This window comes from Balaenoptera acutorostrata, chromosome 17 (assembly GCF_949987535.1).
Source record: "Balaenoptera acutorostrata chromosome 17, mBalAcu1.1, whole genome shotgun sequence".
NCBI lineage: Eukaryota > Metazoa > Chordata > Mammalia > Artiodactyla > Balaenopteridae > Balaenoptera > Balaenoptera acutorostrata.
In genome coordinates this window covers 132,134-376,378 of record NC_080080.1, presented here as the reverse complement: position 1 = coordinate 376,378, position 244,245 = coordinate 132,134, and the positions used below count along the sequence as shown (strand labels likewise).

Sequence of the window (244,245 nt, the reverse complement as noted above, 5' to 3'; positions counted from 1 at the left end):
CCTCTAAGTACCCGTCCTTTCCCCCAACCCCTGCCTCGAGAACCAAATACCTGCCGAGAACCAAATACCTGCCGGGCCTCGGGGCTCTCAGTCCCCACCCTGCCGCGCGGCCCTGGGCCCTAGGTGCCAGGGCTCGCGCCCCAAAGTCCCCAGAGGAGGCCCGGAAGGAGTGGGAGATGGGCAGTTTTATTTCCTATGGAAATGGAAACAGACCCAATGGGGTAAAATTCTCAGCCAGTGGGTAGGCAGCAAGGCCTACGCGGGAGGGAGCGATGTGGAGAGTGGCTGGTCCCCAGGTCCAGGGAAAGCTGCAGGGGTGAGGCTGAGGCTGAGCTGGAAGAGCAGCAGGAGGGCCTCCTCTTTGCCTCCTGAAGGGTGTGGTGCTCTCTCCCCCTCCCTCCAACGTGGGATCCCAGGAGACAGGACAGGAGGCCTTGAAACCAAGGTGGCTGTTTGGCAGGCAGGCTGGTGAGGTGCAAGGGGCACAGTGAGAAGCAGGGTGGGGATGGGGGAGCCAAGCCATGGAAACAGAGACTGTCTCAGCATAACGGGTGGGACGGCACCTCCCCCGAGACCCTCTCCCCCTCCAGCACCAGCATTCACAGGACAGCCCAGGTCCTGGGGCCTGATCTCCCTTCAGAGAGGACCCAACTTCTCTAGCCTTGGCTTCCCCACTGATCAGACAAGAATGCGCATATGAGGATGCCAGCAAGAGCTGAAGGCCTGGGGTGGGGAGGCTGCAGGCTGGGGGCCAGCAGCTGACCCCTGGCTGGGAGGCTATCAGAGCCCAGGGAAGCCCATCCATGAGGCTGTCTTCTTGTAAGGAAATACAAACAACACTTGGTTTGGACCTTTTTCAAAACTGTAGTTACATACAGAAATATCCAAAGAGAACACAGGTCACAAAAGCAACATAATATGTTAAGTCGTTTTCGACAGCGGTAAAAACACCTCTTCACTCCTCTCTTTAAAAAATTATTTTTATTATTTTTGTAAATGTCTCACTTCGGGCGTATTGAGAGATGTAGTGCTTAAAGGGAAGTGTGGGGGTGGGAGAAGGGAAGGGGGGCTGGCTGGACCTGTGCCCCCAGGCCTCCTCCAACCCTCACCAGCTCAGGATGCCAAGCTGGACCGGGATCCTGGAGACAGGCTGCTGGTGTCTTCTCCTTTCTCACAACAGGACTGGGACGCCCTCCAGTAAACCAGTGGCTCCCAGCGAGACGACACAAGGAGGCGTACGGCGCCAGCCTCCGCGGTGGCCAAGAGCGCGCTGCAATGTCCCAGAAGGGCCCGGCTCCAGCCGGCCGTAAGGCTCAGCTGCTGAGGTGACTGTCCCAGGGCAGGGCCGTGTTGGCGGATGAGCAGTCTCCTTGGGCCCCCCCAGACCCACACCCCTGCAGGGAGGGCCTTGCCTGGGTGCCAGCCCACTCCCACGCACTCACTTGGGCAGCTGGAACTCGAGGGCCATGTGCCTCCAGCCGTGTGTTCCAGCAGCTGAACTCTGACCCTGGTGCCGCGGAGCGCAGCCCCTCCTGTCCACCACCACCCCCCCCAACAGGTCTGCCAGCCCAGCCCCGGTGGTGTCCTCCTCCTGCCTGGCCCTCTGAGGCGGCCACACACCTTCACATGCCCCATCCAGGAGAGCTGCCGGGGGCCCGCCCCGCCGCTTCCTCAATCTCACACAGGCACCCAGACACACACGGACCAGGCAAACCCACCCCTGTCCTGGCCCCCCTCACAATATGGTCCCTTTGGAATTGACAGAGAGGGTGTCCATCCCCAAGAGACCCAATAGGGTGACAGGAGACCTGGCCCGTGTTGACGTGAATGTCATCCTCTGCGCCTACAGGCAGGCAGGGGCAGCCCCTGAGGGCAGTGGGACAACACCAGGGTGTGCCTGGGTCAGATGCCCACAAGGATGGGCTGGGGCTGGGGTGGGGTCTTTCTTTGTGGAGGGCAAGCCAGGCTGAGTCGGCCTTGCAGGATGGGACCCCCGCCAGCCCCATGCCCTGGGTGGGGCGCAGGGGCCCCGCCAGCCTGGGAGGGCTGCTTCGTCCACTAGGAACTGGCTGAGGCTCGAGCTGTACCCCATAGCTCCTTCACTCCCCTTCTCAGCTCCCCACCTCGAGGGCCAGGAGAGAAAGGAGCCCCCAGAGATAGGCCAGGGCGGCCCTGCCCACTGAGCCTGCAGGGCCCGGGCAATAGGGGGCCAGGCCGGCAGGGGCTGCTCTGAGCACGGGGGTGGGCCTGGCTGGGGGGCGAAGCAAACAGTTCTTTGGTATTGAAGCAACGAGAAACTATTGCAGAAGAGCCTTGTCTCCTAAGCAGGGGCTGGAGCTCTCCCTTTCCCAGTAGGTCCCAGGGTCCCGGGATCCCCAGGCAGGGCTCCTTCCCCCTGTGAGGCCTGCACTTGGGCCCGCTCACTGCAGCTCTGGGGCAGGACTGCAGGACCTCGGGGGGGGTCCACCTTCCTCGGGTGAGAAACCACACTGCCCAGCGCTGACTTCCACGCAGAGCCCTGGATGCAGGGCCAGCAGCTGGTCCCTGAGAGCAGCATGGGGGCAGCTGGACCACTCAGACCCTCACACAGCCAGGACTGCTCACCGCCGGCAGACCCCAGGACTCTCCTCACAGCCTGGGGACACTGAGTCCTTAAGGCTGAATACAGAAGATAGATTCTCTCTTGCTCAATTTGCATAACTTGTAGAAGAGCCTGTAAAGGGTTTAATTTTTTCCCTGGGAAGAGACAGAAAATCACCCTGCATTCCGAAACGTCTGCTGAGCCCTGGTGGCCAAGTCCTGCCTCCCTGGAGCGGCTGGGGGTGGGATGTGCTGGAGCTAGTGAGAGCCCCGACCCCGCCCGTTCCCCTGCCCAGGCCTGTGACAGAGGGGGCAGCGACTCCAAGTCTCTCCTGGGGCGGGGCACGTGAAGGTGCAGTCACAGGGATGGGCGGGCTCTGACCCTTGGCCAAACCGAAGACCCCATTCTGTCCAATTACAGCCACGCCTTCCCCTCGAACAAAACAGAAAGTAGGAAACAAGGGTGCCTTTTTAATTGCAATCAAATATGCCGTCTGAGGTCAGCGCCCCCGAGCCCGGCCCAGGGGCCGTGCGCAGCCCCATGTGCGGCCCAGAGCAGGCGTGTGGCCCGCTGCGCGGTAGGGGCCGGGGCCAGGCTGCCGTGCTGCGCCGCGCCCCCTGGGTCCCCGAGCAGCGTCTCCTCTGCGGTGGCCCGGCCTCCAGCGCCCGGGACAGGGGAGGTGGGGCAGAGGGCGAGGGGGGCGCTCCCGCCTTCGCACACGCATGCAGACGTCCCAGTGTTCGCTTCTGTTCCTCTTCCTTCTTGGCTGAGATGGGCGATGGCGCCGTGAAGCCGCTGCCGGGCAGGCGTGGGCAGTGCCTCGGGGCTGCCTACTTCTGTATCTGGAACAGGAAGAGCCGCAGGTTGATGTTCTTGGCGGCCAGCAGCTTGTTGCACTCCACGGAGTCGACGATGGGCAGCGGCACGTAGTCCGTCTCGTTGCTCTCATTGGTGAAGACAAAGTGGTAGATGACAGGACTGATCTTCACGTCGTCGTACGGGCCCTTGAGCAGCAGGAAAGAGCACTCCAGGGGCGCCGTTACCTTGCTCTTGAGGAGGAGCTGGAAGGACAGCGTGCGCTTGCACGACAGGTTGGGGTTGCGCTCTGAGTCGTTCACAGCGCGCCTTCAGGACCCACGTCTGGTTCAGCACCGTGAACCGCGGCGTCTCATAGTACAGGCGCGTGATGAAGTCGTCCGTGCGGTACGGCCGGAACTGGACCTCTGTGGAGACAGACAGGCCGGGGAGCCGGCGGTCAGAGCAGGCAGGGCCAGGGGCAGCGCCTTCCCAGCCGGCCGAGGACACGGGCTCGGCCAGGGAGGAAGGCAACTTACCAGGACACAGCGGGCTCTACTTGTCACAAGGCAAATCAAATGCAATTATGGCAAACGGAGGCGCACGCAAGCTTTGGGGAAACAACTACGAACAGAAGTGACACGCGTTAGCGGCAGGGAGTCCAGAGGCTGCGAGAGGTGAACGGCCAGCCCCGCCTGACCCCCAGGTCAGGTGAGGCCTCCCTCCTCACCCTTCCCCAGGGCCCAGCAGAGGGAGAGGCCCCGCCCAGGGGGCCAGGGTAAGCAGACACACAGACAGGATGCAGTTCTGTGAACAAGTGTACTTTATTGGTTCCGATACAGAGCTGCCGGAAAAGCCGGCGGCCGGGCTGGTGTGTTGGGCCTCGAGGCGGAGTGCCATCGCGTGGCTGGTGCTGGGCTCTGCCGGCCGGCCGAAGGGCCCATCAGTCAGTGGGCGACTGCCATCACACAGTTCTCTCAGCAGAGCCCGTGGCCCACGGCTGGCGAGTCCCTCCACAGAGGTGGCCAATCCTCCCTGCCCGGCCACGGCTGCAGTCACGACGCCTCGGTCCACCCAGACTCTCCAGGCCTGGCCTGGACTGTTTGTGACACAGTGCCCACCGGGGCAGCTGAGGCTACGACTAACCAGCGGCCGTGGTCTTCTTCTGCTGAGACCCAGGCCCTCGGCCTTCTGGGCCTCCACAGGCCTACACCTAGCCAGGTCCAGTCCAGGCAGCACGGTCTGACTGGCTGCCTGTGACTGCCCTCGGCGCTCTGCGCCAGCCGCCTGGCGTGGGCCGGGCAGTATAGGGCCAGAGTACCCCCAGCAGCTCCAGCGACAGCAGGGGCTTCTTGCTATTGTGTGTGTCTAGACCAGGCTCTGGCCTGACTTCTGCTCCCCAGAGTGTCCAGAGGCAGTGGCGGTGGCCAGGAGAGCCCAGGAGATCCAGCGGGCCTGAGTGCAGTCCAGCCTGCCCATCCCTGGGCATCCACTCCCAGCTCTGCAGCTTGAGTCAGGCACCCTCAGCTCGTTCTGGAGCCCCGGCCCTGACCATCTTCTCGCTGGCCTCAGGAAGCCCGTGGCCACTGCAGTAACCGCCTGCAGGTAGGACCTGACATGACGAGTGCTCTTCTTGCCCCTGGCTCCGCAGGGCAGGCCCTCAGCTCCCAGACCCCCCGCCAAGACACACCCACCTTCCGGTTAGACCCCAACTGTCCCAAGGTTGTGCAGCCCCACGCGGTGAGGACACCACTTTGCTGGGGTAGCAGGGCCGGGGTGGGGAGGACAGGTGGGAAGGGCCTCTGTGAGAGCCATGCAGGTGCCTCCAGGGTCCTGCACGGCCCCTCTTCTTCCTTAGATGTCCTCCCATTCACCAGGAGCTTGTCCAGAGCCTGGCCATCTGGTGCAGCCTGTGCCACTGCCCAGACCCCATGGCTCCCCCGGCTCCCAGCCGCCGGCCCCACCCCCAGCCTGTGTGGCATGCAGCGGTCAGCAGGGCGCCTCACCTGTGTAGCCGATCTTCTCGAAGCTGAGCAGGCTGAAGATGCTGTTGTAGAGCTGCATCTCCTTGCGGTGGCTCTGGTCCATCTCGTCCAGGATCTCCATCAGCTCATTGCCCGTCTTGGTTGGGTGGGCACACGCGGCCTCGTGCACTGTCAGCTCGTGGAAAGGGCCGTGCCATGGGCAGCCGATACGCTTGTACTTGCACTGCGTCACCCTGGGGAGGAGGCGAGCACTGCGGTCACACCCGCGCCCCGTAGAAGGTGGCTGTGCCAGTGGGCCTCCAACCAGCCCTGCTCACACAAACCACTCCCTGAAGGACATATTCCCCACGTGCCGGCCCTCAGGAAGGGGTCAGAGTGCGTGAGAGCCTGAGAAGGAGCAGGGCATGTGTGAGCTGTGCGTATGCATACCCCCTACACCCACTGCCACGGGGCCTCTCTCCACAACGGTCCTGGGCCCCGCGTGGCTTCACTCCAGGGGAGGCTCGGCAGCCTGGCCCCCTGGAGGGGGGGATTGGGGTGCCAGTGCCACCATCACGCTGCGCTCCCAGAGCCCCTGTGCTGGCCACACTTTCCTGGCCCAGGGACACCATGGACAGTCTCTAAGAAAGAAGGCACCACACAGCCGCAAAGAACCCTGGAGGGCCAGGGTAACATTCAGACGCTTCCAGTTGCAGATCTAAGCCCCCCAGTCTGTGGAGCCTCCCGCCCACCCCCTCCATGGCCTGGGCCCTGAGCAGCTTCGCACTGACCCGGCCCTGTGAGGTCGCCGCCGGGCGGCGTGTGTGGAGCCAAGCCCCCGGCAGGCAGGCCAGCCAGCCCAGGTGCTTACCTGTCCTGGCACTCCTCTTTCTGGTGCCTCTCCAGGAGGGAGCGGGGGAACTGGCACAGGCAGAAGCCACACTCAGAGGGCAGCTCGCTCACGGCCTTCTCCACGGCCAGGTTGCGGCAGCAGAGGCTCTTACTGATCTCGCAACGACAGTTGGGGCACGTGGCTTGCTCCTCCTTCAGCCGGGCATCTGCTAGTAGGTGGATAAAACAGCCAGCGCACATCAAGTGACCATTAGTACACTGCGGAGAAGGAAAGGGAGATGAAGCTCACGGACCTGCGGGACCGCGCAGACGCGCGCCCGCCCCACTGCCGGCCCCTCCCAGGGGCTGCGGTGCAGGGGCCGTGGGCAGGCTGCTGCCCGGCAAGCACAGGCTGCCACTCCCACTCCCGAGGGAGGGCCAGGCTGTCCTCCCGGAGCCCCGTGCACGCGGCCAGCAGGGTCCCCATGGAGAGGGCGGGTCTCGAGGTGGCCCTCATTGGCAGCAGAGGTTCGGGCTCTTCACTGTGGTGGCCCGCCAGCGGGCACTGGGTGGGCCACACGGGGGCTTTTCCCATCCAGGGGCTGGAGACTGTCCCCAAAGTCCACCACAGGGCCTGATTCAGGGACGCCCACGGAACGCGGGCTCTCGGCCAGCTGCCCACGCCGAGGCAGCTGCACCCTCAGCCTGGCCCCGCCACTCCAGCCTCCTGGGCCTGCACAGGTGAGGAGGCAGCTGCCACCCGCCCAGTGGGGCTGGCTACCTGGAGGGGACCTTCCCAAGGGCCGGTGGCACAGAGCCGTGGCGGGCGGGGAGGCCCACTTGGCCCAGGACAGGGCACGTGGGCAGTGTGCGTCCGCAGGAGCGTTGCTGGCTTTGGGCCTAGGAGCCAGGCCCCTCCCTGGCTGAGCCTGCGGATCCAAGGCGCAGACGATGCCGTCGGCGACCTGCCCCTCCCTGCCGGGGGTCCTGGCGTGTGAACAGTGGGCTGCCGGCTCAGCCACCTCGGCTCCATCACCGGCTCCACACGACTCCTGAGCACCCACTTGGCGCCCTTGAGACACACGGCAGGCTATGGGCCTGGGCCTGCAGGGGCTCACGGGGTTGGGGGAGGAGAGGCCCACACGGGAACCAGAGGTGCAAGAGCAGGCAAGCTGCGTCCTCCAGGGCAGACACGGCAGTCTTGGAGCCCGGGGAACACTGGTGAGAGTGTGGGCCCCCTCACCCGAGGGCACCTATCTCCACTGGGAGACGCCCAGTAGCTGAGGGCAAGTGGGCAGGCAGTGCTTCCACAGGCTTCCTTGGGGCCCAGGACCCTTTTGCGACTGGGATCCAGTGTGGTAGAGGGACTCACAGGGCCACTGCCAAGCCACGCCTGCACACGATGGGGTCCTCGGTAAACACCAGGGGTCCGTGCACCCTGAGCTGAGGGCTGCAAGAGGCTGAGTGAGCTCTCAGCGCCTGTGGGTCATGCTTGGGGTCCAGTGAGCGATGGGACCTATGTGCTGAGGACTGATGCGGGGGCCGGGGACAAAGGCCTCAGTCACAGGATCCAGGTCCACACAAACACCCTAGATCAGCTGCACTCAAATCTCAATTTCTAAGTCAGGTCAAAAGTTAAGATGTGCGAGACGAGGAGGGGGCTGGCAGGGGCCGGCCAGCGCCTTCTCTGGACACACAGCCTGGCTGGGGGTTGTGGAGCGAGGCTGGTCCCGAGAGCGGCCAGGGAGGAAAAGCAGTCTGACCCGTCCACCGCCCGGGGTCAGTGGAGAAGCCAGAGACGCGATGAGTGGAGGAGAGGGTAGGGGGACACGGCACCGTAGGCTGCTGCCACCCTGTGGGAAGCTCAGACCAAGAGCCCAGGTCACACGTGTTCTCAAAGCCCCGCCAAGGGCCTGAGCCCAAGAGGGCCTGGCTTCACCGTGCCACAGCCCCAGGGAGAGGATCGCTGTGGCTTCTAGAAGGCAGAGAGGAAGCAGTACATGGCGACCTGACCACTCAGTCACGGGAGGAAGAAGCTGCAAGGCCCCCGGAAGTGAGGCCAGACAAGGAAGCACCGGGCTTGCTGAAGTCCCAGCCGCTGCCTAGCACCCCAGTGAGGAAGCCAGGAAGGCCTGGGGACCCCGCACTACTCTGTGTGGCCAGCTCTAGTTCTAGATGCCCCAAGGCAGGGCCCGAGGGCCTCAGCAGAGAGCAACAGTCACTGCTGGGCCCAACCCAGCTGGCTTCTCCTCTGTCTCCGGTGGCCCAACCAGGGCGTGGGCCTGCAGGCGAGCGACTCGGGATGGAGTCCTGGGACTTCCTGAGGGACCCGAGGCTGCCGGCTGTGTGACTGCTCGCTCCCAGTGCCGCCCTGGAAGCCCCCTGCTCTGGAGCGGAGGGGGTGGCCTGCGCGCCCCCCGGCAGGCCTCGCCTCAGAACCTGGGGGCCGCAGGAGTTCCCAGGCTCCGGGGCCAGTCCCCACCCCACCCTCCCAGAGCCTCCAGACCCAACACAGGCTCAGGTACTAGGGCACCTGCCCTCTGTTGGGCTCTGGGGAGGCGGGGGCGCTGCCCCTGCAGCCCTAGCCGCTCAGCTCCGAATCGGAACGCGGCTAACCAGCAAGGCGCTCCAAGTGCTGCCGGCCTGCCAAGGGGCAAGCCAACGGCCACACGTGGCTAGTCCCTTACCGGCCACCCAAGGGGCGCTCTCTGGGTGGACACCAGGTGGCCAGCCTTGGCCCCGGCACCTACCCAGCCCAGGCAGTCTGTCCACAGCAGGACAGTCACCATGCTCCAGAGCCCTCCCCACCAGCGAGGCTCCCCCTCGGCCTCCAGAGCGAGACCTAACTCTGCACGCGGGCCTGGCCCAGGGCCTCTGCGGTGGTCAGGCTGGACTGTACCTGCCCCAGTTTGCCCATCCAGAAGCTGGGCCCCAGAGGGCTCAGCACAGCGTTGGCCATATGCCAAGCCTCTGACAGACAGCACAAGCCAGGGCAGTCGGAGTGCCCCACGCTACGTGCCAGGGCCAAGCCCCCGAGAGCTTGGGCAGTTCCAAGGAGCAGTTCCTGCAGTGCCCAGGATGGGCTGCCTTCCCACCGCCTGCCAGGAAGACCCTAGAGACAGGGAGGGCTACGGAGGGGGCTCCACGACCCAGGCCCTTGTAGGGCCTCCCAGGCCCTCCCAGGACAGATGCTGGCCAGACCCCACAGGTCACCAGCAGTATGCTCTGAGGCTGGTCACATCCTTCTCTGGGCCTCAGTTTTCTCCGGCACAAAAGACAACAAGGGGCGGGGAGGTACTTCCCTGATAACACAGTGGATAAGACTCCGTGCTCCCAATGCACGGAGCCTGGGTCAGGGAACTAGATCCCACATGCATGCTGCAACTAAGAGTTCGCATGCCACAGCAAAGGAGACCGCGAGCCGCAACTAAGGAGCCCACGTGCTTCAACTAAGGAGCCGGCGAGCCGCAACTAAGGAGCCCACAAACCACAACTAAGGAGTCCGCCTGCCACAACCAAGACCCAGCCCAACCAAATTAAAAAAAAAAAAAAAAAAGACAACAAGGGGACTTCCCTGGCGGTCCGGTGGTTAAGACTCCGCGCTTCTACTGCAGGGGGCACGGGTTCGATCCCTGGTCGGGGAACTAAGATTCCGCAGGCCACATGGCGCAGCCAAAAAAAAGGCAACGAGGACAGGACTGGCCTTATTACGCACTGAAGAGGTAGGATAGGACCACCAGTGCGACACACAGTGGCCAAAGAACTAATGCCTGGCACCACACTCATCACCCAGCAGAACCCAGCTAGCCCCTCATGCAGCCCCTGCCCGGAAGCCTCAGGAAGGACTCCAGGCACAAGCCTGTGATTTCAACAAAACCCCCTCTCCCTCTCTCACCCCTGGGTTCCCCAACCCCACCAAGTTGTGCCCCAGCCCAAGCCCCTCTGCAATGGCCCAAAAGTGGGCATTTGTCCCTGCCCCCAGGATGTCGCCCAGCAGCCCCTCCCCCTGCCTGCCCAGGACACCCAGGCCACGCAGGCCGGGGCCTCTATCTGAACCAGCTTCCCCCTGGGGGAGCTGAAGGAACCGTCCGGACTCTTGAGGAGGAGCCCTGGCCCCTGGGCCTTGGGACAATAGCAGGTCTTAGAAAATGCCCCCCAGCTTCTGGGGGCCAAGTCCTCAATCAGCAGGCCTTTTAGGCCTGGAGTCCACAGTCCCCTCAAACCCTGGGGTGCCCCCCAAACTCCGCTCTTTACCACTAAAGGAAGGCTCAGCACCCAGACTCATGCGAGCAGCCCAATCTCCAAAGCACAGCGGAGGGTACCCACCCCCAAAGTGCCCCTCAGCCCAGCTGGAGGCCCCCCTTCACCAGGCCCAGCAGGGTCTCACGGCACCCCACACCCCTGCACACTCGGCCTGAGGTTTCCTTGACCTCTTTCATCAAGGGGCCTGGAAGGGACCATGCAGGGTCTGAGACACACAACTGTCTCAGGGGAAGCCAGGGCTACAACCTTCCACCAGGTTTTGGGTTTGAAGTTTTGGGCCAGCAGTTCCTGATGTCACAGCACCCCGAGACTCGGGGACTTGGGTGGGGATCAGTCAAACCTGCAGTCAGGCTCTTGCTCAGAACCCAAGTGCTGCCTGGATCAAAAGGTAACTCAAATGGCAAACAACCACTACAAAGAGCACAATTTCTCATCTCGTCAGAGTCCAGAAACTTGCTCTTCCCTCTGCCCTTGTCTTGGATAGCTATGCAGACATATTTTCAAAGCTTTTTTCTCAAAGCATGAGCCAGCCATAGTCTTGGAGCTGGGGAAGAGGATCCCAGGCCATGTGGTGGGCAGCCCCATTAGAGATTCCTTAAACATCACCTTGAACAGAGTCTGCAGCACCAGGCAGGTCGACAGATGCCGAGACGGCGCACTCGGAAGCTCCCCAGGGCGGGCACCCACATTGGCCAGGACACAGGCGGAGATGGAGCCTCCCCTGCTTCCCGGGCCTTTTACCCACATGGCTGCCAACGAGCTAACCAAGCCAAGTGGGCTGAGCCGAGTCCTGGCGGGCACAGGAAGCGCAGCAGGACACCCTCAATCCTCCCACAGGACAGACGGCGTCAAGTGCCCAGGCAGGCGGGGTGGGACGGGCATCCTGTAGCAGGGAGAGAAGACGACCTCGGTGCAGGGGTGCTGCCTCAGTGGGGCCCACGAGGAGCAGGAGAGGGCACCCCGGCAGCAGGGGCACGAGAGCAATGGGCTGAAGGGGCGGGGCTCAAGTCTGAGGCGGAGCAGTGGGCAGAGGGGCCAGAAGGCCAGTTGGTGCCACACACCGCGACAAAGGCGCCCTGACTACCCTCCACCCCAGTGGGGGTCACAGGGGCTTTCCTGGCTGAGAGCCAAGCTGGGGTGGGAGAGCTCTGCGGCCCCTCCCTCCAGATGTTGGTCTGAGGCTCAGGGCCTCAGCTGACATTAGCGGGGTCAGGGCCAGGCCTACCTTGTGTGAAGGGCTGGAGGAGAGTCCCAGGTGGGGTCAGGGATCAGGCTGTGGCTGCAACGATCCAGGCACCACCCACTGAGCCTGTGTTTCCCCCAAAGGAGGCAGACGACCCAGGTCACGTCACCCTGGGGCCACAGGGCTGCACTCAGAGCAGGTGCCAGCACAGCGGCCCGTTGCCGGCTCCAACACAGAGCTCCTATGTGCACGTCACTGCTGCATCCCCGGCCCTCCTACCCCTACCTGGTTGCCCGCTGCCGTGCCCACCCAGGACCCTGGAAGGCAGCTGCACACCTTGTCAGGCCAGTCACCAAGAATACACCTAACACCCACACGGAGAACATCAAAGCCAGCACCTGCCGCACCAGCTGCAGCCCTGACCTGACCTGACCTAACGCAGGTCACGGTGAGAACCATCTGCATGAGTGCCCTGGTCTGACACCAGAGCAAGAATCCCAACCCAGGTGGTGTGATGTACTGGACCCATGGCGGAGCCGACACTGTGGGGCTCAGATCAGGGAGCAGGTGACCAAGCCTAACCGTGCAGCCCGCGTCTGCTCTCACCACCACCCAGGCTTCCCCAGAGGCACGGAGGTAGGGGCTGCTGGCCGGAGAGCAAGCTCTCGAGTTACTGCGCACCCAGCCACATCCAGAGGCCCATGGAGACGCCCCTGCTGCCCCAGTGCCAGGCACAGCATGCAGGGCTCAGCATGGTCACTGGCTCTTCTCCTCACCCCAGAACTGGGTACCATCTGAAACAGCCCTCAGATGCGTAGCACTGCTGGTGCTTGCCCCGAACCACGTATCCTGGTGGGGTCAGACAAAACGTTGCCTATAGGAACAGAGAGCAAAACATACCACATGCCTGAGGCAGGTCCACCAGAGACAGCCCGTCCACGTGACTCACCAAAGAAGGCCAGCAGAAGTGGAGGGGCTGAGCCCAGGCCCAGAAGCGTTGGCGAGCAGTGGGCCCCAACCAGGGACACGTAGAGCTCTGCGTCCTCATTTCAAGGCAGCGCATGTGGAACCTATGCTGTCCTTGACCAAATCATCCTGGGAGCAAACCCAGCTCTGATGCCAACCAGGCAATCGGGCGGGCCTCCAGGCCCATCTCGATCCCCCCCACCCAAATAAATGTCCCCATCCAGGGTGGCTGTGAGGGTAATGCGGACCACTGCACGCAGCAAGGAGTCACCAAGAAGCCTTCCCTCGGGCCCCTCACACCCCAGGCTCCAGGGTGGGCACGGCTGCGCATCCATGCCCCATAGGCCCCCATCACACGGCAGGTCTTCCAGCAGCCAAAGCGAGTTCTGACCCGTGGCAGGGTTCCAGCCAACCCTTCTAGGGCCAAGGGCTCTCCCACTGATCACACGCTCTAAAGCTTTCTCCCAGCCTCTAGAGATGAGAGGGAATCAACTCCCTGCCAAGGCCCGGGTGTCACTTGGGGAGAATGAAGGTGGGGCAGAGGGCTGGTGCCAAAACCCACAGCTGAGCACTGGTGGGCTCTCCTCACTCAGCGGGCCCGTTCCCAGGGAAGCCACTGAGCAGAGCCCACTAGGCCACGGGGAAGGCCACAGGCCAGGTGGCCCAGAGCCTTCATTCCCCATCAGAGCTGCTCCGCCACCTGCCTCCTGCCGGCCCAGAGCTCAGCTCCCAGCACGGTGCGGGCCGGTTTGAAGCAGCCAGGCTCAGAGGCCCGGTCACCAGCAGCTCCGGCCAGAGGCAGAAATGCAGCTCTCTGTGCTGAGTGGACCCAGAGTTGGCACCACATGGCCTGTTTTCATGCCAGGTCCATCTCCAGCCCACTCACATGAGGAGAGATGAGGAACCCTCTAATCCCCCTGGGACCCCCCCCCCCCCCCGCCACCATGGGCTTGGCTTCCTAGACTCTCACTCAAGGCCCAAGGAAGGAAAAGTGCTTCTGGGAGGATCAAAAGGTCGTAGGCAAGCGAAAAAGGCCAGAGAAAGGACAAGTCCTGAGGTGCACCCCCAAGGCTGAGGCGGTTATGAGAAGCGCTACTCCAATTTGCACTGGGCCAGGAGGCCTGTGGTACTCCTGAGCTAGGGCCTCTGGCCAGGAGCTTCCCAAAGCCCAGGAGGGTGGGTTGAAAGCCAGTGTCCTCTCCCCAAGGAACTCAACCCACTTCCCCACCAATGCCTCTTCTCTCTCCATCACCCAGGCACACTGGGATCCTCCAAAGCAAACTCATGCCAGAGCAGGAAGGATCTGGAGATCCAGAGGCTGGGGAAATGGCAATTCAGACTAGCCTGCACTGTTTACTACAAAAATGGCCCTCGCACCACAGCCCTCACTCTGAGCGTAAGCAGGGGGACGAGGCCCCATCGGCCACGTCCAGCTCCTATAAATGCAAACAAAGGTGACAGGGTACCTGTTTCATTCCTCAAAGGGGCTGGGGTTGTGGGGGTAATCAGAGATGGGGGTTGACGTGGAGAGACACACAATGGAGAAAGCAGAACGCTGCGCAGTGACCCTGGGACCAGAGTGTGACCCTGCTGCTACGGGGTGCACGAGTGAGAACCCCTGGGCTAAGTACCCTCTCTGGCAGCCCTGAGCGGGTTAAGGACTCTGAGTCCAGCCACCAGGCTGGCTCTTCAGACAGAAGGGAAGTGGACAGACCTCCTGGAGCACCAGTAGCCTAGGAAGCCAGGCCTGGTGTGGGTGAGGTGGGATGTGGTAGGAGCCCAGCCTGAGGCACAGCATGTCCAGAAGGCACTGGATAGGGCTGGGGCGGGGGCTGGGGCTGGAGAAGAGACCCAGGCTGTGGGGCTTGATGTGGGCAGTTCATCCGGACCAGGAATGAGGGGAAGGGGTGGGGGAGGCAAAGAGGTGAGCCCCTCCCTTCTCAACTTTCTTCCCAAAAAGAAGGGACAAGGGAAGGGGATTCTTCCACACCAAAGGGTAAAGGGATACAGGATGAGCAGGAGAACAGGTTTGGGGGGGTGTGTCTGCAAAAGAACTGAACAGAAACACTTGAGGAAGAGCAAAGACCAGGGACTCCCGGAGCCCAGGGAGCTCAGGGCTGCGCGGAGCAGGCTCAGAAGTGGGGAGGAGCACGGGCATCTGTCGCCAGCTTTCTCTGGGGTCAGCTTGAGGGTGGGCTGAGGAGTGCTGAGAAAGGGGCAACAGGGGAACCTGGAAAGAAAAGGGGCGTCCAAGTGGGAGACAGGAAATTCCCATCAGGAAATAAGGGCAGTCACAACGAGAAAAAAAAGGAGGTTCACAGCAGGAAACAGGAAAGTTCCCAGAGGACGAGAATGAGGAGCTTCCGAACAGGCGCCAGAGTCCCACCTCTGGGCCCCAGGGCCCCACCTCTGGGCCCCAGGGCTCTGACCTGGCCTCCGAGGAGACGCGGTGCCGGGGGACCGGCCGCGGCGGGGCTGGAGCCGAGCCGGGTCTGGCCGGCGGCCCTACCTGGTACACGGAGGCCTTGGGCAGGTCCAGGCAGACCGTGCAGCACAGAACCGAGTAGAGCCGCTCCTCCAGCTTCCCGCTGCCCGCCGCCGCCGCCGCCGCCGCCGCCTCGGCCGTCTCGGCCGCCCGTAGCCGCTTCTTGGGCGGCGCATCGGGGTCGCCCGCCGCCTCCTGCAACTGCCGGGCGCCGGCCAGGCCCGCCTCGTCTGGGACCCCGGGCCCCGCCGCCTCGCCCAGCGCCGCCGCCGGCCCCGCAGACGCTCCGGCCCCGGCCCCGACCCCGGCCCCGGCCCCGGCCGGCACGGCACCGGCAGGCCCCGCGGCCGGGCCGCCCCCGCCGGCCTCCTCGGCGCCGGACATCGCGGCCGGCCGGCCCGGCGGGCGGGTGCCGGCGCGCTCCCGCGGCTGGAAGTTAGGGGCGCCGCGCACTCCCTCCGCCCTCTCGCCGCTGCCGCCGCGACCCCGCAGCCCCGCTCCCTGCGCCGCCGCCTCAGTGGGTTCGGCCCGCGCGTCGCCCCGCAGCCGCCGCGGCCACCGACCCCGGCGCGGCCGCCATCTTTGTTTTCCCTGTGCGCTCCCCCCTGCCGCCGCCTACGCCCCCTTGTTCTCTCAATCACGTGAGCCGAGCGAGGCCAATAGGAGGGCCGTTCGGGGAGACAGCGCGACGGCCAGAACCAATGGGCGCGCGAGAGCCCGCCCCTGCATAAGGTGGGCGGGGCCCCGGGCGACCCGCTGAGGGGCGATCTTTGGGGCCCGAATAGTCCTGGCGTCAGGGGTGAGCGCGGTGCTTCCCGCCAGCCCGGCCCGCGACCACACGCCTAGGGTGCCCCGGAACGGAGGGCAACCTTGGACCCCCACGTCCAGATGTGCCTGCGCCTTTGTCCCCGGACACCTAGGCTAGCGTGCGCGGGGCTCTGGCTTGGCTGGCCGGAGCGAGAAACTGCCGGCCACCTCTCCCTCCTGTGCGGGAAGAGATGTGCTTCCACAGGACGCGAGTGCAGGCACTCCCCAAGGGAGGACTCTGGACCCGGAATCTAACCCACTGCTCTGCCCAATCCCGTTTCATAACCCTGGGGTTGGGAGCTGAAGAGGGGTCCGCTGAGGAAAGCGAGGGTCTTAGGAAATCAGGACTTGCCTCGCACAGGCCGGTGGGCAAACGGGTAGAGGTCGAGTCAGCCCTGGGAGGGGATGTACATTTCCGGGAACAGCTGTGGTACGGCCCTCCCCTGCCCCCACACCAGCCGGCGGCCGGTTAAGGTCACTGCCCCGTAGGGCCACCAGCCAGACCTTGCAAGGATATTCAGAACTCCACCGTGTTCCAGGAGAGCAAGGGCTCCTGTATCTTCTCAGTCCAGGGGCCCTCCTGACAAAGGTGCCGGCAGGCCAAGTTGAGTGAGGCCCCCAGGGTTGGTTCCAGCGCATTGCCTTCCTTTGCTCAGGGAAACCAGTTGCTGCCCTGGGAGCCTCAGAAAGCTCACTGGAGTACCTCTCAATCCGACTCAAGAATAGGCAGAGTCCATATTCCTGCTAAATCCCTAAGGTTTATTGGAGACCAAGCCTCTCTCTGGATCCACAACTATGGCCTGCCCAGAATCAGGCCCCAAAACATGCCCGGGACCCAGTCCCCCTCATTTTGGTCTAGGCAAGTCCTCACACTGCGCTAGAGAAGGAGATAGTGCCCAGACTCTGCCCCCTGACCAGTCACTCTGCCGCAAGCTGACTTCAGTGGAAGGAGAGTCTCTCCCTAGAGGAGGAGGCCCTAGGAGCAGGCCTATGAGGGGAAGGTGATAGCCAGGGCAGAAGCCTCGCCTTGCCGTCCCCAACCATCACCCCCACTGCAGGCGCTGTGTGTGCAGGGCCCGGTGGTAGGCCCAGCTGCCTCCGGCCAGGGCCCAGCGACAGACGTCCTCCTTCGGCAGCAGCAGCAGTCTGTCCTCCTCCAGCCGGCTCAGGAGGCCTGCGGCGCCGAGCATCACCCCCCCCCACATTCCATAAGTGTTGGTCGTGAAAACAGCCACAATGAGGATGGTCACTGCGACCACCAGCACCACTGCCTGCCCAGCCACAGAGCGGCCCTCAGCACCAAGGTGCTCACCAGCCGCTGCCAGCACCATGCCTCCTCCCAGGAGCAGGTTGGCGGAAGAGGAGTCCCCATTCACCCAGTGGAAATCGAAGGCCAGGAGAGGCAGGCCAATGACAGTGGCCACCCAGGCTCCAGCAAGACAGTCTTCATCTGTGCCCAGCCCTGGGGCCAGCATGGTGGCAGCAGCCAGGGCCTGGAGCAGGAAGCCAGCAGCGGCCCCTCGATTTGCCTGTCAACACAGGGAAGGGAGATGTGGGAAAAAGAGGCCAGGACCTCCCTTTAAACAGGGAAGGGTCTGAAGGTCTCACAGAAGTCGGGCCCCCACACTTACCTCCCACCACCCTCTAGGGATTTGGGAGTGGGCTACGCCCCTGCCCGGCCCCAGTGTACTCACCTGGGCAGTGCTCAGGGCTGCATGCAGAGACACTGATCCCAGCGCCAGGTGGGACAGGGCGGAGCTCCACTCGCGCCCTGGCCTGGGGGCCATGACACCTCGGGCGGTAGTGAGTTTGAGGGAACGGGAAAGGGATCCTCAACTTTGGAGAAGAACGTAGAAGCCGGCGACAGGGGGCCCTAGGGGTGTCTCTCCAGAATTCCCAGGTTCCAGAACCCCATTTCTAAATATTGTTATGGGCTCATCCGAAACTCGCAGGAGCCCTGAGGCCACTGGACACAACGTTGGGGAAGAAGAACCTAAATCCGCCGGGAAGAGACGGTGCGGGGCCTGGACTGGGTGGGCGTTAGCTCTGGCGTCCTGGAACCCAAGTCGGCGCAGGGCCTGGGGGAGACGGGCGCAGGGCCCTGCGCTCGGGGAGGCGCCGTCCTCGGAACCCGGCCCGGAAAGAGCGACGGCGAAGGCACTCAGAGATCGCTGAGCTGCGCGACCCCGGCGCAGCGGCGAGCGAGAGACCCAAATCAGCCCACCGCGCCGCCCTCTGGCTGCCGCTCCGCCTCCCGCGCCGGGTGTGCGACGGTCCCACACCAACCAACGAGAGGAGCGGAGGCTAGAGCGGCCGGGGGGGGCGGGGCCGGGGCGTCGCGGGCGTGGAGGAGAGCAAGACTGGGTTGTAAGAGTGGGCGGGGCTAGGAGGAGGGGGTCTCTGCTTGGTAATGGACGCACACGCCCGCTGGTTTGGGGGGAGGGAAGGGGCTCGAGGAAGGAGCCATGAGGGGAGGGGCAGTGAGAGGTGGGGTCGGAGGAAGGGGCGGGGCGGGGTTGGAGGAAGGGGCGGGGAGGGGCGGGGTTGGAGGAAGGGGCGATGAGGGGAAGGGCCGAGGAAAGGGTGGCGAGAGGAGGGGCTTCTAGGCGAGGGTCTGAGGAAGGAGTGGTGAGGGAGGGGTCGGGGAGGGGGAGAGGGATTGGGGGAAGGTGCTGTGAGGAGAGGGGCATTGAGGGTAGGGGTTGGAAGAAGGGGCCGAGAAGGACGTAGGGCGGAGTTGGAGGAAGGGGCGTTAAGGAGAGGGGTTGAGGAGGGGGCGGGGCCGGTGAAGGGGCGGGGAGGGGAAGGGTATTGAGGGGAGGGGAGGGGCGGTGCGGGGAGGCGTTGGAGGAAGGGGCCGAGAAGGAGGTGGAGGGGAGGGGTCGGAGGAAGGGGCGGGAGGGGAGGGCCGGAGAGGGGATCGCTTGGTGGAAGCGGCGGTGAGGGGAGGGGCCGAGAAAGGGGCTTGAGGGAAGAAAAGGTTAGACACCTGAGGGCAGAAGGCTCTGAGGGGGTACAGCCGCGCGGGGGTCCTTCGCAGAGGACCCGTAGGGATTCTGGAAGAGGAGGTGCGGGGCCGTGCCGAGGGGGCGGCCGCCAGAGCATGCGCACGGGCTCTGCAGCGGACGGGCGCGGAGTTGGGGCGCGGGGACGCGGGGCGGCGCGAAGCGGGGCCCTCTGCTGCCCCGCGCTCTCATGTACGCCTTCTACTCGCTGCTCATCTACATCTTCTACAGCCTCTTTCGCAGGGATGGCGGGGCCGCGGCGGCCGCCGACCCTGGGAACCCCGCCCAGGTAAGCGGGGGCGGGCGCAGCTCGGCCGGCGACCCCCTTCCGAAGAACGGTTTTGCAGGCCGGCGCTGCGTAGGTCCCGGGGCGCTGAAGCGGGGGAGGGGCCGTGCCGAGGACCCCGTCTCTGGTGTTGGAAGCTGAGAGCCCGGCTCCAACCCCTCGGGCTCAGTTCTCGGAGGCAGGGAGCCCCATGGGCTGCCTGGCCTCGCCTCAGGGGCTCCCCCCCGCTCCCTCCCTAGAGTGCCTGCTGCAAGCCCGGAGGTCGCCGCCGCCCCGACCAGCCCACCGCAGAGCTGTGGACCGAGCTGACCGGCCTGGTCGGTAGGTACTGTTGGTGCATCGGGAGTGCTGCGTCTCCCGGGGCAACGAGGGAGCGCCGCCGTCCGAGAGATGCAGGGGGTGCTCGTGCCCTCATTGGAAGGGAGGGAGCTGGCAGGTGCCGGCTAGTGGCCTAGCATCCGACACGTGACCCAGCATGCCTATCCGTCCCACTCCCTCGCAGGCTGCTCGGAGTCCGAGGATGGGCCGGGAGGGGCAGCGGAGGGCCGTCCGGCCGAGGTCTCACTGGAAGAGGCTCTCGTGCGTCTTGCGGAGTTTCTCTCAGTCCAGCTGGGGGCGGAAGAGAGCTTCGGGAATTCTGCCGACCTGAGCAAGGTAAGCAGAGTTGAGATTTCTACAGCAACCTGTTCTGTGTTCTCAGGCCTACTGATCTCCATCCATACCCCTGTATCCTCTCCACCCGGCCCCCATCCTTTTCCACTTTGATTTCTATTTCTTTCCCAGCCTGGTGATGTTCCCCCACTGTTGACAGTGACCGGTCAGCTCTTGGCCCTCCTGGCATGGATTCGGAGCCCCAGGGGGAGGCAGGTCCTGCCCCAGGCGACGCAGCCAGCCTCAGGGGTGCAGCCCCCCACTCCTGCTGGTGCGTAAGGAGTAGTGAGTTGAAGAGGGAGTTTGTTCAGGGAGTGACGCCCACCAGAACCCTAGCAGCCAGATGTGAGATGTCCCTTCCTTCGGGCCAGAGAGCTCTTCTGTCCTAACTGGGTCCACCCCACCCCAGGATCCCCATCCCAAGAAGAAAGCCCTTCCGTTTCACCAAGGGGTGAGGCCCAGGGGCAGCAGCCTCCTCAGTTAGAGGAGGACCAGAGGGCTTGGCAGCGGCTGGAACAGCTGATCCTTGGACAGGTGAGGGGCCCAGGAGGCAGTGGGGGGGTGGGGGGTCTGGGAGGGGCCTGGAAGGAGGCGTTCCACCCGGTGCTCTTTCCTCCTTTCCAGCTGGAGGAGCTGAAGCAGCAGCTGGAACTGCAGGAGAAGGAGCTGGGCCAGCTGCGTGTGGGAGTGGTGAGGCTGCTGGGGTGGGGGCTGGACAAGGGGGACGTGAGAGGGTCTCAGCCTCCAGGTGAGTTTTGAGTGCTTCCTTCTCTCCCAGGGGGCGACAGACTCGGAGAAAAGGGTTCAGCATCTGACTCTGGAAAACAAGGCCCTGAAACAGAGCCTGAGCCTTACTCGGGACCTCCTGCTGCACTGGGGCCCCGCCCCCCCCAACAGGGCCCCCCAGGTATCCTGCTCCTTAGCTGCTACCGTCCCTGCAGCCCGGGGCTCCTGCACCCTGGTCTCTAGCAACACTGCCTGGGCTTCCTCAGGACCTTGTGCTCGCTGGAGCAGAGGCAGGGAGCCCCCTCTGACCCTTCAGACCTGAGGCCTGGACTGTGGGCGGCAAATGCATGGTAGCCCCGTCAAGGAGACTGATGCTCATGGGAGAATCTCCTCCTTTCAGTCCATGGTTTCTCCCAGTGACTGACTCCAGGAGAGCAGAGAGACTTGGGGAAAGGAGCCCTGCATGGAATTGGGAGGCATGGATGTGTGACCAGCTTTGTGAGCCCCTGTCGACTTGACTTTCTCATCTGTACAAGGGGGCAGCTGGAGTGCCCCTCCCTGAGTTTCCTCCTGGCTCCATAGTTCAGCTGGCCGCCACTCCCCTTGCAGGAGCAGGAGGAGGCAGAGGCACTGCTGGAGCTCCGGGGCCGGCTTCAAGAGGCCCAGGACACCACGGAAGCTCTCCGAGTCCAGGTGGGCTCTGGGCCCAGGGGCAGGGAAGTCTGGGGCTCTGGGCAGGGGGTGTCTGAGGCAGAGCCTGGTAAGTGCCTGTTTCCTCAGTGACAGGGCTGGGGTTGGGTGGGGCAGCTAGGGGTGCAGGAGGCGCAGCTGCAGGGCCTCCGGGGGGCCCTCCGGCAGCTCCAGCAGGAGACGGAGCAGAACTGCAGGAGGGAGCTGCAGCAGATGCGCGCGCAGCTGGCAGGTGAGGGCTGGGGCTCCGGAGCTCTTGGGAAGGCTGTGGGGTCTGGGCTTTCCCTCACAACAGCCTTCCTGCCCCCAGGACTCCGTGCTCGCATGGCCAGCTTGCGTCAGGGCTGTGGGGACCTCCGAGGACTGGTCAGCACCTTTACCCAGAGCTGCCAGGGTTCGCTGAGCGAAGCCCGGGGCCAGGTCAGGACCCCTCGCTCGCCTCCCTTGCACTTGTTCTCTGTGCAGCCTCGTCACTGGCCTTCCCTTGGGGAACCCCTGCTTTCCCTTCCTTTCCAGTCCCAGGGTCTTGTCTCGTCTACTGCAAATCTTAGGTTCTGGAACCAGAACAACTGTCCTGTGCAAACTGGGGTGACGGTGAATCCCTCACAGGTTCTCCTCGGGTCCCTGAGCTCCATCCCAGGCCCACTGAATGATGCCCCAAGGGTCTGAAGCCACTGAAAGTTGTGGATCCCCACAGCTGGGGGCCACGTGGTGGATATTGCCCTCAGTACCCCATCCCGTGCTCTCTTCCCACTGCCTTCCCCTTCCTCACCTCTCTGTGCCCCCAGGTATCGTGGGCCCTGGGGGCACTGTCAGCGGGTGGGGCTGGGACTCAGCTCCTGGAGGCACAGCAGGAGCCCCCAACTGGATGCCCAGGGCGGCCGCTGGAGCTCAAGGGTATGGCAGGCTTGGGGAGCAAAGGGCTGGGGCGGCAGAGGTGGGGGACGTGGAGGCTTTCCACGCTTCAGGATCTGGGAGGCAGCCCCCTGACCTGATCTCCACCCCAGGAAACATCCGTGTGCTCTGTCGGCTGAGGCCAGGGACACCCTCCAGCTTGGTGAGCTTAGAGCCCGGCCCGGGTGGCACTGTCACCACCTGCTATCGAGGGCACCAGCGTCGCTTCCGCCTGGACTGGGTCTTCCCTCCACACGCCAGCCAGGAGGAGGTGATGCTCCACCCTTTCACCTGTGTCGCCTGTCACTCAGAGTTCCCTGGAGACCAGAGAAGGCTCCCTGTCTGTCTGCCCTCCCAGGAGAGAGGGCGGCTGGACTCCAGCAGGGAAGGGAAGGGAGCCGGAGGGTCTGGGAGGCAGGACTGGTATTCTAGCTGGGCACCTACTTTCTTTCCAGGGTTTCCGCTTTGCATCCCCCCACCAAACTCTACAGGCTGGGGGAGACAGACTTTATGGCTTAAACAGGAAGATTAACATTTTCAAAAGTAACTTTGTGCCAGGAAACGAAGGAAAATGAACATGTTTGAGGTGATGGTTACTCAGGGGGCTGTGGAGCATGGCTGGGGTGCTGTTGTTGTTGTGAGGTCAGTACTGTGACCTCCTTCCCGCAGGCTTCACTGGCTGCCCGCTCCCCTGGCCCAGGGTCCAGAGATGGTCAGCTCTGAGGGTGGGTAGCTCTCCTTGCTTTGTGGCCAAGGGGAGTGGGGGGCACAGGTGAGCTTCCAACCCCAGCCCCCTGCTGCCTTGTTTCCCGCACACTATCTTCACTGCACACCAACTTGCAACTAGAGCTCAGGAAACAAGGCTGAGAGCTGGGAGGGGGTGAGGCGAGGGGCAGAGCTTTCAGAGACCCAGACCTGTGCTGGCCTCACGGGGACAGACTGTGATGAGAGTGCCTGGCAGGTACTCCCTCCCCCACTTTTTGGGGCACTGCAGCTGTTTTCCACCTACCTCTATTTACCCCCCATACCACCCCCACCCTGTCTTCAGTCTCCATCCCAACTGCAGCCCTGAACAGGGGTCCCTTGTCTACTGCCTTCTGGGTAGCCTTCCTAGACAGGGTCCTCCAATTCTGGCTGAAAGAGCTAAAGGATTCTGTTACTGGGCTCCGTCACCTGTAGTCCCTATCTCTGTCTGCAATAGCGCCCCCAATGCTCCTTTCTAGTCATGGAGTCTTAGCAACCTCACTGGCAATTCTGGACTCTGCCCTCGTAGCTGGCAACCAAAATTTCAAAGAGATCTGACAGCCCAGTAGTTACCCGCCACCTTCTGGGCACAAAAGCTGGCCGACTGTGTCATTGCTCAAGAGGCTGCTGCTGGTGTCCAGCTGCCAACAGGACACAAGTCCCAGCTCCATCTCCCCTTCACCTGCGTCTCTGCACCCTCCCAGGGCCTGACTTCCAGGATCCTGGTTGCCCACCAGCCTCCACACATGGGACTCTCTGGGTTCATCTTTCACGTGCCAAGTGCTGCACTAGTCCTCTTGGTCCACATTCTCACTTAATCCTCACAACAGGTGCCACTACAGTCCTCATCTCACAGAGGGCAAGATGAGTGACTTGCCTCCAGTCACACCCAGGGTTTGAACTTGGCCATGAAGCCCAGGGTCTGGGCTCTTGACTGCTACACCCCCAGCCTTCCAAGCAGTCAATCGTCAGGATTCCAATACTCTGCATCGCCTGTTCCTCCTACCTGTCACGTCCCTTCCCTTCTTTGCCTGGCAAATTCTGGCAAATGCCACCTTCTCCAGGGAGCCTCACCTGTCTGTTGGGAGATCCCCTCTTCCACTGTGCTCCCCTAGAGCCAGCCTCCTTCCAGGGGAATCAAGTTTTGTTCACACCTTGCCCCAGGTCCTGGGGCTTAGGGCCCCTCCCAACCCCTCCTACCCCTAGGTCTTCAGGGAGCTGGAGTCAGCTGTGCTGTCCTGCCTCGGAGGCTACAGTGTCTGCATTTTCACCTACGGTCAGACAGGGACGGGAAAGACCTACAGCATGGAGGTGGGAAAGGGGGCAGTCTGGGTGGCTCCTGGGGCCAGGGGCTGGGATGTGAGCCCGATGAGGCAACCCACCCCGTCCCCAGGGCCCGCCTGAGGACCCTGGCATAGCTCCTAGGGCGCTGCAGTCACTGTTCCGGGAGATGGGAACAGGGGGACAGCACCACGTGACCCTCAGCATGGTGGAGATCTACAACGAGGCTGTCAGGTCAGGGCCGCAAACGGTGCCTCCTCCCCGCCCCGGGCCCCAACTTCTGGCTCCGCCCCCCAGAACCCCCAACAGAGCCCTCCCCTTTTTCGCCAGGGACCTCCTAGCCCCAGGGCCTCCCCAGCGCCTGGCAGTGAGGCAGGGCCCAGCAGGCGAGGGGGGGATCCAGGTGGCTGGCCTCACCCACTGGGACGTGCCCAATCTGGAGTCGTTGCACCAGGTGAGGCTGCTCGGTGGGGCTGCGCAGTCCTCCGAGCCCCCGCCCTGTACTCCCACCTGGGCCGCGGACGCCGCAGCAGGCCAGCCCTGTCCTCCGTCCTCCAGATGCTGAACCTGGGGAGGAGCAACAGGGCCACCGCCGCCACAGCCATGAACCAGCACAGCTCTCGTTCGCACGCGCTGGTCACGCTGACGCTGCGCACGGCGTCCCCATCAAGCGGTCCCGGCACCGCAGGTATCTCGGCGTCTGAGTCCTGCGGGGGGCTTCGCTGCACCCAAGACCGGGCCTCCCTCCACGCCGGGCTCTCTCGCCTCTGCAGGCACGCTGCACCTAGTGGACCTGGCAGGGTCCGAGCGCGCCTGGAAGGCAGGGGCGGCCGGCACGTCGCATGAAGACCGGGACGGCGCTCAGCGTCTGCGGGAGGCTCGGACCATCAACCGCTCGCTGCTGGCGCTGGGAGGAGTGATGGCCGCACTGCGGGCCCGCCGGCCACACGTGCCCTTCCGCGACTCGCAGCTCACGCGCCTGCTACAGCCCGCACTGGGCCCCGGCGCCACCGCTGTGCTGCTGCTGCAGGTGGGGCCAGGCGGCCGCGGCCCCGCGGGAGGGTTGTTTGCATGCCAGGCGCCGCCCACCCGGGCCCGCCCACCAGCGCCGCTCCCCGCAGGTCTCCACGCGGCCGGAGGATCTCGGCGAGACCGTGTGCTCGCTCAAGTTCGCCGAGCGAGTGGGGCGAGTGGAGCTGGGGCCTGCTAGGCCCCGCAGGGCCCCGCGCTCCGGGACGCCCTCCTCCCTGAGCACCGACACACCACTCTCTGGGACCCCCTGCACCGCCACGCCCTCGCCCGGCAGCCCTCCAAGCCCCGGCCTGGACAGCGGCTCCAGCTCGGCCCTGGCACCGCCGGAAGACCTGCCTTCGTAGTTCTACCCAAGGAGTCTGGGTCGCGTCTCTGCTGGCAGAGGCAGCAAAGTCCCTATTCCCCCCACGACCTCCTTGATCTCTGGGGGCCTGCTGACCCCCAGACTCCCAGAGTCCACCCCTTTCTCTCCCGCCCCCAGGAGTGTTCCGCCTGGGGTAATGATCACCACCCCCCCGCCCCCCCCCCCCGCCCCAGCCCAGGCCCTTAGCCCTTTGCTTATCACCATCTGCTGTTATCGCGCGGCGCACAGCAGGGGATCCCAGAGCCGCGGAGGCAGACCCTGGCCAAGTGGCCACCAGACTCACTACCCCATCACCAAACATCAGACTTGCATTAAAATGTCGTTTGTTCCTTTACTGTTATCTTCCCCACTACCACCACCAAAACCAGGTAGGGTCTCCATTCTCCGTCCCCTCCCCCCAAAGGTGCTACCTCCTTGCCAGGCAACAGTGGAGGGGGGACAGGACTTAGGGATGGAGCGGCTGGGGCGGTCATTAGGTTTTCCCTCCCCCAGCCCGGAGCCAGGGAGGGGAAGTGACAGATGGTGATGGATGGATGGATGGATGGATAGATGGACAGAGGGCTGGAGAAGGTGGGACCAGGAAGGGGACAGGAAGGGCTACTTCAAGCAGAGCCCTGCTCCTTTCAGCCTTGCCTCTCGGGGTAAGAGAGGCATGACTGACCATCAGGGCTGCAGTGGTGCCCAGCTGGCCCACAGCTCTTCTGGAGTGTCCGATAAACACGCGGACTCTCAGCACGGCTGGTACCTCGTGTCTCAAGGTGGAGCCACACATACCTTGGTTTCCCCTCAGCAGGCCTAAGGGTGGCAGGAGAGGGTGGGAGAGGAAAGCAGCCCCTGCCCTGGGAGCCTCACAGGCTGTACCAGGAGAGTAGCCAGCCTGGGGTAGGGGCAGCCAGGTCTCGGGGGTGGCTAACCCACGCATCATAGATGCTTTTGTTGGGTGGCACCCCCTGGAAGAGGGCGTCTAGATCCCAGAGCAGCCTTGGGGGGCCATGGGTTTCAGGGACCACCCCCCAATAGCCTGTGCTGGTTGAGGGGGGGCACCGGGGGCAAGAGGTGGGTGGCAGTGGGGCAAATGGCATCACCACGTTGGGAGTGTAAATGGGCAAATAAGAGGTAGGTAGCTGCCCCCAAAGCGAGGCCCTGCGGCTTCCACCAGGGAGTCCCCCAGGGCCTGGGGTACCCTGCAGTAAGTGGAGGGGCCAGGCTCTGGGTTCAGGGGAGAGGGGCGAGGGCCTGCTGTTTCCCCCCTGGGAAGTCTCCCCTTCTGCTCTCAGGGACCCTGGGAGGGGGCAGACGGGCCACAGAGGTCTCTCAGAGGGGGGGACTGGAGTGGGTGCCTCTTCCTCCCCTATGCGAACTGAGCCTGACCGACTTGGGCTGCTCGGCGGCGCCCCCTCCCCGGAGTCCCCTAGCAGAGACTTTATGCTGAAGCCCTCGCAGGGCGGCGGCTGGGGACTGGGCGGCCGGTAGGGCCGGCCATGCAGCACATAGGGGCCCAGGTCCTTGGCGAAGGCTCCCCTCGCGCCCCTGCTCTGCCAGCGCCTGCACAGGGCCGTGTTCTGCAGCCGCAGCGCCTCGGCTGGGATCAGGCTCACGTCGACCGCCCAGAAGTTGCCCTTGGCCTGGGGCTTCGCGGGATCTTTGGGCACCTGGTGGAGGAGGGGGGCAGGCTTGGGTGGGGCTGTACGACCCCGGATACTCAGGATTTCCGCCCGCGTCCCGCCCCCAGGCTCCGACCCTCGCCCTGCCCCACCTTGCGGAAGCATCGGTTGGAGGAGAGGTTGTGGCGGATGGAGTCTTTCCAGCCCTCGTAATCGTCCCTGAAGAAGGGGAACACGGCCTGGACCTGACGGATGATCTGAAACCATCGGGCGGGCAGCGGGCGCCGTGAGCCGGGGCGCGTGGGCGGGGGGCCACGCTGCCCCTCCCCTCGCCTCTGCGTGGCCCCCCCTCGCCGGGAAGGGGACTGCCTGAGTGCTTTAGCTCTCTCCCTGGGTGCCCAGGCCGGGACCGGCCCCACTGGCATGGCTGGATAGGGCCAGGTCGGGGTGGAGACCGGAGCCTGAGCCTCCGAGCAGGGGCCAGGTGGAGGACGCGTCCGGGGACAGGTCCGATCACGGAGTGTGAGGGAGAGCGGGCGGGGATCCTCTCACCTGGGCCAGCTTCAGCCTGCGGGAGGGTGCGGCCTGGATCACCAGGGCGATCATGGCCAAGTAGGTGTAGGGGGGCTTGTCATGCCGCAGGTATCTCTTCTTCCTCCTCTGGGGGGGCTGGGAGGGCGACTCCCCCCCGGGGAGCCCCAGGCGGGGGTTGCTGCAGGGCCCCATGCAGAGGAAGCAGGCAACGTGGGCAGGGGTCCGGCCGGGTGGTGGGCGCAGGGCACTGGGGCAGTGTGGTAGTGTGGTGAGGAAGAGCTGGGGCCTGAGGCCAGGCGGGGGCTGGCGGGCCAAGCCCTTTATCATTCGGATGGAAGGGGGAGGGGAGGGGAGGCCAAGGGAGGTAGAAATACGCGGTGGGGGAGGGGAGCGTGCAGAGGGCAGCCACAATTAGCAGGTTTCGGTTAATCTGGGAGGGAGGGGCAGGGAAGATTCCAGTGGGGGCTGCAGGCGGCCACCCAGGCCTCATTCCTCACCCCTGGGCTGCCTTTGGCACCCCCCCTAGAGCTGGAAGGAAAAGCCCTTGGAAGGGGCTTATGACCCACAGTTACTTTATCCCATCTAGATCTCAGGTTCACATTTAACAGATGGGGGAGTGATTGGTCCAAGATGAGCCGCCAAGAAGGGGTGGGTCCTGCCCAGAGTTCAAGGCCAAGCAGCTAGCAGGACTTGGGTGGTGGTCTGGGAGGGCTTCCTAGAGGAAACCTCAGAAATAAAAGAGGGATACAGTTGACTCAAGGGATTTTCCCACAGGCTGCTGCATGGCCCCAGAAGGCTCCCCAGGCCCTGGAGGTCACTTTCCTTCCCTCCTTGGTGCTGGTCAACAGTGGGTCCTGGGAGATGACCATAATAATAGTCCCTCATTATTCCCTGTGCACCTCACTGGTCCTGGGTAAGCTGGACCCCCCCTGGCTTGAGAGAACTTCCTGGAAGTGTGTTTGCCTCTCTGCTCCTCTTCTGGTCCTCTGGGTCCAGATACTCTGGAGGTTGTCCCCCGAGGAGGACGCCACTTGGTCCTCTGGGGCACTCAGGCAGTGCCCCTGGGTGGGTGTGCATGGAAGGAGAGGCTTTCTAGCCGTAGGTGTTTACTGGCTACCGCTTGGGGCCAGGCCTTGAGAACACAGCCCTGTGGGTCATGGTGCCTGCCCAGGGGAGCCTGCGAGAACCACTTGGCATCACCCTGGGCAGGAGTGAGGACAGGTGTGTTATGTCTGGGTACACGGGGCTTCCCAGGCAGCCCCAATGCCCTGTGGCTTAGGCTAGGAGGGAGATGCTCCCCAGGCAGGAGGGGGTAGGCCTGAGTGGAGGAGGGGCACTCTGGGAGACAAAGGGGAGGCTGAGCCTGGGGAGGCCTGCAGGGCCAGCACCCCTTGCTCAGCCCTGGCCAGAGCTTCTGAGTGCTTTAGCAGGCACAGGGCCTGGCCCAAAGGTGCGATTCTGGAAAAATGCATTTGGCAGCTGCCCTGAGACATGGTCCTTCTGGGTCCCAGACACTTCTGTCCCCTGACCTCCTCCCTGGCCATCTAGTCTGTGGCTCTGCCCCTCAAGTCAGTCAGGGCCTGTGCTCTGTACCCTGACCCAAAGCCTGGGTTCCCCCCGGTGAGGACTGGGCAAGTTTGCAAAGGGATTATCAGGCCCAGGACACCAGCAGTGGTGGGGTGTTGCTACTAGGACCCCCAGACCCGAGGAAAGCCACAGAAGCACAGGGAGACACTTTCTATCGCTTCACTCTAAGATTTCGGCTTTTCTTGGGCAGCAGCAGCACCCCTTCCACACACACACACACCAATTATACCCTTAGAGAGTTGAAAATCTGCAGCCTACAGTGGGTGCCCAGCTCTCACCGAGGTGCTGAGGGAATGGGTGAGTGATGGGTGCAGTGGAGGAGGAAGCCTGGAGCTGAGATGGATGACGTATGTGGGGTACCACACGACTCCCTCCGCTGTCTCAGACTCTTTCTTCAGACTTCACCTGGCTTCCTCTGGATCCCTATGTCACCTCCTCAACGCCTGTCTGTTTCCAGGGCTCCAGCTGAGGGGTCCTTGTGTCTCACCAGGCGACCTATGGCCTCCTAGCTCCACTCGGTCATTAGAGAGGTCTTTTTCTCCAACAGGTCTTAAGTCACCCCCTGTCCTCCACTGGTGCTCCTGTGCTTCCAGGATAAAGCCCAGCTCTTGGTTTGGCGTTCAAGGCTCCTCATGTCCTGACTGTTCATCACTGACCGCACGTACCACCCTACCGGGCCCCCGCCCTCCTAAACCACCACCTCAATTCTTCCCACCGGGTCCTTCCACCTTTGCGCATGCTCATCTCTACACCAGTGATGCCCCTGCTTTGTCGAGTGAACTCTGACCCTTACTTAAAAGCTCAGCGTAAATAGATGACCACCCTCCTGGGAACCTTTTGACTACTTGCCCTTCCCGCCCCAACCGGGCCCCACCGCGCCAAGGACGCCCCTACCACAGACGTTCGCACCTTGCGGTCAGCAACCTCTCTCTAGTTGCTCTGCGCAAGCCCCGCCCCCGCGCGGCTCGGCCCCGCCCCCGCGCGGCTCGGCCCCGCCCCCTGCTCCCACCGGGAGCCGCGGCTTCCGGCTCCGGGACCCGCGGGCCGGAAGTATCGCGTTGCCATGGCGAGGGCCGGGCGCGGGGCCCGCCCCCGCGGCGCCGGGAGGAGCGCTAGGCTGAAGGACCCGCAGACGGGCTCCGATCGACTGCGCGGTGGCTGCTGGCGCGAGGCGGAAGGTGAGGCGCGGACTTCCGGGGCCTGCTGGCGGGAGGGGAAGCGCCGGAGGTGGGAGGGGGAGACGGGGAGACGGGGAGGCCCGGGTCCGGGCGGGAGGCTGTCCAGGCCCCGCTTGGGCGCAGGTGGGTGAGGCCCGGGCAGCCGGTGCTGAGGGTCAGGAAGGCTCCTGGAGTGGCAGGCTGTGAAGGCCACCGGTAGGCTGTTCACGTTTTAGCTAAATGTGGAGTTGTTTGCAGCCTTGCAACCTGTTGGTCAGGTAGGCAGCACTAAAGTTACCTCCATGTCAGCTGAGGAAATTAAGGCCTGCGGAGAAGTGACTTGCCAGGCTTCTTGTGGGCTTTGGAGTTAGGCCAGAGGAGAAACTGAAGCCTTTCTGGGGCAAGTTCCTTAAACTTCCAGGGGTTCAAGTGACCTCACTTGTGGGGAGGATCCTGGGCTCCAGCTCACAGATCGATGTTCGGGCGGGAATAGTAGCTGCTGTGTGGTAAGTGCCGGCCGTGCTGGTGCGGAGGCGCTCGGGCCTGGGAGGGAGTATCCACGCCGGGCTGGGGCCCCTCGCTGTCCTGGAGCAGAGGCTGAGGCGACTGTGGGATTAATTTCCGTGGGTGCGGAGACGGGAGGTGTGTACGGAGTCATTCCAGGTTTGGGGAAGCGGGAGAAAGGCTAGACCTCCCCAAGCCTCTGGGCCTGCCTTTTCCTCCCGGTCCTTAGCTTGGGGGTGGAGGTGCAGGGGCACCACGCTGCTCTTCTCAGTCCCTGCCTTTGCTCCCCCAGGTGCTCCCCACCAGGATTGGGGAGCTCTCCCTGGGAGAGGTGTGAAGGGCCTCTGTGCCCTGGCTGGGCCGCCTCATTCACTTCAGGGGCCGCACTCCTGATCACCTTGCCATGTGTGTGTCAGACCACCACCCTACTGAACCCCTGCAATAGTGGTGGAGGGGAGGGGAGGGAGTAAACCTCCCCTGTCCCTTTCCAAGCTCTGTGGCCTTAGGAAAGGTCTTGTCAGCACATCAGATTGAGAAAAAAGACAGAGAGGTGAAGGAAAGTCTAGTTCCACAGACACCCAGGGGAGAGGGTCCTGGGGAGAAGGAGCATGTGCTCCACTGCCAGGACCCCTGTGTGGGCAACGCGGTGAGGCCCGATGGCGGACGGCGGGTTCTGGGCTGCTTCCTTCCTGGGCGGCTGTGACAAACACAAAGATTGCCAGGACTTCGCGAGACCTTGGTCATTCTTTGATCTGACCACTGCTGTTGTGTTGGTTTTGTGTGGCGCGCTTTGTAAGTCTCACCCCCACCCACCCCCTAGAACCTCCTCCCGTTCTGGAAGGAGGAGCGTGGTGTAGTTGCAGGTGAACCCCGGGAGCCTCCAGGACTCAGATGAAGCCCCTGCAGAGCCCTCCCCACTGTCAGGGAGGTTGGAATGGCCCTCGCTGCTCTGGCAGGGCCCGCAGTGAGCATTGCCGTTGCCGACAGGCCTCCTGTGTTTCCTCCGGGCTGATCTCCGGGTGGGTGAGCAATGCATGTGTCACCATCGCTGGCTCTGCATCCCAGTGCTGAGCCCGGCCCTGACGCAGCTGCACACACAGCTGAGTGGTGGTCCTTTCCATTCAGCCGGCTCAGTCCCAAGCTCACCATCTCCTGTGTCCCCTTCTGTGCCGTCCCCCAGTGCCCGGAATGCATCTGCTCCTGTGGTTATGGGTGCTTCCTGCAAGTCAGGCACCGGGTTCAGGGAAGAAAACAGTAAACTGAGTCAAAAATGAAAACAGGGTGAAGAGACAGGAGTGACAGGGTAACCACAGGAGACCTCTGAGGAGGTGATATTTAACTTGAGATCTGAGGGGCTTCCCTGGTGGCGCAGGGTTTATGAATCCGCCTGCCAAAGCAGGGGACACGGGTTTGACCCCTGGTCCAGTAGGATCCCACATGCCGCGGAGCAGCTAAGCCCATGTGCCACAACTACTGAGCCTGCGCTCTAGAGCCCGCGAGCCACAACTACTGAGCCTGTGCGCCTAGAGCCCACGCTCCGCAGCATGAGAAGCCACCACAATGAAAAGCCCGCGCACAGCAACAAAGAGTAGCCCCCGGCTCGATGCAACTAGAGAAAAGCCCGCGCGTAGCAACAAAGACCCAATGCAGCCAAAAATAAAATAAATAAATAAAAAATTTTTTAAAAATACACTTTAAATTGAGATCTGAGTTACAAGAAGGAGGGAACTATTATTAGATCTGGTGGAAGAACTTTCCAGACAGAAGGCACAGCTGATGCAAAGGGGGAGTGATGATGAGGATGGTAGATCAGGGGTCTGCAAAGCTTTTCTGTGAAGGGCCAGAGAGTAAGTATTTTAGGCTTTGCCGGCCATATGGTCCCTTTCGCAACTATTCTGCCTTTTTGTGGAAAAGTAGCCACAGACAATACGTAAGTACATGTGCTCTGTTTCCACAAAACTTTATTGATAGACCCTGAAACTTGAATTTCATATAATATTCATGTGTCAGAAAATATTCTCTTTATTTTTTCCCCAATCATTGAAAAAGGTAAAAACCATTCTTAGCTTATGGGCCATACAAAAACAGACAGTGGGCTGTAGTTTGCCAGTTCCTGTGCCAGACACCAAAAAATGCCTTGTGTATTAACTCACTGAATCCTCATAAGACCCTTATAAAGAAGGTACTATCATTCCATTTACAGATCAGGAAACTGATTTAAAAGAGGTCAAGAAACTTGACCAATCCCCTCAGCTGCTGCCACTTTAGACCCAGAGTCTGGTTCCAGAGCTCAGCTCCCAGTCTCTGTGGTATAGAGCTGAGGTTCCTGAGGTGCAGGAAGCAGTCTGGTGTTGAGTGGGAAGTGGAGAGAGGTGTGGGAGGGGACAGCAAGGCCAGGGGTGGCCAGACCACTCAGGGTTAGAGGCCAGGAGAAAACTTAGGTTGTATACTTTTATTTTGTTACATCAAACTTTACTGAGGTATAGTTAACCTACAATAAAAGGCACCTATATAAAATAATTTGGTGGGTTTTGATAGATGTATACATCCTTGTAAAAGCTACCATAATCCAGATGTAGAGCATTTCCATCATCCCCATTCCCTTCCCCAGGCAATCACTGATCTGCTTTTTGTTGTTGTTGTTGTTGTTGTTGTTGTTGTTGTTGTTTTAAATTTATTTATTTTATTTTTGGCTGAGTTGGGTCTTCATTGCTGTGCACGGGCTTTCTCTAGTTGCGGCGAGCGGGGGCTACTCTTCGTTGCAGTGCGCGGGCTTCTCATTGCGGGGGCTTCTCTTGTTGCGGAGCACGGGCTCTAGGTGCGCGGCTTCAGTAGTTGTGGCACGTGGGCTCAGTAGTTGTGGCTCGCGGGCTCTAGAGCGCAGGCTCAGTAGTTGTGGCGCGTGGGCTTAGTTGCTCCATGGCATGTGGGATCTTCCTGGACCAGGGCTCGAACCCGTGTCCCCTGCATTGCCGGGTGGATTCTTAACCACTGTGCCACCAGGGAAGCCCTGTTGTTGTTTTTATAAATTTATTTATTTTATTTATTTACTTTTGGCTGCGTTGCTGCACATGGGCTTTCTCTAGTTGCGGCGAGTGGGGTCTCCTCTTCCTTGCGGTGCACGGGCTTCTTATTGCGGTGGCTTCTCTTGCTGCGGAGCACGGACTCTAGGTGCACGGGCTTCAGTAGTTGTGGCTCTCGACCTCAGTATTTGTGGCTCGCGGGCTCTAGAGCGCAGGCTCAGTAGTTGTGACGCACGGGCTTTGTTGCTCCGCGGCATGTGGGATCTTCCCAGAGCAGGGCTCGAACCTGTGTCCCCTGCATTGGCAGGCAGATTCTTAACCACTGTGCCACCAGAGAAGTCCCTACTTTTTGTTTTTATAGGTTCACTGTCCCTTTTTTTTTTTTTTTTTTAAGAATTTCACATAAATGGACGCGTACAGAATGAACACTTTTGTGTCTAACTTCTTTGTCCAGACAGAGCGTTTTGGAAATTAAGATTGCTGCATGTATGTGTGGTCCGTTCTGTCTTTGTTGCTGAATGTCTGGTACCCACCGCATAGATACACCACCTTTTACTCTCTGTGCACACACCTGTTGATGGACATTTTGATTCTTTCCAGTTTTTGGCTGTTATGAATAAAACTGCTGTGACTACTCGTGTCTACAAGTCTTTGTGTGGACATATACTTTATTTCTCTTGGGTTGAGTTGATAGAAATGATGGTTGAAATGCGTATTTGTGTTTAACTCTATAAAAAAGTACCAAACTATTTTCCAAAATGGTTGTATCATTTTACATTCCCAGTTCCATATCCTCTTATCATTCTTTTAAAGTTTAGCCATTCTTGCGAGTGTTGGTAGCTCGTTGTGCCTTTAATTGGCATTTCCTTAATGATGAATGGTGTTGCACATCTTTTCATGTCCTTATTTTATTGGCTATTTGTATATCTTCTTTTGTGATGTGTCTAAATCTTTTACCCGTAAAAAATGGGTTGTTTGTCTCATCAAGCTTTAAGAATTCCTTGTGTATTTAGGATGCAAGTCCTTTGCCAGATACATGTATTGCAAAAATGTTCTCAGTCTGTGGCTTGACTTTTCATTTTCTTTCTTTCCTTATTTCTTTCCTTCTCCCTTTCCTTCTCTCTTTCTTTCTCTCTCTCTTTCTTTAATTTGGCTGCGCTGGGTCTTAGTTGCGGCACGCGAACTCTTAGTTGCCGCATGTGGGATTTAGTTCCCTGACCGGGGATCGAAGCCACGCCCCCTGCATTGGGAGCATGGAGTCCTAGCCACTGGACCACCAGGGACGTCCCGACTTTTAATTTTGTTACCAGGGTCTTGAACAGCAGATATGTTTAATTTTGATGAAGTTCAGTTTGTCATTTTTTTGCCTTTATGGTTTATGCTTTCTCTTATGGTCAAGAGGTCAAGGATCATTGTTTTCCGTGGATATCCAGTCATTCCAACACCATTTTTGAAGACCATCCTCTCCCCATTGTATTACCTTAACACCCTTGTTGAAAATCAATTGACAGTATATGTTTGGGTGTATTTCTGGATTCTTTATTATATTCATTGATCTTATTGCTAATATCCCACATATTTGATTATTGTAGCTTTATAATAAGCCTTGAGATCAAGTACTGTTAATTTTCCAACTTGGTTTTTCTTTTTCAAATCATTTTGGCTCTTCAAGATATTATGTAGTCCTATATAAATTTGAGAATTTCTACAAAAGGGCTTACTGGCATTTTGATTGGGATTGTATTGAAGCTACAGATCTATTTATGTAGGTCTCTGTATTATCTATTGCTGTATAACAAATTACCCTTAAATTTAGTGACTTAAAACAATAAATTTTTGTTATCTCACAGCTACTGTGGGTCAGGAATTTAAAAATGGCTTGGCTGGGTGGTTCTGGTTCAAGGTCTCCTGCGGCTGCATTTGGGATTATCAGCCAGGGCTGCATCATCTGAGGGCTGGGGCAGGGGTCTAGGATCTGCTCCCTCCCGTGGCTGTTGGCAGGAGGCCTCAGTTCCTCACACTAGGGCCTTTCCTAGACTACTTAACTGTCTCACAACGTGGCGGTTGATTTCCTCCAGTGCCAGCGATCCAAGAGAGAGCAAGAGGCTACGCTGCTTGGTAGACCTGGTCTCTGAAGTGATGCGTCATCATTTCAGGTTTTTTTTTTCTATTTGTTAGAAGTGATTAAGTCTAACTCATATTCAGGGGGAAGGGGATTAGGCTCTACCATTAGAAGCGGGTGTCAGAGCTTCCATGTTTTGTGACACGAATTTTTTGAATGATATATTTACCATTTTGCATTTTCCAGTCCTTTGTTGCCAATACAAAGACATGAATTTGATGTTGACATATTGTCCTTGTATCCTGCAACCTTGCTAAATATACTTATTTATTCTAGTAGCCCTATTATAGATTTCTAAAGATTTTCTACATGTCTTTTTACTTGCCTTCTGCATGTAAAGAGTTTCCAATCTTTCCAATCTTTTTATCCCTTGCCTTAGTGCATTGGCTCGGACTTCTAGTACAGTGTTGGATAGGAGTGGTAAGAGTAGATATTCTTACTTTGTTCTCAATCCTAGGGAGAAAGTGTTCATTCTTTTCCCATTAGGCATGCTTTAGCTGTAGGTTTTGTGGAGATGCCCTCTATCAGACTGAGGAATTTTCCTTTTATTCTTAGTTTTCTAAGTTTTTTTTTCTTAAGTCATGAATAGCTATTGAATTTTGCCAAATGCTTTTTCTGCTTCTATTGATTTGATTGTATTTTTAAAATAGCAAACTATGTTAATTTTTATATTTTTAAATTTTATTTTATTTTTAAATTTTATTTATTTTTGGCTGCGTTGGGTCTTCGTTGCTGCATGCCGGCTTTCTCTAGTTGTGGCGAGCGGGGGCTACTCTTCGTTGCAGTGCTTGGTCTTCTCATTTTGGTGGCTTATCTTGTTGCAGAGCATGGGCTCTAGGCACGCCGGCTTTGGTAGTTGTGGCGCGCGGGCTCAGTAGTTGTGGCTTGCAGGCTCTAGAGCGCAGGCTCAGTAGTTGTGGTGCACAGGCTTAGTTGCTCCACGGCATGTGGGATCTTCCCGGACCAGGGCTCGAACCTGTGTCCCCTGCATTGGCAGGCGGATTCTTAACCACTGCATCAACAGGGAAGTCCCCTATGTTAATTTTTTAAATGTTAAACCAACCTTTCATTCTTGGAATAAAGCACAGTTGGTCAAGACATATTATCCTTCTTATATATTCCTGGATTCAATTTGGTAATGTTTTTTAAAGAATTTTTGCAACTATTCATGAAGCAATCAGTCTGTGGTATTCTTAAATTGTTGTGTCTTTGGTTTTGGAGTCAGGGTAATACTGGCTTCATAAAACAAGTTGGGATGTGTTTCTTCCTCTTCTATTTTCAGAAAGCATTTTTGTAGATTCTGTATTATACCTTCTTTAAATGTTTGTTATAATCTGCCAGTAAAGCCATCTGGGCTTGGAGTTTCTTTGTGGGAAAGTTTTTAACTGGAAATTTAATTCCTTTAATAGATATAGGGCTGTTCAGGTTTTCTATTTCTTCTTGAGCCCATTTTGATAATTTGTTTCATTCCGGTAATTTGCCCATTTATCTAAGTCAAGCATGGCAATTTTTCTCTATAAAGGGCCAAATAGTAAATGTTTTAGGCTTTTCAGGCCATATGGTCTCTGTTGTGGTTACTCATCTCTTACTGTACCATGAAACAGCCATAGACAATACATGAACAAATGAGCATGGTTGTATTCTAATAAAACTTTATTTACAAAAACAGATGGTAGGCCAATTTGGTCCATAGGCTGTAGTTTGTCAACCCCTGACTTAAGTTGTTAAGTTTATAATCATAAATTGTTCAGAACATTCTCATTTTTATCCTTTTAGTTGTCTGTAGGATCTGTAGTGATATCCCCTTTTTCTTTCATGCTGTTGGTAATTTTTGTCTTCTTTTCTTGATCAGTTCAGCGAGAATTTTATTGATTTTATCAACATTTTCAAAGGAACAACTTTTAGTTTAAATATTTTTCTTTTTTTGTCTATTTTATATTTCATTAGTTTTTGTTCTTATTAATATTTCCTTTTACTTACTTTGGGCTGAATTTTCTGCTTTTTCTAGCTTCTTATTAAGTTGGACGCTTTGGTCATTGATTAAGTTGGAAGCTTTGGTCATTAAGTTGGAAGCTTTGGTCATTGAAAGAAATAACCTTTCTTGTTATTTAAGCATGCAAAGGTAGAAATTTCCTTCTAAAACCTGCTTTAAATGCATCTCACATATTTGATATGTTTTCATTTTCATTCAGTTCAAAATATGTTCTACTTTCCATCTTGATTCCTTCCTTAGCCTGTAGGTTATTTAGAAGTATGCTTTAAAGTTTCCAAATATTTGGGAATTTTTCCAGATATCTTTTTGTTATTGAGTTCTAGTTTAATTCTAATGTGGTCGGTGAACTTTCTCTGTATGCTTTCATTCCTTGTAAACTTATTGAATCTTATATTAAGTTCCAGCATATGGTCTGTCTTTTTTTTTAGGGTTAAATACATTTACAGTGTTGTGCAACTATCATCACTCTCAATTTCCAGAACTTTTTAATTACCTGAAGCATAAACTCTGTCCATTAAACAGTACTTCCTTACTCCCTCTGCCCCCAGCCCCAGGCAACCACCATTCTGCTGTCTATCTCTGAATTTACCTATTATATAAAGGGAAATCATACAATATATGTGCTTTTGTCTGATACATTAGTAACATGTATCTGAATTTCATTCCTTTGCATGGCTGAATATTCCATCGTATGTATATACCACATTTTGTTTATTTCTTCATCTGTCGATGGGCATTCGAGTTGTTTTTGCTTTTTAGCTATTGTGAATAATGCTGCTGTGAACTTTGATGTGCCCATAGCTGAGTCCCAGATTTCAGTTCTTTTGCTTATATACCCAGAAGTGGAATATGCCTTTGCTTTCACACTGCATGATCCGTAGGGTCACATTCTATTCTGTGCCCTAGCTCACTGTCCTGTGGTACAGAAGTTGGAGACGATGTCAGTCTTTCTGTCTTCAGAGCCAGGCATTGTGCACAAACTGTGTCTCCTCATCCGTGGGCCTGTTGTCCCAACAACTCCTGCACCCCTAGAGTGTTTTCACCTGGCTTCAAGTTCACAGGGTTCGGCTGTGTTATGTGTTACCAGTCTCCTGGTGTGTTTCTGGCTTCAGGTCATTCCCGGACGCCTCCCCCATGCAGCGCCCCTCTCTCTGCTCTGGGGCTGCTACCGTTCTTCCCTGTGACCTCAGGAATGTGTAAACAAATCGTGAACTCTCTTCTGGATGCCCCTCTAGTTCTCCTCCTAGGTTTGTGGAGGTCTCAGTGTGGACATCTACCCACACATGTCTTCTTCTAAAGCTTTGTGGCCTCATAGCCCCTTCCCCCCGTAACTCTCCAGCCCTGTGCTTCTGGCAGCATCTGGCAGCATCCTGCCCACCCCCAGGCCCAGCATCATTGTGTGTGATGTGTGTGTGGGTGACTGAGGTTCGAATCAGAGCAGACCCAGGGTCACAATGCTGTCCCCTCCAGAGCCCACTTTTGTTATTTTGGTTTTGACAGTCTTGTACTTGACAGACCTTAATTTCCAAGTCTGCACGGTGAGGTCATGGCCCATCAGAGTCATGAGGCCAAAGAGGCTGCGTGCAGCACCGCGGCAGCCAGGATCAAGCCTGTGGCCTGGCCTTTAGGAAGGCATGGTGCTCAGGCCTCTGGAAGCCCATCCTTTCTCCTCCTAGCTGAGCATGGGTTGGCTTTTTTTTTTTTTTTTTAGGCTGCACTGCGTGGCTTGTGGGACTTAGTTCCCTGACCAGGGATTGAACCCCGGACCTCAGCAGTGAGAGCACGGAGTCCTAACCACTGGACCACCAGGGTGGCTTTTATCCTCAGTTCTCTTTGAGTCTGTTTTCAAATGCAGATGCCTCCAGCTGCCGAACTTCTTTCATTTGGCCATCTAGACTTCTGACACCTTGCTGTGAGTTAGTTTATTAGATTTCTTTAGGAGCTGGGTGGCAAAGGGAAAGGAAATGGATGAGGGAGCTTTGGAGTGCCCCTGGCTTCTGGGGAGGGGCCCTCCCAGGTTCTCCAGCCCCCACAACACTGCTGCCACGCCTTGCTGGCAGCCCCTCACTCGCGTGGTCCAAACAGATCTGCAGCGCCTGCTCTGGCCCAGGGGCCTGGGGGCTGCAAGCACCGTGTGCACAGACGTGCCAGCGTCCTGAGGTCCTCCTTCCTCACAGGACTGTCAGCTGGGAAGTTGTAACTGAGCCAAATGAAATTTCATGTTTGTAGGTCACAGCTTTGAAATAGCTTCAATTTCCTATGGTTCTACTGCTGAGGGAAGTTTGAGGAGTATTGAGATCACTGAAAAAGGACACAGATCTCATGGGAGGGGTCAGGAAGGAAGCTGAGGCCAGAAGATGAGTAGGAATAAGTAAGCCAGAGAGGAGACTTATTATAAACCTACAGTGGGGAGGACACTGTAGCACAGGCTTAGGACAGATGGAACAGAGTCAAGAGTCTTGGACAGGTTCACAAATATACGGGAACTTAATTTATTACCAAGGTGGCGCTGCAGAACAGTGTGGAGAGAAGCACCTTTTTTAAAAAAAATTTATTTATTTATTTTATTTTTGGTTATTTTTGGTTGCGTTGGGTCTTCGTTGCTGCACGCGGGCTTTCTGTAGTTGCGCTGAATGGGGGCTACTCTTCATTGTGGTGTGCAGGCTTCTCATTGTAGTGGCTTCTCTTGTTGAGGAGCATGGTCTCTAGGTGCGCGGGCTTCAGTAGTTGTGGCGTGTGGGCTCAGTAGTTGTGGCTTGTGGGCTCTAGAGCGCAGGCTCGGTAGTTGTGGTTCATGGGCTTAGTTGCTCCGCGGCATGTGGGATCTTCCCGGACCAGGGGATTGAACCCACATCCCCTGCATTGGCAGGCAGATTCTTTTTTTTTTTTTTTTAAATCTGAGAATCGGGTCCCAGACTTAATTAGTATGTTGCAGAGCAGTTTAAATTTATTTATTTATTTACTTTTGGCAGTGTTGGGTCTTCGTTTCTGTGCGAGGGCTTTCTCTAGTTGCGGCAAGTGGGGGCCACTCTTCATCGCGGTGCGCGGGCCTCTCACTATCGCGGCCTCGCTTGTTGCGGAGCACAGGCTCCAGACGCGCAGGCTCAGTAATCGTGGCTCATGGGCCCAGTTGCTCCGCGGCACGTGGGATCTTCCCAGACCAGGGCTCGAACCCGTGTCCCCTGCATTGGCAGGCAGAGTCTCAACCACTGCGCCACCAGGGAAGCCCCCGGCAGGCGGATTCTTAACCACTGCGCCACTAGGGAAGTCCCAAGAAGCAGCTTTTAAATAAATGTTGCTGGGACAGTTGGATATAAATGTGGAAGAAAAATGCAGTTGGAGCCTGTACTAGTTATGTATTGATGTGTAACAAATTGCCTCCAAATATAGCGGCTTGAAACAACATTTATTGGGACTTCCCTGGTGGTCCAGTGGCTAAGACCCTGCGCTCCCAATGCAGGGGGCCCAGGTTCAATCTCTGGTCAGGGAACTAGATCCCACATGTCACAATGAAGAGTTCGCATGCTGCAACTAAAAAAAAAGATCCCCCATGCAGCAACAAAGATCCTGCATGCCGCAACGAAGACCTGGCACAGCCAAATAAATAAATATTTTTTAAAAAACCAAACAAAACCCCAGCATTTATTATCTCAATCTCTGTGGGTCAGGAGTCCAGGAGCAGCTCAGCTGGATGATTCTGGCTCAGGATCTCACACATTTTCTGAAGACTCGACTGGGGCGGGGAGTCTGCTTCCAAGCTGGCGCCCTTGCTGGTCCCGGTGGGAGGCGGCTGGCTCCCCCCAGAGTGAGTGACCTGAAGGGAGAGCAGGGATGAAGTCACAGTGCCTTTCACGTCCTGATCTTGGGCGCCACACTGTCACGTCTGCCACACTCTCTATTCATTATAAGCAAGTGACTAAGTGCAACCCGCATTTAAGGGGAGGGGAATAGGCTCCACCTTTTCAAGGGAAGAGCGTTAAATAATTTGTGGGCATATTTTTAAACCACTACAGATTCCCTACTTTACACTGTACACAAACACTAGCTCCAGGTGGACTATAGACCTAAATGTGATGGAAACTATGCTACTTTTAGAAGATAATATAGGAGACTAGTCTTAAGAAAGATGTCTCATCCGATTAATTCTCAGAGAACTGCAAATTGACTGTAGGAGATACCATGGCCCATGCACCAGAGTGACAAAGCAAATATGTTTTGTATAAACCAACTGGGATGTTTCTCCATTGCTGTTGGGACTGTAAACTGGTACCGCTTTGAAAAGCGGTTGTAGCATCCACTGATTCATGTCATATAGCCTGCAGTTGGCTGCTGTGCACCAGTGTCTGTGGACAGGGTGTTCACGGCAGCCTGTCATTCACAGGCCCGTACCCAAGCTGCCCCGGGCCCTCAGACGTGTACCCCGAGCTGTGTAAACAGGCGTGTAGTGGACTGTTACGCAGCCAAAGGCAGAAGGCCTAGGCCACATCCCTCAGAGTGGGTGGATCGCACACACATGACGGGAGGGAGGTAGCGCAGAGCGTGAGGCCCAGCTTCGCCTGGACGTTCAGCCTGTCAGCACTGCACTCTGCTGTTCGGAAGGTGTGCGGGGGTGTGTAGGTGTAAAGAAAAGCCAGGTGGTGATCGCTGCAAGCAGCAGTGAAAGGAAGGCTCTGGGGAGCTGCTTGGCATCCTGATGGGGTGGAGCTCACATGGTTTTGTGTTTCCATTTTATGTGCATTGGTTTTTTTGCACTTTCTGTACTTGTATTGTTGACTTAAAACAGCCAGTTATTTTATCAGGAAAATGGGTTTATTTTAGAGGAGCAAAGAATTGCAATTCAGGACCTGCAATCCATGGGGAACCACAACAAAGAGAAGAAACTCTTTTATAGAGGAGAAGGGGAGTTGGGAGGGGCTGTTCTAAACGGAGTCCATTGGAGGAAACTGGGAGTTTGAAGTTTAGTGGTTTTTCATTGGCTGAGCTGTTGCCTGGCCGGGAGAAAATCTTCCTTCCTCCTGCTGGGTCTGCAACTGAGGTGGAGTTACAGGGTGTGAGAGCTCCCCCTTCTGGCCTGACTCCATTTTATTTTATTTATTTTTAATTTCTATTTATTTATTTTTTGGCTGTGGCTAGCGGGATCTTAGTTCCCTGACCAGGGATCGAGCCCAGGCCCCCTGCAGTGGAAGTGTGGAGTCCTAACCACTGGACCGCCAGGGAATTCCCGACTCCAGTTTAAATGAGGTTTCTGTTTATTAATTTTCACAGTATCACACTTCACAATAAAAAGTTTTTAACAGGGCACCCCAATACCCTGGGGAAGCCTGTGTAGGAGCCCATCCCAGGCACAGGGACCCCTGTTCCTCCAGACCTGAGAGGCAGGGCATGCAGGACCGACACGAGGTCTAGCCTGGCCGGACAGTGGAACGATGGGCAGGGCTGCTGAGTCTTGGCTGGGATCCTACGCAGGCCCTGGGCCCAGGATGTCATGGGCTGTGTAAGAAGCATGGACCTTACATGGGGCCAGCAGGGCCTTAGGACCGTTTCACGCACGGGGGCGACTGGGTTGAGCCTTGCGATTTCAATGCCCTGGGGCTGCAGTGCGGAGAGGGGCTGGACCCCCGACTAGGAGCAGGGCAGCAGGTAGAGGCCCTGTGAAAAACGCAGACCCAATGGGGGCTGGGGGCAGGAGTGGGCTGGAGGGAGGGGGCCCCAGGATGGCACTCTGGCCTCACCTCTGGTGCTGTCACTACCCCTCCTTGAGATGAGGGTCCAGCCATGCCATGGGTCTCCTCACTCCTGCCCTTACCTGCTCCCCAGTTCTCACATCTGCCAGGTGTCTTCCTCTGGGCCTTTGCACCAGCCCTTCACTTGGCCGGATGCTCCTTCCTGCCCGTGATGTGGGCACCCGGTAGCTGTGTGGGTCACCCGCCGCCCTTCCCTCAAATGCCAGCCTGGGAGGAGCAGGGCCGTGAGTGCTGCTGGTGGATGGGTGAGTGCGGAGCGAAGGGGTAGGAGGAGGAGCCGGAGACGCTGGCCTCCTGCAGCCCAGGTCTGCCTTGGTGACAGCTGTGGTGTCAGGGTTGCCGCACCACGATGGACGTGACTGGTGCTGAGGGCGATCCCGGTGCAGCGGCACTTCCTAGGGGTCCTTGGGAGCCCTGAGGCCAAGCGCTGTGGGCGCTGCCCGTGGCGGGTTCCCCAGACCTGTGGGACATTAGGAGCCTCAGGCTGGGGCACGGTGAGAGACTGGGGCCTGGAGGAGGGGCCCTCAGGGGCGGGGACCCATAACACAGCGCTGCGTTGCCTTTGAGAGGCTTGTGTGTCTGGAAGGACCCGTGAGCGTGTCCAGCTGGGTCCCGGGAAGGGTGGGAGCGTGGCCGAGGGGCCCAGGGCTGGTCTCAGAGCGCATCCTGACGCGTGCTAAGTGCGGGCCGTGCAACGCTGACCCTCCCCAGTCTGCTGCCAGCTGCTGGGGAGGCTGTTAGTGCCCTTAATTCTTGAGTCCACACTTCTGCTTCTGTGACCAAGCGCAGCCTGAAGCCTCAGGCGATCGATGTGGACCCGAGTCCCCAGCCCAGGTCCCAGTTGGCCAGCTGTCCTGGGAATATCCTCTGTAGCGCTGTCCCCCATACAGGCCCAGTGTGGGGCCCGGACACGTTTCCGTTGGGGACAGTGCCTGGAGTGGGCGGCTGGTGGAAGGTGTGTGGTCCACGGGCACCCCCGTGAGCAGGGACGGTCACGGTCACCCTGCGCCTTCCCTAATGCTCGGTCTCCCCACAGGTGGGCGGGCAGGTGCCGGGGTGTTGGGTCACGTGTGCATTTCCCTGATGACTGTTGACCTGGGGCCCCTCATTGTGTGTATTGATGTGAAGGGACTCCTGAAGTCTTCGGCCCATTTTCCAATTTGGTGGAGGTTTCTTAGTGAGTTTTGGGGTTTTTTTTAAGTGTTTATTTATTTATTTGTTTTGGCTGTGCTGGGTCTTAGTTGTGGCACACGGGATCTTCGTTGCAGCACGTGGGATCTAGTTCCCCGACCAGGGATCGACCCCGGGCCCCCTGCCTTGGGAGCGCGGAGTCTCACCCACTGGACCACGAGGGAAGTCCCATTTAGTGGTTCCTTTTATATCAGTTGTTGTTATGTATTTCCTACTCTGTGGCTTGCTTTTTTGCTCTTTTTATTTTTTATCTTTTGGCTGCTCTGCGGGGATCTTAGTTCCCTGAACCCGTGTCCCCTGCAGTGGAAGCACGGAGTCTTAACCACTGGACCGCCAGGGAAGTCCCTTCACACTTTTAAAATTTCAGTTTGAGGAGAAAGGGTTTGGGAAGCCCCGAACCCTTCCCCTGTCCCCAAGGGCACATGGCTGCGGTGCAGGGTCTGGTCTGGGACACAGGCGTGGACACACTCCATGACCCTTTCAGATTTCACCAGTTTTACACGCACCCAAGGGTGTGCACACACAGGGGTGCGATCTGATCACTCGTGTCAAATGGTGTGACCACCACAGTCGAGGACCCTCGGCTGCCCTATGCGGCCCTGGCCACCTCCTTCCTCACCCCACCCCCACCCCATCGAGAATGCTGGGTGGACGGGGCCACGCAGGATGTGACTGTGGGGGCAGAGCAGAGCGCCGTCCATGTCCACCCCGGCCGTGTGCGTCCATCGTGGGCTCTTTTCACTGTTGAGGGGTGTCCTGTGGGGTGGGTGGGCTGGAGTGTGGTTAGCCATTCACCCAGTGAAGGACATCTGGGTCGTTTCCAGTTTATGCATAAAATTGCTCTGAAATTCACGTACAGGTCTTTGTGTGAACGTAAGTGTTCATTCTCTGAGATAAATGCCCAAGAGTGCAGCTGCAGGGTCATATGGTAAGTGCATGTTTAGTTTTAAGAAACAGCAGACTGTTTTCCAGAGTGGCCGTGCGTCTCCCATCCCTACCAGCACTGGGTGAGACCCGTCCTTGTCCCGTCCTTGCCGTTCTGATGGCCCACTGTGATTTTCGTTTGCATTTTCCCAATGGCCAGTGCTGTTGAACATCTTCTCCTGGGCTTTTCTGCCATCTGTATCCTCTTTCGTGAAATGCCTGTTCACATTTTGCCCCTTTTCTAATTGAAAAGTTTTCTGTTTGTCTGTTTTCTCACTGCTGAGTTTTGAAAGTTCTCTGTGTCCACTGGATAAAAGTCCTTTGTTCTGTTTGTGGTTTGCAAATATGTTCTCCAGTCAATAGCATGTCTTCTCACCCTCTTCACAGGGTCTTTAGCAGGACAAAACGTCTAAATTTTGATGAGGTCTATCTAGCTTGTCATTTATGGGCTGTGCTTTTGGTGTCCAGTCTTCATAGATGCTGTGCTGCCTCACCTTTCATGTGTAGGTGCACAGCTCACCTGGGGGTGGGGTCAAGGTGAGCTTTTACATGTGGCTGTTCAACTGTCCCAGCACCATTTATTTATTTATTTATTTATTTATTTATTTATTTTTTAAATCTTTTTATTTATTTATTTATTTATTTATGGCTGTGTTGGGTCTTCGTTTCTGTGCGAGGGCTTTCTCTCTACTTGCGGCAAGTGGGGGCCACTCTTCATCGCGGTGCGCGGGCCTCTCACTATCGCGGCCTCTCTTGTTGTGGAGCACAGGCTCCAGATGCGCAGGCTCAGCAATTGTGGCTCACGGGCCTAGTTGCTCCGCGGCATGTGGGATCCTCCCGGACCAGGGCTCGAACCCGTGTCCCCTGCATTGGCAGGCGGATTCTCAACCACTGCGCCACCAGGGAAGCCCCCAGCACCATTTATTGAAGAGACTCTTTTTCTGCTGCTCTGCAGTGTCATAAATTGAATGTCTGTGCATGTGTAACTGTTTCTGGACTCCGTTCTGTTCCGTCAGTCTATTTCTCTATCCCTAAGCACTTCAGATTTGTCCCTTTTTAGGATTGTACTGACAATTCTTGCCCTTTGGCATTTCCTATTAAATGGAGAATCAGTTTGTGAATTTCAGATTGAACCAGTGGGATTTTGATTGGGATTGCATTGAATCTTAGATGAATTTGGGGAGAAATGGCATCTTTAGAGTTCAGAGTCTTTTGACCCCTAAGCGCGGTGTGTCCCTTTTGGTCCTTCTCCCGTGTCTCAGTGAGGTTCAGTGATTTTCTGTGTGGAGACCTTGCACATCTTTTATTAGATTTATTCCTAGACATTGATGCTTTTGGACACTTAGTATTATAAATACCATCATTACAATTTTTCATCTTCTAACTGTTGCTGGCATTTATAGATACAATAGATTTTTGTACATTAACCTTGTATCTATCAACGGGACTTCCCTGGCAGTCCAGTGGGTAAGACTCCGTGCTCCCAGTGGAGGGGGCCCGGGTTCGATCCCTGGTTGGGGAACTAGATCCCACATGCAAGCCGCAACTAAGAGTCTGCATGCCACAATGAAGATCCCGCATGCCACAACTAAAACCCGGTGCAGCCAAAATAAATAAATAAATATTTTTTAAAAAAAACCAACTTGTATCTATTACTATGGCTGTGTTCTCATATTCTAATAGTTTTCTAGGACCTTTCAGGTTTTTATCATACACTATATGTCATTCGCAAATACTGAGTTTTTTCCTACCCTTCTTGTTCTTTTATACGTGTGTGTATATGTGTGTGTATGTATGTGTGTATGTATGTATGTGTATATATATATATGTATGTATGTATGTATGTATTTTGGCCACAACACGTGGCTTGTAGGATCTTAGTTCCCTGACCAGGGCTCAAACCTGGTCCCTCAGCAGTGAAATTGTGGAGTCTTAACCACTGGACAGGCAGGGAGTTCCCCTACCCTCCCTATTCTTACTCCTTTTATTTCTTTTTCTTGCCCAGTTGCACTGGCTAAAACCTTTAGTACGATATGAATAGAGCTAGTGATAGTAGACATCCTTGTCTCCTCCAGTAGGGTTTGCTGTTTTTTTAAAATTAGGTTGGGATCATCACTCTGCCGAGGGGAAGGGTCCAGAGGAGAGAGCTGATGCTGGGAGATTGTCCTGGAGGATCCTGGGGTGGGGCTGGAAGGCCCTGTGGGTGGGCTCAGTGGCTGGTGGCTTTTTCACAGAGGTTAGATGTCCTCTTCTGATGGCTTCTGTCTTGTCAGGAAACGCGTCGGTAGCTGAGCGTGAGGATGAGGAAAAGGGGAGAGGGAAGCTGTAGGGTTTCCCGAAGCTTTAGCGCTGTCGTGTCTGAGCGGGGTCTTCAGTCAGCAGCTTTGCTGGTACATTCAGAGTTGGGGCCATTGTGTTGGGCCGGGCCTGGGACTTTCTGACAAGCTCAGTGAAGTGGCAGGGCCAGGGAGCGTGTGCTGATGGGGCTTGAAGCTGCTGCTTGAGGACACATCATCCTGGGGCTCTGGGGCGCTGGAGTCAGCAGTGAGCTGGGAGGGGTGATGGGCAGAGAACGGGGTGTTGAACCGAGATGCCGGGGCAGGGTTGGGGGGTTACTGGAGGTGACAGGGTCCAGGGTGTCATTGAGGCAGAGGATGAGGTCACTGGTAGGTAGAAGAGGTCAACACCGAGGGGCAGGGAGTTGAAGGGTGGTCCACGGGAATATCGAGACCACCAGGAATTCAGGCCTGATGCAGCGATGCGGCGACGCCCTCGGCAAGGGCTGGGGTGGGTGGTCGGTGCAGCCGATGGCCGATGGACGCGTCAGCCAGGACTCTTAGGGGGAGGAGGGGGAAGGGGCTGCAGGCTGCAGCAGGAAGAGGGGTCGTGGCACTTCCAGGCCTGGGGGCGAGGCGGGAGAGAAAAAGCAGCCCCCGGAGAAGGCTGGCGGGAAGGGGGCAGGGTGGAGGGGCCGCGGTCTGGGGGAGAGCAAAGGCTGAGTGATGGCGCTGAGGGCGTGGGGGGTAGCTGGAGCCTGGCCCCGGGGGAGGGTGTCAGGGCTGGGGGGCGGAGAGCAGGGTCAGGAGACCCCTCCTCTGTGCCATGCCTCTCACGAAGCCTCTCTCTCGCCTCCCGCACACGTCGTCTGAGACTCTCAGGAGGTGGGGACCCCACCATGTCCGAGCCCACTGCACCTCTGCCTCGGGCACTGCTGCTGGGCCACCGTGAGGAGACCACCTGTGTGCCTGCAGGGCAGCCCCTTGGCCGAGCGCGTCTGAGGCTTTCTGCACTTGAGTAGTTGCTCAGGTGCATCCTTCAGGGCTGGCGCGCTCAGCCTCTGCGGTCCAGCTGCGGGTGCCGTCCACGCTCACGTCCTGCTTCCAGTTTGCATGTGTTGGTTATCAGGGAGTTGAGTATCTATCTGGATGTTTCCAGTGGGATCCACGCTCTGTCCCTGTGTGCGGCCGTCATGATTGACGTGAGGACCACTTTGCCGTTTATTGCAAATGTTTTTACCCAGTTGACCATTTGTCTTTTGATTTTATAGGTTTCATTTTGAATTGTTTTGTTTTTGCAGTGCAGACATTTAAAAAATCTAGTGCAGTCGGACTTACCAGTTTTCTTTTTGGTTTCTGGGTTTTGTGTCAAGCTTAGAAAAGTTTTCCCCTTTGCTGGGATCACACAGACAGTCTGGCCTTCTTCCTTCTGGTACTCCTGTGGCTTTATTTTTCCTACGGCTGTGTCAGTGATGCATCTGGATTGGTTTTGGTGTGAGGAGAGAGGTGGCGTCCCGCCCTGCCGCCCATTCGAGCAGGCCTTCCCTGAGGCCCCCGCTCAGTTCTCCCATCTGTGCCTCTGCTGACCGCTCACTTCCACATACTCTCTCCTGGGCGTCCTGGCCCCTGCTCACCGTGGACACTGCTCGGTCCCACTTCTCAGGGCCCTCCTTCCTCCGTCTGCCCCTTGCTGGCCCTTTCCTCACACCTGGCAGCCTGTCCTGCCCTCCTCCTGTGGCTCCTCTCCTGTCCACCACTGCGGGGGGGGTGTGCGGGTCCCATCGTCTGTCCTGCCAGGTCTCCTGCCAGGTCCCCCCACCCCTCAGATCCGATCACATCACTCATTTGTCTGGAAGCCTCTGAGCTCCCCCGGCCCAGGCCGAGGCCAGCTCCTCTGCTGACACTGGCACGGGCTGGTCCTGTTAGTCCCCGCCCCCCGAGGCCGCACCTGATACCTGACAGGTGTGCTCACACCTGCCCTCCCTGAACAGAGCACTAAATGTTGTTTCAAAGAGGTTTACCTTCACATGGCTCAAAAGCCAAACAACAGGAGTGACCCAAAGCTCTGGTGCCGCCCACCTGCACCCCCTGCCCCGCCCCTGCCCCGCCTGAGGCCCTTCCCATTGCTTCTCCCCTCGTTCTGTGTTTTTGATACATGTTTACATGTGTGTTCACACAGAAGTTGCTTATCATGTACAGATTTTACACCTTTTTTCCTTCACTGAAGAGTTTCTTAGTGACCTTCTCATGAGGGTGCATAGGAGGCTTCCTCATAAACCCCTTAGGGCCTTACTTAATGACCCTTTGATAGACGTGTAGGACGTAAAGGCTGCTGCAGTGAGGGGCCTGATGGTAGTACTGTGGGATTAGCTTCTAGAACGTTCTAGAACAGGCCTGCTGGAGGCAGGTGAGTGCCCCTGGGGACAGCTGCTCTGCACGCATGTGCTGTCACTGTGGTAACGCTGCCCTGGCCACAACCCCAGATCTGCTCCTCCATGGGTCCCGCCCGCACCAGTGCGAGGAACCCACTGCCCACCCGCCCCGCTGCTTGGCTCCTGGCCTCTCCGTCCTTGCTGCTCACACCTCCTCGGCCCACCCCACCCCGCTGCCGGTGCCCCCGACCCCTCTCTGGGCCCGTCAGGTGGGCCCACCCCGGGGCCACGGTGGCCCTCCTACTCACCAGCGCACGTCCTGCACCTCCTCTGAGGGCAGGCCAGTTTTCCTTGTCCCCCGACCCTAGGCCACCCCCAGGCCAGGCCCATGGGGCAGGGCTGGGGACGGCATGGCCAGACCGATGGCGGAGTGCCTGTTGTGAGCCAGACCCTGCCCTTGGGGCGTCGGGTTCCCTCCCTGAGCAGGTCCCCACCCGAGGCCGCCCTCCAGGTCCCAGCACGTGGCCCTGGGCACGGACCGGGTGGGCCCCCAGCTGGCTGGTCCTCTGCGGGACGAACGGTGCCCTTGGTGGACTTGTGCCTGCGGCAGCCGGATATGCAGCGGGGATGGGAGGCTTCCCAGGTGAGCCAGGCTGGGGCGGAAGGGTGAGGGGATGGGGCAGGGGGTCGGCCCAGGGATGAAGTCCAGCTACTCGTGGTCCCCGAGCAAACAGATGCCCCGCCTGCAACGCGGCGGGGTCAGCTCTGCCTCGGGGTTTCGGCAACCAGGCCCCAGCCCCTCGCCCGTGACATTTACATGCCCTCACCTGCTAATGGGCACGTCTGTGTGTGTGACTCTGCAGGATGGCAACACACACTTCGCTCTTCCCAGAGTGAGGAGCAGCTGGTCATTCCCCATCTTTTGCTGTCGTAGATAAAGCCACAAGGAAAACCAGCTCCAACAAACCTTAAGCAGGACGGGGATGCGAAGCCCCCAGAACCTGAGGGAAGGGGGGCACCCCACTCCTCCTCGCACGCCCCCAGCCCTTCTCTGAGGCTCTGCGCCCCCCACCCTGCCCCTTCATCTCTCCTTTCCTCTCTCTGAGCAAGGCACAGCCTCCCTGTCCCTGGGTGAGTGAAGGGACACTTCCCGACCCTCAAAGGCTCTGGGCTCTTGCTACACTGTCCCTGATTCTCACAGATGCTGGGAAGTGGGCACGAGAGGCAGGACGGTGGCGGCGTCAGCAGGGCCCCACGGGTTCAGGCCTCGGTTCCCCAGGTGGGAAACGGGGATAATGACAGGGGCCTGCTGGCGCAGGGCTGGGACTGGATGGGGAGGGGCCGCTGAGACACTCAGGCCAGCATGTGTCTGTCCACGCCGAGGGCCTGCGCTGGGCCCCGTAAGCCGGGTGTTCAGGGGTACTCTCGACAGACTCTGGACGTAGTCCAGTGGCATGGGCTCAGAGGATGAGGGGCAGTGGCCACTGTCCTTCCAGAAGGCTCCTCCCACCTCAGCCCCACACTCCCATGCAGCGCCCCAGGCATGGAGCTGAGAAGTGGAAAAACCGTCCAGATTATCTCTGTTTGACATTCCAGGGAGGCTTGGGGCAGGATTTGTGGGCTGAGGCGGCAGCCGCCCTGCTTGGCCCCCGTGGCCTGGGTGTGGCGCGGTGGTCAGTTGCTGAGACTCCACTGAGCTGCCCTGGCCTTTGTGGCTCAGCTGAGGGGTGAGTCTTCCAGCCTGGGGGGACTGTTCCTGGACTGTGTGGCTGGGAGGAGGCGGAAGAGGGGGGCTTGAGGAGGGGCAGCAGGCGGAGAGCTTAGACTCAGCTTGGGGGGCGGGGGCTGGGCACTGTGCTGCCCCCCATGGAGACTGTTCCAGGATGGCCGCCCACTGCAGCGGGGTCCTGGGACTCCCTGGGGTCACCTTTCTCTCAGAGGAGGCTGTCCAGCGGCCCAAGGACCCACCCAAGGTCACATGTAGACTGTCCTCAGGCAGCTTCCAGCAAGGAGTGCTGCTAAAGGGGCCCAGAGGGGACCTGGGGCTTCAGGCAGGTGGGTCCCCCAGAGTAGGGGGCTGAGGACCCGGTTGAGCTGCTGTAGCCCAGCAGGAGACCAGAGTCTCCAGTGTGCAGTGCCCGGGCCGTTGGGGGCCCACAGGGAGCAGGTCTCTATCCTGAGCCCCGTGTGGCCTGGGGCACAGGGGTGGGGCTGGGTGAGGCTTCAGATCCTGCCCCAGATGTATTTTCATGGGTGGCCTTCAAAATAAGAAAACAACAGCTAGAAAACACAACACCTGTTCAATTTGAAAAGCTGGTGGTTATTCTATTTTAGGTTTTTTTCTGTCCCCCACCCTGCTCCCCCCGCATGCAGGGGTCTTAGTTCCCTGACCAGGGACTCGAACCCGTGCAGTGGAACCATGGAGCCCTAACCACTGGACCATCAGGGAATGCCCCTCTAGGGGAATTTCTGTAGGACGTGGGCGTCAAAATCTCCTTTCTTCCATAAAATGATGGGTAGATGACGTCTCCTAAATCTTGTCAAGCTTAACAAAATCGGGCTGTGGCTCTGATGTCGGCGCCACCTGGGGAAGACGGTCCCCGAGGCCCTGTGAGCCGGCTCTGCCGCGGAGCCTCGGCCTGCAGGGTACTTCCTCCCTCGTGGACAGGGTCGGGGTGGCATCCCCTGTGGGTCCCCTTCCCCTTCCCACGGCGGAGACGGGGTCGGGGGTGGCCTGGGCAGAGTGCCTTGCTCCTTCCTGGGGTCTCTTGGGGCAGGCTCTTCAGAGGCCTACCCCAGAGAGGTGAAGATCCCATGTGTGGGCTGGAGGGGGTCCCAGCTCCCTCCAGGGGAACAGGAGGCTACCTGTGAGCGGCCAGCAGGGAGGGAGAGTCTTACAGAGCCAGTGAAAGCTCTGCCATGCCTTGGGTATGGTCTGGGATCCACCCCCAGCCTCATGGGTGGGGAGCTGGCACGGGGCCTGCAGGCCTCCTGCCTGTCTCCGTCTCGGGGGAGAAGTGGTGTCTCGGGGGCAGAGGCGGGACTTGGGGGATCCAGGCAGGGGGCCTAGGCAGCTCACTGTCTGCCTGGCCCCAGCAGTCTGCAGAGGTGGCCAGCTGGGGGCTGGCTGCCTGGAGCAGGAGTGCTGCCTGGAGAGCTCTTTTCTGGGCCTCGCTGGTCCTCTATCCTGTCCCCAGGAAGCCTCTGAGGCCTGGCTCGCAGAGCGGATCGCTGGAGTGCCAGCAAAGTCCAGGGCAAGGCAGAGCTGTAAAGCGAAGCTCCCAGTACACTGGGGGTCCCGGGGCAGGAGGGACCTGACCTCATTTGATCTGGCCCAGGACAGTTCCCTTCCAGAAAGAAGGGGGCACTCACTGAGACCCCTGAGTACAAGTCTGGCCAGAAGAAGGCTGGGTCAGTCTCTGGATGGCCACAAGGTCTGGCCGACTGGGAATGGGGACTCCCGGTGGGCAGGCTGAGCTGCAGGTGGGTACCTTCTAGGTGGAGCATGGCCATGGCCTCCCGAGGAGTGTCCTGGGACCATGCCTAGTGAGCACACCGGGCGTGCTAGGCAGGACGGGCCATGGTGGGGACCGTGGGCTGTGCCCCAGCCCAGCTGCCTGCCCACCTGTCAGGCAGGCCACCTGCGCCTGTGTTCACACGACCAGGGCTTGGACCGCCGCCCAGGATGGCAGAGGGAAGCGCCAAGCGGCCTGAGCTAGAAACAGAAAGCCCGGCGAGGAAGAGGCCCAGACTCGGGCGGTGAGGAGCTGGGGTGCTGGTCAGGACAGGCCAGGCCCTCCACCCTCCGCAGCTGCAGCCCAGCAGCAGGGCGGCCCGGGGCCCAGGCGGCAGGGCCCGCCCTCGGGAAGGCCGTAGGCCGCACAGCCCTCGGGGAGTCCGGGAGAGCCCAAGGAGAAGGTGACCTTGGCCAGCCCAGCCCAGCCCAGGGCGCACAGGTCAGGGGTGCTGCGGGGCAAGGGCCGAGCCGGGGGCCTTGAGGGGCCGCCGCGAGCTGGCAGTGCCGCCCCTGCTCCCCTCTCTCAGCCGCACAGCCTGCAGAGCCCTTGCTGGAAACACCGAGTGTGTGGGCCAGAATGCGGGCACAGCCAGCCCCCTCCCCTCCGCCAGGATCTCCCGGGCAGGGCTTGCCCTCACACAGGGCGGGGCTCCGGGTGGAGCCCGTCTCCGCCGTCTGGCCTTGACGCGCTTCCTGCTTCCTCCTCTCAGGCCAGCGGGAGCACCTGCCGTGTACAGCTGGGCCGCCGGCTCCTCCGAAGGGGAGGCCTTCCTGAAGACACAGTTGCCAGGCCCGCTGTACCCTCGGTGCCCCGGCCGCTTAGAGAGCCTCAGCCCCGGACGCTGGGGGCCGGACCCCGGGACTCTGGACACACACCCGCCCGGGCCCCCTGTGGCCACACCTCCTCGTTAGCACCGACCCCAGAAGGCTGGGGGCGTGGGGAGAGAAGGCCCCCGCCATGGCTGCTCCTAGACCCCACCTGGTCCCCTAAGGCCTGTTAGGTGAGAGGGGCTTTTAGGGCTCACAGGGGCCTCTGCCCCTTGTCCTGGCCTCCCCTTCCCCTCGGCGAGGTGTCACGGAGCTGCAATTTCGTCATCTGGGTCATTAGCTTCAGACCCTGAACTGAGGCTGGCCGGGTTCAGGACTGCTTCCCACAGGGTGGGCACCCCGACCCCACGAGGGAGGGAGGCCTTGTCCATTGGGCAGCCGAGGTGCCCAGGCCCTGGGAGGCCGGCTGCAGGCGCCCTCCCTTGCTGCCCTTTCTGCCTGGGACCCGGGCCCCTCATGGCTGCCCGGGTCTGGTCACAGTGGGGGGCCTCCTGACCCAGCCTTGCCAGGGGCAGAGGACACCGAGCCTTAGAGAGGGGATGCCCCCCAGGGCGCCAGTCCAGCCAGCTGCCCCGCCTCTCAGGCCCAGCCTGGCCCCCGCGCTTCCCCGTCCGGTGCCCCCAGCAGCCCCCCTGGCAGGCAGCCCCCGCCATGGCCGAGCACCTGGAGCTGCTGGCAGAGATGCCCATGGTGGGCAGGATGAGCACACAGGAGCGGCTGAAGCACGCCCAGAAGCGACGTGCCCAGCAGGTGAAGATGTGGGCCCAGGCTGAGAAGGAGGCCCACGGCAGGAGGGGCCCGCGGAAGCAGTCACAGAAGGAGGCGGCCGGCGGCTGGCCACAGAAGCGGGTCCTCTTCACCCCCAGCGTTGCCCTTCTGGAGGCGGCTGCCCGGAACGACCTGGAGGAAGGCGAGTGTGGGCCAGCCGCGCACGGCAGGCAGCCCTGTCCCTGTCCCTGTCCCTGTCCCCCGGCGCAGGCCTCGAGAGGTCCGCCAAGGGCGAGGCCCAGCGTCCTCAGCCACAGACCCCAAGTGGTGGGAGCCCCCAGGGTAGCCCTCACAGGCCAGCCTGCGGAGGGTCCTGCAGTGAAGGTGAGGCCTAGGGGGATGGGCGGGGGCCCTGGGTGGGCCCACAGGGCTTGGTTCAGGTGGGCCGGGAGCTGCCCAGTCTTCGCCGCCTCTCGCCAGGGCGCTGGGCTTGCCTCGGGACACCTGCTTGCCTGGGTCCTGAGCCTCCATACGGGAGTACGGTGGAGCCCACCTGGGCAGGCTAGAGCACAGGGAGCGGGGCTCCCCGTCCGGGCTGGCCCCCTCGATGCCTGCCCCTGGCTCTGCCTCTGACTTCTTCCTTCTTCCCATCAGAACCTTCCCAGACGACAGGCCTGAACTTTGGGCAGGCTTCCTGTTCCTTTCCTGTGCCCACATGCTCACAGCCCCTCTGCTGTCCCAGGAGACTCCCGAGGGTGCTTTCTGCCTCCCTCCCGGGCAGGGGCCTCTGCCGTAGAAGCTGGGGTGCAGAGGGCAAGGAGGGGTAGGGTGTGCCTCAGGCCAGTGCATGGGAGCTGCGGGGAGGAGGGTGCAGCCAGGGAGGGCCAGGCCTGGGCGGGCACCTTGGGCCCACACTCTTGGCTGCAGCAAGTGCCAGAGAGGGTAGGTGGGTAGGTGGGTAGGGGGGGGTGTGGGGGGTGTGTGTGTGTGTGTGTGTGTGTGTGTGTGTGTGTGTGTGTGTGTGTGTGTGTGTGTGTGTGTGTGTGTGTGTGTGTGTGTGTGTGTGTGTGTGTGTCTGTCTGTCTGGGGGAAGCATGGGACCTGACACAGGGATGGCTGACAGAAGGTGCCAGCACCCAGGCCCAGGGGGTGACGGCGCAGGTGGCTGTCACACAGGAGGGCCCTAGTGCCATGGCTCAGGAGGGCGCCCTGCTGGAGGGTACAGGCAGAGTGCTGCTGTCTGTACCCGGCTTGGGGCCCCAGCTCCTGAGCCCTCGGCCTGAGCTCTGGTGTCCCTCCTGTCACCTGTACCACTGCCTTTCTCCCCGTCCTCTGCTCTCCCGGCTACGCACAGCAGTCAGCCCAGGTATCCCAGGTGCAGGGACCTGAGCAGGATGGCGCTGGCCTGTGGCGGGACTTCTGTGCCCTGAATGCACCCCCCTCCTCTCTGCAGTCCGCCAGTTCCTCGAGAGTGGGGTCAGCCCTGACCTGGCCAATGAGGACGGCCTGACCGCCCTGCATCAGGTCAGCCTCGCTGAGGGTGCGAGGAGAGGATGGGGCCCTGGCCTGCGGCTCGGGCACTCAGGCCACGTGCTTTGCAGAGCTGCATCGATGACTTCCGGGAGATGGTGCAGCAGCTCCTGGAGGCTGGGGCCAAGGTCAATGCCCGTGACAGTGAGTGCTGGACACCCTTGCATGCCGCGGCCACCTGTGGCCACCTGCACCTGGTGGAGCTGCTCATTGCTCGGTAGGGCCCACTAGGAGCAGGTGTGGATGGAGTGGGCGTCTCTATCAGGGAGGGGCTGCAGCTGGGCCAGGGGCAGGCAGGACCTTCCTTGCAGTGGGTAGTTCATCCGAAGACACCGCTCAGGCATCTCATCTCTGTGGGAAAGTGTGCCTGGACCCTGGCCTCTTGTGTTCCCACTGACCTTTGCTTACCCTGCCTGCACCCTGGCGTGCAGAGCGGGACGTGGGCCGAGACCACGGATGCTGCCACCCAAGGGAACTAGCACATACTCAGGGCAGTGCGGTCCTCCGCCTGCCAGGCTGCTCACACCATGAAGAGCATGGGAACTCCTTGAGGACAGGCCTCGACCTCCTGCTCTGGTCTTCTGGCCTTCCCAGGGTCTGCACAGAGAAATGCCATTCTAGTCAGAGCCACGAGGGAGAAATTGGCAAGGGGGGATACCTGGACACAGGTGGGGCCGTTAACAAGGAGCGCAGAGCAGGGCTGGGCTCCTGAACACCTGCCTTGGTGAACGGAGAGGGTGGTCAGCTTCACTAGGATCCAGGAGTCCCCCACTGGCTGGCCTTGGAGCAGTCCAGGCAACAGTGGTGGGTGTGTGGGTGGATGGCGGTGGCTCCCGTTTGCACACAGATGCCTTGGAGTGGGACGGGCTGGGTGTGCAGCGTCACGGGGCAGCAAGGGGGTGCGCCCAGGTGGCCACTAGCCCCACGCCGTGTCCCTCCACAGTGGGCACCCAGCCTTGTGTTTCAGGCTCTCCTTCAGCTCCCCACAGCGCTCTCCTGACACCCAGGCTCTCTCCCCACCACCTTCCGCTGCCTGGGGCCCCCAGAGCCTTGGCACCCCCTCGTGGCAAGTGAGCCCACTGTACGTATTCATGGGGGCAGAGGCGTGCCAGGAACCTGAAAAATCAGACATGGTGGAGACTGCAGGACAGCCCACCTGGCCCCAGGACAGCATCCAGGGCCGAGGGGCTGCCTCTCACTGCAGCACGTGAGGCCTGGGCCCCCTCTGAGGCAGCCCTAGGTGGAGGGCCTCTGAGAGGGTACTGGGGGCCTCCGCTGGGGGAGAAGGGCCCTGTGACCAGCGCCCCGTCCACCCTTCCCGCAGCGGTGCTGACCTCCTGGCAGTCAACACGGATGGGAACATGCCCTACGACCTGTGTGAGGACGAGCAGACACTGGACTGCCTGGAGACGGCCATGGCCAGCCGTGGTGCGTGCAGCCCCGCCCGCCTGCCTGCCCGCCGGGGCAGGGGGGTGCGGGGTGCGGTGGGTGGTGTGCTGGGGGTGGAGCCCTGAGCCCACTGCCCCGCAGGCATCACCCAGGACAGCATCGAGCGGGCCCGGGCCTTGCCCGAGCTGCATATGCTGGAGGACGTCCGGAGCCTGCTGCAGGCGGGGGCAGACCTCAATGCCCCCCGGGACCACGGGGCCACGCTGGTGAGGACGGGGCCGCGCGGGACCCAGGCAGGGGAGGCTGCTGCCGGCCGAACCAGGGCCGGGACTCAGGGGCCGGCGGTTTGCCTGCAGCTACACATCGCCGCGGCTAATGGGTTCGGCGAGGCGGCTGCGCTGCTGCTGGCACACAGGGCCAGCCTGAGCACCAAGGACCGCGACGGCTGGGAGCCACTGCACGCGGCGGCCTACTGGGGCCAGGTGAGCGCCTGCGGGGCGGTGGGGCCGGGCGGGCTCGGCGGCTCCGCAGGCTTCAGCAGCCCGGGCTCGCCGGCCCACAGGTGCACCTGGTGGAGCTGCTCGTGGCACACGGGGCTGACCTGAACGGCAAATCCCTGATGGACGAGACGCCTCTCGGTGAGCCTGGGGCCGCATCCTCCCGGTGTCGGGGGCGGGCGGGTGGGCGGGCGCCGCTGACCCTCCGGCCACTCCTCCTCAGACGTGTGCGGGGACGAGGAGGTGCGGGCCAAGCTGCTGGAGCTGAAACACAAGCACGACGCGCTCCTGCGCGCCCAGGGCCGCCAGCGTTCTCTGCTGCGTCGACGCACCTCTAGCGCCGGCAGCCGGGGGTAAGTGCCCGCCCCTCCCGCCAGGCCCCCGCGGGCCCGCCCAGCACCCCACCCCCGAGCCCTCAGCACCCCTCTCCCCTCCCCTCGCCCCTTGGGCTCTGCCCCGGGCTTTGTCCCTGCTGATGTCAGCTGGCAGGCCTACGTGCCCGCTGGAGCTCGGGGCAGAGTCCGCAGGGAAGGCGGTGTCTCCCCCCTCCACTCCTCCTGCCCGCCCCCTCCCAGGAAGGTGGTGAGGCGGGTGAGCCTGACCCAGCGCACCAGCCTGTACCGCAAGGAGCACGCCCAGGAGGCCATCGTGTGGCAACAGCCCCCGCCTACCAGCCCGGAGCCGTCTGAGGAGGATGAGGACCGCCAGACCGATGCGGAGCTCCGGCGGCCGCCCCCCGAAGTGAGCCCCGCCCAGCCGTGCCCGTGCCCCGCCTCCCTCCGTACCAGCCTCAGGACCTGGTGGGACCAGTGACCCTGCCCCCACATGCAAGACTCGCGCCCCGTGGGCGTCAGTTGCCGCCCCCACCCGCGTTTCTGCCCTTGGACCGCCATGCAGCCCGGCACCCCAGGCCAGAGGGGACCCTCCTGATGGCCTCTGGGGCCTGTGCTCCCCACACAGGAGGAGGACCCAGAGGCGGCCAGGCAGCACAACGGGCGAGTGGGGAGCCCCCCCGGGCGGCACCTGTATTCCAAGCGGCTGGACCGAAGTGTCTCCTACCAGCTGAGCCCCGTGGAGAGCACCACCCCTGACGCCCTGGTCCAGGCCAAGACCCCCCACACCCTGGCAGAGCTGAAGCGTCAGCGGGCTGCCGCTAAGCTGCAGCGACCCCCGCCTGAGGGGCTCGAGGCCGCTGAGTCTGAACTGCCTGTGGACACCGAGACCCCCCAGCTGGAGTGTGGCCCCGGGGCTGGTGGAGACCCACCCCTGCTCAAACTCACAGCCCCCTCAGAAGAGGCCCGCGTGGAGAAGAGGCCGTGCTGCCTGCTCATGTGAGGGGCTGGCGCTTGGGGTGCCCAAGGTCCCACTGCCAGGCCCAGGGCCCCTGCTCTGCGTACCGCAACGTGTGTTCCGGGCTAGGCTGCCAGCCTCCTCCTTCCTCGGGGACGGACCTGTGGCAGAAGCTGTACCTGGGAAGCACCTGGCTGCGGAGACCTAGTTTCATTCTGTGACTCAATAAAGGGCCGTTCTGCCACCTGCCCCGTCATGTGTCTCAGCTGGGCCGCCACTGCCATGGTGGGGAGCTGCTGCGCTGCTGGGCCTGGGTGCGCCTGGCCCTGTGAGCACCTGAGGGCTGTGGGCACGTGCTGGGGCTTGCCTGTGGTGCCCAGCCCCTGTGTGGGCGTGAGGCCCACGCCCCCGGCAAGAGGCCTAGTGTTTACTGCACCCTGCCTCCCCTGCCTCCTGGAGACGCCTCTGTAATTCTTTGCTTTCTTGAGGGGAACGGGGAGCTTCAGAAGGACACTCCTTGTTGGCCAGGGCTGGGGGTGTCCATGCTGGAGAGGCAGGGATCCTGGCTTGGAAAAGGAGAGAGTATTTTCCATAAGACTCTTGGGTAAGAGCCAGAGGTCAAAGTGGTACAAGGCTAGCGTCAGAAGCCTCCCTGGTGGGGGGCGGGTTCCCCATTACTGGCATGCAGCCCCGATCTTGGGGCCTGGCTGCCAGCTTCTGCTCAGGCTGGCAAGGAGGGCCAACAGTTGGCTGCTGAGGCTCTGAGCTGACCAGGCACGATGTGTCAGGGTGACAGGGCCCCTTTGGGGCCTCACTTGGGAGGGCTGGGGCACTGCCAGCTCATCTGTCCAGGGCAGGTTGCTTGGCATGGCCACCAGTGCTGGGTGGCATGGGCTTGGGTCACCCTCTCCGCTGGACATTGACCTGGTCAGCCCAGTGTCCACAGGCCCCACCCCCCCATCCCTGAGCATCAGTGGTTGGAGGGGTGTCCTCAGCACAGCGGGGGGGGGCCGCGGGGAGGCTGCTGGTTAAATTTAGAGTGTGGGGTGGTGCGCTGCCCAAGGTCCACTTGCCACCACAGCTGCCACATGGCCCTGCTGCCAGGGGGCGGGCGGGGCCTGGCTCTGCCTGCGGCTGGGCCCATATTAACCTGTTCTCCAGCCCGGGGCCCAGAGAGGCCTGCAGACTGGGAGGCAGAGGTGACAGAGGCAGCAGCAGAGCAGGAGACGCAGGTGAGAGGCTGCCGTCTGGCCTCCTGTTTCCTCTCCAGCCGGCAGGAGCAAAGGGGCCAAGCCTTCCACAGGCCTGACCAGCCACCCACAGCCCCGCTCAGCTGAGAGGGCCTCCTGCTCCCTGACCCTCGCTGCGGAGCCAGATCCTGGTGCTGCGGTGGCCACCGCTGGGCAAGGCCTATCAGCTCCCTGCAGGGCCTGTGGAGGTGGGGCCCTGAGGGCTTATCATGGCTCGCTTCCCACTCTCTCCACCAATCAGGAGCCACAGGGAAGGGACGCTTAGGTCACCCTGCCTGTGGTGTGGCCCCAAGGGCAGCCCCAGGCTGGTGTGTGTTTGGCGAAAGGGCAGGACAGCAGCCCAGAGCAGCTGAGGTGTCCAAGGGCCCTGCGAAGGCCCAGAGCTGCCCTGCCCCTCCCCCAACACCCCAACCCAACGACTCCAGCCTTGCAGCACTGATGGGGGACCAAGGTCCGGCCCCAGGGCTCTTGCTGCCGCGGGCCATGGTCCCCAGCGCAGGAGGGGCCAGATGGAACCCCCGCATCTGAAGCCTCACTCCCCTCCCCGGACAGCCCCAGGATTCCTGAGGCCTGGCTCAGTTACCCGGGAGACAGGCCTACTCTGCTGGCCCAAGCAAAGATGGGGGGGTCCAAAAGGGCTAGGCCTCGGCCGAGCCCTACTGGGGTAAATCTCCAGAGGCCCCAGGCCTCATTCTCCCCTCCAGGTTCAGCTCTGCCAGGCTCTGCCAACCCCTCAGGGCACTCAGCCCACCTCCCCTCCCCCAAGCCTAGTCCCTCAGAGCTGCTTGACCCTTCCGTCTGTCCCTACCTCCCATGTGGGTCTCCTGCTCCCCTGTCATGGGGACACTGGGCGGGCACTGGGCCTCACCCCAAGCCCCGCCTGTCTTCTCACCCACTCCCTGTGGCTCCCCAGGGCAGAACTGTGCCCAGACGGGTGGGGCGGGGCCTGGCGGGCCCAGCTCCTTCAGCCTTTTCTGTCCGTTTCAGTGGGGCCAGCAGGCTGCAGTGAAGAGGGTGCCCCCTTCCCAGCCCTGGCCCACCAAGCCGGGACCCAGCTTCCCTCACCTACACTTCTGGATCCTGACGCCTCCTGAGTCTCCTTCTTGCCCGGTCCGAGCAGGATCATGGCCTTGAGAACAGGTGACCACGGTCAGGCTGCAACGAACGGGCTGAAGGAGAAGGTGCTGACGCTGGACACCATGAACCCGTGTGTCCGGAAGGTGGAGTATGCGGTACGAGGCCCAATCGTGCTGCGGGCGCTGGAGCTGGAGCAGGAGCTGCGCCAGGTAGGATCCTGAGCCCCACCACTGCCTCAGGGCTGCACCGGGGCACTGAGTGGCCCCATTCTCCCCCCACCCGTGGGCCGAATGAGACAAGGCCTGTGGGAGCGATAAGGTCCGTTGTCACTGCCCATGCCCCCCCCGCCCCCCCGCCACAGGGCGTAAAGAAGCCCTTCACTGAGGTCATCCGAGCTAACATCGGGGACGCACAGGCCATGGGGCAGACGCCTATCACCTTCCTGCGCCAGGTGAGGCTCAGTACTGCCCTGCACCCCTTCCCTGTGAGCCCATGTGCCCTGGCCCCAGCACTCGCTCCTCCCAGGTCCTGGCGCTCTGCGTCCACCCTGATCTCCTGAACAGCCCTGACTTCCCCGACGACGCCAAGAGGAGGGCGGAGCGCATCTTGCAGGCATGTGGGGGCCACAGCCTGGGTGAGTGCCAGAACCTGCCCAAGCCCCAGGGAGGGGCAGGAACAGGAGCTGGAGGAGGCTGTCCCAGGAGACGGGGGGATCTGCCCGCTGGAAGGGGCGGATCTCCTCGGGAGGGATGCAAGGGGACCTCACCTGTCCCACCCCCACTCCCACCCCGTCCTCCCTGTCCCCGGGCCCAGGGGCCTACAGCATCAGCTCTGGCACCCAGCTGATCCGCGAGGACGTGGCGCGGTACATTGAGCGGCGCGATGGAGGCATTCCCGCCGACCCCAATAACATCTTCCTGTCCACGGGGGCCAGCGACGCCATCGTGGTAGGCCGGGGCAGCGCGGGAAGACACCGCGGCTCCTAGTGCGCGGCCGAGCGGGTCGGCTCGTCCTGACACGGCGGCGCCCGGGGCGGGGGACGGGTGCAGCCCTCGGCCCGCCAACCCCGCCTCCGGGTCCCACCCACAGACGTTGCTGAAGTTGCTGGTGGCCGGCGAGGGTCGCACGCGCACGGGCGTGCTCATCCCCATCCCTCAGTATCCACTCTACTCCGCCGCGCTGGCCGAGCTCAGCGCGGTGCAGGTGGACTACTACCTGGACGAGGAGCGCGCCTGGGCGCTCGACGTGGCCGAGCTGCGGCGCGCGCTGCTCCAGGCGCGTGACCACTGTCGGCCCCGCGCGCTCTGCATCATCAACCCCGGCAACCCCACCGGTGCGCGCCCCTACCCGCCCCCGCCCCCCCGCCCTGGCCCGAACAGGCACCCCCGCCCTCTGCGCCTGGGTCAGCCTACCCCTCCGCCCGCCGCCCCGCGGAGAGCAGCGCGCCCCCTCAGCCGACCCCGGACCCGTCTGTGCCCCAGGGCAGGTGCAGACCCGCGAGTGCATTGAGGCCGTGATCCGCTTCGCCTTTGAGGAGGGGCTCTTCCTGTTGGCCGATGAGGTGCTGGCCGGGGCCCCCGCAGGTAGGGGTCGGAGGGCGGCGGCGCGCGCCCCCGTGACGCACCCCGCTGTCGCCCGTCCGCCCGTCCAGGTGTACCAGGACAACGTGTACGCCGAGGGCTCGCAGTTCCACTCGTTCAAGAAGGTGCTCACGGAGATGGGGCCGCCATACGCGGCGCGGCAGGAGCTCGCCTCCTTCCACTCGGTCTCCAAGGGCTACATGGGCGAGTGCGTGCTGGCCGGGCGGGGCCGGGCACCCGGGCCGCGGCCTGGCTCATTTCGCCCGCCAGGCCGGCCCCTCCTTGCCTGCCCTGCCTCGACGCCCGCCCTCGCCTCGCAGGTGCGGCTTCCGCGGCGGCTACGTGGAGCTGGTGAACATGGACGCAGCGGTACAGCAGCAGATGCAGAAGCTGCGGAGCGTGCGCCTGTGCCCGCCCACGCCGGGCCAGGTCCTGCTAGACGTGGCGGTCAGCCCGCCCGCGCCCTCAGACCCCTCCTTCGCGCAGTTCCAGGCGGTGAGTGGGCGGGGCCGCGGGGTCAGGGCGCCGCGCCCCTGGCCCAGCCTGACCGGATCTCCCTCCACGGCCGCAGGAGAAGCGGGCGGTGCTGGCCGAGCTGGCGGCCAAGGCCAAGCTCACGGAGCAGGTCTTCAACGAGACTCCCGGCATCCGCTGCAATCCGGTGCAGGGAGCCATGTACTCCTTCCCGCGCGTGCAGCTGCCTCCTCGCGCGGTGCAGCGCGCTCAGGTCCGGCGTGCGGCGTGCGGCGTGCGGCGTGCGGGGCGGGGCGGGGCGGGGCCCGCGCGGCCTGGGACGCCCCGCCCTGACCCGCCCCTCCGCCCGCCCGCCCCAGGAGCTGGGCCTGGCTCCCGACATGTTCTTTTGCCTCCGCCTCCTGGAGGAGACCGGCATCTGCGTGGTGCCTGGCAGCGGCTTCGGGCAGCGGGAAGGCACCTACCACTTCAGGTGAGGCTGGGCCCCGCAACCCCTCCCCGTGACCCCAACCCCATTCGCTTACCTTCTTCCCCCTTTTAGGATGACCATTCTGCCCCCCATGGAGAAGCTGCGGCCCTTGCTGGAAACGCTGAGCCAGTTCCACGCCAAGTTCACCCGCGAGTACTCCTGAGGACACTGCTGGGGGCCAGGCTGGGCCGGCAGGGAGGACCCCGGGCGGACAGTGCTCAGGGTCCTGGGGTCTCTGGAGCGCTCTGGACTTGCTCCTGCTGCCTGTGTGGCTGGGCCCCTGCCTCTCTTCAGGCCCCTAATAAAGCAGTGGGTTGGCTTGGCTGCTTGGAGGCTGTGTGCACACCTGTATGCGCCTCCGCCGCCTTGTCCATTCCTGACTGCCTTTCTGTGTGGGGTTCTGTGCAGGCCTGGGGGCCCGGGAGGAGTGGTCAGGGAGGGCTTCCAGGGGAGGTGACCTTCTTACAGGATGGATTTGGCGGGATGGGGTGAGCACTGGGAAGCGGAGTGACCGTGAGAACTCAAAGGGGCAGTCTTGGTTCCTGTAAGTGGGCGCGGGCAGTGGTGCTGCCACTTTGGACAGCTGGAGGAGCGGTGGTGCTGGCCCAAGAGCAGGGACGGGAGGAAGAGCAAACTGGTCTCGCTTTGCCATGTTGTGTGTGGTGTGTGACATCCACGTGCAAATGCAGTTCTTGGGCTGGGAAGCAGTGAGAGGGGAGGCCCCCTCCTGAGCTGGGGCACCCAAAGGCAAGTTTGGGGGAAGAGAGCACGGAAGATGCTGAGGAAGAGGTGCCCTGTGGAGCTCTGGGCTGAAGGACCTGGGCTGGGGGCTGGCGGGCAGCCCTGTGTCGTTGACACTGGCGCGCGAGGATGTGCATGCCAGACACTGTTGTGGATCACTGCACAAAGGGTCCTCTCTGGTGGGCACTGTAGTCCCCATTTCATAGATAAGGAAACCTGGGCCCCCAAAATGTGTGGAAATGAAAGGAAGCTCACTCCGCGTGGCCTCAGCAGCTGATGGAATGTCTTGGCTCAAGTGTCTGCAAGTTGGTCTAGGGGTTGGCAGGCCTCAGCGACCCACGGGCTTAGGGAGAGTGTTGGCCAAGGCCCCAACTCCACTCTGGATGTGGTTGTTAACCATAGTCCCTGCTTCACTATCTCCCCTGGGCCTCAGGTGCCCCACACAGCAAGGCTCTGGGCAGGAGAGGGCAGGGGAGGCGCAGGTTTCTCGTCGGGTGGACCGCGCCCCGCCCCGCCCCGCCCTGCCCTCTCCATGGCCAGCTGGGGTCAGGCTGGGGCCGGCGTGGACTGGCTCTCCTGGCCTCGTCGCTAGACACTAGAGGGCGTTTCGGGCAGCAGCCGGGTGCCTCCTTGGGCTGGATGTGGGCTCAGGCCTTTCCCACGAACTTCCTGCCTTCCACGACGCTCTGCGGCCACTGGCCTAGGGAGGGCGCCGAGACCACTAGCACAGCGAGGTGAGGGTCCAGCAGCTGAAGTAAGCGGTAGTAGATAGTGGGTCCTCCGTGGGGGGCCCAGTGGACCCTGCGGCCACCAGGCACCAGGTGAGACACCAGGAAGCACTTCCGAAGAGTTAGGGTCTGGGGACCGGATCTGATAGCCCTGGGAGGGACCTGAATGGGCCGCGGGTTCGGCCGCTTCCGACGTTCGAGGACAGCTGGCCACCGGGGGCGCCAGAAGGCGGCCGGCGCTCTAGCCCGCCCGCGTTCTCTATGGCCGCCGCGTCTCCGGGTTGCGCCGCCCGGGCCAGAGTGCTGCCCCAGCCCCGCCGTGGAGTCCTGCAGTTCTTCGGCGTTCTGACGCCCCCAGGACCCAAGGGCGCGGGTGCGGATGCCAGCCTGTCCAACCCTGGCCCAGCCCCAGAGCCATGCCGCTCTGTGACCCCTGACCCCATCCCGACCGGACCGGACCCGCCTCGGAAGCACCCTGCCCCCACTCTGACTGGAACCTCTCATGCCGCCCCGGCCGGCCTTGAACCTAGACCCAGCCACTAGAGCTTGGGCCCCAGCCCCCGCCCCAGCGCCCCGCCTCCTCGCCATGCGTGGGAAGCTACTGCCGCTGGCCGGCCTTTACCTGGTGCAGGGCCTGCCCTATGGGCTGCAGTCTGGGCTGCTGCCCGTGCTGCTGCGGGCCCGCGGCCTCTCCCTGACACGCGTGGGACTGGCCAAGGCGCTGTACGCACCGTGGCTGTTCAAGCTTGTGTGGGCCCCGCTGGTGGACACTCGGGGCTCCCCAAGGGCCTGGCTGACGCTCAGCACAGCTGCTCTGGGCCTGGTGTGTGGGCTACTGGCATCCCACCCTCCTGCCACAGCTGGTCAGGCCGGGCTGCCTGTCACGGTGGCGGGGCTGCTTCTGCTGCTGAATCTGGCTGCAGCTGTGCAGGATGTGGCCCTGGACATGCTGGCTGTGCGGCTCCTGGAGCCCGCAGAGCTGGGACCTGGCAACACTGTGCAGGTGGTCGCGTACAAGCTGGGGGCGGTGCTGGCTGGGGGTGGGCTGCTGGCCTTGGTGCCCACCCTCTCCTGGCCCCTGCTCTTTCTGCTCCTGGCTGCCACTTATTGGTTGGCTGCTGCCTTGACCTGGGTGGCACCAGCCCTGCGACAGCTTCCCCCACCTCTGCCCTCAGAACACCCCCGACACACCCTGCACCTTGGGCAGGACTTGCTGGCCGTGCCTGGGACCCTGTGGACAGTGGGCTTCGTGCTCACCTACAAGCTGGGTGAGTCAGGCACAGCAGGGCTGGGCCCACAGGAGCCCCGGAACTCACCTGCAGGGCTGCCTTTCCTCTTTGGGGTCTGACCTGAAGTCTGGAGCCCAGCCCGGCCCTCTGCAGGTCCAGCTCCAGCCACACTCCCTTGAGCCTCTCTGAGCTGCTTCACGCTGACCCTGAGCGTCGTCGAAGCCCAGCCCCAGCTGTCTCCTGGCATCTGTGGCCCAGAAAAAGGCAGGGCTGGGGGAGCATGACTGAGGCCCAGGCGGAGGTATGCCAGCCACCCCTACTGACTCTCTCCACAGGTGAGCAGGGCACCAGCGCCCTGTTCCCACTGCTCTTGCTGGACTGCGGCATCTCTACCCCAGAGCTGGGGCTGTGGAATGGTGTGGGCGCTGTGGCCTGCTCCATTGCCGGCTCATCCCTGGGTGGGGCCCTCCTGGCCAGGCGCCGGTGAGCCCCCCTCAGCCTGCCCCACCCACCTCTCTCCCCTTCCTTCCCCACACCCTCTGACCTGCCCCATCACCCCACCCCAGGCAGCCACTGCCCCTGTTGAAGTCAGCGCTTCAGTTCCGTCTTGGTGGCCTGGCCTGCCAGACTGCCCTGCTCTTTCACCTGGACAGCCCTGGGGCCAGCCTGGCCCCCAGCACAGTCCTGAGAGGTGAGGGGTGGGCCACAGGGGGGAGGAGCTTGGAGTCCTGGGCCCTGCTGACCTCAGTCCTCCCAGGGGCAGCCCTGCTGAGCCTGTGTCTGCAGCACTTCCTGGGGGGCCTGGTCACAACCACCACCTTCACCCTGATGATGCGCTGCAGCCAGCTGGCACCAAGTGCCCTGCAGGTGAGGGGATGTGGCTGCAACACCAGGGGCTGCAGGACTGGAGTCCAAGCAGGTCCTGACGTGATCCCCCCGCCCCCACCCCGCAGGCCACACACTACAGTCTCCTGGCCACTCTGGAGCTGCTGGGGAAGCTGCTGATGGGCACGCTGGCTGGAGCCCTGGCTGACAGCCTGGGGCCATGTCTCTGCTTCTTTGTCTTCCTCGCTCTCTCAGCCGCACCCATGCTGTACCTGGGCCTTGTACCCAACACCCTGGCCTGAACTGGGTGGCCAGACTTATCAATAAAGTGGAGCGTGCCTTTGGACTGTGTCTGGGATGAGTGACACGCAAGGCTGTCCTCAGGCTGGGGGGTTGTCCGCGGTGGAAGAAGTGTTCCTGAAAATGACTCGAGTGTCTTTTATTCTGCGCTTTGGGGCCTCCTTGCCCCCATGCTACTGATGGTGGCCTTTGTCCAGAGTGGTTGGTCGCTGTCCTGACCACTGATATCTGTGCCCATCTTTGCCTTGAGGACCTGCTGCACCTGACACCCCCCACGCTGTGGCCACGCAGCCCCTGCTCAGGCCCGTGTCTGTGACGTGGGGGAACTGGGTCCTTCCGCGGCAGGGGGGTCAGCAGCCCCACAGCAGGATCTCCTCTGTGGCCAGGTGCACGAGGGCATGGAAGCTGAGGTGCAGGTACTTTCTCCAGAAGCGCTGGTCCCGCCCGTACACCTGGGCCGGATAGCAGGGGCTTCCTGCAGTGGGAGGAGACGCGGCTCTGAGCACTCCGGCCAGGTCTGCCCCCAGCCCCCACCTTGCTCAGGGCTGGGCCTCCTAGCTCCGCACCGATGCCGTGGAAGACCCGGGCCACGGCCCTGCCCGAGAACCGCTGCTCTGGCCACGAGGACAGGAGGTGGCGGATGTCCCGGCGGATCTGGTCCTCCCAGTCCTGGAGCTGCCGGTGGGGACACATGGCACGTTGCTCCGCAGTGGTCGGCGAGGGGCGGGAGGCAGGTGTGTGCCTGCAGCTGGGGGTGCGTCCCCTCTGTAACTCCTCTCCCCCCCGCCTCCCCGGAGGCCCCGACACTCACCCTGGCCTGTCCTGGCTCAGGGTCCTCCTCGGTCTCCACGCCCCCCGGTGCTTCTAACTCTTCCTCGAAGTAGTGGCTGAGCAGGGCCTTGAGCCTGCCGCTGCGTGCCTCATCGGGCTGCTCCAGACACGGCCCGCAGCTGGGGAAGGCCACGCTGGGGTGGCGAGAGCCTGTCAGAGCGGCCCGCCTTGGGGGGGATGGGGTGACCCAGGCCCTGCCCACCCTCTCCTGCACCTGTGAAAAGCCCGGAAGGTGCGGTGCAGGCGGGCCAGGGCTTCTCGCTCACGGGCCTGCACGCGGCCATGCAGGAAGTCACAGATCTGGTCCTTCTCCTGGGCTGTCAGGTCTCCGGGGCTGTGCAGGTGGAAGGCCAGCTCCCTGAACTCCACCAGCACCCCCGTGCCCCGAGGCACACCTGCCAGATAGGGTGTCAGAAACTGGCAGAAAGGCGGCAAACAGGCGGCAAGCAGGGCTGGGGGCGGGCGCACCTGTCCCAGGCTCTGGATCCCACCGCAGCTGGTGGAGAGCCCGCCGCGTGGGGGCCAGCTCCCAGCCCATAGAGTCTGCCAGCTCGACCACGTCCAGCTCCACAGAACTGCTTCCCCCACCTGTCTTCTTGGGGCACTGCCGGGCCAAACACACAGCCAGGGGGGGACACCTGTACCAGGGGAAGGGACATGTGACTGGCAGCCCTGGTTCTCTGTCCCTGTCCTGAGCCAGGGGTGGGATGTACGCTCACCTGCGGGCCAGGGCCTGGAGCTGGGTGGGGCCCCCGGGGCAGCGCAGGTGGCAGCAGGCATAGGTGGGCGCCAGCAGCTTCAGCCACCGCTGTGGGTGCAGCTCAAGGTAGCACAGCAGAGTCTCGATGGCTGGGGGCAGAGCAGGGCTCAGAAGATGCGGGGATGCTGGGCTGTCCCCCCACCCCCACCTCTCACGCTCCCTGCTCCTCACCCTCCTCGGGCATATCCAGGGCTTGCACGGTTGGCTGCACCGGGAGCGCCCGCTTGTGGCCCGGGCACCGGGTTGTGTGCTCAAGGCCGGGATGGTCAGCATCCTGGGGAGATGTAGCCACAAGGACCCTGCCCGAGTGCCTTTCCCCGCTCTCGTCTCCCTGCTGCTCTGGGGGCTGCCAGGTGCAAGCACAGGGCGGGAACACGCGCTGCACCAGCCTCTTCACGGCGAGGAAGTCGATGACGTTGGCGTGAACGTGTCTGCGCAGCTCCCACAGATCCTCACCCTGCAGCAGGGCAGCATGAACGCGAGGCCGCAGCAGGGGGCGGGGCTGGGGGAGCGGTGGTGGGACGGGTACCCACCTGGGGCCGGAGGAAGACGTGGCAGTGTGCAGGCTGCCCATCACGCCCAGCCCGGCCCACAGCCTGCACGTAGCTCTCAAAGCTTGGGGGCAACCCCAGGTGCAGCACGGCCCGCACGTCTGGCCGGTCCAGCCCCATCCCGAAGGCCACCGTGGCCACCACCACCCGCAGCCGGCCCTCCATGAAGGCCCGTTGCACCCGCCGCCGCTCCCGGCCGCCCATGCCGGCATGGTAGGCTTCAGCCACAGCCTCCGGGGCTCGGCCTGCAGGGAAGACCCACGATGGTCAGGTGGGGCATGTGCCCGGGGCCCATCTGTGGGGTGCAGGCCTGCCTCCACCTCACCTCGGGATCCTGGGGCCCGGGCCTCACGCAGGCAGGTGCGCAGCAGGGCAGAGACACGCTCCGTGTCCTCTCGTCTGTTACAGTAGACGATGACAGAGTCCAGGGCACGGAAACGATCACTCTGCAGCAGCGTCACCAGAGCCTGGAGAGGACAAGGGTCAGCACGAGCAGTCGGAAGGCAGGGCCTCTGCTTGGCCCACGTGTGCGTGCTTACCTGGTCTGGGTCCCTGTCCGAAGACACAGAGAGGTGCAGATTGGCAGGGATGGTGCCCGGCCCCCTGAGGATAGACTCTTCAGCCACGCCCAGGTGCCGGGCCATGTCAAGGGCAGTGCTGCGCGTGGCCGTGGCTGTGAGACCCAGGAAGCAGCCAATACCCATGCATTCCCGCAACACCTGTGTGGAGAGGAGTGGTGAGATGCCCAACCTTCCTTGGTCTGCTCACGTAGCACCCCACCCCCCCCGCCCCCGCCCCAAGACTTACCTGGCAGACACGCAGGTAGCAGGGCCGGAAGTTGTGGGACCACTGGGAGAGGCAGTGGGCCTCATCGATGCAGGCAAAGGCAACCAGTGGCAGCTGAGTGAGGAGGGCAGCGCCCCCCGCCCCAACCAGCGCCTCTGGCGACAGCATCAGCACTTGCACCTGGGCTGACCGAACCTGAGGATGATGGCAAGGTCAGGAGCACCGCCAAGGGGTCTGCCTGCTGCCTCTGCCAGTCTTGCCCTGCGAGGACGCCTTACCTTCTGCAGGGCAGAGTCCCGCTGCTTCTTGGTCATCCCCGAGTGGATGCAGACCGCCTTCAGGCCTGGGGGCAAGCCGGAAACCTGCAGGTACAGGAGCACAGCCTGTCACAGGCCACCAGCCCTGGCTCTTCCCCACGTGCCTCTTAGAATGGTTTGGCCTGACAACTACTGCTGTGTCCCCTGCAGGATCTCTGGGAGAAAAACGCAGACCCTGGGTCCTATGACTAAGGGTTCAGAGCCACGTGTGGGCTTTGACTCAGGAGCACTGGAGACAGGTCCCAGTGGGGATGCCCCTCCCCCGAGCTGCTCCTCTTGCGGGCGGGCCCAGGTCTAGCCAGCTGTGTCCCTGCTGCCTTTGGGCCACTGCCAGCTTATGGACAGAGCTGAGAATGGCCTGGCGACTTGCCACTCGGGGGTGGGGGTGGGGCAAGAAGCAGCAGCCGAAGTGGGTCAACAGAGCCATGGGTATCAGTTCTTGCCTTCTGCACCTACCCAAAGACCCTGTCCACCAACCTGGTTGTCCATGAGCGACATGAGAGGAGAGACGACCAGTGTGAGGCAGGGGCTTCGCCGGAAGTAGAGCAGTGCAGGGAGCTGGTAGCACAGGGACTTACCAGCCCCTGTGGGCAGCACCAGCAGCGTGGACATGCCTGGGTGTTACAGAGGGTCAAGAGCACAGCTCTGCGGCCCAGCCTCAGTCCCACCACGCCCCCTGCCGGCCACACTCACCAGACAGGATCCGCATGACCACACGCTCCTGCAAAGGGTAGAAGGCTTGGTGCCCCAGCTGCTCCAGGGCCTGAAACACCTCAGCTGGCGTGTCTGTGGACACAGGTATCAGTCAGCCTGGCCCCGAGTCGCCCCCACCCCCCAGTCAAGGCTCTGGAGCTGGTAGGCATCTACTCACCTACCACCTGCCCCAAAGGCCCTGGCGGATAGAGTGGTGGCACAGGAGGCGGACAAGGAGCCTTGGGCACAGACTGCCCTGTGGGCACCAGCAGCTCAGGCCCTGCAGGCTCTGTGTGTTCTTCACCTGCCGAGAGCAGATAAGATAGGGTAGGACAGGAGCTCCGGACTGGTCTGGGGTCACTCTGGCAAGAAAGCCACTTGCTACAACCTCTCCTCCACCTCTTTGCTCACCAGAGAGTTGGCGGCAGGCAGTGCCCATTCTCTGGGATACTTCCTTGAACGTGGCCCGGGTCTGTGTGCCACCCTCATCCTTGCCACCCTCCTTCTGAGGGGCCAAGGTAAGTTCTGGACCAGGGGCAGGAGTTAGGAGAGCCTTTTGCTTGAGCCAGAGCCGCCTCCCCAAAGAGCACAACAACCCCTACAAGCAGCGCTGGCCCAAGCCACCCCCCAAGGCAGAGGCCTCACCTGGCTGAGGGCACTGGGATGCCCAGTGACTGAGCTGCCCACACGGGGAGCAGGAATCCTGGGCTGTGGCTCTGGGCTGACCACCCCCAAAACACTCTCTTTTTTTCTGCCACTTCTGCTTCCATACCTAGTGGGGACACAAATGAGACTCACAGAGCAAGAAGCAAGGCAGGTGAGCGGGAGCATCTGGCGCCAGCTTCCCACCTGCTTGCGGAGGAGCCTGCCCCTTGAGGCCGGGCCCCGCGCGTAGTGTTTCTGCTTCATGTTGAGCCGCACATAGTTCCCCCTGTCGCGGACAGCAAGTCTAGAAGAGACGCACAGGTCAACTGCACCCACAGCCCTCCCCACCATGGCGCGACTGAGGGCAGCGCTGCTGGGAGGCTAGGGCAGTGATACCTGGGGGCTGGGGGCTTGCTGGGGGGCTGTGCCTGCACAGGCTGCTCTGGACAGTCTTCTGCAGGTGCTGCAGCCCCAGCTCCCGCAGGCAGCGGTCCTGCTTGGCCACTGTCCTTCTGGGTCTGTGCAGGGCTTCCCTCCAGCTCCCCACTCCATCTCCGCTTCTTGCCTTGACGGGTACCAGGCTGGGAGTTCCCTGCACTGATACCAGCTGCTGGTAGGGTTGGAGCCTCTGGGCCCTGTAAAGGCACCTCAGGGCCAGCGCTGGGACCGAGGACAGATGCAACACCTGGAGTAAGAAGCTGGGACTCCTCTGTACCCAGGCAAGGCTGGCAGGCCCTGGGAACCCCCAGAAAATCTGGGGTCCCGTTGTGACACCGCTGCAGCCAGCCTGGGTCTAGGGAGCCCAGCCGCAGGCTCAGGGATGCCCTCAGCTGCTGGGGCCGGCCTGGCCTCAGCTGGGGCCTGGGAGGCTGGGGGGGCACCTCACTGACTTCTTCTGGAGAGATGGTGGCAGCTCCTGTGCCTGGTGGCCCTGGGGAAGGCATCTTGGAGGAGGATCTTCGTGTAAGCCGGGGTATTTGGCCCAGGGCTGGCCCGGCCTGGGAGGGAGAGATAAGCAAGCAGGAACTCAGGCCCTTGGGGGTGCTGCAAACTCTGAAACCTGCTGGAGGCCCCACCTGTAACAGCTGGGCGACGTGAGAAACTTAAGGCTGGGACATAAAAGAAGTCGAAAGTAGAAGCTGACCCTGAGCTTTTCTGGAGAGCTGCGCCCTGGGAAATGCTGGAGTTGTGTGTGTGCGCGTGAATACGTGTGAAAGACTTAACAGGGCTTCCCTGGTGGCGCAGTGGTTGAGAATCTGCCTGCCAATGCAGGGGACACGGGTTCGAGCCCTGGTCTGGGAAGATCCCACATGCCGCGGAGCAGCTGGGCCCGTGAGCCACAATTGCTGAGCCTGCGCGTCTGGAGCCTGTGCTCCGCAGCAAGAGAGGCCGTGACAGTGAGAGGCCCGCGCACCGCGATGAACAATGGCCCCCACTTGACGCAACTGGAGAAAGCCCTCGCACAGAAACGAATACCCAACACAGCCATAAGTAAATAAATAAATAAATAAAATATTTAAAAAAAAAAAAAAGATTTAACAGAGTTGGGTGTCTGCTGACCCTGCTCCTGGGCCAAGAGTAGCTCTAGACACCGGCTGGACGCACTGCCTGTCCGACCCTCACCTGCAGACTGCCCTTTAGATTGGCTTTAAGCCTCTTCCCGTAGTCCTGCACAGATCCCTGAGAGCTGAGCCTGGATGGAGGATGGGGGCTCTGGGTCGCAGCCCGATTCAGGTGGGGCCCCCAGCAGCTGGGCTCCAGCATCTGCAGGAAGAGACGGTAGAGATCTAGGCCGCGGAAAGGCTGGCGTAGCGGGGGGACAGAGGTGTCTCCAGCCCCGGAGACCTGGGGGCGGGGGCTGTCCTTCCTCCACCCTGTCAGCCCGCCCCCTGAGTTCTTCGCCCCACAGAGCCTGGGTCACGACTCCTCCTGGATCCAGCATACAGAAAGTTGACCGACAGGCTGGGATGTCGAGCCCGGGTACCTCCTCGGCCGCCGCCGCGGGAACCGACTGCTCCGAGCCGTGAGGCCCGAGACCGCCGGCCTGACCCAGTGCCTCCTTCAGGGTGCGGTACTCCCGATAGAGCGCTGAGGGCGGGGCCGGAGGGGGATCGGTGTTCAGGAGGCAGGGCTCGGCTGGGCGTGGGGGTGGAGGCCGCCCGCCCCCTGCCCGCGTCCCCGGCCGCTCCCTCCGCCCCGCGCCCGCTCGCTCACCGCGGGTCTCCTCGGGCGCCGCTTCCACGTCCTCCTGTAAAGGGAGCGCGTCAGCCGGATGCCGCTCCCTCAGCTCCCCGCCCACGGGCAGCCCGCACCTGGCCCGGCAACCGCCCGCTCCGCCGCCGAAACGCGCGCTCCCACGCCTGCAGCCGCTCCCACACATCACGCAGCCGCTCCATGGTCGCCTCGCTCTGCGCCCGGCGCCCAAGGAATCTCCCGCCAGGAGGGCGACGCCGGCCGCCAGCCACTGGGGGCGCTCGGCGGGGTTGGAGGCGGGGCGACGCGGAGGCCGCCGGGCCGGGGCAGCCAATCCGCGGGGCCATGGGGTGGCAGCCAATGGGGGGCGTCAACGTCATCGCGGCGCGCGGCGGCGCTGGGCGGGGCGCGACGTGCGGCGAGGCGGGGCCGGCGGCGGTGGCGGCGGCATCTGCGGGCCCGGTGAGCGCAGGCTGCCGGCCGGGGATAGAGCGTGCCTGCGTGTGTCCCCGTTTCTGCCTGGCCGCACGAGGCCGGTGCGGGCGCTCGGGACGGCGCCGCCCGGGAGGCGGGGGCGGGAGCCCAGGGGGTGCGGCTGCGGGGAGGGGAGGACCCGGAGCACGGTGCCGGGCTGAGCGGCCTCGGGTCCCAGGAGGCGACGCACAGGCTTCGAGGGGCAGACCCCGCCCGGAAGGCGGAGGGCGTCGGATTTAGAGCCTCCCGCGGCTCGAGGCTTGGAGGAGCCGGGCGGGGGCGTCTTCAGGGAAACGGCGGAGCCGCGGGCCGGTGGGGGGCGGCGGCCACCACACAGAGGCTCCTCCCGCGGTGACCACACTGGCTGCTTTCGTTTCCTCTCGTGACAGGTGCTTGGTTGGTCTGTCCTGTCACAGCGAGGTATGAATCGTCCTCGCGAGATTTGTCCACAGGCAGAGCGAGGCCGAGGGTTGACGTCCCGGGCTTCTCAGGAACCGGTGCCCTAAGGACTTGTGTGTGAGGTCCGCAAGAGCAGGGGCTCTGGGGCCAGGCTGCCACCATTCCCGAGCTCATCACCCAGGCTGTGACCTCTATTGGGCAAGGCCTAGGTCTTAGTTGTCTAACTTGTTTTCAGGGAGATGACCCAGAGGCAGTTTTGAGGATGAGGTGCCTGGCGGGCGCACAGTCAGCAGCAGAGCTGACACCCAGGTACCCTGTGCTCTCAGGCACCTCCTTTGTGCTCCTTGCCAGCTTGGACGTCCCTTTGGCAGCTGCCTCTACCCACCTGCGCAAAGGCCCCTAGTGTGGGGCCTCTGAATCCCATGGGTTTGAGACTTGGTCTCTTTTAACGTGGTTCTCCAGGGAAGAGAGAGATGTTTACACAGGTAGCGAGGATCTCGATGGGTGAGGCATTCTTTCTGTAAATCTCCAGGGATCTGCGTGCCTGATAATGCTCCTGGAAAACAGTAGTTAGAACTGGGGCTCGTGTTGAGAGCTTGGGTTACTCAGGCCCTTTGGACTCAGAGTTGTTTGGGTTCTGCTCCTTTCTACTTGCCTTGCTGTTTATTAAACTGCATCTGTACTTCCAACTCTTCTTTGCTGTGCTGCACAGAATCCAAGGGCGGCCTCCCAAGGCTTCTGAGGAGGCTGGGAGAGGGTCCTGTGATGCAGCTTCCAGCCTCCTGGTAGTATCCCATCTCTCTAGTGCTTGGGGGATAGGGGGGCTTTGTTTTTGCTTACTTTTAAGGAAGGGGAGAAGAACAGATCTCTGATAAGTGGCTTTGTGATTTGGGAGGCCTGGAATACAGATGGTGGGCCCCGCAGGGTAACAGCCATCAAAAGCACAGCCAGGCGAGCTGGTCATCTCTGGTGCCATGCTGTTTATGTGCTGCTCGATGGCTTTGTCTCCCTAGGGAGGCCTCTGTGCTTCTGGAGGGCGGGGACTGGGGGTGGCCTCGTTCTCCTGTTCACTACCCTTAGCCTAAGGCAAAGCACCTAGCGCTTGCTCTTTGGTGCCATGGTTCTCCACTCTGTGCCGAGCACCATGCTGAGCTTTCCCACTACCAGTGCGTGGAGGGGGTGGGGGCCTGGGGCCTGTCCTCCCCACTGAAGGGCCCTTCCCTGCAGGTGGCCTCCTGCCCGGCCCAGCACCATGCACACCCTTGTGTTCCTGAGCACACGGCAGGTGCTCCAGTGCCAGTCAGCTGCCTGCCAGGCCCTGCCCCTGCTGCCACGAGAGCTCTTCCCCTTGCTCTTCAAAGTGGCCTTCATGGACAAGAAGACCGTTGTGCTGCGTGAGCTGGTGCACACGTGGCCCTTTCCACTGCTTAGCTTCCAGCAGCTGCTGCAGGAGTGTGCCCACTGCAGCCGGGCCCTGCTGCAGGAGCGGCCTAGCACAGAGAGCATGCAAGCCGTGATCCTGGGGCTGACTGCCCGGCTCCACACCCCGGAGACTGAGGCTGGCACACAGCCCCTCGGCAGGTATGGGCTCACTGGAGGGGCCCTCGGGCCTGGGGGGTGCAGAGAGGGTCCCCCAAGAGGGTCCAGGCTGGTGCAAGAGCACAGTGCAGGAACAGGCATGTTGCTCCTGTCCTAAGGTGGCTGGGAGTGGGTGTGGGCTGTGTCCCCTTGTCTCCTGCCTCAGCCCACCCGTGCTCCCAGGAAGCACACGCTGCGGGTGCTGGACATGACGGGCCTTCTGGATGACGGCGTGGAGCAGGACCCGGGCACCATGAGCATGTGGGACTGCACAGCAGCGGTGGCCCGCACGTGCATCGCACAGCAGCAGGGCGGGACTGCAGAGCCCGGCCTGGCCCCCGTTCCTGTGGAGGTGCGTGTGGACCTGCGGGTGAACCGGGCCTCTTATGCATTCTTGCGGGAGGCACTCCGTAGCAGCGCGGACAGTCCACTGCGGCTCTGCTGCCGGGACCTGCGGGCTGAGGACCTGCCCATGCGCAATACCGTGGCCCTGCTGCAGCTTCTGGATGCGGGCTGCCTGCGCCGCGTGGACCTGCGCTTCAACAACTTGGGCCTGCGAGGCCTGTCCGTCATCATCCCACACGTGGCCCGCTTCCAGCACCTGGCCAGCCTGCGGTTACACTATGTGCACGGGGACTCTCGGCAGCCCTCTGTGGACGGCGAGGACAACTTCCGTTACTTCCTGGCCCAGATGGGCCGCTTCACCTGTTTGCGGGAGCTCAGCATGGGCTCCTCTCTTCTCTCGGGGCGGCTGGACCAGCTGCTCAGGTGAGCAGGCCCTGCTATTGCCCTGCCCTTCCCTTCCCCTCCAGGAGGCCTTCCCCTGGCCCAGGCTATTTGTGACCCCTTGTGTCCTCCGCAGCACCCTGCAGAGCCCCCTGGAGAGCCTGGAGCTGGCCTTCTGTGCCCTGCTGCCTGAGGACCTGCGTTTCCTGGCACGGAGCCCCCATGCTGTCCACCTCAAGAAGCTGGACCTGAGTGGCAATGACCTGTCCGGCAGCCAGCTGGAGCCCTTCCAGGGTCTGCTGCAGGCAGCAGCAGCCACGCTGCTGCACCTCGAGCTGACCGAGTGCCAGCTTGCTGATACCCAACTGCTGGCCACACTTCCTGTGCTGACTCGTTGTGCCAGCCTCCGCTACCTCGGCCTCTACGGCAACCCGCTGTCTATGGCGGGCCTCAAGGAGCTCTTGAGGGACTCGGTGGCACAGGCCGAGCTGCGCACGGTGGTGCACCCTTTCCCCGTGGACTGCTATGAGGGCCTGCCCTGGCCACCGCCTGCCTCTGTCCTGCTGGAAGCCTCCATCAATGAGGAGAAGTTTGCCCGCGTGGAGGCCGAGTTGCACCAGTTGCTACTGGCCTCAGGCCGTGCCCACGTGCTCTGGACCACAGACATCTATGGGCGCCTGGCTGCAGACTACTTTAGCCTGTGACCTCCAGGCTGTGGGTGAGAGGCTGTCCTGGGGTCCAGGGCTACTGGAGGCCTCTTGCCCCTTGGATAGTCAGAGCCTTTGGGACCTTGCTGGAGGCCTGACACGAAGGCACTAGTCTCTGATTTCTTTGCTCCTGGGCACACCTTGAGCATGCCCATGCTTTTTGCAGCACCCTGTGCGGTTTGTCCTGCACCTGCTCCCCTGACTCGCTGACCATCTGTGGGCCTGAGGGCTGGATTCCAGGCCTACATGGCCCTGCCTGGTTAGGCTGCACTCAGCTGCCCTCCGGTGTCCTGGTTCTCTCCTTGGAATGTTCGTGGGATCTGTGAGCTGAGAGAGGATGTTTTCCTTTGGGCCCTCCCCAAGAGCAGACTGCTCTGGGGTGGAAGTTTGGACAGGGGCCTGCTTCAAGGAGGGTTGGGCTCCCAGGCACTCGGGGGCCTCTTAACGTTCTCCTTTCCCTGGCACACAGGAAACTGCCTGTCGGCCGGGTTTGGGGGCCAGAGGGTGTCTTTAAGGTACAAACGTGCAGTATGCTTAGAACTTAAATCTGTGGCTATTTTTTCTGTCGTAACTGGTCAGAGTGAGTTGTCTCCTGCTCTGCTGTCACCCCCAGCCTGGCCACTGGGTGATATGTCTTAATGGCCTGCCGCCCCATCTTTTCTCTGGACATCTCTGCAGTCCGTCGCCCCTCCTCGCAGAGGTTCAGGCTTTTCCTGGGGCGGCGGGGCCCGAAGCGGACCTGCAGAGCTGGAGGTTTGGTGATTTGGGCAGGGGTCTTTTCTGGAGGGTTTCAGTGGGGCGTTGGAAGCCTACCCTGGCTACCCTCCGTTCGCGCCCCAGAACTTCCATCTGCAGGGGTCCGCAGGTGCTTCCGCCCCGCCCAACGCCCAGGCACCCCATACACGGCTCGCAACACTGCGCAGCTTCCACGCTTTACTGATCACGCTGGAGCATGCGCGGGGCGAGCCGGGTCGGCCAATCCGCATGGCCCGCGTCATCAGCGCGCGTCCGCCCCGCCCCCCCTCAGCAACGGATCTCGTAGGCGGCAGGCGGCTGCAGCGGGAGGCCCTGCGCGATTCCGGGCGCTGCGCCCTCGGCCGCTTCCGCCGGGCCCTCGGCGAAGAGCGGCTTGGAGCGGTCGATGACGAACATCTCGTGGCCCCGCTCGTCGCGGAGCTCCTCGAGCTGCGCGAAGGTGCAGGGCCCGTCCGAATAGTCGTTGACGAAGAGCGCGCCCTCCCCGGGAGGCCCTGGTGCCTTTTTGCGCCTGCGCCGCCTGCGGCAGATCATGGTCGCCAGCAGCAGCGCCGTGAGCGCCAGGAGCGCGATGGCCGTCGCGATGGCCGTCTGCGTGGCCAGGCCCAGGGCGCGAAAGGCCATGCCGCCCACCTCGGGCAGGGGCTCGTGGCTGACTGGGCCGCCGGCCCGCGGCGGCGCCGGCGCCAGCAGCAGCTGCTGGGACAGGTTGACCAGAAGCTGGAAGGGCAGGCGGGCGGCGCCGCCGGCGTTGGAGGCCTCGCACTCGTACTTGCCGGCGTGGGCCAGGGTGATGTTGGTGAGGAAGAGCATGCCGCTGCCCGTGTCGGATGCCCCGGGCCCACCTGGGCCCGGCACCCCGCCTTCAGGTTGGGCCTGGGCCTGCGGCGGCCCCTCACGAGGCTGCGCCACCTTTCTCCAGGTCACCAGGGGCTGCGGGTAGCCGGAAGCCTGGCAGGCAACCCGCAGGTCCTCACCGAGGTTGGCTGTCACCTCCAGCGGCTCCACGTGCACAGAGGGTGGGATGCAGATGAGGCTACTGCCAGATACTTCCAGGAGACTCTGAAGTGCCAGGCGGGGGGGCTCTGCACACGTGATTTTCTTGTCCCTGGAGCTGAGCAGGCGCTGGCCCCCTTCCTTGATCCAGGTTCCCAGCCAGTGCAAGGCACAGTCACAGCGCCATGGGTTCTCTGTGGGCAGAGCAGCAGCGGACAGGTAGCTAGCTCAGGGGTGGCTCCAGAGCACAGCGTGTGTGGTTGGGGTTGTTGGCCAGAGCAGGAGCCCCTTTCTCACCTCCCACAGTTGGGGACCCCTGCCACCCCTTCTCTGACCCCAGGCTCCTTAAGTGTGGGCAGCCAAACCCCCCCCCACCTCCTCTCTGTGATGCACGTCCAGTTTACTTCACCCATCTCTGAGACAGCCCCCGCTTCTCTGACGTCTCTCCCTGTGACAAGTCTTGCTATCTGGGGGGAATCTCTGTGTGCACATAGACATCCCACCAGCACTAAAACCTTGCACATCCTGCCAGCCTTGTCTTCGGGTGCTGTCTCCAGGAAATGTCCCCAGTCCTGGTCTCATCTTTCCAGTTTTTTCCTGCCTGCCCTCTCCTGGCCCCAAAGTGTGTGAGCCGCTCAGCTCTGTCCAGTTTGTTTAGGGACTCATACCTTTTCTGTCTCCCTTAGACAACTGTAACCCTGCCAGCACCCCTACTCCTAGCAGCCTTCTGTCATGGCTATGGGTGGTGGTGGGGCCCCCCAGAGCACTGCCACTGGAGCCCCCTCCACAGCTGGGCCAGCTACCTACCACCACCACTGTGGTCAAGGAAGCTACCTTTGCATGAGAGTCCCTTGCCCCCAGAAAGAGGTACCTGTGAGGCGCAGGACCTGCAGGCTGGCCAGGGGCTGTAGGGCCTCCTGGCTGATGGTGCCCAGCTGGTTCCTGCTGAGGTCCAGCAGTGCCAGCGAGGAGAGCCCGGCCAGGGCCTGGTCCTCCAGCAGCTCGATGCTGTTTTCCTGCAGGTGCAGCTCCTGCAGTCGCTGAAGCAGGGACAGTAGGTCATCAGGGAAAGGAGCCCTGGGGGACATGTCCCCTTCTTACCAGGCTAGACTGGGCTGCCTTTTCTTCCCTTCACTACTCCAGCCCGGGAAGGCAGGTGGCAGTGCAGGAGGACCTCTTGCCCTTGTTGCCCACTCCTCCCCCCTCACCTGCAAGTGTAGGAAGGTGAAATCCAGCAGCTGTACCAGCTGGTTGCCAGCTAGGTAGAGCACGCGCAGCTGGGCCAGGCCGGCGAAAGCGCCAACGCGCAAGCCGCGCACCCGGTTGCCGGTGAGAGCCAGCTCCAGCAGGCGCGACTGCGCACGGAAGGCGCCTGGCTCCAGGGCGCGCAGGCTGTTGTTGTGCAGGTAGAGACGACGCAGGGAGGCGAGGGGCGCCAGGGTGCCCGGCTCCAGGCGCGCGATGCTGTTGTCCTGCAGGAACAGCGTCTGTGCCGGAAGGAGGGAGGGAGGGCGTTTACCCCGCTGAGGGGGTCTCTCTTTTCCCTAGGGCGCCCCAATCACCCACCGGGAGGCTCACACACCATCCCTCCGTGTCGTGGGCACCCCTGGCCCGCAGCCCGGCAGCCCCACTCGGTGCCCACCTGCGTCCCGGGCGGGATTCCGGGTGGGACCAGGCGCAGCCGCAGGGCGCCGCACTCCACCGTGGCGCTGTAGCAGCGGCAGGCCGCAGGGCAGCCGGTAGCGCGAGGCGGGAGACCTGGCAGTGACAGCAGCGACAGCAGCAGCAGTGCGGGCGCCCCTGGGGCCATCTCTTGCGGGACCGGCCGCAGGCCACGAAGTTGCAGCCTTCTCAGCAGCCTCCCTACAGTCTGGCCCCGATGGGATGCGCCTCCTGAAACACAGGTTGTCAGGCCTGTCCCTGACATTTGAGAGCCAGTGAAAAGCACGGATGGAGGCACACACCGTGTCTGATTTTTGAAGTTTGAAATTAGTTCAAGAAACTGATAAAATAAAATGTTCATTGCCTTCCTTTATAAAAAGGCATAAAGATCTGGGGCATCAGGTTTCGGTTTAGAATTTCTCATGTCCTCAGTCTTGCCACACAGGCCACAGAAGGAGCGCCTACACCACCCCAACCCACTTCTCTCCCCATCCCATCTCTGCCCAAGGCTCCACGCTGCTAGTGTCCGTCCCTGCCCTCACCTAACCTTGACCCAGGGTTTACTCTAGTCATTTTTATCTCTAGAACTCATGCTATGACCCCAACCCTGGGATTCACCGGTTGTGAAGTGATGCAGGACAGGGGCACAACTGGTCTCAGGGCAGCCACCAGCCACAGGCACAGTTTTGTCCAGCCTCTGGCCCTGCTCTCCTGGGGGTGGGAGTTGGTAGAACAGCTTAGCTAGAATTAGAGCTTTTCCTCGGAAATTGTTAGACAATTGGGGGATGAGACAAATAGGAAAGCCAGTTCAGAAGCTGTGGGCCTGTGTTCTCCATGCTGGCTCCGAGAAAGGTGCATCCGTCTTTGGGGGTGGGTGGGGCCCTGGAATGGCTGGGGTGTGAAAGAGGGGCCTTGGGCCACTAACTGGGTTTTAGTGTAGTTTCCCAAGTAGGCTCTGGGAACACTGATCTCCTGGACTCTGAAGGAGTGTGTAGCGTTTTGGGGTTTAGACACATGCAGCTGTGACCCTAGAGAGAGGAGAAGGCCTGGATCTAGTTCAAGGCACAGTGAGTCCAGTTGTAAAGGTGGGGACCTGGGCTGAGAAGCCAGCCAGTCTGAAGCCAGGGATGGCAGGGCTGAGGGTGTGCTATCAGCTAGCCTTCAGCCCCACCTCAAATGGTCCCTGCTCTGAACACCTGCCTGTTCACCTGGTCTCCCTATTAGGAGAGTGAGTCATGTGGAAAGACACCAAGTGGCCTTGGTGTTTGTTTAAATCTTGCTCTAAATTGTAACTCACATGATTATTTAAGATCACTGAAGAGAAGTAGGCACAGCAAAAGTTTTAATGGAATCGCTTTGGCCCAGGCAGAGGCAGTTCCCAGATGTCTCAGAAGGTGTGTGAAGAACCCCGAGAACTAGGGGGCATACTCTGAGCCCCCAGGATCCATTTCCCTGAGCAAAAGATTTGGCCCAGGGCGTCCACCTAGCTTCCAGTGGCAAGGCCTCTCAAACAGAGAAGGTTCTTGGTCTCCTCCTCAAGACTCAGGGGACTGCTGCCCACACGGACACCCACTAGATGCTGATTCGTGTGGAAGGGCTGGCCTGGGCAGCGTTGAGGACTCAAGCAGGAAGAGCAGGGAAAGCCAGGCCAGAAATCCTTTTACTCAGCGGAGAACCCCCTAATCTGGCTGGGCAGGGGGCGGGGCGTCACATACTGGATTTGGCAAAGGCTGTCACTGTCTCCAGGGCGCCCATCTGTGCGGGGAGGGGAGGCTGGAGGGGTAATGGAGGAAGCCCTGCGACGCTCTCCAGCACAGTGCGAGGCCCAAGTCGGGTGCCTTGATCTCCCAAGGCGCCCCCTGCATCCCCTCCGGCGCGGTCTGTCCCAGGCCGGTTCAGGGCAGGGCGTGGTCCCCGCCAGGTCGCACGCCCTTCTCGGTGATCGCCGGGGACAGAGCCGGGATGGCCCCTGATCCCGCCCCCACGCCCGCTGACCTTGGGTCGGGCGCCCCCTCACCTGACGCTCCTGCGGCGCGGCTCCCCCGCCGAACCCCGGCCCACCGAGCAGCGCCGGGCGGGGGAGGGGCGGGCGCCGCTCGCGCTCGCGCACTGGAGCCCCCGCACCTCCCTCCCGGCCGCCCGGGTCTGCCGTCGCGAGCGCTGGCCGAACCCGAGGACTCCGAGGACGCCCCAGACCGGGGGTGTGTGGACGGGGTAGAGCACCCGTGACCCCGCCCCTCCCGCGTCGGTTCTCGGACCGCGGCAGAACCTCGGACAGCGCCGGGCGGGGCGGGGCCGCGGCGCACCTCCGCCGCGCACGCGCACTCGGACAGCGCGCTCTCCGGGTGGCGCGTGCGCAGCGACGCAGCCCGGGGGGGCGCAGCGGGGCTGGGGGCGCCAGCGGCTGCGAGTCCGCCGCTCAGGGCGGCGGGGCGGCGAGCAGCAGCGGGGCCAGGTCCATGGTGAGGGCGAAACGGCTGCCCTGCCAGTGCACGTGCGAGGGCAGCTCCGGCGCGCCGGGCGCATACTCGAAGCAGGCGCTGAGCTCGAAGGCCAGAGCCGATCGCAGCAGGCCCACGCCGCCCGCGCGCTCCGGCGCCGGGTGGTAGAGACGTCCATTGGAGGCCAGGGGCAGTAGGCGCGCCGGCTCGAAGGGCACAGCCAGGGCCTCGCCGCCGCCGCAGTAGGAGAGGCGCGGGGGCCCCGGGCCAGCGGCCAGCAGGTGCGTGAAGACCACGGGACGGTCCTCGCAGCGTAGGAAGTTGCGCTCTCTGCCGCAGGGCGAGAGGAAGGGGAAGGAGGCCTCGTAGCGCCCGCTGCGGTTGGGTCTCAGGCGGCAGAAGAAGGTGACCAGGAACTGCGGGTCTGTGGGGGGGGGGGGGGGGGGAGGCCGCGACTGCTCAGCATGCCGGGCCCCGAGGCCCCCTAGGCCCTACTGCCCCAGGCAGGCGTTTCGCCCTGGGTCACACCAAGGGCAGACGCCGGCGGTCGGACAGCCTCCCAGGCCTCACTCTAGTTAGGGGGCTTTTGAGCGCAGGACGGCCAGTGCCCTGCTGTGGGCAACCCCGCTGGCAGGTTGGGCAGCGGAGCCCTTCAGGGCCCTCCCCGAAGGAAGAGGGAAGGTGGGGGAGGAGGGCGCATCAGTACCTTTGAAGCAGGTGATGAAGTTCTTCAATTTGGAGTCATCCAGGAAAAGCTGCAAAGAGGCAGACCGTGGCCCTTGAGTCCCAGGGGGAAGCCCGACATAGCCGGCCCCAGGGAGAGAAGGCCTGGGCGGGCCTGAGCCTGGGCCGGTGTCCGCTTTCTTTGCTCGTCTGTGCACACTGTGTGCAGGGAGGCGCGTGGAAGGTAAGCCTGGGGGCCCTGCAGACTTCCCCACATCTACCCCGCACCCCCGGTCTTGCTTCCTCATGCACAGGTTCTTTGGGTTGGCATGCCTTTCCCGCGCCTCTTCCCGCCTCCTTTCAAGTTTCTAATGAGATGTGCCCCTCCTCCGCGGAGGCTATCTGACTTGCTTCCTCCTGTATATGGCGGATGCCCCCGCCAGGGCTTCCAAAGCAGGCGGGGTGCCCCCAGCTGGGGGCCGCAGGATCTGGGGAAGCAAAGCGCGCAGGGCGTAACCACGTGTGGGAGGTTGGCCGCTCGTACCTAACCCTCTGGGGCCGGGGCCGGGCGCCCCAGTCTCTCCAGCGCCACTGCGGAGGTCGGGTACCCTTACTTTAAAGACCCCGCCTACTCAGGCCCCGCCCCTCACAGGGTCCTCCCTCAGGCCCCGACCCGCAGAAACCCGGCACCAGGCCTCGCCTCTCACGGGAGCCTCCCTCAGGCCCCGGCCCCGCCCACCTGGCCCTGATGATCCACGTAGTAAAAGTACTCGCGCGTCCGCGGCTCTGGGCTCTGGCCCTGCGTGTAGGAGACGCCCCCGCCCCCACCGTAGGCCCGGGTCCCCGGGGACCACGCCAAGCCGAGGGCCCAGGGCCGCAGCACTCCGCGCGTCGCCCACATTGTCCTTCCGTGCCGGAAGCGGCCAGAGGGTCACGCGGGGGCGGTGCTGCGCGAACGTAAGTCCCTTGGTGGCTGCGACCTCGCGCTTTGGGTTCCGGCGGCGGCCGCGGAGCTCGTCCCCTCCTCCCGGCCTCCTCCCCAGCCCCCGGGCTTTGCTTGTTCCCCGGACCCCGGGCGGTCCCGACACTCTTCCTTCTCTGGGCTTTAGGGGCGCGCCGCCCTGCCGTTCGGCTGGGAAAGGGGTGGCGGGCGGGGCCTCCCGACGGTGGGGTTCGGGTGTGAGACGCGGGTGTGGGCGATTTCGGGAACAGGGATACGGGCTGGGGACGGGGCGGCGCCGAGCGTGTGGGCCCTGTCCCTCCGCCCTCGGAGGATGGTTGCTCTCACTTGGGCGAGGCACCTGCCCTGTTTCCTCCCCCAACCCCACCCACGGTGGGGCAATCTGCCTGTCCAGCTGGGTGCTGAACAGCGAGGTGGTGAATAAACACTGCCTAGACGCCTATGCCAGCTTGCGGGTAAGGTAGCTCAGAAAAAGCCCCCCTCCCAATCAAGCAGGGCTTTCGGGCTCAATTGTGATACCCCAGGTGCCTCGCACCTTGCGCGCCTACCTGGAGCCTCGTCCCCGTTCCCGGGAAGCTGCCTTGCTCTCCCCCGCCCACCCCCTGCTCCCCCCATTCTCCCTTGGCCTGGCTTCCACCCTGGTGCCCACACCGGCAACCGACTGGCCCCGCCGCAACTGGAAGGAATGGGAGGCGACAGGCTCGCAAGTGTCCATACGTACTTTATTCACACAAAGTGTTGTCATCTCTCGAGTCCGTGCATCAGAGCGAGAGTCTGTGGCCGGGCCGCCCCTACCCAGGCCCCGAGACCACCGGACTGAGGACGCTCCCCCAGGGGACACCAGGCCTCGGCAGGACTGGGTTTTTTTTTTAATAATAAATAAAAACTCAACTCTAAATATATATATATATAATATATATATAAAAAATATATATATATATAATATATATATATATAAAAGCCGGGGAGAAATTAAGTTTTACAACAATTGGAACTCAAAATTCCAAAATGGAAAATGTACAAACTGAGAGTCTAGATACCTCCCCTCCACCCACCCACCCTACCCCCCGCCCCGGCTCTGGCCTCGAGGAGGGGCAGTCCCCGGTGCCCCTCTGGTCCCCCAGTTCAGGGCTCCTTCCTTCTCATCTGATGCAGGTCCTGGATGGGGATGGGGCAGGGTTTGATTTTTGGTCAGAAGCCAAGAGGGTGGAGAAGAAAATGAAGGAATGATCTCAACTTGTCTGCAGAGGATGGGAGAGGACTCAGAAATAAATAACATTTGGGTTAAGACTATGTCATTAGCAAATTTAGTTCTTATATCTTTCGCTCTATTTATATCTCTATACACAGGCGGGTTGGGATGCGGGATAGATTCTGAATTTATAGTTACACGAAGAAAAAATACTCTTGCCCCTCCCCCACCCTGCCCCAAGAATGCCTGCCCAACCCTGCCCCCCACCCCAGAGGACTTTGGCTTGGGGGCCCCTCTCCACCCAGAGAGAGCCTATCGGGCCCTGCACCAGCCAGGCTCTGCTGTGGTGGTGAACAGCCCAGAGCCCTGGAGCCCCCAAACTCCTGTGCAGTCACCACGCTGGAGACCACAAGTGGCAGGGGGAGGGGGCGGGAAGGGACTGGGGAGGGCGGAAGTCGCAGATCAGGAGACCCCCAGGTCAGGGGGAGGGCAGAGGAAGAGCAAGATTGGCAGCCGGGTTGGGCCGGGGCCAAGCTGAGCGCAGCAGCCCCAGCAAGGCGGCTCGCCCCAGGAAGGGCGGCTTGTGCTCTCAGGCCGGCCGGGAGGGGCAGTGTCACTTGGCTCCAGGAAACAGAAGGCACTTTCTCGCGGCCGAACCGCGGCTGGCGGTGGGCGGGGCAGAGCCGAACGATACGGCCACGAGGCCTGGGGCGGGGCAGAGGCGCCCTTCCCGCAGCCCCTCTGCCTTGGCTGCGCCTTCAGGCCGAGGGCCCGGGTCGGAGGATGCGGGTTCCAGGGCTGGGGCGGGCATGGGCGGAGCCGGCATGCTACCTCCGCTTCTCGGGCGTCCCCTCCCCCCTCCCCGCGTGCCCCCTGCCCGGGCGCACCCGGGCAGGCTCTGTCCCCACCCTCGGTCCCTCGGTGCCCACGCGCTATAGCACGCCCTCCATGAAGGTGGTGTCCAGGTGCTGGATGAGCACGCGCAGGAAGGACATCTCCTTGCGAGTGTTCTCAAAGATGATGCGCGGGTCGTCCGAGCGGCAGCGCAGGCAGTTGGGCGCCATCACCATGGCCAGGTTGCTGACGTCCATCTTGGTGATGGCCACATTGGCGGGCTGCACGAACACCTGCGCGGGGAGCGGGGAGCTGCGGGTGGGCCGGGGCGGGGCGCGGAGGGGCGGGGCGCGGAGGGGCGGCACCGCCTACCTGGAGGAAACGGATGAGGTAGCACAGCACCAGGCGGTTGATGCGGGGCAGCGCGTGCACCACGGCCACGGCGGCCTCGGGGCTCTCGTAGTGCGCGATGCACTGCTCGTAGAACTCGTGGGGGATCAGGGGCTCCTCCAGCTCCCGGTACCACAGCTTCAGCAGCGACGCTGTGGACGCAGCGCGGGGGTTTCGGCCGGGCGGGGCAGTCGGGGACCCGCCCCACCAGCAGCAAGGGGCGAAAGCGGCCGTGTGTGTCGGGAGTGGGGGCGAGGGGCCAGGACCAGACGGGAGGTGTCCCCCCAGCCGTGTGGGCTGCGCGGCCGGAGGCCAGCGGGCTCCTGGTCCTGAGGGCCTGGACTGACCCCGAGCGCCGGGAACCAAGAGAGGCTGTGCGGCCACCGTGAGCAGGCGAGCGGAGGGAGGCGCCGCGGAGGCTGTCCAACGGCAGGGGGACACTGTGCTGGAAATGGACCCGAGGGCTGGACCGTCCGAGCTGCTCCTGCTGCTGAGGGGGCTGGGGACTCACCTGGGACGTGGGGGTCCTCCAGGCCTGTAGGCACCTTCCACTGGTCCACCTGCAGCTTCAGGGCATTCACCTCATCAATGTCCCCAGGGACTCTGCCAAGCACAGGGCAGGTCTCAGGGAGGAGGAGCTGGGCTTGCTCAGGGTCAGGGCTGCCTGACCCCTCTCTGCCCAAATGGCCTCTTTCCTACCAGAGGGAGGTGTGGCTGGGGTCCCCTGTCCCAGGCCCCCATCCCTCATCCCTCTGCTGACTGCCCCCATGCAGATCCCTTCCTCAGAATGGTCCCTGAGGCCCAAACCCATAAGCCTGTTTCCCCACCTGTCCCGGGTCCTGGGTAGGTGAGTCACGACAGCAGGTGACTGGCCATGTGCCATCCTCCATGGGACAGGGCCATCATCTCCACTCACAGGTGAGGACCGTTTGCTGGGGGTTGCTGCATCTTTCCAGGCCCTGCCTATGGTTGGTGTCCAAGCGCCCTCTGGGCCCCTGCTGGCCCTTTCTGCAAGGGCACTGTCCCTGGCTAGCTCTCCTGTCTGGGTTCCGGCGTGCTGCCATTCAGGAGGGACAACCCTGCTGACCCACCGCCTAAACATGGGGCCCGCCCCACCCTCCTGGCCGCAGAGCGCCCGGCCCTTCTATCTGCTCCAAGCTGCCCTCCCTGCCTGCATGCTGGCCTCTCAGGGGGCTTCTCTGGCTGCTCTGAGGCAGGGGCCCGGGGCCCACTGGCCCCCGTCGGCCCAAGACACGTGGTGTAGACACCCAAGCCCCCACACCAGGGCCCAGGTTGCAGGGCACCTGAAGATGCCTTCTGTCTGGTCACCGTTGAGCGCGAGCACCTCCTCCGACAGCCGAGTCTGTACCCAGGGCAGCTGCCGATCAGGGTAGCGCTCCTTCTGCATGCTCATGACCTCCTGCAGTGCACTGCCAAACATGGACGGGCTGAACACGGCGTTCTTGGCATGCCGGATCTCCTCCACGTTGGGCTTCTTCAGCCCCTGCAAAGGCGGCCCAGCTCTCTGTCCCAGTGTGGCCTGGCGCCCAGCTCCCAGCCCTCCCTCCCCCTGCACCTCTGCAAGGGCTGCCCCTGGCTCACCCGCCCTCTTTCCTCCTGTCCTCTCGTCCCTGTGAACCCCAGGCCTGGGCCGGGGACCCCCAACTCCCTGGCCCCTGAGTCACCAGAGGGGCCTCCTACAGCATCAGAAGCTCCAAGTGGCACCCTCCGCACTGCGAGCCGTTAACTGCCCCCCCGCCCCCTCCCCAAATCTGCAGCCCCCGCCTCCCGTTGGACTCTGTCTAGGCTGCCCGCCCACCTCTGCCCAGCTGTCCTGGGAGAAGTTCGTACCTTCTTGGCCCCAGTCAGGGCTGCCTTCTGCAGCTTGTGGTAACAGTACTTGGCATATGTGCTTATTGCCACCCCTGGAAAAGAATGGTGCCAGTCGGCTTGGCATGGATGAGTGGGAGCAGGGGCTGCAGGCCAACCAGTGACTGAGAGAGGAAGCAGCAGGAGGGGTGAGGAGAGGGGGCTCCTGCAAGAACCTAGGGGCCCAGGCCTCCTCCTCCTCCTTCCTCCTTTCCTCCTCCTCCTCCTCCTCCTCCTCCTCCTCCTCCTCCTCCCTCCTCCTCCTCCTCCTCCCGCCGCCGCTTGCCGCAGGCAGTGGGTCCTTACACTCCTGGGCCGCCCTTCAGAAGTAAACTCATGTGAAGAGGCAAGGGGGCACTGCCCTCTCCTCCAGAGGAAGCCCTCTGCCAGCCTACCCAACCCTTCCCCTGGCCAGGAAGGTCAGGCTGGGGATGAGGTCTATTCCCCAGGGGGAGTCGCAGGCAGGCTAGGGCAGGGCCTGGGGAGCCCCCTGAGAAGGCTGATCTCCATGTGCTGCACTCCTGCAGGCACTCGGCTCCCATCGCCTTGGGCCAGCACGGGAGGAGGGAGCTCTGGGGGGGCTGGACAGCAAGCCCAGCTCTCTTGCAGCCCTGCTTCCAGCCAGAGGCCCTGGGCAGCCCAGGGAGAGGCCTTAGCCCACAGGACCTCATGCCTGCTTGGTCAAAGGCTGCCTGGGTGGGGGTCAGGGAGAGGGAGGCCCAGGGCCTGGCTCACTTGGGAGGGGCATGAGTGTGGAGGGGGTGCTGTGTCCTGAGCCTGGGTTTCGCTGGGAGGGCAATGCTGGGGAAGGACCACATGGTGACTCTGCCTGAGGGCTGAAGGTGACAGGAAGACTGGTCTCCTTTCTCAAGGGAGGGGGCTTTCTCAAACCTCACCCCTGAAAGCAGAAGTTCTAGCTGGTGGTCATGGAGGGTGGCAGGGCCAGCAATCCGAGGGCAAAGACCTCAGGCCACGGGTCTTTCCAGATACGGTGTGTTGGGGCAGGTGGGAGTGGGGGGCTGGAGGCAGAGGGAGGAGGGGGTAGAGGGAGTGGGGAGGAGACCCCACCCAGGGAGGGTCTGAGACGTGTGGTGCATCTTTCCCGGCCCAGGCAAGGCGAGGAGCAGCAAGACAGAGGAGCCATCTGGGCCGGGCTGCCCCAGACCATGGGCACACAGATGGGCCGACCGTGTGCCTCCAGGCTCAGGACAGACCCGTTCCCTGCAAGGCTCTGCCTCTGCTGGGCCTCCCTGCCTGAGGGGGGGCCTCTGGACCCAAGTCTCAAATATAGTCTTTTTTAAAGGAAGCAGTTGTCTGAGGACACAGGGTTCCGTGAACCTCAGTGTGAAGAACACAAACATGTCTCATTCGTGAAAACCTTTTCATTTCTAGTTACCACAAAATACTTCTGTCGTTATAACTGGTAAGGGGGTTCTGTTTTAGAGTAATCAAAATGAAAACAAACATTTCTTATAGGTGTTTAAACCCTGAAGAATCTGTTTCAGGTCCCTGGGGACCCACAGACCCAAACAGAGAATCCTAGCTGCAGCTACTAATCAGCCAGCTTGGGACACAGCACTTGGAACCTTCTGCCATCGGCCCACGTGGGCAAGCTCTTGGCTCAGGGAGAGTGGATGGTGCTCAAGCAAACGGAACCCGGGCTGCACCCTGAGCACCGGGAGCCCAGGGAGTGCGTGGCGGCACCTGCTCGCTTTCCCCACCTGGGAGCATGCCCACCCCTCCCTTGGGTGACAGCCTCCTGACCCTGGGCTTGGGGCCCGTGGGCAGACTCGCCCTGACCTCCTGTCACAGGGCTTCCTGGGGCTAAACCGGCCTCTCCAACAGGCTGTGATCTGAATATCCTTGTGCCACCACCTCTCACCTGGCGATTGTGGTGCAGCCTTTCCAGGCCTTATTTCCTCTCTGTAGGATGGGGACAGGTGCCCATGAAGGGCTGACCTCAGTCTGGCATGGAGTGAGGGCTCAGTTGAGGGCTGCAGCTGCTGGAGTCCGAGCTTTTGTGGGCGGACCAGGGACTGAGGTCTCGTGTGCCTGGAATCTCAGGGCTGGGGCACCTCTGCTGCCAGGGCACAGCCTCCTGGGCCAAGACTATGGGGTGTCTGCTGAGTGCCCGCAGCCAACCCAGGGAAACCCACCTGGTGCTGCGGGGGACTCTGGGTCCACTGCCCCGTGCTGGCCTTGCCAGGGCACGCTCCCACCCAGCGGAGAGACAGCGGCCCCCAGAGCGACTGACAAAGCAGCCCTCCCAGAGCCTCTGCTGCTGTGCCAGGTGCCCAGGCCAAGAGCCTCGAAGGCCGCTGGGTGTGGCCAGGACCTGCCACCTCTTGGCACGGACTCTGCTGGGTCCCAGGGGAACTAGCTCCCTCCTCTGACCCCCTCGGGGCTCCAACCGCCCCTGGCCTACAGGAGCCTGCACTCTGTGCCCCCAGCCCCACCTCACTGCTGCATCGGGACGCCAGCGGATGGGCTCAGGCCGGAGCTCAAAGCTTCCGCTCCTGTCCCCAAGGACAGGTGCCCAAGAGCGCCTGGGAATCCTGGATTGCGGCTGCCCCCCTTCTTCTGGTGAGGGTAGCATGTAGCCAGAGAGCTTCCCAGAGGAAGGGGTGCCAAGGGTGAGTCTCACAGGAAGAAGAGTGGGGCAAGTGTGGGTAACCAGGTACAGGTGGGATGGGGGCTGGTCCCAGGGCCCTGGTGCCAAGAAGGGAGGCTCATGGGACAGAAATGGACGGCCGGGTCTCCTGGCCAGGAGAGCACAGCCTTGGGCTAACAGGGCTTCTCTGGAGCTTGGGTGGGGGTGGGCTCCTGAGCCAGGGCCCAGGAGAAGAGCAGGGATGGGCTGTGCTGGGGGCCCCAGGGAAACAATGCCAGGCTTGGCCCCCAGCCCCAGCTGGAGGTCAGGGCTGGGGAGGCACCTGCCCACAGGGCACTCCCTCACTTAGGGGTGCCTCCAGCAGGCCCCTCCCCACAGGGAGCCCAGCATGCACGTTGGAAATTGTTCTGAGCGCCGTGGAGAAAGGCGCAGGGCAGGTGTGGCCTCTCCCAGGAGCCCTGTCGACGACCTGGGCTTCCAGCCCACTCAGGAGGAGACCTGACGGTTAGTGTCCCCCCACTGTCCCCCCAGCCCAGAAGCGGTTAGAGAGAGGAGGCCAGGCGGCCGAGGCCGGAGAGCAGAGCCGTGCAGACGCAGCGCACAGGGGCCGCGGGAGAGGCCCTACCATCCGGCTCCTCAACATAAGGCTTGGGTTTCTTTCTCAACTTGGACTTCTTCTTAGTGTTCCTTTCCAGGAGCGCTTTCATGTGCTGTGTCACTGGGGAGCAAACAAAGGGTGAGGCCACAGAACACAAAGAGGAACACGTGCCCACACGGTCCCGCTCGGGACTGACCCTGGGCAGCTGGGAGGGCACTGCCCCAGCCTGCTGGGCTCCTCGGAGGGAGATAGGCTGATGCCCCGCCAGAGGTGGAGGGGAGTCCTGGGCACAGGGGTGGGTGTGCGGGCACACCTGGGTCGTGTGGCTGGGGAGGTGCCAGGAACGTGCCCCTGGGCAGTGGGGAGAGGATGCGGTCAGCTCCTGACCCGCTGGCCGACAGAAAGGCAGGGGTAGGGAGCCCCCTGAGAGGGCCACAGCCCAGCCACCTGGTTCCTACGTGGCTGCGCTCCAGGGGCTGAGTGGGTGCTGAGCGAGAGAGGAGGGGCCTGGCTCCCCTCTCTGGCTGAGCTGGGCACCCCCCCCACACCCCGCACAAAATAACTCAGCGCTGTCGATGCGGACCCTCCATCCCCCCATCCCGTGCTCTGGAAGGAAGTCGAGGCACACAGCCCACACTGAGGTGGGATTCACGCTCCCCTCATGGTGGACCCTCTTACCTACATAAATTATTCGTAATTTTTTTTCTTTCTTTTTTTGGCCTCATTGTACGGCATTCGGGGATCTTAGTTCCCCAACCAGGGATCGAACCCGCACCCCCTGCAGTGGAAGTGTGGAGTCTTAACCATTGGACCACCAGGGAAGTCCCATATTTTTAATTCTTATGCATGGAAGAGGTCCCCTAACCCTAACCCTATATCTATCTAATCATTTGTTCAGTATGGGCTTAGGGATATTCATTTTACATTGTCAGGTTACAATTCAACATGACTTTATTCTGTTGCTCAAAGTGCTCCAGCTTTGGCCCCGGGGAGCTCTGTGTCCTGTGACCCGTGTCCTGTGACCCAGCCCATCGTCTCCCCTCTGGCACTTCCTCCCTTCTGGCACTGCATCTTGTACATTCCCTACCCCAGCCTTAGAATCAGCTGCTTCTCCAAACAGCTCTGGTTCCTTTTAATAGAAAATGGTAGAAACCAAGAGCTGCGGGTCAGGTGTCCTCAATGCTATTGGGGTGTCATTGCTTCTAGGCCCTAGGCTGACAGGGCAAGGAAAGATACATGTGTATACTAGGTTGAAGAGACTCCCTTCTCTTCCAAGTTTTTTATCAGGAATAGAATGTTGGATTTTGTCAAATGCTTTTTCTACACTTATTGAGATGATCATATGGTTTTTTTTTTACTCTGTTGATATGGCAAATTACATTGATTGATTTTTGAATGTTAAACCAACTTTTCTTCCTCAGATAAACCCCACTTATTCAAGATGCATTATCCTTTTAATATATTCTTGGATTTAATTTGCTAAAATATGGTTCATTTTTGTCCTATGCTCATGAGGGATACTATCTGTGCTTCTTTTTCAAATTTTTGGTAATGTCCTTTTCTAATTTTGATATAGAGAGAATTGGGAAATATTCCCTCCACTTCAATTTTCTGAGTTAGTTGCTACACAAACAATGAAATATTTGATAGAATTCACTAGTGAAGCCATTTGGGCCTGGAATTTTCTTTGTGGGAAAGTTTCATAAGGTACCAATTTCTTTAATAGATATATGATTTTTCTGGTTATTTTTTATTGAGTGATCTTTGGTAGTTTGTGTCTTTCAAGGAATTTGTCCATTTCCTCTAAATTGTCATATTTACTGGCATAATGTTGTTCATAATATTTCCTTACTATCCTTTTAACATCTGTTGAATCTGTAATGATATTATCTCTTATTCTTGATATTGATAATTTATGTCTTCTTTGTGTCCTGGTTAGCCTGGCTGGAGGTTTATTAATTTTGTTGATCTTCTCAAGTAATCAGCTTTTTGTTTCCTGTTTTTCCACATTGTTTTTTCTATTTTCTCTTTCATTGATTTCTACTCTGATCATTATTTCCTTTCTTCTCCTTACCTTTTGGTATAATTTCCTCTCACTCTTTTTTTTTAAGTTTCTTAAAGTAGGAGCTGAGATGATTGATTTGAGATATTTCCTAATACAGACATTTAGGTACTATAAATTTCCCTCTAAGTACTGCTTTAGCTGCATCACCCAAATTGTAATGTTTTGTTTTCATTTTCTTTCAATTCAAAATACTTTGCACCTTCCTTTTTCATTTTTATTTGACCCATGGATTGTTCAGTAGTATGTTCTTTAGTTTCCAAATACTCAGGGATTTTCCAGATATCTTTGTGTTGCTGATTGCCAATTTAGTTCCACTGTGGTTAGAGAACACACTTTCTATGACTCGCATTCTTTTTTTTTTTTTTTTAGTATTTATTTATTTATTTTGGCTGTGCCGGGTCTTAGTTGCAGCATGCAGACTTCTTAGTTGCAGCACGTGGACTCTTAGTTGCGACACGCGTGTGGGCTCTACTTCCCTGACCAGGTATCAAACCCGCACCCCCTGCGTTGGGAGTGTTGAGTCTTACCTACTGGACCACCAGGGAAGTCCCTATGACTCACATTCTTTAACCTTTATTGAGACTTGTTTTATGGCTCAGAATATGGCCTATTTTGAAAAAGTGGCTGAGATCTGAGTCCAGATGCTCTGGGTCCAGAGTCTTTAACTTTGCCTACTCCACTGTAGCTGCTCTGCTTCTTAAACAGACCTTCAACTAGTCCTTTTGTTTTCAGCTCCATGGTCACTACCACTTCCATACCACTGCTGGAGGAAGCTGGCTCCACCCACTGCTGTGCTTTTTAGGGCCTGCTACCTGCTTCGACTTGCCAGCTTCCCCACCACCTGCTTGGGATCCACATTTCTTGGTCTGCCAAGTCAGTTTCCAGCCACTTGTCCGTGTGCTTTTCAGCTTCCAAAGCATAGTTGTTCTTCCTCTTCCATACTCTTTGTCCTGGTGGGTTTTAGTATTTTTTATTGTGGTAAATTATACGTAACATAAAATCTGCCATTTTAACCATTTTAAATTGTACAGTTCAGGGTATTAATTACATTCATATTACTGTGCAATTGTCACCACCATCCGTCTCCAGCACTTCTTCACCTCCCAAAATGAGAAGTCTGTACGAATCAAACAACTCTCCATTTCTCCCTCCCCGTAACCCATGGCACCCACCATTCTGCATGAATTTGACTACTCTAGGGACCTCACACAGTTATTTGTCTGATTCATGCAGTATTTGTCTTTTTGGGTTGCTCTTATTTCACTCAGCATAATGTTTTCAGGGTTCATCTATGTTGTAGCCTGTGCCAGAATTTCCTTCCCTATTAGGCTGAATAATTCCATTATGTGTACAGATGACATTTTATTTATCTATTCATCCATCAATGGACACCTGGGCTGCTTTCTGCCTCTTGGCTATTGTGAATATGCTGCTATGAACATGGGTGTACAAATATCTGTTCATGTTCCTGCTTTCAATTATTTTGGGTATATGCCCACAAGTGGAATTGCTGAATCCTATGATAATTCTATTTTTAATCTTTTGAGGAATTGCCATTCTGTTTTCCATAGTGGCTGCAGCATTTTACATTTCCTTGTGAGGTTTCTTTTTTTGCCTTTAAAGAATTCCTTCACTGTTCTTTTATCATGAGTTCAAGGTGGAACGCAAGTCAATGCACGTGTTCATCCTGCCCTCGTCACCTGGAAGGCAGCGTCTTGCCGAAGGCGTGAAGGCACACGTATCCCTCAGGGTCTGTGGCCTTCCAGTGTGCTCTTTCTGGAGCATCCCTGCGACACCTGTGCTGACAGCATGCTTGGGGAAGTCCAGGGCAGACAAGCTGTGGAGTCACCTGGTGGTGGCTGGTACAAAGCTGTGACCACGTGCGAGCCGAGGCTAAGCCAGGGGGTGGGGTCACGTGAATTGGGGTTCACTGTGTGGTACCTTGTTCCCTCGGAGTGGTGACCACGCAGCAGATGTCACACACATGCTGGCAGATGAATCAAAAGCTTCCGAGGCCAAGGCAGGCAGTGTGGTTCAGGGTGAGGCCCCACACACGGAAGCCAGCTCAGCTCTGCCCCCGCTGGTGCTCCCAGGACGGACTGCATTTCCTTTTTCTAAGCACAGGCTAGGTCCTTCTGGGCTGATGGGGCCTGCCCTCCTGACTGGCAGCCAGCACCCATGTTCCTGACAAGGGCCAGTGGGAGGGAGATCGAGGCCTCTCCTCTGGGCTCAGTGATGAGCAGGGCCTGGCAGAAAACGCCCACCCAGGAGCGGGTCTCAGGGCTGGAGACAGGGCTTTGGCTGGAGGGCAACCCTGTGCCACAGATGTGAGACCAGATCCCACAGACACAGAACCCTGCTAGCGGGACCACACAGAGCCAGTGTGGTCTGTGGGCAGAGGCCACCGGGGCCTCAAAACCACGGCTGCCAGGCTGAACCTCGGTTCTCTCAGTCTGGCTCCTATGGCATAGACACTAGGGCGAAAATGCACTAACCTCCGTGCAAAACCGCAACGTCCTGCTGAACGATGGCCAGCTCTCCGTGGACGCCGCAGCCAGAGAGGGCGCAGCCTGGAGCCTCTGGCCTCCGTCCAGTGCTCACTCACCGTTCACTCAGCAAGCACTCCTGGGGCCCCCGAGGGCTGCGTGCCGAGCGGTGGACACATACTTCCAAACCTCCAGCTCACGGCAGGGACGTTTCAAGACCTTTTTGGAAGAGGCTGAGGTGAACCATGAAGCCACTGGGGGCCCACCTGCTCCTGGGAAGGTCTGAGAAGACAGAGGCAGATCCAGGCTGCCCGCTTCATCCAGGGAACCACCTGGGGAGACCCGTCTGCGGTGTTCGGTGATCCTGCTTCAAAAACTGCATGCCTGAGCAAAAATTTCACGGCTTCCAAGATCTGCCCCTAAACGGCTAGTGTGCTGGATGGCGGCTATGCTTCACACACCTTCCCCGGGCCCCCCACTGCCCTGCAGCCCTCGTCACTGTGTGCACAGGCCTCAGCCCCCCACACCTGGGCTGGGGCAGAGCCCTGGCTAGACCAGCATGGATGGCCACTCCCACGGAGCAACCTTTGGCACGGCAGACGCTCACGAACGCGGGGTGGCAGACGGCCTGCTGCACTGGCACGTGCTGCCTGCGGCTCCACCCCCGTGCTCACTCTGCCCAGCCCAAGGCGAGCACCGCCGGGCTGGCAGGACCGTGGGCCAGAGTCCTCCCCAAGGAAGGCCAAGCCGGGGCCCACACAGACCTGACGCGTGGCCTTCAGCGACCCCAGGCGGATGCAGCTCTGCGCTCAGCCCCAGGCAGCCGTCAGCAGGCCGCTGTCCATGATGGTCCCAACCTCGGAACGCCTGAGGCAGCTCAGGGCCAGCTCAGCCCACAGCACCTCAACAGCCCGCTGGCCACCTCAGACCCAGTGCTGGGCCAGTGTGCCCACGTTCCCCACTGCTCTCAGAAGCCCTCCTGAGATGGCCACAAGGCATAGAGTGAGCCTGGCCAGGGCAAATGCTGTAAGTGCACACAGGCTGACTGGCCTCCCTGCCCTTGTCAGGCAGGGTGACCAGGATGGTAGCCTCAGAGTGGAGTGGATGCCGGCTGGCGGAGACAGGGGTGCAGTGGGTCCTCAAGCAGACCCCCACCTGTCAGCCCGTGGCCAGGGAGGGACCCTGTGCCACAACTGCCTGTGGCTCTTCTCGGGGCCTCAGTGCCGAGAAGGGGCTGCCTGAGGACCCCGCATCCCAGTGGAGGCCAAGGACGTGCCCCTCCGGGAGATGCTGTGTTTGTGTACCTGCTGCTGCCAGGTGCCACCCAGCGCAGACGGATGCTCTAGCCGCAGCCTGTACCTGAGCTGGTGGCAGAGCCCAGGGGTCCTGTCTGGGTCTTACCTTTGGTGTCGTTGACGGGGTCCATGTGCCGGTAGATGTAGCCCTCCAGGTAGGAGTGGAACTTGGGCGTGGGCGGGAAGAAGGCCAGGCAGATGGCCATGAGCTCCCAGCCGCGGGCCAGGCTCTCGAGGCGGAAGTTCTCGGTGGTCTGCCGGCACAGCTGGATGTAGAGCTCGTCCCGCAGGCCCTGCACACTCCAGCCCTTGGTGGCGATCTCCAGGGCCACGTGCAGCGGGTCAGCCTTGGCGCGCCGGTCGCCCATGTACATCTGGATCAGCTTGAAGACCTCACAGGCCTCCTTCTTCACGTGGCGGTCGCTGGTCACGATCATGGGCTTCTTGATGGACTCGCTGCTCCACGCCAGCATGTTGGCAATGGACACCCTCCGCCGGAAGAGGCCCTGCGTGTGTTTGTTGAAGTGCTTGGAGGCCCAGTTCTCGATGTCGGTCTCCGAGGACGGCTTGCGGAGCGTGAAGGTGGGGAACACGCAGCGGGCGCCGGGCATCACGCTCCGGCTCTGCCGGCTGCTCTCGAACGGGGCGCAGGTGCCGAGGTCCTCAGACTGGGGAGGACAGGGGGGCTGTGAGGGGGTGGGGGCCCCACGTGACCCAGCCAGGTGAGAGGTGCGGCCCCCCTACCCCAAGCGGGCTCTGAAGCTGCTGGAGGAGAGAGGCCTGGGCGGGGTTGGGTGCGGTGAGGCCGGGCCTGGGCTCCCAGCTCTGCGCCTTGTACTGGTCTAACAGGGACCCAGAGAAGCCCTCCCTCTGACCTTTACCCTGCGGGCTCGGCCTCCGGGAGGTGCCTGCCCTGGTCCGGAGACCGAGGTTTGGGGGTGGCCAGCACGGGTCTGGGGGCAGGAGGGAGTCGCGCATGTGTCTCGTCAGCTTCCTGGGCTGCCGTAGCCCCAGGTGGGAGAGGGCCCGGGGACGCTGCATCCCCAGTGCTCACACGGGTCTCCCCAGGCAGGGAGCTGGACCGTGCGTGGATGCAGGAAGGTGCTGCCTCCTACTGGCCTTGCTGTGGCTGTTTGGCTTCTGCTGGTTCAGATGGGAAGGGCAGCCCCACAAAGCAGCAGAAACCCCCAGATGCAACATTTGACAGAGAAACGCAAATGTCTCTGGGCCACAACGGCTGCACTCTTTCCCCAACAAAGATAGCGTTGTAGTCTCGGGCATCGGGCAGAGTGATGCCATGCAGAGGGGCAGAGCCAGGCCTGAGAGGGCCGTGGGCTGCGGCCCTCCGCTCCCGTGATGCTGGGAAGGGAGAGCGTCGCCCCAAGCTTCCGCCCCCTCCCCCCCACCAACAGCCTCCACGTACCTGCACTCAGATAACAGCCCCTCACCCAATACTCTTTGGGGGCTCCCGTCCCCTCTGTCTGGGAGGTGGGCTCTTGTCCCCAAACCCGTGCTGGCCTCCCCGACCCTTGGTGTTGAAAGCAGGGAAGGCACCTCCCTGGGCAGCGCCAGGAGCGGACCTGGGTCAGGCCCTTGGAGCCCAGGCGTCCTGCTGTCCAGGCCCCGCGCTGGGAGCCGGGCGCCCCAGAACGCAGCTGTTCACACTCCCACCTGCCCCCCCCCCCCCACCGCCTCTTCCCATCTGTCCTGACGTCCTCCTGCGTTACAAGCCACAGACAGAAACGCTGCTCTGAGCTCTCCAGTCTGGAGGAACACTAAGTGCCCTGGGGGATGCTGGCCACCTAAGATGCCGTAGTTCTCGGGCATGTCTTCCCCACCAGGACTGGGGGTGGACATGAGGCTCCTGACCCCGGGAGGCCCTGTGGCCACTGCCAGCTCTGAGCAGAGACCAGGGCAGACCCTCAGCCTTGGCTTCAGGCAGGAGACTGGTATGAAAGGTCAGGGACCAGGAGGTGAGAACCAGGACACTGGGCCACACCAAGCCCTGGGCACCGGGCTCCTTGCACGCAACCGGGACAGAAGGTGCACGTGGATCCCGAGGGCCTGATGATGTCCGTGCCCAGCACTGAGCCGAGAAGACGCCGCAGGCTGGGCTTCTGCTCTGGCTTCGGCCGCAGCGGGGGGTTCTGGGAGCCACCGGGGGCTTTGCTGAGTGCGTCCTGGCCCCGCGCTCTGCGCCGCGCAAGGAGCGCCTGGTGCTCTACCTGCACGGCTCACCTGAGAGCCACTCGCAGGTGGAAGAGCAGAGGCTCAGGGCTCAGCGGGCAGGTGGCGGCCTCTGTGGCCTGGAATCAGGACGTGGCCTCCAGCCCCCTGGTGACCTGGCAGCACTGCTGGGCCTTGCCAGCAGCCGAGGTAAGAGACCCCCGTGCTGGCAGAGACCTGGGGGGCGTCTACCGTCTGTCCTCACGCCTGCTGGGAACCGTGAAGCCACACCACCCCTGCCTGGGGACCCGCCCGTGGCCGTGCCCCTACCTGGGAGGGGTGGAGGTAGGGCTCCGGGGAGGCCAGGCTGGTCTGCACGGAGACGCTCTTCTCGAGCAGGACCTGGGGGAAGGCGAGCCTATCCAAGGCGCCCCTCTGCCAGCGCTTGCTCTCCTGCTGCGCCAGCGCCTCGTCCTCGCTGAAGGCGCGCACCACGGGCCCAGGCATGGGCGGCGGCACAGCCCCGTCGCTCTCGTAGCCCGAGCCGTCCTGCTGGGAGTCCCAGCTGCCCCTCTGCTTCATGTGCAAGTGGGCCTGCTGGGCCTCCCAGGCCAGCCGGGCCTGAGCCAGGAAGGGCTCGGCCTCGCCCCGCGTCCCATCCCCCTCACCCGCCTCGCCCTCTGCGCGCTGTGTGGGCGCCAGGCTGGGGCTGCACAGGGGCCGCTCCTCGCTCAGGGGCTGCTGGCCAAGCGGGTCGCGGTCCCCGGGGCCCTCGGTGGGCAGGGCGCTGGGGGCGTGGCACGCAGAGGGGTTCCTGCTCTTCCTCTTGCGTGTGCCGGGGGAGCAGCCCGTCGAGGACATGGTGTCCTGCTGGCTGGACCAGGACATGGCATCGTCCTGGGCCTGGGCCAGTGGCACGGGCGGCTGGGCGGACCGCCGCTCGGGCCCCTCCATGCTGCTGTAGTCCCCGGACGTGACCCCCAGGCGCTGGTCGCGCAGCAGGCAGGGGCTGGGCTGCAGGGAGAGGGAGCCGCCGCCTGGGTGGGGCGTGTACTTGTGCCTCGGGCCGGCACGCAGCTTGGGACTGGAGCCGGCCTGCTCCACATACACCAGCTGGCGGACGTACTCCTTGCCAGCCGGGCTGTACTCCAGGCTCAGGTAGCGCTCGGGGCACTTCTGCCTGGTGAGCACCAGCTGCTGGTAGGGCGAGGCGGAGGCCTGCTTGGGCGGCTTGCGGCTGGGAGACCGCCGAGGCGAGCCGGCCTGATAGCCCCCGCCGGCCTCAAACTGCACATCCATAGGGGGCTCGTCATAGATGGGGGCCTGGTACTCCACGGGGGGCTCTTCGTAGAGGGGGGGCTCATAGGCATAACGCGGGGAGGACGGCTGAGAGTCGGCGGCGGGCTTGCGGGGCTGGGCCAGCAGTGGGGAGCAGCTCCCTAGCTCAGCCCTCTTCGGGAAGGGTGACGGCCTCCGCTCTGAGAAGAAGACAGGGCCGTCCGCGTCGGGGGTGAAGGTCTGTAGGCTGGGCGAGTGCTGTCCCCCGGAGGGTCTGCGGGAGCGACCCCCGGGCTGGCTGTCCAGGGCGTAGCCGTTGCCCTGGGGGGAGAGGAAGCTGGGCTCCCTGTCGGCAACTTTGACGAGCATGCGCTCCTTGGTGCCCGAGTTCCAGCGGAGCGAGGAGGTCCTGGTGGGGGCGGGGGGGGAGGGCGGTGCAGTACAGGTTACCTGGGGAGGTCCTGGGGGGGGCAGGTTACCTGGGGAGGTCCTGGGGGGGCAGGTTACCTGAGGAGGTCCTGGGGGGGGGCAGGTTACCCAGAGAGGTCCTTGGGGGGGCAGGTTACCTGAGGAGGTCCTGGGGGGGGCAGGTTACCCGGGGAGGTCCTAGGAGGGGGAGGTTACATGGGGGAAATCCTGGAGGGAACGGGTTACCTGGGGAGGTCTTGGTGGGGACAGGTTACCTGGGGGAAGTCCTAGGGGGAACAGGTTACCAAGGAAAGGTGGAAATCTGACCCCTTTGCCAGCCTGGACCCATTACCCACCCACTGACCTCATGAGTGTCTGAGGTCAGGGCCCAGAAGGCCTGGTCATTTCTCACTGTCCTCTTCACACCCGCCTCCCAGGGGCTGCAGGTTGTGGGGGCCTGGTGCCTACTGGGGCTCCCAGTAGCGAGCTGTGCACTTTTCACTGCTGAGGCCCTGACCTCTGGTCAGTGCAGCCTAGAGTAGCTGCCCTCCTGTCCTGGGAACTCCCCTCACACACTTCCCTGCAGCCTTCCCCTCTGGGGGCTCTCCCGATCCGGGAGCTTCCCCCAGACCCCAGCTGCTGCCCACGGCAACGCTCCCTGCCAGGGCCTCTGTGAGTGTCTCTGCTCTGGTCCCAGGCTAGGACCAGGCACAGAACTATTTCTGTAAGGAAGAGCCAGGAGGGGGGCCTCCCAGAGGCCTCTCTGGCTTTGGAATCTACGAGTACTGCCCTGCAGGCCTCACTCCCGGGCTCAGCACCTGCCCCTGTTCCTACCAGGGGTGGCCAACACACCCCTTGTGCACCAGCATCTCAGGCCCTGGATTTCAACCACAGAGGCTCTTGTGAACTCCAAAAGGGCTAACTGCCCTCCTCTGACTGCCCACACACACAGTCGGCACTCTGCACCTGGACAGAGACGATAAAACTGTCCCCCAGTTCCTGGGAAAGCCTGCATCAGGCTAAGGGAGAGCTGGGGAGCTGTGAGGCCCAAATCACGACCCCGCCACCGAGCGCGGGGGGCCACCCAAGACGCTCAGCCTCTTCTGAGCCTCACTTGCCTGGTGACATGAGTGACACTGCCCCTGGGGATACATGGACTTGACCACACGCCACATCTGCCCACTGAAGGTCTGCACCACGTCCCACAGCTGTACCAGCCATGACGGGCCGGACCAAGTCCCAGAGAGATGAGTGGGGCTCACCTCTGCCACCTGCTCCCCCACCCCAAGAGACTCCTGGCTGCTTTAAAGATTTTCTTTTTACATTTTTAAATTAATTAATTAATTAATTATTTGTTGGCTGCGTTGGGTCTTCGTTGCTGCGCGCGGGCTTTCTCTAGTTGCGGCGAGCCGGGGCTACTCTTCGTCGCGGTGCGCGGGCTTCTCATTGTGGTGGCTTCTCTTGTTGCGGAGCATGGGCTCTAGGCACGCGGGCTCAGTAGTTGTGGCTCATGGGCTCTAGAGCGCAGGCTCAGTAGTTGTGGTGCATGGGCTCAGCTGCTCCACGGCATGTGGGATCTTCCCGGACCAGGGATCGAACCCGTGTCCCCTGCATTGGCAGGCAGATTCTTAACCGCTGTGCCACCGGGGAAGTCTCTTTTTACATTTAGTATTTGGAACATGTACTTCAGTGTTTGGGATTCCCACCACTTTTTCAATCTGTGGCCTGATATCTTTTATGATTTTTGGAAACTCTTGACCATATCTTTTCAATATTACTTTTATCCCGTTTCCTGGGAATCAACTGCAGTCCTCTTCACTGTGTTCCATACGGTTTCAGGCTGTATTCTGTATTTTCCATCCTCTGGCCTCTCCACACAGATGTGTTCTTCTGATCTACCTTCTAATTTACTATTTTGGGGGTTTTTAAAAAACATTTTTCTTTAATAAGTTTTATATATTTATATATTTATTTGTTTATTTTTGGCTGCGTTGGGTCTTCGTTGCTGCGCGCAGACTTTCTCTAATTCCCTTGAGAGGGGGCTACTCTTCATTGCAGTGCGCGGGCTTCTCATTGCTATGGCTTCTCTTGTTGTGGAGCACGGGCTCTAGGCACGCGGGCTTCAGTTGTTGTGGCATGTGGGCTCAGTAGTTGTGGCTCGTGGGCTCTAGAGCGGCAGGCAGGCTCAGTAGTTGTGGCACACGGGCTTAGTTGCTCCGTGGCATGTAGGATCTTCCCGGACCATGGCTCGAACCCGTGTTCCCCTCATTGGCAGGTGGATTCTCAACCACTGCACCACCAGGGAAGCTCCTAATTTACTAATTTTCTATTCAGCTGTGTTTAAACTGTTCTTACACCCATCTATTGAGTTCTTAGTTTTTATTACTATATTTTTCAGTTCTAGAATATCTAATTCTTTTTTTTTAAGAGCACTTTTAGGTTCAGAGCAAAATTGAGCAGAAAGTACAGAGATTTCCCATGTGTCCCCGGCCCCGACTCACGCACAGCTTCCCCAGTCATCAACATCTCGCCATCGATGGTATATTTGTTGTAACTGATGGACCAACACTGACACATTATAATCGACCACTTAGTTTACCTTAGGGTTCACTCTTGGTGTTGTACATTCTATGGGTTTGGACAAATGGATAATGACTTGTATCCACCATTATAGTATCATACAGAGCATTTTCATTACCCTAAAACCCCCTGTGTTCTGTCTGTTCATCTCTCCCCCCAACCCCCGCCCCATCCCTGGCAACCACTGATCTTTTTATTGTCTCCATAGAAGCCAAATCTGAAGCCAAATCAATGAGCAAATCTTTGGCCTCTAAATAAGCCAATCTGAAAAGGCTACATACTATGATTCCAGAATGTCAGGGTCAGAATCACGCAATGTGCAGCCTTTTCAGGTTGGCTTTAGCTGATGTGCATTTAAGGTTCCTCCATGTCTTTCCATGGCTGATAGCTCATTTCTTTTTAGTGCTGAGTAACCCCTTGTCTGGATGGATCACAGTTTATTTCTCTGTTCACCTACTGAAGGACATCTTGGTCATTTCCAAGTTTGGGCAACTATGAATAAAGCTGCTGTAAACATCTGTGGACAGGATTTGATTTGAACATAAAATTTCAGCTCCTTTCGGTAAATACCAAGGAGCACAACTGCCGAATCATTAGAGTATATTCAGTTTTTTTTTTTTTTAATTTTATTTATCTATTTATTTAGTTATGGCTGTGTTGGGTCTTCGTTTCTGTGCGAGGGCTCTCTCTAGTTGCGGCAAGTGGGGGCCACTCTTCATCGCGGTGCGTGGGCCTCTCATTATCGCGGCCTCTCTTGTTGCAGAGCACAGGCTCCAGACGCGCAGGCTCAGTAATTGTGGCTCACGGGCCTAGTTGCTCCGTGGCATGTGGGATCTTCCCAGACCAGGGCTCGAACCCGTGTCCCCTGCATTGGCAGGCAGATTCTCAACCACTGCGCCACCAGGGAAGCCCCTATATTCAGTTTTATAAGAACCTGCCTGTCTTCCAAAGTGGCTGCGCCACCCTGCGTTCCCGCCAGCAATGAATGCGAGTTCTTGCGGCTCCACACCCTCTCCTGCATCTGGCGTCGTCAGCGTCTGGAATAGGTGTGGAGTGGTATCTCGCTGTTGATTTGATTTGCATTTCCCTGATGACAGATGATATGGAGCAGCTTTCATACGCTTATGTGCCATCGGTGTATGTTCTCTGGTGAGGTGTCTGTTCAGGTGTTTGGCCCATTTTATTTTTATAAATTTACTTATTTATTTATTTATGGCTGCATTGGCCCATTTTATTTTTTTTTCATTTATCTATTTATTCATTCATTGATTCATTCATTTATGACTGCATTGGCCCGTTTTATTTTATCTATTTGTTTATTTATGGCTGCATTGGGTCTTCACTGCTGTGCGCGGGCTTTCTCTAGCTGCAGCAGGCGGGGGCTACTCTTCGTTGCGGTGCGCAGGCTTCTCATTGTGGTGGCTTCTCTTGTGGAGCATGGGCTCTAGGCACGTGGGCTTCAGTAGTTGTGGCACGCGGGCTCAGTAGTTGTGGCTTGCGGGCTCTAGAACACAGGCTCAGTAGTTGTGGCGCACGGGCTTAGTTGCTCCGCGGCATGTGGGATCTTCCCGGACCAGGGCTTGAACCCGTGTCCCCTGCACTGACAGGTGGATTCTTAACCACTGCACCACTAGGGAAGTCCCTTTGGCCTATTTTAAAATCAGGTTGTTTTCTTACTGCTGGGTTTTGAGAGTTCTTCGTATATTTCAGATAACAGTCCTTTATCATTTGTGTCTTTTGCAAACGTTTTCTCCCAGTCTATGGCTTGTCTGCTCATTCGCTTGACACTGTCTTTTGCAGAACAGAAATTTTTAATTTTAATGAAGTCCGGCTTATCAACTGTTTCTTTCGTGAATCATGCCTCCGATGTTGTACCTAAAAAGTCACTGCCAAACCCAAGGTCACCTGGGTTTTCTCCTCCGTTACTGTCTAGGAGTTAGTTTTGTGTTTTACATTTAGGTCTCTGATCCATTTTGAGTTAATTTCCATGAAGGGTGTAAGGAATGTGTCCAGATTCATTTTCTTGCCTGTGAACGTTCAGTTGTTCCAGCACCATCTGTTGAAGAGACCATCTTTGCTCCGTTGCATTGCCTTTGCCCCTTTGTCAAAGATTAGTTGACTATATTTATGGGGATCTATTGGTTGTTTCTCCAGTCTATTCTATTTATCTGTCTATTCTTTTACCAATACCACACTGTCTTGATAAGGGTAGCTTTATAGTAAGTCTTGAACTCGGGTAGTATTACTCCTCCAACTTTGTTTTCCTTGAATATTGTGTAGGCTGTTCCGGATCTTTTGCCTGTCCATAGAAATTTTTTTTTTAACATCTTTATTGGAGTATAATTGCTTTACAATGTGTGTTATCCATAGAAATTTTATTATCACTTTGTCAATATCCACAGAATAACCTGCTGGGATGCTGAGATTGCATTGAATATATAGATCAAGTTGGGAAGAACTGACATCTTCCTCCATTTATTTTAGTTCTTCCTTGATATCTTTCATCAGAATTTTATAGCTTTTCTCATATAGATTTTGCACATATTTTGTTAGATTTATACCTATTTCATTTTGGGGGATACTAATGTAAATGCTATTGACTTTAACTTCAAATTCCACTTGTTCATTGCTAGTATATAGGAAAGCAATTAACTTTTGTATATTTAGCTTATATTCTACAACCTTGCTATAATCACTTAGTTCTAGGAGTTTGTCAGTTCTTTAGGATTTTCTACATAGATGATCACGTGATCTGTAGACAAAGACAGTTTTATTTTTTCCTTCCCAATCTGTATACCTTTTATTTCTTTTTCTTGTGTTACTGCATTAGCAAGGACTTCCAATACGATGCTGAAAAGCAGAGGTCAGAAGGGAAACCCTTGTCTTGCTCCTGGTCTTAGTGGGAAAGCTTTGAGCTTCTCACTACTAAGTATGATGTTAGCTGTAAATTTTTCACAGATATTCTTCATCAGGTTAAGGAAGTTCCTCTCTAGTTCCTAGTTTACTGAGGGTTTGTGTCTTTTTTTTAAATCATGAATGGGTGTTGGATTTTTGCCAAATGCTTTTTCTGCATCGGCTGATACGATCATGGATTTTTCTTCTTTGGCCTATTGATGTAATGGAGTATACTGATTCTCAAATGTTGAACCAACCTTGCATACCTAGGATAAATCCCACTTGGTCATGGTGTGTAATTCTTTCTATACAGTGGTGGATTTGATTTGCTAATATTTTGTTGAGAATTTTTATATCCATGTTCATGAGAGAGACTGGTCTGTAATTTTCTTTTCTTGTAATGTGTTTTTCTGATTTTGATATTAGGGTAATACTGACCTCATAGAATGAGTTAGGAAGTATTCCCTCTGCTTCTATCCTTTGAAAGAGACTGTAGAGAACTGGTATAATTTCTTCCATAAATGTTTGGTAGAACTCGCCAGTGAACCCAGCCCATCTGGGCCTGGTCCTTTCTGTTTTGGAAGATTATTAATTATTGATTCAACTTCTTTAACAGATGCAGACCTATTCAGATTGTCTATTCCTTGTTATATGAGTCTCGGCAGATCGTGTCTTTTAAAGAACTGGTTTATTTCACGTAGGTTATCAAGCTGTGTGCACAGAGTTGTTCATAGCATCCCTGTATTTTATGATTTTTTTGGCCACGCGGTTTGCGGGATCCTAGTTCCCTGACCAAGGATCGAACCTGGGCCCTCAGCAGTGAAGGCGCACAGTCCCAACCACTGGACCGCCAGAGAATTCCCTGTATTTTCTTTTTAATGTCCAAGGAATCTGTAGTGATATCGCTTCTTTCATTCCTGATATTAATAATTTGTGTCCTTTCTCTCTTTTTCTTAGACTGGCTAGTGCTTATTGGTTTTATTCATCATTTCAAAGAACCAGGTTTTCATTTCACTGATTTTTTTCCATTAATTTCCTATTTCAATTTCATTGATTTCTGCTCTAATTTTTAATATCTATCTTTTCTTCTGCTTACTTTGTACTTAATTTGCTCATCTTCTCCTAGTTTCTGAGAATGAAAACTTGGATGATTGATTTTAGATTTTTCTTCTTTTCTAATATATGCACTCACTGATATAAATTTCCCTCTCAGTACTGCCTTTATCACACCCCACAAATTTTAAGTTGTGTTTTCATTTTTATTCAGTTCAAACTATTTAAAAATTTCTCTTGAGATTTCTTCTTTGACCCATGTGTTATTCAGAAGTGTGTTGTTTAACCTGCAAGTATTTGGGGGTTTTCCAGCTTTCTTTCTGTTACTGATTTCTAGTTTAATTCCATTGTGGTCTGAGAGCAGATACTGTATTATTTCTTTTCTTTTAAATTTGTTAAGCTGTGTTTTATGGCCTAGAATGTGATCTATCTTGATGAAATTATTTGATTTGGAAAAACTGGCATTTAATATCTTGTACAAATGAATCATATTTATTAAAGTGACTGTCTGATAACTCCAAAATATAGATCTCCGGTGGGTCTGTTTCTATCATCTGTTTTTGTTTCTAATCAGTTCTGGCAATTTTAGACTGAAATTCTGGTGACTGTGTATGAAAAACTGTAGAGATAATTTCAGGCTCTGGTTTACTTTTGTTTCTAGCAGGCAGCTGGCATAAGGGCAGATCACCTGAATCCCTTCTGGGACTGAGCTGACTGGAATTCGGGCGTCTATTCAAGGACTGGTCTACTTATGGCTCACCCTATGCCTTCGTGTAGCCTTTCAGGAGTCCCAGTAGAAACATGGAATGCTGCCAAGGTCCCCTCTGTGGCTCCTGAGGTGGTGACACGTGTGCTGGGCTGCACTGACTGCCAGACCTTGGCCACACGTCCTGGCTCCTCAGATGCCTGCAGGAATATTTGGTCTATTTTGTTCTTGTTGTACAGGCTGGTCTCAGTTAAGTGAATCCACCATCACAGAAAGGAGAAATCCCAAGCGTCTTAAGAAACCAGTTGTGTAGTCTGGTCCTCCGCCTTTGTCCTCTGACTGAGGCTGGGGCTTTCTGGATAAGGCTATGAGTCCTAATTACTGGGCGTGGGTGAGGCAGGACTTAGAGAAGCAGGGTCAGCATGTGCGATCAGGGTGAGAGAGAGGCCTCGAGCCGGGCAGCTTGATCCGGCATGACCAGGACCAAACCCTGCAGCCTGACCTCACCACCCAGGAGAGAAGTCAGCCTGCAGCAGGGCTCCACTCCCGGTTGCCGGAGGCTGCTCGCGGCCTGCCCCCCAGGCCAAGCAGGCAGAGCGGAGGGCGGCAGTTAGTGTGCCCGGGGCCAGCAGACCCAGAGAGCCAGCTCTGGAGTCCCAGAGATCTGTGGCCGAACTCCAGGCCATTGTTCCCTGCCTGCAGGCTGTGGGAAATCACCTCCCGGCTCTGTCCCAGTGTCCTCATCGGTTCCTACGAGGATTAAACAACATGATGCGAATACAATGAAGTCCTTAGCTCAGCACCGGCACACAGGAAACACTCAGCGCTGGGAAGCGTTACTCTGCACATCTTTTCACCCCTCAGCAGGAGGGACCCCGCCCCTCTGCCGGGCGAGGGTGGCGGGGCTGCGGCTGCTGCGGGATGAGGAGTGTGGGCGAGTGCGCCGTGTCGGGCGGAGTCCAGAGCGCAGTCTACTCCGGGCCCAGAGCGCTTCCATCGAGTCAGGGCAGAGGCGGCAACGGGGCAGCAGGAAGGAAGGTGCCCGGCAGACGGCGCCCTGGCTGAGGGCGGGTCACCCGCACAGGAGCCTTTGGCTCCATCCCCAAGGCAGGCCCCGGGGCCGCGGGCTCCCCGTCTTACGGGGAAACAGGGCCGCCTGGCTCACAGAGCAGACGCCGGCCTCACTTCCCGCCCCACAGGCCGGCCGCCCGCAGCCCCGCAGCCCCGCAGGGCCCCCGCCGCGCCCCCTCCAGCCTCCCGCCCGCCGGCCCCTCCGGCTCCTCGTGGCTCCCCAGACCAGGCGTCCCCTGCTTCTCTCTCGACCCCTCATCCCCTGTGGGCTCCGCTCGGGCGCCGCCCCACGCCCTTGTTCGGAGGAGGCTTCCGGCCCACGAGGGGCGAGGCGGCCTCCCACGCCCGGGAAGTGCGGCGGGAGCGGGCGGGCGGGCGGGGCCTCCGCTCAGCGCAGGGCGGCCGCTGTTCTCCAAACGCCGCCTCAGGGAAGCGCTGCCCCACGTGCGGCACCCAGAACCCCGAAGGAGCAGTAGGGAAGGGGGGATCGGACGCCGCCGCGTGGGTCTGGAGGGAAGCCTCTGCCCCAGATACGGGCGCAGCTCACGCGCGACGAGAAGAGACCACGTCACAAAACCGGAGCCACGTGGTCCTCTGACCACCCCGCAAACCGCAGGCCCCTGACATGCCCCGCGCCGGGCTGCACGGCCGCCGGCACACGGCCCCCCTCCTCCACAGTCTCCCTGTCCTTCCCGCTCTGCCGGCTGAGGGAGCTGCTCTCACATTTGGCCCAGGTGGCACCGGGATGGCAGGGCCAGGGCAGCGCCGGGCCACCACAGAGCAGGTGGCACGTGCATCCCGCAGGGCCCGGGGCCGTGATGCGCAGCCGGCAAGAGCAGGACTCAGTGCACGGGAAGAAACACGTCCGGGGACCTGACCTGCCCTGGAGCCGGGGGTGAGGCCCTGCCCGTCAGCCACCGCACCCCTTTACCACGGAGAACGTGGGAGGCCACAAAACGCATCTGTGGACACCACCACACCACCGGCCCCACGCAGGCTCAGATCCCTTCCCACATCAACGAGCCCAGTCACCACGTGCAAGCTCAATCTCTAAACTGAGCAAACTGCCAAAGGCCCCTCGCACCTTCAAATCCCTCCACAATACACATTACTACTGCTGGCCTGTGCTGGGGGCACCCAGGCCACCAGGGGCCTAGCACCCGTCCCGGCCCCCCTCGGCTGCAGGGGAGGTGCTTCCTCCAGCCTGGACACACGAGCTGACCAAGGGATGGTCCCTGCCCAGACCGACGGCTGCTGTGCCCAGGGTCCTGAGGGTCGTATCCAGAAACCCCAGCGCCCAGCAAGGCCAACCCAGGGCCGAGGGAGGCCACCCTCCTCCCTTCCCTTCGGCTGGTACCAGTCTTCCCCACGTGGCCTGGGAAGCACTCCGATATGTGGCCCGGAGCTCCCAGGGAGACCACATGCTGAGGAGCCCCCGAGGGGTCTGCCAGGGGCCAGGGCCAGTACCACAGACTCAACAGCTCCCCAAGCTGCGCAGTGACTGGCAGCTGCCATGCGAGCCTGGGGCCACTCTGACCTGGCGCTGGTGGCCCTGACGCCCTCTCCTCACGTTCCACTGGCTGGGGCAGAGCCCTGCATGCTGTGCACGCCCAGCTGGTTGCTTCCTGCCGAGCCAGAGTCTCCTCCAGCTCACCGAAGAGCTGCCAGGAAAACCACCCCCGGGTCAGGAGACAGGGCCAGGCCTGAGGCAGGGGCCCTACCTGCAGTGGAGAAGGCGGCCATCCGCGCTGTAATCCCGGTAAATCTCATAGTCGTTCCCAAGGAGACCTCCTGACGGCGAAGAACTGAAACGCAGCAAAATGAAAAGGAGACGTGAACAAAAGTGCAACCATTTAGAAACACGATACATCAAAAACAACACGCCTTTCTTTCACTTTTCAGAATGTGGGTGCTGTCCTTTTAGTTTCTCATCCACAGCTCCTGCCCACAAAGTCGTCCCCTTCATCTGCTCTGAGTATTTCTTGTGCCCTCACCACCACCCCCGGGTGCCTGGAACGTGGACCGGACTGAACGGACTGGAGGCCTGCCGCCCTCCTACAGGGACAGCCCACTACGGCCCAGGTCCACCTCAGAGCTGGGGCTCCGGCCGATGAGCTCCAGCTGGGCCTGGGCCGGGGCTGGAACCCGAGGCAGGTGAGGCAGACACACTTCTGCTCCCACAGGGCTCACACTCCGGGTGCAGTCCACTGCAGAACGAACCAGAACCTCAGGCCGCTGTAGGACCAGACCGGAAACAGCTCCAGGGATGGCTCTCTGGCGGGGTGCGTCTGAGCTGTGGACAGGAAAGCGGGCCCGCAAGGGGACCGAGCTGGGCATAGCCCGGGAACAGGAAGAGGCCACTGTGCTGAGACGCAGCGGGTGGTGAGGAGGGGGACACAGAGGGGCTCGGGCCAGGCCACCAGGCCCCATGGGCTGGCCACGCCAGGAAGCCTGCACACCCCTTCAGGGCAGGGGGCAGCTAACTACAGCCTGTGGGCCACATCCAGCCTGCTGCCTGTTTTTGTATAGCAGGTGAGCTAAGAATGGCTTATATATTAAAAATTTTTTGTGTGTGAAATGTGAAAACTACACAAGATTCAAATTCCAGTGTCCGTCAGGAACATGACATGGGAACACAGTCCCATTCGCTCATCTGCAACAGTGACGTGCGTGGCCACGGCAGAGACCACAGGAGATGCTTGCATCACTCAGTGTGGCACAGGCCCAGAGATGCAGCTGCAACTCATCGGCCTGAGTGCCACACGCGTGGCCGACCCATGACATTTCACTGACGCTTTTACTACCCTGCCTACCCACAAAGCCACGCCATGAAGAGAGTGGGCCTGTACTGTTATGCCTTTCAGGTGCAGTGGCATGTGGGGTCTTTTTTTGTGTGTGTTATTAAATGACAAAACATATTTAGAGGCTTTATTTAAAAATCTCTCACTGTTCACTATCAAAGTTACAAGATTACATACAAATAGACAGACTGTAAACGTAGGAAATTTTCATTAAGGAAAGGTGGGTTTACTGTAATTTGATCTTTTACAAACAATTACTGAAAGTTATTGATAACAGAATTTCTCTTTTACTTTCTTAAGTCTAATTCTCTTGAAAATTAAACCAGTGTTTCCACTCCCTCAAGCTGAAGTTCAACCATGGTCACCTTAGGAAATACCCCTGTTTATTTGTTAATCAGAAATACAAATTGAGGGGCACATATTTCCATTTTCTTCTTAGGCCAAAGGCTTCAGCTTCATTATATTTTACAAGAAAACAGAAGACTTGCAGTGGTCCTGTAAAGTCTTTCATGTCGCAGCTGAGGTTTAACGACGGCAGCGGAGGAAAGCAGTGGTGATGCAAAGTAAGACCAGCCCAAGTGCCCTTATCTGACATGGAATCTTTTTCCTGTTTGGCTTGTAGCAGTGTTTCTGGTCAGGTTGCCTCCACCAAACCTGACTGAAGCAGAAAGGTGACATGCTCGGGTAAATCCTGTTTAAGGGTGATTCCGTTCAAGCAAATGGTTGATCCCTCAATCTGCTGGTTGCGGGATGATACGAATATGAAGAAAATTATCCGGGTGGCTCAGATGTTCCCTCAGCCACTGCAAAGCTGTTTCCAACACTGGTTCAATTCCATGAATCATCACTTGATTCTTTTTTTCCCCATCTTCAGGAGCAACTGCAGAAGGACAGACTTCTTTGAGGAGATCTCCTAGTGTATGCAATTGGCCATCTGTAGCCACAGGACGAAAAAGCTGCCGAATGAAAGGCCATTCAGTTGTTGTCTGGTATATTCTAAAAGGGATGTAACGAAATCCATTTTCCTCTGCAGGATATTCCATGAGTTTCTGATTGATGGCCCAAAACTGGTCAAATCTGTCATTTTGTAAACCCATCCAGAGCTGCTTGTGATCTTTTTTCTGCATTTCATTGATCACTTGACTTTTGTGCTTTAAAGCATCCGCTTCTTTCACACAAGACATAAAATGAGCTTCAATTACATCCTTAGATGGACAGTGCAGAAGGTCCTTTTCTGGAAAACTCTTAAAATGTACTGTGATGTTCCAAGGAAGAGCTGAACTTGATGCAAGAAGATCAAAGAGCAAACCAATTGGATAATGCCATTTCAGTGGTGTGCCTTCGTATTCAAACAATATCTCACTAATGTCTTCTTGTCTCATAACCTTCTCAAAGTGCTTTTTCACTTTGTCAGTTACCAACGTCAAATAACTTAACTCTTGGCAAAAGCAAATAATATGGTTCTGCCTCCCGTTCAGTTATCTCATCCTGATAGAGGGTGAAGCAAGTTGGAATTCGTCCAAACCACACATCTCGAAGCACATCTTTGTCATCTGTCATTCGTCCAGGGGTTAAAGCAGTACATATAGGCTAAATTCTTTTCCAGCCAAAGCCAAACAGAAGCTCAGGCTTCTCCTCCGCCTTCCTGCACCGATGAGGACGCGCGGGTCTCGGGCTCTGGCTGGGCGGCGGCGGAAAGCGCCAGACACACTGTCCCGCAGAGATGCACCAGAGTGGCCATGTGGGCTCTTTGCTGCTGGGTCGGTAGGACACACAGCCCTGCTGGAAGCACTGCAATGTCCCAATGTGCACAACAGTCAGAGCCCAAAATGGAAATCTCATCGCAGCAGAATTACTTCACAGAGTGAAAATGAAAAGGACCCTTACACCAAGTAAGCTCCCAAGTGGCTCATTTGTTAGCCAAGCAAGGAAAGCAAGGAATGCTGTTCACCAATGATGAGTTTATTAAATTGTGTTGACTGCAGCAGCTGAAGTTATGTGTCCAGAGCAAATAAACCTGCTTCAGACTATCAGCCTCTTGGCACAGACAGAGTCTTGAAGAGTCAAGGAGACAGTGAGAGCAGCAGCCAAGGACCAGAGGGTCCCTGGGCTCCGGACGGCCGCACGTTCCTGACACTGCTCTGCAGCTGCTACTTCACTCAAGCAGTCAACCCTGCGTTTGAAGTGACTGAGGAATTGGCCTCTATGAATCATCTCTGTGGAGCAACTACAGCTGAAATTACTGCCAAAGAAGCTGAGAAAACACCTAATTCAGTCCAACCTGAAGTGGAATCTGCTAAGATGTGTTAACAACTGATCATGCTAAAACACGCGTGTCAGAAGAGGGTCAGCTGGGAACCCACAAGGCCCGCACAGGGTGGGTGTTTAAGGGTACGCACCGTACCCTTCACTGGCAGGTGCTCTGCAGAACACACCAAACCCATCACGAGTCATGAGACAGCAGCGTCGGCTGAGAACTTCCTCTGCTCTCCTGGACTTTGCCATCACCAGTTCCATGGATTTTTGTCAGAAATAGAAGCGAAATATCCCGACTTGACCTACTACACAACAGTTTAACAGCTTGAAAGGGGAAAGTTTTACTGCAGTTTTTTAAAAAACTCACAACCTAGACTGAAATTTCTGTTTGAGAAAAACCTCTACTCGACCACTATCATCAAACATTGAATGTGAGGGTTTTTTTCAGATTTGAGAATGTTTCTCAATGAATTCAACCTAAAATTATAAGGCAAACAGAGCTTACATGAGATACCAAGACTGCAGTAGAGTCATCTTGATGACAGTGAACGTCTGAGTCACAAATAATAATCAGGTTGTTTTATCATCTCCTTCCCGTGCCACAAAAATTAAAACAAGAGGTAAGATCTCCATTCCCACACAGTTTTGCAGCAGATATATTTTCTGAGCTCAAACTACTGGTGAACCTCAGAGGTACTGCAGGTTTAGTCCCAGACCACTACAATAAAGCCAGTCACGTGAACGTTCTGGCATCTCAGTGCAAACAAAAGTTATGTTTACACTATACTGTAGTCCATGCAATAGCCACCTGGGTTTTCTGAGGAATTTGAACTCTAGGACTTAAATGATAGAAGAGAAGCCCACAACTAGCTAAGATGCTCTTAAATACAAAGAGGAGACAGGGGCGCTTCCTAGCACACACGAGGCTCGGGTGGTGCCGAGACAGCAGACTGACGGCGCGGCAGGGAGAGACGGTGGCGTGTGGCGTGGGCGGGCCGGGGAGGAGACAGAACGAGGACCCTTCTGGCCCCACACGAAGGCGGCACGAGGCAGACCTAGGCCTCCACGTGGAAGAGAAAACTATAAAGTTAACACAAGACATATAAGCGAATACCTCTGGGCCTAGGCCAAGAAAGAACTTTCTAAGCAAAACATTAAAAACAAACCACGGGCTTCCCTGGTGGCGCAGTGGTTGAGAATCTGCCTGCCAATGCAGGGGACACGGGTTCGAGCCCTGGTCCGGGAAGATCCCACATGCCGCGGAGCAACTAAGCCCGTGAGCCACAACTACTGAGCCTGCGCTCTAGAGCCCGCAAGCCACAACTACTGAGCCTGCACGCCGCAACTACTGAAGCCCGTGCGCCTAGAGCCCGTGCTATGCAACAAGAGAAGCCACTGCAACGAGAAGCCCGCGCACCATGATGAAAAGTAGTCCCCGCTCACCTCGCCGCAACTTGAGAAACCCGTGCACAGCAACGAAGACCCAACGCAGCCAAAAATAAACAAATTTATTATAAAAAAAAAAAGAAAAAGAAAACAAACCATAAGGCGAAAATAATGGCAAATTTGGTTGCGTCAAAATTAAGGACACCAGGGACCAGTCAGTAGGCATGCTGGGGGCACTGGTGAGGAGCTGAGCCCTGGGGTCCATGAGGGCTCCTGCACACTGAACAGTCAGCCAGCAGCTCCAGAAGAAAGTGTGCAAAAGGCAGAAGCAGCCAATTCACATCCGCGAGATTCTGCCTGACCAGATCTGCTGGGTAAGCCTGGTCCAGGGCCGCCCTGCCGGTCACTCACCCCAAACACTCCCACCTGGGCCCTGGGCACAGAGGAGGAGGTGCAGGGCTGCCCCGGGCTGCAGGGTGCACGCAGCTTAAGAGCAGTGTTCTGCGGCGGGGAGCACAGCCCACAGCCCCCCGTGCACAGGAACACGCTGGGCGGTGGACGCGTGCATGGAGCAGTTTGGGGACGACGCAGGAAAAAGGATGACAGGAAGAGCCTGGGCCTGGAGGATACGAGGATGGTAAAACCACATCCTCTCTCCGTATCAGGGATCCCCAGGAAGCACCCCCGCAACCATCCCGCCAGACCAAGGACAGGTGCTGGAATGGGTGAAGCATGACCCTAACCCAATAGGTTACTGATGAGAAAGACACCTAAAGCACACGGGAGAGGACTGCCGTTCAGAGGCAAATACTAACCACGGAGAAACTGGCCGACGCTAGTTCCAAAGCACACTTCAAGGCAAAAAACATCAGCAGGTAAACAACATAACGACAAAGGAAAAACGCATCAGGACACCTAACTGCAAATCCATGCGCAGCCAATCCACAGCTTCCACACGCAGGCAGCAGCAGGGCGAGACAGGAAGGAGGGACAGACCAAGTCCTCCGTCTGGGGAGACTTTACCTCTCAGAATCGGTAGATCAGGTAGACAAAAAATTAGTAAGAAACTCAACCGACACAATTAACAGATTTGACCTAACAAACACACAGAGAACCCTAGACCTAACAGAGAACAGAAAATTTTGAAGTAGTCCTGAAATCATTTATAAAAATTCAGGATTTAGGCTACAAAGCAAGTCTCAAAAGAAATCATGCTTTCTGGCCAAAATGAAATTAAGTTCACAATCAAGAACAAGAATGGAGAGTAACCTACAGTTTTGGAAATGAAGACATTTCTAAATTACAAATGAGTCAAAAAAGCAATCATAATTAAAAGTAGAAAATATTTAAAATTGAACAATGAAAATTCTACATACCAAGAGTTGTGTAATAAAATTAAAGTAGTATGCTGAGGGAAGCATGACTTCAAAAGTTCATTTCAGAAGAAATAGTGAAAATAGATGAGTTAAGTTTCCAACAATAAGTTAGTAAAAGACTGAGAAAACAATGTCCAATAAATAGAAGAGCAGTGACACAAAAGAGGCTCCAGAGAGCCGGAGCGGGTTCTCTGAGAAGACTGAGCGCGTGGAAACGCTCCAGGAGCCCGCATAAGGCACGGCAGCAGAAGCAAAGGGCCTGTGTGGACCAGCGTCCACGGAGGAAGGGGCACCAGGGCAGCCCATGCCAATGTGTCTGTGACTTAGATCAGCAGGCCTCCGTAAAATAGGATTTCAGACAGTAAATGCCTGAACGTTCCTGCAAGCAGTAAAGAAAAGGAATCAGTAGTTAAAACTCCATCCACACGGGTCACAGGCCTGGCTGGTGAGCAAGTGCTCTTTGCCAGACACTCCAGGAACAGACAATGTTTCAGAGGAAACACTCCCACTGTTGATAAAAAACCAGGACACACAGAACAAGGAGAAAAGTATAGGCCATTTTCACTTATCAACATGGAAAAAAAATCCTAAATAAAATATTCGCAACTTGAATCTCTTTTAAAAATTACACAGAGTATCCCAGGAACACATGAAATAGATGATTGTTTAAAAATGCCGACTGTAGTAGTGCCTGGGGCTGCTGGAACCAGCACCACAAAGTGGGCATCTCAGAAGAACAGACGTTCACTCTCTCACGGCCCTGGAGGCTGGAAGCGCAGGATCAGGTGACAGCAGGGCCGGCTCCTCCTGGATGCTTGGAGGGAGCCTGCTCAGGCCCCCATCCAGCTTCCGGTGGGGCCAGCCGTCCTTGGTGTCCCTCGGCTTGCGGCCCCAGGGCTCCAGGCTCTGCCTCGGCCGTCAGGGTGTTGTCCTGTGCGTCCGTCTTCTTGCAAGGACACCAGTCCCGCGGGACTAGGACCCCGCCCACTCCAGGGTGGCCCCGTCTCAGCTTAACTAACGATGTCTGCAACAGCCCCGTTTCTCAATAAGGCCACATTCACAGGTGCTGAGAATTAGGACTTCAGCATATCTTTTGGGGGACAAAATTCAACCCACAATAGACTAAGAAAATGTACTGCATAAGGTTCTGCATCCATTCATGCTAAAAAGCCTAATAATTGAAAGGGATGCCGCAGCCCGATGGACAGTGTCACAGTGTCACACGGACAGCAGGCCAGCAGCCTGAGCATAGGGACGAGCCCGACCTGGTTCATCCTCATTGTGAAAGTGCTGACCAGCTTGGGACAGCTGGCCAGTGTCACAGGCAACCCAGGAGACAGACGGTGAACTCTACTGAAACTAACGAGAGCTCAACAGAAGTGTAAAAACAGAACTGACAAATAAAAATTCATGTCTGTATACCAGTAACGATCATATGACTTCATATGGTACCTAAAAATAAACCTTAAAAAAATATGCAAGTCCTTTGTGGAAAAAAGTGTAAAATGCACCACCTTCATCTATGGGATAAGGTGACATAATCAAGGTGCCTACTCCCCACAAATCCAACACAATTCTAATCCATGTCCAAACAGGGCTTCTTGTGGGAACCCGATCCCAAGCCGACCCCATGATCCGAGTCACCACGCTGCATCCAGGACACTTTTGGAAAGAAGACACCCCCACCCACAGATAGCGGGCATGGGTGCTGGACACGTTGGTCAACAGAATCCTAGAGTCCAGTCCCTTCACCTGCCTGCAAGGATGAGCCAGCACCCATCCCAACCCAAGGCAAACGGGAGGGCATCTGAGCCCAAAGGCTGTCAGATCTGCTGCACAGGAGGAAGCAGCCAGCCTGAGCTCCGTGAGGACACCAGAAGGGCGGAAGGCTGCTTTTCAAACTCGCCCGCTTGCTTCCTCCTTGGGGCTCATCCCGGGCTCTGTCTCCTGAGGACAACTCCCAAACGGCCGATCAGCCCGCTCAGGCCCACCTGCCCGGTGTGCGCCCAGCACCCACGCTGACCCGCCCCCACGCGTGTCCGGCTCCCCATGCTGTGCAGGAGCAGCACAGCCAGTCTCAAGTCCCAGCGCGTCCGACTCTGCCTGTCCGCCCCCCGCACCCTCGGCACACGACGCACTGTCCCTGGCCTGTCACGTCACCCTCCAAGGAGCAAGTGGGCCCACCGTGTCAGTCGGCTTTCGGCTGCTCTGTGATTTCCACTGTCCCCAAGTGAAACCCAGCCGCCCAGCCCCTTTCCCGCCACCCTGTTCCTGCCCAGCCTCCAATTCCAGATCCTCCCTGGCTTCTTTCTGGTAACTTCCAGCCTGTTTGGTTTTCCTCCAGGGCACACGTCATCCGGCCATTCCTTCTGGACTTGGTCCCTCGAGTGCTGGGCCCTGGGGTCGACTCTGGTGCCTGGGACAGGGTCAGGGTCTGCTGAGTGCCAGCTCGGGGTTACAGGCACTCAGGGTGCAGCCTCTGGGGAATGGGTACTTGGGGTTCAGGCTCTGGGGTATGGGCACTTGGGGTGGGCCACAAGAGCTGGGGGGAGACGTCCAGATGTGCGAGGCCAGCAGGAGGTGGGAGCCCTCACTGTTCGCCAGTCCAGGGGGGAAAACAGTCACCTCTGCACACAGCCACGGCGGCCGCTGGGTAGGGCGGACACTTCCTGGGCTCTGCCTCGCTGCCGACCACCTCAGTCCTTCCTTTGTAAAACGGGGGTGACCCCCTCACCTCCCTCCCAGGATGCTGGCGAGATCTGTCAAGCTTGGGCAGGCGTGCTCGGTGCCAGGTGGGGCCTACGAATCCCCACGGATCTGCGTCCCGAGAACGACAGGCTGGTCTGCCTGGGGAAGGCACCCCCTCCTCACACGTACTCTGCGGGGCCGGCTCTGGGGTCCCGAAGCCACGCTCGCACTTCCCACAGCGGAAAGAACCAAGCAATTTCACAAGTAGCCAGGAAACCTCCAGCCCCAGGCAACGCTGGGCAGGCAGGTCTAGAGAGCAGAGCAGAGCAGAGCGGCCCTCGCTGCCGGGCTCCGCCCCCGGCGGGGGCAGGCGAGCGCGGCCCTTCCTCCCGGCACAGGGTCCCACCCGGAGGAGGCAGGCTGCTGCGGCCCCCGCGGCCCCTGCGGCCCCCGCGCCCGGCCTCACCTGCCGCTCTCCTCCTTCACCGCCCCGAGCATGGCCTGCCGGCTGGCTCGCCCCAGAGTCTCCTGCACCTTGTCGCCGGCATCCAGCTCCGGCTCCAGGGACGAGCTGGTGCTGCCGTCACGGCTGACGCTGCTGCCCCTCCCGGGGCTGTTCTCAGCCGAGGCTCTGGGGGACTCGGTGTTCTGCTTCAGGGTCTGCAGCTTGGCCAGGGGGATGATGTCGCAGTCTTGCGGCCGGTGCCACACCGTGCGCTGGGTGGTGGCGTTGTAGTAGTAGAAGCGCGACGTGTTGGGGTCGAAGAGCTCCCACCACTGATTCTCGCTGGTGCGCTTGATGCGCACGCCGGCCGGCGGGTCCCACACGCACTCGCCCGTGACCAGGTTGGCGTACATGCGCTCGCGCGTGCGCGGCTCGATGATCTCCACCCACTCCAGCCTGGGGAGAGGGACGGCAGCGTTAGGGTGCGAATATCCTGCCCATCGGGCCACCCGCCCTGCGTCCCGTGTCTGCAGAATGGCTCGTCCAGCACCAGACCCGTCCTCGTATCTGCCAGCCTCAAAAGCAAGAAATCTTGTCACTTATAAAACCGACGCATACCTAAATTCCATCCACTTCTGATTTTCTACATGCTCATTAGGCCCCAGCCCTGGGAGTGGTGGGGATCTTCCAACTGGCCCCGCTCTGCTGGTCCCACATTAGGGATGCCCTGGGTTCTGGCTCCCTGTCCTCAGAGGGCCTGGACCACGTGCACTGCCCACGCTCCTCCCAGCCGGGGGCCAGGTCCCTACAGGACGCCCCGGCTGCTCTTAGCAGCAGCCACTGCAGGCCTCCACCAGCCGCCCACCTGCAGCAGAAGTGGACTCCACCATCACTGCGATGCCCCAGTCAAAAGCAGAGGTGGTTCCCCCCACAGGCCCCCCGGGCACCCCCCACCCCAAGGAGAGGACTTCCATCCACATAAGGCCTTTTTTTTTTAAGCGTGTAAATTAAAGCTATTCAGAACAAGGCAATTATAATGCCGATGTGTTTGATATCAGGGTGTGCTCCAGCTGACAAGTAGCATTTTTTATTCTGCTTCCAAGTTTCAACAAACAACAATCTTTTAAGTGCCATGGACTGCCCTGCAGTGTGGATGCGCCGTGTCCACTGCTGCTGGACTCCGTGACGGGCCTGGGCCTCACCACCACCAGGATGGTCAGGAGCTTCCAGGGGTTCGGAGAGAAGGGGAGGCACCCTGCTCCTTGCCCTCTGCCGCAGGCCCAGTGTTTCACTTGGGAGCACGGGTGGGCTTTGGCAGAGGGTTGAGGGGGCAGCCCTTCTCTGAGGACCTCAGAGAACCTTCTCTGAGGACCTCATCCTTCTCTGGGTACCTCATCCCTACTCTTTGAGGCCAGACGTGCTCAGGGTGGGGAGGAGAGAAGGCACAGTCGTGCAGGACGATGAGCCCCGATCACTTAGTATGCGCGCCCATGCGCGCGCGCGCATACACACACACCTGCCCCGCAGCAGCCCTGCAGGCTCTAGGGCCTCTTTCTGGGTCCACAGTCGTTTCTGGAAGCCGGCTGAGCCAAGGCAGGCTGGCATAGTGGGCAGGGCACAGCAGCTGGATGGTGTAGAGCCACAGAGAGGGCAGGAGATGAGGAGGGAGCAAGAAAGCGGGAGAGCCCTGAGGATCCTCAGGGCTGGAGGAGGAAATGCGAAGTGGGACCGGCCTGCGGGGCTTGGCCACGTCTGAGCGGCCTCCCCCCGCCCCGGTCATCCAGCCAGCGAGCCCCCTCTCTCTACGAGCTGCACCCCTCCCGTCTCCCTCCACCTGCGGTCACACTGGGCAGCTCTCAGTGGGGGAGGGCACTGGGGCTCCGTGCCTGCCCATGTGGGACCACTGCCTAACCTGTCATCCTGTAGAAGGAGGAGCAGGGCTGGGTGGGCATCCCGGGATCAGACGGCCCGAGGGACAGAGGCCGTGAGACGGTGTCCTAGCCGCAGAGGACAGGAGGCAGACCTGCCAGCAGTGCTGTAGGGCTGCAGCATCTCTGGGCTCCTCGGGCCTCACGTGGCCTCTGATCATCGCTACCCTGCAAGGCCAGCTTCTGCAGAAGGTGGGGCTGGAGCCCTGGCGTGTGCCCGCTCTCATCATCTGTCCCCAGACGCCCCTCCTGGGCCCAGCCTTCACCGCCATCGACCTGCTACTGGTGCCAAAATCTGCTCCCCAGCCACCTCGCGGCGCTGAGTGGACCAGCACCTGCCCTGTTTCTCTGCCTGGTGGGAGTGTGTGGCCCTCTCACCCCCTCCTGTCCTCTCGCCCCCTCCTGCCTGGATCCCCACGGCCGCCAGCTGGCCATCGTCCACACAGAAGACGGAGCAAACGTCTAACTTTGGGAACTGGGTACTTTTAACCAGGAAGCTGCGGCCGCCTGCACTGCCCTAGGATGGAAGGCACCGCCAGCGCAGCTCAGCGGGCGCCCCGCATTCAGCCAGAGGATACGGGTGCCAACAGGCTTGGAGGCTGGCGGGCACTGCCCGAGGGCGCCCCCCCACCCAGGGACGAAGGCGCCTGGAGACCAGGCCAGGAGCTGGGGGTCTTGCTCCCGTGAAGAAGGAAGCCCCGAGGTTCTGAGATTGCCCTCAGCTGACCGCCTGCTCTCCCCTTGGGCCGCGGCATGGGATCGGCTGGGACAAAAGGCAGACGCTACCCAAGGAAGGGCTGACCCAGCAGAGGTGCTCAGAAAGCACTGGACTGAACACTCTGAGCCCCAGGGAAGCAATAACAATTCTTATTTTTGCTCTAAATACACTTTCAAATGAATTTAATGGCGATAATTCTCTCTGAATAAAGAAAAGCGTCTGTTCCCTTTTCAGCGCATCCCTGTGTGCACGTGGGCAGGACCCCGCCTTTTCAGAAGAACGTTCTGGGCGCTCCCTACAGCACTGAACCAAGCCCCCCGGGGACCCAGGGGGCAGAGAACGTGCTGGAACCTGGAGCCTGGGGAGGGCCAGGAGTGAGCGGGGCCCGAGCAGACCCCATGGCAGGGTGGGGAGGGCAGACCTCGTCCCCGGGCGCGTGATGGAGGAATGGTGCTGAAACCACTCTGGGGCTTCCCTGCCAGTAGGAAGGGTCGGGACCTGTGGGTGACAGACTTATCACAGTGACCCACCCACACCATCAGAATGGAGTTTGAGGGAGATTGATTTGGCGACGATGTCTAACATGAATTGGGTAGGAAAGAATGAGCCATTTGGGGACAGAGCTGGAAGATTCAAGATGACAGCGGTTTCCTGGGTGTGACGCCGGCCGCAGCCTCTCCCCGTGTGCCGGGCAGGCTGCGCGGACGACCTGCCTCTTTCCTCCAAGTCATGGAGATGTTTGCTCGCAGACAATAACCTGTTCGAATACTTACTTCCCGGAAGAGCCTCACGAGTGCCAAGTATGTCCCAGGCAATCTGCCAGGTGAAAGGGAGGCGAGTGTGACCAAGCATAGCCCCCGCAGTGGGGATCCTGCAACAGGAGAGGCAGGACCGTTCACCAGGGAAGGGGCAGCCTCTCCAGCAAACGCTGCTGGAAGCTGAGGTCTCTGGGCAGGAGGGCGACGCTGGCCCCTAGCTCACGCCACACACAGGAAGCTCACGCCTAGCAGTGACTAAGAACCCAGAGGCACTAAAAAAAGATCAGTAAATTGTAAAGTAAAAAAGATTTGGTTTCTTTGGACACATTTGGTGAGAATATTAAATATTTGCAATATAAATTGCAGATAAAAGGTTCATATACTTAATACATAAATTCGAACAAGAAAAAAACAAATATACTATAGGAAAACGGGCAAAAGATAAGAATAGACAATTCGTAAAGTAAATAACATATGTGAAATGTCCCACTTCACCTGGCATCAGACATAAAACCCATGCCACACTGAGGCCCCCCAGCCCCCAGGCACCACATCCAGGCCCGAGCTTTGTCCTGGGGGGAGGCTGTGGGCAGACGGGGGCAGCGTGCAGGGCCCCACGGAGGGCATGTGAGGGCACGACATCTCCAGCCTAGCAACCCCTACCCCAATTTCCCTGAAGACACACAAATGACACAAGCACCAGGCTCTCACCGCACCATCGCTCCTAACCGCACACTAACTGGAAACGCCTGCACTGAACACGGGACTGCTGGGCCGCCACACCCAGGAGGCTGCGAAGGGGGCCACCTCTGGGGCCCGAGGTCCAGGGCACCCTTCCAAACAGAAACATAGGAGATAAACCAGAAAACCTCCTGCAAGAGGTAGGTGGGGGCACGGAGAAGGTCTGGGGGCTCCTTCTCTGAATATAAATACCTTTTGAATAGTTTTGTCTTTTGAAAGCACGTTAAGGGTCTACATGTTTAAAAAACAAAATTAGGGACTTCCCTGGCAGTCCAGGGGTTAAGACTCGGCGCTTGCACTGCCGGGGGCCCAGGTTCAATCCCTGGTTGGGGAACTAAGATCCCGTAAGCCGAGTGGGCACGGCCAAAACCACCAAACCAAAACAAACCAAAACAAAATTAAATCAATAAGAATGGAAAGGGGGAGGAAAAAAAACCTCAAACTGAAACAAACGAACGCAACTGTATTTCGATGAACCTCATAACCACAACAAGAGGGAAAAGAAAGTTAACCCAGTGTGAACACAGGACCAGACTCCATTCCTGCTCCTGGGTGGAGGGCGCGTGTGGGCGTGCAAATAAATCCTGAACATTTTTCTAGTACGTGTATATACACACACACACACACACACACAACTCTGTAGCAGAATGGGCAAGCGACTTTGAAACCATCTTGGACATATTATCAGTTGAACAAACGAGTCACTGCACTGAGGCTCTTGGAAACAGGGCTCTCCTGGAGGAGGAGCAGGGCTGTGGTACAGGAGGTGGCAAGAAAACGCCCCAGAAAAGGACCGGGACTGGAGATGCCCGCGCGAACTCAGCGTTTCTAGCCCTTCTGCTAAAGGGTCAAGAAACACACATATCGCAGGAGCCACGAGCACACGCGCTGGTCCTTAGACCCTAGTCTTCCCTTGGGGAATGGGGCCCCTCAGAGAAACAGCTGACGGGGGGTGGGGGGGAGGCAGCACAGGATGCACCTGGAGCCCGGGGAAGCCACCAGGAATCACAGGGGCCAGCCTGGAGGGGTCTCACCGGCCCATCTGGTACAGCAGAGCACCAAGTCATTAAGTGCGGGATGAACGACAAACCACGTAAAACAGAACAGAATTTGTGGTTCCGCACTGAGAGGGATCCACAGGTGAACACAGCAATGGGGAGGAGGGGCTCCCGAGGGACGGTGGGCACTGGCCGGCCGGTGTGGACCGGGTGCCGTGGCTGGGAAGCCGTCCAGCTCCGCACCCACCCCAGGAAGGCCCAGGTCAAGGAAGAAACGGTGGAAGCCCCGGAACTGGCGAGGAGCACGGCAGCGAGGCAAACAGCCATCGTCCCGAGAGCAGGTGGGCGGCAGGCGGCCGTGAACCTGCAGAAGGACACACTCTGCTCAGAAGTCATCAGAAAAACCAAACCGAGTGCTCTACCTTCACAAGGGTGACTTCCCTGAAAAAGGGTCTAGGTCACAAAAGGCAGAGAAAGGAAGTGGAAATCTTCCAGGTTACAAAACACAAAGGAGACGTGCAGCAGACTCGGGGTAAGCGGTGCTGGAGGGGCCGGAAACGCCATGAAGGACGGCAAGGAGCCAGCGGCCAAAGCCGGACCAGGCGGCACAGGAGGCGGGTGCTTCCCATCGCACAGATTTACGCACGGCGCCTCCTGTCCTGGGAGACGTGAGCAAACACGGGGCTGGACGTGCGTGCCCCCCCAGGTGACTCAGAACCGTGCTGTTTGTGGACGGAGCAGCGGCCGCACGGCGGCACAGAGCGTGAATCTGGGTAAGGGGACCTGAGGCTCAGAGCACTCTTCCTGTTCGTGCAACTTGTGGAATTATTCCCAAATAAAGCCATAAATTAGAAGAACGCAAGTGATCATCTGTGGCCGCCGGCCTCGGCGTGGATGCCCAGAGGGCGCCTAAGGGGCTGGGCCCAGCTGAGGGCTGGCAGGGTGGCCACTGCCCGAGGAGAAGCCCTCCCTGCTCTGCAGCCCGCTGGCGACAGGAGGTGGGGCTCCCCGGGGATGCCAGATTCAGAGGGCAGCACCCAGCTCCTCGGGGAGGAGAGTGGGGCCAGGCCGCGTAAGCAGGCAGGACAGCACTGACAAGCCGAGGAAAAGCCTCCTGCTTCGCTGGCCCCCGGTAAGTCAGCCTCCTTACCTCGTGCTAGATCCTGAAATCCGAGACTCCTGCAGGCCAGCATGATGGCTCTCGCATTCGTACTCCTGTGTCTGGGACATCGCAGCCTTTTCCCGCGGACCCGGGTGGACGGATGTCAGCAGTCAGTGGGATGCCCTCAGCGTCCGTCGGGGAGGCACCGCCCTGAGAGAGAGCAGAAGCCACATTGTTACGCCCTTGGGTTTGGGGAACCAGTAACTCCCAGCCTACCCCTCACGGCCCAGGTCGCCAGTGAGAGCGAGGCACGCTCATGCCCGAGCTGGTTTCTGAGCTTCCTGCGCCCGACCCTGAACCCCAGCCGGCATCCGGCCCCTGCCCAGCCCCCGCGGAGGGCATCCAGACCCCCTCGCCAGCTGGCCCGAGGCGAGCTGCCTGCCCCCTCCGAGAGCAGTGCTCTTGCCTGGTAAACAGGGACGGCACTCCCCACCTGCCGCCACCGTGTCCGCGAGTGAGAGGCACACGGGCCGCCCTCGACTGGGCAACACGCAAGGATGATCTATGCACACGCAAGGCCCCCAGATTTAGGACAGAGGGGGCTGTTCAAAAACGGTGCTGCACTGACACGATTTACACATGGGAAACAATGAACCTTGACCCCCACCTCATCCAATACATTAAACTCAATTCTAGGTAAACTGATGCTCTGAACATTAAAAGTAAGATAGTAAGACTTTTAGAAAAAATGCAGAAGAAGATCTTTGTGGTTTTAGAGTAGGTGTACATAATCAGACACAGAAAGCCACTAACCACAAAAGAAACATTAACAAATTGGACTATAATATTAAGAACCTCTGCTTATAAATTTTTACCATTATGACTATTACTCAGCCATAAAAAAGAATGAAATCATGCCATTTGCAGCAACATGGATGGACCTAGAGATTTTCACACTAAGCGAAGTAAGTCAGAAAGAGAAAGACAAATACCATATGATGTCACTTGCGTGTGGAATCTAAACTACGACACAAATGAACTTATCTACGAAACAGAAACAGACTCACACACATAGAGAACAGACTTGTGTTGGCAAAGGGGGGGGTGGGGGAGGGAAGGACTGGGAGTTTGGGATGAGCAGATGCAAACTAGGATATAATGAATGGATAAACAACAAGGTCCTGCTGCAGAGCACAGGGAACTATATTCAATATCCTGTGATAAACCATCATGGAAAAGAATATGAAAAAGAATATATATATGTATAACTGAATCACTTTGCTGTACAGCAGAAATTAACACAACATTGTAAATCAACTATACTTCAATAAAATTTTTAAAAATAAATTTTTTCCATTACAAGAAAAAAGACAAATCCAGGGTAGGAGATATTTGATGCATAGAGTATGTATAATACATTACATAAATGTGTGTACATTATCTGATCTGACAAAGGACTATTTCCAGAACATATAAAAGATTCCTAGAAATAAATAAGAAAAAAACATAATCAATAGAAAAAAAGGACAAAAGACTTGAAAGCACACTTAACAACAAAAAAACCTAAATGACTAATAAACACACAGAAGTGTGCTCCACCTCATTAGTCATCGGGAAATGCTAGTTAAAAGCACAATGGGACACCAGCGTGCCCACCAGAACGGCTAGCATGGAAAAGAAACCCTATCCCATGCTGGCAAGAGTGTGGAGGCCCACCGGCCGCAGGACACTGGTTAACACCCTCCAACCGGGTTGGCAGCACCTCCTGGGCTGCACGTACCCCGAGGCCCTGTCATCCAGGGCTGCCACTTCCAGCGACAGGGGCCAGCAGAGGCCACATGGCCGCTCACCAAGACCTGCACATGGCACTCCCAGCAGCCGCAACGGGAAACTGCCAAATGTCCATCACAGCAGAAGTGGCACACGGGAGTTGCCCCCGACAACCTGGGTGTTGCTCCCGGGGGGTGAGAGACAGGAGCCTGACACACTGGAGTCACCAGCACGATCCCCTTACATAAGTTCAACATCAGGCACACGAGCCTCTGCGGGCATGCGTCAGAAGCAGCCGCCTCTATGCCGGGTAGTGACAGGTGGTCCCAAGGGGCAGGGCCACCGTTGCGCATGTGTTGGTTTACAAAAGCTCTCAGAGGGACTTCCCTGGTGGTCCAGTGGTAGAGAATCCGCCTTCCAATGCAGGGGATGCAGGTTCGATTCCTGGTCAGAGAACTAAGATCCCACATGCCATGGGGCAACTAAGCTCTCACGCCACAACTACTGAGCTCGCATGCCTCAACTAGAGAGCCTGCATGCTGCAAACTACAGAGCCCACGCACTCTGGAACCCACGTGCCACAACTACAGAGCCCACATGCCCTGGAGCCCGCGTGCCACAACTAGAGAAGAGAAAAACCTGCATGCCACAACTAGAGAAGAGAGAAGCCCGTGCGCAGAAACGAAAGATCCCGCAGGCCGCAACTAAGACCCGATGCAGCCAAAAATAAATAAATAAATTTTAAAAAAAAGAGCTCTCGGAGTTCCATGCCATCGCTTTCACACATTTTTGTCCACGAGCCTCACTTCAGTAAAACGTCTGAAGGGCCGAGGAGCAGCAGCAGTGTCGCAGGGGACGCCTGCCCCTTGCGCCCCGTCCTCCTCACAGCTGCGGGCGGGACGAGGCCGGTCCACAGAGCCTATCTGCGCTAATCAAGGCGGGGATAAAACAGGTTCAGGGCACGAGGTGGGAACACAGCCAGCCAGGGGCCCGGGGCAAGGGGCGCTGCAGGCCAATCAGACACTTCCTCTAAGGCCCAGAAGGGCTGTGACGCCCCATGTCCCACCCGACGCCACTCAGTTCCTGGGCTGGAGAACAGGCTCCCAGCTGCCACTGGAATGTCCACACAACTACCAGGAATGCTTAAGACTGCCATTTTTAAAAAATGAAACAAGTCTTTCTAGTCTAAGAGAAAATAGGTGACCTTCTTGTATGGCTTCAACATTAAAAAATAAATAAAAATAAAACAGCACCGTTAGTGAAATTTTGGAAAAAGTAAAAGGTACCTACCACAACCTGAGAGCAACTCAAATCAGTGTCTTCAACCTGTGCACCTCCTTTCACTCATCTGCCATCCTTCCCGGCTGGTCCAGAGCAGCAAGGCTACCACCTCCAGTGCATCTGGCTGCCCTCCTCGTTTCAGTGCCAGCTAAGGCATCACCTCCTCCAGAAAGCCTTCTCCAATCTGGGAGAGACACCTCATCTTGGTGACCCAAATGTCCTGGGTCTGAAATCAGGTAGTGTTGGCCCTCCAACTTTGCTCTTCATTTTTGAAGTTGTTTTAATTATTCTAGGTCCTCTGCATCTCCATATGAATTTCAGAATCAGCTGCTCAGTTTCTCCAGAATAGGATGCTATGATTTTGCTTGCAGTTGCATTGAATCTACCCATCAACATGAAGAAAACTAACATCGTAACAATTCTGAGTCTTCAAATCTGTGAACAGGGCATATCTCTCCATTAGTCACTAGTTTCTCTCAGCAATGTTTTGTAGTTTTTCTTAAGTGCAGAGATCTTGTACATATTTAGTCAAATTTACCTGTATTTCATATTTTTGACACTAACAAAATATAAAACAATTTCCAATTGTTCGTTACTAGTACAGAAGTATATCATTTGGTTTTTCATATTGGTAACCTTGCTAAACTCACTCATTAGCTCTAATTGTGCCCTCCCTTTCAAAAATTTCATTAGAATTTCTACATAGATGATCATGTCAATGGTGAACACAGACAATTTTACTTCTTCCTTTCCAATATGGATCGTTTTCTTTTTCTTCCTTCCCTGCCCTGGCTAGAACCTCCGCTAAGATGCTGACTAGGATGGGTAAGAGCAGACACAGGTGCCTCATTCCTGATCTCAGGGGAAGCAGCCAGTGTCTCACTACTAAGTATGATGTTGGACTTCCCTGGTGGCGCAGTGATTAAGAATCCGCCTGCCAATGCAGAGGACACGGGTTCTAGCCCTGGTCCGGGAAGACCCCACGTGCCGCGGAGCAACTAAGCCCATACGCCACAACTACTGAGCCTGCGCTCTAGAGCCTGTGTGCCACAACTACTGAAGCCTGCACGCCTAGAGCCCGTGCTCCTCAACAAGAGAAGCCACAATGAGAAGCCCGCACACAGCAACGAAGAGTAGCCCCCACTCGCTGCAACTAGAGAAAAGCCCACGTGCAGCAATGATGACCCAACGCAGCCAAAAATAAAACTTAATTAATTAATTAATTAAATTTACTTTTTTAAAAGTATGATGTTAACTGCAGATGTTTCATAAATGTCCTGTGTTGGGTTGAAGAAATTTCCTTGAATTCCTAGTTTGCGGAGTTTTTTAAAAATCAGAAATGGAGGTTGGATTTTGTAAATCGTTTTTACCATGTCTGCTGAAATGATCACATGAGTTTTCTTTTTTGGTTTCGGAATAGTTGAATTCCATTGATTAACTTTCTAATGTTAAACCAACCCTGTATTCCTTGGACAAATCCCAATTGGTCAGGATATATTATCACTTTTATATATTGTTGTATCACGTATATATATTGTATATATTATATATTGTTAACAAAATAAAATTTTGTTAAGAATTTCTGCATCTATGTTCATATGGAAGATTAGTCTGTACTTTATTCTTCTTGTGATGTCTGTCTGGTTTTGGTATCAAGATAATACTGCCAAAATAAAATGATTTGAGAAATATTCCCTCCTCTCAATTTTCTGGCTAGAGTCTGTGCAGAATTGCTATTATTTCTTCCTCAAATGTTTGGTAGAATACACCAGTGAAGCCATCTGGGCATGCATTTTCTTGAGTGAGTTTTAGTGGGTTTTGTCTTTCAGCGAATTTGTCCCCTTCATATAAGTTGTCGAATTTATTGGCATAAAGTTGTTATAGTATTCCTATATTATCTCTTTAAGATCAATAGAATCTGTAGTGATGCCATCTCTTTTGTTCCTGATATAGGTAATTTATGTCTTTTCACTCTTTTACCTAATCAGTTTGGTCAAAAGCTTGTCAATTTTACTGACCTTGTTTAAAAAAAGACAGTTTTTCACTTTATTAGTTTTCTCTATTATTTTTCTGCTTTGTTTGATTAATTTCCACTTCGATCTGTTACTGCCTTTCTTTGCATTCTTTTGGATTTAATTTGCTCTTTTTCTAATTTAAGGTAGAAGTTGAGTTCAGTGATTTGCAACCTTTTAAAATTTTAATCCAATTTAGGCATTTAGTGTTATAAAATTTCCTTTAGAGTACAGCTATCATGATATCCCACAAATTTTGATATGCTATATTTTCATTTTCACCCAGTTCAAAAGCTGTCTCATTTCCCTTTTGATTTCTCCTTTGACTCGTGGATTATACAGAAGTATGTTATTTACTTTCCCAATAGCTGGTGATTTTCCAGATTTTTTTTTTTTTAATATTTATTTATTTGGTTGCTCCAGGTCTTAGTTGCAGCAGGCAGGCTCCTTAGTTGTGGTACGCAAACTCTTAGTTGCGGCATGTATGTGGGATCTAGTTCCCTGACCAGGGATGGAACCCAGGCCCCCTATATTGGGATCGCGGAGTCTTATCCACTGTGCCACCAGGGAAGTCCCAGATATTTTTATAGTTTCTAATTTAATACTGTTTTTGTCAAAAGAGTTATGCTGCAGAAAAATGGTCTATCTTGGTAAATATTTCATATGCACTGGGAAAAACATGCTGTTGGGTGGAATGCTCTATATATGTCAATCGGGTCAAGTTGGTTGATTGTGCCAACACTAATTTTCTGTCTACCTGTTCATCAGTTACTGAGGAAAGGGTACTGAGAGCTCCAACTGTAATTGTGGCTTTGCCTATTTCTTTTTGCAGTTCTCTAAGTTTTTGCTTCACATGTTTCATAGCTCTGTTATTAAGTACATAAAATTTATAGTATCTTCTTGAGGAATTAACCTCTTTATCATTATGAAATAGCTTTACCTGGTAGTTTTCTTTGCTCTGGAATGAGTACATTTGATATTATTACAGCAGGTCCAGCTTTCTTTCCATTAGCATTAGAATTGTATCGCTTTTGCCTTTCTTTTACTAACCTATTTGTCTCTTGATATTTAAAGTGGGTTTACTGGGTAAGCCAGCATATAATTGGGTCATGCTTTTTTATGCAATCTGACAATTTCTGCTGTTTAACTGGGGTGTTTAAACCATCTATATTTGTGATTGTTGACAAGGTTATGTTGAAATCTACCCTCGTTTCCTGTTTTTGATTTCTCCCATCTGTTCTTTGTTCCCCCTTTTCCTCTTTTTCTGCCTTCTTTTGAATTATTTTATGTGATTCAATTTTATCTCCACTGTTGACTTATCAGTTGTATGTAATTCATTGTTTTGCTATTTTAGTAGCTGCTTTGGGGTTTGTAGCATCCATATTTAATTGATCATAGTCTGCCTTCAAGTGAAATTATATTTCTTCAAGCATATGAGTTTGCCATTTCTCCTGGCCTTTGTGCCATTTTTGTCATACATTTTATTCTATTTATGTTACAATCCCCCAACTCTGTTAAATTGTTGTTTTTAGTTAAATAATTATGTTTTAAAGAGATGCCATTTAAAGAGAATTAAATAATAAGAAAGTGTCATATATTTAGTCATGTAGGTATGTTTCCAGGACTCTCCATTCTTTCACATAGATCAGATTTCCATCTGGTTTCAGTTTCCTGCAGCCTGAAGAATTTCCTATAACATTTCTTGCTGTGAAGGTCTTTCAGCTTTTGTATGTTTGAAGTACCTTTATTTCACCTTCATTTTAGAGATATTTACCCTGGTGTCGGCTCCTAGGCGGACAGTTTTCATTCAGCACTTGCACATGGTGCTCCACTGTCTCCTCATTTCCGTTGTTTCCAAAGAGAAATCTGCCATCGTCTGTATCTTTGTTCCTCTGTGCGTAATTATGTCTTTTTTTCTGGCTGCTTGTAAGACCTTTCTCTCCATCACTGACTCGGAGCAATTTGATTATGGTGTGTCTGCGCATGTTCCTTGTGCTCAGGGTTTAAGATTGTTTGATCTAGGTTTATAGTTTTCATAAAATTTGGAGGCTTTTCAGCTATCATTTCTTCAAGTCGTTTTTCTGTCCCTCCCTCCCTCTCTGGGAACTCCAATTACACAAATCTTAGCCTCTGCCCACTGCCCCACAGCTCAGTCATGCTCGTTTTTTTTGCATTGTTTACTTAAGAGTACTTTTCCCCTCCTTGTTTTAGTTCGGATAGTTCTTACTGCTTTGTCTTCAAGTTCACTAATCTTTTCTTCTGCAACATCTAAACTGCTGTTAATCCCATCCAGTGTGTTTTGCATTCAGACATTTTAGTGTCAAACCTAGAAGTTTAATTTGGATCTTTCGTTCAGTGTCTTTACTTCACCAGGTCTCTACTTAAAGTCTCAAATATTTCCTTGAGCTTTCTGAACATATGGAATGTAGTTATAATAACTGCTTTAATGACCTTGTCTGCTAAATCTAACATCTGAGTCAGTTTTGCATCCGTTTCAACTGAATTTTCCCTGCCTAATGAGTTGTATTTTCCTGTTTCTTTCTACGCCTGGTAATTTTGATTGGATGCCAGACACTGTGAATTTTATCCTTTTGTAAGCTGTATATTTTTGTATTCCTATAAATATTTTTGAGCTTTGTTTGGGGATACAGTTACTTGGAAACAGTGTGAAACTTTTGGTTCTTGTTTCTAAGATTGTTCAGGGGCACATAGCAGCATTTATTCTGGGGCTAGCTGTTCTCCACTGAGTAGTCTGCCCAGTGCCCTGTGAATTATGAAGGTTTTCAGTCTGCCTGATGACAAGGCACTCTTCACAGTGTTGTGACAGCTCTGGGTACTGTTCCCTTTAATCCTTCTGAGTGACTCTTTCCCTGGCCTCTGGTGGTTTCCCCACACCCACACACTGATCAACACTCTGCTGGAAACTAAGAGAGACCCTCTGCACATCTCCAAGTTCTCTCTGTTTGCTGTTCTCTGCTCTCTGGCGCTCTTGCCTGCAAACTCTAGTCCACGTGCCACAACTACTGAAGCCCGTGTGCCACAACTACTGAAGCCCGTGAGCCACAACTACTGAAACCCACGTGCCTAGAGCCCGTGTTCCGCAACAAGAGAAGCCACCACAATGAGAAGCCCGCGCACAGCAACGAAGTGCAGCCCCCGCTTGCCGCAACTAGAGAAAGCCCGCGCACAGCAACAAAGACCCAATGCAGCCAAAAATAAATAAATTAAATAAATTAATTTAAAAAAAAAAGATGATCCTGGAAGATCCCGTAGAGTCAGAAAGTAAGGAAGACTTAAGACAAAAACAAAACCCCACGATGAAGGGGTCTGCCAAAGGCACAATGGTGCTAAATAAAAGAGCTCCCAATGACCAAAGCTGGAACATTTTGAGGGAAAAAAAAAGTCATTCCGATTATAACCCAAAGTATAAAAGGATATCCGTTAAGTCCATACTGATATAAATAAATGACCAAATAAGGAAGTAAAATGGGAAGAAGAGACAAATATCCCCTGCAAACACCAATCTATGCAGACGCTCGGCCCTTAGGGACCCTCCTCCCACGGGTGCCCCAGCCCGGCCCGGCCCGGGGAGCTCCTGGAGGGCCCCCCTCAGCCGCCTGTGCACAGCACCCCCCAACCTGAGCAGAGGGCGGTGGTCCACGCTTTACAGAGGGTTCCGTTTGGGCACCAGGTCCTGGGCCGCGCGGCCCAATTCTTCCCAAACGTGACTCTCAAGGCGCAAAGCCACCCCCTCCACCCCAGGGGGTCTCGTGCCCTCCCTGGACGCCCTGCTGCCCGGCGCCTCTCGGACCATCTTCCAACTGTCTTCTGTCTGCTCCTCTCCGTGCTGCACGGCATGTCCTCTGCAGGCAGCTGTCCTGGGGACTTGCTCTTCTCGCTGTCTGCCGTTACTCGTGGGACTCTCACGTCCGTCACAGCCCTTGTCCTCCAGCTCCTTTCTCAGCTCTGCCAGCGCCCTCTCCCCACACCCTGTCCCCCTGAGCCCCTCCTCCTGCGCACAGCTGAGCTCCGCTCCTGCCCCGGGGCCGCCTTCTCCTCCCTCCGGTGTCTGCAGGAGGGTCCCACGCTGGCTCCTCATCACTGCTCGTCTGTAAACGAGGGCAGAGACAGGACTGAGCCGGGGCGCTCCCACCAGCTGTGTCGCTCCAGAATGCTCGACTGCCAAGTTTCCTCACAGGTTCTGCTCTGGAAATGAGTTTCTGGTCTTAGGACATTTTTTGGTTGCAAGTGACAGAAACCCAACTCAAACTGAAGACAGAGCAGCTGGCACCCGTGCCCAGTGGGGCTGTCCGGTTCCTAGGAAGCCCCGGGCCGCTCTCCCCTATTCTCTGTTCAGGCTGGCTCTCTCAAGAGCCACACAGCGACACCCCCAAACACGGCCAGAAGTTTCTTCCCTCTGGCTCCAGCAAGAGTCTCCTGGCTTCTGAGCGAGCACTGGGGCCTCAGTCTTGACTGGTGCTGCGAGGGGGCAGGTGGGAAGGCGGCTCCACGGGCATCCGAAGGCCCTCCTGCAGAAGCTCCTTCGGGTGACTGTCTGCCTGCCAGGTGACTCACTGGGAGGCCTCTTGTCAGCCCCCACCGTACGGGGGACACGGCCCAAGGCACTGCCAGAGGCCAGCGTGTCCACACGGAGCGCCGATTCCCCTCTCTTCTTCCCCATCTCACCGCTTAAGAGTCTGGATCTTGTAGAAAATGCGGCTGGAGCACCTGGGCCTTTCTCCTTCAGCTCCTCTCTCACCAGGTGCCCACCCACATCCGGTTTACCCCAAGGCCCACCCAAACCACAGACCCCATTCTGCCAAGTAAATGTCGTCAACGGTGCCCCCAAAATCCTCTTTGTTGGGCGAAAACTCAGCCCTGCTCAAGGCTCTGGCTTTCGCTCGTCTTCCCTGTCTGGCCGACATCCTCCTCTGGCCGTGGCTATTCCTTAGATTCACTGTAGATTAAATCCTGTTCCCTATTTTTCATTCTTTTTGTCCATTTTAGTGAGTTTCAGGGAGGAAAGAAGAATAAACAAGCCTCTACTCAGCCATCATTTCCAGAAGCCCTATGTTCCATTCTCCATGCTGTTTTTAATACGTTTTCCAAGTTCTGAACAATGAGCCCGTGTCAGTTTCGTGTGGGCTGGTGGCACAAGGCCCCGCTCTCCCCGCTCAGCCAACAGGCCGGGCTGGCATTTCCGCCTCCACACCTCCCGCTGCAGCTGTTCTCACTGACCTCCCCACCCCCCACCCCCCAAATGCACGGGCCACGCTGTTATGCTGAAAATTGTGGCCCAACCCGTCCGCAAGTCATGGAATCAACCCATAGGTCAGAACCAGCTTTTCAGACCTTTCTGGGAAAGGATGTCAGACCGTCCCCCACACAGAAAGGCTACTGCTGTTTGGAGTCAACTGGACGCAACGTAAAGTGAATCTTGGAGGCTGGTGCTGCCCTTCAAGCTCTCGGAAAGCTGCCACCCTGGGGATAGCACGTGGCTTCTGCCCGGCCTCGGGGTCACATGACAGGCAATCAGGACACACAGACCCTGCTCTGCTCACCCGCGGTGTGCGTCCCCAACCCCTCACCTCCTTGGGCTTTCCTCACCAACAAAACCGCACCAGAGCCCCCGCAGGACCGTTTAGAGAGAACAAAACCTCTATCACATGTTCACGAGCCAAGGTCTGGGACACAAGCTGGCCTGTGACGGGAACAGCCAAACACCAGCGTCCTGTTCGGGCTCCCCAAACCTTCCAGGTGCCCAGCGCCCTGGCTCCCAGAGGAGGACGGCGCGGCAGGGCTGTCGTTCTGCACGACGCCGACGCCAGCCCTCCCGTCGCCTCCAGCGCCCACGGGGCATCCAGTCCCGACCCCTCCAGGCTGAGCCCCCAGCCCCCAGCTGCCTAAGCCCCACAAGACGATGCGGGGGCGTCGGCGAGGGGGCGGGGGTGCAGGACAGGGACAGGGCCTCCAGAAGGAGCGCTTCGAGGCAGAGGATGTTTCCTGACTACTTCAACCTCCTTGTGATTGTTTAAGAACACAATGAATTAGAACAGTGCCTTCCGCTCGTTCCCACCCCAGCGCCCAGAGCTCTGCTCCGTGAATCAGCAGCGCGCACCGGAGCGAAAGGCCTGGCTGCTTCCATGAAGCTCGGGGGAAGCGCGGACTCTTCCCACACTCACTCCGGGGGCCACGTGGGACCGTGCGCAGCCCCGCCCACCCCCCCGCCCAGGAGAAGACAGAGGGTCCCTGGGGACAAGGAAACTCCTGAAAACGCTGTGGGACGCCTGAAAGCACGGAGAAGAGTGGCAACAGGCCGTCTGCCCAGGGCTCGGTGGTTTCCTAGGGCGCTTCTCACCCGCCCAGCGGGCAAAGGTGGCGCCGGGGCAGGTGGTCAGGCTTCCCGTGGGTCCCGTGTGGAGACGCGGACGCCTGGCGTCTCCCTGCCCCGCTCTTCCGCTCAGTCTCACGCTTCGGGCCTTCCCCACTTACGGATCTGGATGTTTTGCCTGTTTCCACGGGTGATGTAACGGGAGGCTGCGAAAGGAAGCTCCCGGCAGGGTCGGCCGGGCCGCCCTCACCCTATCCTAGCCGGCTCCCCAAAATGCTCCATGCACACCCCTCACCTGAAGGAGGTCTGCTCCCTTGAAAGTCACCGCAGGAGGGACACCCTCCCCGCCAAGGCCCCTCGAAGACCCCCTGTCGGTGAGCCGGAGGCCGGCTCCGCCCCGGGGCCCAGCTGCCCTAGCTCAAGAGGACGGGGAGCCCCTGGACCCAGCACCTGGCTCCGCAGCCCCGCCTCCTGAAGAGCGCCTGGCGCAGGGGAAGTAAAGACACCGAAAAACTCACAAACGGTTCACTGGGATGTGACGACGGCTGCCCTTTGCCGAGTGCCCGCCGAGCTCTCAGCAGCCGCACCGCCCACCGACCTCACCACGTGGTCGCTCGGCGCCCTTCCCCCGCTGCGCGGTCAGGTCAGCTCGTCCTTGTCCCACAGACCCGGCCGGTGCTGAGGCCGGAGCTGCGCAGGGGCAGCCGGACCGCCGCTCGCTCCTCCCCGCCCCCACTGCAGGAACGCTCTGGTCACACGTGGGCGAGAAGGTTCTTGATTCCAACTTCCTACGCGAGTTCTGGAACAGAGACGCTCTGTGCCGGCTCCTGATGGGGTCTGCTTGGAGCACGAGCCCCAGGAAGCTGCAACCTGCAGGCCGGGGGCCGAGGGGAACGCTCTGTCTGGTGCCGCCTGCGTGGCGCGGTGTGTGAGCCTCGTGAGCGTGTGAACACGTGTGAGCACGGCGCCCATCACCCGCCGGAGCGACAGCCTGAGGCCTGATGGGGCCCGGGACGCCCGCCTCCGTGCTGCACCCCACTCCCCCGGGGCGCTGAGACGGCAAGGGCAGGGAAGGGGCCACGGCAAGGGCAGGACATCCCAAGACCCCTGCAGCCCACAGCCACTGGCGGTACCCTCGGCGGGCAGGGCTGGGCACTGGGACACTGAACAGCACCCCACTGGTGTGTCCAGACAGACGGGAGCCGCCTCTAGGAGGCCGCCCAGCCCTGCCCTGCTCACCCCGGCCTGCTGTCCTCCCCAGCTCCACGCAAGGTGGTAGCGGCCAGCCTGCACAACCTTGCGGTCCTGCCTGCCGTGGCCTGAGTCGCTCCCATAAGCCGACTGCCTCCCTGAGGACCTCCCTGCCCCCAAGGCTGAAAGGCCAGGAGATATTTCTGGAATGCAAAGCTGGCCAATTCCCACCAGCAGACAGACCACGCGGCTGAACACAGACCAGCGAAGAGGTGGCCCAGCCAGGAGGTGGAGCCCTTCTCAGGCGGCAGCAGAGGAGGGGGCCTGCGTCCACGGGGTCAACAGCGAAACCCAGAGATGCCGACCGGCAAGGAGTCCCGAGGTCGGCAAGGTCACGTCTCAGAAACAGGAGGAAAATGTGGTTTCCACCACAGAAGCAGCAGCAACGCCTCCCTCCCACGACCCAGCAAGCAGGGAGGAGGGAGCGGAGCAGGAGGGAGGGTGATATGTGGTTCCCAGTCGTCCTCACAGCTCTCAGGCCCAGGGGAGCGGAGGCACGGGGTGACCACAGGCTTCGTCAGGACTCACCCGAAGTGAGGGACGAAATATGAGCCAAACACGGAGGAAAGGAAAACAAAGTGGAAACCTTTTCTCTATCCGACGGAAGACCATCAGGAAACACAGATCTGGGCCCTGCACACCTGCAGACGGGGCCGGCAGTCACAGTAACAGACCCCACGGGTCCCACAGGGCCCTGTGCAGCAGGCCTGGGGCAAGCCCTTCTGTCAGACAGCATCTGAGGGGGCTTCCCCTTCCTGGGGGCCCGGAGGGGGATGTCCCATCCAGTTCCTCGCTGAAGGTTCCAGAAAACCACTGATAAACATGAGGAACGTTTCATCAAATCAGACCGTCAGAGACTCCTTTCTGCCAAGTTCCAGTAGCAGAAGAGACGGTGCCTTCCTGGCAGGGCCAAGCCTGCCAGGCCACTGGGAGAGCTGGGACCCGTCGTGCAGGGGACACGCCCCCCACCAACACACACACAGGAGGCTTGCCCCAGGACCTACTGGGAGTAATGACTTCAGAGAACACTGCCATTTCTGTCACAATAATGAAATAGACAGCTTTGACCAACCCTCTTAAGAGAGAACAAACACACTATTATGACAGTTTTAAACTACTGAAAAAAAATTTTAACCCATTGATGAGATAGGGAGAAAGTTCGGAACCTCAGAGGGCAAAAGCTAAGTAAAACCAGCAACAGGGGAAATCAAGGCACCCCTCTGCTGCCTGCATCTGAGGGCCTGGCTGATCTTGAGCATTTGTGCTGCTTAGAAGAGGCAGGGGAGCGAACAGAAAGCCTTGGATGTGCCCACGTGATCACCCTCTCGGAGGCACCCCCAAGGCTGAGGCCCCGAAGGGCCCCTAGGAAACCCAGCCCTCCCACCCTGAGGAGGCAGGAGCTGCGCGGGGACAGGGAGAGGTCAGCCCACACCTGGGATGGAACCAAACAGACTCACAGTGTTCTAAGACCAGTGAATTGTTTGGAGGAGAGTAAAAATATCAATTCATTTAGATTTTGATAAATGAATTCTGTGTGTTAAAATATCCAGGGCAGCCACTATGGAAGCCAAGTGAATGAATTCCAACCTAGTTGAGGAGAAAAAAAGAAATAAAAAAAGATCAACCCAAAAGAAGTTAAGGGCTTCCCTGGTGGCGCAGTGTTTAAGAATCCGCCTGCCAGTGCAGGGGACATGGGTTCGAGCCCTGGTCCAGGAAGATCCCACATGCCACACAGAGCAACTAAGCCCATGCGCCACAACTACTGAGCCTGTGCTCTAGAGCTGGCGAGCCACAACTACTGAAGCCCGTGCACCTAGAGCCCATGCTCTGCAACAAGAGAAGCCACCGCAATGAGAAGCCCGCACACCGCAACGAAGAGTAGCCCCTGCTCCCCGCAACTAGAGAAAGCCCGTGCACGGCAACAAAGACCCAACGCAGCCAAAAAATAAATAAATAAATAATAAAATAAAATAGAAGTTAAGAAAGGAGGGAAAAAGTAATCCGTCCCCAAATAACAGGACAAATAAAGTGTGAAATAAGATGGTAAAAATAAATTCAAATATAATAATTTTCATAAACATAAATGGACCAGCAGTCTAGGTAAGACAAAGACTGTCAGACCAGATTTTTAAAGATCCAGATACATTCAAACGTAAGGATGTGAAACTGTGAAGGTCAAGAATGGGCAAGACACTCTGACCTGAGGGAAAGCTGGTGCGGCCCTGGGGTGTGGGCAGAAGACACCTCCAGAAGCAGGCCTGACGGGCCGGCCCACCGCACGGTGGGGTCTGGGGGCCTCACGTCCGTGAGAAGGAAGAGCCGGCACAGCTAACCAGGCTTCATCTCAGGGGACCATCCTTGGAACATCTCTGAAAACGGACCCCATACCAGGGCATAAAAGTCAGAGCTCCCAACAAAGGTCAAAGGCCCAGCGGCTCAGTCACAGCCCCACCCATGGGATACAGCAGTGAGTCAGCGAGTGCGAAGGCCCGGCCCCAGCAGTCATCCGTGGTCACAGCTCGTGGGAAAAAGGAAGATATATGCACCGCTTCCACAGCCTCGGGGTCACGGCTGAGAAGCGACCTTTTGGGGAGGGACGGGAAAGCTGGCAGGACCATCATGTGCTACGAACAGGCGAGGCTGCGGCGTCCTCTCGAAGGGACCTAGAACCACGGTCATCCCAAGGGCACCAGTCTGCACCTGCGCACCACCCCACCGCGCTCCGGGGGGCGCCTGCGCTCCCTGTGCAGCACACATGGGAGAGCAGGTCACGATAGAGACAGCCTTCTGTATGCACAAGGGCAATCACCCCACAAGCAACTATGAGGACGAGGACGGGGTGGGGGCAGGAAGCATGGAACCCACAACTCAGCAGGTGGCCTGAGTGCAACACGACACTGCCCCGACCGCCTGTGAAGACGCACTTGCTCCACAAAACTGCCTCAGCTAAACTGGCACAGACCTTGCCCTGGCTACATCATTTACTGAGCGCCTACTGTATACAGTAAAACGCTTGGGAAGAGCTGTACAAACACCATCACATTTCCTCTTGCACACCTGGGGACGCGGCAGCTGTGTCCGTCCTCACCTTACAGGACAGAAAACAAGGTCCCGCTTCTAAAAGGCCAGCGTCTGAGCTCACGTTCCGGAGCTCCTGCTGGGCCCAGCACGTGCCACAGGAGCTGGCCTGCCCGTCTATGCTTCTCTCCCTCCTGTCTGCTAGGAGTCCCGCTCCCTGGGGCTCTCCCGGTGTGTTTTTTTTTTTTTTTAACGTCATTAGATTTTTTTAAAAATTATTTATTTATTTATTTGGCTGCGCCAGGTCTTAGTTGTGGCATGTGGGATCTTTGTTGCGGTATGCAGGATCTTTAGTTGCAGCACATGAACTCTTAGTTGCAGCATGTGGGATCCAGCTCCCTGACCAGGGATCGAACCCAGGCCCCCTGCATTGTGAGCGTGGAGCCTTAGCCACTGGACCGCCGGGGAAGTGCCCCTCCAGGTGTTTGAGTGGAGGCCCCGCCTGCACCCATCCCCATGGGATGGGTGCAGGGCAGAAGCAACGTCCCTGAGGATCACAGGAGAAGACACGCCCTGCCTGCTGGAAGCGCCAGCTTGGGGCTCAGGGCCTGCAGCTGCTGGGCCACTTTGCCCCCAACAGGGAGAGGCTTCTCAAAAAAAAAAAAGGAGGCAGAAATAAATAATAGGAAAAAAGAGAACGACCACCTGGCATCTGGATCCAGCCACCCCTGAAGGAGGTACTTCTCAGTACCTGTCCAAATGAGAGGACACGGATCCCTTGTCCTAAAGCTGGGATGCACTGGTGATCAAAAGAGCCCTCCTGGGGCCATTTAAGTCCCCGCACCTGCTGACGTTATGAGGCGGCAGGGAAGAGAGAGGGAAGGGGGAGAAGGGGGCCAGGGCACAGTGGAAGGGAGTCTCCAATCCCACCCCTTCTCCAAGGGCCTTGGTTGCAGCAGGCTGCCCCTCCAGGCCGCGGTACAAAAGGAAAGTAAGGAGGATTCACCACGTCCTCAAAAAGCTGCACCCCCGAAAGAGCTGGTGCTTGCGGAGTGGCTGGGGGCATGCAGGCTGTCACCCAGCCTGTCACCTCAACGTGGATAGTGCCCAGGGCGGCTCCTCACTCTGTGGTCATCGTAATGTCCAGAGTGAAGCCACTGAAGGGCTGGGACCGAATGACAGGAAAGCGGCAGCAAACACTCAGAGCTGGAGAGCGGTTCTCACACCCGGAGGAGACAGCGATGCCCAGAGATGGTCGCTCCGCCACCACGAAGGGCCACCAAAGAGAGGACGAAACAGGACAACGCAGCCTCAGGCACACAGACACCCGAGCGAAAGGAGACCCAGACACAGCCGTAGCGGAAGAACTTAAACCTCTCCCTGGATAACCAACAGAGTAAGCAGAGGACACAATCAGGCCCACAGCTGTCCCGAGCGGAGCTGACCTGCAGGTAAGCGCGCTGCCAGCCCCCTCTGGTGTCTGCGTAACCTCAGCCGCCAGCCGCTTCCCGACCCCGTCAGCCCTGGGGTTTTAAACAGCGCACGCGGGATGGATCATGTGCTCCTTGAGATCTCAACTGTTGCCCTGATCCCCAGAGCTGCCGGTTCACTCTCCACGGGACTTTTCTTAGAAAACTGGGAGAAGTTTTCTACATGTTCAGAGCAGGGCGTCATCCGCTGCGGCGCCCCGTGCGACGGATTTCCCGCTTTGCCGCACACCACACGGCGCTCGACAGGTGCACGAGTAGCAAGCTGGGTGGCAGCACAGGCCGAGCCAGGGAAGCACGACGGTGCGAGAGGCAGGGAGACAGCGCGTCAAGCAGGTGGTTGGCCACACGCACCTGGGTCGGGACGAGGTCCACGTTTTGGACGCAAGCTTAGGAGAAATCAGCACACAGCAGGAACTCCACTTCCCTGCCCAGCGTGTTTGCGGGCACAGCGAGCTAGCAGAGACGACAGAGGTAAGGGCTCCAGGAGGCGACGAAGCCCGCGTGGAGAGGGTGCTGGCAGCCTGCGGAGGCAGGCGGTGGCGGACGGGCTCAGGAGACCAGGGAGGAGGGACAGCAGGTACAGGTGCGCCAGGTACAGGGACGCGGGGTGGTAGCCTGGGGAGAGGCCAAGAGCTGTTTTGTTCGTTTTTAAGCTGTGAGGACCAACAGCAGGCGGCACCGGAAAGCACCACGGCAAAGGTGGGCAGAGGGCACCGACGTGGCGTCACGGGGCCTCGTTTCAGCTGAAAAACTCCAGAACACTTGTTACTGAGACGCGTGCGCCGGAGCTGACAGGCTCCTGCTGGCATCACAGAGTCCCGGCCCAGCGTGGGGTGCCCAGGGACAGGCCCTGCTCCGGGAGACCTTCGACACACTCTCCACTGACCTCTCTTCACACCAAGACTCTGGACGTCCTCACATGAGCAGCCTGTCTACTTCAAATGCGAGTCCAGAAAGCAAGAACCGTCTTCTCCAATCCCCCCGGAGCCTAGGCGCCCGTCCTCCCCGGGCCTGACCTCTCCAGGCACTCAGCTGCCAGTACACGGAGCTGGGGGAGCCCACAGACGGGCACACGTGGAGCGGGGCGTCCTCCAAGGGCGCTGCAGTGGAGCCGGTGAATACGGGAAGTGAAGAGGACCCTCGAGCCCAGCCGCTGAGGGCAAGCCCGGGGTCCCGGCGAACAGAGGCGGCCGGCGGGCACAGCGTGGGCTCCGTGCTCTGCACCTTCCACCCACAGGCAGCCCCGGGGCACCGCCGTTTTGGGACCGCCTTCCCTTCTGCGAGACCTTCCTGGCTCCCATTTCTTCTCTCTGTTTCCTGAAAAAGGGCAGGTGGGAGCTAAGTTTTTGAAACTGTATGTGTCCGAAAAGGCCTTTATCCTACCTGGACAGCTGATGGGCTGTCTGGCTGGGTCAGAGTTTATTGCGTCAGGTTTGGAGGTGCCTCCGAGGTCCCCCGCTCCTGCCGGCCAGCCTGCCCCACGCCTTCGCAGGGACCCTGCGCTCCTCATCCTCCTGACCCTGTGGTGCTGAAGCTCCTGGACCAGCTGGAGCGGCCTCTACTGGTCTTTTCATTTCCTCCTGTTTGTGTCTTTCTGTTCTCCTTTTGGATGATTACATTCGCTTCTTTCGCTGCACCTTTCACGCTGCCCTCCCACGCGTACTCTGCCCCGTCCCCTCCTGCACAGCACGGCCTGCTCTCGGGGATGCAAGCCCTCTCACCTCAGAGACATTGATGATGCTTCCCCACTTCCTTTTGGAAGCTCAGCTCCAGATCTGGGCCTGGTCAGGGCGGTACACTGGCCCACTGGACGGGGGCCCGAGTAGGCCTCTCTGGTTGGACTCTCCCCGCCAAAAGCTGGTGCGGAGGGAAAGGCCTGGCCGCCAAGTCCTGGGCAGGTACCTGCATCCTCACCGGTGCCAGAGTCCCCGCGCCTGTGACCTCTGTCTCCTCTCCCAGGAGGAAAGATTTCACACGCCTCCTGGGACAGGGAGGGGCAGCTGTCAACTCCAGGCAGCGAGGGAGAGGATCTAAGCACACAACTACTTCTCAGACAGCCCTGGGAGGACCTCCATGGTGCCCCACGGGCTTCCTCCCGAGTCTGTCCTAAGTGCCACCAGCATTTGGAATGCTCACCTCAAGTCTTAGGATTCTTTTTTTTTTTTTTTAACCTCCTTTCTCCTCTAATAACCAAAAGCAGGTGTGAAGCGCCTCTCTGCCCATCCTACACGTCCACAGGGCGCTCACCCTTCGGGGCTCACATGCACCCCACGGCTCCTGGGCCACGCCGTGGCTGCCACTTGAGGCCGAACCTCCTCCGGCGTCCAGTCCCCGTGGACCTTCCCCAGCACCCGCACCGCCCTGCGCACACCAGCCTCCACGTGTCCCTCTGGGAGGTGGGCAGGCGCCGACCACGTGAAGCCCTACTGCCCAGGGATGGTCAGCGATTTGCACCCACACCCTTTACCGTCCAAGCACAGGCTCCAAACTCAAAGAAGGGTGGGAGCCCCCAGGAAGCCTGCCCAGCCCGTGGCACTGGCTTGAGCGCTGCCTCCCCCATGAGTGTCCCAGGGATGCTCAGCTCTGCCCAGCTCTGAGCTCACGCTGAATCCTGACCTGCAGTGACCAAGACAACAGCACCACGTGGGCGACCAGAGAGCCCCTTGCGAGGCTGTGACCCCATGAAGCTCTGCAAGGCCCCCCTGCCTGAGGCGAGACTGCCAGGGTCCTGCAGACATGGGACAGGAGAGTTTGGCCAGTTATAAAAGAAGGGTTTATTCTGGATGATGTGATAGCTGCCAGGGTTCAACTGTCAGGAGCATTTGCTAATAGAATAATTCAAAATGTAAAGCACTTAAATTGCATTAGTTGTAAAAGTCGTAAGTGCAACGTGGGCTAGACAGACCTCCTGCAGTCACCGCCCTTCACCACTGGGACCGAGGCACCAGCTCCCACTCTGGCCCACACGTAAAGGGCAGCAGTTCCACACTGTGAAGACCAGTCGGGGCCACGTCCAGCACAGGGACCAACAACCCAGATCTTAAGCAGTGTTGCCTCTGCTTGTTCCATATGAAGGCCACGAGCAGCACGGTCTTCCCAGAATGAGGCTTGGAACTCAGCCTCTCGGGCAGGACATTGTCAGGACACACACAGGCTCCGGGACCACCCTGCATCAGCACAAATCACGTGGCCAAGCCCCTGCGCTGGGGCAGACAGGGCTCGAGACAGGGGCTGCACCTCCCACGGCAAAAGCCTCGAGGAGGGAGCAAGGGACCAGGCAGCTGGCGGAATCCACAGAGGCTGCAGGGCTGCGACACATCACCAGGCCCCTCGGCGCCCGCTGACCCAAGTCCTCTGCACCACCGGTCACATGGTCTTCTCTGCCTCAGCGGGCACTACTTCAGGGGCATCACAGGGGAGAAGACCTGAGTGGTCACATGCATCTCTGTTTTAAGATGCCCACCTGACACTCTCCATCCAATGATGGAAGAGCATTCAGCAGGCAAAGCTCATGCTGAGGACAACCAGAAAACTAAATCTAGAAGAAAGGTTTAAAGAAATCTACTTGGAGGCAAGGAAATGCTACACAGCAGCCAGGACCCGAGGGGCCAAGGCCCCGGCTGACCCTGGGGGAACGGAGCCTACTCCGGGGACCTGGGGGGCGGAGGGAAGGTGCTGAGCCTGGGCGTCTGGCTGAGGCAGCGAGTGGCAGCATAGCCGGCAGCACCCTAGGGGTCCATCTGGGCCGGGCCCACAGTGCCGCTGGGACTTCTGCAACAAGGCGTTAACTTTAAATATCCGTGACCGATGGATTCATGAAAACAGATGACAAGACCAAAGAAGTGGAATCCACAGAAAGGGCTCACATGCAAAACACAAAAACTGAAACTGAGAACTCCACCGTTGGGTTCATGGACAGATGGACACTGCAGACACAGCTCGGGGAGCTGGGAAAAGAGCCAATAGATGGTCCAACCGCAGCTACAGAGAGGAAAAGGGTGGAAAAACCGAAGAGACAGACACACGGAAACCGTGAGAAGGGGCGCCACGCGTGTTCCCATGGCCAGAAGCAATATGCGAAAAGATGACGGCCAAGAATGTCCCCAAACTGACCAAAGACATCAAGCGACCAACTCAAGGAGTGCTGCGGGCACCTGAGAGTCTTGATTACATCAGGCCTGCGCTGCTCCACCCACGGTCATTTCCTTAGCTGAGCTTTCCAGTCTCCTATTTCTAAGGCGGCCAGTTATCCTAGGAAGATGCCAAGTACTGCAGCCTCTCCCAGAACCCACCCTCCCCATCGCCACCTGCCCAGCCCACTGGCACTGTCCCGCCCTGTTCCCGTCTCACGTGGTACCCACAGCACCGCCCTGGGTCCCTCTCTCCCACCTCGCTTAACACCTGGTTCCTCACGCAAAATATAAAGTTACTTTTCCCTCCCCGTTCCTACCACACCAACCCCAAACCTCCAAAATACCAGCAAATGTGAGTGAAGAATCAGCAGCAGTACCGGGAAAGGGGTGGGAGCATGTAAAGGAAACAAGGGAGAAACTGGCAATCAGGTCACCTGGGCGGCTCGAGCTGTTCCCGCCTCTGGGGTGAGGGAGCAGCACAGGAAGAAACCGGTCCTGGCCCCTAGCACTCCTAACGTCGCCTGCAATGCAGGTGCCGTGATGCTGAAGGCATCCCGAACGGCGGGGGCGGCAACCGCCACAGAGAACTGCGGAAACGCGCGGGCGCGAGGAACACGCTCAGAGGCACGCTCCGCCGCTGGGCGCCGCCGTCGCCAGGGGCCGCCCTTCACCGCACACGGTAAAGAGCATCCTGGTCGTTGCCAGGACGGGGAGGACAGGGGCGTCAGTGGGCAGAGCACCACCCTGGAGGTCACCTTCCGTCGGATTCTGAACTTACTGCTTCCCAGACCTCTAGACTCCAGAACCGCTACCGAGAAGTGCAAAGTCATTCGGATGCTCAATTCTCTGTCTCTTTCTCTCTGAAAGCCCTGCGAGGGCTTTCCATCTGTCCGAGCCTTCCATCTGTCCGAGCCTTCCATCTGTCCGAGCCGTCCATCTGTCCGGAGAGCTGCAGAGTGTCGAGCCCCTTCGACAGGGTTCCCAGACTTCAGTACTCTTCTCTGTTCTCCCACCCCAAATCTGGGTTCTGCTTCATCTGGCACCCCTGCTGTTGCTGTGTAGTCTCTCTCTGAACCCTACAAAGTATAATTATTTCATGCAAGCATATTTATCATTTGTTAACCATTCCATTTTGCAAGTCATGCTTTCTCTGATGATTCTTTGTTTCTCTGAAAACAGCATTCCACCCTGCTCTGGGAGACTACCCTGCAGGAGGCCAGTGTCTCAGGCCGCTCCCACCGTCCTCCCGGCTCCGTGATCACTGAGGAGCGGCAGTCAGGACCCGTCAGCATTCTGGAAGAGCTCTTACTTCTGGTTGCTTTAAACGTTGTCTTGGTCTTCGGTGTTTTGGAGCGTTGCTGTGACGTTTCTCAACACGGACATTATTTATCCTGTTTGAAATAAACGATTTTTCCACCATCACATCTGTCATTAGTTCCAGCCAACAGCTCTTCCAACATTGTCTCTTCTCCATTCTATTTTCGCTTTTGGGGCTGGAATCAAATGTATCTGAAACTCTTGCACTCTGTCCTCTACCCCTCAATCACCTTCTCCATAATACTTTCCATTCCATTAACTCTTTGTTGTTCTTATTAAACTCCTTTCAGCTCGTTCACAAAGCCTCTCTTCAACTGCTTATAACCTAATATTTAGCCTGTGGGTTAGTTTTTAAATTCCAACTGTCATTTGTTTCTGGAGATTCCATTCGGTCTCTCTCCAATCTTCCTGACCCTTCCTGTTAGCCCCGTGTTTCCTGCTCATCATTGTGGTTCTCTCTTTGACTTCCTTAAGGTCCCTGGTGCCTCTAAATTTTGAGCCTTTTGATGATTCTGTGGTGCAAACAGGATTAGTTCTCAGCTCTCCTGAGAGAGCCACGTATGGTGCCAGCACCGAACCTGGCGTTCTCAGATCTGCTACGTCAGTTATGACGTATCCATCTGCCTCGCAGCTTCCAAAACTTTATTGCTATTGTCTCCCTCTCACTTTACTCAGCCTTGTGAGTTTGACTTTTTTAAACATCACTTTCCTGTTCATTTAGCAGAATGGGAGAGAGTTTGGGAGACAGTGAAAGTGTATACATGTGTTCAATCTGCCATCCTTACCTGAAAACCAGTAAGCTTTCCTTAAAAAATTATCTTCAGCATGAAAAATTGGAGTTGGAGTCCAGACATTTTTAAAATTAATTTAAATTTCATTTCCACGATACAAATTATTTCAAAATACAGAAGAAATAACTTCTTAACCTCATCATCTCTTAACATTAACCACATTACAAATACAGGCGTATTTGTATTTCCCCATGGAAATCATCCTGGTTAACATTTTTTGGTAGAATATCTTTTGGTTTTTGATAGTTTAAAAGTTCATAGACTATATATATAATACATATACATGTATAACTGACTCATTTGGCTGTAGGGCAGAAATTTACACACTGTAAATCAACTATACTTCAATAAAAAAATTTTTAAGTTCATAAATCATATAATTATTCTAATATGTATTTCAGTTTTGGTTATTAAAGGGGTAAAATTTGTATTTATGTCAAAAAACTAAATCAACAATTTCCTCAAAACAACATGCAGGGAAAAAACCTCAGGTTGGATTTGAAATTCAATTGGGAGAAGCATGCTGCGTGCACCTCCGAAAATATACACATTGACACTATGTATAAAATAGATAACTAATGAGAACTTACTGTATAGCACAGGGAACTCAATACTCTGTGGTGACCTAAATGAGAAGGAAATCCAAAAAAAAAAGGGGCTATATGTATATGTATAGCTGATTCACTTTGCTGTACAACAGAAACTAACACAACATTGTAAAGCAAGTATGCGCCAATAAAAATTTAAAAAAAAAAAAGTGTCACCAGGGCACCTGCTGCTGAGTCGCAGAGGCTCTAGGCGTTACCACAGGAAAAGCAACAGCAAGTAATTTGCATCACTTGTCTGGAAAACAGGGAAACCCTTTTTTACGTTCTAACATGATAGCCTATTTCTTATATGAAGGTCTTTTAACAGGGTTTCAAAGATGTTTTAGGAAATTGATTGATAATTAATGAGTTAATAAATTTTCCCATTTAACATGATGAAAAATAGACTCTGGTTTCAAGTAGAATGTCTGATTTTCAGGATGGGTTACCAGTGTTGAGTGAGAAATATGTGAACAGTTGCTCTTTATAGAATATATTACAAGTGTTATTTAGAAAATACTGAAAATTGTTTCTGCAGCAAGGCACGTCAAAGGCTCTATGCCCTGTTAGAGGCTCCCTGATGCCAAGGATTTGCTAAACTCAGACAAGTCCAAACAAGCTGCGGCCGGCCTGTTTTTTCGCCTGTGATCGGCTCAGTTCCACACAAAGGGTGAATGAGGGAAGGCAGTTTTCACGGCACACGTACAAAGCGACACTTCAATACAGATGCAGCAACAACAACAAATGCTGAAGTACTGCAGGAAAAAAACAATGTTTTCCTGACAAATACCTGTTGGGGCAGATAAACATCCCACAAAATAGTATTAAAAATTTAGCTAAACTTTCTGGGACTTCCCTGGTGGAGCAGTAGATGAGAATCCGCCTGCCAATGCAGGGGACACAGGTGCCAGCCCTGGTCCGGGAGGATCCCACATGCCGCAGAGCAGCTAAGCGCGTGCGCCACAACTACTGAGCCTGCGCTCTAGAGCCCACGAGCCACAACTACTGAGCCCGCGAGCCACAACTACTGAAGCCCACGTGCCTAGAGCCCGTGCTCTGCAACAAGAGAAGCCACCGCAGTGAGAAGCACGCGCACCACAATGAAGAGTAGTCCCCGCTCGCCACAACTAGAGAAAGCCCGTGAGCAGCAATGAAGACCCAGTGCAGCCAAAAGTAAATTAATTAATTAACTAATTAGTTTTTTAAAAAAACCTTCCCACAAAGAAAACTCCAGGCCAAGATGTTTTCACTGTTAAATTGTACCAAACATCCAAGAAAAATAACATTTCTATACAAATTCCTCCACTTCCACTTTCTAGAAGCATTTCTCAACCCATTTAATGAAGCCAATATTACACTGATATCAAAATCAGACAAAGACATTACCAAAAATCTACAGACCAATAGCCCTCATGACCATAGGTTTAAATATCCTTAAAATTAAAAAAAAATGTTAGCAAATTGAATCCAGCTATAAAGGATAACACACCATACCCAAGTGGGGTTTATCCCAGGATTGCAAGGTTGTTTTAACATTCAAAAATTAATCATTGTAGGGACTTCCCTGGTGGTCCAGTGATTAAGACTCCGCACTCCCAATGCAGGGGGCACGGGTTCAATCCCTGGTCAGGGAACTAGATCCCACATGCCACAAAAACGTCCCACAGGCCGCAACTAAAAAGATCCCGCATCCCGCGACTAAGACCCAGCACAGCCTAATAAATAAATAAATATTTTTTAAAAATTAATCAGTGTAATTAACCAATTAAATAAGAAAAAATATATATGATCATTACAGTAGCGGCAGAAAAAGCATTTAACAAAATCTACCATTCATTCTTAATAAAATTCAAAGTAAAGTAAGAATAGAATAAAACTTTCTCAACTTGATAAAGGGGATATATACAAAACCTATAGTTACATACAGAATACTAAGTAGTAAAACCCTGAATGCTTTCTCCCTATGATCAATAACAAGGAAAGGACACCCACTCTCACCACTTTTGTATGACATTTTATTGGAGGGCCCAGGCAGTGCAAAAGGCAAGAAAAAGAAATAAAAGGCATTAAGATTTGAAAGGAAGAAATAAAACTATCTTTATTCACAGGGAAAATTATTGGATATACAAAAAAACTTAAATATTAACATTTAATACTGGGTAATTATTTTTTTTTTTTAATTTTTTATTTTTTGCCATGCAGCATGCAGGATCTTAGTTCCCTGACCAGGGATCGAAGCCGTGCCCCCTGCAGTGGAAGCGTGGAGTCTTAGCCACTGGACCGCCGGGGAAGTCCCAAATATTGAGTAAATATTAATATTTAGTAAATATCAGGGATAAATTCAGCAAAATATGTACACTGAGTGCTACAAAGTACTGAGGAAAGACGTTGTACAAGGTGTAAATTTACAGAGCAGTGTATCAGGTTCACGGATTGGAAGGCTCAATAGTGTTAAGGGGTCACACTCCCACTTGTCCTCTGTCCAGTCCCTCACACTTCACACCCCCCACAAGTGCTCCCCAGTAAACTTCCTACAAATCTCCATCTTGGAGTCTGCTTCCCAGGGAATCCAACATGAAGAGTAATTAATACTTCATACATTTGTCAAGGAAGGAAAGGAGACAAAAGTGTAGCTATCTAGATCACTAGCAAGACGCTGACCCGGACAATTCAAGTGTGATGAGCATTACTAGATCAACACAGTGAAGGCTCGGAGGAAAACGACCAGATAACCCCCTATGTGTGCTGTGAAGCTGCTCATCTGAAGAATGCTTTCTTTATACAATACATAAAATCATATGAAATGGTCATTTTTTTGACAGCTTTTACCTACAAAAACTGCAATTTCACGTGGTTCAACTTTGTATTTCCATTGAGTCCTGTCTTAATCACAACAAAATATCTTTGAGACTAACAAGGGCTTCTTTTTCCATCACCAGCCCTAGGATCTCAGTGGGGAGAGACAAGGATTACCTCTAAGTCAAAGTTCAAGAGTCTAAATGGAGGACATTTTTTAGACTATTTCATGGGGTCTAAACCAAGAGATCAGAGGATTCCAAACAATCTTCTGACAAATCCTCTGGATGAACTGCCCCACCCACCCAGAGTCACAGCTCACGGCCCCCACCCCCACCCCTAACCTGCTACTCTCACCCCTTCCCCCACTGCCTCTAGAGCGCCACTGCTCAAATGCCCTCCAACTGTGGGACACCGCGAGGCTCTTTTCCCTCTACACCCTATCCTTTGAAATCCTGGTTCTGTTCCCACAGTTCCCACTACAACCTCTCTGTAACTAAGTCCCAAGTCTCTGCCGACCACCTCTCCCCCAAATGTCAGGTCCGCCTCACTTTACAAATGCCAGGCAGGCCTGCCCTGGAGAGTGTTCCCAATGGAACTCTCCTGCAGATGGCTTTCCCAACCACCCCATGCACTTGCAGTGCACCCACTTCTGTCCACAGCACCACACTGGCCTGGCCCCCAGGCTCGAAGGTGTGGGGTGCTCCTGTGCCCACCCCTGGCCCACGTCCCCACCACTGCCCATCCCATCCATGAAGCTTGGCATTGGCCACTAGCCACCTGCTCTCACAGCCTCACGGCCTCTCATGCCGGCCTCTGGTTAAATAACAGAAGACTCTCCATGCTTTCAGCCTTCCCTCCCCCAACGCATCTCACCCCCACTGTCAGATTCAAGAATCTCCCAAAAGGACAGCCAACATCACCTCACTTTCATCGTGATAAACATTCAACAGTGCCCCCCAAATAAAGGGACACTTCTTATACTAGCATCTTCTGGAACTATGCTGTTCAAAAACAGTTGCCACTTGCTACTGTGGCTACTTAAATTTAAATTAATTAAGATTAAATAACATTCGGGACTTCCCTGGCAGTCCTGTGGTTAAGACTCCGCGCTTCCACTGCAGGGGGCTCTGGTTCGATCCCTGGTCAGGGAACTAAAATCCTGCATGCTGGGCGTCACAGCCAAAAAGGAAAAAAAAAAAGACTAAATAACATTCAACGTTCAGTCCCACAAGCCACATTTCGGCGCTCGATAGCCATACGTGGCTAGTGGTCGCCGTGGTCCTGGACAGCACAGCTGTACGAGCATGCCCACCTTAACATCTTGGTCCAGACTCACTTCCCACTCCTACTCTGTTCCAATAAAAACATATTGCTAATTGTTCCTCAGTTACGCCTCCCACCTGCCAAGCCCCACTCCACCTGGTGCTTGTTCCCCACTTGTAGGCTCCCCGCTCCTCCCTTTCCAACCAGGCCATCCACCCATTAAGAAACAGTGCTTAGCGTCACCCACCCCATGGGGCACTCTCACCTCTGAACGCTGTGACACTAATTTCCATCATTCAAATAACTTTAAATTTTAAATTATGTATGGCAGTGGCTGGTAAAATCTCTTGCACTCCTGATGGATCTTATTAAAATTTCTCCCACTATTTATTTTTCCCACTTATGCATTCATTAACTCATTCCAAAAATATCTATTTTGTGCTTATGTGCCAGTATCGTGCTTCGCTCTGGTAGACAGTGATGAACAAAACTGACAGCCTCTGTCTGCACACTCTACAGAAGAAAGAGATAGCGAACAAGTGCAAGTGAGTACACAATCGTCAGCTCTGGTAAGCGCTCTAAGAGGATAAGGTCTAAGAGGAAGAACAGCAGGAAGGACCTACATTAAACTGGTTGCGAAACCAGCTCTGAGGAGGAATCGCTGACGCTGAAGCCTCCAAGAGGAGGAAGCAGGGCCCTATAACACCATCTGGCGCCCCGGGGACCACGGACTAAAAGGTGACTGCAGAGTCACAAGGCCTCAAAAAGAGCATTAAGATTTTAAATTCTGTCCTAAGTGTAAGAGCCACTAAAGGATTTTAAGCAGGGGAGCAACATGATACTATTTAAATTATAAAACAACCTCGCTGTCCAAGGTGAGAGCCAGCGACCGGACAGGGCAGAAAGTCCGTGGCTCTGATGCAACGGTGAAGCGGACTGCCCCAATTTCACCCCAGAGGTGGCGCCGCATGGGACTGAATGGACCTCTGGCCTGGCGGTTCCAGCCTTGGCTGCAAGCGGCTGATGAGAGAGGCTTGCAGCAGGTCCACCTCCTCGCCTGGGCCTGGGCTACTGCTGGGCTCTTTCCTACCCACCTCCCTCCAGCCTCCTCATAGCCCCACCGCTGCCAGGCCTCCACCGGGATTCCCCACCAGGCCTCCCCTTCCCCGTCCTGCTCCTGCTCTGAATAATAATCCCCACACCCCTGGGGTTCATTCACTCAGAAGGATAAAGAAGAAAATGGAAACGGCCCATCGCCCCACAGAGCACTGTACCCAGCCTCCCCTTCCACCTGGTCATCTCAACCTCCTCAGGCCCTTTTACACCTTCTCTCCCCAAACTCCAGCATCTCCTCCCATCTCCCTATCCTCAACAGAGAACCGTTTCCTACTCTAAGAAGCATCAGAGGAGGATGTCCACAGGCCCGCCATGGACCGGCACACACCCTGGCCCTCCTGCCACCCCACTTGCACCGCAACCTCCCAACCTCCGGGAATCTCCCTCCTACATCATTTCTTCCTCTCTAAGGGGGCAGTCCCATCAGCACATAAACTGTCATTTCCTGCATCTTAAAAGACATGAATAAATAACCTTCCACTGCCCCTTTGCAGCAAACATCCTTGAAAGAGGTGTCTTGTACTCACCACTTCCAATTTCTTCAGTCCATTTTCTCGTAAACCACTCCAAACATGCTTTCGCTCCCTGCCACACACACACATGAACCCCCGAATCTGCTCTTCCAGTTCACCAATGACCATGACCTGGGCCCAAAGGCAGTTCCTTGTCCTTGCTTCTATGACCTAACAGCTCAGGGTACCAAAGACCACACACCCCCCTCCCCACCACCCACCAGGATCACCCCCCTCCCCAGTATCCCCCCACCTGCTCCACCCTCACCCACCCCACCAGGGCTCCCCAGGCTCAACACCTGCATGGCATCTCCACGCCCACCCGCTCCTCTCTGACCGCCAGCTCCCAGTGATTTCAGACTCTCAAATGCAGCACACCCAAACTCCTGAGCTGCCCCCTGCAATTCCATCAGGAAATCTTAACAGTTAGCCTCAAAATAGGTCCAGAACCTCGACAAAGAAGATAAAGGAAAATGAAGAAAAAAAATTAAGAATAAAAAAATATATTTCCAGAACTTCCCTGGTGGCACAGTGGTTAAGAATCCGCCTGCCAATGCGGGGGACACGGGTTCGAGCCCTGGTCCAGGAAGATGCCACACGCCGCGGAGCAACTAAGCCCGTGTGCCACAACTACTGAGCCTGCACTCTAGAGCCCATGAGCCACAACTACTGAGCCCATGCGCCACAACTACTGAAGCCTGCGCGCCTAAAGGCTGAGCTCCGCAATGAGAGAAGCCACCGCAATGAGAAGCCTGAGCACCGCAACGAAGAGTAGTCCCCACGCGCTGCAACTAGAGAAAGCCCGCGTGCAAAGAAACAATGCAGACAAAAATAAACAAACAAATAAATATATATATATTTCCAGATTCTAAGTCCTATCACCACACCTGTTATCACTGTGGCTGAACCACTACCCGTCTCACCTAGGTTGCCGCAGTCACCTCCTAACCAGCCTCCTCACCTCCTCCCTCACCCCCATGTCTGTTGAGTAGTGGCCAGTGGGATGCTACTGAAGACGGATCAGACGGTGTTACTCCTCTGCCCCGAACTCCCCACTGGCCCCCTCCTCCTCTGCGTACCCCCTCCCCCTCTGCGTACCCCCTCCTGCTCTGCGTACCCCCTCCTCCTCTGCGTACCCCCTCCTGCTCTGCGTACCCCCTCCTGCTCTGCGTACCCCCTCCTCCTCTGCGTACCCCCTCCTCCTCTGCGTACCCCCTCCTGCTCTGCGTACCCCCTCCTCCTCTGCGTACCCCCTCCTCCTCTGCGTACCCCCTCCTCCTCTGCGTACCCCCTCCTCCTCTGCGTACCCCCTCCTGCTCTGCGTACCCCCTCCTCCTCTGCGTACCCCCTCCTCCTCTGCGTACCCCCTCCTCCTCTGCGTACCCCCTCCTGCTCTGCGTACCCCCTCCTCCTCTGCGTACCCCCTCCTGCTCTGCGTACCCCCTCCTCCTCTGCGTACCCCCTCCTCCTCTGCGTACCCCCTCCTGCTCTGCGTACCCCCTCCTCCTCTGCGTACCCCCTCCTCCTCTGCGTACCCCCTCCTCCTCTGCGTACCCCCTCCTGCTCTGCGTACCCCCTCCTCCTCTGCGTACCCCCTCCTCCTCTGCGTACCCCCTCCTCCTCTGCGTACCCCCTCCTGCTCTGCGTACCCCCTCCTGCTCTGCGTACCCCCTCCTCCTCTGCGTACCCCCTCCTCCTCTGCGTACCCCCTCCTCCTCTGCGTACCCCCTCCTGCTCTGCGTACCCCCTCCTCCTCTGCGTACCCCCTCCTCCTCTGCGTACCCCCTCCTCCTCTGCGTACCCCCTCCTGCTCTGCGTACCCCCTCCTCCTCTGCGTACCCCCTCCTCCTCTGCGTACCCCCTCCTGCTCTGCGTACCCCCTCCTCCTCTGCGTACCCCCTCCTGCTCTGCGTACCCCCTCCTGCTCTGCGTACCCCCTCCTCCTCTGCGTACCCCCTCCTGCTCTGCGTACCCCCTCCTCCTCTGCGTACCCCCTCCTCCTCTGCGTACCCCCTCCTCCTCTGCGTACCCCCTCCTGCTCTGCGTACCCCCTCCTGCTCTGCGTACCCCCTCCTCCTCTGCGTACCGCCTCCTCCTCTGCGTACCCCCTCCTGCTCTGCGTACCCCCTCCTGCTCTGCGTACCCCCTCCTCCTCTGCGTACCGCCTCCTCCTCTGCGTACCCCCTCCTCCTCTGCGTACCCCCTCCTCCTCTGCGTACCCCCTCCTGCTCTGCGTACCCCCTCCTGCTCTGCGTACCCCCTCCTCCTCTGCGTACCCCCTCCTCCTCTGCGTACCCCCTCCTGCTCTGCGTACCCCCTCCTCCTCTGCGTACCCCCTCCTGCTCTGCGTACCCCCTCCTGCTCTGCGTACCCCCTCCTGCTCTGCGTACCCCCTCCTGCTCTGCGTACCCCCTCCTCCTCTGCGTACCCCCTCCTCCTCTGCGTACCCCCTCCTCCTCTGCGTACCCCCTCCTGCTCTGCGTACCCCCTCCTGCTCTGCGTACCCCCTCCTCCTCTGCGTACCCCCTCCTCCTCTGCGTACCCCCTCCTGCTCTGCGTACCCCCTCCTCCTCTGCGTACCCCCTCCTCCTCTGCGTACCCCCTCCTGCTCTGCGTACCCCCTCCTGCTCTGCGTACCCCCTCCTCCTCTGCGTACCCCCTCCTCCTCTGCGTACCCCCTCCTCCTCTGCGTACCCCCTCCTGCTCTGCGTACCCCCTCCTGCTCTCACCCCCTCCCGCTGGCGCACCACACACTCTCAGGCCCAGCCCCCCCGGGGCCCCTTGGCCGTCCCTCAAGCACAACACACTCGCTCCAACTCCCGGGCCTTGTGCTGGCTGTTCCTCTGACTGGAACCCTCCTCCCCACAGAACTTTACCTACTTCATCTGCTCTAACTCTGCTCAGACTCATCGTCTTTGTGAACGAGGCCCACGTAACCCCCTACTGAGACTTGCACCCCACGTCCCAATCTCCCTGGCCCTCCTCCACTGTTTCTCTGCAGCACTGACGCCTCCTGACATACGGCAGAAGTCAGTTTCTGTCACTCTGTGAGGGCGAGGACTGGCCTGTCTTCTTCACTGCTATGTCCCAGCGCCGAGAACAGCGCGGCACACAGAAGTGTCAATAAAAGCATGTCTATACCCTGAAGTCAGGGAGGCCACATGACATAAGACAAGTGTACTCTGAGGCTAAGAGGGAAAGGCCTTGCACCCTGATGCTGCCCCAGCCATGTGACCTGAGCAAGGCCCTTCTGGCTTCAGGGTCCTCATCTATTAGGTGGGACCAAGAGCACGCACCACATGGACTGTTCAGAGGCATAAATTACATAAAACACAGAGGGGGTCAGAACAGCACCTGGAACATACACACCAGGTCACAACAATGGTAACAGGCACCAGGTAGCTTCAAAGTACTTTTCCTAGACTTGATGGACAGTAACAACTTCTTAGACAAGGCGACGGCCCGGCCACTGAGCAAGCTGAGCAGGCCAGCCAGGTGCGTCAGGGAAATCGTGTTGTAGCCGTTTCTTAAGCCTCATCTCAGAATTCAAAAAAGCTAGTGAGTTCTTGGTCCCTGAAAACTGACAAAAACTAGAAGATGGAATAGAAGTTACATTTGTTCACTCCCCATTTTTCCATAAAGAATTTTTTATGAATGCACTAAAAGTTTTGAAGAGTATAATTTTTATTGCTCATTTAGAACTATCAACCCAATGGGGAAAAAGAGAGCATGCATATGAATTTGCATATACATGTACTGAATATCCCTGTTAGGACAAACAACACTCTAAGGTAGCCAGCCACCTCCAGGGAGGAACCTGGATGCCAAAGGGTAAGGGTGGGAGAAACTTTTCACTCTGCACTCTAATACCTTTTAAATTTTGAACTTTTGTTCAAATAGAAAAAAGGAAGAAGTTTTAAAAGACACTCATTAGCAATAAAAAGCCTGAAAATGAAATCAGGAAAACAATTCCATTTATAATAATATTGAAAAGAATAAAATATTTAGTAATAAATTTAACAAAAGAAGTGCAAGTACACTGAAACCTATAAAACACTGTTGAAAGAAATTAAAGAAGGCCTAATGGCAAGATATCCCATATTCATGGAATGTTCATCTTTTTTTTTTTTTTGGCTGTGTTGGGTCTTCTTTGCTGCCTGCAGCTTTCTCTAGTTGCAGCGAGCGGGAGCCACTCTTTGTTGCGGTGAGCAGGCTTCTCACTGCGGTGGCTTCTCTTGTTGTGGAGCATGGGCTCTAGGTGCGCAGGCTTCAGTAGTTGTGGCACTCGGGCTCAGAGTTTGTGGCTCGCAGGCTCTAGAGCACAGGCTCAGTAGTTGTGGCGCACAGGCTCCGCAGCATGTGGGATCCTCCCGGACCAGGGCTTGAAGCTGTGTCCCCTGCATTGGCAGGCGTATTCCCAACCACTGTGCCACCAGGGAAGTCCTGGATTGTTCATCTTAACATTAAGATGGCAAACCTTTCCAAATTAATCTACAGATTCAGCAGATCCTTATCAAAATTGACCTTATTTTTGCAGAAATTGATAGGCTGAATATGAAATTCATGGGACCCAGAAAAGCCAAAACAATCTTGAAAAAGAAGCACAAAGTGGAGGGCTCACACTTTCTGCCTTGGAAACTTACTATACAACCACAGTATTCAAGACAAGGTAGTACAGGCATAAGCACACACACACAGACCAATGGAAGAGTTGCCACAACTCAGAGTTTGCATGCCACAACTAAAGATCCTGCATGCGGCAATAAAGACCCGGTGCAGCCAAATAAATAAATAAATAAAAGCACCACAGTTGTCAACTGCACGTCTGTTCCCTGCACTGAACTCTAAGCTTCCGGAGGCAAGGGCCTCACCCCTGCATCACCAGCCCCGCACCTCACGAAATCAATGACCAGATGACCAGAGAGGCTCGACCACCTGATCCAAGTGCAACGATGCTGCCGCCAGTAGAGCTCACACCCCTCACGTTGGAGCCCCCGACCACCCACGTGTCTCACGCTCAGGAGGAAGCCGGCAGGGTCGCCAAGTATCAGGGCCAAGCTTCTCCCAGTACCCACGGGGCCTCCACATACCAAGCTCATGTCAACTCCAGTTCGTAAATTCCTAACATTAGTACTCTTTAAGGACTACGTAGCTAATGTGGCCGGTGTCATTTCTCGTGCTCCATGGGGGACCCCACGCTGGGCTCACCTGCATCCCGGGTACGGCAGGCAGGACTGGAGACGAGGGATGGTGCCCTTCAGCAGGCCGCCCCAGCCCTCAGCTTCACCAACACGCTCGCCGGCTACCTCGCTGACCTCCCACCCTGCCCGGCCCTGCTCCACTGGACGCTCCGGCCACGAAGTGCTCTGGGAGCTCATGCACACCGTGCTGTGCCCTGCTCATGCCCGCCACCTCCACCCGCGGCACGCTGTTCCTCTGCCTGGTTAACACCCCCAAAGACTTGGTCAGACACCCCTCCTTTCTAGATGAGAAAGCCTACCTAAACTCTGTACCCCCAAGGCGAGGCTAGCGGCCACCCTAGGGGTAGCCCCGAGACCCCACACTCTCCTCCCCGACTGTTGTCCATGTGAGATTATCAGAATCCACACCACCATGTCCCCCACCAGGAGCCTGGTGTATCTCTATCTCTGGGCAACTGACTGGCGAATGGCTGGCACATAGCAGGTGACAGAAGAGACCAGGAGCATGGGATGGACGTGGGTGGGCCTGGCAAACAGAAGCAGACATCAAATCCTGCCAAACCAGCCCTGGTCCGGGAAGATCCCACATGCCGTGGAGCAACTAAGCCCATGCGCCACTACCACTGAGCCTGCACTCTAGAGCCCACGAGCCACAACTACTGATCCCATGTGCCACAACTACTGAGCCCGCGTGCCTAGAGCCTGTGCTCCGCAACAAGAGAAGCCACCGTAATGAGAAGCCCTTGCACTGCAGCAAAGAGTAGCCCCCGCTCGCTGCAACTAGAGAAAGCCCGCGTGCAGCAATGAAGACCCAACGCAGCCAAAAATAAATAAATAAATATATTAAAAAATAATAATAATGGATATATGTAGATGCATAACTGAATCACTCAGCTGATTATACCTGATTAACATTCAGATTAGTATACCTGAAACTAACGTTGAAAATCAACTATAATATAAAATAAAAATTAAAAAAAAAATCCTGCCAAACCAACAGAGAAGGCTCCACCCCCGAGCAACACCATCCTGGGCCCCAGCGGCCTCAGGCAGGAAGGCACACACTGTCCCTTGGCGGTCGGCCACTGGGCTTTCTGCACACCCCTGCAAATGAGGGTCTCTGGGACCCACAGTTTACCCCCTCCCAGGTTTTGGGAACCAGAGGCTACTTCTTGGGCTTCTCAGGGTCGGAAGAAGTAGGAATCCTCATAGCATGGCTGAATTCTGAATACAAAATAAAAGGCCAACACCACCAAAATTAAATAGAAAAACAGTATCCAGAGTCCAGAAGCTGCCACGACATGTGCAATCGGATGCACAAAGAACCTGAAGTCTGTCGGCTGGGGAATCTGTACTGTACATGCTTCACACAATCCCAATGGCTAGGAGGCACATGCTGGCCACCAGAGAAGTCCCAGGAAGCAGCTGAAGGGACTGTGGCAGAACCACCCGCAGTGTCTCAGGATGACACTCCTGTGACGCTCCACCCATGAAGGAAGCACCCACATCTCTGGCTCGTGCTGGGCCTCCAGGGACTTCAGGAAGGACCGAGATAAGAGGCAGAACAGACAGAGGAGTGCAGCCAAGGAGGCAAATAGGCTCGAGTAGGGGGGGCCAGACGAGGGGCTCCCAGGCCTGAGCCCAGCACCCTGGGGCCACGCATGGTTCTGTTCACGATGCAGCCGGCTACACTCGAGTCAACCAGTCTGCAAGAGGACAGAAAACGTGCTCTGCTGACTTGGCCTCTTGGTGTTGAAATTACTTTTTTTTTTTTTTTTTTTTTTTATAGCTACTTTATTTATTTATTTATTTATTTTTGGCTGTGTTGGGTCTTCGGTTCGTGCGAGGGCTTTCTCTAGTTGCGGCAAGTGGGGGCCACTCTTCATCGCGGTGCGGGGACCGCTCTTCATCGCGGTGCGCGGGCCTTTCACTATCGCGGCCCCTCCCGTTGCGGGGCACAGGCTCCAGACGCGCAGGCTCAGTAGTTGTGGCTCACGGGCCCAGCTGCTCCGTGGCATGTGGGATCTTCCCAGACCAGGGCTCGAACCCGTGTCCCCTGCATTAGCAGGCAGATTCTCAACCACTGCGCCACCAGGGAAGCCCGAAATTACTTTTTTAGAACCCTATACACGTATAACACTCAGTAATTTACAGAGTCCTCTGAAATTCAGTCACACTTCGGCCTCACAACACACCCTGAGAATAGACAGGACAGATAAAATCTAATCCGCAGATATGAGCCGAGGCTCGGCTGTTAAGCGATTTGATCGATTTACCTGTGATGGACCACACTCCTCGGGGACTGAGTCAAGGCTGAACTCAAGTCTTCTGCAGTGGGAACAGTGCTGTGTCCACTATATCCAGTAACTCAAAGGCCGATCCGGGAGTCAGCGTGCTGCCCACTGGACTTCTCACCACAAGCCCAGGACAGAGTCAACACTAAGGCCTTGGGCCCCCCCTTGGAACGCTCCCTTCTTAAAAATCCTAATCACTCTTATTTTTAACAGCTTTATTGAGATGTAATTCACATACCATACAATTTACCCATTTAAAGCATACAATTTTAGAATATTTTAGTATATTCACAGATATGCACAGCCTTCACCACAGTCAATTTTAGAATATTTTCATTACCCATAAAGAAACCCCATACGCCTTAGCTGTCATTTCCCAGCCCCTGGCAACCACTAATCTACTTTCTGTCTCTATGGATTTGCCTATTTGGGGCATTTCATATCAGTGGAACCGTACAAAGCCAGACCTTTGTGTCTGGCTTCTTTTACTCAGCATAATGTTCCAAGATTCATCCACATTGTAGCATGAATCAGTACTTCCTTTCTTTTTATTCCCAAATAATATTCCACTGTATGGATAGAACACACTTTGTCCGTTCATCTGTTGATGGACATTTTGGCTGTTTCCCCTTTTTGGCTATTATGAATGATGCTACTGTGAACTTCTGTGTTCAGGTTTTTGTGTGGATGTGTTTTCCTCGTCACTCCTCCCTATAAGAACACATGAAAGGTGAGCCAATTTCCAACTGAGAAACTCACCTAATCTGACCATACTATTTAAAATACAGACAGATAACTGGGAGAAATAAATGACCAAAGAAAGTACAGAGTTAAAGACATTAAGAAACAAAAGCAAAACCTGAACTAACAGAATCAACAGTGATTAAACAAAGAGATGTTACTTCTAGGGATGGGCCCCACAGGCACATGTGCACAATGCAGTGCCTGCAGCCTGATTTTAACTGCGCGAAGTACGGTATTCACCAGCAGGGGCTGGTTAGCTAAATTATAGCACCTCCACACAGCCAGACATGATGTAGTCATGAAAAAGAATGAACTGGAAAATGTACTGATATGGAGTGACTTCCCAAACCCAAACACATTTAGTTAAAAAGGCGAGGTTAAGAAAATTTTTTAAAAGAAAAGAGCAGGAAAAAAAGAATACATATACATGTTTGCGTGCATAGTTACAACAAAGTATCTCTAGAAGGAGACGCAGTGGGTGCCTCCAGGGGACCAGGCTTCTGGGGGCAGAGGAGGCAAGGAGGCAACAGACAGCTACACTGTGCACCCTCTGTGCCTTCAAACCCTGAATATGTTACGTAGTACAAAGTTTTTTAACCTTTTAGGGAGCAAAAATGAAAAGAATCTATGAGAATTAAAACATTTACACTTAGGAAAGCAAGAGATGAGAGGCCTCAGGTAGCTGGAAGCAGCTGCTGCTGTGTCAACCTGGGAAGCACGACGGTGACTCCCACCCAAAGGCGCCCATCCCTGCTAATGTTAAAACACAAAGGAAACGCTCCACAAGGCGCTGAGTCCACTGCCCTCGAGGACGCCTGTGCAGAGGGAGACAGCGGGAGGCTGTGCAGAGCCTGCCCGGCACGGGGGCAGATCGGGCCCCAGGCAGGTCCCAGCGAGGGCCAGTGGAGCTGAGGAGCCACCCGAGCCCTGCTTGTTTTAGGGGAGGAGCGAATGCGGAGCAGGGCTGGGCCTGGTGGCGCTCAGCCAGTGTCGCCATGCGAGTCGGGGCACGCTGGGCCACGGACAGCAGTCCAGGGGGCACAGGGAGCCGGGGAGGAGGGCAGGGCAGCAGTGCGACTGGCACACACGCCCTGGGCCTGCTCCTCAGCCGCGGAGCGTCCTGGGTGCCACGGGACGGCCTCCACACACTCGCTGCCGGCTGCACCTGCTCCCAGCTGGGACAACCAAAAATGTCTCCAGATGAAGGGCCCGTGGACGAGAACACTGTTCTGCACACGCCCCTTGAGCAGCTGCGTGGAAGACAGAGGGGAGGGAGTCCAGCCAGGAGGCACAGCCACAGTGCAGACGGGACAGGGCCCGGGCCCCGCGTGGCAGCTGGCCCTGCTGACAGAGTAAGGGGGAGTCATCAACGACTTGGAAGGTACGACGAGCAAGACACGGAACAGCAGGATGCGGTGGCTGGGGGAGGACCCAGAAGGCCAAGCTTTCAGGCAAGAACCTAGCACACGACGGTCCCAGAGCACCGAACGGCCAAGGCTGGAAGTGAAGCAGGAGGCAAGGCCTGAGAAGCCTGCAGGGCTTCCGCGCAGGCGGCCAAGGGAAGAAGTGCGGCTGGCGCTTGGACCCCAGATGGAGCACTAAATGGGCTCGCTTTCTCCCTTGGGGTGGTCCTAGCATTGTCTCCAGTTATTTGGCCACCCTCCCTGTAAGAGGGCTGTCCATCCTACAGCCTGCCCCTGGCCGTGGGATGTATCTCCTCCCCCGGGGCTGGGCCAGGTGACCTGCTTTGGCCACGGAACTTGAGTCTCCAGCTCTAAGCTGAAGCTCAAAGAGAGGCTGAGTCTCTGCCACTCTCCTGCCATAAGAATAGCGTGTCCCAAACAAGGGCACGTCCCCGAGTCCAGCAATGAAGACTCTCAGAAAAGAGCCTCAAGCAAATGAAATGTGAGCTAGAAATAAACCTGAGTTGCTACTTCAATCTTTCTAGAGAAAGCTGCCCAATAAACTCCCTGATTTCTTCCTTCTCCAACCCATCCTACGCATCACGGCCAGGTAAATGTTCCTAAACCATTTTATCGGGACTTCCCCTACTCACAGACCTGAAGTGGCTCCCTACATACAGCCAGAGAACTGAAATCTAAAGGCCTTCACCTAAGTTCAAAGATCCTCACGTTATAATCCTTATTTCCTCTTATTCCTTACACAAACTTCTAACCCCCACAGACCACACATGAGCCACCTTCTTGCCTTTACTCCCAAGACCTGAAACACTTTCTGTCTGTAGTGCTGCAATGTCCTCAATCCTTTCCCCCACTCACCTCCTACTGAGGTTCAGCTCAAAGACCACCTCTTCCTTGAAGCCTTCCCTCACACTGCAGCCCCCTGCAATCCTTCTCCCTCTGAACTTCTAGAGCAAACTTTTTCTGAAAATGGGCCAGAGAGTAAACAGTTTAGGTGTTGTGGGCCATGAAGTCTCTGTTGCAACTAGTCAAGTCTGCCAAAAAAGCCACAGATGATACAAAAATAAACCAGGGTGGCTGTGTTGCAATAAAACTTTATTTACAAAGACAGGCCAAGGGGCTGTCAGTGGCTGTAGCTTACAGACCCTCGTCTGGCGCAGTGTTGGGAAGGCTGAGGCGTGAGCACAGCGGAAGCAGGAGTGAGCCAGGGCTGCAGGCCCAAGGGAGGAGGTTCTTCTCGGCAGGGTGAAACAGTGTGGCTGCAGGACAGCAGTCAGGGTCAGAAACGACCTCGGGGAGCAGGGCAGAGCTGCCAGGTAACATCAAGGGCAAGTCCCAGAGGCCGATGGGAGGCACGGTGAGGCAGGCATAGGAGGGAGCAGAGACAGCCAACAGCTGAGGGTGCAGACTTTACCAGGGGAGCAAGAAGGGTAACAGGAGAAGAGACCTCCAGGAAGGGCAGCCCAGTTCAGCTCTGCCAGGTGTCGCCAGGCCCAGCGCTGCGACACCCAGGCTGAGCTCCTGAGACAGAGCACCCACAAAGCCAACTTTGAGTGGGAGCGCGTGAGACCCTCAACAGATGGCCACATGGGTCAGTGAAGAGGCACAGCAAAGGCATTTTGCTGGTAAAACCAGATACTTCACTACGAGAATGTTCTCACGGTGAAACATTTGTTTCATTTTTTCATCTTTACACGGACATTTTTTTTCAAAAGCGACAAAGAACCAGGTGGAGGCTTAACAAGACACTGAATTCACTGTTACTACATTGTTCGAGGACAGCCCACACCAGCACACATGCAGGAAGGAAGGCGGGGATGGACATTTTAAAATCTATCTTTAGATATTTTAAAATTTGCTCACAGAAGCTATTTCGTTACCATTCGCTCTGAACATCAAATGTTCTCCACCTCAGACTCCACAAATGCCAAAAGACTCTCCTTAAAGTGGGGGGTTCCCTCTTAGTCTCAGTGTCACACAGATAAAGGGGATGAGATGAAGTGATCTAGGGTAAGCCTAAGATACTTTCCTTAGACCTGAGAAAGAGAACCATCTCCTTGGGAAACACGACGAATTTTTCCACTTTGTTCTGAAGCAAGTTAAGTTATTCCTTCCAACAGCTTAGCAAGACAGAATGTTACAGCACTGATAACGCCAAGTCCTCATTTTCTGGTGCTTATGCCCTCGCTGTCACTTAGAGTTTGTTAATAAAGTATCTTTTCTGTTACAAGGATAACACTGTGAAGTATAACAACAGGGCTTCCCTGGTGGCGCAGTGGTTAAGAATCCGCCTGCCAATGTAGGGGACACAGGTTTGAGCCCTGGTCCGGGAAGATCCCACATGCCGCGGAGCAACTGAACCCGTGCGCCACAACTACTGAAGCCCACGCACCTAGAGCCTGTGCTCCGCAACAAGAGAAGCCACCGCAATGAGAGGCCCACGCACTGCAACGAAGAGTAGCCCCCGCTCTCAGCAACTAGAGAAAGCCCGCGTGCAGCAACGAAGACCCAACGCCGCCAATTAATTAATTAATTAATTTAATTGAAAAGAAAAAAGTATAACAACAATGGTTTTGATACTTTAATTCAAGTAGAGAACTACCCAAGAAATGCTCGACATCTCATTTCTGTCAACGACAATCCTATCTACCTCCCAGGACGGTAAGTACTGCAGGATTCTAGAGTGGTTCATTAGAAGCTTTCTTCTTCTAAAAAGATTTTTAAAAACAGTTCTATATGATAATTTATCTAAGTACATGAGATTTGTTCCTCGTTTACCTTTATAAAGACTTGTTTCTCCAAATATGACCCCGGCTTGCGCAAGAAGAGAGAACCACAGACCTCAAGTTAGTGTTAAACTAAGACGAAACTGCCGACCCAGCGAGCGCACCCTGGAAACCAGATCTTGGCAGCGATAACAACTCCTGACTTTTCTCAACACTGACAACGTACAAGGCACAATGAATTCACCGAGTCCCCACAACCACCCTGGGAGCCCAATATTATTGGTGTTCCCATTTTACACATAAGGAACCAAAGGCAGAGTACAAAGCCAGTAAACAGAAGAGTCACGACTCAAAGGCAAGCAGTCTAGCTCCAGAAGCCGCCCTCTTCTCCCCTCTGTTCTCCAGCCTCTCCAGACAGCTGACTAGACAAAGTGCAGGCAGGGAGACCCAGGGCCCTGCTCATTCCCAAGCCAGCGCGCGGGGCACACAGTCCGCGCCAAGCTGCTTTACGGAATGAGTCTCCTTGCTTTACATTCACCCCTATCAAATCTCCTTCCCCTCCCCCAACGAGGAGAAACACACCTTGCTCACCGTGAAAGGGGAGCCGCTGACCGGGAACCACCTGCTGTTTACAGAGGCACCCAGGATGTACAGGGTGCAATTCCCCTCGCTGGCTTCAAAGACAAACCTCCTATTGTCTGCACCAGAGGAGGAACAAGAAGCCTTGCAACTGTAGGTTTCTGCAAAGGTCACAGGAGGTTTGGTTAAACCCTAGGACACCGAAGCGGGTGAGGGACGCCGCATTTTTGCTGCTGAAGGCTGCGCAGCGCCCACAGCAGCTGCTGGTGGGAGCAGCATGTAACACACCCACAGCTGCGGCGGCCTCGCCGCCAGCTGCACGTTTTAAAATAAAAGACGTCCTGACCCCCAAGATGCGCACAGCCTGCCTCTATCTCGGCCCTCGCGCGGAACACTGCCTCCACCCACACCAATCCCGCAACCGGGGGGCCACCGAGGGAATTCCAGCTCCGGGAGGGCGACCGGGAGGGAAGGCGGGGACGCCCCAGCCCGCCTCCCTGCAGAGGCCAGATCGGCGGGGCCGGAGGCCACGGCCCGCACCCGGACACGCGCGTCCCGACTCCCCGGCCCCGCACCTCCCCGACTGCGCACCCGAACCGCGCCGACACCCCGCGCTCAGGCCCGGCACTCCACTCACGCCCACCCTAGGCCGGGCACGCTCACACCCCAGGGCCGGGCACACTCACCGGCCCGCACCCCGGGCCGGACACACTCTCACCCACCTCCACCCACAGGCCGGACCCCACACCCACCTCACACCCTGGCCCCGCGAGGCCTGGGCCCCTCGCGCCCCTGCGCCCCCCCGCCACCAGCCGGACCTCTACACACAGAACCCGCCCCTCCCCGGCCCGGCCGCGGCACCGCCCGCCCCCTCAATCGCCAAGGACCCGTATCCTCGCGGGCCGGACCGGGGACCTCCGCGAGGCCGGGCGGGGGCCACAGCGCCGGCCTCTCCGCCATCTTCCCGGCCCGCGCCGCCCACCGCCCGCGCTCTCACCCGCAGGCTGCGCGCGGGCCGCGCGGCCACAGCCCCTCATCCCGGCTCGCACGCCGCGCGTGAGCTGCTCGCGGCTCTCCCGCGCCGCCGCCGCCCGCTCGGTGCGCGCCCTCCGCGGCCGCCGCTGCCGGCCCAGTGCGCCGAGACCGCGCGTCCTCCCGTCACCAGCGCAACCCCCCGCCTCCGGCCCCGCCCCCGCCCGCACGGCCCCCGCCGCCTGGGGACGCCGCCGCGAGCCCCATGCACATGCGCCGGCGCGCGGCACGCCGGGAGCGGGAGTCCCGCCGGGGGCGTGCGCTGCATGCCGGGAGTCGGGAGCATAGTCGCGCTGGCTCCGCCCACAAGGCGGGTGTGGGGTTCTCGCGCTGTCCTGGCGAGTCCGGGGATGCTTCGGGCGAAGGGGGGCGCCCCCTGCCCGGGTCACCCGGGTCCCAGGGTGCGACGGGCGGAGAGGGACGGCTGCTGGCCAGGTGATTCCGAAGCGCTCCCTCCAGCCCCGCGGTCCGCACCACGGCCGACGTTGCCTGTCAGATCGCTCCTGAGATTCTTCCGATCCCCTTCGTTGCGGTGCAGTTGACATTTCCTACGTGTCGGTGTGGATTTGGTGTAATTTTACCTACTCAAACCATGTTGGACTTCCTGGAAAATATTTCACTTTTCCTCGATTCTGGAAAGTTATCAGCCACTGTCTCTTAAAATATTGGCTCTCCTCCATTCTTATAGGTTCTCCCTATGTATCTGTCAGCTAAACTGGACGGCCTGTGTCCTCCGTGTCTCTACGATTTTCTCTCTTTTTGCTCTGTCATCTTAACTCTTGGTAATTGCTCAGTTAAGCCTTACTATTGTTCTCTTTAGTGTTTTCTAATCTGCGTTTAGCCTGCTCTTCAGGCTTTTAAAAATTATTATTACCTATACAGTATTCATTTCCAGAAGTTGTAGTATTTGACATGCATGTCGATATAAATGGAAGCTAACCAGCCTGAAACTCCCACAACAAAACAGAGAAGCCCACACCACTCCGTGGCCACAGCCCGGATCCCATTCGCACAAGGAACTGCAAAGGGCTGAAAGCTCAAGCTCAGAAGCCCTCAGTTGACTTCCACTTCCGGCCTGCAGCTCACTCCCTCAGTGCACCGCTGCTGCAGTGCTTTGCCTCCCGGCTCTCTGATCCGCACTCTGTCACCACTCTTTGGCTTCCCATTTGGCCCGTCCTCACACTGCACTCCCATACACAGGAAAAATGGTCTCTGCTCTCCTGTCTCTAGCTTCGGAGACCGTTGTGCACACTTGAGAAAGCCCAGTCTGGAGGAACCCCAGCATTCTCCATCATGAATGCTGCAGAAACATCACAGACCTGCGCTGGCTGGCTTCACTTTAAACTTAGGAGCACTTCACACTCCTTGGCAATCTTGTGATTTTTCTCCAGAGGGTAAGTCTCCCATTCCCCAAAGTGAGCATAGGAATTTCTTAGGCCTCTCTAGTTGAGCCTCCCAGATGAGAACAAAACTTCTTATCACCAAACCCAAAGGCCCGCCCATATCTATCCCTGCCCTTCACCTTCCCTCCTGAAAATGGGCAGGCAGTTTCCCTGCTCCTATACAAGGCAGGCCCTCCTCTGATGAACTGGGACCCACTCCTTCTTGCATTCTCAAAGATTTTGTTCATCTGTCTCCTCTCCTGCATCATCTGTTTGTCTCGCTCTGTTTTATTATTTGCATGAGCATACAAGGCCACTGATATTTCTCGTTATAAAAACAAAATGCCTCCTTTAACTCCACTTATCCCTCCCAGGTGCTTGGGTCCCCTGGTGGCCATGCTTCACAAAAGACTTGCCTGCACCTCACCATCATATTGTTTTTGTTTGTTGGTTTTATTTTGTTTTTTATTGAAGTATAGTTAATTTACAACGTTGTTAGTTTCAATTGTATAGCAAAGTGATTCAGTTATACATATTTTTTTCAGATTCTTTTCCATTATAGTTTATCACAAGATATTGAGTATAGTTCCTTGTGCTATACAGTAGGTCCTTGTTTACCTATTTTATATATAGTAGTGTGTATCTGTTAATCCCACACTACTAATTTGGGATGAATGGATAAAGATGTGGTACATATATACAATGGAATATTATTCAGCCATAAAAAAGAATGAAATGATGCCATTTGCAGCAACATGGATGGACCAGAGATTATCATACTAAGTGAAGTAAGTCAGACAGAGAAAGACAAATATCATATGATATCACTTATTTGTGGAATCTAAAAAAATGATACAGGGAATTCCCTGGCCATCCAGTGGTTAGAACCTGGGGATTTCACTGCTGTGTCCCGGGTTCAATCCCTGGGCGGTGAACTAAGCCGCAAGCCGTGTGGCATGGCCAATAAATAAATAAATAAATAAATAAATAAATATGTTTTTAAAGATACAAATGAACTTATTTACAAAACAGAAACAGACTCACAGACATAGAAAACAGTCTTATGATTACCAAAGGGGAAGGTGGGGAGGGCTACATTAGTAGTTTGGGATAAATTAGGCTCATTTTATTTGAAAACATAGTGAAAACATGTGAAATTCGTACATAAAAATTGTTAACTGAATGCCAACATACAAAAACACAGAATGCTTAAGAATATACAAGAATGTAAGGATAGGGACTTCCCTGGTGGTGCAGTGGTTAAGAATCTGCCTGCCAATGCAAGGGACATGGGTTTGAGCCCTGGTCTGGGAAGATCCCACATGCCACGGAGCAACTAAGCCCGTGTGCCACAACTACTGAGCCTGCTAGAGCCCGTGAGCCACAACTACTGAGCCCGTGAGCTACAACTACCGAAGCCTGTGTACCTAGAGCCGGTGCTCCACAACAAGAGAAGCCACCACAATGAGAAGCCCGCGCACCGCAACGAAGAGTAGCCCCTGCTCGCCACAACTAGAGAAAGCCCGTGGGCAGCAACGAAGACCCAACACAGCCAAAAATTAAATAAATAAATAAATAAAAAATTTTAAAAAAAGAATGTAAGGATAACATAACATCAGAAAAATCTATCAGTGTAATTTAGCATATCATCAAACTAAGGATAAAATCACCTCCTTCTCTCAATTGTTGATAAAAGTCAGCATCTCTTTATGATCAAAAAATTTTTAACTGAGACTACAAAGGAAACTTTATTAACCGGGTAAAGGCTATATACCAAAATCCCACACAAATTATTTTCAACAGAGAATCTTTGGATACAAACCCTTTAAGGTCAGGAGCAAGAAAGGATGCCTACTAATGTTGGTGGGTGGAGGCGGGTGTGCTCAGCCGATGCAACAATAAAAGAAAAAAAAGAGCCTAAGGATTAGAAGAGAATAACCTAAAGTCTCAAAAATTGAAGATAATATGAAATTCTACACAGAAAATATACAGAATCAACAAAGTATGAGAATCAGTGAGTTCAATAAGATCTGCTCACAAAACCCAACAATGGTTCTCTACAGATGAGAAACCACCAACTGGAAAATATGATGGAAAGTGAGATGCCCTTCACAACACCAACAGAAGCTATAAACCATGTAGGCATTAAGCTAATTAAAAATATACAAAACCTTTATAGAGGACACATAAAAACTCTATGAAAGTATCTTAAAAGAAAGCCTAAATAAATGGAGAAACATACAATGTTCATGGACCAGATGGCATAACACTGTAAAGATGTCAATGCTCACTAAAGTGGTCTAAAAAACCAAAATATTAATAATCTAGTTCTAGTAAGATTTTTTGAGGAATGTGAAAAACATATTTTTTAGATATACATGGAAAAATAAAAGTCTACAAATAGCTAGTTCAGTTTTGAAGGAGGACATACAGCAGGCAGGTACTCTACCAGATGTTAGGATCTACTCCAAAGCAATGGTACTTGATAGGCCCAGGAACACAAATGGACCAATAGAACAGAAAAAAGAATTCAGAATCTCACTAATGATTATTTAATGTATTCTTTGTTGAGGAATTATTTGAAGAAACATGAAGCTGGATCCACATCTAATATGTATAAAATTGGGTTCCCAATAGATTATCCACATAAATATGAAAAGTAGACGAAAGTAAAACTGAAATACTTCTAAAAAAAATAGAGAGGTGAATCTTTATGACCTTGGAGAGGGTAAAGACTTATTAAAACCACAAAACTACAAGCCACAAGGTAAAAAATTAACTAATTTGACTACCTCTGATTTAATTTCTATTAAACAGATGACATCACAGTTAAAGTTAATAGATGATGGACTAGCAGAAGACATTTGCAATCTAAATCTGACAAGAAATCAGTATCTAGAATATACAAGAGCTCTTGCGTATTAACAACGAAACAAAACAAAAAACAGGAACTCCAATAGAAACATAGGCCAGAAACAAAAACAAAAAAAACATACATATGGAAAGACAATTCACGAAGGGGGAAAGCCCACATGGTATTTGAGGAGATCATGAAACTCACTAGGAATCCATTAAGGACAAATTGAAACAACCATGATATGCATCTGATTGGCAAAAATAAGAACACTGTATAACACTTAGTGTTGGGGAAGGTGTAGTGAATTGGGAATTCTCAGGCACGGCTACTGGGAGTGTAAATGTACTCAGCAGCTCTGAAGGGCAACCTAGCGGTAGTCAGTGAAATTAAGCGTGCAGATACCTTATGAACAAGCAACCCGTTCTTGGATAGATAATCCAGAGGAATTTTCATTCCTAGGGACCAGGTAAAAAGATACTCAGCACTACGTGATTTGCAGTGATGGGGAATAAGAGGCAACTTAGGTGTCCATCATCAGGGACAGACGCGCAGACTGACAGTGCTACGCAGCAGTTAGGGACAAAGAACCAGAGGTATGGAGAACAAGAGAAGATCCTAAAAACAAGGCGCTGCGTAAAAAATTAAGTGAAGTGGGCTTTATAGCACAACATGTAAATTAAGTCACATACACCACACAACAGTGCATATTTTACAAGGAAAAAACATATTAAGGACATGTATAAAACACCTGCACCTACGTGATGGAAAGGAAGAGCTGCGGAGTCAGGGATACGTTGATAAACGAGGAGAAGCGCCTGGTCCAGACAGGAAAGGGCCCGGGGCCTGCGTGCAAAGGCGCCGCCTCCCCTCCGCTGCCCAGCCGCACGCAATCCCACTGAGGACCCCTTTTCATCCCACTCGCCCCTGCAGGACGGGGCCAGGAAGACAGGGTGCTCCAGCATCACCTCTGGCTCCGTCCCGGCTGGGCGGCGGCGCGGGAACAGCGGCCTGGCGCCCCGAGGGCTCGAGCGCAGGCGGGACAGCGTGGACCCGCTGGGACCCGCTCCGGCCTCCTGACCACGCCCCTCACGACCGCCCCTGCACCGGGTCACGCCCCCAACACCCTCCTCGCCCCTTCCTTGACCGCGCCTCCCTCCGGACCTTGGCTTCGCCGCGTCCCTCTGATCCCAGTCACGCCTTCCCGGGCCACGCCCCTTGCCCAAGGACACTCCCCCAGGAGACAGCCTCTTAAGCTCCTCGACGCTCCGCCCTGACCACGCCCCCGTGGGCTTCACCGGGGCCACGCCCCCACGGCTCTCGCCCTCAGGGCCCCCTCTCCCCAGCTGGCTCTGGGCTGTCAAACCCAATCAAATCCCTTCCCTCCAGTCCGAGGGCCGCTCCCCACCTGCAGTGGGCTCTGTGCCAGGTCTGGGGCTCTGCCCACGAGCAGGGACAGGCTGATGGTCCCCTGGGTTGGTGGTAACTGGTTTCCGTCTTAATCCGATTACAGCTCAACAGAAATTGCTTAGGTGTTCTATCAGGGACGCTCTTTATTCCCCAAGGAAGCTGCCTCGGCACACCAGGCTTGGTATAATTTTTCCTTTACGGTAGGTACTGTCATCATTCTCTCTTCCGGGTGGAGACGCTGAGCACGGAGTTGATAAGCTTGGCCAAGGCCGCCCAGCGGTCCGCTGATAGGACCAGGGGCTCAGCCCCACGCGTCCTAGGGAGTTTAGGGGAGAGGGGTGGACGGGCCCCCACCCGCTCTTTTTCCTCCCCTGCAGGAGGCTAGTTGCTGAGACGTCAAACAGCCTTCAGACCTCCTTTGATTTTGCTGCCTGGAAAATAAGACAGGCTGACTTCTTTTTTAAAATATTTTAAACTTTTATTGAGATATAATTGACATACAATAAACCACACAAATTTAAAGGATACAATTTGATGATAAGCTTTGATGTATTAATTCTTAATTTCACATCTGTGAAAGAATCAACACAATCAAGACAATGAACGTGTCTGGCACTTCCCCAGTCTTGCAGGCCCCAATGAATCCGCCCTCTTACCCTCCCCTACCCCATCTCCAGGGAACTCTGCTTTCTGTCACTATTAGGTCAGTTTCATTTTCTAGAATTTGGTGTAAATGAAATCCTTTTCTCCTAGGGTAAACACCTAGGAGTAGAATGGATGGCTCATATGCGAGGTGTATGTTGGACTTTTTATGAAGCCTCCAAACCATTTTCCACGTGGCTGCACCACTTTCCATCCCCACCAGCAGTGATGAGGGTTTCATTTCCTGCACATCCTCACAGACTCTTGACATGGCCAGTCTTTGTTTAAATTGTGGTAACACACACACACACACACACCATAAAATTACCATCTTAATCATCTTTAAGTGAACAGTTCAGTAGTGATAAGTATATTCATATTGTTGTGCAACAGTGCTCCAGATCCAGATCTTGCAAAACTAAACCTCTCTGCCCATTAAGCAACTCCTTATTCCTCCCTCCCGTCAGCCACTGGCAACCACCACTCTACTTTCCATTTTTATGAATTTGATTACTTTAGATACCTCATATAAGTGGAATGTATTTGTATTTGTCTTTTTGTGACTGACTTATTTCACTCAACATAATGTCCTCCAGGGTCATCTATGTTGTAGCATGTGTCAGAATTTCCTTCTGTTTTAAGGCTGAGTAATATTCCATTATATATACACACCACCTTTTGTTTATCCATTCATCGATGGACACTTGGGTTGCTTCTACCTCTTTACTATTATGAATAATGCTGCTATGAACATGGGTGTGCAAGTATCTCTTTGAGATCCACCTTTCAGTTCTTTTGGGTATATACCCAGAAATGGGATTACTGGATCAAATGGTAGTTTTTTGGTGTTTTTTTGTTTTTTTATAAATTTATTTATTTTATTTATTTATTTTTGGCTGCATTGGGTCTTCATTGCCGTGCGTGGGCTTTCTCCAGTTGCGGCGAGCGGGGGCTACTCTTTTTTGCCGTGCCAGCCTTCTCATTGTGTTAGCTTCTCTTGTTGCGGAGCACGGGCTCTTGGCGCGCGGGCTTCGGTAGTTGTGGCAGCAGGCCTAGTTGCTCCGCGGCATGTGGGATATTCCCGGACCAGGGCTCGAACCCGTGTCCTCTGCACTGGCAGGCGGATTCTTAACCACTGTGCCACCAGGGAAGTTCCCAAATGGTAGTTTATTTTTAATATTTTGAGGGACCTCCATACTATTTTCCACAGAGGCTGCACAAATTTACATTTCTACCAAAAGTGTCCATGAGTTCCAGTTTCTCCACATCCTCACCAACAATTGTTATTGTTTTATTTTTTTTATAGGCACCATCTTAATGGGTGTGAAATGGTATTTCACTGTGGTTTTGATTTGCATTTCCCTAATTATTAGTAATGTTTAGCATCTTTTTGTCACTTCGTTGGCCATTTGTCCATCATCTTTGGAGAAATGTCTGCTCAAGTCCTTTGCCCATTTTTAAATCTGGTATTTGTTTTGTTGTTGTTGTTGAGTTGGAATTCTTAATATATTTTGGATATTAACCTCTTATTAGATATAGGATTTGTAAATATTTTCTCCAGTTCTTTGGGTTGCCTTTTCACTCTCTTGATTGTGTCCTTTGATGCACAGAAAAGTTTGTCTGATGTAGTCCAATTTACCTATTTTTGCTTTTATTGTGTGTGCTTTGGTGTCATATTCAAGAAATCTTTGCCACATTCAATGTTATGAAGCTTTTCCCATTTTCTTCTATGAGTTTAGTGGCTTTAGGCCTTTGATCCATTTTCCATTTTTTAAAAAAAATTAATTTAGTTATTATTTATTTTTGGCTGCATTGGGTCTTCGTTGCTACACATGGGCTTTCTCTAGTTGCAGCGAGCGGGGGCTCAGTTAATTTTTTAATACAGCATGAAATAAGGGTTCAACTTCATTCTTTTGCATGCAGATAGCCAATTTTCCCAACACCCTTTGTTGAAAACACTGCCCTTTCCTCATTAGATGCTCTTGGCACTCTGGTCAAAGATTATTTTCTCAGCGACGTGAGAGTTTATTCCTGGGCTGTCTCTTCTGTCCCATCGGTCTCTATGTCTGTCTTTTTGCCAGTGTGAGTGTGCCCAGTCTTTTTTAATTTCAGCAGTTTTAATGGGTGTTCCTCATTGTGACTTAAAATTGAATTTTCCTAATGATTAATGGTGTTGAGTATCTTTTCATGTGTTTGTTTGCCACTCATAAATCTTCTCTAGGGACTTCCCTGGTGGTGCAGTGGTCAAGAATCACCCTTCCAATGCAGGGGACACGGGTTCAAGCCCTGGTCTGGGAAGATCCCACATTCTGCGGAGCAACTAAGCCCATGTGCCACAGCTACTGAGCCTGCGCTCTAGAGCTCCTGAGCCACAACTACTGAGCCCACGCACCACAACTACTGAAGTCCGTGCTCCTAGAGCCCGTGCTCTGCAACAAGAGAAGCCACCACAATGAGAAGCCCGTGCACTGCAAGGAAAAGTAGCCCCCACTCTCCACAACTAGAGAAAGCCCGTGCGCAGCAAGGAAGACCCAATGCAGCCAAAAGTAAATTAAAATAAATAAATAAAAATAAATCTTCTCTAGTGAGGTATCTGTTCACATCTTTTGCCTGACTGTCCCTTCTCTTTGTCCCTTTCCTCACAGCAGGAGACCCATAGGGAGCATTGGGATGGATTATGGGCTCATGTTTTCAGGCTAGAGGAGACAAGTGGATGACACTGAATGATGGGGTTTGGTGGAGGGCAATGGGGAGGAGGACCCGGACGTGTGTCCAGCAGCCTCCCAGCCTCTCAGGCCACCTTGGCCCCTCCCACCTGGGCTGGACCCAGAGATGAGTGCCCAGGACTCCCTGGGGGGAGTCTCACCTTCTGTTCCCCAGGGTTACTAGCTGGAGTGCAGGCCATGGCTCGGGACATGTGTGGACCCACATCTGTGTTCAGGGAAGCCGGACTGTTTGGTGGGCACAGCTGCTCGATAAGGCCATGTCCCCAGGTGTGTCCAGGGCAGGGACTGGCTCCCAGGACCTGTGCACTGTCCAGGACGTCTTCCTGTGCCTTAGGTCTGGGATCATCTGATCGCAAGGAGTGGGAGCCCTGGGTGCTGCTCACCGTGAGGAGAAGACCCAGCTGGGAGGACACAGAGTTGGCTCACACAGATGGCAGGAGGCTGACCTGGAAGCCTGGGACCCCTCTGTCCCCACCGCGTGGACCTTCTCTCCTCTCTATCTCTCTGTGGAGTCTGGCTCCTCTGCTTCTGCACGTGGGGCCCCTCACTCTGGCACTAAGTGCATTGTCTGTTACTAGCCCTTGCAGGGACGGGCACCTGCCTCTCAGCTGTACAGAGGCTCAGAGAGCCTGCAGCACCCAGCCCAGTCAGCACGGCCTGGGGGAGGCTCCAGGACAGGCACAGGGACCGGTGTGGACGTCCCTCAAGGCAGCAAGTACCTGTTTAACTGTAAACTCCCCTCATATGGGAGGTAATGGGTACAAGAAAGGCTCTGGTCATGGGCAGAGGGGGCATTCTGGGTGCCTGCCCTTGCCAGCTGCTCCCTGTTGAACAAACTGCCCCCCCCCCCCAGTTCTTGCCGTGGGTGGCCCTGCTCTGCGGGAGACATGATGCCCTTAGACCAGAGTGCAGGCAGAGGCAAAGCCAGCTGTATTCCCATCTGCAGGGGAAGCCAGTGATCTGTGATGTGGCCAGGTCTCAAAGAACGGAAGAATCAAATGTACAGAGAAAAGCAGATGGAGAAATGGGTCCGTGGATTCATGGAAAAGTGCAAAATTGCTGCAGTTAGTGCCGGGTCCCCGGAGCTTTCTTCTCCTGAACAATGGCGAGCAGTGACTCAGTTCTTCACGAAACCCAAATAGACAGTAGCTGACAGTTTCCTACATTTCTGTGCTAAGTTTCTAAAATCTTACCCTGCCTCCACAATCAAGTGGAGCACCGGCCGCAGCCAACGCTGCATTCTAAAATCTGTGAAAGAACGCTCATTTGCAGCTCAATCCTCCCCAAAGCAATGAACGATAGTGACATATATAGTAAGGTCCTTACAGTAGAAAATAAAGGCTAGAAAGCCACCGTGAATTTCAAACTGTAGGTATAACGGAATAGTTGGTTGTTTACATAAAATGGTTGTTGAAAAGTTTCTGGCTTTTTCCACAGTGGATTTGCTCCCAGACACAGGCGTTTAAAAACCACCACTAGGGCTTCTCTGGTGGTGCAGTGGTTAAGAATCCGCCTGCCAACGCAGGGGACACAGGTTCGAGCCCTGGTCTCGGAAGATCCCACATGCCGCGGAGCAACTAAGCCCGTGCGCCACAACTACTGAGCCTGCGCTCTAGAGCCCGCGAGCCACAACTGCTGAAGCCCGCTCACCTAGAGCCCACGCTCCGCAACAAGAGAGGCCACCGCGATGAGAAGCCCGTGCACTGCAACAAAGAGTAGCCCCCGCTCGCCAAAACTAGAGAAAGCCCATGTGCAGTAATGAAGACCCAACGCAGCCAAAAATAAATAAATAGATTTATAAAAACAAAGCAAACAAACAAAATAATGGATCTCCATTTCCTTACCAAAAAATAAATAAATAAATAAATAAATAAAAACCACCACTAAGGCTAAGCCAAAACGGGCAAGGAAAAGACGTCGTTGTCGCTGGATACAGAGCTCAGGTGCATCTGCCTCTCCTGGCTCTCTGCCTCACAGCTATGGTGGGAGTAACAAAGGAGCCGTGGAGAACTGTGGGGGGTGGGGGGAGGGAGCCTCCGGGGATGGGAAGGGCTCCCCTACATGGCTTCAAGCTCAGCATGAGCGCCATGTCCCCACTGACCTCCCTGGGGAGACCCAAGACCAGCCAACATTCTGTGACCATCAGTGACGCCCCAGGACACACAGAAGTTATTGAAAACATGACCACAGGCGCATCTCAGGCTGACCGTGCTGTCCTGGTTGTTGCTGCTTCTGTCTCCAAGCGTGGGCAGACCCCTCCCTGCGCAGGCCCTCTGGCTTACACACTGGTGTGACACCACTAACTGGAGGTATTAACAAGATGGGTTCCACTGAGCCCTCTGCAGCCAGGAGGGATGGAAAACACCTGGTAGAGGTGGCAGTGCAGTGGAAGCAAGCTGCCCGCAGCTCGTCCAGCTGATAAGCCCTCGTGTCCACCCCTCCAGCACATCCACACAATTGGTGCATTGGCACCAAGCCTGTGGGCTGAGAGGAGATGGGGGTTCTCAAACCCAGAGGAGTGGTCGCCTTTGTCCACGTGCACAGCAGTAGCTTTGAGTGAAGCTCTTCTTGGGGAGTGTGGACTTGAGTGTCAAGAACGTGTCTGTCGCTCATCGTGGCAACAGCAAAAATGATCCAGCAACGCAAGTGGCTGGCTTCACAGCCCAGGTGACTATCCCGAGTCATCCAGGCCGTGTCAGCACTGGCTGGGCATCTGTTGCCTGCAAGTCTGCTGAGGTGAAGAATGTTGATCACTGTACTGGGAAGAGTCTGGAAGATGGCCCTGGATTCTTGAAACCTCGTGATGCTTCATCGTTGAAATGGTCCCCAGCAAGCCCATGTGTGTTGAGAGCTTCTCTGACGATCCTTCTCTGGGCCATTTTGGTATTTGTGACATGAGATGGACGGCAGGTGTGGGTGTCATCAAAGCAGTAGGTGAGAAGGCTGCTGGAGCTGGCAAGAAAGTTCAGAAGGCTAAACGAATACACTTAACCCTTGAGCCATGTGGGGCTTAGGGGCACTAACTCTCCACGCAGTTGAAGATCCGGGTATAACTTTACTTCCGTATCTGCAGATTCAACAACCCCAGATTTTTTTATTGGAAAAAAAAAAAAAGAAGCTGCATATAAGTGGACCCACAGTTCAAACCTGTGTTGTTCAAGGGTCAACTGTATTGTCCCTAATACCTGCCACCCACTCTTAGCCTGTGGTGGAAGAACGGTCTCAGGACAGTCTCAGCTGGCCATTTTGGTTTAATAGTAAAGGACTGGCTAATGAGAACAATGCATCATAAAATCTTCATAAGGAAAAGAGAATGTTTTGTGGACCATTGTTGCGGGGGTGTTGCGTGGCAGTTTTAAGTTACTAGTTTTTAAAATCAGAACAATTTTTTTCTTAATATTTATTTGGCTGCGCTGGGTCCTAGCTGCAGCACACGGGATCTTCATTGCGGCACGTGGGATCTAGTTCCCTGACTAGGGATCGAACCCTGGTCACTGGACCACCAGGGAAGTCCCCAAATCAGAACTTTTAATGGAAACAACTGGACAAAAACTCTGTCACAGAATTTTGAGACCCATTAAAACAAAGTTTAATGAGAAAAAAAAGTTTTGGATCAGATTTCCCAAGTTGACCCAATCCAAGAGGAAAGGAGGAAGGCCTGAGAGGAACAGGTGTGAGGCACAGCCACCCAGACCTCCTTCCCACCAGGCCTCGGCACAGGCCGAGCCAGGAACACCCGAGTCTTCAGAAGTCGGGAGGTGCGGATGAAGGCCAGCAGGGTGACGGCCCAGGGGCTCCACATTGTCAGGCCTGGGGGGAGGAGCAAGCTGTTGCCTCACACAGGTCAAGAAGGGAACGGGAAGGGGGACTTCTGAGTCCTGTCCTCAACTGTGGGCTCCTCACGGGGAGAGGGAGACGCAGCCGGAGTCAGGTGCTTCCTCGGGTCCTGTTGGGGGTAACACAGGAGTGCGGTGGAGGCAGTGGTAGAGGCCAGGAAGGCTTGAGGAAGGAGGACTGGAACTGCCTTGAAGACGGTGGGATGACGGCACAAGGGGACAGAAGTGGCACAGGGGACAGAAGCAGCGCAAGCAAAGGTGCAACGTAGCAAAGATGGGAATGTGACTCTGGAGCTGGCAGGGCCTGGCTTTTTGTCTCCTGGAGACTGTGGGCTCCGTCCTGGAGGCCGTGGAGCCTTGGCATGTTTTTCAGGAGTGAGGCATCGTCAAGGAGGGCTTCAGTTAATCTTCAGGCCATCCAGGAATGAGGACTGTGTGGGATCCTGGGAGGTGCTCGGTGAGGCTCATCTCACCTGTCTCCCGGGCGTAATATAGAGGCTTCTCTGTTCCTCAGAGATTGTAAATCAGTTTCTTGATTACCCAAACCTCATGATCCACTTCCTTCACGTAGGATTTGAGGGTAGAGAAGCTCTTGTGCAGCTTGCGGCTGAGTGGGGTCCCTGTGGTTAGGCAGCCAGAGGGAGGCTGTCCAGAGACAGGCTCACCAACCCCGGTCTGCTCCTCAGCTTTGCCCTGGTGCTGAGACCAGGTGCCCTGTCCTCCAGGAAGTGGACACAGAAGAGCAGAGAGCCAGGGCACAGGGGAACCCAGCAAGGGCCCGTCCGTTGTCAGTGGTACCAGTGTTGCTGCCAGGCATGCACCCCTCTTTGAACACAAGTTTCAGGGGAAGCTGGGGGATCTGGGAGTGGGTCTTAAGATTCAAATTTCAGTGGCTCCAAGCACTGACAGCTGCTGTTTCCATCCCCGTTGTAGGGATCAGACTACAGGTGTGGTCACTGCCCTCGGCTGTCCGGCCACAGGTCTCCCAGACAGTGCCTGGGTGGCGTCTGCACACTTCTGGATCTTCATGTGTCCATTTTCTTTCCTCTGAGGCTTGGAGTCTAAGCGGAATGGAGGTTTCCTCAGACTTTCTCTAATGAGTGAACAAGTTTCTGCTAAGTTAAAATCATGTTCTCTTGCCCTCTTGGGAAGTAAGTTTAGGGTTGATGAAGCTTTAGAGTGACTCCAAACTATTCGGTAGCACACCTGCAGCCTCTCATCTGTCCTCACAGACGCCCAACCGCACCCATAGTGAGTCCCTGTGGGGAATAACAGAAGCATGGGTTTGGGGTCGGACAGATGGATCTGAATTCACTTAGTATGTGGTCATAGACAATTTGTGTAACCCCCAACCTTAGTCTTCTTACCTGTAAGATGGTGATGTTAATACCTACCTGGTGCGTGTGGGGCACTCAGCACAACCTGTCACGTGGCAGGTACTCGATGAATGTCAGATACTGTTCTCATCACGTGGATTTTACCAGGTTCATGCCCAAAGGGCAGCAATATCTCTATGAGCTCTGAGTGCTTAGGAGATGACTGTTTCTTTCAGTTAGTGACAAAACCCAGGTTCTGACTTACAGCTCCTCGGCTCGTGCTGCGCATTTTATCTTTAACCACAGCCACCTAGAAGCCCTCCCAAGTGCTACCAGAAGTAGTTCTGACTCTCCACAGACCCCAGCTGGTCCATGAGGGTCCCCGCCACCAAGGACCGTCCCCACAGTCCTCAGACCCCAGGGTGCCGCCTCCGTCATCATCTGCGCAGACCTTAAGCCCCAGGGGGCCAGGGCCTCTTCAAGTTGGGTGATCAAGTGCCCCAGTGGAGTCAGCGACCGTTCTACGCCTACAATTGTATCGCAGCCCGCGCGACTCCTTTACGCTCGGCAGGCCCTGTACTCGGAACCCGGCCCACCCGGGAGGCCTCTTTAGCCGACTCCCGTCGGCTGCCCGCCTCACCAGCCAATAAGCAGCCCTGTGCCCGCCTCCGTCGGACCGACCGCGCCGCCAGGGCGCTCAGGGGAAGGTCCCCTGGGGCCAAGTCGCCTCCACCCTGCGGCAGCCGCGACAGCTCACGATGCTGGGGCCTAGCGATCCCCAAGTCAAGGGCTGAAAGAGAACGGCCGGGGCGCCGCCCGGAACCCCGCTCTCCAACCCTCGGTTTCCCCAGCCCCTCAGCCACCGCGGACCGAGGAGGGCGGGCCGCCGAGCACCATAGAGTCGACGGTCTTCCCTGCGTCCTAGAGCGACTCGAGGGCGCACGCGCAGGCCCCGCCCCGGGACCACTTCCGGCGGTGCGGCCCGTCCAGCGGGTGGGCTCAGCCTCTTGGGGGCGCCTGGGTCTCCGCGAGGCGCGGGGGCAGTCGTCTGACGTTGGTTAAGGGCGGATGTGACTGAGGTCCCTGCAGCTAAGGGCAGCTAGGCCTGCGGAGGCGGAGGTGGCCCAGGCGGCTGCCGCGATCTGCTCGGTCTAGGGAAGCCCCTCAGAACGCAGCTCAGTGTGAACGAAAATCCCGTATCTCCAGGCTGACTTCTCGAGCACGTGTCAAACTTTCCCAAGGACCCGGTCCGATTTACGGTCTCATCCTGCATACGCTGGGACTGCGGCCCGTGAGGGCTCGAGTCTCCAGCCCTAGTTGACTCCAGTTACTGTCCGTCTAGGCCTGGCGAGGCGTATCTCCTTGTGGTTGTGACTTGCATATCCCTGAGAGCTAATTATGTTGAGCATCTTTTCACGTGCTTGTGGACCATCTGTATATCTTTTTTGCCCAAATACCTATTCAAATCCTTTTCCAATTTTTAAATTATTTATCTTTTTATTGTTGAGTTGTGAGAGTTATTTATATGTTCTGGACACAAGTCCCTTATTTCAAATACATGGTTTGCGAATATTTTCACACTTCCGTGCGTTGTCTTTTCACTGTCTTGATAGTATCATTTGCAGCACAAAGTTCTTAATTTTAATGTGGTCCAATATTTCTATTTTTGTTTTGTCATGTGCTTTTGGTGTCTTTTTCAAAGAATCTACTTTCGGTTTTATTCATCCACTCTTTCCTTTTTTTTTTTGGCACGCCACTGAGGGATCTTAATTCCCCCACCAGGGACTGAACTCTGCCGACAGTGAAAGTGCCGACAGTGAAAGTGCCAAGTTATAACCACTGGACTGCCAAGGAATTCCCTGTTTATATATATATATATACATTTATATTTATATATTTATTTATTTTATTTAGCTGTGTTGGGTCTTCGTTGCGGTGCACGGGTTTTCTCTAGTTGCGGCGAGCAGGGGCTACTCTTTGTTGCGGTGCATGGGCTTCTCATTGCTGTGCTTCTCTTGTTGCGGAGCATGGGCTCTAGGCACGCGGGCTCTAGAGCACAGGCTCAGTAGTTGTGGCACCAGGGCTTAGTTGCTCCACGGCATGTGGGATCTTCCCAGACCAGGGCTTGAACCCGTGTCCCCTGCATTGGCAGGCGGATTCTTAACCACTGTGCCACCAGGGAAGTCCCAGTTCATTTTCTCTTTATTATTTCTTTCTACTTCATTTAGGTTTGATATTTTTTGTCTAGCTTAAGTTGAACATTTAATCTGCTGATTTTTAAAATTCTGACTTACAATTATTAAAGGACAAGTTATTTGCTAAAAGCTTATAAATTAATGGACTTAATAATAGGCTGGTTTCTTCAAGCTTCTAGGTAATAGAAGTTGAAGAAGGTAGTAAGGGAAAGGGAAGGCCCTCGATATTTTATGGGAGGGAAATGGGCAAAAAGAGAACAAAATTCAGGATAAATGGGAGAAAAGGGCTGCCTTTTTCTCCTGACTCCATGTAATTTGTTTAATAAGTATGGGAACAGAAGCAGGTATTGTGGTTTTTCTATAGCTATCTTTTACAAGTCGATATTTCTTGCTTTTGGATCACATGGATTTAGAAAATATATCGTTTTGGTTTTAGGCGTTTTAAAATTTTTATTTTATTTTATTTATTTTATTTTTGGCTGTATTGGGTCTTCGTTGCTGTGTGTGGGCCTTTCTCTGGTTGCAGTGAGCAGGGGCTACTATTCATTGTGGTGCACAGGCTTCTCATTGCTGTGCTTCTCTTGTTGCAGAGCACAGGCTCTAGGCGCGTAGGCTTCAGTAGTTGTGGCACAGGGGCTCAGTAGTTGTGGCTTGTGAGCTCTAGAGCGCAGGCTCAGTAGCTCAGTAGTTGTGGCGCACCGGCTTAGTTGCTCCGCGGCATGTGGGATCTTCCCGGACCAGGGCTCGAGCCCCTGTCCCCTGCATTGGCAGGCAGATTCTTAACCACTGCGCCACCAGGGAAGCCCCATAAAGTGGTATTTTAATAAGTCAGGGCTTCCCTGGTGGCGCAGTGGTTAAGAATCTGCCTGCCAATGCAGGGGACAGGGTCTCGAGCCCTGGTCCGGGAAGATCCCACATGCCGCAGAGCGGCTAGGCCCGTGAGCCACGACTACTGAGCCTGCGCGTCTGGAGCCTGTGCTCCGCAATGGGAGAGGCCGCGACAGTGAGAGGCCCGCGCACCGCGATGAAGAGTGGCCCCCGCTCGCCGGAACTGGAGAAAGCCCTCGCACAGAAACGAAGACCCAACACACCCAAAAATAAATAAATAAACAAATTTATAAAATACCACTTTATGGAGATAAATGCACATCCCATCAACTCACCTATTCAAAGTGAACAACTGAGAGGCGAAGTTCGCGCGCATTTTTGTGCAGGCGAGCCTCCCCGCCGAAGGTCTGTACTGGGCACACACCCCCCACCCCGTGTCCCCAGACCCCGGGAGAGACCCCCCGCTCTTCGAGTCCAAACCAGGCAGCAGCAATCCGAGCGGAGGACAACCGGAAGTGCATCCTGCGCGGTCGGACCCGTAAGACCAACCCGGCGGCCTAGGCCCCGCCCCACAGGCCGCGGATCACCGAGGGCGAGTCCTCCCGTTGTCCTAGAGCTGCCTCCCGGAGGGGGCAGGGGTCTCTAGGTCGCTTCTGGGAACCAGGCCGCGCTTCCGGCCGCGCGCGCCTCTGTGCTCCGCTTGGGACCGTGCGCCAGGTACGGGGGCGCAGCGGGAAGCGGGGGTGGGAATGGGTCGCCCTGCTCGCGAGGCGGCGAACACTCTGGAGGCAGGAGGCCGATCCGGCAGCTCGGTACCGGACCGCAGGGCGCTGACCGCGGCCGGGGCGGCGGCTCGGAAGAGCTTGGGTGGCCGCCTCGGGGCGCTCCTTCCTCCGGGCCAGGGGGCAGCGCGCTGGCCTCCAGGGGCCGGGACCTGAGCGGCAGGCGGCGGGGCGGCGGAAGGCTGTCCCGATACTGGCCAGGCCCTGAAGGGAAACCCGTGGGTGGTCGTTGACAGCCGGGGTGAGGGGGCCCAGCCTTGCCGGGAGAGTGGGCTACGAGGAAACCGGTGGGGAGCTCGCCGTGCGCCCGGGCCCGCCGCGCTGAGGCACGCAGGCCGGGGGTGGGGGCGCCTTGGGGACGGCTCTGCTCGGCACCTGGCGCGGCTGCGGGGGGCCGGGCGCTCCTGCAGAAGCAGGTGTGGGGTGTCGTGCTGTCCTTCAGGTGACGTCTCAGCCCTTTTCTCCAGGTACTGCACCCACCTCTCTTAACACTTGCGCCTCAGCCCTTCCTGCTTGAGAGCCGCCGTCTGGGCCCCCCTTCAGGGACTTAGGAGTGGACGGGCCTGGGTTCTAGTTCTTGACTTGAGCAGTTGTTTCCTCCTCGATTTCCTTGTTGGTGGGGTGAGAACGGTAACCCGCTCGTGCAGAGCCGTGTGCGGCTTGGACGTGGAGTAGCTGAGTGATCTTGGAGTGGTCAGTGGCAGCGGCAGTGGCTGTTGTGTCCTTGTGTTCTCTGGACCTTTTTTCTTCTTCATTCTTTAATCCGTTATTTATTTGGAGAACTTATGTTGCTCTCCTGTTTCCTGATTCTCTTCCTTCTTTCCTTCCCACCTCATCTCCCTTTTCTGCCAGCTCCTGTCTCCCCTCTTCCAGGGACTGGAGAGGGGCCCCTCTGCCACCTGCTTCCAGGGCACCTTCTGTCACGCTGGCTGTCATCAGTGTTTCACACCATCAGCATCTGGGAGGTGGAGACCATATCAGTCCTCATTCACTGGCCCAAAGGACATGGGAGTCACTGGGCTTCTCTTCCACCCCCCTTCCAGGCAGTTGCGGCTGGGACCTCCTACCTGGTCTGCCGGTCAAAGAGCAGGAAGCAGCGATGTCTGCCGTGGGTTCTGCAGCTCCACACCTGCATCGCCCTGGTGACAGTCACAGTGGCTGCATGAGTTTCCTGGGCGCCCAGCTGCCTCCAGAGGTGGCAGCAATGCCCCAGCTCCTGAGGGACCTGGACAGGGGCACATTCAGAAAGTTGCTGAAGCTGGTGGTCAGCAGCCTGCAGGGAGAAGATTGCCGTGAGGCTGTGCGGCGCCTCGGGGCTGGCGCAGACCTGCCTGAGGAGCGGCTGGGTGCCCTGATCGCTGGCACATACACCCTGCTCCAGCAGGCCCTCCGGCTGCCCCCGGCCAGCCTGAAGCCCGATGCCTTCAAGAACCAGCTCCAGGAGCTCTGCATTCCCCAAGACCTGGTCGTGGACTTGGCCAGTGTGGTGTTTGGGAGCCAGCGGCCTCTCCTTGACTCTGCGGCCAGGCAGCAGGGGGCCTGGCTGCCCCATGTTGCCGACTTTCGGTGGAGGGTGGACGTGGCCATCTCCACCAGCGCCCTGGCCCGCTCCCTGCAGCCAAGTGTCCTGATGCAGCTGAAGCTCTCGGATGGGTCGGCCCTCCGCTTCGAGGTCCCCACGGCCAAGTTCCAGGAGCTGCGGTTCGGTGTGGCCATGGTCCTGAAGGAGATGGCCGACCTGGAGAAGAGGTGCGAGCGCAAACTGCAGGGCTGAGCCTTGCTTGCCGGTCCCCTTCTGGTCACCGGGGATAGCTGGCTCAGATAGGTGTCTCCAGAGCAAAGGCTGCCCTTCCCGTTTGAGTATAATCGTGTATTTCTCTAAGTGAAGAAGACAGCCGTGTCCTTCCCTTTTTTTGGAAGTAAAGCAGCTACACAAAATACGTTCTCCTGGGTAGGCATCAAACTGCAGGCCCCGTCCCCCCAGCTGTCAGTTGGTCTTGTTGCCAGGTAAGGGCACCCACTGCTCCGGTGTGGCCATGTGTGGTCTAGTCACAGTCTGGGGTCCAGACCAAGGCCTTTGTGAGGACACAGAGGTTCCTCAGCCTGGCCCCACTTAACAACTGAGCTCTTGCTCCTGTGATTTTGGGAACCCTGTGCTTCAGGGTGCACATTTCATTCCCCTGTCTTAAATCCCTGACCTTATGGAGAGCATTTTAGTGGGGAGAGGGAGGCATTACGAAGTGCATAATATAAACAAGTGGTATAGCTCATGGGAGGATGGGAAGTGGTGCAGGAGGTAGAGCAGCCTTTGGAGATGGGGGGCAAGGCTGTGGGAGAACTGGACTGTCATTTTAAATTGGGTCGTGGGGGGACCTCCCTGGTGGCCCAGTGGTTAAGAATCCTTCCAATGCAGGGGATGCGGGTTTGATCACTGGTCGGGGGACTAAGATCCCACATGCCATGGGGCAACTAAGCCTGCGTGCCACAACTACTGAGCCCATGCGCTGCAAACTACAGAGCCCATGTGCTCTGGAGCCCACGCGCTGTAACTAGAAAGAAGCCTGCACGCTGCAACGAAAACCAGACGCAGCCAAAAAAAAAAAAAAATTCAGGGCATCAGTTGCGCCTCCTTGAGGACATGGTACCTGAGCAAAGACTTAAAGGAGGCGAGGCGGAGGGAGCAGCCTGTGGTGCACAGGCCACGTGGCTGCAGCCAAGTTGGGGGAAGGTGAGTGGAGGGCACAGGGGGCAGTCCCAAGGGCCTCTCTAAGAGCTTTGGCTCAATCCTGAGTGAAATGAGTGTGATGTGACAATTGTTTTCAGAGGATTATACTGGATGCTGTGTTGATAGCAGAGCGTAGGGCAGCAGGGTAGGGATTGGGCGTCTGGTGGAGTTGGCGGTGGCAGGGGAGAGGGGAGCAGGGGCCTTGCCTGGGTGCCTCTAGGGTGGGAGTGTGCAGAGCCCGTGGCCAGCCCTGTACCCTCCAGCATAACCACACCCCAGGTAGGGGCCTGGCGTGTCCCTGCTTCCATGTTCTGCCGCGAAACCAGGTCACAGGTCTGGTGGTGTTAATAGGCCCGAGCATCAGGCAGGAACCTCCTCTGAAAACAGCAAATGAGCTTGGGTGCCCACCTGGCACCTGCGCTTCCCCAGCGCCCCCTTCCTGCCCCCTGCTCCATGCCACGACCCATCAAGAGCGGCAGTGTTTGCTCTATGCTGTTTCCAGAACACTCCCATGATCTCGGTTAATTGAGGCCTTTCCCTAAGTTAGGGTCCTGGCAAGTTAGGTGTGGGCCAAGGGCACAGAGAGGAGGAGGCCACCCTAAGGTGCTGCTGTACGCTTGGAGCTAGAGTTTCAGAGGCCAAGCCGCAGGCGGGGCCCCATCTTGGCTCAGCCGAGGAGTGCAGACTCCCCAGGTCTCCTTCAGCGTCAGCTGGCATCCTTGGGCCCTGCTTCCCTGAGGACAGGAGCTGGCCTGGACTGTGCTCGCGGTTGCCCGGACCTGCTCAGAATAACGTGCACAGGTAAGCTGAGCACCACATCTGCCTCAACCAGTGATGGAGGCTTTCCTGGCACTGTCACTGTGCTGTGACTTCTTCCTCGACCGCTGGGCATGTGTCAGGAATATGTACTCATTATGATACGTTTGGAAAAAACGAAAAAGTAAAACAAACAAAAAAATAAAAAGATACAAAAAACTCCTTTGCCCATAGACGGTCATGGAGAAACCGTCTTGACTAGACTTGACGTTTACGCTCTGTGCTGTCTCTGTGTTAACACAGCTCTGTTCATGTAACTCTTCCTGATATGAGGGTCTGTCTAATGGCAGCAGAACATGCATCTTCCCGGTGGGCGTGCCAAGTTTCTCTTGGGGAAAACAAACAAAGCACCACAGACTGGGCAGCCTATAAAACAACAGACATTGATTTCTCACAGTGCGGAGGCCAGATGTCCGAGGTCAGGGGGCCAGCAGGGGCGGGTGAGGCCCTCTTCCTGGCTGCAGACTTATGTGTCCTCACGTGGAGGGAGGGGCAAGGGAGCTCTGTGGGGTCTCTTGTCAGGGGGACTCCAGCTTCATGACCGAAGCACTCCCAAAGGCCCCACCTCATAACACCCTCACATTGGGCATTAGGATTTCAACACATACATATACATTTGGGGGACACAGACATTCAGACTAGAGCAACTTCCGTGATTCATTTTTTTTCTTAATTAAAAAATCACTGATGTTGGGACCTCCCTGGTGGCTAAGTGGTTAAGACTCTGTGCTCCCAATGCAGGGGGCCCAGGTTCAATCCCTGGTCAGGGAACTAGATCCCACATGCTTGCTGCAACTAAGAGTTCACATGCCACAAGTAAGGAGCCCTCGAGCTGCAACGAAGACCCGGCACAACCAAATAAATATTTTTAAAAATCACAGTGAGGACTTCCCTGGTGGCACAGTGGTTAAGAATCCACCTGCTCATGCAGGGGACACGGGTTCGTTTCCTGGTCCGGGAGGATCCCACATGCCATGGAGCAACTAAGCCCATGTGCCGCAACTACTGAGCCCACATGCTGCAACTACTGAAGCCCACACGCCTAGAGCCCATGCTCCGCAACAAGAGAAGCCACCACAATGAGAAGCCCGCGCACCACAATGAAGAATAGCCCCTGCTCTCCACAACTAGAGAAAGCCTGCGCGCAGCAACGAAGACCCAACACAGCCAAAAAAAACAACAACAGTGATGTTATGCAACTAGATATGCAACTAGAGATTATCATACTAAGTGAAGTAAGTCAGACAAAGACAAATACCATATGATATCACATGTTTGGAATCTAAAATGCATACGACACAAATGAACATATCTACGAAACAGACTCACATGGAGAACAGACTTGTGGTTGCCAAGGGGGTGGGGGTGGGGGAGGGAAGGACTGGGAGTTTGGGATGAACAGATGCAAAGTAGTATATGTAGAATGGATAAACAACAAAGTCCTACTGTATAGCACAGGGAACTATATTCAGTATCCTGTGATAAACCGTAATGGAAAAGAGTATGAAAAAGAATATATATATGTATAACTGAATCACTTTGCTGTACACGAGAAATTAGCACAACATTGTAAATCAACTATACTTCAAAAAAATTTTTAAATCATTGATGTCAATAGTAAACGGTAGAAAGATTTTATATTAAAACTATTTAGAAGTAGGAACAGAGGAGGCAGAATGTGACCACTTTCCACGTTGAATCATTCCATGTGTAGACTTTTGTGTTGGCTTCTTTTACTTAACACAGTGTTGTAAAAAAAAGAATGTGATCATCTTAGGGGCTTCCCTGGTGGCACAGTGGTTAAGAATTCTCCTGCCAATGCAGGGGACACAGGTTTGAGCCCTGGTCTGGGAAGATACCACATGCCGCGGAGCAACTAAGCCCGTGCGCCACAACTACTGAGGCTGTAGTGCCACAACTACTGAAGCCTGCTTGCCGAGAGCCCGTGCTCCACAACAAGAGAAGCCACCGCAATGAGAAGCCCGCGCACCACAACGAAGAGTAGCCCCTGCTCTCCACAACTAGAGAAAGCCCGCGCGCGGCAACGAAGACCCAACGCAGCCAAAAATAAAGGGTTTTTTTAAAGAAAAGAATGTGATCATTTTAAAGCCCTTGGTATTATGTCCCTAACGACCCAAAGCACGACCTCGAGCGCCCCCTACAGGCCAGGCGCTGTCGACCAGGCCCCAGCCGAGCGCAGAGAAGGTACAGGTGGAAGCACCAGGTGCAGGCCCTCTGCCGGGCACGTGTTAACTCATTAACCCACAGGCACGAAGCCGCTCCGCCTCAAGGGTGACGAAGCGCAGAGAGGTTTGCGTCTTGCCCAACGACACACAGCTGCTGGGGGAGCTGGCAGTCCGTTCTCCGCCAGCCTTCCCTCCCCACCTGTCCTTAGTCCGCCGACTCTGTGGGCGTGCAAACCTGGTAGCAGGACGGGCTCTTGGTGCTGGCTCCCGTGACCTGAGCGGATGCTGGCCCCAGAGTGAGGACACACGTTTAGGGTCGAGGGCCACGGGCTTGGGGGCGTCTGTTTTGCCGGTTACCGCAGCGAAGTTGGGCCAGTGCAACCAGGAACGGAGACCTGGGGTCCGAGCCCGGCCGACGTGCCCCAGCAGGTGCTCCGAGCTCTGCTGCCACGGAGTGGCCCCGTGGCCACGACGCCGTGGCTCTAAGTCACGTGCCTGGCAGGAACGCACACACTCTCCTTCCCGAGGGACCCTCCCATCATCCTCGGTTGTCCTGGCAGGCAGGGGTGCTTTTCCGACTTGAGGCTGGGAGTCCCACGAGTCAGCACCAGGATTTGCACACTCTTTTGCCCACCAGGCGGCAGAGACCCCCTTGTCCTTGTGCTCCTGTCTGGCTCTGTCTCCCCAGCCCTGTGGGTGTGTCCACCCTGCTGGTCCACACCCCGGAGGGTCGGCAGACTCTGGGAGGGCCCCGGGCCCCTCAAAGTCACTGTGTCTACAAGCGCTATCTGCTTCCATCTCCACCCTCGGGGGGTCCCGGCCAGCAAGTGGGGGTGTAGAGCTCTGCTCGCTCCCCTGCTCCCCTCCCCCTCCCCCAGAAGGCACCGTCTGTGCCTTTTAAGTCATTGGTCAGGAACGTCAGGACCAGAACATGATCTCCATCCTCGGGAGGCTGGAGGTGGTGGCCCTGACGGCGCTGCCCCTCCCACAGCGGCTGTGGGGCAGCCCTTCCCCCCGCTTCCCCAGCTGCTCAGCCAGGAGAGGGTCGCAGAGCCCTGCCTCGGCCCTCGGAGGAGCTCTTGACAGCTCTGATACTGCAAACTCTGGGTTGTTCATTTGTGAGCCCTCATGCTTCTGTCTCAAGGAGGGACACACGGGCAAACAGTGACACAAGGCATACAGGTGGTAAGTGGCTTTCATGAGACGCAGAAGATGGGCAGCAGGCTGTTCCCGGGACTGTTGGCTCCTGGGGCTGGACAGAGCCAGGGGATGAAGGCCACCAGCCTCCAGGCCGCTCACAGGATTCTGGCCTCACCGTGGGTACGGGGAGGCAGACATGATCCAGCTTGAGAAGGTCCCTCCAACTGCGGGGCACAGGCTTGCAGGCCGGCAGTGGTGGCCCTTCTCACCTGCGTCGGGAGTGGCTAACTTTCCTCTAAAGGGCCAGAGAGTATTTTAGCTTTTCAGGTCATAATGATTGTCAGTTCTGCCATCATAGCTCAGAAACAGCCAGAGACATCTAAACCAATGGGCATGATCATGTTCCAATAAAAATGCCCTGTAGACACTGAGATTTTAAGTTCACATCACAAAATTTGTTTCAACCATTTAAAACCCATTCTCAGCTCCAGGGCCGTACAAAACCAGGTAGGGGGTGGGCGGTGGCTGTAAGTGCTACACCTCCATGTGTGCCTGCAGGGCTCCCTCAGGCTGCAGAGGGACCATCCACCTTCACCTGCAGTCAGTCTCTACCCCAGACCTGGACTTGAGGGCAGGGGCCAGCCCAATCCACCTTTGTCCCCAGGCAAGAACAAGACCTTGCACAGATGTTTGCACCTGGAAAATTACCTGTGTTGACCTTATTTAGATCTCTGTGGAAACTCTTGATGCTGGAGAATTTTCTCTCTTCTGTGGACCTCTAAAGCCTCGCCTCAAAGCCTGGATGTGCCCCAAATGCATCATTCATTCATTCAACAAACATTTCCCAGGCTCTGAGTGCAAGCCACACACACAAGGGGACACAGGGATGTGAAAACCCACCTGGGCTCTGCACACACACCCCATGTTATTTGTGAAGCTTCCAGAATGCTCAAAATGTCATAAATCAAAGCTTAATCTGATAATTGAGACAAAAAGCAATTTCAGGTCAAAATTAGGAGTTTAATTTATTGTCTCCAAAAGAGAAATCCAAAGTATTTTAATATCTACTCTGGAATAGTTCTGGAAATTCTGTTTTCTGGCCATGTCGGGTGTCTTGAGGGATCTAGTTCCCCAAAGATTGAACCTGGCCCCGCACACAGTGAAAGCTGGGTCCTAACCAGTGGACCGCCCGGGAATTCCCAGAAATTCTTAAAATGAGTTTAGTGTTACATTTACTGAAGCCCCAAATTGGGAAATATAGCTTGAAAGTAGAGCAGAATAGTCCAGAACTCGCACTACCCGGCAGGCAGCCCTCTCCTCTCCCTCCCTGCAAAGCGACCAGCACACATGACGTGTGCAGATGCTTTTCCTGTGCTCTGGGATCTCAAACCTGTGCAGCAGTTTGAACTCACAATGTCTCGCCAGGTGACACATGAATACTACACGTCTTTTTCACATGGACTCAGCTAAGAAAGGACTCCTCACCCTGTACTTCTGCAGTCGATATTCTAGACTGGAATGCGGAGCTTGAGATGTATTCCTATTGAATTCTTGGTTGTATTGGGACATTTAAGTGAACAAAGCACACTAAGAACAGAGAGGAAAAATAATCCCTCAAAGGCTGGGGGCATGACGTTTTTACCCAAGTAAACGAGGCAGGACTGCCACTCGATCAGAGGCAACCCGCAAACAAATGGGCCAGCTGTGTTCCAAGAACCTTTATTTGGTCACACTGAAATCTGATTTCAATATAATTTTCAAATGTCACAAAATAGTCTTTCCCCCCCACCCAACCATTTAAAAATGTAAAAACCATCCTTAGCTCTTGGCCTGTTAAAAGGTAAACAGGTACATTAAAATCCTGAAGTTGATTTGAGCAAACATGGAACGGGAGCAGCACCAAGCCGAAGTGGTTAGGAGTCCTGCCAACAGGGGACTCGGAAGCAAAGCCAGGAAGCTGTCAGATCGGCTACAGCTGAAGCAGCTGCCTTACTCCTTGCCTGTTTGTGATTAAGTTTCCCGGACATGAGTGCATTTACAGGACTGACTCTGGCTCAGGTTTTGTGGGCTGTGTAGGTCCCAGGCTTTACAGCTACCCGGCCCAGTGGCCTCAGGCTGATCACCAGGCCTCACAGATGTGGGCACAGGTCCGCATTTGGCCCAAGGGCCACACAGTCAGCCAGCCCCTGACTTAGAACCGTGTTGATCCAGAAAGAATCCAGGTGCTGAAACAGATTTAAGGCTGGTCCCTCTGGCCCTTTTTGGCCAGCCTGCAAGTGCTGTCAGGGGAAAACAGAAGCATCCCGCCCAGTGCAGAACCTGGAGTCCAGAGGCCTTCCACCCCTTTGTCCATCATTACCAGGAAGCGGCCAGGAGACAATTCCCTTGTGGGGACGGTGCACCCAGTGACAAACAGCCTTCCTAGAGCCAGAAGGCGAGAGCATGGGGCCTCGGGAGGCCCTTCCAGCACGATGGCACCAGGAGCCAGTGGAGGGCACATGTGGCATGTGCACCGGGACCTTGACTCTTGTCCCATCCTTGGGTGGCTCACAAAGCCTAAGATACAGCCCACTCACATGTGGCCACCCTGTCCGGCTCTGACAGCAGTGACCACCTGGTTGAGCACAGCAGCCGAGGCGGGGACATAATCTCTGTTCATAATCTCTGCACAGTCCGTAAAGGTCCCTGCCCTCTTGCACTGACCCTTCAGACACAAGTTCTGGGTGAAGCAGGGGACGGCGGGGGAGAGGGGGTTACAGCTGCTGCAAGGGGCACACTGACTGCATGGCGTCCTCCACCCAGGGCGGGAACACCCCCGAAGATGCAGGTTGGGGGACGATCCTCATCCCCAGAGACAGCACTGCAACCTGAGAACATGTCACACCTTGTGTCAGGCGAACTGGCAGGTCAGGCTGAGCTGCTGCGGGGTTGAGTCCCTGGCCACGTGCTGAGAACGGAAACTCACGTGAACTCGGCCACCCTGAACTCCACTGTTCCCAGCCCCACCAGGCCCTCCAGTACCCACGGAGCGGCACTGTTTCCCCTGATACAAACCCATAGGCTGATTTTGAGCCGTGTCACACAAGGCGATCTGGGCTTCAACCAACCAGTGTGATGGTGACCCAAGTCGTGTTGCAATAAATCCTGAAGTGACCTATGTCCCTCAGGGTCACCTGTCCATGCATGGGAGAAATGGCCTCTCTGTGGCAGGCCGCCCTTGGCCTGTGATTATTGGCAATGGCACCAAAGATCGGCAGGTCTCAGGGGGGTGGTCCTGGGTGGCAGCCTGTGCAAATGACACTCCTGGTCCCGAGGCACCGCTGCCGAGTCCAGGGCCCCAAGCAAGGCTGGACTCAATGCTACACGTCAGCCTCATCCTGTGGCTCACAGGCCTTGATGAGATGCTCTGTGAGCTGCTCCGCAGCCCCAGCCTGTCAGTCAGGTTAACCAGAGGGGTGGGCGGAGTGGTGATCTCCCCTGCACGTTCTTTCCGCCCGTGCCAAGAAGGTCAAGGGTCCTGACCACTCTACCCTGGCCGTTTCTCCAGGCTGGGCTGGCAAAGAAAACCCGGGGAGGAGGTGATGTGGGCGGAGCGGGCTCACTCACGCGCACCCGGTGCTCAGCACCTGTGGGGCCCATATGACCACGCCGACACGCTGATCCTGGTGAGCAGGCATCTCCACCTTCCTCAGGCCTGTGAGAAGGCATGGGCTCGTGTGTCTGCTTGCAGACCCCCGTTTTGGCAGTCCCTGTGCCTGGAGTTTTGAGGACGTCTGGCCAGCAGCAGCCAACAACACACATCCCAGCCTCTGGTGGCGTTCTCGGGACTGAGGCGAGGCTCCTGCAGTGCTGAGGGCCAGGCTGGGAATCCCAGTGAGGGCTGCGCGTCTGATTGTCGTAACCGAAGCAGCTGGGCTCTGGAAGTAGGGTGGGCCAGTGACACTGTCCCCGGGCCCGGGCACTGCTGTTGGAGCCAGCTCCTCCCCAAAGAGGCCCTGCTGGGGGAGTCAGGTGAGGGGGACCCGGCCGCGCTGCCTGGGGCCCCGTGGACACGAGTGAGCATATCTTGTTGCTGAAGCCAGTCTGAGTACCTGATGCTTAAGGAAGACGTCCTGGGTAACTTCTTTCAACCCACTCGTCTGGCGGGGCTCACGGGGCTTTTCTTATGCCTCTTCCTCGTCCGCAGGACCTGGGGTCTTCCCTCTGTGAACTCAAATGCTACACACGTGCACCTTGATGTGAGCAACACGGGATTTACTGAAGGTCAAACGTGCCAGCAAATAAACATACACCTCAGGTGAATCTGAATGCTCCCTCTCCTAAGAGAGCAATTCTGAATCTTTCACAACGTTCTAAATCGTCAGTATAAATGATCCCATAAAAAATAAGTTAAGGCTGTAGGTTTATTCACATTTATACACATTCGTAAAGGTGAGTGGTCTATCCCATGTGAATTTTCTGATGCTGAGTAAGCCTTGAGCTCCTATTAAAAGCTTTGCCACATTCATTACATTTATAAGGTTTCTCTCCAGTGTGAATTCTCTGGTGTATAATTAGATGCGAACGCCATCTGAATATTTTTTCACATTCATTACATTTATGAAGTTTCTTTACAGTATTAACTTTCTTACGGCTCACGTGGGTAGAAGCTTCCAGAGTATTCCCATACTCGTGGTACCACTGGGCTCGAGTGTGGATCCTCTGGTGCTCGATGAGGTACGAGCTCCGGCTGAAGGCTTTCCCACACTCGCTGCATCCGTAGGGCTTCACCCCAGCGTGAATGATCTGGTGCTGGAAAAGGGTGGAGTTCTGACTGAAGGCTTTCCCACATTCACTGCACTTATAGGGCCTCTCCCCCGTGTGCACCCGCTGGTGTATCGTAAGCTGTGTGCTCATGCTGAAGGCTTTTCCACATTCGAGGCACTCGTAGGGCTTCTCCCCTTTATGGATCCTCTGATGGTAAATGAGGCTTGAGCTCTGGCTGAAGGCCTTCCCACAGTCACTGCACTCATAGGGCTTCTCTCCGGTGTGAATTCTCTGATGCTGAATTAGGTGTGAGCCCTGGACAAAGCCTTTCCCACACTCATCACACTTAAATGGTTTTTCTCCAGTGTGAGTTCTCTGGTGGCGAATAAGCCGTGAGCTGCAACCAAAGGCCTTTGAACACTTGTTGCATTTATAAGGTTTCTCTCCGGTATGCGTCAGCTGATGCTGACTAAGGCGGGAGACCCACCGGAAAGCCTTCCCACACTCGTCACACTTAAACGGTTTCTCAGTAGCGTGTAACCTCTGATGTGCAACCAGGCTGGGACTATCCGGGGTTCTTGGGAGCTGAAGTTTCTCCCCAGCGTGCATCCGCTGGTGCTGAGCTAGGGTTGAGCTCTGGCTGAAGGCCTTCCCACACTCCTGGCATGGGTAGGGCCTCTCTCCCGTGTGGGTCCTCTGGTGCCTGGCCAGCTGAGACTGCTGGCTGAAGGCCTTCCCACACTCCCGGCAGCCATAAGGCCTCTCTCCCGTGTGGACCCTCTGATGGTGGATGAGGCTAGAGCTCTGACCAAAGGCTTTTCCACATTCCTCACACCTGTAGGGCTTCTCCCCAGTGTGAATCCTTTGATGCTGAATGAGTTTCGAGCTCAGACGAAAGGCCTTCCCACACTCGGTGCATTTAAACGGCTTCTCTCCAGTATGGATCCTCTGATGCTGAGTAAGCTGTGAGCACAACCTGAAGACCTTCCCACACTCCTCACACTCATACGGCTTCTCTCCATGCAAGGTACTCAGATGTCTCCCCTGTAAGCAATCAGATAATTTTTTTTGGCACTCTTGGCAGCTGTTAGGTCTCTTCTGTGTATTAATTTCCTGATGCAGAGCGACGTCTGAAGTAGATCGGAAACTCCTACCACAGATGTCACATCTTCGCAAGGACCCCTGACTTTGATCATGTCGACAACCCAGGCGGCCACCGCTCCCCCGCTCGCCACACCCCTGGGCCTCGTCCTCGGCGAAGGTCTCCCTGGGAGCTGCAGTCCCTGTGTTCAAGCAGTTTTTCTGGAAGAGGGAGGTTGGCTGACTCTCTGAACAGACCTCGGGATCAGAGGCGTCTCCAAAGCCAGGACTCTGGGGAAAGTCCTGGGATGGGGTTTTGACCATGACCACATGGGATTCTGATTTTAGACGGTCAATGTCTTCACAGGCCTGCTCACTCTCGGTCCCGATTGTAGAATCTGAAATGAACAGGAAGTAAACTGCTGCTTATCCCATGTGCTCAGAGAAAGGACAAAGACTGGAGGATGGGGCAGGGGTGCAGACCACCCCTGGGACTGAGCCCCCTCGCAGGACAGTCTGCGTTGAGCACATGGAAAGACGCTACAAGAAGTCAATGCCTTTGACAGTTCTCAAAATCTGGTTTAATTCCTACTTCATTTTATGCACTCATTCAGTTACAGTGTACTTGGCAGAGTGCGAAGAGCTACCCTCCTACATGGGGGAAAGGTCCTCCCACATGGAACTAGCACGAGGAAAAATCCACAAAGAAGCAAAGTGAGCTTGATAGGGTGGGAGGTTTAGTGAGAGGCAGGGCTAGGTTGAGAGGTCAGAGGCTCCTGGTTGCAGAGGACGTAGAGTGAGGAGGAAAGAGGGACTGAAAACTGTGAATAGAGGGATGTTAGATACCAAGAAAAATGAGGTGCAAGAGCTGCTGAGGGATACACGGGTGGTGACCCCAAGAGGACTGGGCCTCTGGCTGTCCACTAGGTGGGGTTCTGAGAAGGACCCCGGGCCTGAACTCTGTGGCGTCCAGCTGCCGCCAAGCCATGCCCTCTGATGCACACCTGGCCATGTCCCTTGCTAGTCTGCCCCTCAGCTTCCAGGTGGCCACACCCACTGGTCATACTGACTCCTCCTTCCCGTGGGTTTCTGGAGGGTCCACCTATGCTGCCTGCCCTCCATATGGAGGTTTGGAGTGATATGGCCACCAGCCAAGGAATACCTGGGCCACCAGAAACTAGAATAGGCAGGAAGGATCCTCCCCTACAGGTTTCAGAGAGGACACGACCCTGCCCGTACCTTGATTTTGGACATCTGGCCTCCAGAACTGAGAAACAGTAAATCTCTGCTGTTTTAAGCCTCCAGTTCGTGGTGCTTTGTTACAGCAGCCCCAGGACACTAACACAGCCCTAGAGCCTTATCTGAGAGGCTGGGGTCACCCAGGGCCCCAAGAAGTTCCAGAGGGAGCACTGGCGGAGGGAGGGGACAGCTGCTCAGAGCCACACTTAGTGCTCCCCTTAGAGCCACACGTGTGTACCTGCGCTCAGTAAGACTATTAGTAAAATTACAGGGGCTTCCCCGGTGGTGCAGTGGTTCTGCCAATGCAGGGGACAGGGATTCGAGCCCTGGTCTGGGAAGATCCTAAATGCCGCGGAGCGACTAAGCCCGTGCGCCACAACTACTGAGCCTGCGCTCTAGAGCCCATGAGCCACAACTACTGAAGCCTGCGCCCCACAACTACTGAGCCCACGCGCCTAGAGCCCGTGCTCCGCAACAAGAGAAGCCACTGCAATGAGAAGCCCGTGCACCGCGATGAAGAGTAGCCCCTGCTTGCCACAACTAGAGAAAGCCCACGCGCAGCAACAAAGATGCAACACAGCCCCCACCTCAAAAAAAAAAAATTACAAACTGAACAAACTGTGGTTCAAAAACAAACTGTTTTTGCCATAATGCACAGGTATTTTGTGCCCTTGCTTTTCTGTAGTTCAGTCTCTTCTGAGGCTGCCCCACCACGAGTCTAAACTTCCGGGCCCACCCCATGGCATTCCCAGGCAGCCCAGCAAGCCCACATGGGTGGCACCTGGGGTCTGCCTCCAGCCTCCCGCCCGCAGCCCTCTCACCCTGTGCCCAGAAGCCTCACCTGCCTTGGAGGTCCTGGCTGCCTCTCTCCCCTCTGCTCCTTGCAGGTCGAGGACCCATGGCTCCTGCCCCTGTTCCAGCCGGGAGATCAGCTCAGGCTTGAAGACCAGGAATCCTGCTGTGGAGGCAGCAGAGGAGGAGATGGCATTGGTGTGGCTGGGAGTGCAGCTCAGCCCTCCCTGGTTCCCAGGAGTGAAGGGCTGGGGGCTACTGGGGCACAGGGGCCCTCTCTGTCCAGGTCTGTCACCTCCTGAGGCTGGACACAGAGGAACTCCTGGACTCCCAGCCTGTCCCTGTCTCCATCCACACAAGGCCAGGATCCCCAGGGAGCCCTGTCACCCGAATCTGCCTAGCACAGGCCAGCTCTAGCCCAGGGGGAGAGAAGCCAGGCACTGCCAGCACTTCCCTCAGTCCCTCAGTTCTGAGGGCAAGGACACTCCAAGAGGTTGACGTGGTTAAAAAACAAGACAAACAACAACAACAACAAATCAACAAACAAAATGGATTTTAAATCAGAAAGTGTGAGGACTTCCCTGGCAGTCCAGTGGTTAAGACTCCGCGCTTCCAATGCAGGGGGCACGGGTTTGATTTCTTGGTCTGGGAACTAAGATCCCACATGCCGCATGGTGCCGCCAAAAAATAAAATAAAATAAATAAATAAAAAAAATCAGGTGTGAAGTTCAATGGTCACCCAGCAGCCCCAGCCTCGAGTCCTCATACAAAGCCCTGGGGGGCCTCGGCAGAGGGGTGGAGAGCTGCGGGCACCCACCTGGCACCTGCCTTCTGGGGCCGCCAGCTCCCATGCTGTGGGCCAGCCGTGTGATGTGCTCCCAGCCCATCCAAGGGCTGGCCAAGCCCTCTGGCTGGAGCACACCTCAGGTTTCCAGCTGTGTGGGTGGAGAAGGGCAGGCAGAGAGAGCCTAGGTCGAAGGCTCAGGTGATGGCAGGACCCCCACAGTCAACATGAAGCAGGTGTTCTTGCCAAACACATGTGCAACGCTCACAGAGAAACATCCCTGGGCCAGTCAGGAAGGGGGTCAGGCAGAGGCCACAGAATAATACCACAGACCGCGCCTGATCTAAATGGAACTGGACATGACAGCCATCACAACAAGTAGCTCAAAACTATTAGCTATCTGAAAACTAAATAATGAATTACTAAGTGGTATCTACTATAAGTAAATTGTATTTATTATAAGTCAAAATTTGTAGGGCGCAGCTGAAGCAGTACTTACAGATAAAATTTCACACTTTTAAATACGTTGACCAGAAACAAGAATGATTGGGGGCTTCCCTTGTGGCGCAGTGGTTAAGAACCCACCTGCCAGTGCACAGGACACAGGTTCGAGCCCTGGTCCGGGAAGATCCCACATGCCGTGGAGCAACTAAGCCCGTGTGCAACAACTACTCAGCCTGTGCTCTAGAGTCTGAGAGCCACAACTACTGAGCCTGTGTGCCACAACTACTGAAGCCCGCACGCCTAGAGCCGTGCTCCATAACAAGAGAAGCCACCGCAGTGAGAAGCCCATGCACCGCAACAAAGGGTAGCCCCATTCGCTGCAGCTAGAGAAATCCCGCGCGCAGCAACAAAGACCCAATGCAGCCAGAAATAAAATTAAAATAAAATAAATAAAATAAAATAATAAATTTATTAAAAAAAAGGAAACAAGAATGATAAACACAGAAGAGGTAAATACTAAATTCAAGGAGTTGCAAACAAAACAACACAGCAAACACAAATAAATAAAAAGGGAGAAAATAACAAAAGTGGGCAAGATTCAATGAAAGAGCACCCCCTCCCAAAAAAAACCCCAAAAGCTGGTTCTTCAAAAAGATAAAAAGAATAGTCTTGTGGCAAAACCAATCACAGGGACTTCCCTTGTGGTCCAGTGGGTAAGACTCTGTGCTCCCAATGCAGGGGGCCCGGGTTCCATTCCTGGTGGGGGAACTAGATCCCGCATGCATGACACACCTAAGAAGTCCACATGCCGCAACTAAGAGTCCACATGCCACAACGAAAAGATCCTGTGTGCTGCAACGAAGACCCAGTGCAGCCAGCATAAATAAAAAAATATTTTTTTAAAAAATCACAGTCAACACAGTGAAAAGATGCTGCCAAAAAATAAAACAAATAAGGGAAACAAACACAAACATAATAGAGATTAAAAATAAAGAGTATTACGAACAAATACATGCTAAAAAAATTGCAAATCTGAATGAGTAGATCTATCTGTACAAAAACTAGAAATGACAAAATTGGCACAGGGGAAAATCCGTAAGCTTGATAGACCATGAGGCATTAAGACAATGTAAATTCTAGCATGGACATATATACGTTACCAAATGTAAAACAGATAGCTAGTGGGAAGCAGCCACATAGCACAGGGAGATCAGCTCGGTGCTTTGTGACCACCTAGAAGGGTGGGGTAGGGAGGGTGGGAGGGAGAGTGATGCAAGAGGGAAGAGATATGGGAACATATGTATATGTATAACTGATTCACTTTGTTATAAAGCAGAAACTAACACACCGTTGTAAAGCAATTATACGCCAATAAAGATGTTTAAAAAAAAAAAAAGAAAAAAAAAAAAAGAAAATGTAAATTCTAGTCAAAGACCTTCCTTCCCCAAGGGCCCAAGGCCCAGGTGGTTTTACAGGTGAGTTCAACCAAAAACTCGAAGGTTCAATTAATTCCATCTATATAAATTCTTCCAGAAACTAAAAAAGACAGCTAAAGCTTCCCAGCTCATTTTATGAAACTTATATGCAAAAAATACCAAACTATATAATGACAATTCACCAAAAAAGAAAAAACAAACAAACAAAAAACCATACAAGTCCATTTGGCTTAGAAACAGGGATGTAAAAGTCCAAAATACAATACAAACTACCCGAGTCCAAAAGGTTATCAGAATGTATATGTAAATATCATGACTTAAGTACGGTTTATTCCAGGAATATAAGGAAATATGCCAATGTAATTTATTAGACTAACAGGCTAAGGAAAAAAAACATATGGACATCTCAATTAATGTAGGAAAAGAATTTGAAATTCGATATGCTCATTTATGATTAAAAACAAAATTCTTGGACTTCCCTGGTGGTCCAGTGGTTAAGAATCTGCCTGCCAATGCAGCGAACACGGGTTCTATCCCTGCTCTGGGAAGATCCCACATGCCGCGGGGCAACTAAGCCGGTGCACCACAACTACTGAGTCTGCACTCTAGAGCATGTGAGCCACAACTACCGAAGCCCGCGCGCCTAGAGCCTGTGCTCCGCAACAACAGAAGCCACTGCAACGAGAAGCCCGCGCACCACAACAAAGAGTATCCGTGCTCGCCGCAACTAGAGAAAGCCCACGCACAGCAACGCAGCCAAAAAAAAAAAAAACAGAACACCAAAACTCTTCAGCCAACTTCTGTCTTTAGTTACATGCATTCCCTTTAAAATCAGAACAAAACAAGCATGCCCTCAGCACTCCTAACAGCACGGGTGCTCTGGCCATTGCTAAAGATCAGGACACATGGGGGCCAGGAGGGAAAACACCAAGCTTTCACTTGCAGGCCCCTCCTTAGAACATGATACCAGAACTAGCAGGGAGTCCAATGAAGTGGCCAAATACAAGGTCTATCCTCCAAAATCAAGAGCATTTCTCTATAGCAGCAATAATCAGCTAGAAATATAGCATAACAATGATGCATTCACAAAACAACCTAAACTGAAGATCAAACACCGGACCACTGTGGGGGAAATGCCCACACTCTAATCATGTCTGCAGAGGTCAGTAGATAAATGGAGACACAGCGCACGGTCTTGGGTGGGAACAGTTAACAGAAAGGTGCCAGCTCTCCTCACACTGTCTACAAATTCAAACCGCTCCCCTACAGAAATCCCAGTGAAATTTTCAAGGAACTCAAACTTATTCTAAACTTACATGAAAGAACTACTCTATGAGCCGTGAGTAAGTAAGTGAAATTTTGAAAAGAATAAAAAGCGAGAGCTGCCCCACCAGGTATTAACATGCCACAGGCCAAAGCAATAAAAAATAATACTAATAACGGAACAACCTAACAAAAAGCAGAGAACTGGCCCATAACAGACCAGAGCTCAGAAACACACCATCACACATACGAAAAAGGCAGCTCCAGAAATCAACTGGAAAGGATGGATTGTTTAGTGCTGGGGAAATGGCTCAGTGTGTGGACAAAGATGAAAAAGGATTATTGGGACTTCCCTGGTGGTGCAGTGGTTGAGAATCCGCCTGCCAATGCTGGGGACACGGGTTCGATCCCCGGTCCGGGAAGATCCCACATGCCGCGGAGCAACTAAGCTCGTGTGCTACAACTACTGAGCCTGTGCTCTAGAGCCCGTGAGCCACAACTACTGAGCCCGCGTGCCGCAACTACTGAAGCCCACACACCTAGAGCCCATGCTCCACGATGAGAGAAGCCACTGCAATGAGAAGCCCGTGCACCACAATGAAGAGTAGCCCCCCAAAAAAAAAAAAAAAAAAAAAAGTGTAGCCCCCACTCACCACAACTAGAGAAAGCCCGCGTGCAGCAACGAAGACCCAATGCAGCCAAAAATAAATAAATAAATAAATAAAATTAAAAAAAAAAAAAGGGCTTCCCTGGTGGCGCAGTGGTTAAGAATCTGCCTGCCAATGCAGGGGACACGGGTTCAAGCCCTGGTCTGGGAAGATCCCACATGCCGCGGAGCAACTAAGCCCGTGCGCCACAACTACTGAGCCTGTGTTCTAGAGCCCGTGAGCCACAACTACTGAGCCCGCGTGCTACAACTACTGAAGCCCGCGTGCCTAGAGCCTGTGCTCCGCAACAAGAGAAGCCACCGCAATGAGAAGCCCGTGCACCGCAACAAAGAGTAGCCCCCCTCGCTGCAACTAGAGAAAGCCTGTGAGCAGCAACGAAGACCCAACACAGCCAAAAATAAATAAATTTATTTAAAAAAAAAAAACAAAAAAAAACCTGAAAGGATAAGAAAACATTGTGTGGCAGTATAAACAACAGTGTTCTACCTCGTAATGGTACATAAAACAATGATGTGTTATATGATGTATAGCATCTTAGACTCAATGAAATCAAATACAAGAAATAACAAACACATTCAAATCAATAAGGCCCAGTGACCCCAGCAGAAAACTAGCCAAGGCTCTGAGCACTTTATGGAAGATACCTGGCTCTTCCCAACTCTAATAAGACTTGAAAGATGCTCCAGGTCAGCAGTCATCAGAGAAATGGGAGCTCAAATCACGACAGGCTTACTGCGTGCTCCTTTACGTGGAAACACACAAGAAAGCTGGGCCTATGGGCTGGCCAGGACTGAAGGGGACAGGCCTGGTCCAGCAGGCTGAGAGGCCCTTGGCTGACCACGCTGCCGTGTCTAGCCCACTTCTGGTCCCCCAGCCCAATGCTCTCTCAGGGTCCCAGGCACTCAAGTGTGATGGGGCTGGAGACCACATGGGGCCATCGCAGCAGGGGTCACACACCCCTTTCACAAGGGTGCAGTCCACGTCACAGGGCGTGTGACACGACAACACAGAGACAGACATGAAATGCACTGGGGTGCCTGCCTGTGGTGGTGGGGGATGGGAGAGGAAGACAGGGCAGGGCAGGAGGGCCGCAGGGAGCCCTGACAGTCTCCACGGAGTGGCACCTGCAGCATCGCTGCCACCCTGGCTTTGGCTATACAACCATCTCCTTGGATCCTATGAGCCAATAGCTTCTCTTCTGCTGTTTAAGCTATTTCAAGTTGGATTCTATTTCTCACAAGTTAATCTATTCATTCAGGCAAAAAGGAAGCTTCATCAGCTCTCAGAAGTCCACCCACACTGTGAGGATTAAATCACGTGACGTGTGCAAACCTGGGAGCCTGCCTGGCTCACTATGACCCCTCCTGGGGTTAGCTTCTGACCCACAAGGACTCACAGGCCCAAGGCCCCTGTTTAGCCCATGAGAGCTTGACCACACGGCCTCTGTATCCGCAGCCTATAACAGAGGCCTGGGGACTTCCCTGGTGGCGCAGTGGTTAAGAATCCCCCTGCCAATGCATGGGACACGGGTTCGAGCCCTGGTCCTGGAAGATCCCACATGCCGCGGAGCAACTAAGCCCGTGTGCCACAGCTACTGAGCCTGCGCTCTAGAGCCCATGACCCACAACTACTGAGCCTGCGTGCCACAACTACTGAAGCCCGCACGCCTAGAGCCCATGCTCTGCAACAAAAGAAGCCACCACAATGAGAAGCCCGCACACAGCAACGAAGACTGAATACAACCAAAAATAAATAGAATAAAACAATAAATAAAGAAATATATATAATAGAGGCCTGGCTAGGTGGGTGCTGACCGATGACGCAGGGAGTAAGGGTGTCCAGATGAAGCCTCACCTAGTCCGGCCACACTGCTGTGGTTCTCGAGCATCACCTCCTTGTAGAGGGCCCTCTGGCCAGGGTCCAGACACTGCCATTCCTCCCGTGAGAAGTGCACAGCCACATCACCAAACGTCACAGCCTCCTGAAAGGACACACACCAGTCCCCCAGGGACTCCTGGGTGTCTCAGGCACATGGACCACAAGGTTGGGTGAGACAGTCACCAGGCCCCTTTGGCTCTAAAATCAAGGGGAGGAGGGAATTCCCTGGCAGTCCTGTGGTTAGGACTCCGCACTTCCACTGCAGGGGGCATAGGTTAGATCCCTGGTCAGGGAACTAAGATCCTGCAAGCCACGCAGTATGGCAAAAAAAAAAATAATAATAAAAGAAAAGAAAATCAAGGGGAGAGACAGTATGGAGAAGGGGGAGGGACCCAGACTATGGTGATATACAACCCTCCCCCGAGAGCCTCAGGCAGGGACCAGTCTGGGCAGGGGTTTGCTCACTACCTTGGCAATGGGCATGCCTGAGACTGGCAAGGGCCACAGTGTGGGGCCGAGAGAGGGTCTAGGTTCAGGTCCAGTGGGCAGGGGAGGTGCCTAAAGGAGGAGGAAGGGGCCCTCACAGGACGAGGGAGTGAACGGGGGAAGTCAGACTCCTACCATGCGGCTGGGTGGGTGGGGATCCACGTGTCCCGGCCGAGAGACCTGTTGGAAGTTACGAAAAGGTCAGAGATCAGTATCCTGGAGGCCCCAACCCCTGACTTGCAGGCTAATCGAGGGGCGTGGTACTACGTTCTCCAATCCTTTACCTCCAACCCCAGGTGTTCTCTGGCAGGGACTTGGGACGGGGCCAAAGTCGCCATGGCACCTGAGTACCTGCCCCCCGAAGCTCCATTCATCTTTCAGTGTGTGCAGTATGTATGAATCACTCCACAAACATGTAATGGGTGGTTGCCACGGGTGCCAGGTGCTCAACCAAGCAATGGGGATACAGTAATGAACAGTACACAAAGACTTTGCCTTCACGGAGCAGTCTACTGGAGAAAAGAGCTAAATGACCACACAAACAAATGCAAAATTACAGCTGTGATAATAGCACCGAAGCACAAGAAACTCTGAAAGCACGTAAACTAGGAAATTCTGACTTAGTCTGATGGGTCACTTCCCCTAGGTGCTAACTTGGCCAAGGTAATAGAGGCGGGGAGGGCACTGCAGGCAGCAGGAACAACGTGTGCAAAGGGCATGAGGCAGGAAAAACCGGGGCTGAATGAGCCTGTGGGGCCGCAAGAGGAAGCATGATGCGACTGGAGGCTCGAATAGACAGGAATCGGAAGGACAGACTGCAGGGCCAAGAGGAGTGGACACAGGGCCCCACCCCAACCCCAGTACATAAACTTGGCCCCTCCCCAGGCATCTCTCTGGGAGGTCAGAATGAGAATCGGGCTTCCTAGGGGAGCTTTTGGCTCTCAAATCGGCTTGAGGGCCGAAGCCCCAGGCCGTCAGGACAGCAAGGCTAAGGCAGCAGTGACCACTGTCAGGTGGGTCCCCACCTGGGCCTGGCCAGTGCTGGATCCTGGGTCCCCTGTAGAGAACCGCAGGCCCTGAGCGGCAGCCAGAATTCAGAGAAGATACATATCCTACTCCCCCAAGGTACAGCCCTTTTTGCCACCCTCACTAAGTCTAGGTCTTCGACGGGCAGTGAGGGAGGGAAAAAGAGGGCCCTAGAGGAAGATGATGATGCAGGTAGGAGACGCAAGGATGCCCCTGGAGCTGGCCTAGAACCGGCGGGAAGGTTACGAGGCTGCCGCGAGGCCGGATCTGCGGGACTCCCCCTCCCGCCTCCCACCTCTGCTGGCCAAGACGGCCGAGGGTCGACCACCGCCCCGCCAGGCGCCCACGGGCTCTGAGAGCCGCCCGCGCCACCCGCGCTTCCCCGCGGAGAGGCAGGGGGAGCGCGGGGCCTGCAGAGTCGGAGGCGGGAGGACGCTGGGGCTGGTAGGCGGCCTCTCCGCCCGAGGGCGAAGAGCACATGTGCCGCCCCGACACTAATCCGCACGGGTTACACCGACTCACCCTCCCCGGGGCCGCTCGAGGACCCACCCGCGGGACGACGCCGGAAATGGGCCTCGGCCGCCCGCGGCCGCTCTGCCCCGCAGACTTCCGGCCGTTCTGGGCGGTTCGGAGGCTCGGCCAACTCGGTGGTTCCCAGCCGGCCCCCGCCCCCGCCTCGGAGCCGGTGAACTGGCGGGGCCAGATCGCTGGGGAAAGGATGGAGCCCGGAGAGGGCGAGGCGGAGTCCGGTAAAGGGCGGGGTCACAGTACGGGGAGGGCGGAGCCGGGGCCCAGGAATGGTGTGGGTCTGGGCCCGGTTTCTCTTGGCCTGGGGGCGGGGAGCGGACCCGGGCGAAGCAGGCGGAGAGCCTGAAGTCCGCCCGGGACGATCCCGCGCACCTCCGGTCACCAGTCCGAGGCCGCTGGTCCCCGCACTGGTTCTATGTGCTGGTTTTTCCATAGCAGAACGCACCCGCTGGGCACCCGTTCCAGGCCCCAGGACTACGGAGACAGCCCCACCCAGGCCGTGCCCGGGGTGGAGGGGGTACGGGGTGGGGGGGAACGGCCAGCTGGGGGCGCAGAGGAACCGTGGGCAAAGAGCAGGTGTTCTGCACCTGGTGGGGCAGGTGGTCCAGGCCGAGGTCACCGCAGAGTGTGGCGGGGCACCGACAGCTCAGAGATGAGGCTGGGAGGGCCCCAGAAAGGGTGAGGACCACCAGAAAGAGGAGAGGCCCAAGGGAGGGTCGTCAACCGGGACTCCGAGCTGGGGTCCCTGGCTGCATCGCGGGGCTCGGGGCAGCAGGACAGCCCAGGACCTGCCAAGAGACCGGATGGGGTGGGACCCCAGGCGAAGGGCGGCGCGCCCCGAGGTCAGGTCAAGGCTTCTCCTCGCTGCGCCCCCACCCATCCCCAACTTCGTGTGGCCCCCGGAGCCACGTGTTCTGGGTGTTCTCCCAGATCCACGCTGTCCTGTGTGTAGGGGCGGGCACCCCAACTTTTTTGGGACTCAGCAGGAGCCTCCCCAGGTCCCTGCAGCCCTGGGGAGGACGCTGCCTGTGTCTTCGGAGGCCTCAGCTTTGTGCGGCCCTGGTCCCTGGAGCTCTTCACACTGGACAGCCCTGGAGCGGGAAGGGCAGGGGAAGGGTGCGCAGAGCTTTTCGCTGGGAGGGCCCTGACACCCGACTCGTCGATGATCCAAATCCCGGGGTCCCAGGCAAAGCCACTGTGAAATTGGTGCAAACCAAAGTAAGGAAATGGGCAGAATCAGCTCCTGGACCGACTCCTAGGGGAGGTGGAAGGGAAAAGCAAGTACGCTCGGAGGAACCAGCTCCTCACCCTGGGCCCCTGTGCGGCATGGTCCTGGCGCTCCCACCCCACACCTCCCAGCTCGAACTCAACTCTCCTGTCCCCACATCCTCCCTGGTCACGCTCAGAGAGCATCTGTGCAAAGTATGAATAAACGAAGGAATGGAGAATGGGAAAGGGCTGGGAATACACCTGCTTCCTAACCCTAATCGCCAGCCAAGCGCTCAGGTACCCTGAGCTCACTGGTGGTCCTGATCTACTGGGAGCCTTCCTGCTGGAGGGTCTTCACACTGCACCATCTAGAGCTAGGAGGTGCTGGCAAACCTGGGCCCTAGCCTGGTCCCCTCAAGGTGAGAGGAGCACTCCTATTCAAGGTAAGGATGACCCAGGGAGCAAGAGGGGGAGCCAGGGCTGATGCTTGGGTCTGTGGACCCTGAGGACAGAGCCATCTCAGCCACCACGAAAGCCTGGCCCAGAGTGTCCACCCAGTAGACATCTGGGCAGTGTGGGAGGTGCAGGTACCAGGGCACTGAGGGTGCTCCTGGGAGCGGGGTGAAGGAGACTGCTTCTATCCACTGCAGGCCATTCCAGGGCCTCCGTGGCTGAGTCCCATAATCCTCACTGAGCCTTGGACCCACTGAGCAAACAGACTATTAACAGTAAGGGGCCTGGGGAACTTCCCTGGTTGTCCAGTGGCTAAGACTCCACGCTCCCAATGCAGGGGGCCGGGGTTCAATCCCTGGTCAGGGAACTAGATTCCGCATGCCACAACTAAGAAAAGATCTCACGAGCAGCTAAGACCCGGAGCAGCCTAAATAAATAAATAGATAATAAATATTTAGGGACTTCCCTGGTGGCGCAGTGGTTAAAAATCCGCCTGCCAATGCAGGGGACACGGGTTCGAGCCCTGGTCCGGGAAGATCCCACATGCCGCAGAGCAGCTAAGCCCGTGCGCCACAACTACTGAACCTGTGCTCTAGAGCCCACAAGCCACAGCTACTGAGCCTGTGTGCCACAACTACTGAAGCCCACGCGCCTAGAGCCTGTGCTCCGCAACAAGAGAAGCCACCACAATGAGAAGCCCGCGCACCGCTACAAAGAGTAGCCCCTGCTCGCCACAACTAGAGAAAGCCCGTGCGCAGCAACGAAGACCCAACACAGCCAATAAATAAATAAATAAATAAATTTTAAAAAATTGTTTTAAAAAATAATAAATATTAAAAAAAAAAAAGTCAGGGGCCTGCATGGTTCCCCAAATGGCCACAGTGCCCCTTCTCTGGGTCAACCCACATTACTTTCCAGCTATTTCCAGCCTGCGATTGGGATTCCAAGCTGTAAGTGTTCCCAGGGGAAAAGCCCAGTTTAAAAATTATTTTTGGGAATTCCCTGGCGGTCCAGTGGTTAGGACTCCACGCTTTCACGGCCAAGGGTGCAGGTTCAATCCCTGGTCGGGGAATTATGATCCCACAAGCTGTGCGGCCAAAAGAAAAATTATATTCAAAGAGCTGTGTTTCCAAGGCCAGTCTGGGCCATCTACTAGACTTTCTGTAGTCTAGTAGATGGCGCAGAGCAGTAACACTTTCAATGAACCAGAATAGACAGAGCCCCTGAAGGCCATCACCATCCCTGAGCACTCAGGAATCTGATGGTGTGCTAAAATGTACCTCGGGTTTGTTTTAATCGGGGATGGTAAGACATGCAGACTCGGAAGTGAAGGAAGACATTTATACTCACAGGTCTCTGGAATGGGAGGCAGGGCACACCACACGGGGCCACACAGGGAAGCACTAGGTTGGTCAGGAGGCAAAAGAGGGGAGGGAAGGTGCGGCCCAGAGCCTTCATTGGGGTTTCCGCAGGAAGGAATGGGCGAGGCAGAGCAGGTATGCTGAGTAAGCTTAGGATCATGTGTTTGAATAATTTCAGCAGGCTGCAGGTTATCAGGTTATCGGGGTGGTCTCTAGTTGTCCCGTACCTGGCCCTGGGGTGATGTAAGGCAGGGACACATTGGTGTGGTGTGTGACTCTCATAAAGGAGATAATTGGGAGTGTGGGCTCTGGGTTGGTTGGCTTGTATCAAAACCTTGCTCTAAGGTTCCTTTGCTATCTCTAGGAACGCCTTTTGGATTTAGCCTTGCTTGGCTCAAAAGCTGGCAGGAGGAACCAGGAGACCCCAAGCCCTGAACAGAAGCAGAAGTTCCCTGAGTCCCCCAGGGAAATGTTACCTGAGGAGGTCAGGGGCTTGGGGTCCTGAGAGCAAAATGAACGAGGTGCCGGAGGGGGCCTGAGGAGGTGGGCAGCAGGGGCTGCGGGTGACAGGCCTGTGCCCAGCACAGAGAGGCCTTATCACCACCTGCTCCTGTCTGACTCCTGCCCTGTACTCAACTTTTTTCCCACTTGGACCGGAGTCCCTTGAAGGCAGGGCCTGTGGTGTTTCCATCTTGCCTCACTCAGGGTCAGAGGGAGAGTGGAGGGCCACGTGCCCCGCCCCCCCCATACTCCATCCTAGGGACCCCACAGCCCACAAGTCCAAGCACTGTCCCCACCTCCATCCCACTCTTCCTCTGCCCTTCTGGTCCTCCAGGCCTATCCCGAGCTGACCCCAGAGCCCGTCACCCTGCCCCAGGGCGGCCCCGGTGCCCCTCAGCTCCTGGCCCTGCTGTAGGCTGTGCTGCCTCCGGGTGAGCTATCTCTGCCAAGAGTCGGCTGTCTCTCCGGGCGCCTCGTGCCCCGCTGTGGCTTCAGCATGTGGCCACATGGACCCTTCCTTCCCTCTCCTGTCACCTCCTGATGTCTGTCTGGCCTTCACCCCTGCAAAACCCACCTGCCCGCACTGGTGCAAACACACCACCCCAGAGTCCTGAGCGCAAGCCCCTCTGCTCCCTGAGACCCCTGCCCTCACTCTCTCCCTACCTCGCTGGCTCTCCCTCCTCAGGCGTCACCTGCACACCCACTGCCCTGGTCACTAAGCTCTCCCTGTCCTCGCCTACTGACAGTTCTCACTCAGGGGATCCACCTCCTCTTCTGCTAATTCCAGGGACCCTCTCTGGAAGGACCCCTCCCACTTCTCCAGAAGCCCCCTCCCCGAAAGATGTGCCCTACTGGAGGCTCCCTTTCTGGTAGCCTTGCCCGCCCACTCGACGGCCCCGCGGCGGGAGAGCAGCCTCCCCGCCAGACCACCGGAGCCTCTGCGCACTGCGGAACCAACCACCTCAGTTCGCCTGCGCTGAGGCCCCGGCGCGCGGGAGGGGCCACTGGCCCCCTCGAGAGGACTACAAGTCCCGGCGTGCCTTGCGGTGGAGGCCGCCGCTCCTGGCCGGAAGGTTAAGGGCTCTCGGCCCCGCCCCGGAAGATAAGGCGGCTCTCAAGGGTCGCGTCTTCTCTTTCGGCCGTGCCCGGCAGCAGGTAGGGCGTGTTGGTGCTGTCCGGTGCCATCCGGTGCCATCCGGCGCCCTAGGGCCCGTGAGGGACCCCAGCCGGCTCTGCAGAAGGCGCCGGGTCGCACGTCCGGGGATGGGGGCGCGGAGGGCGCCGAGACCTGGAGGGAGGAGCCGGGGGAGCGGGAGCCCTGAAGCCGGGGTGGTGGGGGTGCCTGGGCGGCCCGGCCGCTAACCATGAGCCGCCCCCAGACTGCCGCGATGGGCCGCGTGATCCGTGGGCAGAGGAAGGGCGCCGGCTCCGTGTTCCGCGCGCATGTGAAGCACCGAAAGGGCGCCGCGCGTCTGCGCGCCGTGGACTTCGCCGAGCGACACGGCTACATCAAGGGCATTGTGAAGGTTCGGGGCGCGGGCTGGGGCGGGTGGGGGCGTGGGGCGCCCGGTGGGACCCACGGCACTCAAGCCACCTCGCCCCGCAGGACATCATCCACGACCCGGGCCGCGGCGCGCCCCTTGCCAAGGTGGTCTTCCGGGATCCGTACCGTTTTAAGAAGCGGACGGAGTTGTTCATCGCCGCCGAGGGCATCCACACTGGCCAGTTCGTGTACTGCGGCAAGAAGGGTGAGCGTCACGCCGAGATGGAAGGTCGCGGTGGGGAGGGACCTGCGGTTCCTTGAGGTTTACGCCTTGGGTCGGGGGAGGAACATTGAGGCAACAGCCTTCACGTGGCGAGACCTGCTTGGCCACGCATGCCCGGTGGGTGCCCGGAGAGCTCTAGGAGGAGGCTGGCTGTGGAGTGCTGCTCTGGCCTTGTTTTTGGCAAGCAGTGGTTAGGACACACCACCTTACGCTGTTGAGTGCCTGGTGCTGCTGCTTCCCCTCGCAGCCCAGCTCAACATCGGCAATGTGCTCCCGGTGGGCACCATGCCCGAGGGCACCATCGTGTGTTGTCTGGAGGAGAAGCCTGGTGACCGGGGCAAGCTGGCCAGGGCCTCTGGGAACTATGCGACTGTCATCTCCCACAACCCTGAGACAAAGAAGACCAGAGTGAAGCTGCCCTCTGGCTCCAAGAAGGTCATCTCTTCCGCCAACAGGGCTGTGGTCGGTGAGTGGAAGGTGGCAGTTGAATGCTGTGGGTCTCCTGTGGACAGCCAGTAGCTAGACAGGGGCCTGGAACCCAGCTCTCTGCTTCACTGAAGTGTGGGCTCTGTAAGCTTGAGCACAGCTCTAAAGCGGGCGTAGCAGTTCCTACTTAACTGCTGGTTGGGTATCGAATGAGACCGAACCCGCTGGGACTCTTAAGGCAGACTTGTCTGCGCTTGGGGATAACCTGGACTTATGTGATCCCTGCCCGTGCGTCCACCTGGTGAACATCCCACCAAGAGATGTGTGATTTCCTTAAAGTCACCCAGGAAAAAAGCGTATGAACCCAAGTTTGTTTACTTTGCTTTTGTCAACACCTTTGAATCCATGTGGCAGAGCCAGGCTTGCATGGGGGAGGCTCTTGAGGATGTGCTCACAGAATAAACAGAACAACGGCAGAGAAGTGGCAGGTTGGGTCAGCTGTCCTGTTTGGGGTGGGAGGTGCTTGGAGGAGCCCAGTGTCAGACCCTGCAAAGGGGACGATTTCCTGGAGAACCGTGGATCAAGGTAGGCATTCCAGACGATGTGAATAAAGCCCTGGCTTAACGAGCCTGCAGCGCCTGAAGAAACTTGTCAGCTGATAGGCTGCAGGGGGACTTTGTGCTTGGTGATAGTTTCGAGGCATTTCTGAGGTTCCTGGGAACATGTGATCCTGTATGACACATGGGGGTGGGACACTGGCACGGACCGAGCAGAGGATGCTCTGCCTGATGGGAGGGTCCCCCAGTGCTGGGCAGGGTGTGATACATCTCCCTGAGGTCCCTGGTCTCCAACAGGTGTGGTGGCTGGAGGTGGCCGCATTGACAAGCCCATTCTGAAGGCCGGCCGTGCCTACCACAAGTATAAGGCAAAGAGGAATTGTTGGCCACGTGTGCGGGGTGTGGCCATGAATGTAAGTGGCCCAGAAATGGGCAGTGGGGGGGTATTCAGCGTACTGGGGCTGTGAGATTGGGCGGACAGGCTCCTTCCTGCAGTATTCCCTCTTCTCTGCGGGGGGGGGGATCTGTAGTGTGAGGCTCCGGGTGATGGTTTGTAAGCACAGGCTGGTGGATTATACCCTTCCCCAAGCCCTCCTGAGGTAGGTCGGGGCCACCCCCAACACCGCTTCCCTCTTCCCGCAGCCTGTTGAGCATCCCTTCGGAGGTGGCAACCACCAGCACATCGGCAAACCCTCTACCATCCGCAGAGATGCCCCTGCTGGCCGGAAAGTGGGTCTCATTGCTGCCCGCCGGACTGGGCGTCTCCGGGGAACCAAGACTGTGCAGGAGAAAGAGAATTAGGGCTGGGGGCTCAATAAAGTTTGTCTTTTTCACAGCTGAGCTGTGCTTTTCCATGGTTTCAGAGGGAAGGGTCTTTGCTGGGATGAGTGCCCTGGTGCTCCACATATAGGGAGGAAGGAGGAAGATGAAGTAGTTGCACTAGTGAACAGTGGAAGCTTTGGACAGAGAAGGTGGAGCTGCTGGGTTGCTTCACATCTTGATTCCTGGAATCCCCCACCACCTGGACATGGAGCAGAGAAGCCCACTCACAAGGAGTGTAGCCCCCAGACCTCCGTTCACTAACTTGTCTTGAGCACTTGGAGAATCTGGATGAGGGTTTGGGTGCTGTTGGGCGAGAGTGGTGACCCTGGAGCCACAGGCTGGAGAGCAGGGGTGCTGCTTGCAATGGAAGGACCAGACTAGTTTCTCAACAGATGGGATTCCTTTCTGGCAATAGCCCACTAGCACCTTGTCCCAGACTAAATGATGGACTGGTCAACAGGGCAGACTGGGCACCAAAATGGGAGTGGAGGCCCATCAGTGCCTCAGGACCAGGACACTGGCTTCCCAGAGGCCAGCCAGAGCCCCCTGCCCCTAGTGGTACCCCTTGTGAGCTGATGTGAAAGCAGGAGCTGCAAGTCACTGTGCCTAACTGACCACTGGAGTGAGTGGTAGGCTGACGGGGACAGCAGGGGTGGATGGCAGGCTGAGGTGGGACACGCCTTTACAGACTGGGCGGAAGGGCACTGGCTGGAGTCTCACGCATGAGAACTGGTCACCTGGACTGTTCTGGGAGACTGGCAGGGTTCCTCCTGGGTAGTAGGGCCTCACTGGTTGCCAGGTGGCTCCTTGTTCTCATGGTCCATACCTGTCTCTACTGCGAACCTCAGTTCTAGTTTTGCCTTCCTGGGGCCCCACGTGTCCTATACCACCCACACCTAGACAGTGACCCAGTAGGGCTAGGACCTCGGTCATGAGAGGAGGGCAATGGTTCCTTCTGAAGGAAAGGGCACTGGACATGTTCACCTGAACCCTAACCTGCTTGCAATATTGCTCCCTTCTGGGTAAAGTGGCCTGGGGCTTTGTCCAGGGGACTGGCCAACAGGGAGAGTTTGCTCCAGGAGCATTCAGGCACTCAGACCCTGAGTGGACACTGGGCCCCATTTACAGGAGCTGGGGCTGGGGGCAGTGGGTTAAACTAAAACAAGGGCTGCTTTGACCAGTAAGTATCCTCTTCACATGGCCCTGAGAAAGGGCGTGGTTTTCTGCCTTTAGCTGCAAAGGAAAGGGCCTGCCTGAACTTTCGTTGGTTGTAGTGCCTTGAGAGTTTCACTGAAAAGGAGAATTACTGGAAATCTGCTGGTCACCAAAGCCTCTGCTTTGCCTTCACTGCGAAGCCTGGGGGTCGTGGTTGCAGACTGCCACCTGGTGGCAGCGTTCCCGATCTACGACGCAGCTTCTACTTTCCTCGAGGCGGCCGACCACCGAGACGCGGCGTCCGTTTCCCAGAGCGACCCTAAGGCGTCTTCGGCCGGGATCCGGGAGGAGGGCTACGTCACTTCCGGTCGGATTTCGGTCGGCTGGGCTGGAGCGGCAGGCGGGGCTTGGTCGGGTGGCCGCCGTTGGGCGGCGCCGAGGTGAGTGTGGGTCGGCGGGGGCGGCGGGGCCTCCCGGGCGCGGAGCGGGGACCCGCCCCTCGACACCGAGAGCTCCCGCCCCGGGTCCCACTGCAAGGCCCCGAACCCTATTGGTCTCCCCCGGTCGGGGTCGTTCCTCGCCAGGCCCCTCTCCCGCCGCGGAGTCTCCGTCACCGGTCCCAAGCCCGCTCTGGGGTCTCTCAACCGGACTCCCCTCCCGGGTCGCCCCAAAGGGCTGCTTCCGCGGCGCGAGATGCCGCCGGTAACCAGGCGCCGCGCGCGCCGGCCTCGCGCTGTTGTGCTCCTTTTTCTCTCTCCGCCCCCAACTCGTTCCGCCCCCAACTCGTTCCGCCCCCGGTTCCCTCCTCGCGGGCCTCCAGCTGGGGGGGTTCATGCCCGCGCACACTCCCGTCACCTCCAGCGTCAGCCCGCCTCCGCATTTCCCCCGCGGCCCTGCGGGTCCCGCACCCCGCCCCACCCTTCTGCTTCTGGCCCTCGGAAGCCTTTCTCCTAGCAGCTAAATTTTTGTTTCTCTTTCTAGAGACTTTTATTCAAGGTCTGAAACCTTTTTATTTGCCCTATTGTTTTGTGCTTTTAAAATGTAGCATTAAAAAATCTTTTTCGATAAAACTTAAGTACAGGGAATGGATTAGCAAACGTCAGGGACTGGGATTGCCAGTTCTCTCTTTTTTTTTTTTTTTAATATATATATACATACTCCTGAGTTCCATGCCTGAATCAGAATCTCTAATTTTTTTTTTTTAATTTTTATTTATTTATTTATTTATTTATTTATTTATGGCCGTGTTGGGTCTTCGTTTCTGTGCGAGGGCTTTCTCTCTAGTTGGGGCAAGTGGGGGCCACTCTTCATCGCGATGCGCGGGCCTCTCATTATCGCGGCCTCTCTTGTTGCGGAGCACAGGCTCCAGACGCGCAGGCTCAGTAGTTGTGGCTCACGGGCTTAGTTGCTCCGCGGCATGTGGGATCTTCCCAGACCAGGCCCCGAACCCGTGTCCCCTGCACCGGCAGGCAGATTCTCAACCACTGTGCCACCAGGGAAGCCCCAGTTCTCTTTTTGCTACAATTTTTTCAAGCCCCTCCCCCCGCCCTCTTTTTTTGTAATTTAAGAAAATTGTTAAAAACCCTGGCGGTCCAGTGGCTAAGACTCCGCGCTCCCAATGCAGGGGGCCTGGGTTTGACCCCTGGTCAGGGAACCAGATCCCACATGCCGCAACTAAGAGTTTGCATGCCGCAACTAAGACCCGTAGCAGTCTAAATTAAAAAAAAAAAAAAAAAAATTCTCTTAGCAAATTTCAAAGTATATAATACAGTATTGTTAACTATAGTTACCTGGCTGTTCATTAACTCTCCAGAACTTATTGATCTTGCATAACTGAAAGTTTGTACTCTGACCAACATGTCCATTTTCATTAACCCCCAAACCCTGGCGACCACCATTCTACCCCTTGAGTCTATGATTTGGACTGTTTTAGATACCACGTATAAGTGAGATCATGCGGCGTTTGTCTTTCTGTGTCTGGCTTATTTCACCTAGTGTAATGCTCTCCAGGTTCATCCATGTTGTTGCCAATGGCAGGAATTCCTTCTTTTTTTTTTTTTTTTTTTTAATTTTTACACTTTATTTATTTATTTATTCTTTTGGCTGTGTTGGGTCTTCGTCTCCGTGCGTGGGCTTTCTCTAGTTGCGGCGAGCGGGGGCCACTCTTCATCGCGGTGCGCGGGCCTCTCACCGTCGCGGCCTCTCTTGTTGCGGAGCACAGGCTCCAAACGCGCAGGCTCAGTACTTGTGGCTCACGGGCCTAGTCGCTCCGCGGCATGTGAGATCTTCCCAGACCAGGGCTCAAACCTGTGTCCCCTGCATTGGCAGGCAGACTCTCAACCACTGCGCCACCAGGGAAGCCCATCCTTTTTTTAATGACTGAATAATATTCCATTGTATATATATGCCACATTTCTTTTCTTTCCTTGTTTTTATTTATTTATTTTTTTGCCACATTTACTTTATCCTTTCATCCATGGACAGACGTTTAGGTTGTTTCCATGACTTAGCTGTTGTGAATAATGCTGCAGTGAACACGGGAGTGCAGATCTCACTTTGAGCTCCAGATTTCATTTCTTTTGGCTATATACTGAGAAGTAGGATTGTTGGATCATATGGTGGTTCTACTTATAATTTTTTGAGGAACCTTCATACTGTTTTTCATAGTTGATGCACCAATTTACATTTCCACCAACAGTGTGCAAGGGTTCCCTTTTCTCCAAATCCTCACCAATGCTTATCTTTTGCTTTTTTTTTTGAAAAGGTAAAGGATGTTCTTTTTTTAAAATTAATTTATTTTTGGCTGCGTTGGGTCTTCATTGCTGCACACGGGCTTTCTCTAGTTGTGGCAAGCGGTGGCTTCTCTTGTTGCGGAACACGGGCTCTACAGGCGCGCGGGCTTCAGTAGTGTGGCACTCGGGCTCAGTAGTTGTGGCTCACAGGCTCAGTAGTTGTGGCACATAGGCTTAGTTGCTCCGTGGTGTGTGGGATCTTCCCAGACCGGGGCTCGAACCCGTGTCCCCTACATCAGCAGGTGGATTCCTAACCACTGCGCCACCAGGGAAGACCCACCTGGCAACTCTTTACATAGTATATCCATTGTATCTACAAGTATTTACATAGCATCTACATTGTGTTAAGTATTATAAGTAATCTAGAGATGATTTAAAGTATACGGGAGGATGTGTATGTGTGTGGGTTATATGCAAAGACTATGCCATTTTATATAAGGGAGTTGAGTATTTTCAGATTTTGGTATCCTATTGGGGTCCTGGAATCAATTCTGCATGGACACCTAGGGACAGCTGTATCTCACTTTTATTACCACAGCCGTATAATAAGACTTGAGGACTTCCCTGGTGGCTCAGTGGTTAAGAATCCGCCTGCCAGTGCAGGGGACACGGGTTCGAGCCCTGGTCCGGGAAGATCCCACATGCCATGGAGCAACTAAGCCCGTGTGCCGCAACTACTGAGCCTGCGCTCTAGAGCCTGCGAGCCACAACTACTGAGCCCACGTGCCACAACTACTGAAGCCCGCACGCCTAGAGCCTGTGCTCCACAGCAAGAGAAGCCACCTCAATGAGAAGCCCGCGCACCGCAACAAAGAGTAGCCCCCGCTCAATGCAACTAGAGAAAGCCCGCACACAGCAATGAAGACCCAATGCAGCCAAAAAATAAAATAAATAAATAAATAAATTTATAAAAAAAAAAGAAAAGACTTGATATCTGGTAGGGCATGGCTCTACCTTAGTTCTTCTTTGGCATTGCCTTGGTTAATCTTATTAGATCATTACTCTTGTGATGTTTAGAGTCATTTTGGTCAGATATCATGATATGTCCCGTTGCAGTTTTGCTTGTACAGAATTAATAGATTCATTTGGGGAGAACTGACATTTTTGTGATATCGAGCCCTTCTGTTTATGAATGTTGTCTGTTTCTCCATAGGTTTTGTTTTTTTATGTGTGTGTCCTTCAATGAAGTTTTATCATCTTGTCCATAAAGTTACTTTTTTTTTGTTAGATTTTGTAGGTGCGGTATAGTTTTTGTAGCTGTTAAGAATGCTGTTTTTTTGGTTGCTGATTGTTAGTATATGGGAGTGATATTAATTAGTCTATTGACCTTGTATATGGCAATCCTGTTGAACTCTTATCATCCCAACACTGGGTTGATACTCTCGGATTTTCTATGTAGATTGTCTCTTTTCTTCTTCTTCTTCTTTTTTATTTTGGTTGCGTGGTGGCATGTGGAATCTTAGTTCTCCAACCTGGGATCCAACCAGTGTCCCTTGCAGTGGAAGCACGGAGTCCTAACAACTGAACTGTAGCTTGTATTTCTTTTTCTGTGACTTAATGCATTGGCTAGCGTCTTTGGTACACTGTTACATAGCAGCTGGGTGAGGGAGCAAGCATCTGCCTCTTGTCGCTGACTAATGCTAATGCTTCCGTTGTGTTCCCTTAGCATTGTTATGAAACAGACTTGAGTGCTAGGAGTGCCAGGGTCTTGGCCTGCACTCTGAGAACCACTACTCTTATGTGTGGTATGTAGAGTTGTGTTCCCTTTTTTGTTCTTAATAGTATTTTCTTTTCCATCTTTTCCCCTTCCCCACTTTGGACTTGCCAGACATCTGTGTATTTTATTAGCATTTTCAAAGAACCAAGGTTGAGATTATTTTCTGTTTCTTTAAATTGTGTTTATTTCTTTTCATTTTCTTTCCTTGAATTGCTATCTTATTCTGTGCCTGGTTTCTTGTTGAATGCTTAGATTATTATTTCAATCTCTTTGTTAAAATAAGTGCATTAAGGTTTCCCTCAGGTAATCTTTGTTTCCATTTCCACCTTAATTTCCATTTCTGTGTTTTTCTTGAAGGGGGGTCCTTTTTTAAATCAGATACTTCTAGTGGAACAATATGAAAGTTTGCCAAATGATATCAGCCTTTGGAATTTTTTGTGTTTTATATATGTATATATATACACACATTTTTTAAGGTTTATTTTTTATTATTTATTTTATTTTTTTTTATTCTTGGCTGCGTTTGGTCTTAGCTGTGGCACGCGGAATGTTTTGTTGCAGTGTGCGGGCTCTTTGTTGCGGCATGTGGGCTTCTCTCTAGTTGTGGTGTGTGGGTTTTGTCTTCTAGTTGTGGCGCGCAGGCTCCAGGGCGTGTGGACTCAGAAGTTGTGGCACGCGGGCTTAGTTGCCCCGTGGCATGTGGGATCTTAGTTCTCCGAGCAGTGATCAAACCCACATCCCCTGCATTGGAAGGCAGATTCTTTACCACTGGACCACCAGGGAAGTCCATGGAATATTTTGAAACTTTCTTGTTTGTCTGGTATGTGTTATTTCTTATAATATTCAGTGTACATTTTGAAAAAGTGTATTCTCTGTGTTTTAAGTAAGTATCCTCTATTTGATCCACTCATTTCTGAGGGAAGTGTGTTAATAAAATCTCTCATTCCAGGGGAGGGTTTGCATGTTTCTCTTTGGCACTGCACTTAGCTTTGGTTTTCTACACTTCGAGGATTTGTTTGTAGATACACATGTTTGTAATTACAGCTTTTGGTGGATTTTTCCTTTTATTAATACCCGGTGTCTGCTTTTGTTCCTAATAATGATTTTTGCTTTCAGTCTTGTTTTGATTGGTATAAACATCGCTAAGGCACATGCAGCAAAGCATGTTCAGCTCGCAAACACCGTGCTAAGGGGAAGAAGGCAGCACAGAGTGCAAAAGGCATAGCCCCTCTGACAGAGTCCACAGGGCGCTGATCTGTGCTGCCAGGAGCCAGGCAGAGGTTCTCCTGGGAGGCCAGCAAGGAGGCAGAGCCTGCAGCAGTGGCAGGGCTGTCAGGGCCTGGTTCTGTGGGCCGGGCCCCTCGAGCTGTGTGTTCGATTTGTCGACTCTGCTGTATAAACGTCATACTCCAATAAAGAGGTTTAAAGATACAGAAAAGGTAAATATAGCTATTATAGCTTTATTTTAATTAGTGTTTCTTTGGTCTGTTTTATATTTAGCCTTTCTGTGTTATTTTAGGTTATATAGGTCCATTTTGTGTATCTAATTGGAGAGTCTTGTGCTTCCAGTAGGTGAGTTTAATCCTTTTACTTCTAACTGTTACACATCCATTGGTCTTGTTTCTACTAGTTTTGTGTTTTTTGCCTCCTCATCTTTGACTTTGCTTTATGCCTTCTATTGATTTTTTTTTTTCACTCCTTTTTCTTCCTCAGCCCTTAATGTGTTATCTTTATTCTTTCATATAAAGTGAATGACTGTTTCCATCCTCCTCCTGAATGAGACTACTTGGTGCCCAGGAGGAGGTGGGGGCAGATGACCTGAAATGTTGTACGTGTCTGCAGGGAGCAGAGTCTGCCCGGGAGGCCGAGCACTGAGGCCGGCTGCAGGAGGGGCCAGGCTGGACCTCCACATGTTCCTCTCTCTTCCCTCAGCACCTGAGTGACTGGCTCCTGCCTCCATTCCCGGGAAGCCCAGGGTACTAGGCAATGGCAGCTTTGCATTTGTCTGCCCTGCCCCAGGTGAGCATCTGTCTTCCCTGGGAGGCGTGAGGTCTTCTCCCAGGGCTTCCTTGTTTGCTTGGCCTCAGCAAACACTGTCAGGCGTCTCTGCTGTGGGGCGCTGAGCAGAGGAAGGGTGACCCTGGGAATCCCCCAACCTTCCTGAGTGAGCTGGCTCAGCAGCCAAAGGGTCAGGTCACCCCCTAGGGCCACGCTGAGGGATCAGGCCTGTGATCACCCCTGTGCTGCTTCTTTAGCCCGGGCCCAGCCTGAGCCATGCTTGGGCCTGCAGCAGCTCTTGTTGTTGCAGGCTGAAGTGACCTTCGAGGACGTGGCCGTGCTCCTCTCCAGGGAAGAGTGGGGCCGTTTGGGCCCTGTTCAGAAGGGCCTCTACAGGGATGTGATGCTGGAAACCTACAGGAACCTGGTCTCGCTGGGTGAGGCCCCTTTCTGGGATGCAACTCAGGGAACAGTCCTGGGGACTCAGGGCTCAGCAGGGGCTGGGCTGGGGGCCTCATCCCCTGGGCCCAGAGACGGGTGTCACTGACCCTGGTCCCAGGCAGGCCTGGTCTGCACAGAGGAGGGCCCTGGGTGGAGATGGGTTCGCCAGCACCGGATAAGACTGCCTCCCTGCCCCAGGCCCAACGTAGGTGCACCTCCTGGTGGAGAGAGTCCCCTGTGCTCAGATCTTCATCTTCATGACCCCGTCCACCCCTCCAGGGAGTATCCAGACTTCACATCACCCCCTGTACCTGTGTGTCCTCTCCCCCGCCAGTCCCAGGGTGAGCCCACACTGTGTCCTTGGCATCAACCCCAGGCCTCGTCTCCTTCCCAGGAGCTGGACCTACAGGCCCCAAACCGGAGGTGATTACACAGTTGGAGCGAGGGGATGAGCCGTGGGTCCTGGACGTGCAGGGGAGAGAGGGACCGACCATCGATGGCTCAGGTGCGTAGCGGGGCTGACTCCCCAACTCACTTGCTGAACAAGTGGGGGTCCACGTGGGGGTTCACAATATGTAGTGTCAGCCGACTCATGAGTTTGGAGGAAGATGCATTACGGCCAGCACAGTAGCCCTGGGAGTGGCCTCTGCTGAAACCCGGGTCACCTTTGCCAGCCTGGGTGCCACAGTGGGGTGACTCTTTCTTTTAACTGAAATATAGTTGATTTACAATATTGTTAGTTTCAGGTGTACAATGTAGCGATTGAGTATTTTTACAGGTTATACTTCATTTAAAGTTGCTACAAAGTAATGGCTATGTTTCCCTGTGCAGCACAGTATATTGCTTATTTACAGGGTGATTCTTGAGCTGAATCTTGTAGGAGGGTAAGAAGGGGCAATGTTGGTGGAGGAGAAAAGAGGAAGGCACTCGGGTGTGCTGTGAAGGAAGGCCAGGCCCCCAGGACTCCATGGAGCCCTGCTGTCCAGAGCTCATGCCCTCCGAGGGGCGTCAGACCGTCAGGCGGGGCCATAGCGATGGAGAACATCGCTTCGTTTGCCCTCTTCTGAGTTAACCTACTAGATGATTACAGGACATTATAGGAAAGGGAGGGAGTACACATCACCCCAGATCCTAGCACCCAGATACAAATGTGTTCCGGTGTGTACCTGCTGTCCCTTTTCCAGTGAAGTCTGGTCTGCACCCACACACAGACATTGCTTCCTAATAGGAATGCAGTGATCTGTGTGCATTTTGGGGTCGCTGGATTTTTCACTGAATGCATTTCCATTTCTGTGCACACGAGCTGCGGTCACTGCTCTCAGTGGAAGTGCTGTGGGGAATGGTGTCCTCTGGGTTCATTGCCACAGAGAACGCTGATGAGTGACTTTTTGCAGGTGTCTTGCTGATGTCCTAGGAAGGAACTTTCGGCTCAAAGAACTAGAATTTCACGTTTGTAAACTTGTTTATTCAAGTATAAATACTTACAGAAATGGGACAGACCCTATTTACAGCTCAGTCGATTTTTATGAAAATCCATCATCCAGATCAAAATAGAGAACATATCTAGTTCCCTGGGAGCCCACAGGGCCTCCTCAGTCATTTCTCACTGCTCCCTACCAGCCCTTCTCTCTGACTCCTGCGGGGCACCTGCATGTGGTGAACCTGCCATGTTGTATGGAGTTTGTTCTGTCTGTTCGCTGTTCTGTCTTGAACACACCACAAGTTTTTTCCATTGTACTTCTGCAGGGCATTTGGCTGTCCCCATTTTGGGGCTGTGTGTGTGTGTGTCTTGGCTCACAGAGAATGCATTTTTGTTGAGTGTATTCCTGCAAGTGGAGTTACTGTGTGCCTTGTCAGGGAAGAAAGGGTGGAGACATGGGCCTCAGACTTGAGGGCATCCCGTGTTGCATCTTGAGTTTAAGGTGCCGGTGGCTCCCGGGGTGGCCTCTCAGGCCCCTGGGAAGAGCCCTGGGAATGGGCGTGGCCTGCTAGGGAGGGCTGAGGGACCCAGCCTCTGTGTGCTCTATCCTCGCCTCCTCAGTTGGCATGAGCTCTGCTCTCTGCCCTTCTGGGGAGGCAGCTGGTTTTCCCACCATGGATTTTGGGGTGGATTAGCTGTTGTTAGGCAGCCTTACACTCGCTCAGCTTTAATTTCTTTGTCAGATATCCTTCATGACTTTTGGGACCCCTCCTTGCTCTGGTTTCCATGATGCTATGAAGCTTCCATCTTCTGTCCTTTTGTGATGAGGACAGGTATCCTGCAGTCCCAACCAAGCAGGCTTTGTGGGCAGAAGGCAGGCAGGAATGGTGTGGGTGTTAAGAGTTGGGCGTATGCTTGTGCTGCCGCGAGATTGCAGCCCTGGGTGAGGCTTTTAAGCCTCTGGGCTCCAGGCTCTCATGTCTGCAAGACTTTGGAGATGGTGTTGTTGTGACTTTGGAGATGGTGGAGATGGTACTCCACAGGTGGTCAGCAGCATCTTTATACCTTCCTTCCAGAGTCAGAACAGGTGACCCTGAGGTGTTCCATTTGTTGTTTCAGCTCATGGGACCAGGAGTGAGAACCAGGAGTTGACTTCAGGCGAGATGCTCTATGGGGAAGAACTGGACCAACTCAGGGGGAATGTTCTCCAGGGACCTGAGCCGGGAGAAGCCTGTGAGCATGTCAGGGAGCCAGAGGGGAACATGGACGGGCCTGTGGAGCAGAGAGGCCCCAGGCCAGTCACACTGGCCAACAAGGAGAGTGGCCTGGAGTGTGGGGGAAACCTCAGGTTGGGGTCAAGCCCTCTCGCTGATCAGAGACCTCACAAATGCGATATATGTGAGCAAAGTTTTGAACAGAGATCATACCTTAATAACCATAAGCGTGTACACAGGTCCAAAAAAACAAATATAGTTCGTGATTTAGGGGAAGTTTTTACTGCAAATTTAGTTGTTAAAGAAGATCACAAAATTCCTATTGGGAAAAAATTGCATTATTGTGGTTGCTGTGGGAAAGCCTTCAGGTACAGTGCTAACCTTGCCAAGCACCAGCGGCTGCACAGCGAAGAGAAGCCCTACAAGTGCGACGAGTGTGGGAAAGCCTTCCACCAGAGCTGCGAACTCATCAATCACCGCAGGATGCACTCCGGGGAGATCCCCTACCGCTGCGATGAGTGCGGGAAGACGTTCAATCAGAGGCCCAACCTCATGAAGCATCAGAGGATCCACACTGGGGAGAAGCCCTACAAGTGTGGTGAGTGTGGGAAGCACTTCAGTGCCTACTCGTCCCTCATTTATCACCAGAGGATCCACACTGGAGAGAAGCCCTACAAGTGCAACGACTGTGGGAAGGCCTTCAGTGATGGCTCAATCCTCATCCGACATCGTCGGACTCACACTGGAGAGAAGCCATATGAGTGCAAAGAATGTGGCAAAGGCTTTACCCAGAGTTCTAACCTTATTCAACATCAAAGAATTCACACTGGAGAAAAACCCTATAAATGTAATGAATGTGAGAAAGCCTTCATCCAAAAAACCAAGCTTGTTGAACATCAGAGAAGCCACACTGGAGAAAAGCCCTATGAATGTAATGACTGTGGCAAAGTCTTCAGCCAGAGCACCCACCTCATCCAGCATCAGAGGATCCACACGGGAGAGAAACCCTACAAGTGCGGTGAGTGTGGGAAGGCCTTCCACAACAGTTCCAGACTCATCCACCATCAGAGGTCACACCACGGAGAGAAGCCGTACAAATGCACTGATTGCAAGAAAGCCTTCAGCCAGGGCACGTACCTCCTGCAGCACCGGAGGATCCACACCGGGGAGAAGCCGTACACGTGCAGCGAGTGTGGCAAGGCCTTCAGGCACAGCTCCAACATGTCCCAGCATCAGAGGATTCATCTCCGGGAAGACTTTTCCCCGTGACTGGGGGAGGCCCCTGAGGTCTGCTGTGCACTTACTGCATGTGACCCACCCAGCCCTTTACTTGCTGTCCACATAGTGTTGTCACAGGTGAAAGAGCATTTCTGTCTAATTAAAAAAAAAATCTTAAAACAGAAGCAGTGCATGTTCATTTTAGAGAAATCGAGTGAGAAACATAAGCAAACAGGAGAAACTCCTGTAGCCTCCCCTTAGACAAAGAGAACTCACCACCACTGCGCCCGGTGTAGGTTTTGTCCAGACACACCGAACAGCATACTCAAGAGAAGTACTGTGGTGCTTTCTGTGCAGCTCGTTTCCTCAATCCTGGAAAACTCACACTGGAGAGAATTCTATGTGTTTACATGGTTTTACACATTGTAAATTTTTAAAAATTAGCATTTTCTGTATCACTTAATAGAATTGCCTTTTTTATTGTGGTAAAATATATACAACATTACATGTACCATTTAAACCATTTTTAAGTGTACAATTCAGTGGCATTAGATACATTCACAATATTGTATAACCATCAGCAAATCTGTTTCCAAACTGTTTTATCCGAAACAGAAACTATGCACCCATTAAACAGTAATTGTCCACCCTCCCCCTTTCCATTTTTCTGTCTCAGAGAATTTTTCTATTCTAAGTACGTCATATAAGTGAGGTCATACAACATTTGCCCTTTATGTCCTGGCTTATTTCACTTAGCATAATGTCCTCAAGGTTCATCGTGTTGTAACAGGTGTCAGGACGACATTCTTTCTTTGCAGCTGAATAATAATTACACTGTTTGTAGATACCACGTTTTGTTTACCCATCATTTGTTGATAGATTACTTGGGTGTTTCTGCGTGTTGATTATTGTGCATAATGCTGCTATGAACATTGGTATACAGATCTGTACTTGTACTTTCCCTACTTTCAGTACTTTGGGGTATAATCCTAGGAGTAAAACTGCTGGATTATATGGTAATTCTATGTTTAAGTTTCTGAAGAATGGCCACGCTTTTCCACAATGGCAGTACTATGTTATATCCCCACTAGCAATTCACGAAGGTTCCAGTTTCTCTACATCCTTGTCAATGCTTGTTATTTTTCCATTATTTTCTTCATAGTCATCCTAATGGGTGTGAAGTGGTAACTCACTGTGGTTTTGTTTTGCATTTCCATGATGACTAATGATATTGAGCATCTTTTTATGTGCTTATGGACTATTTATTTCTATTCCTTCTTTGGAGAAATGTCTATTCAAATCCCTTGCCCATTTTTGAATTGAGCTGTTTGTTTTTGTTGTTGAGGTGTAGGAGTTATGTATTTTGCATAGTAATCCTTTATCAGATATAATAACTGGCAAATATTTTCTCATTCTATGAGTTGTCTTTCTAGTCTCTTGATAGTGTCCTTTGATGCCAGAAGGTTTTAATTTTTATGATGTTCAGTTTATCTATTTTTTCTCTTGTTGCCTGTGCTCAGGGTGTCATATCCAGGAAATCATTGCTAAATCCAAGATTATGAAGATTTGCCCCTGCGTTTTCTTCTAAGGGATTTTATATTTTTAGGTATTATGTTTTGGTCTTTGATCTGTTTTGAGCTAATTTTTATATATGGTATAAGATAAGGGTCCAACTTTAAACTTTTCTGTGTGTGGTTATCCAGTTTTCCCTATAACATTTTTGGAAAAGTCTTTTCTTTTACCCCACTGAATGATGTGTTAGCTCAAGCTGCCACAACAAAATACCACAGACCAGGTGGCTTAAAAACCAGAAATTTATTTCTCACATTTCTGGAGACTAAGAAGTCCAAGATTGGGCTTCACTGGTGGTGCAGTGGTTAAGAATCTGCCTGCCAATGCAGGGGACACGGGTTCAAGCCCTGGTCCAGGAAGATCCCACATGCCACGGAGCAACTAAGCCCGTGCGCCACAGCTAGTCAGCCTACGCTCTGGAGCCCGTGTGCCACAACTACTGAAGCCTGTGTGCCTAGAGCCTATGCACCACAACAAGAGAAGCCACTGCAGTGAGAAGCCTGCGCACCTCGATGAAGAGTAGCCCCTGCTCGCCACAGCTAAAAGAAAACCCGCGTGCAGCAACGAAGGCCCAATGCAGCCAAAAATACATAAATAAATAAAATAAATTAAAAAAAAAAAAAAACCAAGTCCAAGATCAAGGTGTTGGCTGATTCAGCTCCTGGTGAGGATTCCTTTCCAGGCTTGCAGTACAGCCGCCTCACTGTGTCCTCACTTGGTGGAGAAAGATCTCAGGTGTCACTTCCCTCTTCTTATCAGGGCACCAGCCCTATGGCATTAGGGCCCCACCCTATGACCTCATTTAACCTTTATCACCACTTCACAGGCCTTACCTCCAAATACAGTCACATTGGGGGTTAGAGCTTCAGCTTATGAATTTTGAGGGGGCACAAACATTCAGTTCATAACAAATGGTCTTGGCACCCTTGTCAAAAATCGACTGTACAGGGCTTCCCTGGTGGTGCAGTGGTTGAGAATCTGCCTGCCAATGCAGGGGACACGGGTTCGAGCCCTGGTCTGGGAAGATCCCATATGCCGCGGAGCAACTGGGCCCATGAGCCACAGCTACTGAGCCTGCGCGTCTGGAGCCTGTGCTCTGCAATAGGAGAGGCCGCAATAGTGAGAGGCCCGCGCACCGCAATGAAGAGTGGCTCCTGCTTGCCGCAACTGGAAAAAGCCCTCGCACAGAAACGAAGATCCAACACAGCCAAATAAATAAATAAATAAATATTTTAAAAAAATCGACTGTACATGCAAGGGTTTATTTCTAGGCTCTATTCTCTTCCATTGGTTATATGTCCTTATGCCAGCATCACACTGTTTTGATTAGTGTAGCTTTGTAGTAAGTTTTGAAATCAGGAGGTGTATGTTCTCTAACTTTTAAATTAATTAATTAATTAATTAGGCTGCGTTGGGTGTTAGTTGTGGCATGCGGGATCTTTAGTTGGGCATGAGAATGCTTAGCTGTGGCATGTGGGATTGTGTTCCCTGACCAGGGATTGAAGCAGGGTCCCGTGTGTTGGGAACGTGGAGTCTTAAGTCCCTGGACCACTAGGGAAGTCCCTAGTTCTTTTTTAAGGTGGTTTTGGCTGTCCCTTGAGATTCCATATGAATTTTAGGATGGGTGTTTCTATTTCTGCAAAAAAACGTCATTGGGATTTTGATAGGGATTGTAGTGAATCTGTAGATCACGTTGGGTAGTGTTCTGCCTCAGTTGACATGATCAAGTGGGGTTTTTTTCCTCATTTTATTAATGTGATGTATTACAATGGTTGATTTTCATATGTTGACCCTCCTTGCATTCTGTGAATAAATCCTGCTTGGTCATCATGCATAATCCTTTTTAAATGGAGATTTTTAAAAATTAATTAATTTGGCTGCACCAGGTCTTAGTTGTGGCATGCAGGATCTTCGTTGCTGCATGTGCGATCTTTAGTTGTGGTGTGCGAACTCTTAATTATGGCCTGTGGGATCTAGTTCCCTGACCAGGGATGGAACCCAGGCCCCCTGCATCGGGAGCGTGGAGTCTTAGCCACTGGACCACCAGGGAAGTCCCCGTGCATAATCCTTTTAATATGTTGAATTTGGTTTGCTAGTATTTTGTTGAAGATCTTTGCATGAATACTCATAAGGATATTGGTCCATAGTTTTTTGTCTTTGTCTCTCATTGATATCATGGTAATGCTAGACTCACAGAATAAGTTAGGAAGTATTACTTCCTCTTCAGTTTTTGGGAAGAGTTTGAGAAGGGTTGGTATTTATTCTTTTTTAAATGTTCTGTAGAATTGAAGCCCTCTCTGTTGGGCTTTTCCTTGATGTTCTTATATCTAAAGAGAGCCTCTTGTAGACAACATGTAGTTGAATCTTGGCTTTTTTTTTTTAAATTTTATTTATTTTTGGCTGTGTTGGGTCTTCGTTGCTGCACACAGGCTTTCTCTAGTTGCGGCGAGCGGAGGCTACTTTTCGTTGAAGTGTGCAGACTTCTCATTGCAGTAGCTTCTCTTGTTGTGGCACACGGGCTCTAGGTGTGCAGGCTTCAGTAGTTGCAGCATGTGGGCTCAGTATTTGCGGTGCGCAGGCTCAGTTGTTGTGTTGCATAGGCTTAGTTGCTCCGCGACATGTGGGATCTTCCAGGACTGGGGCTCGAACCCGTGTCCCCTGCATTGGCAGGTAGATTCTCCTTTTTTTTTTAAAATTTATTTATTTAACTTATTTATGTTTGGCTGCATCGGGTCTTCGTTGCTGCGCGCAGCCTTTTTCTAGTTGCAGCAAGCGGGTACTACACTTCGTTGTGGTGCATGGGTTTCTCATTGCAGTGGCTTCTCTTGTTGTGGAGCACAGGCTCTAGGCACGTGAGCTTCAGTAGTTGTGGCTCATGGGCTCCAGAGCGCAGGCTCAGCAGCTGTGGCGCACAGGCTTAGTTGCTCCGCGACATGTGGGATCTTCCCAGACCAGAGCTCGAACCTGTGTCCCCTGTGTTGGCAGGCAGATTCTTAACCACTGTGCCACCAGGGAAGTCCCTGGATCCTGGCTTTTAAAATCTACGCTGCCTATCTCTGCCCTTTAATAAGATAGTTTAATCTATTTACATTTTACGTGGTTCCTGTTGAATGGTTTATTTCTATCATTTATCTATTTGTCTTCTGTATGTCTCAAGTTTTTTGGGTCTTTGTTGTGGTGCGTGGGCTTCTCATTGCGGTGGCTCCTCTTGTTGCAGGTGGCTTCTCTTGTTGCAGAGCACGGGCTCTAGGCACATGGGCTTTAGTAGTTGTGGCATGCGGGCTCAGTAGTTGTGATGTGTGGGCTCTGGAGCGCAAGCTCAGTAGTTGTGGCGCACGGGCTTACTTGCTCCGCGGCATGTGGGATCTTTCCGGACCAGGGCTCGAACCCGTGTCCCCTGCATTGGCAGGTGGATTCTTAACCACTGTGCCACCAGGGAAGTCCTTAGTTGATTTTTTTTTTTTTGTAGTGTACCATTTTAATTCCCTTCTTTACTTTTCTGTATATTTTTTAGTTATTTTCTTAGTCATTACTTTGGGGATTATGTTAACCTAAGCTGAGAACAACTTAGTTGGAATAATACTGACTTAGTTTAGTAGTGTAAACACACTCTACCTTTACATCTCTGTCCCCCCTTTATGTTGTTATTGTCACAGGTCACATCTTTGTATGACTCACTTACGATTATTGTCATGCATTTGCCTATTAAATCATGTAGGAAAAGGAGACATTACAAGCCGTAACAAAAATATTGTAATACTAGCTTTTAATATTTACCTATGTAGTTCCTTTTACTAGTGTTCTTTATTTTTTCTTGTGGCATTGAGTTACTATCTAATACCCTCTCATTTCACTGTACTTGAGGAGCCATTCTTTGGTTGCTGCTTTCAGAATTGTCTCCGTCTTTGGGTTTTGACAACTTGACTCTAATTTGTTTCAGTGTGGACCTCTGTTTATCCTGTTTGGCATTGGGCGTGCATATTCACATCTCAGATTTCAGAAGTTCCTGTCCATTATTTCTTCAGATATCTTTTCTGCCTCTTTCTCTTCTTTCTGGGAGTCCTGTAATGTGTATGTTGGTACATTTGATAGTGTTTCATAGGTTTCTTGGATCTGTTCATTTTTCTTGATTTTTTCTTTCTGCTCCTTATACTGGGTAATTCCAATTGTCTTTTTTTTTTTCTTCTTCACATCTTTATTGGAGTATAAATGCTTTACAATGTTCTGTTAGTTTCTGTGGTATAACAAAGTGAATCAACTATATGCATACATATATCCCCATATCCCCTCCCTCTTGAGCCTCCCTCCCACCCTCCCTATCCCACCCCTCTAGGTCATCACAAGTTGATCTCCTTGTACTATGCAGCAGCTTCCCACTAGCCGTTCATTTTACATTTGGTTGTGTATATATGTCAGTGCTACTCTCTCACTTCGTCCCAGCTTCCTCTTCCCCACCGTGCCCTCAAGTCCATTCTCTACATCTGTGTCTTTATTCCTGCACTGCCACTAGGTTCATCAGTACTGGTTTTTAAAATTCCATATATATGCGTTAGTATACGGTATTTGTTTTTCGCTCTCTGACTTACTTCACTCTGTATGACAGATTCTAGGTCCATCCACCTCACTACAAATAACTCAATTTCGTTCCTTTTTATGGTGGAGTAATATTCCATTGTATATATGTGCCACATCTTCTTTATCCATTCATCTGTTGTGTTTTTTTTTTTAATTTTTATTTTATTTATTTATTTTTGGCTGCATTGGGTCTTCATTGTGGTGCGCGGGCTTCTCATTGCTGTGGCTTCTCGTGTTGCGGAGCATGGGCTCTAGAGTGCAGGCTCAGTAGTTGTGGCACACGGGCTTAGTTGCTCCGCGGCATGTGGGATCTTCCCGGACCAGGGCTCAAACCCGTGTCCCCTGCATTGGCAGGTGGATTCTTAACCACTGCACCACCAGGGAAGCCCCATTCAACTGTTGATGGACATTTAGGTTGCTTCCATGTCCTGGCTATTGTAAATAGTGCTGCAGTGAACATTGTGGTACATGTATCTTTTTTTTTTTATAAGCCCAAGCTCAATAATGTTGATGGCAAAATATGATAGATTTTATAAGAGAGGTTTAAACAACCTTTGGAGCATAGAGTATATAGTCTTTTTTTTTTTTTCCCGCAGTCATGTTGCTTTACTTTTTTTTCCTTTTATTTATTTTTTCATACAGCAGGTTCTTATTAGTCATCTATTTCATACACATCAGTGTATACATGTCAATCCCAATCTCCCAGTTCATCCCACCACCACCACCACCACCTGCCACTTTCCCCCCTTGGTGTCCATACGTTTGTTCTCTACATCTGTGTCTCAATTTCTGCCCTGCAAACCGGTTCATCTGTACCATTTTTCTAGGTTCCACATATATGCATTAATATATGATATTTGTTTTTCTCTTTCTGACTTACTTCACTCTGTATGACAGTCTCTAGATCCATCCACGTCTCCACAAATGACCCAATTTCGTTCCTTTTTATGGCTGAGTAATATTCCATTGTATATATGTACCACAACTTCTTTATCCATTCGTCTGTTGATGGGCATTTAGGTTACTTCCATGACCTGGCTATTGTAAATAGTGCTGCAATGAACATTGGGGTGCATGTGTCTTTTTGAATTATAGTTTTCTCAGGGAATATGCCCAGTAGTGGGATTGCTGGGTCATATGGTAGTTCTATTTTTAGTTTTTTAAGGAACCTCCATACTGTTCTCCATAGTGGCTGTATCAATTGACATTCCCACCAACAGTGCAGGAGGGTTCCCTTTTCTCCACACCCTCTCCAACATTTACTGTTTGTAGATTTTTTGATGATGGCCATTCTGACTGGTGTCAGGTCATACCTCATTGTGGTTTTGATTTGCATTTCTCTAACGATTAGTGATGTTGAGCATCTTTTCATATATTTGTTAGCCATCTGTATGTCTTCTTTGGAGAAATGTCTATTTAGGTCTTCCACCCATTTTTGGATTGGGTTTTTTGTTTTTGTGATATTGAGCTGCATGAGCTGCTTGTATATTTTGGAGATTAATCTTTTGTCAGTTGCTTCATTTGCAAATATTTTCTCGCATTCTGAGGGTTGTCTTTTCGTCTTGTTTATGGTTTCCTTTGCTGTGCAAAAGCTTTTAGGTTTCATTAGGTCCCATCTGTTTGTTTATGTTTTTATTTCCCTTACTCTAGGAGGTGGATCAAAAAGGATCGTGCTGTGATTTATGTCAGAGTGTTCTGCCTATGTTTTCCTCTAAGAGTTTTATATTGTCTGGCCTTACATTTAGGTCTTTAATCCATTTTGAGTTTATTTCTGTGTGTGGTGTTAGGGTGTGTTCTAATTTCATTCTTTTACATGTAGCTGTCCAGTTTTCCCAGCACACTTATTGAAGAGGCTGTCTTTTCTCCATTGTATATTCTTGCCTCCTTTGTCAAAGATAAGGTGACCATATGTGCGTGAGTTTAACTCTGGGCTTTCTATCCTGTTCCATTAATCTATGTTTCTCTTTTTGTGCCAGTACTGTACTGTCTTGGTTACTGTAGCTTTGCAGTATAGTCTGAAGTCAGGGAGCCTGATTCCTCCAGCTCCGTTTTTCTTTCTTAAGATTGCTTTGGCTGTTTGGGGTCTTTTGTGTTTCCATACAAATTGTAAAATTTCTTATTCTAGTTCTGTGAAAAATGCCATTGGTAATTTGATAGGGATTGCATTGAACCTGTAGATTGCTTTGGGTTGTATAGTCATTTTCACAATATTGATTCTTGCAATTCAGGAGCATGGTATATCTCCATCTGTTTATGTTAGCTCTGATTTCTTTCATCAGTGTTTTATAGTTTTCTGAGTACAGGTCTTTTGCCTCCTTAAGTGGGTTTATTCCTAGGTATTTTATTCTTTTTGTTGCAATGGTAAATGGGATTGTTTTCTTAATTTCTCGTTCTGATCTGTCGTTGTTAGTGTATAGGAATGCAAGAGATTTCTGTGCATTAATTTTGTATCCTGCAACCTTAGCAAATTCATTGATTAGTTCTAGTAGTTTTCTGGTGGCATCTTTAGGATTTTCTATGTATAGTATCATGTCATCGGCAAACAGTGACAGTTTTACTTCTTCCTTTCCAACTTGTATTCCTTTTATTTCTTTTTCTTCTCTGATTGCTGTGGCTCAGACTTCCAATACTGTGTTGAATAATAGTGGTGAGAGTGGACATCCTTGTCTTTTTCCTGATCTTAGAGGAAATGCTTTCAGTTTTTCACCATTGAGAATGATGTTTGCTGTGGATTTGTCATATGTGGCTTTTATTATGTTGAGGTAGGTTCCCTGTATGCCCCTTTTCTGGAGAGTTTTTGTCATAAATGGATGTTGAATTTTGTCAAAAGCTTTTTCTGCATCTATTGAGATGATCATATGGTTTTTATCCTTCAATTTGTTAATATGGTGTATCACATTGATTGATTTGCGTATATTGAAGAATCCTTGCATTCCTGGGATAAACCCCACTTGATCATGGTGTATGATCTTTTTAATGTGTTGTTGGATTCTGTTTGCTAGTATTTTGTTGATTTTTGCATCTGTGTTCATCAGTCATATTGGTCTAAAATTTTCTTTTTTTGTGATATCTTTGTCTGGTTTTGGTATCAGGGTGATGGTGGCCTTGTAGAACGAGCTCGGGAGTGTTCTTCCCTCTGCAATTTTTTGGAAGAGTTTGAGAAGGATAGGTGTTAACTCTTCTCTAAATGTTCGATAGAATTCGCCTGTGAAGCCATCTGGTCCTGGACTTCTGTTTGTTGGAAGATTTTTAATTACAGTTTCAATTTCATTACCTGTGATTGGTCTGTTTATATTTTCTAATTCTTCCTGGTTCAGTCTTGGAAAATTGTACCTTTCCAAGAATTTGTCCGTTTCTTCCAGGTTATGCATTTTATTGGCATATAGTTGCTTGTAGTGGTCTCTTCTGATCTTTTGTATTTCTGCGGTGTCAGTTGTAATCTCTCCTTTTTCATTTCAGATTTTATTGATTTGTGGCTTCCGTATTTTCTTGATGAGTCTGGCTAAAGGTTTATCAATTTTGTTTATCTTCTCAGAGAACCAACTTTTAGTTTTATTGATCTTTGCTATTTTCTTCATCTCTATTTCATTTATTTCTGCTCTGATCTTTATGATTTCTTCTACTAACTTTGGGTTTTCTTTGTTCTTTTTCTAGTTCCTTTAGGTGTAAGGTTAGATTGTTCATTTGAGATTTTTCTTATTTCTTGAGGTGAGCTTGAATTGCTGTGAACTTCCCTCTTAGAACTGCTTTTGCTGCATCCTGTAGGGTTTTTTAAAAATTTATTTATTTATTATTTATTCATTTATTTGACTGTGTTTGGGTCTTTGTTGCTGTGTGTGGGTTTTGTCTAGTTGTGGTGCGCGGGCTTGTCATTGCGGTGGCTTCTTTTGTTGTGGAGTATGGACTCTAGGTGCATGGGCTTCAGTAGTTGTGGCTCACAGGCTCTAGAGCACAGGCTCAGTAGTAGCGCATGGGCTTAGTTGTTCTGCGGCATGTGGGATCTCCCTGAACCAGGGCTCAAACCCGTGTCCCCTGCATTGGCAGGCGGATTCTTTTTTTTTTTAATTAATTAATTAATTTTTGGCTGTGTTGGGTCTTCATTGCTGCACATGGGCTTTCTCTAGTTGCAGTGAGTGGGGGCTACTCTTTGTTGCGGTGTGCAGGCTTCTCATTGCGGTGGCTTGTCTTTGTTTCGGAGCATGGGCTCTAGGCACCCAGGCTTCAGTAGTTTTGGTGCACAGGCTCAGTAGTAGTTGTGGCTTTCAGGCTCAGTAGTTGTGGTGCACGGGCTTTGTTGCGCCACGGCATATGGGATCTTCCTGGACCAG

The 244,245-nt window shown here is 55.7% G+C and overlaps 17 protein-coding genes across 49 annotated transcripts; 8 read left to right on the top strand and 9 right to left on the bottom strand.

The window, feature by feature from the left end:
* Positions 1 to 3,031: 3,031 nt before the first annotated feature.
* On the bottom strand, positions 3,032 to 15,625 carry ZFTRAF1 (zinc finger TRAF-type containing 1). The gene is given in 5 exon segments (XM_057531902.1): positions 3,032 to 3,699; positions 3,701 to 3,804; positions 5,383 to 5,594; positions 6,212 to 6,450; positions 15,093 to 15,625. Coding segments are annotated over 5 exon segments (1,203 nt in total). The 5' UTR covers positions 15,453 to 15,625; the 3' UTR covers positions 3,032 to 3,411.
* A 767-nt stretch (positions 15,626 to 16,392) lies between these two features.
* On the bottom strand, positions 16,393 to 18,171 carry TMEM276 (transmembrane protein 276). Its single transcript, XM_057531903.1, has 2 exons — positions 17,570 to 18,171; positions 16,393 to 17,404 (listed from the first exon to the last, which is right to left on the bottom strand). The coding sequence occupies exons 1-2, from the start codon at positions 17,660 to 17,662 to the stop codon at positions 16,919 to 16,921; spliced, it is 579 nt and encodes a 192-aa protein (XP_057387886.1). The 5' UTR covers positions 17,663 to 18,171; the 3' UTR covers positions 16,393 to 16,918.
* Positions 18,172 to 18,793: 622 nt separating this feature from the next.
* Positions 18,794 to 25,882, top strand: KIFC2 (kinesin family member C2). 2 transcript variants are annotated; one of them, XM_057531901.1, is made up of 18 exons: positions 18,794 to 19,169; positions 19,406 to 19,487; positions 19,669 to 19,820; positions 19,950 to 20,088; positions 20,227 to 20,351; positions 20,442 to 20,507; positions 20,596 to 20,724; positions 21,153 to 21,236; positions 21,351 to 21,465; positions 21,544 to 21,653; positions 22,022 to 22,130; positions 22,241 to 22,398; positions 24,078 to 24,182; positions 24,265 to 24,386; positions 24,483 to 24,606; positions 24,711 to 24,840; positions 24,926 to 25,182; positions 25,274 to 25,882. In XM_057531901.1, the coding sequence occupies exons 1-18, from the start codon at positions 19,071 to 19,073 to the stop codon at positions 25,526 to 25,528; spliced, it is 2,361 nt and encodes a 786-aa protein (XP_057387884.1). In that variant the 5' UTR covers positions 18,794 to 19,070; the 3' UTR covers positions 25,529 to 25,882. The 2 variants fall into 2 exon arrangements, with proteins under 2 accessions (XP_057387884.1, XP_057387883.1); XM_057531900.1 differs by having other exon boundaries at positions 24,462 to 24,606.
* Positions 25,883 to 26,396: 514 nt separating this feature from the next.
* Positions 26,397 to 27,893, bottom strand: FOXH1 (forkhead box H1). The gene is made up of 3 exons (XM_007185472.2): positions 27,705 to 27,893; positions 27,305 to 27,409; positions 26,397 to 27,200 (listed from the first exon to the last, which is right to left on the bottom strand). Exons 1-3 carry the CDS (start codon positions 27,876 to 27,878, stop codon positions 26,397 to 26,399), a joined length of 1,083 nt encoding a protein of 360 aa, XP_007185534.2. The 5' UTR covers positions 27,879 to 27,893.
* A 2,434-nt stretch (positions 27,894 to 30,327) lies between these two features.
* Positions 30,328 to 60,586, top strand: PPP1R16A (protein phosphatase 1 regulatory subunit 16A). Of its 8 annotated transcripts, none has more exons than XM_057531664.1 (10): positions 30,328 to 30,451; positions 54,807 to 55,834; positions 57,086 to 57,156; positions 57,234 to 57,379; positions 58,487 to 58,590; positions 58,693 to 59,033; positions 59,114 to 59,189; positions 59,272 to 59,401; positions 59,624 to 59,789; positions 60,009 to 60,586. In XM_057531664.1, the coding sequence occupies exons 2-10, from the start codon at positions 55,576 to 55,578 to the stop codon at positions 60,381 to 60,383; spliced, it is 1,668 nt and encodes a 555-aa protein (XP_057387647.1). In that variant the 5' UTR covers positions 30,328 to 30,451; positions 54,807 to 55,575; the 3' UTR covers positions 60,384 to 60,586. The 8 variants fall into 8 exon arrangements, with proteins under 8 accessions (XP_057387647.1, XP_057387651.1, XP_057387652.1 ...); XM_057531668.1 differs by lacking the exon at positions 30,328 to 30,451 and adding an exon at positions 30,534 to 30,574; XM_057531669.1 differs by lacking the exon at positions 30,328 to 30,451 and adding an exon at positions 30,685 to 30,708.
* Positions 60,587 to 60,686: 100 nt separating this feature from the next.
* Positions 60,687 to 66,890, top strand: GPT (glutamic--pyruvic transaminase). Of its 3 annotated transcripts, XM_057531663.1 has the most exons (12): positions 61,329 to 61,570; positions 62,576 to 62,874; positions 63,027 to 63,116; positions 63,191 to 63,299; positions 63,479 to 63,612; positions 63,755 to 63,998; positions 64,147 to 64,226; positions 64,317 to 64,453; positions 64,566 to 64,740; positions 64,817 to 64,972; positions 65,079 to 65,191; positions 65,261 to 65,568. In XM_057531663.1, exons 2-12 carry the CDS (start codon positions 62,713 to 62,715, stop codon positions 65,349 to 65,351), a joined length of 1,491 nt encoding a protein of 496 aa, XP_057387646.1. In that variant the 5' UTR covers positions 61,329 to 61,570; positions 62,576 to 62,712; the 3' UTR covers positions 65,352 to 65,568. The 3 variants fall into 3 exon arrangements, with proteins under 3 accessions (XP_057387643.1, XP_057387645.1, XP_057387646.1); XM_057531660.1 differs by having other exon boundaries at positions 60,687 to 61,570; positions 64,147 to 64,370; positions 65,261 to 66,890; XM_057531662.1 differs by having other exon boundaries at positions 60,687 to 61,570; positions 64,147 to 64,453.
* Positions 66,891 to 67,159: 269 nt separating this feature from the next.
* On the top strand, positions 67,160 to 69,055 carry MFSD3 (major facilitator superfamily domain containing 3). Its single transcript, XM_007185473.2, has 5 exons — positions 67,160 to 67,925; positions 68,222 to 68,369; positions 68,453 to 68,577; positions 68,644 to 68,753; positions 68,840 to 69,055. The coding sequence occupies exons 1-5, from the start codon at positions 67,160 to 67,162 to the stop codon at positions 69,011 to 69,013; spliced, it is 1,323 nt and encodes a 440-aa protein (XP_007185535.2). The 3' UTR covers positions 69,014 to 69,055.
* An 80-nt stretch (positions 69,056 to 69,135) lies between these two features.
* Positions 69,136 to 76,006, bottom strand: RECQL4 (RecQ like helicase 4). Its single transcript, XM_057531975.1, is given in 22 exon segments — positions 69,136 to 69,486; positions 69,578 to 69,686; positions 69,823 to 69,976; positions 70,057 to 70,237; positions 70,311 to 70,480; positions 70,562 to 70,691; positions 70,774 to 71,059; positions 71,136 to 71,398; positions 71,479 to 71,620; positions 71,693 to 71,872; positions 71,961 to 72,134; positions 72,218 to 72,301; positions 72,734 to 72,870; positions 72,950 to 73,042; positions 73,128 to 73,253; positions 73,595 to 73,721; positions 73,799 to 73,972; positions 73,975 to 74,592; positions 75,218 to 75,358; positions 75,579 to 75,682; positions 75,809 to 75,842; positions 75,907 to 76,006. Coding segments are annotated over 22 exon segments (3,636 nt in total). The 5' UTR covers positions 75,991 to 76,006; the 3' UTR covers positions 69,136 to 69,361.
* LRRC14 (leucine rich repeat containing 14) lies at positions 75,989 to 80,238 on the top strand. 6 transcript variants are annotated; one of them, XM_057531970.1, is made up of 5 exons: positions 75,989 to 76,249; positions 76,896 to 76,969; positions 77,888 to 78,241; positions 78,422 to 79,006; positions 79,101 to 80,238. In XM_057531970.1, exons 1-5 carry the CDS (start codon positions 75,989 to 75,991, stop codon positions 79,666 to 79,668), a joined length of 1,842 nt encoding a protein of 613 aa, XP_057387953.1. In that variant the 3' UTR covers positions 79,669 to 80,238. The 6 variants fall into 6 exon arrangements, with proteins under 6 accessions (XP_057387953.1, XP_057387952.1, XP_057387955.1 ...); XM_057531972.1 differs by lacking the exon at positions 75,989 to 76,249 and adding an exon at positions 76,306 to 76,323; XM_007185477.2 differs by lacking the exon at positions 75,989 to 76,249 and adding an exon at positions 76,341 to 76,681.
* Positions 80,239 to 80,591: 353 nt separating this feature from the next.
* On the bottom strand, positions 80,592 to 83,281 carry LRRC24 (leucine rich repeat containing 24). The gene is made up of 4 exons (XM_057531973.1): positions 83,066 to 83,281; positions 82,632 to 82,910; positions 82,295 to 82,463; positions 80,592 to 81,617 (listed from the first exon to the last, which is right to left on the bottom strand). Exons 1-4 carry the CDS (start codon positions 83,231 to 83,233, stop codon positions 80,695 to 80,697), a joined length of 1,539 nt encoding a protein of 512 aa, XP_057387956.1. The 5' UTR covers positions 83,234 to 83,281; the 3' UTR covers positions 80,592 to 80,694.
* Positions 83,282 to 85,364: 2,083 nt separating this feature from the next.
* C17H8orf82 (chromosome 17 C8orf82 homolog) lies at positions 85,365 to 87,194 on the bottom strand. The gene is made up of 3 exons (XM_007185510.3): positions 86,929 to 87,194; positions 86,233 to 86,281; positions 85,365 to 85,950 (listed from the first exon to the last, which is right to left on the bottom strand). The coding sequence occupies exons 1-3, from the start codon at positions 87,088 to 87,090 to the stop codon at positions 85,505 to 85,507; spliced, it is 657 nt and encodes a 218-aa protein (XP_007185572.2). The 5' UTR covers positions 87,091 to 87,194; the 3' UTR covers positions 85,365 to 85,504.
* A 1,026-nt stretch (positions 87,195 to 88,220) lies between these two features.
* ARHGAP39 (Rho GTPase activating protein 39) lies at positions 88,221 to 178,606 on the bottom strand. 6 transcript variants are annotated; one of them, XM_057531928.1, is made up of 12 exons: positions 178,510 to 178,606; positions 129,893 to 130,054; positions 123,621 to 124,055; positions 114,369 to 114,452; positions 102,987 to 104,343; positions 100,597 to 101,158; positions 94,672 to 94,764; positions 91,418 to 91,491; positions 90,871 to 91,070; positions 90,078 to 90,169; positions 89,549 to 89,718; positions 88,221 to 89,469 (listed from the first exon to the last, which is right to left on the bottom strand). In XM_057531928.1, exons 2-12 carry the CDS (start codon positions 129,970 to 129,972, stop codon positions 89,275 to 89,277), a joined length of 3,342 nt encoding a protein of 1,113 aa, XP_057387911.1. In that variant the 5' UTR covers positions 129,973 to 130,054; positions 178,510 to 178,606; the 3' UTR covers positions 88,221 to 89,274. The 6 variants fall into 6 exon arrangements, with proteins under 6 accessions (XP_057387911.1, XP_057387909.1, XP_057387912.1 ...); XM_057531926.1 differs by lacking the exon at positions 178,510 to 178,606 and adding an exon at positions 173,478 to 173,652; XM_057531929.1 differs by lacking the exon at positions 178,510 to 178,606 and adding an exon at positions 173,478 to 173,652 and having other exon boundaries at positions 88,221 to 89,457.
* Positions 115,579 to 120,325, bottom strand: LOC103007587 (autophagy protein 5-like). Its single transcript, XM_057531932.1, is given in 2 exon segments — positions 115,579 to 116,881; positions 116,883 to 120,325. Coding segments are annotated over 2 exon segments (828 nt in total). The 5' UTR covers positions 117,009 to 120,325; the 3' UTR covers positions 115,579 to 116,179.
* A 12,675-nt stretch (positions 178,607 to 191,281) lies between the features above and the next one.
* On the top strand, positions 191,282 to 197,088 carry COMMD5 (COMM domain containing 5). 2 transcript variants are annotated; one of them, XM_007185479.2, is made up of 2 exons: positions 191,282 to 191,418; positions 192,527 to 197,088. In XM_007185479.2, exon 2 carries the CDS (start codon positions 192,583 to 192,585, stop codon positions 193,255 to 193,257), a length of 675 nt encoding a protein of 224 aa, XP_007185541.1. In that variant the 5' UTR covers positions 191,282 to 191,418; positions 192,527 to 192,582; the 3' UTR covers positions 193,258 to 197,088. The 2 variants fall into 2 exon arrangements, with proteins under 2 accessions (XP_007185541.1, XP_007185543.1); XM_007185481.3 differs by lacking the exon at positions 191,282 to 191,418 and adding an exon at positions 191,469 to 191,950.
* A 2,967-nt stretch (positions 197,089 to 200,055) lies between these two features.
* Positions 200,056 to 214,849, bottom strand: ZNF7 (zinc finger protein 7). 7 transcript variants are annotated; one of them, XM_057532028.1, is made up of 5 exons: positions 214,742 to 214,849; positions 213,302 to 213,346; positions 212,657 to 212,783; positions 206,257 to 206,373; positions 200,056 to 204,574 (listed from the first exon to the last, which is right to left on the bottom strand). In XM_057532028.1, exons 2-5 carry the CDS (start codon positions 213,302 to 213,304, stop codon positions 202,791 to 202,793), a joined length of 2,031 nt encoding a protein of 676 aa, XP_057388011.1. In that variant the 5' UTR covers positions 213,305 to 213,346; positions 214,742 to 214,849; the 3' UTR covers positions 200,056 to 202,790. The 7 variants fall into 7 exon arrangements, with proteins under 7 accessions (XP_057388011.1, XP_057388016.1, XP_057388010.1 ...); XM_057532033.1 differs by having other exon boundaries at positions 213,302 to 213,349; positions 214,715 to 214,809; XM_057532027.1 differs by having other exon boundaries at positions 214,715 to 214,770.
* Positions 214,850 to 219,267: 4,418 nt separating this feature from the next.
* RPL8 (ribosomal protein L8) lies at positions 219,268 to 221,833 on the top strand. Its single transcript, XM_057532034.1, has 6 exons — positions 219,268 to 219,399; positions 219,624 to 219,770; positions 219,851 to 219,992; positions 220,258 to 220,476; positions 221,291 to 221,406; positions 221,636 to 221,833. Exons 2-6 carry the CDS (start codon positions 219,633 to 219,635, stop codon positions 221,792 to 221,794), a joined length of 774 nt encoding a protein of 257 aa, XP_057388017.1. The 5' UTR covers positions 219,268 to 219,399; positions 219,624 to 219,632; the 3' UTR covers positions 221,795 to 221,833.
* A 1,507-nt stretch (positions 221,834 to 223,340) lies between these two features.
* ZNF34 (zinc finger protein 34) lies at positions 223,341 to 236,370 on the top strand. 6 transcript variants are annotated; one of them, XM_057532355.1, is made up of 8 exons: positions 223,344 to 223,410; positions 228,108 to 228,299; positions 228,596 to 228,918; positions 228,999 to 229,051; positions 229,412 to 229,498; positions 229,788 to 229,914; positions 230,313 to 230,423; positions 232,458 to 236,370. In XM_057532355.1, exons 5-8 carry the CDS (start codon positions 229,466 to 229,468, stop codon positions 233,819 to 233,821), a joined length of 1,635 nt encoding a protein of 544 aa, XP_057388338.1. In that variant the 5' UTR covers positions 223,344 to 223,410; positions 228,108 to 228,299; positions 228,596 to 228,918; positions 228,999 to 229,051; positions 229,412 to 229,465; the 3' UTR covers positions 233,822 to 236,370. The 6 variants fall into 6 exon arrangements, with proteins under 6 accessions (XP_057388342.1, XP_057388338.1, XP_057388341.1 ...); XM_057532358.1 differs by lacking the exon at positions 228,108 to 228,299 and having other exon boundaries at positions 223,345 to 223,410; XM_007185490.3 differs by lacking the exon at positions 223,344 to 223,410 and having other exon boundaries at positions 226,578 to 228,299.
* Positions 236,371 to 244,245: the final 7,875 nt, after the last annotated feature.

Coding starts and splice junctions, on each gene's coding strand:
- KIFC2 (XM_057531900.1), top strand. CDS start 19,071: ATGTACGCCTTCTACTCGCTGCTCATCTACATCTTCTACAGCCTCTTT. Junction 24,183..24,264: donor GAAAGACCTACAGCATGGAG/GTGGGAAAGGGG, acceptor CCCCGTCCCCAG/GGCCCGCCTGAGGACCCTGG. Junction 25,183..25,273: donor CCGCTGTGCTGCTGCTGCAG/GTGGGGCCAGGC, acceptor CGCTCCCCGCAG/GTCTCCACGCGGCCGGAGGA.
- ZNF7 (XM_057532028.1), bottom strand. Junction 206,374..212,656: donor CAGCAGTGTGGCCGGACTAG/GTGAGGCTTCAT, acceptor CTGCCTCCACAG/CAGGATTCCTGGTCTTCAAG. Junction 204,575..206,256: donor AGCCAGGACCTCCAAGGCAG/GTGAGGCTTCTG, acceptor TGTTCATTTCAG/ATTCTACAATCGGGACCGAG.
- C17H8orf82 (XM_007185510.3), bottom strand. CDS start 87,090: ATGTGGGCGACGCGCGGAGTGCTGCGGCCCTGGGCCCTCGGCTTGGCG. Junction 86,282..86,928: donor ACGTGGATCATCAGGGCCAG/GTGGGCGGGGCC, acceptor GCCTCTTTGCAG/CTTTTCCTGGATGACTCCAA. Junction 85,951..86,232: donor CTTCATCACCTGCTTCAAAG/GTACTGATGCGC, acceptor CCCCCCCCACAG/ACCCGCAGTTCCTGGTCACC.
- ARHGAP39 (XM_057531928.1), bottom strand. CDS start 129,972: ATGTCCCAGACACAGGAGTACGAATGCGAGAGCCATCATGCTGGCCTG. Junction 91,492..94,671: donor TTATGTTGAGGAGCCGGATG/GTAGGGCCTCTC, acceptor ATTCTTTTCCAG/GGGTGGCAATAAGCACATAT. Junction 89,719..90,077: donor GGAGGACCCCCACGTCCCAG/GTGAGTCCCCAG, acceptor CTGCGTCCACAG/CGTCGCTGCTGAAGCTGTGG.
- MFSD3 (XM_007185473.2), top strand. CDS start 67,160: ATGCCGCCCCGGCCGGCCTTGAACCTAGACCCAGCCACTAGAGCTTGG. Junction 67,926..68,221: donor CGTGCTCACCTACAAGCTGG/GTGAGTCAGGCA, acceptor CTCTCTCCACAG/GTGAGCAGGGCACCAGCGCC. Junction 68,370..68,452: donor GCCCTCCTGGCCAGGCGCCG/GTGAGCCCCCCT, acceptor ACCCCACCCCAG/GCAGCCACTGCCCCTGTTGA.
- ZNF34 (XM_057532359.1), top strand. CDS start 229,466: ATGGCAGCTTTGCATTTGTCTGCCCTGCCCCAG. Junction 229,499..229,787: donor ATTTGTCTGCCCTGCCCCAG/GTGAGCATCTGT, acceptor TTGTTGTTGCAG/GCTGAAGTGACCTTCGAGGA. Junction 230,424..232,457: donor ACCGACCATCGATGGCTCAG/GTGCGTAGCGGG, acceptor TTGTTGTTTCAG/CTCATGGGACCAGGAGTGAG.
- LRRC14 (XM_057531970.1), top strand. CDS start 75,989: ATGGTCGCCTCGCTCTGCGCCCGGCGCCCAAGGAATCTCCCGCCAGGA. Junction 76,250..76,895: donor CGGCGGCATCTGCGGGCCCG/GTGAGCGCAGGC, acceptor ACTTGTTTTCAG/GGAGATGACCCAGAGGCAGT. Junction 79,007..79,100: donor CGGCTGGACCAGCTGCTCAG/GTGAGCAGGCCC, acceptor TGTCCTCCGCAG/CACCCTGCAGAGCCCCCTGG.
- PPP1R16A (XM_057531664.1), top strand. CDS start 55,576: ATGGCCGAGCACCTGGAGCTGCTGGCAGAGATGCCCATGGTGGGCAGG. Junction 55,835..57,085: donor CCGGAACGACCTGGAGGAAG/GCGAGTGTGGGC, acceptor TCCTCTCTGCAG/TCCGCCAGTTCCTCGAGAGT. Junction 59,790..60,008: donor TCCGGCGGCCGCCCCCCGAA/GTGAGCCCCGCC, acceptor CTCCCCACACAG/GAGGAGGACCCAGAGGCGGC.
- FOXH1 (XM_007185472.2), bottom strand. CDS start 27,878: ATGGGGCCCTGCAGCAACCCCCGCCTGGGGCTCCCCGGGGGGGAGTCG. Junction 27,410..27,704: donor GCAGGCTGAAGCTGGCCCAG/GTGAGAGGATCC, acceptor CGATGGTTTCAG/ATCATCCGTCAGGTCCAGGC. Junction 27,201..27,304: donor CCAACCGATGCTTCCGCAAG/GTGGGGCAGGGC, acceptor CTCCTCCACCAG/GTGCCCAAAGATCCCGCGAA.
- LRRC24 (XM_057531973.1), bottom strand. CDS start 83,233: ATGGCCCCAGGGGCGCCCGCACTGCTGCTGCTGTCGCTGCTGTCACTG. Junction 82,911..83,065: donor GAATCCCGCCCGGGACGCAG/GTGGGCACCGAG, acceptor CTTCCGGCACAG/ACGCTGTTCCTGCAGGACAA. Junction 82,464..82,631: donor TCACCTTCCTACACTTGCAG/GTGAGGGGGGAG, acceptor TCCCTGCTTCAG/CGACTGCAGGAGCTGCACCT.
- GPT (XM_057531660.1), top strand. CDS start 62,713: ATGGCCTTGAGAACAGGTGACCACGGTCAGGCTGCAACGAACGGGCTG. Junction 64,371..64,565: donor AGTTCCACTCGTTCAAGAAG/GTGCTCACGGAG, acceptor CTCGCCTCGCAG/GTGCGGCTTCCGCGGCGGCT. Junction 64,741..64,816: donor CCTTCGCGCAGTTCCAGGCG/GTGAGTGGGCGG, acceptor CCACGGCCGCAG/GAGAAGCGGGCGGTGCTGGC.
- TMEM276 (XM_057531903.1), bottom strand. CDS start 17,662: ATGGCCCCCAGGCCAGGGCGCGAGTGGAGCTCCGCCCTGTCCCACCTG. Junction 17,405..17,569: donor CAGCCCTGAGCACTGCCCAG/GTGAGTACACTG, acceptor CTGTGTTGACAG/GCAAATCGAGGGGCCGCTGC.
- RPL8 (XM_057532034.1), top strand. CDS start 219,633: ATGGGCCGCGTGATCCGTGGGCAGAGGAAGGGCGCCGGCTCCGTGTTC. Junction 219,771..219,850: donor ACATCAAGGGCATTGTGAAG/GTTCGGGGCGCG, acceptor CTCGCCCCGCAG/GACATCATCCACGACCCGGG. Junction 221,407..221,635: donor TGCGGGGTGTGGCCATGAAT/GTAAGTGGCCCA, acceptor CTCTTCCCGCAG/CCTGTTGAGCATCCCTTCGG.
- COMMD5 (XM_007185479.2), top strand. CDS start 192,583: ATGTCTGCCGTGGGTTCTGCAGCTCCACACCTGCATCGCCCTGGTGAC.